This window comes from Mobula birostris, chromosome 4 (genome assembly GCF_030028105.1).
Source record: "Mobula birostris isolate sMobBir1 chromosome 4, sMobBir1.hap1, whole genome shotgun sequence".
In the NCBI taxonomy this organism is placed as follows: domain Eukaryota; kingdom Metazoa; phylum Chordata; class Chondrichthyes; order Myliobatiformes; family Myliobatidae; genus Mobula; species Mobula birostris.
Window position 1 is genome coordinate 445,612 of NC_092373.1, and position 288,358 is coordinate 733,969.

General features: G+C 44.3%; 1 protein-coding gene across 3 annotated transcripts; it reads right to left on the bottom strand.

Moving 5' to 3' along the window:
- Positions 1 to 37,903: 37,903 nt before the first annotated feature.
- On the bottom strand, positions 37,904 to 175,888 carry LOC140196123 (myoneurin-like). Of its 3 annotated transcripts, none has more exons than XM_072254842.1 (9): positions 175,832 to 175,888; positions 156,725 to 157,027; positions 122,424 to 122,478; positions 99,383 to 99,623; positions 98,415 to 98,574; positions 84,381 to 84,559; positions 64,049 to 64,132; positions 43,917 to 44,000; positions 37,904 to 39,134 (listed from the first exon to the last, which is right to left on the bottom strand). In XM_072254842.1, the coding sequence occupies exons 2-9, from the start codon at positions 156,991 to 156,993 to the stop codon at positions 38,917 to 38,919; spliced, it is 1,290 nt and encodes a 429-aa protein (XP_072110943.1). In that variant the 5' UTR covers positions 156,994 to 157,027; positions 175,832 to 175,888; the 3' UTR covers positions 37,904 to 38,916. The 3 variants fall into 3 exon arrangements, with proteins under 3 accessions (XP_072110943.1, XP_072110941.1, XP_072110942.1); XM_072254840.1 differs by having other exon boundaries at positions 121,707 to 122,478; XM_072254841.1 differs by lacking the exon at positions 43,917 to 44,000 and having other exon boundaries at positions 121,707 to 122,478.
- Between the last annotated feature and the right edge of the window lie 112,470 nt (positions 175,889 to 288,358).

Sequence of the window (288,358 nt, forward strand, 5' to 3'; positions counted from 1 at the left end):
CTACTATTATTTATCTTGGCTATGTATTAGGCCAAGGCCAACTGGCTCCTGTAGAGGCCAAGGTTCAAGCTATTGCTGAGGTTCCTGTTCCAATGGGCAAGAAAGCGGTAAAGAAGGTTTTTGGGAATGGTTGGGTATTATCGTAAGTTTTGTAAGAACTTTGTTGACATCGCTCTCCCCCTAACAAAACTTTTAGGGAAGAGTGAAAGATTTATATGGAGTGGTTTTTGCCAGGAGGCATTTGAAAGTCTGAAAACCATCCTGTGTTCAAGGCACCTGATTTTTCCAAGCCATTTTCTATAGCAACAGACGCTAGTGACGAAGCTACTGGGGCAGTACTGTTACAGAAGGGAATGGATGATATTGAACACCCAGTAGCTTATTTCTCAAAGAAATTTAATGGGCACCAGAAAAATTATTCCACTGTTGAAAAGGAATTGCTAGCACTTAACCATAGAAACTATAGAAACTACAGCACAGAAACAGGCCTTTTGGCCCTTCTTGGCTGTGCCGAACCATTTTCTGCCTAGTCCCACTGACCTGCACACGGACCATATCCCTCCATACACCTCCCATCCATGTATCTGTCCAATTTATTCTTAAATGTTACAAAAGAACCCGCATTTACCACCTCGTCTGGCAGCTCATTCCATACTCCCACCACTCTCTGTGTGAAGAAGCCCCCTCTAATGTTCCCTTTAAACTTTTCCCCCCTCACCCTTCACCCATGTCCTCTGGTTTTTTTCTCCCCTTGACTCAGTGGAAAAAGCCTGCTTGCATTCACTCTATCTATACCCATCATAATTTTATATACCTCTATCAAATCTCCCCTCATTCTTCTACGCTCCAGGGAATAAAGTCCTAACCTATTCAATCTTTCTCTGTAACTGAGTTTCTCAAGTCCCGGCAACATCCTTGTAAACCTTCTCTGCACTCTTTCAACCTTATTTATATCCTTCCTGTAATTTGGTGACCAAAACTGAACACAATACTCCAGATTCGGCCTCACCAATGCCTTATACAACCTCATCATAACATTCCAGCTCTTATACTCAATACTTCGATTACTAAAGGCCAATGTACCAAAAGCTCTCTTTACGACCCTCTCTACCTGTGACGACACTTTTAGGGAATTTTGTATCTGTATTCCCAGATCCCTCTGTTCCACTGCACTCCTCAATGCCTTACCATTAACCCTGTATGTTCTACGTTGATTTGTCCTTCCAACGTGCAATACCTCACACTTGTCAGTATTAAACTCCATCTGCCATTTTTCAGCCCATTTTTCCAGCTGGTCCAAGTCCCTCTGCAGGCTCTGAAAACCTTCCTCACTGTCTACTACACCTCCAATCTTTGTATCATCAGCAAACTTGCTGATCCAATTTACCACATTATCATCCAGATCATTAATATAGATGACAAATAACAATGGACCCAGCACTGATCCCTGTGGCATACCACTAGTCACAGGCCTCCACTCAGAGAAGCAATTCTCTACCACCACTCTCTGGCTTCTTCCATCGAGCCAATGTCTAATCCAATTTACCACCTCTCCGTGTATACCTAGCGACCGAATTTTCCTAACTAACCTCCCATGCGGGACCTTGTCAAAGGCCTTACTGAAGTCCATGTAGACAATATCCACTGCCTTCCCTTCATCCACTTTCCTGGTAACCTCCTTGAAAAACTCCAACAGATTGGTCAAACATGACCTACCACACACAAAGCCATGTTGACTCTCCCTAATAAGCCCCTGTCTATCCAAATGCTTGTAGATTCTGTCTCTTAGTACTCCCTCCAATAACTTACCTACTACTGACGTTAAACTCACCGGCCTATAATTTCCCGGATTACTTTTCGATCCTTTTTTAAACAACGGAACAACATGAGCCACTCTCCAATCCTCCGGCACTTCACCCGTAGACAGCGACATTTTAAATATTTCTGCCAGGGCCCCCGCAATTTCAACACTAGTCTCCTTCAAGGTCCGAGGGAACACTCTGTCAGGTCCCGGGGATTTATCCACTTTAATTTTCCTCAAGGCAGCAAGCACCTCCTCCTTTTCAATCTGTACAGATTCCATGGTCTCACTACTTGATTCCCTCAATTCCATAGATTTCATGCCAGCTTCCTTAGTAAATACAGATGCAAAAAACCTATTTAAGATCTCCCCCATTTCCTTTGGTTCCGCAGAAAGCCGACCACTCTGATCTTCAAGAGGACCAATTTTATCCCTTACAATCCTTTTGCTCTTAATATACTTGCAAAAGCTCTTTGGATTATCCTTCACGTTGACTGCCAAGGCAACCTCATGTTTTCTTTTTGCCCTCCTGATTTCTTTCTTAAGTATTTTCTTGCACTTCTTATACTCCTCAAGCACCTGATTTACCCCCTGTTTCCTACAACTCCCTCTTCTTCTTTATCAGAGTTGCAATATCCCTTGAGAACCAAGGTTTCTTATTCCTATTCAATTTGCCTTTAATCCTGACAGGAACATACAAACTCTGCACTCTCAAAATTTCCCCTTTGAAGGCTTCCCACCTACCAATCACATCTTTGCCAGAGAACAACCTGTCCCAATCCACACTTTTTAGATCCTTTCTCAGTTCTTCAAATTTGGCCTTCTTCCAGTTCAGAACCTCAACCCCAGGACCAGATCTATCCTTGTCCATGATCAAATTGAAACTAATGGTGTTATGATCACTGGAACCAAAGTGCTCCCCTACACAGACTTCCGTCACTTGCCCTAATTTGTTACCTAACAGGAGATCCAATATTGCATCCCCTCTAGTTGGTCCCTCTATATATTGATTTAGAAAACTTTCCTGAACACATTTTACAAACTCTAAACCATCTAGACCCCTAACAGTATGGGAGTCCCAGTCAATGTATGGAAAATTAAAATCCCCTACCACCACAACTTTATGTTTCCTGCAGTTGCCTGCTATCTCTCTGCAGATTTGCTCTTCCAAGTCTCGTTAACTATTGGGTGGTCTGTAATACAACCCCACTAATGTGGCCATACCTTTCCTGTTTCTCAGCTGCACCCATAAGGACTCAGTAGACAAGCCCTCTAATCTGTCCTGCCTGAGCACTGCTGTAATATTTTCCCTAACAAGCAATGCTACTCCCCCACCTTTCATTCCTCTGACTCGATTACATCTGAAACATCGGAACCCTGGAATATTAAGCTGCCAGTCCTGCCCCTCCTGTAGCCAAGTTTCACTAATTGCTACAACATCATAATTCCACGTGTCAATCCACACCCTCAACTCATCCGCCTTCCCTGCAATACTCCTAGCATTGAAATATATACACCTCAGAAGAAGAGAGCAGGCTATTCTGGACTGGGTTTTGAGCAATGAGGAAGGGTTAATTAGCAATCTTGTCGTGAGAGGCCCCTTGGGTAAGAGTGACCATAATATGGTGGACTTCTTCATTAAGATGGAGAGTGACATAGTTAATTCAGAAACAAAGGTTCTGAACTTAAAGAGGGGAACTTTGAAGGTATGAGACGTGAATTAGCTAAGATAGACTGGCAAATGACACTTAAAGGATTGACGGTGGATATGCAATGGCCAGCATTTAAAGGTTGCATGGATGAACTGCAACAAATGTTCATCCCAGTTTGGCAAAAGAATAAATCAAGGAAGGTAGTGCACCCGTGGCTGACAAGAGAAATTAGGGATAGTATCAATTCCAAAGAAGCAGCATACAAATTAGCCAGAGAAAGTGGCTCACCTGAGGACTGGGAGAAATTCAGAGTTCAGCAGAGGAGGACAAAGGGCTTAATTAGGAAGGGGAAAAAAGATTATGAGAGAAAACTGGCAGGGAACATAAAAACGGACTGTAAAAGCTTTTATAGATATGTAAAAAGGAAAAGACTGGTAAAGACAAATGTAGGTCCCCTGCAGGCAGAAACAGGTGAATTGATTATGGGGAGCAAGGACATGGCAGACCAATTGAATAATTACTTTGGTTCTGTCTTCACTAAGGAGGACATAAATAATCTTCCAGAAATAGTAGGGGACAGAGGGTCCAGTGAGATGGAGGAACTGAGCGAAATACATGTTAGTAGGGAAGTAGTGTTAGGTAAATTGAAGGGATTGAAGGCAGATAAATCCCCAGGGCTGGATGGTCTGCATCCCAGGGTGCTTAAGGAAGTAGCCCAAGAAATAGTGGATACATTAGTGATAATTTTTCAAAACTCGTTAGATTCTGGACTAGTTCCTGAGGATTGGAGGGTGGCTAATGTAACTCCACTTTTTAAAAAAGGAAGGAGAGAGAAACCGGGGAATTATAGACCGGTTAGCCTAACGTCGATGGTGGGGAAACTGCTGGAGTCAGTTATCAAGGATGTGATAACAGCACATTTGGAAAGCGGTGAAATGATCGGACAAAGTCAGCATGGATTTGTGAAAGGAAAATCATGTCTGACAAATCTCATAGAATTTTTTGAGGATGTAACTAGTAGAGTGGAAAGGGGAGAACCAGTGGATGTGGTATATTTGGATTTTCAGAAGGCTTTTGACAAGGTCCCACACAGGAGATTAGTGTGCAAACTTAAAGCACACGGTATTGTGGGTAAGGTATTGGTGTGGGTGGAGAGTTGGTTAGCAGACAGGAAGCAAAGAGTGGGAATAAACGGGATCTTTTCAGAATGGCAGGCGGTGACTAGTGGGGTACCGCAAGGCTCAGTGCTGGGACCCCAGTTGTTTACAATATATATTAATGACTTGGATGAGGGAATTAAATGCAGCATCTCCAAGTTTGCGGATGACACGAAGCTGGGTGGCAGTGTTAGCTGTGAGGAGGATGCTAAGAGGATGCAGGGTGACTTGGATAGGTTGGGTGAGTGGGCAAATTCATGGCAGATGCAATTTAATGTGGATAAATGTGAAGTTATCCACTTTGGTGGCAAAAATAGGAAATCAGATTATTATCTGAATGGTGGCCGATTAGGAAAAGGGGAGGTGCAACGTGACCTGGGTGTCATTATACACCAGTCATTGAAGGTGGGCATGCAGGTACAGCAGGCGGTGAGAAAGGCGAATGGTATGCTGGCATTTATAGCGAGAGGATTTGAGTACAGGAGCAGGGAGGTACTACTGCAGTTGTACAAGGCCATGGTGAGACCACACCTGGAGTATTGTGTGCAGTCTTGGTCTCCTAATCTGAGGAAAGACATCCTTGCCATAGAGGGAGTACAGAGAAGGTTCACCAGATTGATTCCTGGGATGGCAGGACTTTCATATGAAGAAAGACTGGATGAACTGGGCTTGTACTCGTTGGAATTTAGAAGATTGAGGGGGGATCTGATTGAAACGTATAAGATCCTAAGGGGATTGGACAGGCTAGATGCAGGAAGATTGTTCCTGATGTTGGGGAAGTCCAGAATGAGGGGTCACAGTTTGAGGATAGAGGGGAAGCCTTTTAGGACCGAGATTAGGAAAAACTTCTTCACACAGAGAGTGGTGAATCTGTGGAATTCTCTGCCACAGGAAACAGTTGAGGCCAGTTCATTGGCTATATTTAAGAGGAAGTTAGATATGGCCCTTGTGGCTACGGGGGTTAGGGGGTATGGAGGGAAGGCTGGGGCGGTGTTCTGAGTTGGATGATCAGCCATTATCATAATAAATGGCGGTGCAGGCTCGAAGGGCTGAATGGCCTACTCCTACACCTATTTTCTATGTTTCTATGTTTCTATGTTTTACCACTCACAACCTTTCTATCAGCGGATTTGCTTAAACCTTCAACATCATTTATTTTCACCCCAGCCACACTGTCAGCTCTGGCACTCTGGTTCCCACCCCCCTGCAAATCTAGTTTAAAGCCTCCCCAATAGCTCTAACAAACCTCCCTGAAAGGATATTGGTTATTCTGGTTACACTTATTCTGGCTTTACAACATTTTGAAGTCTATGTTTGTCCTGCTTAGCGACCACTTGGTAGTTTACACGGATCACAATCCGTTGGTCTTTCTAACTGAGTTGAAGGATAAGAAAAGAAGGTTATTAGATTGGAGTCTGCTATTGCAAGAATATGACCTGACAATCAAACATGTGAAAGGTACTGACGATATTATAACTGATTGTTTATCCAGATGTGTTAAGTTGGAAATTGTACACGTTTTTGCTCTGTCATCTGATGATTATATATGTATTGTTTCAAATTCTGAAATTTCCAGTTAAACTAAAATTTTGCCTTCGTCAAAATTTTTTCTCTGAAGGGAGGGGGTGTGATGGGGTCCTGAATTACCTCTATGAACTGTGCTTTTGAAAAGAGAGAGAGAGAGAGCTATTTAACACCGACATCTTGTTTTCGAGAGAGAGAGAGAGGCGAAGACTGCTCACAGTATGTTTACATTTCTACAAGGCCGCTGCCTTCTTGGAAATTCTTACAGGGAGGAGCTGTTTGAGTGGCAGTTGGTATTCAGCACAGGGAGATAAATAGAAGGTCAGTTGATAGACCTCAGACACATGGTTTTGGACACTGGATGAGCTTTGTTGTGCCCACAGAAAAAGTGGGTTTTGGAGGATCGATCAGTGGCTCTCGCAGTGTGGAGAAGGTGTGACCAGTGGGGAGTTATTTGTGTGTCCAACCCTCACCTGGGTTAATAGCTCCACCACAGAAGAACGGCCCCTTTTGTTGTGGTCACAGTCGATGACTTCTAAAGGATTTCGGAGGACAACGGGAAGATCAACAGCGTCAGCTCACCTGAAGACTCAAATCTCTCCCTCTCTCTCGCTCCATCAAAGGACAAGGGATTCCAATTACCAGATACGACTGTGGTTTTATCAGGATTTGAGGGACAGGAAAATGTATATCGTCAAATTATGCCACTGCCTGTTTAATGCTGCAGACAAAACTGTGTCATTCCATTTACAGTGACCACCAGTCTAGGATGCAACTTGGCAGGGAGAGATTTGCTCTGTCCACTAGGGGTTAAAATACTCCGCACAGATGAGGGTTTCACTTTGGGACTGACTGGGGGAAGGCAGTATCCCCAGTTTCCTGTTCCCCAATGGTGGGAATCAGCCTAGACCCCAGCCGCTTTTGTGCCTCCCTTCTCACCAGCTGATCCTCATGTAACAGTCTGTTATGACGCCACCGGGGCTTCAGTTGAAGAAAACCAGTATTATACCTCTCTTGAAGGAAAGGAATACCGGATTTCCAGAATCGGAGGAATAGCAGGTAAGAAAGACACTGTTTACCTTGCTGTGGTGGTTCCGCATATTACTCAAACAGTTAATCCAGGTTATAAGGCAAAAAGTCTGGGCACTCTCGCCTATACCTTAACGCAACTTGCCCGGGATGTTAAAGGATCATGGCAGCAGTTCCCTCAGGGACACCTACAATTTTGGGAATGCCCACAAAACCTGACTGGACGGTTGACCCGGCATACATCCAGCATTAACCCAATGACAGATCGCCCATAGCGACCTCCCCCACGAAGTCGGCCAGACCTCTTGCACCCCTGTCCACATTGAACTCAAAAAGGATCAGGTGTTGCCTTCAGTTCCTCAGTACCCCTTGAAACCAGAGGCAGAAGGAGTACGAGCCCTTATAACCTCCTTTCTGGCTCAGGTAATTTTGGTCCCTTGCCAATCACCTTGCAATACGCCAATCTTCCCCGTTCCAAAGCCAGAATGAAAAGAATAGCAACGCACATCAATGCTGCTGGTGAACGCAGCAGGCCAGGCAGCATCTCTAGGAAGAGGTACAGTCGACGTTTCGGGCCGAGACCCTTCCTCAGGACTAACTGAAGGAAGAGCTAGTCCTGACGAAGGGTCTCGGCCCGAAACGTCGACTGTACCTCTTCCTAGAGATGCTGCCTGGTCTGCTGCGTTCACCAGCAACTTTGATGTGTGTTGCTTGAATTTCCAGCATCTGCAGAATTCCTCGTGTTTGCGATGAAAAGAATAGCACCTAGTACAAAACCTAAGGAAGATAAATGAAATCGTGGCACCCCTACATGCCCTTGTCCCAAACCCTGCAACTATTTCGAATTGCATACCTGCAGCCGCCCGTATATTTACAATAGTAGATTTGCAACATGCATTTTTCGCCGTTCCAATACATCCAGATTCCCAATATTTGTTTGTATTTACATACCAAGGACAACAATACACCTGAACTCGCTTGCCCCAAGGGTTTATTCATTCTCCAACGCTATTTTCACAGACTCTCCAGTGCCAATTATGAGTTGCAATTGCCTTACAGCTCAGCTTTGATACAGTATATAGATGATTTACTGATTGCCAGCGATAGCGTTTCAGCTTGTGAAACTGACTCGACGGTACTACTTTCCCACACAGGAGATTAGTCTGCAAACTTAAAGCACACGGTATTGCGGGTAAGGTATTGGTGTGGGTGGAGAGTTGGTTAGCAGACAGGAAGCAAAGAGTGGGAATAAACGGGACCTTTTCAGAATGGCAGGCGGTGACTAGTGGGGTACCGCAAGGCTCAGTGCTGGGACCCCAGTTGTTTACAATATATATTAATGACTTGGATGAGGGAATTAAATGCAGCATCTCCAAGTTTGCGGATGACACGAAGCTGGGTGGCAGTGTTAGCTGTGAGGAGGATGCTAAGAGGATGCAGGGTGACTTGGATAGGTTGGGTGAGTGGGCAAATTCATGGCAGATGCAATTTAATGTGGATAAATGTGAAGTTATCCACTTTGGTGGCAAAAATAGGAAAACAGATTATTATCTGAATGGTGGCCGATTAGGAAAAGGGGAGGTGCAACGTGACCTGGGTGTCATTATACACCAGTCATTGAAAGTGGGCATGCAGGTACAGCAGGCGGTGAAAAAGGCGAATGGTATGCTGGCATTTATAGCGAGAGGATTTGAGTACAGGAGCAGGGAGGTACTACTGCAGTTGTACAAGGCCTTGGTGAGACCACACCTGGAGTATTGTGTGCAGTCTTGGTCCCCTAATCTGAGGAAAGACATCCTTGCCATAGAGGGAGTACAGAGAAGGTTCACCAGATTGATTCCTGGGATGGCAGGACTTTCATATGAAGAAAGACTGGATGAACTGGGCTTGTACTCGTTGGAATTTAGAAGATTGAGGGGGGATCTGATTGAAACGTATAAGATCCTAAGGGGATTGGACAGGCTAGATGCAGGAAGATTGTTCCCGATGTTGGGGAAGTCCAGAACGAGGGGTCACAGTTTGAGGATAGAGGGGAAGCCTTTTAGGACTGAGATTAGGAAAAACTTCTTCACACAGAGAGTGGTGAATCTGTGGAATTCTCTGCCACAGGAAACAGTTGAGGCCAGTTCATTGGCTATATTTAAGAGGGAGTTAGATATGGCCCTTGTGGCTACGGGGGTCAGGGGGTATGGAGGGAAGGCTGGGGCGGTGTTCTGAGTTGGATGATCAGCCATGATCATAATAAATGGCGGTGCAGGCTCGAAGGGCCGAATGGCCTACTCCTGCACCTATTTTCTATGTTTCTATGTTTCTACTGAACTTTCTCCCCTCGTTGGGGTACGTGATCCCGCCCCATAAGGTAAAGCGTTCCCAGAAAGAAGTGAAGTTACTAGGGGTCCTGCTCTCAGCATTCGAACGGAAGCTGACAGATGATCGAATATGACTGACTGCAGATGCTCCCATACCAACTACGCGGAAACAGGTGAGGGCCTTTTTGGGACTCCTGAATTTCTGCAGAGAATGGATACCGAATATTGCCATTTACACCCGTCAGCTATCTCCATTGGCATCCCCAAATGCTCTGCCTACCTTCACTCTGACTGCTGAACAAAGAGAGGCTGTCACTGAATTAAAGGACAGTCTATTACGAGCCCCTGCTTTGGGGCAACCCCTCTACGATCGTCCTTTTCAGCTATACGTCACCATTAAAGATGGTTGTGCTACTGCAGTACTCACTCAAAAACATGGTGACTGACAGTGTCCATTAGCCGATTACTCTACCAAATTAGATCCCGCAGCAGCAAGATTGCCACCCTGCACACAGATTCTCCCGGCTGTATACACACTTGTGTCAGCTGCTTCAAATATTACCTTACACCAACCAGCTGTTGTGCTCACACCACATTCCACAGTGGAACTCCTTACTACTTGCCAGATTCAACATCTAACACGAGCTCGGCAAAGCCGACACGAGATGGCTCTCCTGAATAATCCCCTACTGACTTTTTCTCACTGCACAACTCTGAACCCTGTGACCTTCCTAAATGACCCACCACAACTCTTGAACGTTCCGGTACATGATTGTCTATTACGAAATTGTATTTTCACCACCAAACGAGAAGATTTGAGTGATCAACCATTGTCTAGTGCCGACCACCACCTCTATGTTGATGGCAGTTCTTTTGTCAGCCCTACCAGCCAACGATGCTCAGGATATGCCATCGCCACTGACTCCACAGTTGTTGAACAAGGATCTTTTGAGACCCCTATATCGGCACAGAAGGCAGAGCTCTATGCCCTCACCCGTGCATGTATTTTAGCTAGAGACAAATCAGCCAATACTTACGCTGATTCGCTACGCTATTAGTGTTGCCCACAATTATGATGTCCTGTGGGAGCATCGTGGTTTTTTAACCTCTGCTGGACAGCCCATTAGTAATGCCCTATATGTTTGTCACTTATTGCAAGCTCTTCAGCTCCCATCCCACGTAGCTATTATTAAATGTGCCGCACATACACGAGCTTCCGATGAGGTATCCCGGGGAAACGCCAGGGCGGATGAGGTGGCAAAACAAGCAGCTCTCCACCAGCCACTTATCATACCCATGGGGAACAACAGGCCATAGTTCAAACGCCACAGCAATCGGGTATGCCAGACATGGGGGAAATTCGCACATTTCTGGAGGACAACCCTGCTGAGGGGCACCAATTATGGTCTCAGATGGGATGTCACTATGATAAAAACACCCAACTATGGCTGATCCCTGCGGGACAGGTTTGCGTTCCAAATGTCTTTTTACCTGTCTTGATTGATTATGTGCACAATTGTACCCACCTGGGCAAGGAGGGAATGGTAACCACATTATTACAATCCTGCTGGCACCCTGATTTCCAACCTGCAGTGGAAAAACGAATAAAAGCATGCCTATTATGTAAAAAGGCAAATGCTGGGAAGGGGATATCTTGTGCTCCTGGGAGCATCCCCTTGCCAGGTGGACTTTTTTCTTGTCTGCAGCTTGATTTTATTGAACTACCTAGGGTACATTGTTAAAATATTGCTTGGTAATAGTAGATGTATTTAGGCTATTCCCACTACTGATAATACTGCTATGACGGTTGTAAAAATATTATTAAGAGAAGTGATTCCCCATTATGGATTACCCAAATCAATAAGCTCAGACAATGGACCTCATTTTATTGCTAAGATAAATGAGAAAATCTGTAAAGAACTGGCAATAAAACAGCAATTTCACTGTGCTTACCATCCAAGAGCAGCTGGTATAGTGGAACGAGCAAATGGAACCTTAAAGAATAAACTAACTAAACTTATGCAAGAAACTGGACTAACCTGACTTAAGGTTTTACCTCTGGCATTGTTCCATATGAGAGTTACACCCTTGACTAAGCCTGGATTATCACCAGCAGAAATCATCTATGGAAAGCCTATGCGTACCCCATGAACACCGGGGTTAACTCGTCCCCTCCCTGATAAAATAGATATGCATACTCTAGGGGAGGAAATGGGAAAATATCTGTGTAAGCTAACCAAAACTTTCCAAAGTTTGCATTTGCAGGTTGGCCAGGCCCACCAAGAGGATGAAGGGGACTATCCCACTGTTAATCCTGGAGACTTTGTCTTGATAAAGAATTGGGACAGAAAGAAATTGGACACTCGGTGGAAAGGACCCTATCGAATGCTACTGACTACACCTAAGGCCGTGAAGGTGGAAGGGCAACCAAGGCGGATTCATCGAACCGACTGTAAACCTGTTGTTAAGGAAGTAGAAGAAACGAAGGGGGAATAACATCATGATTACTGTACTAATATTACTTTTTGTACTATGTACTCCAAGTCTCCAAATGAATACTTCCCTTTCTCTATGCCACACATATGCAGAACAAATAAGGCAATCACCTTGTTGGGTATGTGTCAGGTTACCCCAGCATGCGGAGTCAGGAATGCACTTGGAAGTAGTATCTTTGAATAGTAGTGAGATGTTATCTGTGAGATTTGTGAATTCTTTGAGTAAATCCTCAGACCCATTTTTGGATCAATGCTGGATATCAGGATGTAAAACAACCCAGAATTGTGGGTGTCTCTGTTTTAAAGGATGGATTTGCGTATACCTACAGAAGTGGTTGAGAGACTGTCTGCAGAATTTGCCCATACCCTGAGTAAGGTAAATGGGACCTGATATTGTCATACTGGAAATGTTTTTGGGAAATAGCTCTTGTACAGAAATTAGGACTGATCCCCCTCTGAATGCTTTTCATGGAACTTATTGGGTAAGTGGGAAGAAGGCATATCCATGGCTCTCAGGGCCTTATGATGACAAGGGAACTATCACAGTGAGAAATTGGACAGGATGTTGCTACTTAGCTTATGTATTCATTATGTTATCTGTGAGATTTGTGAATTCTTTGACTAAATCCTCAGACCCATTTTTGGATCAATGGTGGATATCAGGATGTAAAACAACCAAGAATTGTGGGTGTCTATATATTCATTAGCCAACATTTCTCATCATAATCAGCTAGAATGGAATAGGAGAGGAATTACAGAAAGCGAGAGATTTTGGATGATAGCTTTTCCTTCCTATGGGACAGCCCGAAATTCGTGAGAAGTAATCAAGTTGGCAGCTGCACTAGAGGAGATGACAAATAGTACTGCTGAGGTTTTAACTGGTGTCCAGACTCAGATTAAGGATTTAACTACTGAAATAGTAGTGCTGAGGATGGTAGTTTTACAGAATTTGATGGCATTGGGTTTATTGCTAGCAGAGAAAGGAGGGACATGTGCTGTCATAGGAAAGGAATGCTGTACTTGTATTCCAGATGACGCCTCTAATATTACAGATCTATCTCAGCATATCACTCAAGAAATCCAGAAAATTAAGGGAATTGGAGAAAAGATGCATGGGTTTACCGATGATAAGGGAACCTGCCCATGGCCTTTTAATATTTTTGGAGACTTCTGGGGAATGGTTCTGCATGTAGCTATGATAATAGTTTTAATTATAACCATAGTAATTCTTATAAAATATGTTAGTCCCCTTATAGCTTGTTTTAAACGTGATGGATTACTTTACATTTTATCATCAAATGATAAAAAGGAGGGAATGATAAAGTTGTTAAGTTCTCCACAAAAGACATCTCATGACTTTTCACTCAAAGTTGTTAAGTTCTCCACAAAAGACGTCTCCTGACTTTTTCACACCTTTTGGTTTTGACAAAAGGCGGTTGCTGATGGAGCTTAAGACAGGGCATTCCTTTCTCATTTCAAATTTAAATTTCAGTGGAGTCTTTTATCTAAGTTTTGCTCCATTTGTGTAGCTGGGATGCCTATCGAACTGAGTGTTTTTGTATCAGTGGCCTTACATTTATGGGCTGAGTGCAAGTCGGTGGGACTAGGTGAGAGTAAGAGTTCGGCACGGACCAGAAGGGCCAAGATGGCCTGTTTCTGTGCTGTAATTGTAATATGGCTATATGGTTATTACTTGTAACAATTCTGACGTCAGGCAGTGAACCTGTTGAACCACTGGAGGGATGAGAACGCTTCTCCCCTGATGTCAGGACCAAGTTCACTCGCCGGCTGAGACAGAAGAAATAAACTGGTGAAAATGTAAGTAATGATCTTTTTGTGCTATTGTTATTTGATCCGGCAAATATACGTTTACACTAGCTACTCTGTAATCTCATCCTGAACAATTGATTCCAACAATTTCCCAACCACTGATGTCAGTTTAACAGGTCTATAGTTTCCTTTCTGCTGCCTCCCAACCTTCTTAAATAGTGGAGTAACTTTTGCAATTTTCCAGTCATCTGGTACAATGCCAGAATCTATCAATTCTTGAAAGATCATTGTTAATACCTTCACAATCTCTCCAGCTACTTCCTTCAGAACCCGAGGGTGCATTTCATCAGGTCCAGGAGATTCATCCACCCTCAGACCATTAAGCTTCCTGAGCACCTTTTCAGTTGTAATTTTCACTGCACATACTTCACTTCCCTTACACTCTTGAATGTCCAGTATACCGTAGACATCTTTCGCTGTGAAGACTGATGCAAAATACGCATTCAGTTCCTTTGCCATCTCTGCGTCTCCCATTACAATATCTCCAGTGTCATTTTTTATTCGTCCTATATCTACCCTCGACTCTCTTTTACCCTTTATATACTTAAAAAAGCTTTTAGTATCTTCCTTGATCTTAGTCACTAACTTCCTTTTATAATTCATGTTTTCCTTCCTAATGACTTTTGTAGCTTCCTTCTGCAAGTTTTGAAAAGCTTCCCAATCCTTTATCTTGCCACTAGCTTTGGCTTCCTTGTATGCCTTCTCTTTTGCTTTTACTTTGGCTCTGACTTCAGTTGTCAGCCATCTTGCACTTCCCTCATTTTTCGCAGAAACTCCAGCCATTGCTGCTCTACTGTCTTTCCTGCTAGTGTCCCTTTCTAGTCAACTTTAGCCTGTACCCCTCTCATGCCATTGTAATTTCATTTATTCTGCTGAAATACTGACACATTGGAATTTAGTTTCTCCTCGAATTTCAAAGTGAACTCAATCAAAGTAGGGTGGATTGGATCCTCCGTAATATTATTGGCCCTCCTCTACCACCTTTCTCTATATAGATACATAATGGTGGGTAAGCTGGTGCCAGAAATGCATTGGGTAGTTTGGCTACTCGTTGTAGAGCCTTCCTAGGAACAACAACTAGGAGCCCATGCATTGGGGTCAAGCAACATCGGTAAGGGAAAGAATGGTCCTTCTTTCCATCCCTTCATGTCTTTATTGTGGGGTTTCTTCCTCCTTCCTTTCCAGTTCTGATGAAGAGTCTCAATCTGAAACGTCGACTATTATTTCCATGGATGCTGCCTCAGCTCCTGAGTTCCTCCTGAATTTTGTGTGTGGTGCTCTGGATTTCCAGCATCTGCAGAATTTCTTGTGTTTAGGAATGGTTGGCATCAACCTGCATTAAGCAGCAAACAGGGCACAGGACTGGGTATTCAATAAACTACCCAAAAGTGACAGCCAGTCTGTAGAGAAATGCTGATTGCAGGAGGCAATGAGTGGGAATAAAGGGGGTCTTTTCTGTTTGGCTACCGTTGACCAGTGGTTTTCCGCAGGGACCAATTTCTTTCACGTTATACAATATGTCAATGATTTAAGTGACAGAATTGATGGCTTTGTGGCCACGTATGTGGAGAGGCAGGTGGTGTTGAGGAAGCAGAGGAGTTACAGAATGACTTGGAAAGATTGGGAAATGGACAAAGAAGTGGAGATGGAATATGAAGGGAAATGCATGGTCATGCACTTTTGTAGAAGGAGTAAAGGTGTAGATTACTTTCTAAACAGGGAAAAATATTCAAAAATCATAGGTCCAAAGGGACTTGGGAGTCCTTGTGCAGGGTTCCCTAAAGGATAATTTGCAGGTTGAGTCAGTGGTGAGAAAGGCAAATGTGATGTTGAAATTTATCTTGAAAATACTAGAATATTTTTTGGCAGCTTAGTCAAGAGTAGTGTGTATCAAGTCAGAGCCCAAGAGAACTCGAGAGAAAATATAAAAGGAGCTGATTCAGCCAAGGCCAGTCTTATTGGACGGTGCAGGCATGGAGAGTGTTGGTGATAGAGGCCGAACCTCAGCTGCAAGTAAAAAGAGTGTAAGTTCAAGCAGAGCAGCCGTTGGTTGAGTGTGCCAGCGATAGAGTGTGGTGGCTTTGGCATGAACTAACGAAGGCAGAGTTGAGATGAGACAAGCCTTCTTTATTTTTGATATAGAGTAGTGGAGATGGTATGCTCCTCCTGTCACGTGTGGAATTTGCGACACCTGGCAGTTTCCCTGATCTGTGGGAAGTGCACACAATTTCAGCACCTGACTGACCAGGTCAAGGTATTGTAGCTGGAGTTGGATGTGCTCAGGATCATTCAGCAAGCTAAAGATTTTATAGATGAAACTTTTGAAGAGGTGGTCACACCCAGTAAGGGTGGTCAGTAATGGAAGGATCGGACCAGAAGGTTGATGTCAGGAAAAGTATTGAAAAGCAAAATCAGAATAGCTGGTATGATGGGTCAAATAGTTTGAAGTGTGTACATTTTAATGTTAGGAGTCTTATGGGTAAGGGTGAAGAACTTAGAGCATAGATCTGTACATGGAACTAAGATGTAGCTATTACGGAACCTTGGTTGAGACAGGGGTAGGAATGGGTCATTAACGTACCAGGTCTTCAAAGTTTTAGAAAAGATAGAGGAGGAGGTAAAAGGTGGGGGGTGGGGGCTGGGGGGAGCGGTTTGATGCACTGCTAATCAGGGACAATATCCCAGCTGTACTCAGGAGAGACATAATGGAGGGTTCAGACACCGAGTCTATTTGGGTGGAGCTCAGGAATAGGAAGCGTGCACTCACACTGATTGTACTATAGATTCCCTAATAGCCACTGGGACATTGAGGAACAGATATATAATCAGATTAAGGAAATGTATAAAAATAATAGAATTGTTGTCATGGGGGAGCTTCAACTTCCCTAATATAAATGGGGACCTTCTTCGTGAAAAAGATTTAGATGGGGCTGAATTTGTTTACTGTATCCAGGAGGGTTTCTTAAATCAATATGTAGACAGTACGATGAGTGGAGGGGCTGTACTGGACCTGGTGTTGGGCAATAAGCCTAGGCAAATGACTGACCTTTCAGTGGGTAAACAGTCAGAGAACAGGACCTCAACTATCCATAGCTTTCAGGATGGCCATAGATAAGGATAGGTATGGTCCTTGTGAGAGAACATTTGGAAACCCATGGCCTAATTAGGGAGAGGCAGCGGCAGCATGGGCTTGTGTGTGGCCAGTCATGCCTTACCAACTTGATTGAGTTTTTAGATAAAGTGATGAGAGCGAGAGATTGATGAGGGTAGGGCAGTGGATGGATTTTAGTAAGGCATTTGACAGAGTGTCTCATGGGAGGCTAATCCAGAAGATTAAGATGTAGAGGATCAGTGGCAAATTGGCTGTTTGGTTTCAGAAGTGGCTTGCACATAGAAGATAGAGGGTAGTGGCTGAAGGGACTTGTTCAAACTGGAGATCTGTAATTGCAGTTCCACAGGGCTCTGTGCTGGCTGTAATGTAGATGACAAACAAGAAAATCTGCAGATGCTGGAAATCCAAGCAACACACATACAACACTTCAGGAACTCAGCAGGCCAGGCAGTATCTATGGAATAAAGTACAGTCAATGTTTCAGGCCAAGACCCTGCCAAAGGGTCTCGGTCCAAAACATCGACTGTACTTTTTTCCATTGGTGCTGCCTGGCCTGAAAATGTAGATGGGTGGGTTGGTAAACTTGTGGATGATACCAAAATTGATGGAGTTGTGGCTAGTGTAGAAGACTGGCAAAGAATGCAGCACAATATGGACCAGTTACAGATATGGGCAGAGAAATGGCAGATGGAGTTTAACCCAGACAAATGTGAGGTGTTACACTTTGGTAGGACAAGATCCATAATAGTGTTGCTAAGCAAAGGTATCTTGGGATCCAAGTTCATAGCTCCTTGAAAGTGGCTACACAGGTCGATAAAGTGGTTAAGAAGGCTTATGGAATGCTTACTTTATTAGTTGAGGCACTGAGTTTGAAAGTCAAGAGGTTATGTTGCAAATTTATTAAACTCTGATTAGGCCACATCTGGAGTATTGCATACAGTTCTGGTCACCTCACTATAGGAAGGATGTTGAGGGTTTGGAGAGGGTGTAGAAGAGGTTCATCACTATCCTGCCCAGTTTAGATGGCTATCACGAGAGGCTGTACAAAAAGGGTCGTTTTATAACCATATAACTGTACAACAATTACAGCACAGAAACAGGCCATCTCAGCCCTTCTATTCCATGCCGAACTCCTACTCTCACCTAGTCCCACAGACTTGCACTCAGTCCATAACCCTCCATTCCCTTCCTGTCCATATATCTATCCAATTTAACTTTAAATGACAACATCAAACCTGTCTCAACCACTTCTGCTGGAAGCTCATTCCACACAGCCATCACTCTCTGAGTAAAGAAGTTCCCCCTCATGTTACCCCTAAACTTTTGCCCTTTAACTCTCAACTCATGTTCTCTTGTTTGAGTCTCCCCCACTATCAATGGAAAAAGCCTATCCACGTCAACTTTATCCATCCCTCTCATAATTTTAAATACCTCTATCAAGTCCCTCTCTACCTTCTACGCTCCAAAGAATAAAGACCTAACTTGTTCAACCTTTCTCTGTAACTTAGGAGATGAAACCCAGGTGCATCGGAGGCTGAGGGGTATCTGATAGCTGTTTATAAGATTATAAGAGGCATTGTTAAGAGTGAACATGGAATATCTGTTTCTCAAGGTGAAATGTCTGATACCAGAGGGCATTCATGAAAGGTGAGAGAGTGTAGTTTCAACAGGGATGAGAGGGTTAAATTTTTTACTCGAGAGAGTGGTTGATACCTGGAATGTGCTGAATGAGGCAAATGCATTAGAGACTTTTAAGTGATGTTTGGATAGGCTCATGGATGTAAGGAAGATGGAGGGATATGGACATGGTGTAGGTAGGAGGGATTAGTGTTTGCATGTTTTTGATTTGCTTTTTATCTGATTCGGCACAACATTGCAGGCCGAATGGCCTGTTCCTGTGCTAAATATTCTCCTAAGTGTGACGTGGTTCATTTCAGTAGGTCAAATTTGAAGCCAGGATATAATATTAATGGTAAGACTCTTGGCAGTGTGGAGGATCAGTGAGATCTTGGGGTTCATGTCCATAGAACACTAAAAGCTGCTGCTCAGGTTGACAGTGTTGTTAAGAAGGCGTAAGGTGTGTTGGCCTTCATCAACTGTGGGATTGAGTTCAAGAGCCGTGAGATGATGTTTCAGCTATATAAGACCTTGGTTAGATTCCACTTGGAGTACTGTGTCCAGTGCAGGAAGGATGTAGATACTATAGAGAGAGTGCAGAGGAGATTTACAAGATGTTGCCTGGATTGGGGAGCATACCTTATGAGAATAGGTTGAGTGAACTTGGCCTTTTCTCCTTGGAGTGACAGAGGTGTATAAGATGATGAGAGGCATTGATCGTGTGGATAGCCAAAGGCTTTTCCCCAGAGCTTAAATGGCTAACACGAGGGGACACAGTTTTAAGGTGCTTGGAGGTAGGTACAAGGGGGATGTCAGAGGTAAATTTTTCACACAGGGAGTGCTGGATGCATGGAATGCACTGTCAGTGACAGTGGTAGAGGTGGATACAGTGGGGTCTTTTAGAGATTCTTAGATGGTACATGGAGCTTACAAAAATACAGGACTATGCGCTAGGGAAATTCTAGGCAGTTTCTAGAGCAGGTTACATGGTTAGCACAACATTGTGGGCCAAAGGGCCTGTAATATGCTGTAGATTTCTATGTTCTATGTTCTAAACGCTTCTATGTTCTATAAGAGCAATGACATAATGCTGAGGATTTATAAGGCACTGGTCAGATTATACTTGGATAATTTGTGCCATTTTGGGTTCATGAGATTGATTGTGGGAATGAAAGGGTTAATGTATGAGGAGTGTTTGATGGCCAAGGGCATGTACTTTCGGAGGACAGGTGGGAATCTCGTTGAAACCTATCAAATGTTGATGGGCCCAGATAGAGCAAATATTGGGAGGATGTTTCTGAAAGTGGGGAAGTCTGGAACCAGAGGGCACAGTCTCAGAATGGAAGGACCTGCCCTCTAGAACAAAGACAGCGAGGAATTCCTTTAGCCAGTCATAGAACCATACAGCACTATAGTTCTGAAACAGGCCCTTTGGCCCATCTAGTCCATGCCAAACTATTATTCGTCTAGTCCCATTGAACTACACCCAGACCAGAGCCCTCCAAGCCTTTCCCATCCATGTACCTGTCTAAATTCCTCTTAAATGTTGAAATTGACCCTGCACATGCTGGCAGCTCATTCCATACTCTCAACACCCTCTGAGTAAAGAAGTTCCCCCTCATGTTCCCCTTAAATATTTCACCTTTCATCTTAACCTATGACCTCTCATTGTCGTTCATCCAACCTCAGAGGAAAAAACCTGCTTGCATTTAGCCTATATGCACCACTTCAATCAAATCTCCTCTCAATCTTTCCTGTAGGTTTGTGACCAGACCGGCACATAATACTTCAAATTAGGCCTCACCAAAATCTGATGCAATTTCAACATAACATCCTAACTCCTGTATTCAAACCATTGATTTATGAAGGCCAATGTGCCAAAAGCTTTCTTTATGACCCTATCTACCTGTGAAACCACTTTCAAGAAATTATGGATCTGTATTCCGACATTCAGTTGTTCCACCGCCTTCCTCTGTGCACTACCACTCACCCTGTAAGATCTACCTTGCTTTCTCCTCCCAAAGTGCAACACCGCGCACTTGTCTGCATTAAATTTCCATTTTTCAGCCCATTTCACCAGCTGATCCAGATCTTTCTCGCTGCCACTACACCCCCAATCTTGGTTTCATTCACAAATATACTGATCCAGTTTACCACACTATCATCCTAATTGTTGATGTCCATGGATAACAAACAACAACATACCCAGTACTGATAAGACCATAAGACATAAAAGCAGAATTAGGCCATTCAGCCCTACGAGTCTGCTTCGCCATTCCATCATGGTAGATCCCAGATCCCAACAACCCCGTACACCTGACTTCTCGCCATATCCTTTGATGCCCTGACTGATCAGGAAACTTAACTTCTGCCCTAAGTATACCCACAGAGTTGGCCTCCACTGCAGTCTGGCAGAGCATTCCACGGATTCATGGCTCAATTGCTAAAAAAAATTCCCTCTTAACCCCGTTCTAAAAGCTTACCCCTCAATTTTGAGGCTGTGCCCTCGAGTTCTGTATACCCCTACCACAGGAAATATCCCCTCCACATCCACCCTTAGTTCTTCCACAAACACTTCACAAACAAGTGAAAATCTGCAGATACCGGAAACCTGAGCAACACACACAAAATGCTGGAGGAAATCAGCGGGCCAGGCAGCATCTATGGAAAAAAACTACAATTGATGTTTTAGGCCAAAACCCTTTGGCAGGACCCTTTCAACATTCGGCAGGTTTCGATGAGACACCCCTGCATTCTTCAAAATTCCAGTGAGTACAGGCCCAAAGCTGCCAAACGCTCCTCATATGTTAACCCATATTATCATATAACAATTACAGCACGGAAACAGGCCATCTCGGCCCTTCTAGTCCGTGCTGAACGCTTACTCTCACCTAGTCCCATCTACCTGAACTCAGCCCATAGCCCTCCATTCCTTTCCTGTCCATATACCTATCCAAATTTTTTTTTAATGACAAAATCGAACCTGCCTCTATCACTTCTACTGGAAGCTCGTTCCACACAGCTACGATTCTATGAGAAAGAAGTTCCCCCTCGGGTTACCCCTGAACTTTTGCCCCTTAACTCTCAACTCATGTCCTTTTGTTTGAATCTTCCCTATTCTCAATGGAAAAAGCCTATCCAAGTCAACTCTATCTATTCCCCTCATAATTTTAAATACCTCTATCAAGACACCCCTCAACCTTCTATGCTCCAAACAATAAAGACCTAACTTGTTCAACCTTTCTCTGTAACTTAGGTGCTGAAACCCAGGTAACATTCTAGTAAATCTCCTCTGTACTCTCTCTATTTTGTTGACATCTTTCCTATAATTTGGTGACCAGAACTGTACACAATACTCCAAATTTGGCCTGACCAATGACTTGTACAACTTTAACATTACATCCCAACTCCTATACTCAATGCTCTGATTTATAAAGGCCAACATACCAAAAGCTTTCTTCACCACCCTATCCACATGAGATTCCACCTTCAGGGAACTTTGCACCATTATTCCTAGATCCCTCTGTTCTACAGCATTCTTCAATGCCCTACCATTTACCATGTATGTCCTATTTTGATTAGTCCTACAAAAATGTAGCACCTCACACTTATTAGCATTAAACTCCATCTGCCATCTTTCAGCCCACTCTTCTAACTGGCCCAAATCTCTCTGCAAGCTTTGAAAACCTACTTCATTATCCATGCCACCTATCTTAGTATCATCTGCATACTTACTAATCCAATTTACCACCCCATCATCCAGATCATTAATGTATATGACAAACAACATTGGATCCAGTACAGATCCCTGAGGCACACCACTGTTCACCGGCCTCCTACCCGACAAACAGTTATCCACCACTACTCTCTGGCATCTCCCATCCAGCCACTGTTGAATCCATTTTACTACTTCAATATTAATACCTAACAATTGAACCTTCCATGTGGAACCTTGTCAAAGGCCTTACTGAAGTCCATATAGACAACATCCACTGCTTTACCCTCCATCAATTTTCCTAGTAACCCCTTCAAAAAATTCAATAAGATTTGTCAAACATGACCTTCCACATACAAATCCATGTTGTCTGTTCCCATCAGACCCTGTCTATCCAGATAATTATATATACCATCTCTAAGAATACTTTCCATTAATTTACCCACCACTGACGTCAAACTTACAGGCCGATAATTGCTAGGTTTACTCTTAGAACACTTTTTAAATAATGGAACCACACGAGCAATACGCCAATCCTCCAGCACCATCCCCATTTCTAATGACATTTGAAATATTTCTGTCAAAACCCCTGCTACTTCCACACTAATTTCCCTCAAGGTCCTAGGGAATATCCTGTCAGGACCCGGAGACTTAACCACTTTTATATTCCTTAAAAGCACCTGTACTTCCTCTTCTTTAATCGTCATAGTTTCCATAACTACCCTACTTGTTTCCCTTACCTTACACAATTCAATATCATTCCCCTTGAAATAAATGCCAACATTGCATTTGCCTTCTTTACCTGTAAATTAACCTTCTGGGAGTTTTACATAAACTCCTCAGTCCTTCTATACCTTAGATATTTGTATATGCTCCCCATTTAGATAATAGTCCACATTATTGTTCCTTTTTCCAAAATGCATTATCATACATTTCCCAACACTGTATTCCATCTGCAACTTTTTGCCTAGCGCTTCTTCCTTTGTAATAGCAATGGCACTCACTCTTGTTCCAACACTCATGGACCTCCGGCACACTGCTAGTGACAGATGCAATGTACCCATTAAGTTCATCTACCATTTCTTTGCCCCCATTGCTACCTCACCAGCACCATTTTCCATTGATCCTATATGAACTCTTACCTCCCTTTTACTTTTTATATAACTGAAAAATCTTGGTCTCCCTGGCACACCACCAGTCACAGGCCTCCAGTCAGAGAGGCAACATCTACTACCTCTCTGCCTTGTTCCTCGAAGACAATGTCTAATCCAAATTTCTACCTCATCTTGAATGCCAATTGACTGAACCTTCTTGACCAAACTCCCGTGTGGGACCTTGTCAACGGCCTTGCTGAAGTCCATGGAGACAACATCCACTGACTTGCCTTCATCCACTTTCCTGATAACTTTCTTGAAAAACTCTCTAAGATTGGTAACCCCCAGGGCTGAAGAGATTGTGGAGGCATTAGTAATGATCTTTCAACTATCACAAATTGCACCATTGGTTCTGGAAGCCTGGGAAATTGCAGATGTCACTCCACTCTTCAAGAAGGGAGAGAGGCAGAAGAAAGGAATTTATAGGCCAGTAAGTCTGACTTCAGTGGTTGGGAAGATTTTCGAGTCGATTGTTAGAGATATGGTTTTCGGTGCTTCAGAAAATGGACTGCAGTCAGCACGGTTTACCTCATGGGAAAATCTTGCTTGACAAGTCTGTTGGAATTCTTTGAAGCCGGATAGACAAAGGAGAATCAATGGATGTTGTGTACTTGGATTTAGAAATCTACAGCACATTATTCGCCTTTCTGCCCACAATGATCTGCCAACCATGTAACCTACTATAGAAACTGATTTTCAGAAAGCCTTTGATAATGTGCCACAAATTAAAAGCCCATGGTATTACAGGAAAACATACATGCATGGATAGAGCATTGTCTGATTGGCAGAAAGCAAAGTGTGGGAATAAAGGGAGCTTTTTCTGGTTGGCTGTTCATGACTAGAGGTGTTCGACAGGGCTCTGTGTTGTGATTACTTCTTTACATTTTGATCATGGAATTAATAGCTTTATGGCCAAATTTGTAGATGATATGAAGATAGGTGGAGTTGCAGGTAGTGTTGAAGAAGCAGAGAGGCTAAAGAGGGACAGATTAGGAACACATTGAATGATTAGGAACACATGGAATAGCTGGCCCCAGGGCAGGAATATTCCTGGATTTCAGTGCTTTAGAAGGGATGGGGGGGGGGAGGGGATGAGGGGTAGCATTACTGGTCAGGGATACTATTACAGCTACAGAAAGGGTGGGTAATGTAGCAGGATCCTCTTTTGAGTCAGTACGGGTAGAAGTCAGGAACAGGAAGGGAGCAGTTACTCTACTGGGGGTATTCTATAGGCCCCCTGGTAGCAGCAGAGATACAGAGGAGCAGATTGGGAGGCAGATTTTGGAAAGGTGCAAAAATAACAGGGTTGTTATCATGGGTGACTTTAACTTCCCTAATATTGATTGGCACCTGATCAGTTCCAAGGATTTAGATGGGGCAGAGTTTGTTAAGTGTGTCCAGGACAGATTCCTGTCACAGTATGTTGACAGGCCAATGAGGCGGAATTCCATACTTGATCTAGTATTAGGTAATGAACTAGGTCAGGTCACAGAATTCTCAGTGGGTGAGCATCTGGGGGACAGTGACCACTGCTCCCTGGCCTTTAACATTATCATGGAGAAGGATAGAATCAGAGAGGATTGGAAAATTTTTAATTGGGGAAGGGCAAATTATGAGGCTATAAGTCTAGAACTTGTGGGTGGAAGTTTTTGCAGGGAAATGTACAATGGACATGTGGTCGATGTTTAGGGATCTCTTGCAGGATGTTAGGGATAAATTTGTCCCGGTGAGGAAGATAAAGAATGGTAGGATGAAGGAACCATGGGTGACAAGTGAGGTGGAGAATCTAATCAAGTGGAAGAAGACAGCATACATGAGGTTTAGGAAGCAAGGATCAGATGGGTCTATTGAGGAATATAGGGCCTGTACTGTGCTGTAGGTTTTTCTATGTCTATGTTTCTATCCCATTGTTGTCTCCATTATTTAGGCATAATACACTCGTTTTAGATCGAACTATTGCACCCTCCATTTGTATGAGAAACTGAATCATGCCGTGATCACTCTTTCCAAGAGCATCCCTAGCTACAAGATTACTAATTTTACCTGCCGCATTAGACAGGACCAGATCTGAGATGGTACTTTCCGTTGTAGGTTCAGTAACATGCTGTTCAAGATAGCTATCATGGATGCATTCTTTGAAGTCCTCCTCAAGGTTGCCTTGACAAACTTGATTCACCCAATCTATGTGCAGTTTAAAATCCCCCATAACTGCTGTTCTATTCTTAAATGCCTCAGATATTTCTCTGTTTGTTGCCTGCGCCACTGTATTGTTATTCTTCAGTGACCGATAGACAACTCCCACCAGTGATCTTTTCCCTTTACTATTCCAAATCTCCACCCAGATGGATTCAGCATTCTGCTCCTTGGATCTTATATTGGCTGTCATTATCACCATGATCTCATCCTTAATTAAGAGTGCTACCCACCTCCCTTACCTTCCTGCCTTTTCTTCTGTATTACCCTGGATATTTCATTCTCAATCCTCTCCACCCTGCAACCACGTCTCTGTAGTGGCCACTAAATTATACCTCCTGGTGCTGATTTGAGCCACAAGTTCAATAACCTTGTTTTGAATACTACGTGCATTCAGATAAAGTGCACTTACACTCATTATGCTTTTAAAATCACGTAATCTTTTTCTCTTTTGTACTTGACTTTTCTTCACTCCACTCTTACTTTCTTTATCTTTTGTTTTTCTTTATCTTTATCCACACTTTTTTTTACTTTATTCATACTTCTCCAATCTGTTGAACCCCCCCCCCCCAACTACTTAGTTTAAAGCCCCTTCCAGAGCTCAAGTTAATGCAATTCACTAGGATACAGGTCCCATCACGGTTCAAGTGGAGCCCGTCCCATTGGTACATCTTCCTCCTTCCAACTTCCCATGAATTGAAACTCACTTCTCCCACACCAATCCTTGAGCCACACATTTAACTCTCTAATCTTCCTGACCCTAAGCCAATTTGCACATGGCTCAGGTAGTAATCCAGAGATTACCAACCTTTTGGTTCTGCTTTTTAATTTACTCCCCAGCTGCTTAGATTCCCTAAGCAGAACCTCTTTCGTCATTCTATGTTGTTGGTACCCACATGGACTATGCCAACTGGCTTTTTCTCCTCCCGCTGCAAATTCCTCTGCAGGTCAGATAAGATGTCCCGAACTTGGGTACCAAGCAGGCAACACTGCCTTCGGAACGCTCTCTCCTTATGACAGAGAACTCTGTCTATTCCCCTAACTGTACTATCCCCAATTACTACTACGTTTCTCTTCTTTAACCCCTCTTGAATTGCTTCCTGAACTACGGTGCCACAGTTAGGTTGCTCATCCTTCCTATAGCCCCACTGTTGTCTACACAAGGAACAAAAATCTCAGATCTGTTGGATAAGATCAAGGGCTGAAGTTCCTCTAGCACTGTCTTTTAGATCCCACTATCCGCCTCACTCGCAGCCACAACCCCTTGTCCCTGACCAGAGACCGAATTTGAGGCAGCTAATCTAATGGGTGTGACTACCTCCTGAAACAGAGAATCCCAGTAACTCTCTCCCTCCCTGATATGCCACATTGTTTGAAGCTCAGATTCCATGTCATAAACTTTGAGCCTGAGTTCCTCAGGTAGCCAACATCTGCTGCAGATGTGGTCACCAGGAACCACAATGGGGTCCACCAGCTCCCACATCATGCAGCTCCAGCACATCACCTGATCCTGCATCAACCTTACTTTACTTAATTAGCTGTAATTTAGTGACTTCTTATTCAACCACTACAAAAGCTTTACCTGCTCCTTACCTGTGCCTCAAGTTCCTACTCTACATTGGTCCACTCACACAATGGCCGCTCTGCTTTGACCTTGCTTTACTTTTATTTGCTCCTGCTAATGAATCGCAAATTGATTGGTCTGCCATGAATGTGGCAATCCGATTGCTCCTTTATAAAACTTTGCCAGCCTGTTCAAAGCTCTCTCTTCGAATCAATTGATCCACCGCTAATGTGCTGGGCCCCGCGAAACAGTCCTTTTTTAAACTCTACTCCTGACCTGTGCAAAGCTCCCTCTCTCTTTGAATCTACAAACATTTGTATAATATAATCCTAGTAACATGGTCATACCTGTCTTATTCCTCCGATCTACCCATAAAACCTCATTAGACGAGCTCTTTAGTGTATCCTGAGCACTGCCATAATTTCTATGACTAAAAATGTCACCCCTCCTCCTTTAATCTCTCTCGTTCTGTCATATTTCCAGAACCTTGAGCTGCCAGTCCTGTCCCTCTTGCAATCAAGTCTCACTAATGGCTACAATATCATAATTCCATTTTTGAAGTGTTGATTAGACGTTATTGTCATTGTGCCGAGTACAGATACAAAGCCAATGAAATGCAATGAGCATATAACCAGAAATGCAAAGAATAGTGTTATTTACAAAATAACTGTGAATAAAAAGTAAGTGCTACAGCACACAAATATAAAAGTACTGAGACAGTACAATATAGGTGCAATACTGCTTAGCGCTGTGACGTGAGGTTCAGCAGTGTTACAGCCTCAGGGAAGAAGCTCTTCCTGTGCCTGCTGGTGTGGAAGCAGAGGTTCCCATAGTGCCTAACAGATGGGAGGAGAGTAAAAAGTCCATGGTTAGGGTGAGATGCATCCTTGATAATGCTTTTCGACCTGCCCAGGCAGCATTTATGGTAGATGTTCTCAATGGTGGGCAATTGGGTGCTGATAATCCGCTGGGCATTTTTCACCATACGCTGGAGTGCTTTGCGGTCTGATACAGGACAATTGCCATACCACACTGAGATGCAGTTGGTGAGTATGTTCTCAATGGTACAGCGATAAAAGTTCATCAGTATCCTGGGACAGAGGTGAGCTTTCTTGATGCTCCGCAGGAAATAAAGGTGCTGTTGCATCTTTTTGATTAGGATGGAGGAGTTCAGCGACTAGGTGAATTCCTCAGAAATGTGGACACCAAGGAATTTGTAGCTTGATACACGCTCCACTACAGCTTCATTGATGCAGATGGGGACGTGAGTGTGGCTCCTAGCATGCCTGTAGTCCACAATGATCTCCTTGGTCTTCTGGGTGTTAAAGGCCAGGTTGTTGTCGGCACACCATGCGGCCAGGTTCTGGACCTCGTCCCTGTAGGCCATCTCGTCATCCCCTCTGATCAGGCCAACCACCATGGTGTCGTCTGTGAACTTGATTATGGAGTTAGAACCATGTACAGGAACACAGTCATAGGTGAAAAAGGAGTACAGAAGAGGGCTCAGCACACAGCCTTGAGGCACGTGGTGTTCAGGGTGAGAGTGGAGGAGGTGAGGTTGTCTAACTTAACAGATTGGGGTCTGTTAATCAGAAAGTCCAAGGTCCAATTGCAGAAGGATGAGCTGGTGAAGATTTGCGATCACCTTGGAAGGGATTACAGTATTGAATGCCGAACTAAAGTCAATGAACAGCATTCTGACCTAAGAGTTGGGGCTGTCCAGGCGGGTCAGGACAGAGTGAAGTGCCGTGGAGATGGCATCCTCTGTTGACCTGTTGGTGCGATAGGCAAATTGATGGGAGTCCAGGGTAGTGGGCAGACAGGATTTCAGATGTGATAGAACCAGTCTCTCAAAGCACTTTGGGGGTGAGTGCAACCAGGCGGCACAATGGTGGTGATCTTGAAGCTTGTGGGGACAACTGCCTGGGCCAGGGACAGATTAAAAATGTTCGTGAAGACCCCGGCCAACTGCCCTGCACAGACTCTGAGCACATGGCCAGGTATTCCATCCAGACCAGCTGCCTTCCGTACATTCACCCTGCTCAGGGTGGCGCAAACATGGGAGGCGGAAAGTGAGAGACGCAGTTCACTAGGTGGGAGATCTGCTTTGAGGGTGACCTCCTTGTTCTCTCGGTCAAAGCGAGTGTAGAAGTAATTGAGCTCATCAGGGAGGGAAGCAGAGCTGGAAGGGGGCACAGTACTAGGTGGTTTGAAGTCTGTAATGACCTGTATGCCATGCCACATGCGCCAGGGGTCCGAGGAGTTCAAATGCTCCTTGATTCTCTGTTTGTATATGTGCTTAGCCTGAGAGAGTCCCCTCCTCAGTTTGGCCCTGGCTGGGCTGTAAACCTCCCAGTCTCCAGACCTGAAGGCTGAGTCTCTGGCTTTGAGCAGTAGGCGAACCTCTCTGTTCATCCATCGTTTGTGATTGGGGAAATCTTTTAGCTGTTTTTGTAATGTCACTCTATCTACACACTCGTTGATGTGCTCAAGGACCGAGTTGATATATAAATCAACGTTAATCTGAGAGTCTGTGGTGGCATGGGCAGCAAACATGCTCCAGTCTGTGTGCTGGAATTGGTGCTGAAGAGCAGAGTTGGCACCCTCCAGCCAGATCTTAATTGTGGGTTTCACACGATCCATGCCTTAACCTCATCCACTTTTCCTACAATACTCCATAAGACAGATTTAGGCCATTCAGCCCATCAAGTCTGCTTCACCATCCCATCATGGGTGATCTCAGATCCCACTCAACCCCATACACCTGCCTTCTCACCATATCCTTTGATGCCCTGACCGATCAGGAAACGATCAACTTCTGCCTTAAATATACGCATGGACTTGGCCTCCACTGCACTACTCCTTGCTTTGAAACATATGCTGCTCAAAAGCTTAGCCCACGTTATGATTCCTGATCCTGTGTAGGCTTAACATCTTTCTCCACAACCAATCCACTAACTGTTTTGACATACAGGTTCCCATCCCCCTGAAATTCTGTTTTAAAGCCACTCCACCCCCCGCCCCCCATGCAACTCTGGCAAACCTACCCACTATAATATTAGACCCCTTCCAGATGAACCCGTTGTGACGCCTGTGGTCTATAATGTCCTAGGTTATCCTTGCAACATTCACCCAATATCAGACCTGTCTCAAGTTTCTTCAGCCTGCAGTGCATGTGAAGGTGGGCCTTGAAGATATCCATAGAACCACCACCAAGAGAAATCATTAGTCACTTCCACCTTAACTATTGTCACTTCAATTACACAGGTACAACCAGTCTGATACCGTGACTGGGAAATTTCCTTATGGATCTTTCAGGGCTGGGTCAGTGGCCATGCATTACAGTTGCCATTTGTGGGGCTGGGATAATATCTTCATGGAAGCAGGAAGATGCCTGCATGTTTGGTGTGGAAGGACATGAGGACAGAAGAAGCTACTGACCTCTCCTCTGACGGTTAGACACAACTCTTGTCTGTTTGTTATGTGCCATGTCATGATGATGTAGGCAGTCATAGTCTTTCCATAACCATGATTGTTCTTGGCAAATTTTTCTACAGAAATTGTTTGCCATTGACTCCCAAATGGTAGCTAAGATGTGGTCAATAAATACACAGCTCTCTTCCCTACTTTGTAATAAACTTCAACTCAATATAGAATGCAGCTCAAATATGTGCACAGAAGACTATATAATACAACTATTATATACAGACATTCACAGCATAGTAAATTTCAAACTGCACCATTCAGGCCTAACGATTTAACGGCTGTGGAGGATTTCTTAATCTTCTGGGATAATATCTTTCCTGACAAGGGGCAATCACTCTGCTTAGTAGGTGAGACTTGTGGCTGAGAAGCAATCTCATGTTCTGGGGCCTCTTCCATACTGGTTGTAAAGTTGACTCGGGAACTACAGGAAATGATTCTGACAGCGGTAACCACCGTTCTTCTGTAACAATTGGCTCTGCTCTCCTCAACTGATTCATGTGTTGCCTCCAGACGTTATCAGATGCAATCTGCACTGTATAAGAGAGTGGTCCGGTTCTATAAGACCATAAGATATAGGAGCAGAAGTAGACCATTTGGACCATTGAGTCCGCTCCACCATTCAGTCATGGGCTGGTCCAATTCTTCCAGTCATCCCCATACCTTTTGATGTCCTGGTTAATCAAGAACCTATCTATCTCTGCCTTAAATGCACCCAATAACTTGGCCTCCACAGCCGCTCGTGGCAACAAATTCCACAGGTTTACCACCCTCTGACTAAAGTAATTTCTCCACATCTCTATTCTAAATGGACATCTTTCAATCCTGAAGTTGTGCCCTCTTGTCCTAGAATCCCCTACCATGGGAAATAACTCTGCCATATCTAATCTGTTCAGGCCTCTTAATATTCGAAATGTTTCTCTGAGATCCCCACTGATTTTCCTGAACTCCAGGGAATACAGCCCAAGAGCTGCCAGACATTCCTCATACCTCATTTCATTCCTAGATTGATTCTCATCAATTTTCTCTGAACTCTCTCCAATGTCAGTATATCCTTTCTAAAATAAGGAGCCCAAAACTGCACACAATATCCCAAGTGTGGTCTCATGAGTGCCTTATAGATCCTCAACATCACATACCTGCTCTAGAAATGAATGCCAATGGTGCATTTGCCTTCTTCACCACCGACTCAACCAGGAGGTTAACCTTTAGGGTATCCTGCACAAGGACTCCCAAGTCCCGTTGCATCTCTGCATTTTGAATTCTCTCCCCATATAAATAATAGTCTGCCCATTTATTTCTTCCACCAAAGTGCATGACCATACACTTTCCAGCATTGTACTTCATTTGCCACTTCTTTGCCCATTCCCCTAAACTATCTAAGTCTCTCTGCAGGTTTTCTGTTTCCTCAACACTACCTGCTCCTCCACCTATCTTTGTATCATCGGCAAATTTAGCCACAAATCCATTAATCCCATAGTCCAAATCACTGACATACATCATAAAAAGCAGTGGTCCCAACACCGACCCCTGTGGAACTCCACTGGTAACCAGCAGGCCTTAAATTTTCTGAGTACCCACTTTTGATCACGACTGCAGATCCTCGTCAGGACTGCTTGTCTAGCAGTGTAATACTGAGTCTCCCTGTCTGACGAGATACATAGAAACATAGAAAACCTACAGCACAATACAAGCCCTTCGGCCCACAAAGTTGTGCCGAACATGGCCCTACCTTAGAAATTACTGGGGTTACCCATAGCGTCTATTTTCTAAGCACCATGTACCTATCCAAAACTCTCTTAAAAGGCCCTATCGTCTCCGCCTCCACCACCATTGCCAGCAGACCATTCCACACACCCATCATTCTCTGCGTAAAAAAACTTACCCCTGACATCTCCTCTCTACCTACTCCCAAGCACCTTAAACCTGTGCCCTCTTGTGGCAGCCATTTCAGCCCTGGGAAAAAGCCTCTGAATATCCACACGATCAATGCCTCTCATCATCTTATACACCTCTATCAGGTCATCTCTCATCCTCCGTCGCTCCAAGGAGAAAAGGCCGAGTTCAGTGAACCTGTTTTCACAAGGCATGCTCCCCAATCCAGGGAACATCCTGGTAAGTCTCCTCTGCACCCTTTCTATGGTTTCCACATCCTTCCTGTAGTGAGGTGACCAGAACTGAGCACAGTACTCCAAGTGAGGTCTCACCAGGGTCCTATATAGCTGCAACATTACCTCTCAGCTCTCAGCTCCTAAATTCAATATCATGATTGATAAAGGCCAATACTCCGTATGCCTTCTTAACCACAGAGTCAACCTATGCAGCTGCTTTGAGCGTCCTATGAACTCGGACCCCAAGATCCCTCTGATCCTCCACACTGCCAAGAGTCTTACCATTAATACTACATTCTGCCATCATATTTGACCTACCAAAATGAACTACTTCACACTCATCTGGGCTGAACTCCATTGGCCACTTCTTAGCCCAGTTTTGCATCCTATCAATGTCCCACTGTAACCTCTGACAACACTCCACACTATGCACAACACCTCCAACCAGTCCCATCAGCAAACTTACTAACCCATCCCTCCACTTCCTCATCCAGGTCATTTATAAAAATCACGAAGAGTAAGGGTCCCAGAACAGATCCCTGAGGCACACCACTGGTCACTGACCTCCATGCAGAAAATGATCCGTCTACAAACACTCTTTTTGTGGCGCGTGGTGAAGTAGTTAGTGTGTTGGACCAGTCATCTGAAGGTCGTGGGTTCGAGCCTCGGCCGAGACAGTGTGTGTGTCCTTGAGCAAGGCACTTAACCACACAATGCTCCAGTCTACCCAGCTGAGAATGGGTACTGGCAAAAATGCTGGGGGTTAATCTCGTGATAGACTGGTGTCCTGGTGTCCTATCGGAGGGGGGGGGGGGAGGTGGAGTTTCATACTCTCAGCCACTTCACACCATGGAAACTGGCATAGGCACTGGCCTGATGAGCCACAAGGCTTGTGACAGACTTTAACAAAACAACCACTCTTTGCCTTCTGTGGGCAAACCAGTTCTGGATCTACAAAGCAATGTCGCCTTATCAAATGCCTTGCTGAAATCCATATACACTACATCTACTGCTCTTCCTTCATCAATGTGTTTAGTCACATCCTCAAAAAGTTCAATCTGGCTCGTAAGGCACAACCTGCCCTTGACAAAGCTATGCTGACTATTCCTAATCATATTATACCTCTCCAAATGTTCATAAATCCTACCTCTCAGGATCTTCTCCATCAACTTACCAACCACTGAAGTAAGACTCACTGGTCTATAATTTCCTGGGTTATCTCTACTCCCTCTCTTGAATAAAGGAACAACATCTGCAACCCCGCAATCCTCCGGAACCTCTCCCGTCCTAATTGATGATGCAAAGATCATCGCCAGAGGCTCAGCAATCTCCCTTGCCCCCCGCAGTAGCCTGGGGTCCATCTCATCCGGTCCCGGAGACTTATCCAATTTGATGCTTTCCAAAAGCTACAGCACATCCTCTTTCTTAATATCTACATGCTCAAGCTTTTCAGTCTGCTGTAAGTCATCCCTACAATCAACAAAATCCCTTTCCATAGTGAATACTGAAGTAAAGTAATCATTAAGTACCTCTGCTATTTCCTCCGGTTCCATACACACTTTCCCACTGTCACATTGATAGGTCCTATTCTTTCATGTCTTATCCTCTTGCTCTTCACATACTTGTAGAATGCCTTGGGGTTTTCCTTAATCCTGCCCACCAAGGCCTTCTCATGGCCCCTTCTGGCTCTCCTAATTTCCTTAGGCTCCTTCCTGTTAGCCTTATATTCTTCTAGATCTCTAACATTACCTAGCTCTCAGAACCTTTTGTAAGCTTTTCTTTTCTTTTCTTCTTGACTAGATTTATTACAGCCTTTGTATACCACGGTTCCTGTACTCTACCATAACATGAAGGAGGATTTGGCTAGGACAAGGACAGTAAGGGTGGGAAGAGCCGGCCTTGGATAACTAAGGAAATAAAAGAAGGCATCAAACTAAAAGCTCGTGCATACAAGAACTAACGTTTGGCCATTATTGGAGGAGCGCTGGAGGTAACTCAATGCGGCAGAACCTAGGTGGTGGGGTCCGGGCCGCAGCCCAAGAGCAAGAAATGACCCGAGGTTTGACTGATTTAAGTACAGGGCTGAATTGAGGCAGTGGGGCCTGGGCCTGACAGCACATTGAAGCTGCAGGACCCAGTCCTGAGAGCAACAAATGACCCAAGGTTTGGATGATTTAAGCGCCAGGTCAGATTGAAAAGATCAGGGTGCCAGGCCAAAGATGAGGAACGGGGGGCGGGTGGTGGTTCAGCTTGCTGCTCTGCAGGGCTTACTTATCTCTGCGCTGGACTGAGGCTATGGCTTGCAACTAGCCGGCTCCTGAATCAACTGTAGTCATTCGTGGCTATGGACCCACTTTCGTGAACTTCAGTTCTTCAAAGAACTCCATCAGATTTGTCAGGCAAGGAAACCATGCTGACTACAGCTGATTTTGTCATGTGCCTCCAGGTACCACATCCTAACAATCAATTCCAACATCTTCCTAACCTCTGAAGTCAGACTAACTGGCCCATAATTTTCTTTCTTCTTCTCTCCCTTCTTGAAGAGTGGAGCAATATTTGCAATTCTCTAGTCCTCCAAACGTGTGGCCACTGGGAGATTCTGCTTTCTCTGGCGGACAGAGTGGACACAGGCTGGGAGACCATTTCGCTGAACACCTACGCTCAGTCCACCACAGAAAGCAGGATCTCCCAGTGGCCACACATTTTAATTTCACGCCCCATTCCCATTCTGATATATCTATCCATGGCCTCCTCTAGTGTAAAGATGAAGCCACACTCAGGTTGGAGGAACAACACCTTGTAACCCTCTGGGTAGCCTCCAACCTGATGGCATGAACATTGACTTCTCTAACTTCCATTAATACCCCTCCTCCACTTCGTACTCCATCCCTTATTTACTTATTTATTCCCCCCCCCTTTTCTATCTGTCTCTTTTCTCCCTCTATCCCTCTAAGTCCTTGCCTGCTCTCCATCCTCTGGGCTCCCCCCCCCCACCTTTTCTCTCTAGGCTTCCTGTCCCATGATCCTCTCCCTTTTCTAGCCTTGTATCCCTTTTGCTAATCAACTTTCCAGCTCTTAGCTCCATCTCTCCCCCTCCCACTTTCAAATCTCTTACTATCTCTTCCTTCAGTTAGTCCTGACGAAGGGTCTCGACCCGAAACGTCGACTGTACCTCTTCCTATAGATGCTGCCTGGCCTGCTGCATTCCACTAGCATTTTGTGTGTGTTGCTTGAATTTCCAGCACCTGCAGATTTTCTCGTGTTTGCCGTGCATTTCACTGTACGTATTGATGTACATGTGACAAATAAAGCTCATCTTTCAAATAATTGGCCAAAGAAGACATAAGGTAGTGATGGGTATTTCGGAGTATTGTGTCAATATTGTTTCACAGGGACCAGAGTTATTTGTTTTGTTTGACTTGCACAAAAATGTAGATGGTCTGATTCCTAAATCTGTGGATAACACAAAACTGGAGTAGCTGCTGATAGCGAGGATTGCCAAAGAATAAAGCGGGATATATATCAGTTACAGTTTTGGGTGGGGGAATGGCAGATGGATTTTAATCCAGGCAAGTGCTAAGCATTGAACTTTGGGAGGTCAAATGTAAGAGAAACATAAACAGTAGATGGTGGGACCTCGGGAGCATTGATGTACAGAGGGATCTTCGAACTGAAGTCTGTCTCCATGAAAGTGGGAAAAGAAGCAGCTGGTGGCATGTTTGCCTTCAGTGGACAAGTTTGGAGTATGAGTCAGCAAGTCTTGTTGCCGCTGTATAAACTTTGGTTAGGCTGCGCTTGGGGGTTTCGTGTGCAGTGCTAGTCACCCTATAACAGTGAGAATGTGGAGGCTTTAGAGAGGGCCTAGGTCCACCAGGATGCTGCCTGGATTCGAGAGCATGAGCTATAAAGAGACAAACAGGATTATTTTCTCCGGGATGTTTCACGTCAGTGTGGAGTAGAAAAGAGGTTTATAAAATTATGAGAGCTATAGATAGGGTAGGCAGTGTTTGTCCCAAGGTAGACATGTCAAATATTAAAGAAGGTTTGAAAGAGATATACAATGAGTGGTGATTGTGTGGAAAGGTGAGGGAGGCAGATTTAAGAAGCATTTAGACAGGCACACGAATGTGCAGTGACTGGAGGGATTTAGATCATATGAAGGCACAGACGTTGTGGGCCAGAGGACCTGTTTCGGCTCCATGTTCCATAAGGCACAAATTAAACAGCCACTTTAAACAGTTTTATAATCATCTGATTCAGATCAGTCCTGATGCTGACTCTAAACCGGAACGGTAACCATTCCTCTGCGTCCACAGACTCTGGCTGACCCACCAGATTCCTTCGACAGTATGAACTTCACCAGTACACCACCAATTCTGTAACAGAGAGCAGAGCTGGCGGCACACAGAGAAGCTTACTATAAGCTGGGGTACAGAGCAAGATGCCAAAACAGGGAGGAGCACTCTCTGCATTTCGTTAAAGAACATGTCCCAAGAACAATGGAATGCCTTTGGCTACAAGGGTTATATTGCTTTGCTTCACCTTGATCTGTGGACTAACTACATGTATATCCACACTAATAACACCACAGTGTTAACAAGTGTACAGTGTGAGACGGCCTGGAGTATGAATACAGTGCTTTGTATAGTATCGCATCAACTCCTGTAGAGGTGAACTCACTACTCCTTTTGGTTCACACAACACCTCTCCCTCTGCCCATTTCCAAACATTTAGCCCTCAATGCCTCTAACATTCCCTCTTGTTCCCTCACCTCTAATGCTCTTCCCATCACTCCAACCCCCACATTCCCCTTCACTCTGACCTCTTTCCCCCTTTGCCCGACCCCCTCTCTTGTTCCCTCACCCAGGACTGACTCGTTCATTCCCTCACCCCGAATCCCCTCTCTCTTTCTCTTGTCCCCTCACCTTGGACCCTCCCCCTAGTCCCCAAGCCCCAGCCTCTCTATCGCCCCCTTGCCTGGACCCGCTCTCTCGTCCCATCACCCTGTACTCTCTCTCCCTTGTTTCATCACCCTGGATCCTCTCTCTCTTGCCCCCATTGCCCTGGACTCTCTCTCTCTCTCTCATCCCATTGCCCCGGACCCCCCCTCTCTCTCTTGTCCCATCACCCCAGGCCCCTTCTCTATCTCTCGTCCCATTGCCCGGACCCTCTCTCTCGTCCCATCAGCCCAGACCCCCTCTCTCTCTCGTCCCATTGCCCCGGACCCTCTCTTTCTCATTCCCATTGCCTCAGATCCTCTCTCTCTCTTGTTCCATCATCCCAGACCCTCTCTCTCTCTCTCGTCCCATTGCCCTGGATCCTCTCTCTCTCTCTCTCGTCCCATCACCTCGGACCCTTTCTCTCTCCTCCCATCTTACTGGACCCCCCTCTCTCTCGTCCCCTCGTTCCGGACCCTCTCTCTCTCTCTCTCTCGTCCCTTCATTCTGGACCCCCTCTCTCTCTCTTGTCCCCTCGTTCCGGACCCTCTCTCTCTCACGTCCCCTCGTTCCGGACCCTCTCTCTCTCGTCCCATCGCCCCGGACTCTCTCTCTCTCGTCCCATTGCCCTGGATCCTCTCTCTCTCTCGTCCCATCACCTCGGACCCTCTCTCTCTCCTCCCACCGTACTGGACCCCCTCTCTCTCGTCTCCTCATTCCGGACCCCCTCTCTCTCTCATCCCCTTGTTCTGGACCCTCTCTCTCTCACGTCCCCTCGTTCCGGACCCTCTCTCTCTTGTCCCATCGCCCCAGATCCTCTGTCTCTCTTCCCATCACCCTGGAACCCTCTCTCTCTCGTCCCATTGTCCTGGACTCTCTCTCTCCCATCCCATCGCCTTGGACTCTCCCTCTCTCGTCCCATTGCCCCGGATCCTCTCTCTCTCATCCCATTGCCCCAGACCTTCTTTCTTTCGTCATCGCCGGACCCCACCTCTCTTGTCCCCTTGCCTGGACCTCTCTCTCTCTCCCCCTTGCCCTGAATCCCTTTTTGTCTTTGTTGTTCTGAGCTCCATTGCTCTGACATGCCTTTCTCCCTGTTGCCCCGAAAAGTCCCTTCCTTCCTTTCACACCAACCACCTCCTGCCCTACAGTTTCTGCCTTGCTTCACCACCAATCTTCTGTGAGCCTTACTCCTTACTCATTTGCCCTGTCAGCGGGGAGCTGTGACCCTTGTCAGTACAGCTGCTGCAAGAAGATGAGTTGTGTCTCTGGGTAGGTAGTGGGTCGTAACAAGTGCTCCGTGGATAAGGATGGCCCATCACTGATGGGCAGCAGCATTGTCTGCTGTTCTGCTCTCTCTGACACACTGAGTGGTACGTTCAAATCAGGATCTTCCTGACATTCCTGCTCCACATCCATTCCTTCGTCACTCCTGTCTGTCCTCTTCACAGCTGGCAAGGAAAACAGATTGAAACAAGGTCAGGAATTCCAGAAATATATCCTCCAAATCTCCTCACCACCAGCACATTTAATTGTTCAGCTTCACAAGGAAAACAGAGTGGGATATATCAGCTGGCCGAGTGGTGTCGCAACAACAGCCTTGCACTCAACGTCAGTAAGACCAAGGAACTGACTGAGGACTTCAGAAAGGGAAAGTCCAGGGAGACATGTCAGTCCTCATTGAGGGATCAGCAGTGGAAAGGTGAGCACTTTCAAGTTCCTGGGTGTCAGCATCTCTGAGGATCTATCCTGGGCAATTACAAAGAAACCATGACAGTGGCTATATTTCATTAGGAGTTTGAGAGACTCGGTTTTTCACCAAAGACTCTCGCAAATATCTACAGATGTAGTGTAGAGAGCATTTTAACGTTGCATCAGTGCCTGGTATGGAGGGGCCACTGCACAGGATTGGAAAAAGCTGCAGAAAGTTGTGAACTCATCCAGCTCTAGTCTCCCCAGCATCAAAGACATCTTTAAAAGGGCAGCATCCATCATTAAGGACTCCCATCACCGAGGACATGCACTCTTCTCATTGCTATCAGGAAGGAGCTACAGAAGCCTGAAGACACACACTCAATGTTTCATCGTCACCACCAGATTTCTGAATGACAATGAACTCATGAACACTACCTCAGTATTTTTTTCTGCTCTCTTTTTGCACAACTTATTTTATTTAATTTGTTATACATCCATCTTATCATATTTTATAGCAGGGTGATGGGAATCAGTGTGCCAGAACAGATGGTGGCGAGGTTGTGGAGACAAATGTTGTTAAGACCTCAGACAAAGTCAGGAATCACAGTCAGGCAACAAATTTTCTGAGCTGCATGTATTTCAAAGCAAGAAGTATCATAGGAAAGGCAGATGAACTCATCTGAAATGGCTCAACATTTGGAATTTTGATACTGTAGCTAGTAGTGACACTTGGCTGCAGAGGAGTAGGACTGGCAGCTCAGTATTCCAGGTTCTGTTGTTTTAGACGTGACAAGGTGGGATGGATTAGAGAAGGGGTGGCGTTACTAGTCAGGGAAAATGTCATGGCAGTATTCTGTCAGGACAGATGGAAGAACTTGTTCAGTGAGGCACTATGCATGTAACTGAATAAGAAAGATATGACAACATTAGTGGGGCTATATTACAGACTACCCAACAATCCGAGGGATTTAGAGGAATAAATTTGTAGAGTTTGCAGACTGTTGCAAGAAACATAAGGATGTTATAGTAGGTGAATTTAACTTTCCACATATTGACTGGGACTCCCATACTGCAAAAGGACTGGATGGGATAGTCTGTCAAACCTGTTCAGGAAAATTTCCTTAATCAGTACGTGCAAGTCCCAACGAGGTAGTGTGCAATACTTGATCTGCTATTAGGGAATGAGACAGGATAGGTGACAGAAGGTGATAGTAGTTTCTGCCGGTGAACACTTTGCATCTAGTGATCACAATGCCATTAGTTTCAAAGTAAATATGCAGAAAGATAGGTTTGATCCATGGGTTGAGATTCTAGATTGGAGAATAGCCAGTTTTGATTGTATCAGAAAGGATCTGGCAAGTGTTGATTGGGCCAAGCTGTTTTCTGGCAAAGGTGTACTTAGTAAGTGGGAGGCCTTCAAAAGTGAAATTTTGTGTGCAAAGCTTGTACGTGCCTGTCAGAATAAAAGGTAAAGGTAACAGGTGTAGGGAACCTCATTTTTCAAGCGATATTGAGCCCCTGGTTAAGGGAAAAAAAAGGAGGTGCATTGCAAGTAGGAACAAGTGAGGTACTTCTGGAGTATAAGAAATACAAGAGGATACTTAAGAAAGAAATCAGGAGAGCTAAAAGAAGGTATGAGGTTGCCCTAGAAGACAAGGTGAAGGTAGAGACAAAATTGCTTCTCTGGAAGATCAGAATGGTAATTTATGTATGGAGCCCGAAGAGATTCGGGAGATCTTAAATGGTGTTTATACATCTGTGTTTACTCAGAAGATGGACACATAGTCTATAGAAGTGAAGCTAAATGGCATCAACTTCGTGGACCCTGTACAAATTACAGAGGAGAAAATGTTTGCTGTCTTGAGGCAAATTAGGAGGGATCAATCCCCAGAGACTAACAAAGTCTTCCCTGATATCCTGCAGGAGGCAAGTGCAGAAATTGCTGGGGTCCTACCAGAGATATTTAAATCATCTTTAATGACAGATAAGGTACCAGAGAATTGGAGGATAGTTAATGTTGTTCTGCTGTTTAAGAAAAGCTCTAAACATAAACCAGGAAATTACAGACCGGTGAGCTTGACATCAGTAGTGGGAAAGTTATTGGAAGATATTCTAAAGGACTGGATATATGAGTATTTGGATAGATACAGTCTCATTCAGGAAAGTCAGCATGGCTTTGTGGATGGTCTAACCAATCATAGAGTTTTTCGAGAAAGTTAGCAGGAAAGTTGATAAAAGCAAGGCAGTGGATGTTGTCTACATAGACTTTAGCAAGACATTTGACAAGGTCTCGCATGGGAGGTTAATCAAGAAGGTTCAGTCGCTCAGCATTCAAGATGAGGTGGTAAACTGGATCAGACATTGGCTTTGTGGGAGAAGCAAGCGAGTGGTAGTAGATCTTTGCCTCTGTGACTGGAGGCCTGTGACTAGTGGAGTGTTGCAGGGATCAGTGCTGGGTCTGTTGTTTGTCATCTATATCAACGATCTAAATGATAATGTAGTTAACTGGATCAGCAAATTTGTGGATGACAACACAACTGGGGGTGTAATGGACACTAAAGAAGACCATCATGTTTTGCAGCAGGATCTGGACCAGCTGGTAAAAAGGGCTGAAAAATGGCAGATGGAATTTAATGCACATCAGTGCTGTAAGACCTACCTACAGGGTAGATTTTACACAGTGCAAGGTATGGCACTGAATAAAGTGACAAAACAAAAGGATCTGGAAATACAGATCCATCATTCATTGAAAGTGGTGTCACAGGTAGATAGGGTCATAAAGAAAAGTTTTGGCACATTGGCATTCATAAATCAAAGTACTGAGTACAGGAGATTGGATGTTATGTTGAAGTTGTATAGACATTTGTGGTCTAAGACCATAACATATAGGAGCAGAATTAGGCCAGTCAGCCCACAGAGTTTGCTCCCTCATTCCATCACAGCTGATCCCTGATCCCATTCAACACCATACACCTGCCTCCTCACCATATCCTTTGATGTACTGACCGATCAGGGAACAATCAATTTCCACCTTAAGCATACGCACAGACTTGGCTTCTACTGCATTCCACAGATTTACAACTCTCTGGCTAAAAAAAAACTCCTCCTTACCTCTGCTCTAAAGGGTCACCCATCAACTTTGAGGCTGTGCCCTCTAGTTCGGGATACCCCCACCATAGGAAACATCCTCTCCACATCCACCGTATCTAATCCTTTCAACGTTCGGTAGGTTTCAATGAGATCCCCATGCATTCTTCTAAATTCCAGTGAGTACAGACTCAAAGTTGCCAAATGCTCCTAATTTGGAGTATTGTGTGCAATTTTGGTCACCTACCTTCAGGAAAGATGTAAATAAGGTTGAAAGAGTACATAGAAAATTTACAAGGATGTTGCCGGGTCTGGAGGACCTGAATTATAAGGAAAGATTGAATAGGTTAGGACCTTATTCCTTAGACTGTAGAAAATTGAGAAGAGATTTGAAGGAGGTGATGGGTATAGATAAGGTAAATGTTAGCATGCTTTTTCCACTGAGGTTGGGTGGGACTACATCTAGAGGTCATGGCTTAAGGATGAAAGGTGAAAAGCTTAAGAGGACATGAGGGGAAACTTCTTCACTCAAAGCGTTGTAAGAGTGTGTAATGAACTGCCAACTCAAGTGGTGTATGCAAGCTCAATTTCAACATTGAAGAGAAGTTTGGATAGGTATATGGATGGTAGGGGTATGGAGGACCATGTTTCCGGTGCAGGTCAATAGGAGTAGGCAGTTTAAATACTTCAGTAGGGACTAGATTGGCCAAAGGGCCTTTTTCTGTGCTGTACTTTTCTATTTCTCTATTATGTATTGGATGTACTGCTACTGCAAAACAACACATTTCATGACACCTGCCAGTGATATTAAAGCTAATTCTGAAATTTATAAAATTATGAGGTATTGATTGAGTTGGTGTATTTTTCAAATACTACAGGGCACTGCTTTAAAGTGGAGAGTATTATGATATCGAAAGGAGATTTGTGAGGCATGTTTTTTTTGTACTGCCAGGGGTTGGAGGCAGCAGTAGATGTGCTAGCACTCAGACAGAGCCATGAACATGTAGGGAGTGGGCCAAATGCAGGCAGATAGGAGAGGTTAGATTGCTATCATGTTCAGTGTAAATACTATGGACTGAAGGACCTGTTCCTGTGCACTATGATTCTATTCTCATGAATGTGTGATCAAAAAATACAGCTGGACTTTATTAGAGAAATTCCCAGAGAGCTGAAATTACATGAACAACTCGGATGATGCCTTCTGGAGGTAATTCGACAGGTTGGGACATGATTTTCAGGATTAACAAGAGAAATGAGGTTTGAGGGAGAAATTGGGCATCCTTGGGCCAATCTACAAACATTAGTCCTGATTAGATGGACTGAGTGGTCCCCTTCCTTCCTTCAGTGGTCTGTGTGTTGGGATGGACAGAGCAGTTCCCCATAAAACCTTTAGGAGCAGAATTAGGCCACTCAGCCTTTCAGTGAGACCTGGTAATCTGGGAAATACTTACCATGAGCTTTACTGTTGTGTTTCTTTAAATTCTTCACATCGGAGTACGAGTTTCCACATAATTCACAGACAAAAGGTTTCTCACCTGAAAGGAACTCAGAGTAAACTGGATATTCCTACAAACGATTAGAATACCTCTCCCTTTTCAGAAAGCTGCGATGTCTATGTTTCCATCTCTCAGATCTTTGATAAAGTTTCAACCTAGCCCACCTGGGGTGTTCTGACCCTACGCTACTCCATCATTGCCCCTCCTGTCACTCTATAATATTTAGTAAAGTTACACCTGTACGATCCCGCCATGGTTTCATTATTCTTTATGTTTTTTTCCAGTCTCTGACCTTAAATGATTAGGCCCTCTGTCCATCCAAGCTGCACAGATCAGCAACCACCGATTTTTTAAATCACAGGACAATTTACAGTACAGTGACCAATTAATTTACTAGCTGGTACGTCTTTGGGATGTGGGAGTAAACTGGAGACCCAGAGGAAACCCAAACACTCAAGGGAAGGAACATACAAACTTGCTTACAGAGGAGGCCAGAATTGAAATCCAAACTCCAACAACCTGAGGTGTAATAGCGTCATGTTGACCACTATGCCACTCTAATTTCATCGCTCAGGATTCATCACAACAGACTCCCTTCCCCTTTCCACAATCCACCTCATTTCTCCTTCTGTTCACCATGCTCCCTACATACATTCATCGCTAACAGCAGACAGGAACTAGATTTTTTACTTCCCCATTCTAAAATTACAGCACTTCGCTCGCTCAGAAGTAATCCCAACACTAGCAGAGAAGTATAGCACAGATTAACTGACACATGGTCACGGAAACAGCTCCCAAGGAATCCAGAGAGGGTAAATTAGCTGGATTCCAAATTGGCTCACTCCTCATCTTTTTTTCTTTAATCCTGATAAAGGGTCTCAGCCTGAAATGTCGACTATACCTTTTTCCACGGATGCTGCCTGGCCTGCTAAGTTCCCCCAGCATTTTGTGTGTGTTGCTTAGCAGAGGGAGGTGGCTAAAATTGTTTCCTGCATTCTTCCACTTGGAGGCCAGTCACAAGTGGTGTGCCGCAGGGTTTGGTGTTGGGACCCTTGTGATTCATCACTTATATCAATTGATGTGTTTTGATCATTAAGTTAGCTGATGACATGAAATTAGTAAGTGCTGTTGACAGTGAAGGAAATTATTGTAGATCCACCCTCTTCATAGCTTCCACATCCTTCCAATAATAAGGTGACCAGAACTGAACACAATACTCTAAGTGTGGTCTCACCAGAGATTTGTAGGGTTGCAACATGACCCCTCTACTCTTGAACTCAATCCCACTATTAATGAAGCCTAGTATCCCATAGGCCTTCTTAACTATCCTATCAACCTGTGCAGTGACCTTGAGGGATGTATGGATTTGAACCTCAAAGTCCCTCTGTTCAACCACACTCATAAGTAACTGACCATTAACACTGTACTCAGCCTCCTGGTTTGTCCTTCCAAAATGCATCACCTCACACTTATCCAGATTGAACTTCATCTGCCACTTTTCTGCCCAACTCTGCATCCTGTCTATATCCTCTTGTAACCTTCGACAACCTACAGCTCCATCCACAACTCCTCCAATCTTCGTGTCATCCACAAACTTACTCATCCATCCTTCTGCCTCTTCATCCAGGTCACTTATAAAAATCACAAAGAGCAGGGGTCTCAGGACAGATCCTGTGACACTCCACTCGTCACCAACCTCCAGGCAGAATACTTCCCTTCCACTACTACTCTCTGCTTTCTTCCTGTAAGCCAATTTTTTATCCAAACAGCCAAGGTTCCACTGATCCCATGCCTCATGACTTTCTGGATGAGTCTCTCGTGGGGGACCTTGTCAAATGCCTCGCTAAAATCCATGTAGACCACATCTACCACCCTATCCTCATCAATTTCTTTTGTTACCTCTTCAAAAAAACTCAATTAGGTTTGTGAGGCACAACTTTCTCTTCACAAAGCCATGTTGACTATCCTTGAGTAGACTGTACTTCTCCAAATGCTCGTAGATCCTATCCTTAAGAATCCTTTCCAATAGTTTGCATACTACCGATGTAAGTCTCACCGGTCTATAATTCCCAGGATTCTCCCTATTACCTTTTTTAAACAAGGGAACTACATTTGCCATTCTCCAATCCTCCGGCACCTCCCCTGCAGCCAAAGAGGATTCAAAGATCATAGCTACTGCTCCAGCGATCTCTTCTCTCACTTCCCACAGCAACCTGGGATATATCACGTCTGGCCCTGGGGACTTATCAATCTTGATGTTTTTAAGAAGATCCAACACTTCTTCTTCCTTAATCTCCACATGTCCAACACACAGGCCTATTCTATTTCGACCTCACCATGATCAAAATCCTTTTCACTTGTGAATACTGAAGCAAAGTATTCATTTAGGACCTCCCCAACCTCCTCCGCCTCCAGGTACGTGTTGCTTTCTTTATCCTTTACTGGCCCCACCATCATTCTTGTCATCCTTCTGTTCTTCACATACGCATAGAACGCCTTGGGGTTCTCCTTAATCCCACATGCCAAGGCCTTCTCATGCCCCCTTCGAGCTCTCCTAAGTCCTTTCTTAAGCTCCTTCCTGGCTACCCTATAATTCTCATGAGTCCCTCCTGCTTCCTGCTTCTTATATCTAACATGTGCTTCCTTCTTCCTCTTGATAAGTTGCCTCACGTGTTTCGTCAGCCACGGTTCCCTTTTCCTACCATTTTTTCCTTGTCTCAGTGGGACAAACCTATCCTGAACCCAGTACAAGTGGTCCCTAAACTTCTTCCACATTACTTCTGTGCTTTCACCCTTGACCATCTGTTTCCAATTTACTCTCGCTAGCTCCTGTCTCATTCCTTCAGTTGGCACTTCCCCAGTTAAGCACTTTCCCATTTTGTCTGTTTTTATCATTTTCCATAGCTATGCTGAAGCTAAGGGAGTTGTGGTCACTCTCACCAAAATGTCTGCCACCTGACCAGGTTCATTACCCAGAACTAGATCCAGTGTGGCCTCTCCTCTAGTCAGCCGGTCCACATATTGTGTCAGGAATCCTTCTTGAACACACCTGACAAATTTAGCCCCGTCTATCCCCCTTGCAGTCAGGCGGTGCCAGTCAATATGAGGGAAGTTGAAATCACCCATAACTACAACCCTGTATTTCCTGCACCATTCTAAAATCTGCCAGCTTATCTGCTCCTCGGTGTCCCAAGGGCTATTCAGGGGCCTACAGACTACTTCCAGCACAGTGATTGATCCCTTCCTATTTCTGACTTCCACCCACACCGACTCAGTGGTCACTCCCTCTGCAGTGTCCTCCCTTCCTATAGCCGTGATACTACCCTTGACCAGTAATGCTACTCCCGCCACCCTTTTCTACCTCCCATCTTATTCCTTTTAAAACACCCAAACCCCGGTACCTGCATCAGCCAATCCTGCCCTTCCTCCAGCCAAGTTTCAGTAATGGCCACTAGCAACTCACTCCACACTCTTACAATCCCAGAGTGAAGAAGTTTCTCCTTGTGTTTCCCTTAAACTTCTCACCTTTTACCCTTAAGACATAACCTCTGGTTGTAGTTCCACCCAACCTCAGTGGAAAAAGCTTGCTTGCTTGCATTTACCCTATCTATACCCCTCATAATTTTGTATTCCTCTGTCAAATCTCCACTCAAACTTCGACATTCCAAAGAATACAGTCCTAATCTATTCAATTCTTCCTTATAACTTAGGTCCTCCAAGTGTGGCAGCATCCTTGTAAATTTTCTGGGCACTCTTTTAATCTTGTTTACATTTTTCCTGTAGGTAGGTGACCACAACTGCACACAATACTTCAAATTAGGTCTCACCCACATCTTGTGCACAGCCTCAGGATAGAGGGGCACCCTCTCAAAACAGAGATGCGGAGAAATTTCTGTAGTCAAAGGGTGGTGAATTTGTGAAATTTGTTGCCACATGCAGCTGTGGAGGTCAGGTCGTTAAGGTAGAGATTGACAGGTTTTTGAGTGAACATGGCATCAAAGGTTACGCGGAGAAGGCCGGGAAATGGGGTTGAGGAGGAGATAGAAAAAAAAGTATCGGCCATGCTTGAATGGTGGAGCAAACTCGATGGGCCAGATGGCCTAATTCTGCTCCTATGTCTAATGGCCTTATCTTATACAACTTCAGCATAACATCCCATCTTCCATTCAGTCCCTTCCTATCTACAGCCGTGACACTTCACACACTTTGGATCCTTTCAATGATTTACGACCATAAGATACAAGAGCAGAAGTAGGCCATTTGGCCCATTGAGTCTGCTTCACCGTTCAATCAAGGGCTGATCCAATTCTTCCAGTCATCCCCACTCCCCTGCCTTCTCCCCATACCCTTTGATGCCCTGGCTAACCAAGAACCTATCTATCTCTCCCTCAAATACACCCAATGACTTGACCTCCACAGCCGCTCCTGGCAACAAATTCCACAGATTTACCATGCTCTGACTAAACTAATTTCTTTGCATCTCTGTTCTAAATGGACGTCCTTCAATCCTGAAGTCATGTCCTCTTGTCCTAGAATCCTCTACCATGGGAAATAAGTTCCCTGGCCACCATGATCTTATTTTCACTATGAATGCCCAATCTCTATACACCTCCATCCCCCACCAGGAAAACCTCAAAGCTCTCCACTTCTTTCTGGACACCAGAACTAACCATCTTTCTGGACACCAGAACTAACCAGTTCCTCCCCACCACCACTCTCCTCCATCTAGTGGAATGTCCTCACTCTTAATAAGTTCTTGTTTGGCTCCTCCCACTTACTTCAAACAAGAGGTGTAGCCATGGGCACTCACATAGGTCCCAGCTATGCCTGCTTTTTTTTTTTTGGCTACGTAGAATAGTCTATGTTCCAAGCCTACATTGGTGTCTGTCCCTCACTTTTCCTACACTACATCGACGTCTGCATTGATGCTGCTTCCCGCAGTTCGTTGACTTTATCAACTTTACCTCCAACTTCCATCCTACCCTCAAAATTACCTGGTCCATTTCTGGCACCTCCCTCTCCTTTCTCGATCTCTCTGTCTCCATCTCTGGAGATAGTTTATCTATTGATGTCTATTATTAGCCCACAGACTCTCAGAGCTTCCTGGACTAAAACTCTTCCCACCGTTACTTGTAAAAATGCCATACCCTTCTCTCAATTTCTCCGCCTCCGCCACATCTGCTCTCAGGATGAGGCTTTTTGCCCCAGAATGAAGGAGATGTCCTCCTTTTTCAAAGAAGGGGACTTCTCTTCCTCCACCATCAAAGCTGCCCTCAAATGGATCTCTTGCGTTTCATGCAGAAAGGCAGCATCCATTATTAAGGACCTCCAGCACCCAGGGCATGCACTTTTCTCACTGTTACCACCAGGTAGGAGATACAGAAGCCTGAAGGCACACTCACAGCGATTCAAGAACAGCCTCTTCTCCTCTGCCATCCCATTCCAAAATGGACATTGAAGTTTTGGACACTACCGCACTTTTTTTTAACATATAGTATTTCTGTTTTCGCACATTTTTAAAATCTATTCAATATACGTAATTGATTTACTTGTTTATTTACTATTATGTTTTATTTTATTATTTTTTCTCTCTCTGCTAGATTATGTATTGCATCGAACTGCTGCTGCTAAGTTAAGAAATTTACGTCACTTGCTGGTGATAATAAACCTGATTCTGAGTTTCTTCACTCTTGAAATAGTCCTCTGCAAATCATACCCCGTTGCCCTGTGCAGACCTAGGTCACCAGACTTAAATGCCACAGATCTAGCCCTCCACAGACAACTTAGCTCCTGGTTCATCCATGGCTTTTAATTGGGAACTTATAGCAAGTTTTCGTAGGCACACACTCATCTACATTTAATGATGTCAGTGACAACTATGGGATGCTCATCCAGGCTTGAAGATGAATCCCTGAATACAGCTCAGTCCAAGCAGTCCTGTAGGTGCTCCTGTGCTTCCCTTGTCCATACCTTCTTGGTCCTCACTACTGGTGCTGCAGTCTTTAGTCTCTGCCTATACTCAGGGAATATTAGTACAACCAGCTGATCAGACTTTCCAAACTGAGGGCGTGGAATAGCACGGTAGGTATTCTTGATGGTAGTGTAACAGTGGTCTGGTGTGTTGTTTCCTCTGTACTACAAGCGATTTGTTGATGGCAATTATTTAGTGGCTTCTTCAGGCTGGACTGGTTAAAATCCCCCAAAATGATGGTGAAGGCATATGGGTGTGCTGTTTCATGTACGTTGATCATCTAGAGCCTGTTTGACATTGGCCCAAGATGAAATGTACACCGCTGCCAAAATCTCTCATGGCAGGTAATATTGGACGGCACTTAATTGCGAGATATTCCAAGTCTGTTGAGTAGAAGTGGGGCACCACTGATGCCTTTGTGTGCCAAGAGGAGTTGATCATGAGGCATACACCCCACCTCTTCTTTTGAGAGCCTTGACAGTCCTAACTTGAATTGATGCGTCCAGTATGGAAGGAGTTAACCAGGATTCCCTGAAACAAAGGACTCACGTGGTTCTAATGTCCCTCTGATACAGCACCCTAGCTCTGAGATCTTCAATTTTATTTACTAGAAGTTTAAGAGAAATTTGGATAGGTCGACAGATAGTAGTGATATGAATGGCTATGGTCCTGGTGCAAGTCTTGGGAGCAGGCAGTTTAAATGATTTTTGGCATTGACTAGATGGGCCAAAGGGTCTATTTCTGTTAAGTATTTCTCTATGACTCTGTTTGCCATTCTTATTTCTGCTCCAAGGTCTTATGATTTCTCTATTCTACCATGAATGCCCATAAGAAAATGAATCTCAAGGTAGTATATGATGACATATATGTAATTTGTGTAATGGCCTGATAAACATCTTGTTCCGCTTTCAACCTGTTTGGGTAATTGTTGAAGATAAGGGATGATGTTGAATGTGTGCCATCCAATTAGTGGGAGGCTTTTCTTGGTGAGGGACAATAAGGTTGGTTTTTCTATGGTTTCCACATCCTTCCTGTAGTGAGGCGACCAGAACTGAGCACAGTACTCCAACTGGGGTCTGACCAGGGTCCTATATACCTGCAACATTACCTCTTGGCTCCTAAATTCAATTCCACGATTGATGAAGGCCAATACACTGTATGCCTTCTTAACCACAAAGTCAACCTGCGCAGCTGCTTTGAGCGTCCTGTGGACTCAGACCCCAAGATCCCTCTGATCCTCCACACTGCCAAGAGTCTTACCATTTATACTATATTCTGCCATTATATTTGACCTACCAAAATAAACCACTTCACACTTATCTGGGTTGAGCTCCACCTGCCACTTCTCAGTCCAGTTTTGCATCCTATCAATGTCCTGCATCACCCCCAACCTTTGTGTCATCAGCAAACTTACTAACCCATTCCTCACCCAGATAATTTATAAAAATCACAAAGAGTAAGGGTCCCAGAACAGATCCCTGAGGCACACCACTGGTCACTGACCTCCATGTACAATATGACCCGTCTACAATCACTCTTTGCCTTCTGTGGGCAAGCCAATTCTGGATCCACAAAGCAAGGTTCCTTGGATCCCATGCCTCCTTACTTTCTCAATAAGCCTTGCATAGGATACCTTGTCAAATGCTTTGCTGAAATCCATATACACTACATCTACTGCTCTTCCTTCATCAATGTGTTTAGTCACATCCTCAAAAAATTCAATCAGGCTTGTAAGGCATGACCTGCCTTTGACAAAGCCATGCTGACTATTCCTAATCATAATATATCTCTCCAAATGTTCATAAATCCTGCCTCTCAGGATCTTTTCTATCAACTTACCAACCACTGAAGTAAGACTCACTGGTCTATAATTTCCTGGGCTATCTCTACTCCCTTTCTTGAATAAGGGAACAACATCTGCAACCCTCCAATCCTCCGTAACCTCTCCTGTCCCCAATGATGACGCAAAGATCATCGCCAGAGTCTCAGCATTCTCCTCCCTCACCTCCCACAGTAGCCTGGGGTACATCTCATCCAGTGCCGGCGACTGTGTTAAATTATTGTCCGGTAACGTGATTATGATACGTGGTTATAGTTGCTGCAGGGGTTGAGTGGTGGTGCGAATCCATGGGCTTACTGGTAAAGAATGTGTGTATAGTGAGTGGGGTAGACATTTGTATCCCTGATGAATTGTTAATTCAAACTTAAAGTACTGTTAAAGCCATAGGGACAGTTACGGTTGTGGAGCAGAGGTTTAATAAAGCGCTGGGTAAAGACTTTGTTTTAGTTCAGACTAGTGCTGATACAATGGTGGTGAAACTGCTTGGTACACTGGGGCCCTGGGACAGCTGGGGCTGTGGGTTGTCCATACTTTCCAGGAGGAGGAGTGTGTAGGACAGCGGGCCGAATGACAAGCTGAGCCTCCCGTAGTTGGGGACAGAGACTTCAAAGAAAGGTTGCTCTCATTTGTGCAGAGCGAGGGGAAGGACTGGTCTGATTTGGAATGTCTAATGAATTCCCCAGTGAAGAGCGAGACTTCTGAGCTGGTATCAGCCCTTACCTGCCTGGCAAATGAATGGCCCTGTGCCCAGGCAAAGGGTCTTAGCTATCAAATGTTCTCTGGAGTGAAGCCCACCCCCAAGGGGAAAGAGGAGCATGAGACTTGGGTGGAGCAGACCTCTCAGATGTTAGATGAATGACAATGCACTGATGACATAAAAAGACAGCGACTGGTTGAGAGTTTGAGAGGCCAGACTGCTGACATAGTGAGAGCAATAAAGGCACAGAACTCCCTTGTCACTTCTGCGGCCTACACGTCAGCATTAGGAAAAGGTGTTTGGTGCGACGGGAAAGGAAACAAGAAGGGTAGTTATGGAAAGTATGAAAGGAAACAAGAAGGGTAGTTATGGAAAGTATGATGATTAAAGAAGAGGAAGTACTGGCACTTTTAAGGAATATAAAAATGGATAAGTCTCCGGGTCCTGACAGGATATTCCCTAGGACCTCGAGGGAAGTTAGTGTAGAAATAGCAGGGGCTCTGACAGAAATATTTCAAATGTCATTAGAAACGGTAATGGTGCCGGAGGATTGGCGTATTGCTCATGTGGTTCCATTGCTAAAAAAGGGTTCTAAGAGTAAACCTAGCAATTATCGGCCTGTGAGTTTGACGTCAGTGGTGGGTAAATTGATGGAAAGTATTCTTGGAGGTGCTATATATAATTATCTGGATAGACAGGGTCTGATTAGGAACAGTCAACATGGATTTGTGAATGGAAGGTCATGCTTGACAAATCTTATGGAATTTTTTGATGAGGTTACAAAGAATGTTGACGAGGGTAAAGCGGTGAATGTTGTCTATATGGACTTCAGTAAGGCCTCTGACAAGATTCCACACGGAAGGTTAGTTAGGAAGGTTCAATCGTTAGGCATTAATATCGAAGTAGTAAAATGGATTCAGCAGTGGCTGGATGAGAGACGCCAGACAGTAGTGGTGGATAATTTGTGTCAGATTGGAGGACGGTGTCTAGTGGTGTGCCTCAGGGATCTGTACTGTGTCCAATGTTGTTTGTCATATATATTAATGATCTGGATGATGGGGTGGTAAATTGGATTAGTAAGTATGCAGATGATACTAAGATAGGTGGAGTTGTGGATAATGAAGTAGGTTGACAAAGCTTGCAGAGAGATTTAGACCACTTAGAAGAGTGGGCTGAAAGATGGCAGATGGAGTTTAATGCTGATAAGTGTGAGGTGCTACATTTTGGTAGGACTATTCAAAATAGGACATACATGGTAAATAGTAGGGCATTGAAGAATACAGTAGAACAGAGGGATCTAGGAATAATGGTGCATAGTCCCTGAAGGTGGAATCTCATGTGGATAGGGTGGTGAAGAAAGCTTTTGGTATGCTGGCCTTTATAAATCAGAGCATTGGGTATAGGAGTTGGGATGTAATGTTGAAATTGTATAAGGCATTGGTGAGGCCAAATTTGGAGTATTGTGTACAGTTCTGGTCATTGAATTACAGGAAAGATGTCAATAAAATTGAGAGAGTACAGAGGAGATTTACTAGACCGTTGCCTGGGTTTCATCTCCTAAGTTACACAGAAAGGTTGAACAAGTTAGGTCTTTATTCTTTGGAGCGTAGAAGGTTGAGGGGGGACTTGATACAGATATTTAAAACTATGATGGGTATAGATAGAGTGAATGCAAGCAGGCTTTTTCCACTGAGGCAATGGGAGAAAAAAACCAGAGGACATGGGTTAAGGGTGAGGGGGGAAAAGTTTAAAGGGAACATTAGAGGGGGCTTCTTCACGCAGGGAGTGGTTGGAGTATGGAATGAGCTGCCAGACGAGGTGGTAAATGCGGGTTCTTTTTTAACATTTAAGAATAAATTGGACAGATACATGGATGGGAGGTGTATGGAGGGATATGGTCCGTGTGCAGGTCAGTGGGACTAGGCAGAAGATGATTCGGCACAGCCAAGAAGGGCCAAAGGGCCTGTTTCTGTGCTGTAGTTTCTATGGTTTCTATGGCTTGGCCCTTCGAGTCAGCACCGCCATTCACTGTGATCATGACTGATCATCCACAATCAGTACCCTGTTCCTGCCTTCTCCCCATATCCCTGGACTCCACTACCTTTAAGAGCTCTATCTAACTCTTTCTTGAAAGAATCCAGAAAATTGGCCTCCACTGCAGGCAGAGAATTCCACAGATCCATAACCCCCTGTATGAAAAAGTTTTTCCTCAACTCCGTTCTAAATGGTCTACCCCTTATTCTTAAACTGTGGCCTCTGGTTCTGGACTCCTCCAACATCGGGAACATGTTTTCTGCCTCTTGCGTGTCCAATCCCTTAATAATCTTATATGTTTCAATCAGATCCCCTCTCATCCTTCTAAATTCCAGTGTATACAAGCCCAATTGCTCCAATCTTTCAACATATGACATTCCCGCCATCCCTGGAATTAACCCAGTGAACCTACGCTGCACTCCCTCTGTAGCAAGAATGTCCTTCCTCAAATTTGGAGAGCAAAACTGCACACAGTACTCCAGGTGGGGTCTCACCAGGGCCCTGTACAACTGCAGAAGGACCTCTTTGCTCTTATATTCAACTCCCCTTGTTATGAAGGCAAATATGCCATTAGCTTTCTTCACTGCCTGCTGTTCCTGTATGCTTACTTTCAGTGACTGATGAATAAGGACACCCAGATCTCGTTGTACTTCCCCTTTTCCTAACTTGACACCATTCAGATAGTAATCTGCCTTCCTGTTCTTGCCACCAAAGTGGATAACCTCACATTTATCCACATTAAATTGCAAATGCCCACTCACCCAACCTGTCCAAGTCACCCTGTATTCTCATAACATCCTTCTCACATTTCACACTGTCACCCAGCTTTGTGTCATCTGCAAATTTGCTAATGTTACTTTTAATCCCTTCATCTAAATCATTAATGTATATTGTATATATACATTTCTGCCTACATTTTTCTGCTAGAGAGGTAGCTAAATTGCTAAGGCGTAGAGGGGCCATTCAGATGGCTGAGCTGGATCAGATAAAATGGACCAAATCGCGAAAGGCAGCCAGTCCCAGGACCTGATCGCTCGGGGTCTTCGACTGTCTCATAAGAAGGACTTGAGAAGAGGGTATTACCAGATTCCCATGAGTGAGGCTGACAAAGAGAAGACAGCATTTATATGTCCACTGGGATTCTTCCAGTTTGAAAGGATGCCCAGGGCATATCAGGAGCCACTGCAACTTTCCAGCCTGTGATGGAGAAAATGGAGGATATTAACTTGCTTGAGGTATTGGTGTACCTGGATGGCCTCATAGCGTTCGGCTGTACCTTGGAGGAACATGAAGCGAGGCTACTAAAGGTGCTGGGCCTCCTGAAAGCTGAAGGGTTAAAACTTTCCCATGACAAGTCCCAGTTCTGCAAGATGCCTGTCAACTATGTTGGGCACACAATCTCACAAATGGAGTAGCAACGGATCCATCTAAGATGGAGGTGGTGACCACACGGCCAAGGCCCCAGACTCTGAGTGCTTTGTGCTCATTCTTTGGGTTCTGTGAGTACTATCATAGGTTCGTGAAGGACTACGTGAAAGTGAGTCACTGTTAAATCAGCTTCTGTGCAGTTACCCTCCCTTGGGGAAGGAAGGGAAGGGGACAAAAGGAGAGGAGGGTAAAGATTATTTTAGCCCTTTGGAGCCTTTGTAGCAAGATGGGATCTGAAATGTGAAGAGGCCTTTCAGTCGCTGAAGGAGCTGCTGACACAAGTGCCTGTGCTGGCTTTTGCAAACCCCCAATCGCCAAATGTACTGCATATAGATGCCAGCAGAGAGGGTTCAAGGGGTGTTCTGTATCAGGATCAGGGCACAAGGTTGAGACCTATTGCAATTGTCAGCCGGAGTCTGTCACCCTCTGAGAAAAACTATCCCACGCACAAGTTGGAGTTCCTGGCACTGAAGTGGGCTGTTTTGGATAAGTTAAGTGACTATCTCTATGGTGCCAAGTTTGAGATGAGGACGGACAGCAATCCCCTCACTTATATCCTGACCTCAGCGAAATTGGATACCACAGGCCACTGGTGGTTGGCGGCGTTGTCTGCCTATGATTTCAGCCTGAAGTAGGAACATTGATGCTGAGTGCGAGAGTGTTTCTGCCCCGGGAATGAAAGTCATGTGCAAGTTTTCCATCACAGTGAAGGCAGAGGAAAGGCAAGGGTAAGATCGAGCGGCAGATCAATTGGGAGTTTCTGACGACGCCATTCCACGAGCTTACTGCAACCTGACTGCTCTGAAGACAAACCAGTTGCCGGAATTGAGTCCTGGGGATGTGGTAGCTGCTCAGCGAAATGACCTGGGCACTGGTACCATTTGGTCAGTGGTCAAAAAGGAGACATGGCCCAAGTGGAGAGGACGAAACACACTGCGGTGCCTCCATACTGAGAGAATGGCCCAGATTGGAGTTGAGGAACCAGATCCTATACCGGATCATGTCACCTCCGGACCAGCCTCGGCGTTCCCAGCTGGTTTTGCCTGAGAAGTATTGGAGGATTGTGTTGAAGTCACTTCATGATGATTCTGGACATTTGGGGGTTGACGAGACCTATGCATTACTCAGAGATTGCCCCGAATGAAGCTGGAGGTCAAAGTGTACTGCAAGTAGTGCATTCGATGCATACGGAGGAAGATGCTGCCTACGAGGGCCGCTCAGTTGTCCCACTTGCAGAGTGCAGGGTCACTTGACTCTGTGTGTATGGATTTCCTGTCAATAGAGCCAGATGCCAGCAACATGGTGAATGTCTTGGTCATTATGGATCACACCATCAGATATGTGGAAGCTTTCCCTACCAAGGACCAGAGGGAGTCCACGGTGGCCAAAGTGTTCTGGGAGAAGTATTTCATTTATTACAGCCTCCCCAGGCAGATACAGAGTGATCAGGAATGGGATTTCGAGAGTAGGCTCATCCATCAGTTACTGAGCATGCTTGGAGTCGAGAAGTTGAGGACGATGCCTTATCACCCACAGGGTGATCCCCAGCCTGAGAAGTTCAATCGGACCTTGCTAGACATGCTCCGGACCTTGGAGATCAGCAAAAAGAACAAGTGGAGTCAACATATTGGACATTTGATCCACTGCTACAATTGTACACAGAATGAAGCTACGGGGTACTTGCCATATTATCTGATGTTTGGACACAAGGCGAGGTTGCCCATTGACCTCTGTTTTGGGACTGATGAGGAAGATCTACCATCGAAGATTTATCTGAAATATGTGTTTGATATCAGAAGGGAGCTGAAAAAGGCTGAGGTCGCAGCCGCCAAGCAGAATCAAGGAAACAAGAGGAGGCATGATCAAAAGGTTAGCTTCTCCCAACTCGTGTCTGGAGACCATCATCATAAAGAATCTGGGAAGCATAAGTTGGCTGACTGCTGGACGGCTACACCTTATGTAGTGGAGAGTCAAATGTCAAATAGACCAGTTTTCCAGGTGAAACCAGAGGATGGGAATGGATCTGTCAAGATTCTCCATTGGAACCACCTTCTGCCTCTGGGACAAGAAGTACACGTTGACCCAGAGTCTGACTTGGGCCCTACACCTAGTAAGAGGAGTCTGCAGCAATGTGGAGAGACTGAAGGACCAGCAGCAGGAAAGATCAGACTGGCCCCACCCCTGAATGGGGCACGGACTCAGAGAGTGAGGAAATGGGGGTGTGGTATATGCTGCTTTTTGCTAACACCTCATTAAGTGAGGAGGAGATTCCTAACCCTACTTACGCTGGCAGCTGAAATCGGGAGGACTATCTGTGGACAGGCAGGGTTTCAGCTGGACCATGAAAGGGATGAAATGGAGCTCAGTCAAGTAGCAGAGGGATCCGAGTTGCAAGAGGGCACGAGTGAGAGACCGGGGGAAGCCTTGCCATATAGACCAGAAGTATCCCATGGAGTGTCTGAAACTGAAGAAGTAGATCATGGGTTAAGGGGTCTCAAAGAATTAGGTGACCTCCAGATAGGCTGGCCTATGTAGCACTGGGGGAACAGAGTGCTACGGCTCTCTCCCAGTGAGATATGTCACTACCATTTACAAATGGATTGGAGGTGCTGACGTCACAAAATTCCTTTGAAAATGGTGATGTTAAGATGCACATTAGACTATTTCATCAAAATGGGCCTTTTTCTTTGTTCTTTTCTTTACTAACCCTTTAGTCAAATTAAGAATTATAAAGACAAATCTTTTAACTGTACGCAGGATACTGTCTGTTATTTTGAGGCACTAATTTGCAACAAGGCAGCGAATTAGGCGCTGTTGTGCAGGAGGGAAGGAGGGAGAAGAGGAATGCGGTAGTCATAGGGGATTTCATAGTCAGGGGAACAGACAGGAGGTTCTGTGAGCCTGATAGATACACCCGCATGGTGTATTACCTCCCAGGTGCCAGGGTACGGGATGTCTCGGATCGGGTCCAGAATATTCTGAAGGGAGAGGGCGAGCAGCCAGCTGTCTTGGTATATGTTGGTACCAATGACATAGATAGGAAAAGGGAGGAGGTCCTGAAGAGAGATTTCCAGGAGTTAGGAAGGAAGCCGAGAAGCAGGACCTCCAGGGTAGTAATCTCAGGATTGCGACCTGTGTCACGTGCTAGTGAAGGCAAGAATAGTAGGATCAGGCAGATGAATGTGTGGCCGAGAGACAGGTGCAGGGGGAAGGGCTTCAGATTCTTGGATCATTGGGATCTCTTCTGGGGGAAGTATGACCTGTTCAAAAAGGATGGGTTACACCTGAAGGGGACCAATATCCTGGCGGGAAGGTTAATAGAGCTGCTAGGGAGGGTTTAAACTCATTTGGCAGGGGGATGGGAACCAGAATGAAATAGCGGAGGACGGGGGAAAACAGAAATAAATCGAAGATAGTGAGCAGTAAAGATGTCAGGAAAGACAGGCAGGTGATGGGGCAAATTTGCAGGCAGTGGGATGAGTTGCAGTGCAACAAAGCTGCAGTGAAATCAAAGCGAAAAGTACCAAATACTAGTCTTAAGGTGTTATACTTAAATGTACACAGCATAAGGAATAAGGTGGATGATCTTGTCATACAGCTACAGATTGGCAGGTATGATATTGTAGCCATCACTGAGACGTGGCTAAAGAATGCATGTCTCTGAGAGCTGAACGTCCAAGGATACAGGGTGTATCAGAAGGATAGGAAGGTATGCAGAAGGGGTGGTCTGGCTTCATTGGTAAGAAATGATATTAAATCATTAGAAGGAGGTGACATAGGATCGGAAGGTACAGAATCTTTATGGGTTGAGCTAAGAAATCGCAGGGGTAAAAGGACCCTGATGGCAGTTATTTACAGGCCTCCAAACAGCTGCGATGATGTGGACTACAAATTACAATAGGAAATAGAAAAGGCTTGTCAGAAGGGTAGTGTTATGATAATTGAGGGGGATTTTAACATGGAGTGGATTGGGAAAATCAGGCCAGCACTGAATCTCAAGAGAGAGAATTTGTAGAATGTCTACGAGATGGCTTTTTAAAACAGCTTGTTGTTGAGCCCACTAGGGGATCGGCTGTACTGGATTGGGTATTGTGTAACGAACCAAAGGTGATTAGAGAGAATGAGGTGAAGGAACCCTTAGGAGGCAGTGATCATAACATGATTGAGTTCACTGTGAAATTTGAGAAAGAGAAGCCGAAATCCAATGTGTTGGTATTTCAGTGGAGTAAAGGAAATTACAGTGGCCAAAGTTGACTGGAAAGGAACACTAGCGGAAAGGATGGCAGAGCAGCAGTGGCTGGAGTTTATGCAAGAAGTGAGGAAGTTGCAAGACAGATCTTTCCCAAAAAAGAAGAAATTTTCGGAAGGGAAAAGGATGCAACCATGGCTGACAAGAGAAGTCAAAGCCAAAGTTAAAGCAAAGGAGAGGGCATACAAGGAAGTAAAAATTAGTGGGAAGACAGATGACTGGGAAGTTTTTAAAAGCTTAGAAAAGGAAACTAAGTGAGAAAAGATGAACTCTGAAAGGAAGCTAGCAAATAATATCGAAGAGGATATTAAAAGCTTTTTCAAGTATAGAAAGAGTAAAAGACAGGTGAGAGTAGATATAGGACTGATAGAAAATGGTGCTGGAGAAATTGTAATGGGAGATAAGGAGATGGCAGAGGAACTGAACAAGTATTTTGCATCAGTCTTCACTGAGGAAGACATCAGCATTATACCAGACACTCAAGGGTGTCAGGGAAGAGAAGTGTGCACAGTCACAATTACGACAGAGAAAGTACTCAGGAAGCTGAATAGTCTAAGGGTAGATAAATCTCCCAGACCAGATGGAATGCACCCTTGTGTTCTGAAGGAAGTAGCTGTGGAGATTGTGGAGGCATTAGCAATGACCTTTCAAAAGTCAATAGATTCTGCCATGGTTCTGGAGGACAGGAAGATTGTAAATGTCACTCCGCTACTTAAGAAGGGGGCAAGGAAGCAAAAAGGAAGTTAATGACCTGTTAGCTTGACATCAGTGGTTGGGAAGTTGTTGGAGTCGATTGTCATGGATGAGGTTACGGAGTACCTGTAGGCATATGACAAGATAGGCAGAACTCAGCATGGTTTCCTTAAAGGAAAATCCTGCCTGACAAATCCATTGTAATTTTTTTGAGGAAATTACAAGTAGGCTAGACAATGGAGATGCAGTGGATCTTGTGTATTTGGATTTTCAGAAGGTCTTTGAACAGGTGCCGCACATGAAGCTGCTAAACAAGATAAGAGCCCATGGAATTACGGGAAAGTTACATACGTCAAGTCAAGTCACTTTTTATTGTCATTTCAACCATAACTGCTGGCACAGAACGCAGTAAAAATGAGACAACGTTTTCCAGGAACTGCTACATGAAACAATACAAAAACTACATTGAACTACCTAAGAAAAAACACAAAAACTACACTACAGACCTATCCAGGACTGCATAAAGTGCAGGCACTACAATAAATAATAAACAAGACAGTAGGCCCAGTAAAAGGTATAGTAGGTTGTTGTCAAGCCAGGCTCTGGGTATTGAGGAGTCTGATGGCTTGGAGGAAGAAACTGTTACATAGTCTGGTCGTGAAAGCCCAAATGCTTTGGTGCCTTTTTCCAGATGGCAGAAGGGAGAGGAGTTTATATGAGGGGTGCGTGGAGTCCTTCATAATGCTGTTTGCTTTGCGGATGCAGCGTGTAGTGTAAATGTCTGTGATGGCAGGAAGAGAGACCCCAATGATCTTCTCAGCTGACCTCACTAGCCGCTACAGGGTCTTGCGATCCGAGATGGTGCAATTTCTGAACCAGGCTGTGATGCAGCTGCTCAGGATGCTCTCAATACAACCTCTCTAGAATGTAGTGAGGATGGGGGGTGGGAGATGGACTTTTCTCAGCCTTCGCAGAAAGTAGAGACGCTGCTGGGCTTTCTTTGCTATGGAGCTGGTACCAGGTGAACACCAAGAAATTTGGTGCTCTTAACGATCTCTTCGGAGGAGTCGTCGATGTTCAGCGGAGAGTGGTCGCTCCGTGTCCTCCTGAAGTCAACAACCATCTCTTTTATTTTGTTTACATTCAGAGACAGGTTGTTGGCTCTGCACCAGTCTGTTAGCCACTGCACCTCCTCTCTGTATGCTGACTCATCCTTCTTGCTGATGAGACCCATCACGGTCGTGTCATCGGCGAACTTGATGATGTGGTTCGAGCTGTGTATTGCGGCACAGTCGTGGGTCAGCAGAGTGAACAGCAGTGGACTGAGCACACAGCCCTGGGGGGCCCCCGTGCTCAGTGTGATGGTGTTGGAGATGCTGCTTCCAATCCGGACTGACTGAGGTCTCCCAGTCAGGAAGTCTTGGATCCAGTTGCAGAGGGAGGTGTTCGGGCTCAGTAGGCTCAGCTTTCCAATCAGTTTCTGGGGAATGATTGTGGTGAATGCTGAACTGAAGTCTATGAACAGCATTCGAATGTACGTGTCTTTTTTCTCCAAGTGGGTTAAGGATAGAGTGTTGGCTGATTGGCAGGAAACAGAGAGTGGGAATAAAGGGATCCCATTCTGGTTGGCTGCCGGTTACCAGTGGTGTTCCACAGGGGTCCATGTTGGGGCCGCTACTTTTTACCTTGTACATCAACGATTTGAATTATAGAATAAGTGGCTTTGTGGCTAAGTTTGCCAATGATACAAAGATAGGTGGAGGGGCCTGTACTGCTGAGTAAACAGAAAGTCTGCAGAGAGACTTGGATAGATTGGAAGAATGGGCAAAGAAGTGGCAAATGAAATACAATGTTGGGAAGTGTATGGTTATGCACTTTGGTAGAAGAAATAAACGGGCAGACTATCATTTAAATGGGGAGGAAATTCAAAGTTCTGAGATGCAATGGGACTTGGGAGTCCTCATGCAGGATACTCTTAAGGTTAACCTCCAGGTTGAGTCAGTAGTGAAGAAGGCGAATGCAATGTTGGCATTCATTTCTAGAGGAATAGAGTATAGGAGCAGGGATGTGATGTTGAGGCTCTACAAGGCACTGGTAAGACCTCACTTGGAGTACTGTGTGCAATTCTGGGCTCCTTATTTAAGAAAGGATGTGCTGACGTTGGAGAGGGTTCAGAGATGATTCACTAGAATGATTCCGGGAATGAGAGGGTTAACATATGAGGAACGCTTGTCTGCTCTTGGACTGTATTCCTTGGAGTTTAGAAGAATGAGGGGGGGACCACATAGAAACATTTCGAATGTTGAAAGGCATGGACAGAGTGGATGTGGCAAAGTTGTTTCCCATGATTGGGGAGTCTAGTACGAGAGGGCATGACTTAAGGATTGAAGGGCGCCCATTCAGAACAGAAATGCGAAGAAATTTTTTTAGCCAGAGGGTGGTGAATCTATGGAATTTGTTGCCACGGGCAGCAGTGGAGGCCAAGTCATTGGGTGTATTTAAGGCAGAGATTGATAGGTATCTCAGTAGCCAGGGCATCAAGGGTTATGGTGAAAAGGCGGGAAGTGGGACTAAATGGGAGAATGGATCAGCTCATGATAAAATGGCGAAGCAGACTCGATGGGTTGAACGGCTGATTTCTGCTCCTTTGTCTGATGGTCTTACTATACAGGGAGTGTAATTACACTTATTACACAGCATCATACAAACGGGACGTTTGGGGTGGGACCTCGCCTCAATCTCAGAAGTTTGGTGTGGCCGGAGATTGTCTTCCCTAGACTTAAGAAGCTGAGGAAACCAGGGTGTTTCATTGGTGACAATAAAATTACTCTGAACTTTTAAACTCTGATGTAAATGTCTGTGCCGAGTCCATGCATGGGTGTCTGATGGTGCTAATCCACATCATAACAAACCAACAGAAAAACTACAAGATAACTACAAGATAAGCAGGAAATCCAAGCAACACAGGCAAAATGCTAGAGGAACCCAGCAGACCAGGCAGATTCTATGGAGGAGTACAGTCAATGTTTCGGGTCATTTGGTCCTCATTAAGGGCCTTGTCTGAATCGTCGTCTGTACCTTATTCCAAAGATAACTATGTTCTATAAGTTGACCAGTTCTGCTGAATGAGGATTCATAAACTGGCTCCTAGCAATCACAGGGAACAGATTCTTACCTGTATGTGATCGGGTGTGTTTATTCAGCTCTCCTGAAGAAATGAAGCTTTTGTTACACAAGTGACAGCTGTATGGCTTTTCACCTAAGAAAGAAAGAAAGACAGACAAACTAAGGTAAAGAAGACAAAATATCAGAAAGGGCAAAGGGGAGCTGGTAAGTGTCAGGGAGTGGAAATAGGGCAGAGAATGGACACTGTGGGAAACCGAGTGAGCGAGGAAAGGTTACAGAAAATGGACACTGTGGGGAGAAGAACGAGTGAGGAAGCACATGGCCTATCAGTGGAATCAAAGGAGCTTCACCAAGAGGGATTTCTCGCAGGTTGGCAGCGGTTATTTAAAAAGGGAGCTTCGAGAGAATTAGTCCATTGTATGTTGCTTATCAGTGGCTATAACTGGAGCACCAATCATGAGTTAAATAGCAGGGAAGGTTCAGGCATAAAAGGCAGCCAATGCCTGGCAGAGTGGTCAGCGATGTAGTGATCTGAGGCAGAGTGGTAGGGATTTGGCTCATTCGGGCTTCAGCGATAATGGGTCGAGGTGAGGTAAGTTAGCTGTGAGGAATAGGAATAGGAAGTATGTCTGTGAGGCTGGTGTTCTGTACTGGGTGTCAGATGTGGGAAGTCCGGGAGACTCCCAGCCTCCTGGACGGCCACATCTGCACCAAGTGTGTCGAGCTGCAGCTCCTTCGGGACCAGGTTAGGGAACTGGAGATGCAGCTTGATGACCTTCGTCTGGTCAGGGAAAGTGAGGAGGTGATAGAGAGGAGTTATAGGCAGGTGGTCACACGGGGGCCTCGGGAGACAGATAAGTGGGTAACAGTCGGGAGAGGAAGGGCAGGAGTCAGGAACGAGAGAGTACCCCTGTGGCTGTCCCTCTTAATGATAAGTACTCGTGTTAGAGTACTGTTGGGGGGCGGGATGGCCTACCTGGGGGAAGCAACAGTGGCCACGCCACTGGCACAGAGTCTGGCCCTGTGGCTCAGAAGGGAAGGAGGCAACAGTAACAGGGGACTTTATAGTTAGGGGGCCAGACAGACGGTTCTGTGGATACAGGAAAGAAATGTGGATGGTAATTTGCCTCCCAGGTGCCAGGGTCTGGGATGTTTCTGATCGCGTCCACGATATCTTGAAGTAGGAGGGTGAACAGCCAGAGGTTGTGGTACATATTGGTACCAACGATAGAGGTAGGAAAAGGGAGGAGGTCCTAAAAACAGACCACAGGGAGTTAGGAAGGAAGTTGATGACTTACAGTGGATGGAAAAGTTTGAGCATATAGACATTAAGAAAGAGGATGTGCTGGAGCTTTGGGAAAGCATCAAGTGATAGGTCTTCAGAACCGGACGAGATCTATCCCAGGCTACTGCGGGAGGTGAGAGAGGAGATTGCTGAGCCTCTGGCAATGATCTTTGCTTCATCAATGGGTATGGGGGAGGTTCCGGAGGTTTGGAGGGTTACAGATGTTGTTCCCTTATTCAAGAAAGGGAGTAGAGATAGCCCGGGAAATTATAGACCAGGGAGTCTTACTTCAGTGGTTGGTAAGTTGATGGAAAAGATCCTGAGAGGTAGGATTTATGAACATTTGGAAAGGCGTAATATGATTAGGAATAGTCACCATGCCTTTGTCAAAGGCAGGTTGTGCCTTACGAGCCAGATTGAATTTTTTGAGGATGTGACTAAACACGTTGATGAAGGTAGAGCAGTAGATGTAATGTATATGGATTTCAGCAAGGTATTTGATAAGGTACCCCATGCAAGGCTTATTGAGATAGTAAGGAGGCATAGGATCCAAGGGGACATTGCTTTGTGGATCCAGAACTGGCTTTCCCACAGAAGGCAAAGAGTGGTTATAGACGGGTCATATTTTGCATGGAGGTTGGTCACCAGTGCTGTGCCTCAGGGATCTGTTTTGGGGCCCCTTCTCTTTGTGATTTTTATAAATGACCTGGATGAGGAAGTGGAAGGATGGGTCAGTAAATCTCCTGATGACACAAAGGTTGGAGGTGTTGTGGATAGTGTGGAAGGTTGTCAGAGGTTACAGTGGGACATCGATAGGATGCAAAACTTGGCTGAGAAGTGGCAGGTGGAGTTCAACCCAGATAAGTAAGTGTGAGGTGGTTCATTTTGGTCGGTCAAATATGACGGCAGAATATAGTATTAATGGTAAGACTCTTGGCAGTGTGGAGTATCAGAGGGATCTTGGGGTTCGAGTCCATAGGACACTCAAAGCTGCTACGCATGTTGACTGTGTGGTTAAGAAGGCATACAGTGTACTGGCCTTAATCAACTGTGGGATTGAGTTCAAGAGCTGAGAGGTAATGTTGCAGCTATATAGGACCCTGGTCAGACTCCACTTGGAGTACTGTGCTCAGTTCTGGTCACCTCACGACAAAGAGGATGTGGGAACTATAGAAAGTGTGCAGAGGAGATTTACAAGGATGTTGCCTGGATTGGGGAGCATACCTTACGAGAACAGGTTGGGTGAACTTGGCCTTTTCTCCTTAGAGTAACAGAGGATGAGAGGTGACCTGATAGAGGTGTATACGATGATGAGAGGCATTGATCGTGTGGGTAGTCAGAGGCTTTTTAGCAGGGCTGAAATGGACTGGGCACATTTTTAAAGTGCTTGGCAGTAGGTAGAGAGGAGATGTCAGGGGTAAGTTTTTCACGCAGAGAGTGGTGAGTGCGTGGAATGGGCTGCCGGCAATGGTGGTGGAGGTGGATACGATAGGGTCTTTTAAGAGACTCCTGGATAGGCACATAGAACTTAGAAAAATAGAGGGCTATGGGTAACATAGGTAATTTCTAAAGTAAGTACACGTTCGGCATAGCATTGTCGGCTGAAGGGCCTGTATTGTGCTGTAGGTTTTCTATGTTTCTATGAAATGGGGCAGAGAATGGACACTGTGGGAACAAGACTGAGTGAGGAAATGAGAGAGACAATAGACACTGAGGGAAGAGGAGTGAGTGAGGAATGGGACAAGGAATAGAAACTGTAGGAAACAGTGAGTGAGGAATCGGGGCAGACAATGGACACTGGGTGTGGCAAGAGTGAAAGGAAATAGAGATGGACAGAAGAAGAGTGTGTGAGGAAATGGGGCAGGAAATGCAAACATACAGCATGAGGAAAACAGGGCAAATAATGAAAACTGGGAATAAAAAGAGTGAGTGAGGAAATGGAGCAGAGAATTGGCATGGAGAGAACAACAATGAGTGAGGAAACAAGGCAGAGAATGGAAACTGTGAGAACAAGAGTAAGTGAGGAAATGGGGTAGTGAGTGAACACTGTGGGAACAAAAGTGAATGTTGCAAGGAGTCTGGCTAGCACAGGACTGAGCTCGGCTTACAGGAGATGAATGTGGATGGTGGGGCGGGCAGCTGGCGGAGACAGATTTGAGAGATCATGGGACAGGAGTTAAAGGCTATAACAAGAGGTTAGACAAACCTGGGTTGTTTTCTCTGCAGCAGTGGAGGTTGAGGGGAGATCGGATTGTGGTTATTCAGATCATGAGAGACATAGATAGAGTAGACAGACAGCATCTCTCTCCACAACATCAAAGCATCAAAGTCCAGAGCGCTTGCATAGATGGTGAGTTCAAATGAGATGAGAGATGCAGATTTCTTAACACAGAGTGCTGGCTGCCTGGAATGCGCTGGGTGGAGCGGGAGAGCAGACAGATATGACAGATATGTTTGAACAACACGATTATTGGCACATAAATGTGTAGAGAATGGGGGTAAAATGTTGGCAGAAAGGATTCATTTTCTTAGGAGTTTAGATGATTAGTTTAATTAATTCAGTGCATCACGGTGAGCTGAAGGACCTTTTCTGAGGTTGGGTTCCAGTGTCAATAGATTTATCAGGAGAGCAGATACAGAAAAAAGTATTTCAACTTACAATAATTTACATCAATTGAACCCACCAGAGAACACGTGAACTAAGTTTAGAAATTCTTCTGAAACACAAGTTACAAAGCAACAGTAGTTTTGTATATATACATATATATTGTCTTACTAAGGCTCAACCAATTCGATTTTCATAGAAACACAGAAACATAGAAAACCTACAGCACAATACAGGCCCTTCGGCCCAGAAACTTGTGCCAAACAAGTCCGTACCTTAGAAATTACCAGGCTTACCCATAGCCCTCTATTTTCCAAGCTTCATGTACCTATCCAAAAGTCTCTTAAAAGACCCTATCGTATCCACCTCCACCATCGTTGCCGGCAGCCTATTCCACGCACTCACCATTCTCGGCATAAAAAACTTACCCCGACATCTCCTCTGTACCTACTCCCCAGCACCTTAAACCTGTGTCCCTCTTGTGGCAACAATTTCAGTCCTGGGAAAAAGCCTCTGACTATCCACATGATCAATGCCTCTCATCATCTTATACACCTCTATCAGGTCAGCTCTCATCCTCCGTCGCTCCAAGGAAAAAAGGCCAAGTTCACTCAACCTATTCTCATAAGGCATGCTCCCCAATCCAGGCAACATCCTTGTAAATCTCCTCTGCACCCTTTCTATCGTTTCCACATCCTTCCTGTAGTGAGCACATATCCATAGTACATTTCCCTGCAAAAACATCATCCCAATTCACTCCCTCAAGTTCTAGCCTTATAGCCTCATAATTTGCCCTTCCCCAATTAAAAATTTTCCTGTCTTCTGTGATCCTATCTTTTTCCAGGATAATGCTAATGGCCAGGGAGCGGTGGTCACTGTCCCCCAGATGCTCACCCACTGAGAGGTCTGTGACTTGACCCAGTTCATTACTTAGTACTAGATCAAGTATGGCATTCCCCCTAGTCGGCCTGTCCATACACTGAGACAGGAATCCATCCTGGACACATTTAACAAACTGCCCGTCTAAACCCTTGGAACTAATTGGGTGCCAATCAATATTAGGGAAGTTAAAGTCACCCATGATAACAACGCTGTTATTTTTGCACCTTTCCAAAATCTGCCTCCCTATTTGCTCCTCTGTATCTCTGCTGCTACCAGGGGGCCTATAGAATACCCCCAATAGAGTAACTGCTCCCTTCCTGTTCCTGACTTCCACCCATACCGACTCAAAAGAGGATCCTGCTATATTACCCACCCTTTCTGTAGCTGTAATAGTATCCCTGCTCAGTAATGCCATCCCTCCTCCCCTTCCCCCCCCTCTCTATCCCTTTTAAAGCACTGAAATCCAGGAATATTGAGAATCTATTCCTGCTCTGGTGCCAGCCAAGTCTCTGTAATGGAAGCTACAATCACCAAGATCCTTTTCCATTGTGAATACTGGAGTATTCATTAAGTACCTCTGCTGTTTCCTCCAGTTCCATACACACTTTCCCACTGTCACACTTGATAGGTCCTATTCTTTCACGTCTTATCCTCTTGCTCTTCACATACTTGTAGAATGCCTTGGGGTTTTCCTTAATCCCACCCACCAAGGGCTTCTCATGGCCCCTTCTGGCTCTCCTAATTTCCTTCTTAAACTCCTTCCTGTTAGCCTTAATCTTCGAGATCTCTAACATTACCAAGTTCTCTGAATCTTTTGTAAGCTTTTCTTTTCTTCTTGACTAGATTTACTACAGCCTTTGTACACAACGGTTCCTGTACCCTACCATAACTTCCTTGTCTTACTGGAACGTACCTATGCAGAACTCCACACAAATATCTCCTGAACATTTGCCACATTTCTTCCGTACTTTTCCCTGAGAACATCTGTTCCCAATTTAAGCTTCCAATTTCCTGCCTGATAGCCTCATAGTTCTCCGTACTCCAATTAAACACTTTTCTAAATTGTCTGTTCCTATCTCTCTCCAATGCTATTGTAAAGGAGGTAGAATTATGATCACTATCTCCAAAATGCTCTCCCACTGAGAGATCTGACACCTGACCAGGTTCATTTCCCAATACCACATCAAGTACAGCCTCTCTTCTTGTAGGCTTATCTACATATTGTGTCAAGAAACCTTCCTGAACACAGCTTACAAACTCCACCCCATCTAAACCCCTTGCTCTAGGAAGATGCCAATCGATATTTGGAAAATTAAAATCTCCCATCATGACAACTCTGTTATTATTACACCTTTCCAGGATCTGTTTCCATATCTGCTCCTCGATATCCCTGTTACTATTGGGCGGCCTATAAGAAACACCCAGTAAAGTTATTGACTCCTTCCTGTTCCTAACCTCCACCAACAGAGACTCCATAGACAATCCCTCCATGACATCCACCTTTTCTGCAGCCGTGACACTATCAGTGCAATGCCCCCACCTCTTCTGCCTCCCTCCCTGTCCTTTCTGAAACATCTAAAACCCAGCACTTGAAGTAACCATTCCTGTCCCTGAGCCATCCAAGTCTCTGTAATGACCACCAGATCATAGCTCCAAGTACTGATACATGCTCTAAGCTTTGTTCCACTTGTATCCACTTTGTTCACAATACTTGCGTTAAAATAGACACATCTCAAACCACTGGTCTGAGCACGTCCCTTCTCTATCACCTGCCTATCCTCCCTCTCGCACTGTCTCCAAGCTTTCTCTATTTGTGAACCAACCGTCTCTTCCCCAGTCACTTCAATTTGGTTCCAACACCACAGCAATTCTAGTTTAAACTCTCCCCAGTAGCCTTCGCAAACCTCCCCGCCAGGATGTTGGTCCCCCTGGGATTCAAGTGCAACTCATCCTTTATGTACAGGTCACACCTGCCCCAAAAGAGGTCCCAATGATCCAGAAATCTGAATCCCTGTCCCCTGCTCCAATCCCTCAGCCATGCATTTATCCTCCACCTCACTCTATTCCTAAACTCACTGTCGCGTGACACAAGCTGTAATCCCGAGATTACTACCTTTACGGTCCTGCTTCTCAACTTTCTTCCTAACTCCCTCTAGTCTTTTTTCAGGACCTCTTCCCTTTTCCTACCTATGTCATTGGTACCAATATGTACCATTTCCTCTGGCTGTTCTCCCTCCCACTGCAGGATATCTTGGACGTGCTCTGAAACATCCCAGACCCTAGCACCTGGGAGGCAAACTACCATCTGAGTTGCTTTCCTGTCTGACTCCCTAACTATAGAGACCCCTATCACTACTGCCTTCCTCTTCCTTTCCCTACCTTTCTGAGCCACAGGGCCGCACTCTGTGCCAGAGGCACGGCCACTGTCGCTTTCCCCAGGTCGGCTGTCCCCCCCAACAGTACTCAAACAGGAGTACTTATTCTCAAGGGGTACAGCCACAGGGGTACTCTCTAGTACCTGACTCTTCCCCTTCTTTCTCCTGACTGTTGTGGTGCTTGTCCTTATCCAGCCTCCAGCACCCCTATAGCATGGCCAAGAAAGCACACTAGCACCCCTACACAATGTGTGTATGGGCACTTTATTTCAATGCCCATAGTATTCGAAACAAGGTTAGTGAACTTGTGGTTCAAATCAGTACAAAGGGGCATGATTTAGTGGCCATTACAGAGACGGCAGGGTGGAGAGGATTGGGAATGAAATAGCCAAGGATATCAGGTAATATGTAAGGATAGGCAGGAAGGTAAGGGAGGTCGGGTAGCACTCTTAATTAAGGATGCGATCAGGGCAATAGTGAGAGACGATATAAGTTCTAAGGAGCAGAATGTTGAATCCATCTGGGTAGAGATTAGGAATAGTAAAGGGAAAAAATTCACTGGTAGGAGTTGTCTATCGGTCACTGAATAATAACATTACGGTGTTTGTAGGTATGAGACATGAATTAGCTAAGATAGGCTGGCAAATGATACTTAAAGGGTTGACGGTGGATATGCAATGGCAAGCATTTAAAGATCGCATGGATGAACTACAACAATTGTTCATCCCAGTTTGGCAAAAGAATAAACCAGGAAAGGTAGTGCACCAGTGGCTGACAAGGGAAATTAGGGATAGTATCAATTCCAAAGAAGAAACGTACAAATTAGCCAGAAAAAGCAGCACACCTGAGGACTGGGAGAAATTCAGAATCCAGCAGAGGAGGACAAAGGGCTTAATTAGGAAAGGGAAAAAAGATTATGAGAGAAAGCTGGCAGGGAACATAAAAACTGACTGTAAAAGCTTTTATAGATATGTGAAAAGAAAAAGATTGGTTAAGACAAATGTCGGTCCCTTACAGTCAGAAACAGGCGAATTGATCATGGGGAACAAGGACATGGCAAACCAACTGAATAACTACTTTGGTTCTGTCTTCACTAAGGAGGACATAAATAATCTTCCGGAAATAGTAGGGGACCGAGGGTCTAGTGAGATGGAGGAACTGAGGGAAATACATGTTAGTAGGGAAGTAGTGATAGGTAAATTGAAGGGATTAAAGGCAGATAAATCCCCAGGGCCAGATGGTCTGCATCCCAGAATGCTTAAGGAAGTGGCCAAAGAAATAGTGGATGCATTAGTGATAATTTTTCAAAACTCTTTAGATTCTGGATTAGTTCCTGAGGATTGGAGGGTGACTAATGTAACCCCGCTTTTTAAAAAAGGAGGGAGAGAGAAACCAGGGAATTATAGACCAGTAAGCCTGACATCGGTGGTGGGAAAAATGCTAGAGTCAGCTATCAAAGATGTGATAACAGCACATTTGGAAAGCAGTGAAATCATCGGACAAAGTCAGCATGGACTTGTGAAAGGAAAATCATGTCTGACGAATTTCATAGAATTTTTTGAGGATGTAACTAGAATAGTGGATAGGGGAGAACCAGTGGATGTGGTATATCTGGATTTTCAAAAGTCTTTTGACAAGGTCCCACACAGGAGATTAGTGGAATAAACGTGACCTTTTCAGAATGGCAGGCAGTGACTAGTGGGGTACCGCAAGGCTCAGTGCTGGGACCCCAGTTGTTTACAATATATATAAATGACTTAGGCGAGGGAATTAAATGCAGCATCTCCAAGTTTGCAGATGACACCAAGCTGGGCGGCAGTGTTAGCTGTGAGGAGGATGCTAAGAGGATGCAGGGTGACTTGGATAGGTTAGGTGACTAGGCAAGTTCATAGCAGATGCAATTTAATGTGGATAAATGTGAGGTTATCCACTTTGGTGGCAAGAACAGGAAAACAGATTATTATCTGAATGGTGGCCGATTAAGAAAAGGGGAGGTGCAACGAGACCTGGGTGTCATTGTACACCAGTCATTGAAAGTGGGCATGCAGGTACGGCAGGAGGTGAAAAAGGCGAATGGTATGCTGGCATTCATAGCAAGAGGATTCGAGTACAGGACCAGGGAACTGCAGTTGTACAAGGCTTGGTGAGACCACACCTGGAGTATTGTGTGCAGTTTTGCCCCCTTAATCTGTGTAAAGACATTCTTGCCATAGAGGGAGTACAAAGAAGGTTCACCAGATTGATTCCTGGGATAGAAGGACTTTCATATGATGAAAGACTGGATCGACTAGGCTTATACTCTCTGGAATTTAGAAGATTGAGGGGGGATCTGATTGAAACATATGAAATTCTAAAGAGATTGGACTAAGCTAGAATTGTTCCCGATGTTGGGAAAGTCCAGAATGAGGGGTCATAGTTTGAGGATAAAGGGGAAGCCTTTTAGGACCGAGATGAGGAAAAACTTCTTCACATAGACAGTGGTGAATCTGTGGAATTCTCTGCCACAGGAAACAGTTGAGGCCAGTTCATTGAAAATATTTAAGAGGGAGTTAGATATGGCCCTTGTGGCTAAAGGGATCGGGGGTATGGACAGAAGGCAGGTACAGGGTTCTGAGTTGGATGATCAGCCATGATCATACTGAATGGCGGTGCAGGCTCCAAGGGCCTAATGGCCTACTCCTGCACCTATTTTCTATGTTTCTAATATGGCAGGGGGATGGGAACCCACACAGAAAAGAAGAGGGAATTGATGCAGAGACCAAGGCTAGAGTTAGTAAAGAAAAAAGTAAGAGTAGAGTGCCTATAAGTAAAAAGCAAAAATTGCATAGGTCACTAGATTCTAAAAGGACAATGAGTACAAGGGCACTTTATCTAAATGCCCGTAGTATTAGAAACAAGGTTAGTGAACTTGTGGCACAGATCAGTACCAAGGCATATGATTTAGTGGTCATTACAGAAACCTGGCTGCAAGATGGAGATGACTGGAATTAAATATCCTGGGTATCAGGTAATACGGAAAGATAGGCAGGAAGGCAAAGGAGATGGGGTGGCGCTCTTAATTAAGGATGAGATCAGGGCGATTGTGAGAGACGATATAAGTTCTAAGCAGCAGAATGTTGAGACCATTTGGGTAGAGATTAAGAACAGTAAAAGGAAAAAAAAAATCACCGGTGGATGTGACCTAGAGGCCACCTAATAAAAATATTGCAGTGGCAGAGGCGATTAACTGAGAAATAACTGAGACTTGTAAGAACAGAACGGCAGTTGTCATGGGGGATTTTAACTTCCATATAGATTGGGTGAATCAGGTTGGTTAAGGAAGTCCTGAGGAGGACTTCATAGAATGCATCTGTGATGGCTTTCTTGTGCAGAATGTTAGTGAACCTACAAGGGAAAATGCTATCTTAGATCTAATCCTGTGCAATGAGACAGATAAGATTAATGATCTTGTAGTCAGGGATCCTCTTGGAAAGAGTGATCATAGTATGATTCAATTTTGCATACAGATGGAGGATGAAATAGTTAGATCTAAAACTAGTGTATTATGCTGGATCAAGGGAGGAGTTGGCTAATGTGGATTGGGAGCACAGACTATTTGGTAGGACAATTGAGGAACAGTGCAATACTTTGAAAGAGATTCTTCACAGTGCTCAACAAAAGTATATTCCAGTCAAAAGTAAGGACAGTAAGTGTGGGGAGAGCCAGCCTTGGATAACTAAGGAAATAAAAGATAGTATCAAATTAAAAGCTCGTGTACAAAGTCGCAAAGAGTAGTGGGAGACTGGAGGATTGGGAAAACTTTAAAAAGCAACAAAGAACAACTAAACAAGAAATAAGGAAAGGGAAGATAGAGAATGAAAGTAAATTAGCACAAAATATAAAAACAGATAGCAGAAGTTTTTATAAATATATAAAGCAGAAGAGGGTGGCTAAAGTCAACGTAGGTCCCTTGGAAAACGAGAAGGGGAAATTAATATTGGGTGATAAGGAAATGGCTGAGGCATTGAACGACTATTTTGTGTCGGTCTTCATGGTGGAGGACATGACTAATATGCCAAAGAATGATGTTATGGACGAAATGGGAGGTGAGGATCTTGATAAAATCACTGTCACTAAAGCGACAGTGATGAGCAAACTAGAGGGCCTGAAGGTAGATAAGTCCCCTGGTCCTGATGGGATCCATCCCAGGGTACTGAGGGAATTGCGGGAGGATATAGTAGACGCGTTGGTAATCACTTACCAAAACTCTCTAGACTCTGGGCAGGTCCTGGCGGATTGGAAGACAGCAAATGTTATGCCACTTTTTAAAAAAGGATGTAGGCAAAAGATGAGCAACTATAGGCCAGTTAGCTTAACATCTGTAGTCGAGAAAATGCTTGAAGCTGTCATTAAGGAAGAAATAGCAGAACATTTAGAAAGGAGTGGTTCCATTAGACAGACGAAGCACGGATTCAGAAAGGGCAGGTCCTGTTTGATAAACTTACTGGAGTTCTTTGAGGACATAATGAGTGCAGTGGATAGAGGGGAACAGGTGGATGTCGTATACTTGGATTTCCAGAAGGCGTTTGATAAGGTGCCGCACAAGAGACTTATAAATAAGATATGGATGCATGGAGTCGGTGGAAGTGTATTGGCATGGATAGTGGATTGGTTAACCAATAGAAGGCAGAGAGTTGGTATAAATGGGTATATCTCTGGTTGGCAGTCAGTGGTGAGTGGAGTGTCGCAGGGGTAAGTGCTGGGCCCGCAGCTGTTTGCCATTTACATTGATGATTTGGAAGAGTGGACTAAGTGTAGCGTGGCAAAATTTGCTGATGACACGAAACTGAGTGGAACAGCAAATTGTACAGAGGATGTGGAGAGTCTGCAAAGGGATATAGATAGGTTAAGTGAGTGGGCCAACATCTAGCAGATGGAATACAACATTGGTAAATGCGAGATCATCCACTTTGGAAGGAATAATAGAAGAGCAGATTACTATTTAAATGGTGAAAGGTTGCAGCATGTTGCTGTGCAGAGGGACTTGGGAGTGCTTCTGTATGAATCACAAAAGGTTGGTTTGCAGGTGCAGCAGGCTATCAAGAAAGCAAATGGGATGTTGGCCTTCATTGCTATAAGGATTGAATTCAAGAGTAGGGAGGTCATGCTGCAACTATACAGGGTACTGGTGAGACCGCACCTGGAGTACTGCATGTAGTTCTGGTCTCCTTACTTGAGGAAGGATATACTGGCTTTGGAGGCACTGCAGAAAAGATTCTCCAGTTTGATTCCAGAGATGAGGGGGTTAGACTATGAGGAAAGATTGAGCCGCCTGGGACTGTACTCACTGGAATTCGGAAGAATCAGAAGAGATCTCATACAAGCATATAAAATTATAAAAGGGTAGATAAGATAGAAGCAGGAAAGTTGTTTTCACTGGTAGGTGAGTCTAGAACTAGGGGACATAGCCTCAAGATTTGGTGGGATTAGATTTAGGATGGAGATGAAGAGGAACTGTTTTTCCCAGAGCGTGGTGTATCTGTGGAATTCTCTGTCCAATGAAGCAGTGGAGGCTACCTCAGTAAATATAGTTAAGACAAGGATGGATAGAATTTTGCATAGTAGGGAAATTAAGAGTTATGGGGAAAAGGCTGTGGTGTAGTGGTGCTGGTTTGCTTTCTTGGCCCTGGTATAGAGATGCTGGTTTGCTTTCTTGGCCCTGGTGTAGAGATGCTGCTGTGCTTTCTTGGCCCTGGTGTAGAGATGCTGGTGTGCTTTCTTGGCCCTGTTGTAGAGATGCTGTTGTGTTGTCCCTGCTGTAGAGATTCTGGTGTGCTCCCTTGGCCCTGGTGTAGAGATGCTGGTGTGCTTCCTTGGCCGTGGTGTAGAGATGCTGGTGTGCTTCCTTGCTCGTGTTGTTGCGATGGTATTGAATCAATAGCCAGAGTAGCCATGATCTTATTGAATGGCAAAGCAGGATTGACGGGCCAGATGCCCACCCTTGCTCCTATTTTTATGTTCTTATGTTCTTAGGCACACCGTGGCCAGGAAAGCACACTAGTACCCTTACAATACGACCAAGGAAGCACACCAGCATATCTACAATATGGCCAAGGAAGCACAAGCACCAGTATTCCATGGCCAAAGAAGCACAATACCATCGCAACAACACGAGCAAGGAAGCACACCAGCATCTCTACACCACGGCCAAGGAAGCACACCAGCATCTCTACACCAGGGCCAAGGGAGCACACCAGAATCTCTACAGCAGGGACAACACAACAGCATCTCTACAACAGGGCCAAGAAAGCACACCAGCATCTCTACACCAGGGCCAAGAAAGCACAGCAGCATCTCTACACCAGGGCCAAGAAAGCAAACCAGCATCTCTATACCAGGGCCAAGAAAGCAAACCAGCACCACTACACCACGGCTAAGGAAGAACACCAGCATCTCTACCACAGGGTCAAGGAAGCACACCAGCATCTCTACAGCAGGGCCAAGGAAGCACACCAGCATCTCTACAGCAGGGCCAAGAAAGCAAACCAGCATCTCTACAGCAGGGCCAAGAAAGCAAACCAGCATCTCTACACCAGGGCCAAGGAAGCACACCAGCATCTCTACAGCAGGGCCAAGAAAGCAAACCAGCATCTCTACACCAGGGAAAGGAAGCACACCAGCATCTCTACAGCAGGGCCAAGGAAGCACACCAGCATCCCTACACCAGGGCCAAGAAAGCACACCAGCATCTCTACACCAGGGCCAAGAAAGCAAACCAGCATCTCTACACCAGGGCAAAGGAAGCACACCAGCACCACTACACCACGGCTAAGGAAGAACACCAGCATCTCTACACCAGGGTCAAGGAAGCACACTGGAACCATTACACCTTGGCCAAGGAAGCAAACCAGCATCTCTACACCACAGCCAAGGAAGTACACTAGCACCACTACACCTTGGCCAAGGAAGCACACCAGCACCACTACACCACTACACCACGGCCAAGGAAGCACACCAGCATCTCTACACCAGAGCCAAGGAAGCACACCAGCACCACTACACCAGGGCAAAGAAAGCACCTGCACCCCCCCCCCCCCGACTGACTTAGGAAGCTAACAAAATCAGGAAATGCTGTGTCCAACTGCAAGAAACCTGTAGTGAGTTGCGGGCGCAGCTCAACACATCTCAGGAAAGAGCCTCCCCTTCATGTACTCTGTCTATACTTCTCACTGCATCAATAAAGCAGCCAACATAATCAAAGATACCATCCACCCCAGAGATTCATTCTTTTTTCTCCACTCCTATTGAGCAGAAGATACAATAAGCCTGAAAGCACACACCACAAGACTCAAGAAATGCTTCTACCTTACTTTTATAAGGCTACTGAAAGTTTCCCTGGTGTGATAAGATGGACTGTTGACCCCACAATCTACTCGATGTGAGTTTGCACCATACTGTCCACTTGTATGACATTTGTAAGTGTAACTCTTTATTCTGTATTTTTTATTGTTTTTCCTATGCACTACCTCAATATTCTGATAAAATGATCAGTGAGGATGCTGCCACATGTGACAATAATAAACCAATTTAGTAATTGCATGGTCACCTACAGAAAGAACAACATTCTATTAAATATCAGATTAAAATTCCTAACATCAGTAATGGGATTTGAATGCATGTCTCCAAATCATTAGCCCAGCTTCTTGTATACTGGACAAATAATATTTCAATTATATTACCATAGCACCACTGTTATGGGTGAACCCACGTCCCTGAAATAACTGCAATTTTGTCTGTGAGTGAATTGTTTCAAGCTGTCATGGGAGACAAGATAGAAAACAGAAATGGAATTATTTGAGCTTTGACCAGCAACCAACTGGATACCATAAGCTTGAGAGGAGGGTTCCTCCAACATTTTGTGTGTGTTGCTTGGATTTCCAGCATCTGCAGATTTTCTCGTTAGAGAATCTGGGGAGCTTGGTAGGAAGCTGAAAAACAGGACATCCAGAGTAGAATCCTCTAGTTTGCTGCCTGTGCCACATGCCAGTGAGGGTAAGAATAGGATGATTTGGCAGATGAATGTGTGACTGAAGAACTGTTGCAGGGGGTAAGAGTTCAGATTTCTGGATCACTGGGATCTCTTCTTGGGAAGGTATGACCTGTTCAAAAGGGACAGGTTACACCTGAACCTGAGGGGGACCAATACCCTTGTAGGCAGGTTTGCTAGAGCTGTTCTGGAGGGTTTTAACTAATTTGGCAAGGGGATGGGAACCAGAGTGATAGCACTGAGGATGAGGTAGTTGGTTTACAGACATTGGCAGTACGTACTGACACGGTTAACAAGGAGAGGCTGATTATAGGGCAAAATTTCAGTCAACGGGATGAGTTGTAATGTAGAAGGGGGACAAAATCAAGATAAATGCAGGACTAAAGATTTGAATGCACACAGTATGGAGAATAAGGTCGGTGAATTTGTAGCACAATTGTAGATTGGTATGATGGTGCAGGCATCACTGAATAGTGGCTGAAAGAAGATTACCTGGGAGCTTGACGTATAGTATACATATTGTACTGAAAGGGCAGGTAGGTAGACAGAAGAGGTTGAGTGGCTTTGTTGGTAAAAAAAAAAATGAAATCAAGTCATTAGAAAGAGATGACATAGGATCAGAAGGTGTAAAACTGTTGTGGGTAGAGCCAAGATAATGCAAGGGTAAAAAGACCTTGTTGGGAGACTTATACAGACCTCTGAACGGTAGCAAAGATGACAATTGGAGATGAAAATGCATGTCAGAGGGCAATGTTATGATAGTCTTGGGGGATTTCAATATGAAGGTAGATTGGGAAAATTAGGTTGGTGCTGAGTCTCAAAAGGGGGAATTTGTAGAATGCATACGAGATTGCTTTTTAGTGCAGCTCATAATTAAGCCCACCAGGGGATCAGCTATTCTGGATTGGGTAACACTCACAACACGCTGGAGGAACTCAGCAGGTTGGGCAGCATCTGTGGAAAAGATCGGTCAACATTTCAGGCCGGAACCCTTCGTCAGGACTGAAGAGGGAAGGGGCAGAGGCCCTAGGACTGAGCTGGAAAAACATTTCTTCACAAGAGGTAGTGAACCCACACATGAACATATGCACTTAAAGTGTTTACAGTGATAGGTGAAATTGCTGGGGGGGTGGTGAGGTGAAGAGCTGGGAAGTAGTGATGATAGGGGAACAGGGAAATGGCAGATGAACTTAAATGGGTACTTTACATATGTCTTCATTGTGGAAGACACTAGCAGTGTGCCAGAGGTCCATGAGTGTCAGAGACAGGAGTGAGTGCCATTGCTATTACAAAGGAAAAAGTGCTAGACAAACTTAACGGTCTTAAGGTGGGTAAGTCACCTGGACCAGATGGACTACATCCCAGAGTCCTCAGAGAGGTTGCTTAAGAGATAACACCTGCATAGGTCATGATCTTTCAAGAATCACTTGATCCCGGAAGAACTGCAAAATTGCAAATGTCACAGAAAGGCAAAAGAAAAGAAATTATAGACCAGTTTGTCTAACTTCAGTGGTTGGTAAAGTGTTGGAGTCTTTTACTAAGGATGAGAAATTGGGATACTTGAAGACTAATAATAAAATAAGTCAAAGTTATCATGGTTTCTCTGAAGAGAAATCTTGCCTGACAAATCCAAGTTCTTCGAGGAACTAACAAGCAGGGGAGAGGCAGTGGGTGTCATTTACTTGGATTTTTAGAAGGCACTTGATAAGGTAACACTGCTTCACTAGATAAAATCCTATGGCATTACAGAAAAGATACTGGAATGGATAGAGGAATGTCACTGACCTATGAAACTATTGCAGAGTAGGTCAATCCTACCATTATGCCTAAATCTAAAACTTGCTGGTGGCCTGAACTCAGGCCTTCCTTCATCATTTTCAGGAAGACTTGGTCGTCCCCCCCTGGATTATTCAACCTGGAATACTCCTCATATGCTCAATATTTACATTCTGCATTTAATCCATAGCTGTCTCAATGAGTCACTGCCACTATTGCTCCCCAGTTTACTCTCGCCTCCTCCCAGTCGCTGCCTCACTTTCCCTTTAAAAGGGGAAGCATTTTTCTTCATTGTTGGTGCTCCCAGTAGTTGCCCATGTACCATCCTGCACCCCCTGGCCATACTGTCCCACATATTCTTTGGGCACTTCGCTTTTACCAGTACATGTATATCTTTAGGGTGCATCTGGTGAATTTCAACCATTTCCTCAAGCTTACGCCAGAATTCCAAATTCCCACATGCGACTTGAAGTGAGGTCAACAAACAAAATGCTCTGTTTCTCCCCGGGGGTGAAGGGCTTATAAATGGTCATAATCAAGGTCAAGGGCTAGCTTGGATCATCAGGGTTCTTAACCTGACATTGCTTGATCTCAATAGGTGCCATCCCAACCTCACTCTGAAATATCTCCACACTAATTCCCACACTACACAAAATATAAAAGACAGAAAGGAGTGAGTCGCAAATACTCGAAATTGGGGGAGTGCAGCTTCCAGTGTACGGGTTGCAGTGAGCACAGGGCTTATAGGGATAGAATGACACTGTACGTGAAAGACCTTTGTAACCAGCTTGAAGTGTTGAAGGACCGAGCAAAACAACTGATCACTGATCAGAGAGAGCCAAAAGAGATAGCCTTTCAACAGCCTGGCAAACAAGTCATGGTGAAGGTGCTGGCGGAAAGGCCAGGGTTTGCCCCCAAGTGGAAAGGACCACAGGTGGTACTCTTAACCAATGATACTTGTGTCTATGTGCAGACTCGGACTCAGGTTAAAGCATACAATTCACCCTCTTGTTGCTCCCACAGACAGAGCAGGGGATCAAGTGTACCCAGTAACCATGTAATTACAGAGAACCTAAGAGAGGAACACCAGCCAGCCATACCAGACCTGACCACAGCTGATGAAAACATACCCAGAGGAAACACAAAGGCAGAAGAGCCTGAGAGCGTGACGGGAAACCATGAATGGCATGTTAAAGTGTGATGATGATGGTACTCTGTAATGAAGGTTGGTTGTTGAAGGTAGATGATTAGTTTAATAGCATAGAATAGAAAGGTATTGGAAAATAGACGGGGAGGGATCTTTAAGTTAAAGCAGAGACAGCAAGTTTTACAACTTCAATGGCATTTCAGACTGCACACGGCATCTGAAGGCAGTCACCCACAGTCTGAATGAGTTGCTGGATCCTTTCAGCAGTCATGCCAGTGGACAGTTTGGAAGGGGGTGCTACCTTGCAGACATTGATATACAGACCACCTCAACCCCTTCCTGTACATCGCTAAGGGGGCCTGTGGGTGCCCCTGGAAAGAAAGGGTTTCAGCAACCAGAGAATGAAGGGGTGAACACAAGGAACGTGGTTAAGCTGCAATTCGCCTGCAGGGAAAGAGCTGACACGCACACGAAAGAAGTCACATTTCTAAAGTCTTGTTCAAATTTCTGGAACAATCTCTTTGCTTAACATATGGTAGGTAGTGATTAGGGAATGCTAGGGTAGATATTGGCGCACAAAATTGGGGGGGAGTTTCGAGGGAGGGCGTATTTGCTGTCCTATTTGAGTAGATCCTCCTAGATTGGCCTTTCCTGGTACAAATTTATTTTTGTCCAAGAGGAGGGACCGTTCGAGTGATTTTTGGGTTGAGGTCATTTACATTTAGCAAATGGCTTTGGCTACCAGTCTTCTGTTCCTTGATATTGTATTGTGGATTCAGTTTGGGACAATGCATTCTTAAAAGCTGTGGATCCCAGTCCAGATGCTGCTGGCGTCTGTGGGACAGATGTGAATCAAAAGGTGTGAAGTTTGTATGTAGTTTTAAAAGAAAGCATTGTCTATACTTTGTAAATATGGAATAGTCCTTTGTGTTTAGCAAATAAATATCGAGCCCCACGTTGGGCCAGCAGATTTTTCCACCGAAAGCGTCTCCGTATGATGCCTGCTGTACCTTGTTTTGTTGAAGAAGCTGCTTTGTATCTACCAGTAATTCTCTCCAGTGATTTCATTCACGCAATAACAGTGTCACACATGAGGCTGCTTAACAAGCTATGTCTTATGGTCTAAGTTGATTGGGAAAAGAGATAAAGGACTGGAAGAGTTGGAGTCTGCTACAAGAGGACAGAAGGGCGTTGAAGAAAGGGAAGGGGGAGGAGCACCAGAGGAAGGAGACGGGCAGGTAAGGAGACAGGGTGAGACAGAGAAATGGGAATGGGGAACGGTGAAGATAGGGTCCATTAGCGGAAGTTCAAGAAGTCGACGCTCATGTCATCAGGCTGGAGGCTACTTCCTGTCGCAATGAGACCACACTCAGGTTGGAGGAGCAACACCTAGCCTCCAACCTGATGGCATGAACATTGGTTTCTCTAACTTGAAGAGATGACTCGGGAGCCTGTATCTCACTGTCTCATAAAGAGGGCACTAGGAGCCTGCACCTCATTGTCTCATACAAAGGGCACTGGGGGCCTATATCTCACTCTCACATACAGAGGGCACTGGGAGCCTATACCTCATTGTCTCATACAGAGAGCACTAGGAGCCTGTACCTCCCTCTCAAGTGGATAAGCAGGGAGTTTTTCGCAGGGTAGAAATGACTAACAGAAGGGAAAATAATTTTAAAGTAATTGGAGCAAAGTATAGAGAGATGTCAAAGGTAAGTTTTTTTCACACAGAGAATGGTGAGTGCATGGAACTCCCTTCTGTGGTGGTGGCAGGGACAGATACATAAGGGGATTTAAGTAAGCACATGGATGAAAGGAAAATGAAGAGCTGTGTAGGACAGAAGGGTTAGATTGACCCTAGAGCAGGTTAAAACATTAGCACAACATTGTGGGCCTGTACTGTGCTATTCTGCTTTTGTTCTAACAGCATATGGTAGCACACAGAGAGGGCTGGCGTGTAGGAGAACTGCAAATCAATGTCTCAACTAATCAGCATAAAAATGCCATATGCCCTCTTAACCACCCTAAAAATCTGAGCAGCCATTTTCAGAGAGCTATGAACTTGAACCTCAAGATCCCTTTGCTTATTAACACTAGACAATAAACGGGCAAGATATATTTACTGCTTGGGAGTTGGGGAACCCATAACATTTAATGAAATGTTTGCTTTTCCGGCGAAAATGAACGGCAAGTAAGTTGACGTAAATTAAAGTAAAATCTAACTTCATAAATGTTTGCTTCTGTATCTGGTGTTGATAAGGAAGCCTGAAGCGAATTTGCCTTACCTGTGTGTTTGCGTGCATGTGTAATGAGGGAACTGGAGACAGCAAACGCCTTCCCACATGTATCACAGACGTAGGGTTTCTCTCCTGTGTGCCGGCGGACGTGGTATGTGAGTGTACTGGCCTGAGCAAACCGCTGTCCACACCAGTCACAGATATATGGCTTCTCCCCACTGTGCTTCCTAAGAGAAACAAGCCATAGAGAAAAAAACTGAAAACAGAGGCATGGGACATGGTGGCAGGATAGGCAGAAAAAACCTGACACGTGTCCTGATCTGGGATGTTCTGCTGAAACACTGCTCTAAGTAGTTTCAACAATAACCAGAAAATAACTTCATAAAAATCACAGTAAGCACATTGGCAACATTTACAGAAACCACAGCAGTAGAAAGGGTAAGCAATTTCACAGTCCTGCGTGTCAACATACTGATGTGGATTTCAGGAAGGGTACATCAAAGGAACACACACCAGTCCTCATCAAGATATCAGCAATGGAAAGGGTGAGCAGTTTGCAATTACAAAGGTAGTATGACAGTGGCTATATCTCATTAGGAGTTTGGGGAGACTTGTTATGTCACTAAAAACTCTTGCAAATTTTTACAGATGAACCGTGATAAGTATTCTAACTGGCATCACCATCTGGTATGGAGGGGCCACAGCACAGGATCAGAACACGCTGCAGAAAGTTGTAAACTCAGCCAGCTTCATCATAGCCTCCCTCTTGAAAATATTTTACAACCAGTTGGAAGCATACTAGCCCCTAGGAGGCAACACTCCATCCTGCAGTCTCATTCATGGTCACACAATTTCCACCATGAGCACTAGCTTCCCAGCACTCAGGACACTTTCAAAGGCGATGCCTCAGAAAAGTGGGATCCATCATTAAGGACCCCCATCATCCAGTAAATGCCCTCTTCTCATTGCCACTGTCAAAGAGAAGGTACAGGAGCTTGAAGACACACATTCAACATTTCAGGAATAGCTTCTTCCCCTCTGCCATCAGATTTCTGAATGGACAATGAAACCATGAACACAACCTCTCCTCTCTTTTTGTACGACTTATTTAATTTTCTTTTTATATAATTCCCATCGTAATTTATAGCTTTTTATGATGTATTGCACTGTACTGCTGTTGCAAAACAACTAATTTCATAGCATATGCCAGTGAGACAATCATATATTTCAAGCTGATCAGCTAGTGACCTTAAGGAATATACAAAAAGAACTAATTAGGGTCCATGCTGACCAAATTGAGGCGAATACATTGCTGGACAGGAAACTGTTCTGAAATTCAGATATAATTTATCAAGAAAGATATAATTTGTCTGTTTAAAATTAAGAGACAGACTTCGACTACTTGGTAGGCATTAGACCAGAAGACCATGAACACATAGGAGCAAATTAGGCCATTCAGCCCATCGAGTCTGCTCCACCATTCCATGATGGCTGATCTCATCATGCAGAAACAAAAAGGATAGCACATACAGTATTCAAAGTGTTATATCTCAATGCATGGAGTATAAGAAATAAGGTGAATGATCTTGTTGCACTATTACATAGTCGGGTATAAGACCATAAGATATAGAAGCAGAAGTAGGCCACTAAGCCAATCAAGCCAGCTCCACCATTCAATCATCGCTGATCCAATTCTTCCAGTCATCCCAACTCCCCTGCCTTCTCCCCATACCCTTTGATGCCCTGGCTAATCAAGAACCTACCTACCTCTGCCTTAAATGCACCCAATGACTTGGCCTCCATAGCCACTTGTAGCAACAAATTCCACAGATTTACCACCCTCTGACTAAAGTAATTTCTCCGCATCTCTGTTCTAAATGGACATCCTTCAATCCCTGAAGTCGTGCCCTCTTGTCCTAGACTCCGCTACCATAGGAAATAACTTTGCATATCCAATCTGTTCAGGCCTTTTAACATTCAGAATGTTTCTATGCTCATTCTCCTGAACTCCAGGGAATACAGCCCTCAAAAGGTAACCCTTTCATTCCTGGACACATTCTCATGAATCTTCTCTGAACACTCTCCAATGTCAGTATACCCTTTCTAAAATGAGGAGCCCAAAACTGCACACAATACTCTGTGTGGTCTCACAAGTGCCTTACAGAGCCTCAACACCACATCCCTGTTCTTATATTCTATATCTCTAGAAATGAATGCCAACATTGCATTCGCCTTCTTCACCACCAACTCAACCTGGAGGTTAACCTTTAGGGTACCCTGCACAAGGACTCCCAAGCCCCTTTGCATCTCTGCATTTTGAATTATCTCCCCATCTAAATAATAGTGTATCCACTTATTTCTTCCACCAAAGTGCATCACCATACACTTTCCAACATTGTATTTCATTTGCCACTTCTTTGCCCATTCTCCTAAATTATCTAAGTCTCTCTGCAGGCTCTCTGTTTCCTCAATACTACCCACTCCTCCACCTACCTTTGTATCATCGGCAAATTTAGCCACAAATCCATTAATACCATAGTCCAAATCATTGACAAGCATCGTAAAAAGCAGCGGTCCCAACACCGACCCCTGTGGAACCCCACTGGTAACCGACAGCTAGCCAGAATAGGATCCCTTTATTCCTATTCTCTGTTTTCTGCTGATCAGCCAATACTACACCCATGCTAGTAATTCCCCTGTAATTCCATGGGCTCTTATTTTACTAACCAGCCTCCTGTGTGGCACCCTGTCAAAGGCCTTCTGAAAATCCACATACTCCACATCCACTGCATCTCCTTTGTCTACACTGCTTGTAATTTCCTCAAAAAATTGCAGTAGGTTAGTCAGGCAGGATTTTCCTTTCGGGAAACCATGCTGACTTTGGCCTATCTCGTCATGTGCCTCCAGGTATTCTGTAATCTCATCCCTAACTATCGATTCCAATAACTCTCCAACCACTGATGTCAGGCTAACAAGTCTATAGCTGCTTTCTGCTTCCTCCCACCCTTCTTAAATAGTGGAGCGACATTTGCAATTTTTCAGTCATCCGGTACAATTCCAGAATCTATTGATTAATGCCTCCACAATCTCTCCAGCTACTTCCTTCAGAACCCGAGGGTGCATTCCATCAGGTCCAGAAGATTTACCCACCCTCAGACCATTAAGCTTCCTGAGCACCTTCTCAGTGTAATTTTCACTGCACATACTTCACTTCCCTGACACTCTTGAATGTCCGGTATACTGCAGATATCTTCCACTGTGAAGACTGATGTTCAGTTCCTCTGCCATCTCTGCATCTCTCATTACAATATCTCCAGCATTATTTTCTATTGGTCCTACATCTACCCTCGACTCTCTTTTACCCTTTATATACTTAAAAAAGCTTTTAGTATCTTCTTTGATATTAGTCGCCAGCTTCCTTCACAATCCACCTTTTACGTCCTAATGACCTTTTTAGCTTCCTTCTGCAAGATTTTAAAAGCTTCCCAATCCTTTATCTTGCCACTAGCTTTGGCTTCCTTGTATGCCCTGTCTTTTGCTTTTACTTTGGCTCTGACTTCACTTGTCAGCTATGGTAGTGTCCTTCTTCCATTTGAAAATGTCTTATTTGGAATATATCTGTCTTGCACTTCCCTCATTTTTCGCAGAAACTCTAGCCATTTCTGCTCTGCTGTCCTTCCTGCTACGTCCCTTCCAGTCTCACCTTGGCCACTTCCCCTCTCATGCCATTGCAATTTCCTTTATTCCACTGAAATACTGACACATTGGAATTTAGTTTCTCCATCTCAAATTTCAAAGTGAACTTGATCATATTGTGATCACTGTTCCCTAAGGGTTCCTTAAGCTTAAGCTCTCTTGTCACCTCCGGATCATTGCAGAATACCCAATCCAGTACAGCCGACCCCTAGTAGGCTCAAAAACAAGCTGTTCTAAAAAGCCATCCCTTAGACATTCTACAAATTTTCTCTCGAGGTTCAGTACTGGCCTGGTTTTCACAATCCACTTTCATGTTAAAATCCCCAACAATTATCATGACATTGCCCTTCTGACATGCCTTTTCTACCTCCTGTTGTAATTTGTAATCCACATCCAGCTGGGTATGATTTGTGATTATCATTAAATCATGGCTGAAGGATGGTTGTAGTTGGGAGCTGAATGTCCAAGGTTACACGTTGTATTGGAAAGACAGGAAGGTAGGTGGAGGGGGTGGAATCGCTCTGCTGGTAAAGCAAAGCATCAAATCAGTAAAAAGGTGTGATTGGAAGGTGTTGAATCCTTGTGTGTCGTATAAAGGAACTGCGAGGGAAAATGACCCTGATGGCAATTATATACAGGCCTCCTAACAGTAGCTGAGATGTGGACCACAGATTATAACAGGAAATAGAAAGGCATGTCAAAAGTGGGATGTTATGATAGTCATGGGAGATTTCAACATGCAGGTGGATTGGGAAAATCAGATTGGAAATGGATCTCAAGACAGTGAGTTTGTTGAATGCTTAAGAGATAGCTTTTTAGAGCAGTTTGTCGTTGAGCCTGCTTGGGGATCAGCTATGCTGGTTGGGTGTTAAGTAATGAACCGAAAGTGATTAGGGAGCTTAAGATAAAAGAACCTTTCGGGGGGAGTGCTCACAATATGATTGAGTTCAACTTGAAATTTGATGGGGAGAAAGTAAAGTCTGACATAGCGGTACTTCAGTGAAGAAAGGGAAATTACAGTGGTATGAGAGAGGACCTGAGAGAAATACCTGTGTTGACACTGCTGATAGGCCACTTACAAGATATCTCTGATCCTGGCACCTGGGAGACAACATACCATTCAGGTATCCCATACATGTTCCCCTGACTATTGAGTCACTACCACTCAAGGGGAAGGGGTTCTAAGCAAACATGGTATTGGCAATATGAACAGCATCGGCCTCTTTCTCCTTAGCAAATGTGCAGAGTACGACCTCATCACAAACACAGTGTTCAGGCTGGCGAACAAGTATAAGACAACATGGATGCACCCAAGATCCAAACATTGGCACATGATCGACTACGTTATAGTACGTTGCCGAGACATCTGGGATGTCCTCATCACCAGAGCCATGCGAGGAGCGGAGTGCTGGACTGACCACAGGCTTGTCCGCACCACAGTGAAGCTACATATTGCTCCCCACCATCCCAAGCACCCTAAGTTCATCAGAATAGCTTTTAACACTGCCAGACTCCAAGAGTTGCTGTATCTTCGCCGTTGAAGAGAAGCTGTCTTCCAACGGACCACTAATTGGTGGGCCAACCCAGAAGTGGCATCAGTTTAGAGAGATGGTGACGGAGACAGCAAAATCAGTCCTCGGCCCCAAGGACCGGAACCACCAAGATTGGTTCGACGAGAACGACAGTGCCATCAAAGATCTCCTGGCCAGGAAGAACAAAGCATTCATGGAGTGGCAAAACGACCCAAGCTCTATTCCCAAAAAAGAGCAGTTCCAGTCCCTTCAGGCCCATGCCCAACGGAAAATTCACAAGATGCATGATCTGTGGTGGGATAGGAAAGCTGAAGAGGTGCAACGCTTCGCCGACATCAACTACTCGAAGCTGCTCTTCAACTCCATCAAGATGATCTTCAGCCCCTCAAGATCTGTCTCATCTCCACTGTTGTCCGCTGATGGAACCACACTGCTAAAGGACAAGGAGAGCATCCAACACAGATGGAAAGAGCATTCCAGCCAGCTCCTGAACCACCCTTCATCGGTCGACTAGTCTGCTCTGGACCAAATCCTATTCACGAGGAACTAGATGATCCACCCTCGATCGATGAAGTCAAGAAGGCTATCATGCAGATGAGCAGCGGCAAGGCGCCCGGCAAGGATGGAATACCCGCTGAACTGTACAAAGCACTCAGCAAGGAATCGCTTGAGGCTTTCCACAGCACCCTGACAAGCATTTGGGAAGAAGAAGAGATGCCCACTGACCTCAGAGACGCAGTGATAATCGCCCCCTACAAAAATAAAGGTTGAAGGACCGACTGCGGGAACTACAGAGGCATCTCACTACTTTCCACTGCCGGAAAAACCCTCGCCCACATCATCCTCAACAGACTGATTCCAAGAGTGTTAGAAGAGAACCTTCCCAAGTTGCAATGTGGCTTTCGTCCTGAACGCAGCACTGTCGACATGATCTTCTCAGTGAGAAAGATACAGCAGAAGTGCCTGGAACAGAACATGACATTATACTCTGTCTTCATTGATCTGATGAAGGCGTTTAACATGGTCAACAGAAACGCGCTGTGGATCATCCTTAGAAAGCTTGGCTACCCGCAGAAATTCACTACACTCATCCACCTGCTCCACGATGGCATGACAGGAGAAGTGTTCTCAGATGGTTCCCCATCTGAGACTTTCAACATTTTAAATGGCGTGAAGCAAGGGTGCGCTCTAGCACCAGTGCTCATCAACCTCTTCTTTACCCAAATGCTGAGGCATGCTGTTAAGGACCTAGACCTGGGTATTTACCTAAGATATTGCCTAGACGGATCGATGTTTGAACTGAGACGTCTTGCTGCAAAGACCAAAACGTTGAGGAGGCTCATCACTGAAGCCCTGCTTGCTGATGACTGTGCCCTCATGGCCCACCAGGAGAACCACCTGCAGACCATTGTCGAGAAGTTCTCCGCAGCCTCAAAGCTGTTCGGCCTGACAATCAGCCCCGGTAAGACAGAAGTTCTCCTACAACCTGCACCAAACAGTCACCCTCCTCAGCCATGCATCACCATTGATGGCACTGTCCTGAAGGACGTGGAGTGCTTCAAGTATCTAGGAAGTACCATCTCCAGTGATGGATCCCTTGACAAAGAGATCATAACAAGGATCCAGAAAGCCAGCCAGACACTTGGGAAACTCCGTGTCAAAGTTCTGGAGCACAAGGACATTCAGCTTTCAAACAGGCTCAAGGTGTACAAGGCTGTGGTCCTCACCTCTCTCCTGTACGTCTGCAAAACCTGGACCCTGTACTGCAGGCACATCAAACAGCTGGAGCAGTTTCACATGCGCTCTCTGCGGTCGATCATGAGGATTCGATGGCAGGACCGAATCACCAACCAGGAAGTCCTTGACAGAGCCAACAGCACAAGCATTGAGGCAAGGACCCTTCAGGCCCAGCTACGCTGGACTGGCCATGTAATCTACATGGGTGAAACAACAATCCCCAGGCAGTTGCTCTACGGTGAGCTTGAGTATGGCAGTTGCAATCAGGGCTGCCCCAAAAAAAGATTCAAAGACAATCTGAAATCGTACATCAAATGGGCAGACCTCCAGCCTCGACAACTTGAGAAGTCCGCAGCCGACAGGGCTTTGTGGCGTGCCCTGACCAGAAAAGCTGCATCTGACTTTGAAGATGACTGAAATCAGCGCCTTGCAGCAGCACGAGACCAACGCCACAAAGCTGTGTATGCACCTGTTCTAAAAACCGCCATTCCATGTCCAACCTGCAACCGCATGTGTGCTTTGGCCTTCGAAGCCACATGCGTATCCACAGGTGACTACACAATGTTTAGTCTTCCTCGGACCCCGAGAGACAACCACCACTCCCTTCTTCTTCCACTTTCCCTTCTGCACCACAGACCCATGCTCAGTGCCTGTAACCCTGTCTCGTAGCATTCCCCTGGGATGTCATCCCCCACAACAGTATCCAAAACAGTATAATTATTATTGAGGGGAATAGCCACTGGCGTGCTCTGCACTAACTGCTTATTCACATTTCCATTTCACTTGGCAGTCATCCAGCCATTTGCCTCATGCAACTTCGGGTGACTACTTCCCTGTAACTCTGATCGATTATCTCCTCACTCTCCTGTACAAGCTGAAGGTCAACCAGCTGCTGCTCCAGATCCCAGACATGATCTTCAAGGAGCTGCAGCTGGATACACTTCACGCAGAAGTAGGTCCCTGGGAGACTGGTTCTCCCAGGACTCCCAATATCCGGCACAAAGAACATACAACAGCTATTTACTACCACTTGATACAGTAAAAGAGAAAAAAGGGAATCTTACCAGAAACTTACGCAGAGCCAATGCCTCTTCCAAGCCAAAGCCTGAGACTCTACTCTCACCACTGGCCTACTTCCAACACTGGCTGACCTGCTTGTCCCTCCTGCACTTTTAAACAAGTGTTGCCGACCTGTGAGAAGCTTCATCGCTGTAGCCTGCTTGTGTCGCTAATTGGGCTGCTGGAATGAGCCCAAATGCCTGTGAAGGTCTCCTTTTAAACAAGAGTCGCCGACTTGTTAGAAACCTCATTGACGAGCCCGTTCCTGTCGCTGATTAGGCCACTGGAATGAATCCGAACACACACAAAGGTCTCCTTTTAAACAAACATTGCCGGCCTGCAAGAAACCTCATCTCTGTGGCCTGCTCCTGATGCTGATTGGGCCGCTGGAAACTCCGTGGCTTTTACGTTGGCTTTGACTTTTCTTGTCAGCCACAGTTATGTCATCTTTCCTTTGGAATAATTCTTCCCCGTTCTTATCCTGTGCCTTCTGAATTGCTTCTAGAAATTCCAGACATTGCTGCTATGCCATCATCTCTACCAGTGTTCTGTTCCAATCAATTCTGGTCAACTCCTCTCTCATGCCAAATTTCAGGGTGAATTCGAACATATCATGATCACTTTTCCCGAAGGGTTCTTTAACCTTAGGGTGTCCAATCAATTCTGGTTCACTGCACAACGCCAATCCAGAATAGCTGATCCATTGTTCTTAGGCCTTGGCTGTAGGAACAGAGTCAGGTGCCATTACTAGCTTTGGATTTAAGAACAGGGTCATGTGCCATTGTAGGCCTTGGATCTAGGAACAGGGCTTGGCGCCATTACTGGCCTTGGCAATAGTAACAGGCCACCAGGTGCCATTACTGGCATTGGCACTAGCAACAGGGTCAGGTGCTATCACTAGCTTTGGCTCTAGGAACAGGGTCAGGCACCATTACTGGCCTTGGCTATTGGGTCAGGTGCCATTACTTGCCTTGGCTCTAGGAACAGGGTCAAGCGCCATGACTGGCCCTGACTCTAGAAACGGAGTCAGGCACTATTACTGGCCTTAGCTCCGGGAAGAGGATTAGGATCTTAGAAAAATAGAGGGCTATTACCCTCGGTAATTTCTAAAGTAAGTACATGTTTGGCACAGCATTGTAGGCCGAAAGGCCTGTATTGCGCTGTGAGTTTCCTATGTTCTATGTTTTAGGTGATGTGGAGCAAGGACCAGAGGGAACACCAGCAAATGACAAATGCTTAAAATACCATAAGGCCAAGACTATAAGAATTCAGAGCAAAAGTAGACCATTTGGCCCATTTCATCATGGCTGATTAATTATCCCTCTCAACTGAATTTTCCTGCCTTCTCCCTGTAACCTTTGATGCCCTGAATAATCAAGAACCTATCAACCTCTGCTTTAAATATACTCAGTGATGGCAATGAATTCCACAGATTCACCACTCTCTGGCTAAAGAAATTCCTCCTTATCTCCATTCCAAATGGACACGCCTCTATTCTGAGGCTGTGCCCTCTGGTTTAAACTCCCCCATGCTACGAAATGCCCTCTCACATCCACTCCATTAGCTTCAATAAGTTTCAATGAGATCCTTCCTCATTCTTTTAAACTCCAGTGAGTACAGGCCCAGAACTATTAAACACTCCTCAAATGTTAACACTTTCATTCTCATGAACCTCCCCTGGACCCTCTCCAATGGTGCACATCTTTTCTCTGATAAGGGGCCTAGAACTGCTTACAATACTCAAAGTGCATTGTGACCGATGACTTATAAAGCCTCAGCATGTCAGGCTGAATCCACAGACAGAGAAAGAGTTACGATATGAAGTCTATTGGAAAAGGTGATGAGGAGAAAGTGACATTCTGTCCTTCCATAACAGCTGTCTGACTTGCTCTGTATTTCAGACACCTACAGTCTTGTTGCTTTTCATTCTAGGAAACAGCAATTATAATATTACCAGGTTTGGATTAGTTATAGAAAAGGACAGAAATCTCAGCAAGGTCTATTGCTGTAATGACAGGTCCCCTGTATGGTGACGTTATACAGCAATGGCAGATCCCCTGAGAATGAGGCTCCCCCTGGTGGTGTCCTACTGCAATGAAGCATCCCTGTAGACAGCACCAGCCTGGCAATGCCTGTTTGCTGGTGCAGTTCCCCTTTAAGATAGCAGAACAGAAGATGCTGTGCTGGTTTAAAAGTCTGTTTAAGGAGACAAGGTTTCCGACTCCTACTATGGAGTAACTTGCTGGCAAATATGCAGTCTCTGGTAAATAAAATTGATGTTTGCCGGACCTCATAAACACGAGAAAGTCTGCTGATGCAGGAACTCCAAGACAACATCCACAAAATGCTGGAGAAACTCAGCAGGTTAGGCAGCATCTATGGAAATGAATAAACAGTTGACATTTTGGGCCGAGGCACTTCATCAGGATCTGTTGTGTTTTTTCTTTCACTGAGGCTTGGATCCCCCACCACTCCTGACACAGTGATAAAGCTCGATGATTTTCAAAATTCACTGGCAAGGTAGGACTGCTGAGTCTTTCGAAGGCAGGGGAGATGGAGTATGTTTTATGATCAACTCCTTGTGGTGTACAAACGTTGCAGTGCTGTTTCAGTTCTGCTCACCTGACCTGGAACAGGAGTTTTTAGCCATTATCTTGGTCGCAGTGTATATCCCACCTCAGGCCCATGTCAAACAGGCACTACAGAAACTAAACAACAAGCATGAAACAGCAGGTCCTGATGTCTTCCCCATCATTTTGGGGGATTTTAAGCAGATGAACTTGAAAAAGTTTCTAAATAATTATTACCAACATATTACTTGTGGTACCAGAGGAGCCAACACACCGGACAGCTGCTATACTAACATCAAGAGTGCTTACGGTGTGATCCCATGCCCGCAGTTGGAAAGTCTAATCCTCAGGCAGAGACTGAGGACCGCAGCACCAGTAGTGAGGACCAAGAATGTGTGGACAAGGGAGGCACAGGAGTGCTTATAGGACTGCTTTGAATCGGTGGATTCGACTGTATTCATGGATTCATCTTCAAGTCTGAATGAGTATGCTTCAATTGTCACTAACTTCATTAAAACCTGTGTGGATGAGTGTATGTGCCTATAAGAACAGACTGGACAATACCTGAATCAAAAGCCATAAGACCATAGACCTTAAGACATAGGAGTAGAATTAGGCCATTCAGCCCATTGAGTCTGCTCTGCCATTTCATCATGGCTGATCCTGGATCCCACTCAATCACTTACACTGCCCTCTCACCGTATCACTTGATGCTCTGACAAATCAGGAATCTATCAATCTCTGCTTCAAATAAACCCACGGATCTGGCCTCCACTGCAGTCTGTGGCAGAGCATTCCACAGATTCACCACTCTTTGGCTAAAAAAATTCCTCCTTACTTCTGTTCCAAAAGATCGCCCTTCAATTTCGAGGCTGTGCCCTCTAGTTCTGGACACCCCGCCATAGGAAACATTCTCTCCACATCCACCTCTTCCAATTCTTTTAACATTCAGTAGGTTTCAATGAGATCCCCACGCATTCTTACTTCATTTTGGTAGGTCAAATGATGGCAGAATTTAGTATTAATGGTAAGACTCTTGGCAGTGCGGAGGATCAGAGGAATCTTGGGTTAAGAAGGCATATGGTGCATTGGCCTTCATCAATCATGGGATTGATAAGAGCCGAGAGGTAATGTTGCAGCTGTATACGACCCTGGTCAGACCCCACTTGGAGTACTGTGCTCAATTCTGGTCACCTCACTATAGGAAGGACATAGAAATCATAGAAAGGGTGCAGAGGAGATTTATAAGGATGTTGCCTGGATTGGGGAGCATGCCTTATGAGAATAGGTTGAGCGAACTCGGCCTTTTCTCCTTGGAGCAACGGAGGATGAGAATGACTTGATATAGGTGTATAAGATGATGAGAGGCATTGATTGTGTGGATAGTCAGAGGCTTTTCCCCAGGGCTAAATTGGGTAGCATGAGAGGGCATAGTTTTAAGGTGTTTGGAAGTAGGTACAGAGGAGATGTTTTTTTATGCAGAGAGTGGTGAGTGCGTGGAATGGGCTGCCGGCGGTGGCGGTAGAGGCAGAAACGATAGGGTCTTTTAAAAGACTCCTGGATCAGTACACGGAGCTTAGAAAAATAGAGGGCTATGGGTAACCCTGGGTAATTTCTAAGGTAAGGACGTGTTCGGCACAGCTTTGAGGGTCGAAGGGCCTGAATGTGCTGTAGGTTTTCTATGTTTCTATATCTATCCTGCGGCTTGTGAACTATTCCAAGAAACTTCACCATCTCTGCACTGCCATCATCCCTGCCAGTATCCCCCTACAATCCACTGGGCAAGCTCCTCTCTCATGCCTCTGTAATTCATTTTATTCTATTGCAATACTGATACATGTGACATGCTTTTTCCTCTCAAATTGCAGTGTGAATTCAATCATACTATGATCATTGCCTCCTAAGGATTCTTTTATGTTAAGCTCCCTAATAAGATCTGGGTTATTACAAAACACCTAATCTAAGATAGCCTTTCCCCAAGTAGGCTCAAGCACAAGCTACTCTAAAAACCCATATTGTAGGCATTCAACAAATTCTCACTCTTGAAATCCGACACCAAACTAATTTTCCCAATCCCCTTCAATTGAGAAATAAATAACCTGACTTGGTCCAACCAAGCAGCGTTCACTGCCAAGAAGGCCCACCAGCGACTTCACTTCCTGAAAAAAATAAAGAGATTTGGTCTGTCCCCTAAAACCCTCACTAATTTTTATAGATGCACCGTAGAAAGAATTCTTCTAGGGTGCATCACAACCTGGTATGGAAGTCCTGTCCAAGACCAAAAGAAGCTGCAGAAGATCGTGAACACGGCACAGCACATCACACAAACCAATCTTCCGTCCTTGGACTCACTTTACACCGCACGCTGTCGGAGCAGTGCTGCCAGGATAACCAAGGACACGACCCACCCAGCCAACACACTTTTCGTCCCTCTTCCCTCCGGGAGAAGGCTCAGGAGCTTGAAGACTCGTACGGCCAGATTTGGGAACAGCTTCTTTCCAACTGTGATAAGACTGCTGAACGGATCCTGATCTGTACCCTCCAAATATCCGGACCTGCCTCTTGGTTTTTTGCACTACCTTATTTTCCATTTTTTTATTTTCTATTTATGATTTATAATTTAAATTTTTAATATTTACTAATTTTTACTATTTTTAATATTTAATATTTGCAATCCAGGGAGTAAGAAGCGCAGAATCAAATATCGCTGTGATGATTGTACGTTCTAGTAACAATTGTTTGGCGACAATAAAGTATAAAGTATAATTTCTCTTTGTTCCATTGACACTTAATAAAACAACCATGAAGCAACAAGCTTTGTGCCTCTTTCCTGATGTCCGAAAGAACATTGGATTAAAAACATCAGAATCCAACACTTGGACGGTGTCTCTTAGTTAGTGTGGAACAATGGGGACAAAATGCCTGCTTCTGGACTCAATGACCCAAAGACTGTAAAGGACAGAAAGCAATTTCCCAGATACGTTACCGATCGTGTGGATAGTCAGTGGCTTTTTCCCGGGGCTGAAATAGCTAACACTAAAGGGCACAGCTTTAAGGTGCTTGTAAGTAGGTACAGAGGAGATGTCAGGGGTAAGTTTTTTATGCAGAGTGGTGAGTGCGTGGAATAGGCTGCCGGCGACGGTGGTGGAGGTGGATACAATAGGGTCTTTTAAGAGACTCCTGCATAGGTACATGGAGCTTAGAAACATAGAGGGCTATGGGTAACCCTTGGTAATTTGTAAAGTAAGTACATGTTTGGCATATAATTGTGGGCCAAAGGACCTGTGTTGTGCTGTAGTTTTTCTATTTTTCTGAATCTCTTTCAATCCAACCTATTGCTAAATATTTCTTAATGCATTAATATATTTTAATTCCCAAAACAACAGAGAGTATCCTAGGTAACAGTTAACAAAGAACAAGAGAAATTCAGCATCTCTGCTGATCGATGGCAGTAAGTTGCTTCACATGAGGTGTAAAACATCCATTACCTGGCATGGATTTTCAGATTACTAGAAGTTGCAAACTGTAAGTTGCAAACGTCACAGGAGTATGGCTTTTTCTCGCCATGATGCATGCGATTGTGGAAGACCAGCTGACATTTCTGAGCAAAGCTTTTATCACACATGTCACACTGATAGGGCTTCTCACCTGTAACAGGTTACAGCAGAGAGACAGTCAGCAGCCAGCACATATAGAAACACAAGAGATTCTGCAAAACACACAAAATGCTGGAGGAACTCAGCGGATCAGACAGCATCTATGGAAATGAATAAATACAATACTCCAAGTATGGTCTCACGAGTGTCTTATAAAGCCTCAAAATTACATCCCTGCTCTTATATTCTATACCTCTAGAAATGAATGCAGCAGGTTCCACTCCTGTATCGAATAAAGTTGCCACTGCGTGTATACATCTGTATTATACCCTGGTGTCAGCATGACAGATTTGTAGGGATTACTCCGGCAAGCTTAATGCAGTTATATCTGTCCCTACCAGTGCTGTCTCCAGAATAATAGTGACAGTTCTCCACCGATCCTGTACCAATGGGTATACTCTGCTTTTGAAGAGCTGGCACTAAAATACCACAACCCATGTTTATTTATTTAGAGATATAGGGTGGAACAGGCCCTTCTGGTCCTTCGAACCGCTCCGCCCAACAATGATTTAACCCGAGACTAGTTGCAGGACAATTTACAAATGCCTAATCAACCTACTAACCAGTACGTCTTTGGACTGTGAGAGAAAACCAGGAACATCCGGACGAAACCCATGTAGTCAAAGGGAGGACATACAAACTCCTTACTGCAATTGACGGGATTGAATTCCCAACTCTGACATCCCAAGCTTTAAGAGCGTCACATTAACCGATGTGCTACCATGCAGTCACCTACTGCAAACCTAGTGACAATAACAAATCAATTTGTATTGTACAAATCCCGTTTCAATGCTGCCCACCTGTATGTGTGCGGACGTGAGTTTTCAGCTGGTTACACTGAGTGAATGCTTTCGTACAGAGCTGACACACGTATGGCTTCAGTCCTTTGTGAATCCTCATATGTCGCCGCAGGCTGCTGGCTTCAGAAAACATTTTCCCGCACATGTTACACATTGGCTTCATTTTCAACTGCTTCCCATTGCCTTCTCTATCATCTGGAGATTCAGCACAGCCATCGCCAGCCAAGAGCTTTGATTTCCTCTTCACACATAGAACACAAGACAAAGCACACAGTACAGCATGGGAAAAGACCCTTCAGCCCACAATGTTCTGCTGAACCAATTAAATTAGTCATCAATAGGCCAACCCATCTCATTTGCTGACACAATGTCCATGTCCTTTCATTTTCCTTACATTCATGTGTCTATCTAAATGCCTCTTAAATGTCTCTAATGGAACTGCCTCTACCACCATCCCAGGCAGTGCATTAAAGACACCCACTACTCTCTGAGTAAAAAGAAACTAGCCCCTCACATCTCCTTTGAAATTATCCCATCTCACCTCAAATAAATGCCGTCTGGGTATTAGATATTTGAACCCTGGGAGAAAGATACTGTCTGTCTACCCTCTAACACCATAAGACCAGAAGATATAGGAGCAAAACTAGGCCTTTTGGTCCATTGAGTCTGCTTCGTTATTTCATCATGGCTGATCCATTCTTTCTCTCAGCCCCAGTCTCCTGCTTTCCTTCCATATCCCTTCATGCCCTGACCTAGCAAGAATCTATCAACCTCTGCCTTAAATTTACATAAAAACTTGGCCTCCACACCTAACTGTGGCAACAAATTCCACAGATTCACCACACTATGGCAAAAGAAATTCCTCCTCATCTCTGTTCTAAAAGGATGCCCTTCTATTATGAGGTTGTGTCCTCTGGTCTGAGACTCTGACACCATTGGAAACATCCTATCCACATCCACTCTATAATACCTTACACTATTCAATAGGTTTCAATTAGATCACCCTTCATTCTTCTGAATTCCAGTGACTGGCCCAGACCCAGCAAACGCTCTTCATATTACAAGTCCTTCAATCCTACAATAATTTTTGAGAACCTCCTTTGAACCCTCTCCAGTGTCAGCACATCCTTGCTATAAGGGGCCCAAAACTATTCACAATATTCCAAGTTGAGGACTCACCAGTGCTTTATGAAGCATTCTTGCTTTTGTATACTAGTCCTCTTGAAATGAGTGCTAACATCGCATTTGCCTTGGTCCCCACAGATGCAAATTAACCTTCAGGGAATCCTGCACAAGGACTCCCGAGTCCCTTTGCACCTCAGATTTTTGTATTTTCTCTCCATTTAGAAAATAGTCAACCCTTTCATTTCTATAAGACCATAAGACATAGGAACAAAATCAGGCCATTCAGCCTACTGAGTCTACTCCACTATAGGAGACAACCTCTCCACATCCACCCTATCTAGTCCTTTCAACATTTGACAGGTTTCAGTGAGATCCCCTGCATTCTTCTAAATTCCAGTGAGTACCGGCCCAAAACTGCCAAACATTCCTCATAGGTTAACCCCTTCATTCCTGGACTCACCCTTGTGAACCTCCTCTGGTCTTTCTCCAATGACAACACATCCTTTCTGGGGTAACGGGGGCGAAAATGTTGACAATATTCTGATTAATGTCTTATAAAAGCTCAGCATTATTTCCTAGCTTTTATATTCTATTCCCCTTAAAATAAATGCCAACATCGCATTTGCTTTGCTTTTTATAGACCTGACCCGTAAATTAACCTTCTGGGAGTCTTGCACAAGGACTCCAAAGTCCCTCTGCACCTTTGCTGTTTGAACCTCTCCCCATTTAGATATTAATTTGCACTTTTGTTCCTTTTACCAAAATGCATTATAAGAACATAAGAAATAGGAGCAGGAGTAGGCCATCTGGCCCATTGAGTCTGCTCTGCCATTCAATAATATCATGGCTGATCTGGTCACGGGCTTGACTCCACCCACTTGTCTTTTACCCATAACCCTCAATTCCCCTACAATGCAAAAATCTATCCAACCTTGTCTTAAAATATACTTCCAGGTAGCCTCCACTGCTTCTTTGGATACAGAATTCCAGAGATTCACCACCCTCTGAGAAAAGCAGTTCCTCTTCACCTCCATCCTAAATCTACTTCCCCAAATCTTGAGGCTATGTCCCCTAGTTCTAGTCCCACCTGCCATTATCATACATTTCTCAACACTGTATTCCATCTGCCATTTTTTGCTCATTCTTCCAATTTGTCTAAGTCCTGCTGCAATCGCATTGCTTCCTCAGCACTACCTACCCCTCCACCTATCTTCACATCATCCGCAAACTTTGCCACAAAGCCATCAATTCCATTATCCAAATCATTGACAAACAATGTGAAAGGCAGCCGCCTCAGTACTGACCTCTGAGTAACACCACTAGTCACTGGCAGCCAACCAGAAAAGGCCCCTTTTATTCCCACTCACTGCCTCCTTCCCGTCAGCCATTCCCCTATCCATGCCAGTATCTTTCCTGTAACGCCATAGGATTTTATCTTGTGTGTGGCACCTTATCATTTGCTTTCTCAAAATCCAAGTAAATAACACCAACTCTCTTTCCTTTGTCCACCCTGCTTGTTACTTCCTTGAAAAACTCTTAACACATTTGTCAGGCATGATCTCCCTTTAAAGAAACCATGCTGACTTGACTTATTTTATCATTAGTTTCCAAGACCCCCGAAACCTCATCCTTAATAATAGACTCCAACACTTTCCCAACCACTGAGGTTAGGCTAATTTTCCAATCCTCCGGGACCAAGTCAGAATCAAGTGATTCTTGCAAGATCATGAACAATCCATCCGTTATCTATTCAGCAACTTCTCTCAGGACTCAGCAATGTCGTCCATCTGACCTAGGTGACTTATCCACCTTAAGACTTTTCAGTTTGCCTTACACTTTTTCCTTTGTAATAGCAATGGCATTCACTCCTTCTCCCTGACACTCACGGACCTCTGGCACACTGCTAGTGTCCTCCACAGTGAAGACAGACGCCAAGTACCCATTAAGTTCATCTGCCAGTTCTTTGTCCCCCATTACTACCTCACCAGTGTTATTTTCCACTGGTCCAATATCAACTCTCACCTCTTATATAACTGAAAAACCTTTGGTATCCTGCTTTATATTACTGGCTAGTTCGCACTCATATTTCATCTCTTCCCTTCTAATAACTTTTTAAACACAAAATAATCTGCAGGTGCTGGGGTCAAAGCAACACTCACAACACGCTGGAGGAACTCAGCAGGTCGGGCAGCATTCGTGGAAAAGATTGGTCGACGTTTCGGGCCGGAGCATTGACCGATCTTTTCCACAGATGCTGGTCGACCTGCTGAGTTCCTCCAGCATGTTGTGAGCGTTGCTAATAACTTTTTAAACCGCCTTTTGTTCTATTTTAAAAGCTCCCCAATCATCAGACTTCCCACTCGTTTTTGCTACCTTATTTGCCCTTCCTTTGGTTTTTATGCAGTCGTTAATTTCTCTTGTCAGTAACAGTTGCCTACTTCTGCCATTTGAGAACAACTTCTTCTAAGGGACATATCTACCCTTGTGAACTATTCCCAGAAACTTCAGCCATCTCTGAACTGCCGTCATCCCAGCCTGTATTCTTCTCCAGTCCACCTGGGCAAGCTCTTCTCTCATGCCTCTGTAATTCCCTTTATTCCATTGCAATACTGATACATATGATTTATGCTTCTCCCTCTCAAACTGCAGTATGAATTCAATTATATTATGACCAATGTCTCCTAAGGGTTCTTTTACATTAAGCTTCCTAATAAGATCATCCCACTGACTTTTGCTACCTTATATGCCCTTATATAACAACACCCAATCTAAGATGGCTTCTCTCCGAGTAGGCTTAAGCAAAAGCTGCTCTAAAAAGCCATCTCATAGGCATTCAACTAATTCCTTCTCCTGTAATCTAACACCAACCTGATTTTCCCTATTTCCTTGCACATTGAAGTAACCTATTACAGTTGTGTCATAACCCTTATTACATGCCTTTTCCAGTCTCCTTTAGCATCTCAACCCCACACCTTGGCTACTATTTGGAGGACTATATATGATGGCCATAATGTATTTTTTTTTACCGGTTTTAACTGCCAGTCTTCCATACAACCTTGCCCAGGCCTGCGCCCTGGAAACCTTCCAAGGCACAAATCCATGGTCTCATGAGACTAACGGATGCCTATGTTCTATTTTTTTCACCCTTGCAGTTTCTTAATTGCAGCCACAAAGATTCAACATTCTCTGACCCTTTGTCACCTCTTTCTAAAGATGTAATTTCATCTCTCGCCAACAAAACCAAACCACCACCTATTCTTCCTGCCTGTCAGGCAAGATTTTCCCCTGAGGATACAATGCTGACTATGGCCTATTTTATCATGTGCCTCCAAGTACCCCGAAACCACATCCTTAACAATTGACTCCAAAGTTGATGAGGGTAAAGCAGTGGATGTTGTCTATATGGACTCCAGTAAGGCCTTTGACAAGGTTCCACACGCAAGGTTAGTTAGGAAGGTTCAATCGTTAGGGATTAATATTGAAGTAGTAAAATAGATTCAACAGTGGCTGAATGGGAGATTCCAGAGAGTAGTGGTGAATAACTGTTCGTCAGGTTGGAGGCCGGTGACTAGTGGTGTGCCTCAGGGATCTGTAGCGGGTCCAATGTTGTTTGCCATATACATTAATGATCTAGATGATGGGGTGGTAAATTGGATTAGTAAGGATGCAGATGATACTAGGATAGGTGTCGTTGTGGATAATGAAGTAGGCTTTCAAAGCTTGCAGAGAGATTTAGGAAAGTTAGAAGAGTGGGCTGAAAGATGGGAGATGGAATTTAATGCTGAAAAATGTGAGGTGCTACATTTTGGTAGGACTAATCAAAACAGGACATATATGGTAAATGGTAAGGCATTGAAGAATGCCGTAGAACAGAGGGATCTAGGAATAATGGTGTATAGTTCCCTGAAGGTGGAATCTCATGTGGATAGGGTGGTGAAGAAAGCTTTTGGTATGCTGGCCTTTATAAACCAGAACATTCAGTGTAGGAGCTGGGATGTAATGTTAAAATTATACAAGGCATTGGTAAGGTCAAATTTGGAGAATTGTGTACAGTTCTGGTCACCGAATTATAGGAAAGATGTCAATAAAATTGAGAGAGTACAGAGAAGATTTACTGGAACATTACCTAGTTTTCAGCACCTAAGTTACAGAGAAAGGTTGAACAAGTTGGGTCTTTATTCTTTGGAGTGTAGAAGGTTGAGGGGGGACTTGATAGAGGTATTTAAAATTATGAGGAGTACAGATAGAGTTGACGTGGATAGGCTTTTCCATTGAGAGTAGGGGAGATTCAAACAAGAGGACATGTTGAGAGTTAGGGGGCAAAAGTTTAGGGCTAACATGAGGGTGAACTTCTTCGAGAGTGGTCTCTGTGGGGAATGAGCTTCCAGTAGAAGTGGTAGAGGCAGGCTCGATACTGTCATTTAAAGTAAAACTGGATAGCTATATGGACAGGAAAGGAATGGAGGGTTATTGGCTGAGTGCGGGTCGGAGGGACTAGGTGAGAGTAAGCATTCGGCACGGACTAGAAGGGCCAAGATGGCCTGTTTCTGTGCTGTAATTTTTACATGGTTATCATATTCCCAACATTGAGGTCAGACTAAGTGGCCTGTAATTTTCTTTCATCTGCCTCTCGCCCTTTTGAAAAATGGAGTGACATTTGCAATTTTCCATTCCTCTAGAACCATGCCAGAGTTAATTGATTCTTGAAAAATCATTACCAATGCCTCCACAATCTCTTCAGTCACCTCTTTCACAATCTGGTGGAAATAACTTATCTATCTTCAGACCTTTCAGTTTCACAAGAACCTTCTCCTGAGTAGTAGCAACTTCACACAATTCTGTTCCTTTACACTGTTGAACTTACAGCATATTAACATAGAATAGTACAGCACAGTACAGGCCCTTTGGCCCACAATTTTGTGCCGACCCTCAAACCCTGCCTCCCATATAAGCCCCCACCTTAAATTCCTCCATATACCTGTCTAGTAGTCTCTTAAACTTCACTACTGTATCTGCCTCCACCACTGACTCAGGCAGTGTATTCCACGCACCAACCACTCTCTGAGTAAAAAACCTTCCTCTAATATCCCCCTTGAACTTCCCACCCCTTACCTTAAAGCCATGTCCTCTTGTATTGAGCAGTGGTGCCCTGGGGAAGAGGCGCTGGCTATCCACTCTATCTATTCCTCTTATTATCTTGTACACCTCTATCATGTCTCCTCTCATCCTCCTTCTCTCCAAAGAGTAAAGCCCTAACTCTGATCATAATGCATACTCTCTAAACCAGCCAGCATCCTGGTAGATCTCCTCTGTACCCTTTCCAATGCTTCCACATCCCTCCTATAGTGAGGTGACCAGAACTGGACACAGTACTCCAAGTGTGGCCTAACCAGAGTTTTATAGAGCTGCATCATTACATCGCGACTCTTATACTCTATCCCTCGACTTATGAAAGCTAACACCCCATAAGCTTTCTTAACTACCCTATCCACCTGTGAGGCAACTTTCAGGGATCTGTGGACATGTACCCTGAGATCCCTCTGCTCCTCCACACTACCAAGTATCCTGCCATTTACTTTGTATTCTGCCTTGGAGTTTGTCCTTCCAAAGTGTACCACTTCACTCTTCTCCGGGTTGAACTCCATCTGCCACTTCTTAGCCCACTTCTGCATCCTGTCAATGTCTCTCTGCAATCTTTGATGATCCTCTACACTATCTACACCACCACCAATCTTTGTGTTGTCTGCAAACTTGCCAACCCACCCTTCTACCCCCACATCCAGGTCGTTAATAAAAATCACGAAAATTGCTGGTGCCTTCCAGTGAGGAATGATGCAAGACACTTTTTCAGTTCATCCCCCATTCCTATCTCTGCACAATCATTTCCCTGCAGTCCGATACTCTCACCTCTTTTACACTTCATGTATCTGAAGAAACTTGTGGTATCCTCTTTAATATTATTGGCTAGTTTACATTCACATTCTGTCTTTTTCTTCTTCATTACTTTTTTAGATGTCTTCTTTTGGTTTTTAAAAGCTTCCCAATAATTTTTGTTCTATTATATGTCCTATTATGTTGGCTTTGACTTCTTTGTTACCCACGGTTATGTCCTCATGCCTTGAGAATATTTCTTCGTCTTTGGGATGTATATATCCTGTGCCTTCCAAATTGTTTCCAGAAATTCCAGCCGTTGCTTCTCTACCATCTTCCCTGCCGGTATTCTTTTACAATCAATTTTGGCCAGCTCCTCTCTCACATCACTGTAATTCCCTTTACTCCATTATAATACGGATAAATCTGACTTTAGCTTCTCGTTCTCTAATTGCAGGATGAACTCATATAATGATGTGATTCCCATCAGAGTCTTCTTAACCTTGCACTTTCTCAGCTCTACCCACAATGATTCGACACCTTCCAACCGTATGTCTCCTCTTTCTAATGTTTCTAATGTTTTGATTTTTTTTTACCAACTAAACCACACCAACCCCTCTGTGTACCTGTCTGTCCTTTTACATAATGTGTATCCTTAACAACGGATTGTGCAATCCTGGTCATATTACGATCGAGGAACATGTTTGTAGTCCGGATATTGAACTTTTTGCTGTTGGACTCCGGCCATATTCCACCGAGATACAACACTGGGCGTCATCGGAGGTTGTTCCTGCCGGCGGCCATCAAACTTTGCAGCTCCTCCCGTGGAGGGTCAGACACCCTGAGCCAATAGGCTGGTCCTGGACTTATTTCCATCTGGCACAGTTTGCATGTTGTTGTCTGATTGTTTGTGGTTTTTGAATTTCTATATTTATGCTTTATTCTTGGTTGGAGCAGCTGTAACGAAACTCAATTTCCCTCGGGATCAATAAAGTATATCTATGTCTATCCTTGGACATTGAGTTCCCACACATTTCAGCCACAATTCAATGATACCCACAATGTCATACTGCCAATCTGTAACTATGCTACAAGTTCACCTATCTTATTCTGTAACCTTGTGTATTCCAAGGAATAAATCCTAACCTGTTCAATATTTCTTTATTACTCAGTTCCTCCAGTAGCTCTATCTATCTGTGCTATCACTTTCAATGAATTATGGACCTGTATTTCCAAATCCCTTTGTTCTGCCACACTACTCAGTGCCCTTCCATTCAATGTGTTAAGACCTAGCATGGTTAGTCCAACTGAAGTACAACATCTCTCACTTGTCTGCATTAATTCTATCTGCTATTTTTCAGCCCCTTTTTCCAGCTGGTCTAGATCCCACTGCAAGCACTGAAAGATTTCCTCGCTGTTGAGTACAACCACAAACTTGGTGTCATCTAAAAAGTTGCTCATCGAGTTTACCATATTATCATCCAGATTGTTGATATAGATGACAAACTAGGGACCCAACACCAATCCCTGCAGCACTCATCACAGGCTTCCAGTCAGAGAGGCAACGATCTGCTACGACTGACTTCTCCCACAAAGCCGATGTCTAATCCAATTTACTACCTCATCTTAAATGCTGAGCGACTGAACTTTGTTAACCAACCTTTCTTAAACAGTGAAACAACATTAGCTATCTTCCAATCTTTCAGTACCTCATCTGTCGCTAAGGATAATTTAAATATCTCTGCTAGGGCCCTGGCAATTTCTGCATTTGCCTCCCACAGGGTCCAAGGGAACACCTGAGGATTTATCAGAGTCATAGTGCTGAACAGCACAGAAACAGGCCCTCTGCCAACATATACTCCACGCCTAAACCATTTAGACTGCATATTTCCATCGACCTGCATCATGACCGTAGACCTCCATACCCCTACTATCCATGTTCCTATCCAAACTTGTCTCAAACAAGGGACGGTGAGGAGATAATTGGTGAAAATTACAGGGAAGTAGACACCCCGAAGTTGCAGGAAGCAAGTAGCTGGGTGACTGTCAGGAGAGATGGAAATAGGTAGTTAGAGCAGAGCACACCTGTGGTCATTCCCCTCAAAAATAAGTATACCGCTTTGGATACTTTTGTGGGGGATGACCTCGCGGGAGAATGCCACGGCAAACGGGTTACAGGCACTGAGCATGGGTCTGTGGTGCAGAAGGGAAAGAGAAAAAGGGAGTGGCAGTAACAGGGGACTCAATAGTGAGGGGAACAGACAGGAGATTCTGTGGACATGAACAGGACACACGGATGATATGTTGCCTCCCAGGTGCCAGGGTCAGGGACATCTCAGATCATGTACTCAGCATTTTGGAGAGGCAGGGAGAGCAGCCAGATGTCTTGGTACATATTGGTACCAATGACATAGGTAGGAAAAGCAATGAGGTCCTGAAAAGAGAATTCAGAGAGCTAGATAGAAAGTAGAGAAGCAGGACCTACCAGGTAGTAATTCCTGGATTGCTGCCTGTGCCACGTGTCAGTGAGGGTAGAAACAGGATGATTTGGCAGATAAATGCGTGGCTGAGAAGCTGGTGCAGGGGGCAGGGCTTCAGGTTCTTGGATCATTGGGATCTCTTCTGGGGGAGGTATGACCTGTTCAAAAGTGACAAATTGCACCTGAACCCAAGAGGGAACCAATATTCTCGCAGGCTGGTTTGTTAGAGCTGTTGGAAAGGGTTTAAACTAATTTGGCAGGGGGGTGGAAACCAGAGTGAAGGGACACAGGATAGGACGGATGGTAAAAAAGTAAAGATAGCATGCAGTCAGACTGTCAGGAAGGGGAGGCAGGTGATAGAACTTAGTTGCAGCCAACAGGCTGAGTATCAAATCATCAGTGATGCAGAATCAGAAAGGATAGCAAATACGGTACTCAAGGTGTTGTATCTATATGCGTGTAGTATAAGAAATAAGGTGGATGATCTTGTTGCACTATTACAGATTGCCAGGTAGGATGTTGTAGCCATCACTGGAGGATGATTGTAGTTGGGAGCTGGATGTCCAAGATTACACAATATATCAGAGGGATAGGAAGGTAGGAAGAGAGGGTGGTGTGCCTCTACTGGTAAAGAATGGCATCAAATCAGTAGAAGGATGTGAGATAGGATCGGAAGATGTTGGATCCTTGTGGGTTGAGTAAAGAAACTGCAAGTGTAAAAGGACGTTGATGGCAGTTATATACAGGCCTCCCAACAGTGGCTGGGAGGTGGACCACAGGTTACAACAGGAAATAAAAAAGACGTGGCAAAAGGGCAATTTTATGGTAGTCATGGTAGATTTTAACATGCGTCGATTAGGAATATCAGGTTGGTCATGGATCTCAAGAAAGTGAGCTTGTTGAATGCCTAAGAGATAGCTTTTAGAGCAGTTTACCGCTAGCCTACTAGGGGATCAGTTATACTGGATTGGGTGTTATGTAATGAACCAGATGCAATTAGGGAGCTTAAGGTAAAAGAACCCTTCGGATCCAGTGATCACAAGATAATTCAGTTCAACTTAAAATTTGATAGGGAGAAAGTAAAGTCTGATGTAGCAGTATTTCAGTGGAGTAAGAAAAATTACAGTGGTATGAGAGGAGTTGGTCAAGTAAATTGGAAGGAGCTGCTGGCAGAGATGTCAGAAAAGTAGCAAGGCGTGCACTTCAGGAAAAAAATGAGGAAGGTGCAGGACATGTGTATTCCAAAAATGAAGAAATACTCTATTGGTAAAATAGTACAACCTTGGCTGACAAGTGAAGTCAAAGCTACTGTAAAAGCAAAAGAAAGGGTATACAACAAAGCAACAATTAGTGGGAAGATAGAGGATTGGGAAGTAAAAGTTTTTTTCAAATATGTTAAAAATAAAAGCAAAATGAGAGTGGATATAGAACCGCTAGAAAATGAGGCAGGAGAAATAATAACGGGTGACAAGTTGCTGGCTGATGAACTAAATGAGTATTTTGCATCAGTCTTCACTATGGAAGACACTAGCAGTATGCTTGATGTTGTAGTGTGTGAAGGAAGAGAAGTGGGTTCAGTTACAATTACAAGAGAGAAGGTGCTCAAAAAGCTTAAAGATCTAAAGGTGCTTAAGTCATCTGGACCAGATGAATTACACCCTAGGGTTCTGAAAGAGGTAGTGTTAGAGATTGTGGTGGCATTAGAAATGATCTTTCAAAAATCTTTGGACTCTGGCATGGTGCCAGAGGACTGGAAAATTGCAAATGTCACTCCACTCTTTTAAGAAAGGAGGAAGGCAACAGAGAGGAAATTATACCCAGTTAGCCTGATCGCAGTGGTTGGGAAGATGATAGAGGCAATTATTAAGGATGAAATGATGGAGTACTTGGTGACAAAAAGTCAGGATGGTTTCCTTCAGGGAAAATCCTGCTTGACAAACCTGTTGGAATTCTTTGAGGAGATTACAAGTAGGATAGATAAAAGGGATGTAGTGGATGTTGTATATTTGGACTTTCAGAAGGTGTCACACATGAGCTGTTTACCAAGTTAAGAGCCCATGATATTACAGGGAAGTTATTAATATGGTTGCAGCATTGGCTGATTGGTAGAAGGCAGCGAGTGGGAATGGGGGGGATCCTTTTCTGGTTGGCTGCCAATGACTAGTGGTGTTCTGCAGAGGTCGGTGTTGGGACCACTCCTTCTTATGCTGCATGTAAATGATTTAGATGATGAAATAGCTGGCTTTGTTGCCAAATTTGCAGATGATACGGAGATTGGTGGAGGGGTAGGTAGTGTTGAGGAAACAGGTATGATGCAGAAGCACTTAGACAGATTGGGAGAATGAGCAAGAAAGTGGCAAATGAAATACAATGTTGAAAAACGCATGGTCATGCACTTTGGTAGTAGAAATAAATGTGCGGACTGTTTTCTAAACAAAGAGAAAATCCAGAAATCTGAGATGCAGAGGGACTTGGGAGTCCTTATGCAGACACCCTGAAGGTTAACTTGCAGGTTGAGTCGGTGGTGAGGAAGGCAAATGCCATGTTAGCATTCATTTCAAGAGGTCTAGAATACAAGAGCAAGGATGTGATGCTGAGGTTTTAAAAGGTGGAGAAGTGTGTGTCATAGCCCTAGATATCAAAGGAGCATTTGACAAGGTCTGGCATAATAGACTCCGTGTTAAGCTGAGATCCAAAGGAATATCTGGAAAGCTGCTTAGATGGCTGCAGAGCTACCTTCATGGACGGACCATCAAAGTTGTTATCTCTGGTAAGGCTTCTGATTCTTCAACCGTCAATGCATCTGTACCACGGGGTTCAATATTTGGGCCACTTCTGTTTTCCATCTTTATTGATGACTTAGTTGATGCATGCGGTAATGAGCTATACCTGTACGCCGATGACTCCACACTATTCGCACCAATTAGAGCAGGAGAGAGTCATACAGTGGCAGCAGGCCTGAATAGGGATTTTGACAGGATGAAAGTCTGAGCAGATGACTGGAATGTCACCTTTGAGCCTACTAAGTGCAAGGCGATGGTGATGTCTAGGAAGAGGAATCCATCTAATCCCAACCTGTATTTTGGGAACTGCAAGCTGGATTTAAAGAAGGAGCTAGTAATCCTTGGTGTTAATATCGACAGCAAGTTGGTGTAGGATAAACACCTTTCCACTATTTCAAACAAAGCTGGACAAAGGCTTGGAACTCTGCAGAAAGTAGCATCCAAACTAGACAAAGGGGGCAGAGCCACAGTTTACAAAGCCCAGGTACGAAGTTCCATGGAGTATGCCTGCTTATCATGGATGAATGCCTCACAGAGTGCCCTCAGCCAGCTTAATTCAATTCAAAGAAAGGCTCTCAGGATTATAGGTGTAGATGAAGCCACAGCTCGTGAGAAGCTAGCCATCAGTAGCTTACACCACAGACAACAGGTTGCTGCAGCTACTGTGCTATACAAAATGCACACTAGCCACAGCTCTGCAGACCTTCGCGCCACGCTGCCTTCACCTTATGAGAGACGGCGCACCACATGATCAAGTTTATCTATGCCTGTTCAAGCTGTTTCTATGCCTGATGTGAGAATCTACACACTGGATAGAAGCTTCCTTCACTGTGCTATCAGAATTTGGAACAGCCTTCCAGATGCTGTGATTGGAAACATCTGTGACGATGGGGTCCAAGCCTTCAAGAGTCGAGTGCACAAACACCTATCATCTCTGGGAGGGAAGTCACATGCTTCTTCATAAGCTATCATGAAGGGGACCAGGATGGCAATGCTTGGTTGTTGGTAGGTAGGGTTAATATCTGACTTTCAAGAGAACTTGTGAGTTATGTTCCGGCTTGACTTAGACCTTAAAAACTGCTGGAGAAAAGTGCAGAAAGAACAGGTGCTGTTTTCTCCCAGTAGGGATTAGTTTTTAGTTCCAAGTGTTCCTGCCACGTTTTGTCACCGTGCGACCTTATCCTTCAATATCTCTGAATTATGGAGGACAGCATGTGTATAAATGTCTCTCTCCAGCAGACTTCATCATGATCATCATAACTCCAGTATTTCTACTATTTTTTAATGTTTCTTAATTGTACATACGATTTTTTTTGTGTTCTATCGCTGAGCAGCAGTGAACCATCTGACTGGCCTATCAGAGCTCTCTTTGGGAACTAGTTGACTTGATCAGCATTTCTGATCTGGCTATTGTTCACGACTGCACTTAATTAAAAAAAAGGCACTGGTGAGGCCTCACCTTGAGTATTGTGAACAGTTTTGGGACCCTCATCTTAGAAAAGATGTGCTGGCATTGGAAAAGGGTCCAGAAGAGCTTCACAAAGATGATTCCAGGAATGAAAGCATTATCATATGAGGAATGTTTCATGGCTCTGGGTCTGTACTCGCTGGAATTCAGAAGGATGAGGGGGATCTCATTGAAACCTTTTGAATGTTGAAAAGCCTGGACAGAGTAGAGTGGAAAGGATGTTTCCCATGGTGGGAGAGTCTAGGACAAGAGGGCATGGCCTCAGGATAGAGGGGTGCCCTTTCAAAATAGAGATGCGGAGAAAGGTCTTCCAAACTTAGATCCTCCAAACATGGCAGCATCCTGTAAATTTTCTCAGGCACTCTTTTAATCTTGTTTACATTTTTCTTGTAGGTAGGTGACCACAACTGCACACAATACTCCAAATTAGCACATTTTGAGGGCGCCCTCTCAAAACAGATTTGCGGAGAAATTCCTTTAGCCAAAGGGTGGTGAATTTATGGAATTTGTTGCCACGTGCAGCCGTGGAGGTCAGGTCGTTGGGTGTATTTAAGGCAGAGTTTGAAAGATTCTTGATTGGACATTGCATTGGTTATAGGGAGAAGGCCAGGAACTGGGGTTGAGGAGGAGAGAAAAAAGGATCAGCCATGATTGAATGGCGGAGCAGACTCGATGGGCCAGACGGCCCAATTCTCCTGCTATGTCTTATGGTCTTAAACATTGGAATCGTGCTTGCATGTGGCACTTGGGCTGGCAGCTCATTCCACACTCTCACAACCCTCTGAGTGAAGTAGTTTCCTGATTCAATCTATCCTTAAAACTCAGGTTCTCCAGACCCGGCAACATCCATGTAAATTTTCTCTGTACTCTTTCAACCTCTTTTACATCTCTCTTGTCAGTGATCAAAACCTCACACAACACTCCAAATTAGGCCTCACCAATGTCTTCTACAACTTCAACATAACATCTGCTGTACTCACTACACTGATTTATGAAGGCCAGTGTGCCAAAAACTTTCTTTACATCTACCTGTGATGCCACTTTCAACGATTTATGGACCTATATTCCCAAATCTCTTTGTTCTACCACACTCCTCAGTGCTCTACCATTCACTGAGTACAACCTACCCACGTCCTACCGAAGTGTCTATATTAAATTCTGTCTGCCATTTTTCAGCCCATTTTTCCAGCCGATGCAGATCTCTCTGCAAGCCATGATAGCTTTTCCACTGTCCCTACACCCCCAATCTTGGTGTCGTCTGAAAATTTACTGATCCAGTTAGCTACTTTATCATCCAGATCACTGATATAGATGACAGATCACAAAGGGCCCAGCATCAATCCCTGTGGCACATCACTAGTCTCAGGCCTCCAGTCAGAAAATAGCACTCTCTGGCTTCTCCCACAAAGCCAAAGTCTAATCCAATTTACTCCCTTACCCTGAATCCTGAGCGACTGAACCTTCTTGTCCAGCCTCCCATGCGGGATCTTGTCAAATGCATCACTAAATTCCATATAGACAGCACCCACTACCTTGCCTTCATCCACTTTCCTGGTAACTTCCTCAAAAAACTCTATAAGATTGGTTGGACATGACTTGCCACACACAAAGCCATGCTGACTACCCTCAATCAGACCATGTCTATCCAAATACTTATATATCTGGTTCCTCAGAATACCTTCCAATAACTTTCCCTCAGCTGATGTCAGACTCGTTGGCCTATAATTTCCTTGTTTACGTTTGAGTCTTTTTTAAACAGAAGAATAACCTTGGCTATCGTCCAATCTTCTGGTACCTCTTCTTTCGCTTAGGATGATTTAAATATCTCTGCTAGGACCCAGCAATTTCTGCAGCTGTGTCCCATATGGTCCGAGGGAACATCTTGTCGGGCTCTGGGGATTTATCCAACCTGTTTTGCCTCAGGGTAGCAAACACTGCCTGTAAAGGGTCCATGAAGTTGATGCAGCTTTGTCTCACTTCCTTAGACTCTGTGTCCATCTCCCAAGTAAATATAGATGCAGAAGAATTATTTAAGATCTCCCCTATCTATTTTGGCTCCACACATGGATTACCATTCTGATCTTCCAGAGGATCAATTTTGTCCCATGTAATTGTTTTGCTCGTGACATATCTGTAGAATCCTTTAGGCTTCTCCATTACCTTGACTGCTAGGGCAACTTCATGCCCTGTTTTAGCCCTCCTGATTCATTTCTTAAGTGTTCTCTTGCATTTCTTATACTCCATAAGCAAATCTGTTCCTACCTGCCTATAAATGTTGTGCACATCCTTTGTCTTCTTAACCAGGGCCTCAATATCTCTTGAAAACTAAGGTTCCCTAAACTTGTTATATTTTACCTTTAATTCTGACAGGCACATACAAGCTTTGCACTTTCAAAATTTCACTTTTAAAGGCTTCCCACTTAACAAGTACACCTTTGCTAGAAAGTAGCTTTTTCCAATCCACACCTGCCAGATCCTTTCTGATACCATCAAAATTGGATTTTCTCCAATTTAGAATCTTAACCTGCGGACTACACCAATCTTTTCCCCTACTTACTTTGAAATTAATAGCGTTAAGATCACTAGATGCCAAGCATTCCCCTTCACAAATTCTGTCACCTACCCTGCCTCATCCCCTAATAACAGATCAAGTATAGCACACGTTTGAAACAACAGAACAATGGAATATTGAGCTGCCAGTCCTGCCCCTCCTGCAACCAAGTCTCATTAATGGCTACAATATCATAATCAATATCATGTGTTGATCAATGCCCTGCGCTCATCTCCCTTTCCCACAATACTTCTTGCATTGAAACATATGCAACTGTGGTCATTAGTCGCACCATGTTCAACCTTTTGATTCATGACTTTGTCTGAGGTCTTAACAACATATGTCTCCACAACTTCTTCCCTATTTGTTCTAGCACTTGTTCCCATCCCCCTGCAACTCCATCTCTCTCCACATGCCCCCATCCCACAGCAGCAGCAAACCTTCCCAACAGGATACAGATCCCCTCCAATTCAGGTGCAAACCACTTCTTCTATACAGGTCCCACTTTCGCCAGAAGAGAGCCCAATGATCCAAAAATCTGACACCCTCCCTCCTACACCAACTGCTTTTCATGTATTAAAACTGTATGCTCTTTCTACTTCTGGCCTCACTAGCACATGTCACGGGCGGCAGTTCAGGGATCACAAAACTAGCTGTCCTGCCCTTTAATTTAGCACCTAACTCCCTGAACTTCCTTTGTAGAACCTCACCACTCTTCCTACCTATGTCATTGGTATCTACATGGACCCAGAAGGTGACAGATTCCCATATGATTGTGGCAATCAGATACAGTGCTCCAAATAGTAGCCAAGATGTGGGCTTGAGATTGCAAAGGCAGCTAGAAATAAGGGTAATGACACAATTGAAATGGGGGCTCAATATGCAAGAGCATTGGGAAAATTAGGTTAGTGTCGGATCACAAGAGAGGGAATTTGTTGAATGCCTACAAGATGGCCTTTTAGAGCAACTTGTACTTGAGCCTACTCGGAGAAAGGCCATCTTAGATTGGGTGTTGCGTAATAATTCAGATCTTATTAGACAGCTTAATATAAAGGAACACTTAGGAGGCAGTGATTGTAATATGAATGAATTTATACAGTAATTCGAGAGGGAGAAGCATAAATCAGATGTATCAGTATTGCAATGGAACAAACGGGATTACACAGGTATGAGAGAAGAGCTTGCCCAGGTGGATTGGAGGATACAGGCAGAAGTGACTGCAGAGCAGAGATGGCTGAAGGGAAAAGATGAAATATGAGGGCAGACTAGCCAATTATATAAAGTAGGATACCAAAAATATTTTTAAAGTATATAACGAGTAAAAGGATGTGAGAGTTGATATTGGACCTGTGGAAAATGATGCTGGTGAGGTAGTAAAGGGGAACAAAGAAATGCCAGATGAACTTAATGAGTACTTTGCATATGTCTTCACTGTGGGTGACATAAGCAGTGTGCCAGAGGTCTGTGAGTGTCAGGGAGCAGGAGTGAGTGACATTACTATTACAAAGGAAAAAGTGCTAAGCAAGCTCAAAGGTCTTAAGGTGAAAAAGTCACCTGGACCAGGTGGACTACATCTCAGAGTCCTGAGAGAGGTTGCTGAAGAGATAACAGATACAATGGTCATGATCTTTCAAGAATAACTTGATTCTGGCATGGTCGAGGAGGACTGGAAGAGTCAAATGTCATTCCATTCTTTAAGAAGAGAGGAAGGCAAAAGAAAGGAAACTATAGACCAGTTACCCTAACCTCAATGGTTAGGAAGGTGTTGGAGTCTATTATTAAGGATGAGCTTTCGGGGTACTTGGAGACTAATGATAAAATGTCAAAGTCAGCATGGTTTCTGTGAAGGGGAATCTTGCCTGACAAATCTGATAGAATTCTTCGAGGAAGAAACAAGCAGGGTGGACAAAGGAGAGGCAGTGGATTTTCAGAAAACATTTGATGAAGCGCCACACGTAAGGCAGCTTAACAATAAAATCCTATGGCGTTTTAGGAAAGATACTGGCATGGATAGTAGAATGGCTGACAGGTAGGAGGCAGTTAGTGGGAACAAAAGGGGCCTTTTCTGGTTGGCTGCCAGTGACTAGTGGTGTTCCTCAAGGGTCAGTATTGGGACCACTACGTTTCACATTGTTTGTCAATGATTTAGATAATGGAATTGATGGCTTTTTGGCAAAGTTTGTGGATGATACAAAGATAGGTGGATGGGTAGGTAGTGCTGAGAAAGCAATGTGATTGCAGAAGGTCTTGGATAAATTGGAAGAACGGGCAAAAAAGTGGCAGATGGAACACAGCTTTGGGAAATGTATGATAATGCATTTTAGTGAAAGGAACATCAGTCCGGACAATTATCTAAATGGGGAGAAGATTCAAACATCAGAGATACAGAGGGACTTAGGAATCCTCGTGCAAGACACCCAGAGCATTAATTTACAGGTAGAGTGTGTGGTAAAGAAGACAAATGCAATGTTCGCATTTATTTCAAAGAGAATAGAATATAAAAGCAAGGAGATAATGCTGAGCCTTTATAAGACACTAGTCAGGCTGCACTCGTACTGTCAACAGCTTTGGGCCTCAAATATCAGAAAGGATGTGTTGTCATTGGAGAGAGTCCAGAGGAGGTTCACAAGGATGATTCTGGGAATGATGGAGTTAACATATGAGGAGCATTTCACAGCTTTGGGCCTGTACTCACTGGTATTTAGAAGAATGTATGGGGATCTCATTGAAACCTGCCGACTGTTGAAAGGACTAGGTAGGGTGGATGTGGAGAGGATGGTGGGGGTATTCGGAACTAAAGGTCAGGGCCTCAAGGTTCAGGGGTGACCTTTTAGAACAGAGGTAAAGATGAATTTTTAAACAACTTAAAACAATCACGTCCTCAAACCTGACCTCCATTAAAAACAGTTAAAAAAGCAAGAAGGAAATGTAAATATGGGCAAAGAGAAAAAAAAATTACATTAAATGAAAATGTTGAATAAAAGGTCTCCAAGTCTGTTCAAATTTAACTGAAGTATCATAAAGATTTCTTCTAATTTTCTCCAAATTTAAACATAGTATCGTCTGAGAAAACCAAAAGAACGTAGTTGGGGCATTAATCTCCTTCCAATGTTGTAAAACACATCTTTTCGCCATTAAAGTAAGAAATGCAATTATTCCACGGGTTGAAGGGGAAAGATTACTGGAAATTTTAGGTAATCCAAAAATAGCGGTAATAGGATGGGGAGAAATATCTATATTCAATATCTTTGAAATAATATTAAAAATGTCCTTCCAAAAAGTATCCAAAGTAGGACAGGACCAAAACATATGAGTTAAGGAGGCTATCTCCCGATGACATCTGTCACAATGAGGGTTAATATGAGAATAAAAATGAGCTAATTTATCTTTAGACATATGTGCTCTATGAACAACTTTAAATTGAATTAGGGAATGTTTGGAACAGATAGAAGAAGTATTGACTAGTTGTAAAATATGCGCCCAGTCATCCGCCGAAATAATACAGCCCAATTCCTTTTCCCAATCTGACCTAATCTTATCAAATGGAGCTTTCCTAAGTTTCATGATAGTATTATAAATAATAGCCGTTACACCTTTCTGACATGGGTTAAGGTTAATTATAGTATCTAAAATATATGTAGGAGGTAACATCGGAAAGGAAGAGAGCATAGTACTTAGGAAATTTCTAACTTGGAGATACCTAAAAAAATGTATTCTTGGTAAGTTATATTTGTTAGATAATTGTTCAAGAGACATAAGGGAGCCATCTAAAAATAAATCCAAAAACCATGATATACCATTAGTCTTCCAAATTTGAAAGGCACGGTCCGTGGGAGAGGGGGGAAAGAATATGTTACCTAAAATAGGAATCGCAAGCCCGATTAAGATCGAAAAATTTTCGGAATTGAAACCAAATACGTAAGGTATATTTAACTATCGGGTTACAAACCTGTTTGTAGCGTTTCAAATCAAAAGGAGAACCTAAAATGGAACCAAGTGCATAACCTTGAGCAGATTGTAATTCCAATACTACCCAATTAGGAATGGATAGTGTATCATGGTCAACTAACCAAAATTTCATGTGTCGAATATTAATTGCCCAATAATAAAATCTAAAGTTAGGTAATGCCAAGCCTCCATCTCTCTTAGCTTTCTGTAGATGTACTCTACCCAATCTCGGGTTTTTATTTTGCCAAATAGAAGAAGAAATTTTAGAGTCAACTTTGTCAAAAAAGGATTTTGGAACAAAAATCGGTAGTGTCTGAAATACATATAAAAATTTTGGCAGAATAAACATCTTAACAGCATTTAATATGACCAATCAAAGTTAAATAAAGTGGAGACCATTTAAATGAAAGTTGAGTAATGTGATCAATTAAGGGTAGGAAATTAGCCTTAAATAAATCCTTATGTTTACAGGTAATTTTAATCCCAAGATATGAAAAATGGTTATTAACTAATTTAAACAGGAGGTTCTGATATAAGGGAACTTGCTTATTAATTGGGAAAAGTTCACTCTTACTGAGATTTAACTTATAACCTGAAAAAAGACTAAATTGTGCTAATAAATCTAAAGCAGCAGGAATAGATTTTTGAGGATTAGAAATATATAAAAGTAAGTCATCAGCATAAGGTGATACCTTATGAGACTTTGAACCACGAGTTATGCCAATAACATTTGGAGATTCTCGAATAGCAATTGCAAGAGGTTCTAATGCAATGTCAAATAATAAGGGACTAAGAGAACAACCTTGTCTAGTACCTCGAAAAAGAGGAAAAAAAGGTGAATTTAAAGAGTTAGTACGAACTGAGGCCAGAGGAGAATGATATAACAATTTGATCCAGGATATAAATTTCAGGCTGAAATTAAACATTTCAAGCACCTTAAATAAGTAAGGCCATTCGACTCTGTCAAAAGCTTTAAGGTTGTTAGGGTTGCTTTAGGGTAGGATTGTTTTAAGTTGTTTAAGTCTACTTGTTACCTAGTTAGCCCATTGCTTTGCTTTGCTTTTTAGATTAGTTGCACGGTGGGTTTTTTGGGGGTTTTTTTTTTGGGTTTTTTCTTCTCTTTACTGTTATGTATGGAAGATTAGTATACTATTATATTACCTTGTTATTTTATATCTAAACTGCACTGTTTGTACTAGTTTTTTTTTGTGTATTAATATCTCTTGCAAATTTATATTGCAACAGTGTATTAGTGTCTACATGGTTTACTTTTTGTATACTAATTTAATAAAAAGAAAGAAAGATGAATTTTTTTTTAGCCAGAAAATAGTGAATATGTGGAATGCTTTGCCACAGACTTGCGTGGAAGCCAAGTCTGTGACTATATTGATCATTTCCTGACTGGTCAGGCATCAAAGGATATGGCGAGAAGGCAGGTTTATGGGGTTGAGTGGCAGAGCAGACTCGATGGGCTGAACAACCTAATACTGTTCTAATGGTCTACTGGACCCTGACCTCTGGCTGTTCACCCTCCCACATAAGAATGCTGAGTACTCAATCGAAGATATCCCCGGTTCTAGCACCCACGAGGCAACATATCATCTGAGAATCCCATCCACAGAACCTCCATTCTGCTCCCCCAACTAAGGAATACCTTATCACCACCTGCTCGCCTCTCTTCTCCTCTTCCCTTCTGCGTCACAGAGCCTAATACTGATCCATGCATAACAAGTCACAGAATTCCAGCTAGAATTCGTCACTTTGACCACAACCCTCTGTCTTCTATGGACAAGCCATTTCTGAATCCAAACGGCCAATTCACCAACGATCCCATACATCTTAATCTTCTGGATAAACCTCCAATGAGGACTTTGTCAAACGCCTGACTAAAATCCATGTCGATAACATCCACAGCTCTACCTACGTTGATCACCTTTGTCACCTCATCAAAATATTCAATCACGTTAGTGAGACACAACTTGCCCCGTAGAAAGCCATGCTAGCTCTTCCTAATTATGTCATGGCTTTTCAAATTCTCATATATCCTATCTCTAAGAATTCTTTCCTGCAACTTTCATACTAGTGATATGAAACTCACCGGTCTATAATTTCCAGGATTATCCCTAGTTCCCTTCTTGAACAACGGAACAACATTAGCTACTCGCCAGTCTTCCGGGACCTCGCCTGTGGCTAGAGAGGACACGAAGATATTGGTCAAGGCCCCAGCAATCACTTCTCTTGCCTCTCTCAATAATGTGTCATTTCGCTGCAAGCACCTTCGATTTTGCTTCCCATTTGTTTTCTGAACAGTTTCGCTTTCAGGTGAAATATTTTGATTGTCATTACATAAGACCGACTGAGACACAGAGTCTGAAGTGTGGAGAGGGGTGGTTGTATCTAACTGTGGTGCACTCTCATTTACGCTCCTCTCTATTTTCCTTTGAGTGCAGCTACTTGTTTGTTTAATTCTTCTACACTTTCTCTCACTGCTGGCACTGACATCATTAACCTGCAGAACAAAGCTTGTGTTAGTCTTCGGTTTCTTTGTATCGGCGTTCCCTGACAATCCGTCCATACTTTTAGACTGTAACTGTAATTCTTCTATTGTGTGATCAGAATCAGGATGTGAAGCAGGAAGTGTCACTTCTCCACAGCTGAGCACTGTCCCTGGTCTCTGCTGTTCAATATCCGTCTTTGTCCCGGCAGAGTTTAAACAGCTACTTGGTTCCGTATTCCCCTGCATGTCAGATAATACCTTGATGTCACTGTTCGAGTTAATCACAATCGATTCCAGCTTTGCTTTGCATATGCTCACCACATCCTCCATCTGCAGGTAGGCGGCAGCCGCGTGGATGGCAGCAACGTTAGACCTGTCAACACAACATCATCAATAATAGCTCACAAAGCAGAAATGACCGCTCAGGGACAAGCCACAGAGAACACATAGCACTCAAGTCATAAAATCTGTGTCACTCAGGGACAAGCCACAAATAACGCACAGCACTCAAAGTAGTGATGTCAGCCACTCAGGGATGAGCTAAACAGAACACTACCTTAAATTTGGCGTTGCATAATACCATACTAGGAGCTTAATGTAAAGGAACCCTTAGGAGACAGTGATAATTGAATTCATACTGCAATTTGAGAGGGAGTATCTCCTCTTTGCTGATGATCAACACTGGTGCACCTCAGGGGAGTGTTCTTAGCCCACTGCTCTACTCTCTGTATACACATGACTGTGTGGCTAGGCATAGCTCAAATACCATCTATAAACTTGCTGATGATACAATGATGAGAATCTCAGATGGAGATGAGAGGGCGTATGGGAGTGAGATACACCAACTAGTGAAATGGTGTTGCAGCAACAACCTTTTGCACTCAACATCAGTAAGATGAAGGAGCTGATTGTGGACTTCAGGAAGGGTACGACGAAGGAACACATACCAATCCTCATAGAGGGATCTGATGTGGAGAGAGTTTCAAGTTCTTGGGTGCCAAGATCTCTGAGGACCTACCCTGGTCCCAACATATCGATGCAGCTATAGAGAACTCAGGAGCAAAACCGTGGATGAACTGTGTGAAAATAGGACCAATCAGGTGCAATAGTGGAAACGTGTACATGGAGTCGGAGGAGGTAGCGGAGGTACACAACGAATACTTTGCTTCAGTACTCACCAGGGAAAAAAACCTTGGCAATTGTGGGGATGACTTACAGCAAACTGAAATGCTTGAGCATACAGACATAAAGAAAGAGGATGTGCTGGAGCTTTTGAAAAGCATTAAGTTAGATAAGTCACCGTGACCGAATGAGATACACCCTAGGCCAGGGGTCCCCAACCTTTTTTGCACCGCGGACCGGTTTAATATTGACGATATTCTTGCGGACCGGCCAATGGGTGGGGAGGGGGTTAAAGTTCAACAGTGCGTGACAGGGAATGAGGAAAGGTGCAGCTGACTCATATCGTTTCATAGCGCCAAATCATATCATTTCCTCGCCGCCCGGTGGTTGGGGACCACTGCCCTAGGCTACTGTGGGAAGCGAGGGAGGAGATTGCTGAACCTCTTGCGATGATCTTTGCATCATCAACAGGAACGGGAGAAGTACTGGAGGATTTGAGGGTTGTAAGTGTTGTTTCCTTGTTCAAGAAAGGGAGTAAAGGTAACCCAGGAAAATATACACCAGTGGGTCTGACTTCAGAGGTGGGCAAGTTGTTGGAGAAGATCCTGAAAGGCAGGATTTATGAGCATTTGGAGAGACATAATCTGATTAGGGATAGTCAGCATGGCTTTGTCAAGGGCAGGTCATGCCTTGCAAACCTGACTGAATTCTTTGAGGACGTAACAAAACACATAGATTAAGGTAGAGCAGTGGATGTAGTGTATGTGGATTTCAGTAAGGCATTTGATAAGATTCCCCACGCGAGGCTTCTTCAGAAAGTAAGGAGGCATGGGATCCAAGAAGATATTGCTTTGTGGATCCAGAATTGGCTTGCCCACAGAAAGCAAAGGGTGATTGTAGATGGTTCCTATTCTGCATGGAGTTCGGTGACCAGTGGTGTTCTCTAGGGATCTGCTCTGGGACCCGTCCTCTTTGTGATTTTTATAAATGACCTGTATGACAAAGTAGAAGGGTGGGTTAGTAAGTTTGCTGATGACACAAAGGTTGGGGTATTGTGGATAGTCTGGAGGGTTACATAGAACATAGAGCATAGAATAGTACAGCACAGTACAGGCCCTTCGGCCCACATTGTTGTGCCAACCCTCAAACCCTGCCTCCCATATAACCCCCCACCTTAAATTCCTCCATATACCTATCTAGTAGTCTCTTAAATTTCACTAGTGTATCTGCCTCCACCACTGACTCAGGCAGTGTATTTCACGCACCAACCACTCTCTGAGTAAAAAACCTTCCTCTAATATCCCCCTTGAACTTCCCACTCCTTACCTTAAAACCATGTCCTCTTGTATTGAGCAGTGGTGCCCTGGGGAAGAGGCGCTGGCTATCCACTCTATCTATTCCTCTTAGTATCTTGTACACCTCTATCATATCTCCTCTCATCCTCCCTCTCTCCAAAGAGTAAAGCCCTAGCTCCCTTAATCTCTGATCATAATCCATACTCTCTAAACCAGACAGCATCCTGGTAAATCTCCTCTGTACCTTTTCCAATGCTTCGACATCCTTGCTATAGTGAGGCGACCAGAACTGGACACAGTACTCCAAGTGTGGCCTAACCAGAGTTTTATAGAGCTGCATCATTACCTTGTGACTCTTAAACTCTATCCCTCGACTTATGAAAGCTAACACCCCATAAGCTTGCTTAACTACCCTATCTACCTGTGAGGCAACTTTCAGGGATCTGTGGACGTGTAACCCCAGACCCCTCTGCTCCTCCACACTACCAAGTATCCTGCCGTTTACTTTGTACTCTGCCTTGGAGTTTGTCCTTCTAAAGTGTACCACCTCACACTTCTCCAGGTAGAACTCCATCTGCCACTTCTCAGCCCACTTCTGCTTCCTATCAATGCCTCTCTGCAACCTTCAACAATCCTCTACACTATCTACAACACCACCAACCTTTGTGTCATCTGCAAACTTGCAAAAATCAGGAAAAGTAGAGGTCCCAGAACCGATCCTTGTGGGACACCACCAGTCACAACCCTCCAATCTGAATGTACTCACTCCACCACGACCCTCTCTCTGCCTTCTGCAGGCAAGCCAATTCTGAATCCACCTGGTCAAACTTCCCTGGATCCCATGCCTTCTGACTTTCTGAATAAGTCTACCGTGTGGAACCTTGTCAAATTATTTACTAAAATCCATGTAGATCACATCCACTGCACTACCTTCATCTATATGCCTGGTCACCTCTTCAAAGAACTCTATCAGGCTTGTTAGACACGATCCGCCCTTCACAAAGCCATGCTGACTGTCCCTGATCAGACCATGATTCTCTAAATACCCACAGATCCTATCTCTAAGAATCTTTTCCAACAGTTTTGCCACCACAGACGTAAGGCTCACTGGTCTATAATTACCTGAACTATCCCTACTATCTTTTTTGAACAAGGGGACAACATTCGCCTCCCTCCAATCCTCCGGTACTTTTCCTGCAGACAACAAGGTCATAAAGATCCTAGCCAGAGGCTCAGCAATCTCTTCCCTCACCTCGTGGAACAGCCTGGGGAATATTCCGTCAGGCCCTGGAGACTTATCCGTCCTAATGTATTTCAATAACTCCAACACCTCCTCTCCTTTAATATCAACATGCTCCAGAACATCAACCTCACTCATATTGTCCTCACCGTCATCAAGTTCCCTCTCATTGGTGAATACCGAAGAGAGGTATTCGTTGACGACCTTGCTCACTTCCACAGCCTCCAGACACATCTTCCCAACTTTATCTCTAATCGGTCCTACCTTCACTCCTGTCATCCTTTTGTTCTTCACATAACTGAAGAATGCCTTGGGGTTTTCCTTTATCCTACTCGCCAAGGCCCTCTCATGCCCCCTTCTTGCTCTTCTCAGCCCCTTCTTAAGTTCCTTTCTTGCTACCCTATATTCCTCAATAGACCCATCTGATCCTTGCTTCCTAAACCTCATGTATGTTGTCAGAGGTTACAACGGGACATTGATAGGATGGAGAACTGGGCTGAGAAATGGCAAATAAATTTCAACCCACGTAAGTGTGAAGTGGTTCATTTTGGTAGGTTAAATATGAAGACAGAATATAATATTAATAGTAAGTCTCTTGACAGTGTGGAGGATCAGAGAGATCTTGAGGTCTGTGTCCATTGGATACTCAAAGCTGTTGCGCAGGTTGGCAGTGTTTTTAAGAAGGCGTATAGCATTCATCAACTGTGGGATTGAGTTCAAGAGCCGTGAGGTAATGTTACAATGCTATATAAGACCTTGGTCAGACACCACTTGGAGTACTGTGTTCAGTTCTGGTCACCTCTCTACAGGAACAATGTGGATACTACAGAGAGTGCAGAGGAGATTTACAAAGATGTTGCCTGGATTGGAGGGCATACCTTATGAAAATAAGTTGAGTGAACTTGGCTTTTTCTCCTTGGAGGGACGGAGGATGAGAGATGACCTGATAGAGGTGTTTAAGATGATGAGGGGCATTGATCGTGTCGATAGTCAGAGGCTTCTTCCCAGGGGTGAAATGGCTAACACGAAAGAGCATAGTTTTAAGGTGCTTGGAAAAAGATACCGAGGGGATGTCAAGGTTAAGTTTTTCACACAGAAAGTAGTGGATGCGTGGAATGCACTGTCGGTGGTGATGGTGGAAGCGGATACAATAGGATCTTTTAAGAGCCTCTTAGTTAGCAACATAGAGCTTAGAAAAATAGAGGGCTCTGTGCTAGGGAAAGTCTAGGAAGTTTCTAGAGTAAGTTACATGGTCGGCACAACATTGTGGGCTAAATGGCCTGTAATGTGCTGTAGATTTCTATGTTCTATATTCTATGTAAGAAGGCAAGACAGCAGAGACTACTGCTACTTTATTAGGTGTTTGAAGAGATTTGTTATGTCAACGAAAACATTCAAAAACTTCTATAGATGTATTGTGGAGTAAGCATTCTGACAGGCTGCATCACTGTCTGGTATGGTGGGGCAACTGCACAGGACCAAAAGAAACTGCAGAGGGTTGTAAATTTAGTCAGCTCCATCTTGGGCACTAGCCTACAAAGTACCCAGGACATCTTCAGGGAGCGGCGTCTCAGAAAGGCAGCGTCCATTATTAAAGACCCCCAGCACCCAGTGCCCTTTTCTCACTGTTACCATCAGGTAGGAGGTACAGAAGCCTGAAGGCACACACTCAGCGATTCAGGAACAGAATCAGAATCAGAATCAGGTTTATTATCGCCAGCATGTGACGTGAAATTTGTTAACTTTGCAGCAGCAGTTCAACGCCATACATAACTTCGCACAGAGAGAGAAAAAAAAATAAAGCATAATAATAAATAAAAAAGCAAACCAATTACATATACTGAATAGATTATTAAAAAATGTGCAAAAACAGAAATACTGTATATTAAAAAAAGTGAGGTAGTGTCCAAAGCTTCAAAGTCCATTCAGGAATCGGATGACAGAGGGGAAGAAGCTGTTCCTGAATTGCTGAGTGTGTGCCTTCAGGCTTCTGTACCTCCTACCTGATGGAAACAGTGAGAAAAGGGAATGCCCTGGGTGCTGGAGGTCCTTAATAATGGACACTGCCTTTCTGAAACACCGCTCCCTAAAAATGTCCTGGGTACTTTTGTAGGCTAGTGCCCAAGATGGAGCCGACTAGATTTACAACCTTACATAGAAACATAATACAGCACAGTAGAGGCCCTTCGGCCCACAAAGCTATGCCGAACATGTCACTACCCTAGAGCTACTGAGGCTTTACCCACAGCCAAATAGAGGGCTCCACGTAGCCATCCAGAAGTCTCTTGAAAGACCCTATCATTTCTGCCTCCACCACCGCCGCCGACAGCCCATTCCACGCACTCACCACTCTCTGCATAAAACACTTACCCCTGACATCTCCTCTATACCTACTTCCAAGCACCTTAAAACCATGCTCTCTCATGCTAACAGTTTCAGCCCTGGGGAAAAGCCTCTGACTATCCACACAATCAATGCCTCTCATCATCTCTATCAGGTCACCTCTCATCCTCTGTCGCTCCAAGGGGGAAAGGCTGAGTTCACTCAACCTGTTCTCCTAAGGCATGCCTGCCAATCCAGGCAACATCCTTGTAAATCTCCTCTGCACCCTTCCTATGGTTTTCATGTCCTTCCTGTAGTGAGGCGACCAGAATTGAGCACAGTATTCCAAGTGGGGTCTGACCAGGGTCCTATATAGCTGCAACATTACCTCTCTGCTCTTAAACTCAATCCCACGATTGATGAAGGTCAATGCACCATATGCCTTCTTAACCACAGGGTCAACCTGCGTAACAACCTTGAGTGTCCTATGGACTCGGACCCCAAGATCCCCCTGATCTTCCACACCGCCAAGAGTCTTACCATTAATACTATATTCTGCCATCATATTTGACCTACCAAAATGAATGACCTCACACTTATCTGGGTTGAACTCCATCTGCCACTTCTCAGTCCAGTTTTGCATCCTATCAACGTCCCGTTGTAACCTCTGACAGCCCTCCACACTATCCACAATACCCCCAACCTTTGTGTCATCAGCAAATTTACTCCACTTCCTCATCCAGGTCACTTATAAAAATCACAAAGAGTAGGGGTCCCAGAACAGATCCCTGGGGCACACCACTGGTCACCGGCCTCCATGCAGAATATGTCCCATGCACAACCACTCTTTGCCTTCTGTGGGCAAGCCAATTCTGGATCCACAAAGCAATGTCCCCTTGGATCCCATGCCTCCTTACTTTCTCAAGAAGCCTTGCATGGGGTACCTTATTAAATGTCTTGCTAAAATCCACATACACTACTCAAGTGCCTTGCTGAAATCTATATACAACCTTCTGCAGCTTCTTTCGGTCCCGTTCAGTAGCCCCCACCCCCCCCACCAGACAGTGATGCAGCCTGTCAGAATGCTCTCCATGGTACATCTATAGAAGTTTTTGAGTGTATTTGTTGACATGCCAAATCGCTTCAAACTCCTAATAAAGTATAGCCGCTGTCTTGCCTTCTTTATTACTACATCAATATGTTGGGACCAAAAGATCTTGACACCCAAGAACTTGAAGCTGCTCACTCTCTCCACTTCTGATCCCTCTATGAGGATTGGTATGAGCTTCTTAGTCTTACCCTTCCTGAAGCTTCTTCCCCTCTGCCATCCGATTCCTAAATGGGCACCGAACCCTTGGACACTACCTTACTTTTCTAATATGTACTATGCAACACACACAAAAAATGCTGGTGAATGCAGCAGGCCAAGCAGCATCTATAGGAAGAGATACAGTCAACGTTTCAGGCCAGGACCCTTCGTCAGGACTAACTGAAAGAAGAGATGGTAAGAGATTTGAAAGTGGGAGGGGGAGGGGAGATCTGAAATGATAGGCGAAGACAGGAGGGGAGGGGTGGATCTAAGAGCTGGAAAGTAGATTGGCAAAAGGGGTACCAGACTGGAGAAGGGAGAGGATCATGGGATGGGAAGCCTGGGGAGAGAGAGAGAAGGGGGGAGAGAGAGAGAAGGGGGGAGGGGAGCCCAGAGGGTGGAGAGCAGGCAAGGAGTTATAGTAAGAGGGACAGAGGGAGAAAAGAGAGAGAAAAAAAGGGGGGAAAATAAAAAAGATATTAAATAAATAAATAAGGGATGAGGTGTCTGCATTATAATATGTATTATTTCTGTTTTTGCATGATTTTTGATCTATTCAATACAAAGGAAAGGTACGTCGCATCCAGAATTTCTCCGGTTAGCGGATTATTTACCTCTACGCCTCTCTGATCGTGTACGAGGCAAGTTACAGCAGTGGTTTGCCATTGCCTTCTGCTGGGTGAGTTTCCAAAGAGATCACCAGCTCGTAACCCAGCACGGATGGAAAACGTGCGGGGGAGCCGGCTGGAACTGGATTCGAACTCGGGACCTATCGTCCCAAAGTCCGACGCTGATGCCACTATGCCACCAGCCGGGTTCTACTCAATATACATATGTGTAAATTATTTATTTATTCTATATTAACTATTGCATTGAACTGCTGCTGCTGAGTTAACAAATTTCACAAAACATGCTGTTGATCATAAACTTGATTCTGATTCTGATTCTGATTCAGATGTAACAATGTAAGAAAGGGAATTACAGAGGCATGAGTGAGAAGCTTGCCCAGGTGGCCTGGAGGATGATACCAGCGGGGATTACGTCAGAGCAGAATTGACTAAAGGTTTCTGGGAATAGTTCACAAGGTGTAGGATAGATAAGTCTCACAGATGCAGTTCTCAAATGGCAGTGGTAGGCAACTGTGGCTGACAAGGGAAGTTAAGAATTCCATAAAAGCCTAGGAAAGGCATATAAGGTAACAAAAATGAGTAGGAATTTGGATGATTGGGAAGCTTTTAAAATCCAAAAGGCAACTAAAAGCCTGTAACAAAAGGTGAAGATGAAATATGAGAGCAGACAAGCCAATAATTTAAAGCAAGATACCAAATGTTTTTTCAGTTATATAAAGAATAAAAGGGAGGTGAGGGTTGATATTGGACCAGTGGAAAAAGATGCCAGTGAGGTAGTAATGTGTGACAAAGAAATGCCACATGAATATAAGAAGTACTTAGCATCAGCTTTCACTGTGGAAGACACTAGCAGTGTGCCAGAGGTCTGTGAGTATCAGGGAGTAAGAGTGAGTCTCATTACTATAACAGTAGTAGTGAGGTCGGAGATGGTATTAAACAGGAAATTAGAAAAGTGTGCAATAAAGGAACAGCAGTTATAATGGGTGACTTCAATCTACATGTAGATCGGGTGAACCAAATTGGTAAAGGTGCTGAGGAAGAGGATTTCTTGGAATGTATGTGGGATGATTTTTTGAACCAACATGTCGAGGAACCAACTAGAGAGCAGGCTATTCTGGACTGGGTTTTGAGCAATGAGGAAGGGTTAATTAGCAATCTTGTCGTGAGAGGCCCCTTGGGTAAGAGTGACCATAATATGGTAGAATTCTTCATTAAGATGGAGAGTGACATAGTTAATTCAGAAACAAAGCTTCTGAACTTAAAGAGGGGTAACTTTGAAGGTATGAGACGTGAATTAGCTAAGATAGACTGGCAAATGACACTTAAAGGATTGACGGTGGATATGCAATGGCAAGCATTTAAAGATTGCATGGATGAACTACAACAATTGTTCATCCCAGTTTGGCAAAAGAATAAATCAAGGAAGGTAGTGCACCCGTGGCTGACAAGAGAAATTAGGGATAGTATCAATTCCAAAGAAGAAACATACAAATTAGCCAGAAAAAGTGGCTCACCTGAGGACGGGGAGAAATTCAGAGTTCAGCAGAGGAGGACAAAGGGCTTAATTAGGAAGGGGAAAAAAGATTATGAGAGAAAACTGGCAGGGAACATAAAAACTGACTGTAAAAGCGTTTGTAGATATGTAAAAAGGAAAAGACTAGTAAAGACAAATGTAGGTCCCCTACAGACAGAAACAGGTGAATTGATTATGGGGAGCAAGGACATGGCAGACCAATTGAATAATTACTTTGGTTCTGTCTTCACTAAGGAGGACATAAATAATCTTCCAGAAATAGTAGGGGACAGAGGGTCCAGTGAGATGGAGGAACTGAGCGAAATACATGTTAGTAGGGAAGTGGTGTTAGGTAAATTGAAGGGATTAAAGGTAGATAAATCCCCAGGGCCAGATGGTCTGCATCACAGAGTGCTTAAGGAAGTAGCCCAAGAAATAGTGGATGCATTAGTGATAATTTTTCAAAACTCGTTAGATTCTGGACTAGTTCCTGAGGATTGGAGGGTGGCTAATGTAACCCCACTTTTTAAAAAAGGAGGGAGAGAGAAACCGGGGAATTATAGACCGGTTAGCCTAACGTCGGTGGTGAGGAAACTGCTGGAGTCAGTTATCAAAGATGTGATAACAGCACATTTGGAAAGCGGTGAAATCATCGGACAAAGTCAGCATGGATTTGTGTAAGGAAAATCATGTCTGACGAATCTCATAGAATTTTTTGAGGATGTAACTAGTAGAGTAGAAAGGGGAGAACCAGTGGATGTGGTATATTTGGATTTTCAAAAGGCTTTTGACAAGGTCCCACACAGGAGATTAGTGTGCAAACTTAAAGCACACGGTATTGGGGGTCAGGTATTGATGTGGATAGAGAATTGGTTAGCAGACAGGAAGCAAAGAGTGGGAATAAACGGGACCTTTTCAGAATGGCAGGCAGTGACTAGTGGGGTACTGCAAGGCTCAGTGCTGGGACCCCAGTTGTTTACAATATATATTAATGACTTGGATGAGGGAATTAAATGCAGCATCTCCAAGTTTGCAGATGACATGAAGCTGGGCGGCAGTGTTAGCTGTGAGGAGGATGCTAAGAGGATGCAGGGTGACTTGGACAGGTTGGGTGAGTGGGCAAATTCATGGCAGATGCAATTTAATGTGGATAAATGTGAAGTTATCCACTTTGGTGGCAAAAATAGGAAAACAGATTATTATCTGAATGGTGGCCAATTAGGAAAAGGGGAGGTGCAACGAGACCTGGGTGTCATTATACACCAGTCATTGAAAGTGGGCATGCAGGTACAGCAGGCGGTGAAAAAGGCGAATGGTGTGCTGGCATTTATAGCAAGAGGATTCGAGTACAGGAGCAGGGAGGTACTACTGCAGTTGTACAAGGCCTTGGTGAGACCACACCTGGAGTATTGTGTGCAGTTTTGGTCCCCTAATCTGAGGAAAGACATCCTTGCCATAGAGGGAGTACAAAGAAGGTTCACCAGATTGATTCCTGGGATGGCAGGACTTTCATATGAAGAAAGACTGGATGAACTAGGCTTGTACTCGTTGGAATTTAGAAGATTGAGGGGGGATCTGATTGAAACGTACAAAATCCTAAAGGGATTGGACAGGCTAGATGCAGGAAGATTGTTCCCGATGTTGGGGAAGTCCAGAACGAGGGGTCACAGTTTGAGGATAAAGGGGAAGCCTTTTAGGACTGAGATTAGGAAAAACTCCTTCACACAGAGAGTGGTGAATCTGTGGAATTCTCTGCCACAGGAAACAGTTGAGGCCAGTTCATTGGCTATATTTAAGAGGGAGTTAGATATGGCCCTTGTGGCTACGGGGGTCAGGGGGTATGGAGGGAAGGCTGGGGCGGGGTTCTGAGTTGGATGATCAGCCATGATCATAATAAATGGCGGTGCAGGCTTGAAGGGCCGAATGACCTACTCCTGCACCTATTTTCTATGTTTCTATATTACAAAGGAAAAAGTATGAGGCAAACTCTAAAGTCTTAAGGTGGCTGAGTCACTTGGACCAGACGGACTACATCCCAGAGTTCTAAGAAAGGTTGCTGAAGAGATAACAAATGCATTGGTCATGTTCTTTCAAGAATCACTTGATTCTGGCATGGTCTCAGAGTACTGCAAGATTGTAAGTGTCACTCCACTCTTTAAGAAGGGTGGAAGGTAAAAGAACATAGAACACAGAATAATACAGCACAGTACAGGCCCTTCGGCCCACAATGTTGTGCCAACCCTTAAACCATACCTCCCATATAACTCCCCACCTTGAATTCCTCCATATACCTGTCTAGCAGTCTCTTAAATTTCTCGAGTGTATCTGCCTCCACCACTGACTTAGGCAGTGCATTCCACGCACCAACCACTCTCTGAGTAAAAAGCCTTCCTCTAATATATTCCTCGAACTTCCCACCCCTTACCTTAAAACCCTCTTGTATTGAGCAGTGGTGCCCTGGGGAAGAGGCGCTGGCTGTCCACTCTATCTATTCCTCTTAATATCTTGTATACCTCTTTCATGTCTCCTCTCATCCTTCTCTCCAAAGAGTAAAGCCCTAGCTCCCTTAATCTCTGATCATAATCTAAACCAGGCAGCATCCTGGTAAGTTTCCTCTGTACCCTTTCCAATGATTCCACATCCTTCCTATAGTGAGGTGACCAGAACTGGACACACTACTCTAAGTGTGGTCTAACCAGAGTTTTATAGAGCTGCATCATTACCCCGTGACTCTTAAACTCTATCCCTTGACTTATGAAAGCTAACACCCCATAAGCTTTCTTAACTACCCTATCTACCTGTGAAGCAACTTTCAGGGATCTATGGACATGTACCCCTAGATCCATCTGCTCCTCCACACTACCAAGTATCCTACCATTTACTTTGTACTCTGCCTTGGAGTACGACCTCACACTTCTCCGGGTTGAACTCCATCTGCCACTTCTCAACCCACTTCTGCATCCTGTCAATGTCTCTCTGCACTATCCTCTACACTATCCACAACTCCACCAACCTTTGTGTCATCTGCAAACTTGCCAACCCACCCTACTTTCCCCACATCCGGGTCGTTAATAAAAATCACTAAAAGTAGAGGTCCCAGGACCGACCCTTGTGGGACACCACTAGTCACAACTCTCCAATCCGAATGTACTCCCTCCACCATGACCCTCTGCTTTCTGCAGGCAAGCCAATTCTGAATCCACCTGGCCAAACTTCCCTGGATCCCATGCATTCTGACTTTCTGAATAAGCCTACCGTGTGGAACCTTTCCTACCGAAAGCAAATTAAAGGCCAGCTAGCCTAACCTCAGTGGTTGGGAAAGTGTTGGAGTCTATTATTAAGGATGAGAAATCAGGGTACTTGGAGATTAATGATAAAATTATTCAAAGTCAACATGGTTTCTGTGAAGAAAAATCTTGCCTGGCAAATCTGTTAGAGTTCTTCGAGGAAGTAACAAACAGGGTGGACAAAGAAGAGGCAGTGGGTGTCACTTACTTGGTTTCAGAAGGCATTTGATAAGGTGCCACAGATGAAGCTGCTTAACAAGATAAAGTCCTATGGCGTTACAGAAAAGATACTGGCATGGATAGAGGAATGGCTGACAGGCAGGAGGCAGCCAGTGGGAATAAAAGGGACCTGCCAGGTAGATAGGGTAGTTAAGAACGCTTATGGGGTGTTAGCTTTCATAAGTTGAGGGATAGAGTTTAAGAGTCGAGATGTAATGATGCAGCTCTATAAAACTCTGGTTAGGCCACACTTGGAGTACTGTGTCCATTTCTGGTTGCCTCACTATAGGAAGGATGTGGAAGTACTGGAAAGAGTACAGAGGAGATTTACCAGGATGCTGCCTGGATTAGAGTATGCATTATGATCAGGGATTAAGGGAGTTAGGGCTTTACTCTCTGGAGAGAAGGAGCATGAGAGGAGACATGATAGAAGTGTACAAGATATTAAGAGGAACAGATAGAGTGGACAGCCAGCGCCTCTTCCTCAGGGCACCACTGCTCAATACAAGAGGACATGGCTTTAAGGTAAGGGGTGGGAAGTTCAAGGGGGATATTAGAGGAAGGTTTTTTACTCAGAGAGTGGTTGATGCGTGGAATGCACTGCCTGAGTCAATGGTGGAGGCAGATACACTAGTGAAGTTTAAGAGACTACTAGACAGGTATATGGAGGAATTATAGTGGTGGGGTTATATGGGAGGCAGGGTTTGAGGGTCGGCACAACATTGTGGGCCGAAGGGCCTGCAATGTGCTGTACTATTCTACGTTCTATGTTTTCTGTCTGGCTGCCAGTGGCTAGTGGTGGTCCTCAGGGGTCAGTTTTGGGACTGCTATTTTTCACATTGTTTGTCAATGATCTGAAGAATCAAATTGATGGCTTTGTGGCAAAGTTTGCAGATGATATGAAGAAAGGTAGAGGGTGGTATTGCTGAGGGGGCAAAGCGATTTCAGCAGGATTAGATAAATTGAAAGAATGGGCAAAAAAGTGGCAGATATAGTGTTGGGAGATGAAAATAATGCTTTTTGGTAAAAGAAACAATAGTGCAGACTATTATCTACATGGGGAGAAGGTTCCAAGATCAGAGGTGCAGGGGGACTTAGCAGTCCTTGTGCAAGACTCTCAGAACGTTAATTTACAGGTTGAGTCTGTGGTAGACAAGGCAAATGCAATGTTGGGTTTTATTTCAAGGGGAAAAGAATATAAAAGCAAGGAAATAATGCTGACCCTTTATAAAACACTAGACAGGCCACATTTAGAGCACTGTCAACAGTTTTGGATCCCTTATATCAGAAAGGGTGTGTTGTCATTGGAGAGGAGGTTCACGAGGATGATTCCAGGAATTAAAGGGTTAACATATGAGCAGATGGCCGCTTTGGGCCTGTACTGACTGGAATTTAGAACAATGCGTGGGGATCTCATTGAAACCTACTGAAGGTTGAAAGGACTAGATAGGGTGGAGAGAAGGAGGGAGAAGAGAAATGCGGTAGTCGTGGGGGATTCCATAGTCAGGGGAACAGACAGGAGATTCTGTGAGCCTGACAGAGATATCCGCATGGTGTGTTGCCTCCCAGGTGCCAGGGTACGGGATGTCTCAGATCGGGTCCTGAATATTCTAAAGAGGGAGGGTGAGCAGCCAGTTGTCTTGGTACATGTTGGTACCAATGACATAGATAGGACAAAGGAGGAAGTCCTGAAGAGACATTTCCAGGAGTTAGGAAGGAAGCTGAGAAGCAGGACCACCAGGGTAGTAATCTCGGGATTGCTACCTGTGCCATGTGCTAGCGAGGGCAAGAGTCGTCGGATCAGGCAGATGAATGCCTGGCTGAGAGACTGGTGTAGGGGGCAGGGCTTCAGATTCTTGGATAATTGGGATCTCTTCTGGGGAAAGTATGATCTGTTCAAAAAGGACAGGTTACACCTGAACCCGAAGGGCACCAATATCCTGGCGGGAAAGTTTAAAAGAGCTGTTAGGGAGGGTTTAAACTAATTTGGCAGGGGGATGGGAACCGGAATGATAGAGCGGAGGAAGGGGAAAACAGAAATAAATCTAAGATAGTGAGCAGTAAAGATGTCAGGAAAGACAGGCAGGTGATGGGGCAAATGTGTAGCCATTGGGATGAGTTGAAGTGCAATAAAGTTGCAGTGAAATCAAAGCAAAAAGTATCAAATACTGGTCTTAAGGTGTTGTACTTAAATGCATGCAGCATAAGGAATAAGGTGGATGATCTTGTTGTACAGCTACAGATTGGCAGGTATGATATTGTGGCCATCACTGAGACCTGGCTAAAGGATGCATGTCTCTGGGAGCTGAACGTCCAAGGATACACGGTGTATCGGAAGGATAGGAAGGTAGGCAGAGGGGGAGGTGTGGCTTTATTGGTAAGAAATGATATTAAATCATTAGAAAGAGGTGATATAGGATCGGAAGGTGCAGAATCTTTATGGGTTGAGCTAAGGAATAGCAGGGGTAAAAAGACCCTGATGGCAGTTATTTATAGGCCTCCAAACAGCTGCAGGGATGTGGACTACAAATTACAACTGGAAATAGAAAAGGCTTGTCAGAAGGGCAGTGTTATGATAATTGTGGGGGATTTTAACATGCGAGTAGATTGGAAAAATCAGGTCGGCACTGGATCTCAAGAGAGAGAATTTGTAGAATGTCTGCTAGATGGCTTTTTAGAACAGCTTGTTGTTGAGCCCACTAGGGGATCGGCTGTACTGGAATGAGTATTGTGTAATGAACCGGAGGTGATTGGAGAGATTGAGGTGAAGGAACCCTTAGGAGACAGTGATCATAACATGATTGAGTTCACTGTGAAATTAGAAAAAGAGAAGCCGAAATCTGATGTGTCGGTGTTTCAGTGGAGTAAAGGAAATTACAGTGGCATGAGAGAGGAACTGGCCAAAGTTGACTGGAAAGAGACACTGGCGGGAAAGACGGCAGAGCAGCAGTGGCTGGAGTTTATGCGAAAAATGAGGAATGTGCAAGACAGGTATATTCCAAAAAAGAAGAAATTTTCGAGTGGAAATAGGATGCAACCATGGTTGACAAGAGAAGTCAAAGCCAAAGTTAAAGCTAAGGAGAGGGCATACAAGGAAGCAAAAATTAGTGGGAAGACAGAGGATTGGGAAGTTTTTAAAACCTTACAAAAGGAAACCAAGAAGGTCATTAAGAGAGAAAAGAATAACTATGAAAGGAAACTAGCAAATAATATCAAAGAGGATACGAAAAGCTTTTTCAAGTATATAAAGAGTAAAAGACAGGTGAGAGTAGATATAGGACCGATAGAAAATGATACTGGAGAAATTGTAATGGGAGATGAGGAGATGGCAGAGGAACTGAACAAGTATTTTGCATCAGTCTTCACTGAGGAAGACAGCAGAATACCGGACACTCAAGGGTGGCAGGGAAGAGAAGTGTGCGCAGTCACAATTACGACAGAGAAAGTACTCAGGAAGCTGAATAGGCTAAAGCTCGATAAATCTCCTGGACCAGATGGAATGCATCCTCGTGTTCTGAAGGAAGTAGCTGTGGAGATTGCGGAGGCATTAGCGATGATCTTTCAAAAGTCGATAGATTCTGGCATAGTTCCGGAAGACTGGAAGATTGCAAATGTCACTCCGCTATTTAAGAAGGGGGCAAGGAAGCAAAAAGGAAATTATAGACCTGTTAGCTTGACGCCGGTGGTTGGGAAGTTGTTGGAGTCGATTGTCAAGAATGAGGTTACAGAGTACCTGGAGGCATATGACAAGATAGGCAGAACTCAGCATGGATTCCTTAAAGGAAAATCCTGCCTGACAAACCTATTACAATTTTTTGAGGAAATTACCAGTAGACTAGACAAGGGAGATGTAGTGGATGTTGTATATTTGGATTTTCAGAAGGCCTTTGACAAGGTGCCACACATGAGGTACTTAACAAGATAAGAGCCCATGGAATTACGGGAAAGTTACATACGTGGATAGAGCGTTGGCTGATTGGCAGGAAACAGAGAGTGGGAATAAAGGGATCCTATTCTGGTTGGCTGCCGGTTACCAGTGGTGTTCCACAGGGATCAGTGTTGGGGCCGCTTCTTTTTACATTGTACATCAACGATCTGAATTATGGAATAGATGGCTTTGTGGCTAAGTTTGCTGACGATACAAAGATAGGTGGAGGGGCCGGTAGTGCTGAGGAAACGGAGAGTCTGCAGAAAGACTTGGATAGATTGGAAGAATGGGCAGAGAAGTGGCAAATGAAGTACAATGTTGGAAAGTGTATGGTTATGCACTTTGGCAGAAAAAATAAACAGGCAGACTATTATTTAAATGGGGAAAGAATTCAAAGTTCGGAGATGCAACGGGACTTGGGAGCCCTCGTACAGGATTCCCTTAAAGTTAACCTCCAGGTTGAGTCAGTAGTGAAGAAGGCGAATGCAATGTTGGCATTCATTTCTAGAGGAATAGAGTATAGGAGCAGGGATGTGATGTTGAGGCTCTATGAGGCGCTGGTGAGACCTCACTTGGAGTACTGTGGGCAGTTTTGGTCTCCTTATTTAAGAAAGGATGTGCAGACGTTGGAGAGGGTACAGAGAAGATTCACGAGAATGATTCCGGGAATGAGAGGGTTAACGTATGAGTAACGTTTGTCTGCTCTTGGACTGTATTCCTTGGAGTTTAGAAGAATGAGGGGAGACCACATAGAAACATTTCAAATGTTAAAAGGCATGGACAGAGTGGATGTGGCAAAGTTGTTTCCCATGATGGGGGAGTCTAGTACGAGAGGGCATGACTTCAGGATTGAAGGGCGCCCTTTCAGAACAGAAATGTGAAGAAATTTTTTTAGTCAGAGGGTGGTGAATCTATGCAATTTATTGCCACGGGCAGCAGTGGAGGTCAAGTCATTGGGCGTATTTAAGGCAGAGATTGATAGGTATCTGAGTAGCCAGGGCATCAAAGGTTATGGTGAGAAGGCGGGGCAGTGGGACTAAATAGGATAAAATGGATCAGCTCATGATAAAATGGCGGAGCAGACTCAATGGGCCGAATGGCCTACTTCTGCTCCTTTGTCTTATGGTCTTATGATATGGAGAGGATGTTTCCTATTAGAATCCAGTATTAGAGGGCACAGCCTCAAAATTGAGAGATGACCCTTTTGAACAGAGGTAAGGAGTAATTTTTTTATATAGCCAGAAGGGTCTATGATGGAGGCGAAGTTTGTGGGTTACATTTAAGACGGAAGTTGATTGTCAAGGCATCAGAGGACATGGTGCGAAGGCAGGTGTATGGGGTTGAGTGGGATCTGGGATCAGCCATGATGCAATGGGGGAGCAGATTCGACGGGCTGAATGTCCTAATTATGCTCCTATGTCTTATGGTTTAATGCCCTTATAATACACAATGCTCAAATTCATGATGATGGCCAACCCAGGATGGGCCACACAGAACATCTAGCATTCAAAATTACAATGACGTGCACTCAGGGACGAGTCACACAAAACACACAGCATTCAAAATTTAAATGGCGATCACTCAGGGATCGGCCTTACAGAACACACAGCACTCAAGATTACAATGATGGTCACTTAGGGGTGAGTCACACAAAACATGTGATTCAGACAATATTTACATTAAACAGCTTTTATTTTCACGGAGCTTTGACCGCAACCAATAGATGGGAGGCAGAATATCAGAAAATATCCATCACACCTCCACACACTGGGCCATGGTCACCATATACTGAAGCCAGGTCACGACACACTGGGCCCAGTTTACCATACACCCTCCACACACTGGGTCCTTCCTGGTCACCACATACCCTCCACATACTGGACAATAAGACCATAATACACAGGAGCAGAATCAGGCCATTTGACCCACTGAGTCTGCTCCACCATTTCACTCAACCCCATCCTCCACCTTCTCCCATAACATTTTATGCCCTGACTAATCAAGAACCGATCAACCCCTGCCTTAAATATACCCAATGACTTGGTGTTCACAGTGTCTGTGGCACTGAATTCCACAGAGTCACCGCTCTCTGGCGAAAACATTTCCTCCTCAATTCAATTTAATATGGATGGCACTCTATCTGAGGCTGTGCCCTCTGGTCCTAGACTCCCCCAATGTAAGAAATATGCTCTCCACTTCCAATCTATCCAGGCCTTTCAAAATTCAAAAGGTTTCAAAGAGATGCCCTCCCATTCTTCTAAAGTCCAGCAAGTAAAGGCCCAGAGCCATCAGTCACTCCTCATACCATAAGCCTGCAGGAGGATGCCCAAGGCTGTTTGGCCACAGAATTTTGAATTTTCTCTCCATTTAGAAAATAGTCCATGCTTTTATTCCTTCTACCAAGGCCACGACCATGCATATCACGACACTATATTAAATCTGCCGCTTCTTTGCCCGTTCTCCTAATCTGTACAAGTCCTTCTGCAGCCTCCCTGTTTCCTCAGTACTACCTGCCCTTCCACCTATTCTCATATCATCAGCAAACTCGGTCAAAAAGCCATCAATTCATCAAAATCATTGACATACAACGTAAAAACAAACCTCCACTCATTACTGGCAGCCAATAAGAAAAGTCTCCTTATTCCCACTCTTTGCCTCCTGTCAATCAGCCAATACTTTATCCATGCTCGTATCATTCCATGAGCTCTTTTCTTGTTAAGCAGCACCTTGGTCAAAGGCTTTCTAAAAATCTGAGTAAACAACAACAACCGATTCTCCTTTGTCTAAAAAGCTATCTCGTAGACATTCTGCAATAATCTCTCAAGGAATCCAGAATCAGTACCAACCTGATATTCCCAATCCAACTGCATATTGAAATCCCCCATGACTATCGTAACATTGCCCTTTAAATATGCCACTTCTATCTCCACACATCATGGCAACTGTTTGGAAGCCTGTATGTAATTTCCATCAGGGTCTTCTTACCCCTGCATTTTTAAAAAATTCTACCCACAACGATTCCACATCTTCCAACCTTATGTCACCTCTTTTGATTTCATTTTTTTAAGAACACAGCTACGCCACTCCCTCTGCCTTCCTGCCTGTCCTTTCAATGCAACGTGTATTCTTGGACGTTAAGCTCCCAACTATAATCGTCTTTCAGCCACGACTCAGTGATGCCTACAATGCCATATCTCCCAACTTCTGTGCTACAGGATCACCCACTTTATTCTGTATACTGCATGCATTCAGATGACATCTTCAGTCCTGTATTCACCCTTTTCGATTTTGTCCCCCTTTCCACAGCAACTCATCCCACTGATGGCAATTTTGCCCTATTATTGCCTTTCCTTCCATATAAACATACAACAATTACAGCACAGAAACAGGCCATCTCAGCCCTTCTAGACCGTGCCGAACGCTTACTCTCACCTAGTTCCATCTACCTGCACTCAACCCATAACCTTCCATTCCTTTCCTGTTCATAAACCTATCCAATTTTTTTTTAAATGTCAAAATCGAACCTGCCTCTACCACTTCCACTGGAAGCTCGTTCCACACAGCTACCACTCTCTGAGTAAAGAAGTTCCCCCTCGTGTTACTCCTAAACTTTTGCCCCTTAACTCTCAACTCATGTCCTCTTGTTTGAATCTCCCCTCTCAATGGTAAAAGCCTATCCATGTCAACTCTATCTATCCCCCTCATAATTTTAAATACCTCTGTCAAGTCCCCCCTCAACCTTCTACGTTCCAAAGAATAAAGACCCAACTTGTTCAACCTTTCTCTGTAACTTAGGTGGTGGAACTGAGGCAACATTCTAGTAAATCTCCTCTGTACTCTCTTTATTTTGTTGACATCTTTCCTATAATTCGGTGACCAGAACTGTACACAATACTCCAAATTTGGCCTCACCAATGCCTTGTACAATTTTAACATTACATCCCAACTCCTATACTCAATACTCTGATTCATAAAGGCCAGCATACCAAAAGCTTTCTTCAACACCCTATCCACATGAGATTCCACCATCAGGGAACTAGGCACCATTATTCCTAGATCACTCTGTTCTACTGCATTCCTCAATGCCCTACCATTTACCATGTATGTCCTATTTTGATTAGTCCTACCAAAATGTAACACCTCACACTAATCAGCATTAAACTTCATCTGCCATCTTTCAGCCCACTCTTCTAACTTTCCTAAATCTCTCTGCAAGCTTTGAAAACCTACTTCATTATCCACAACTCCACCTATCTTAGGAGGAGGAGGAGAAGATGCCGGCGCGACACAGCGCGCGGCAGCCACTCCCGTGAATGATATCTGTAGTCTGTCAAGTAGGGTGCCGTGCACAATCCTGATTTGATGGAGACAGACATGAGAGTATGGAGAAACACCTGGAGAAACTTCTGAAATGCCTTCTTCGCTGCCGCTGCTACTGTGTGATCCAGAATCTCCAGAGCAGAAGGCCCCGAGTCCTCAGCTTTGCTTGTTGCTCAGCGGCCAGGGTGGGGTCGAAGCACTCAGCAGAGATGGTGCTTGGTGTCGGAGGCTCGAAGTTTTCGGACGGACTCAAGAGTCGGCTGTGGTCAGGTGCTTCCAATGCATCGGCAGTTGTCTGCACCTGGAGGTTTACAGCAGGGAGAGTTTTTCCCTTTTGACGCCAGCTATCGGGACTATCTGGAGTTGATCAGAACTTCGAGACTTTTTTTCACCGTGCCCATGGTCTGCTCTTTATCAAATTATGGTATTGCTTTGCACTGCTGTAACTATACGTTATAATTATGTGGTCTTGTCGGTATCAGTCTTTGGTTTGTCCTTTTTTTTGTGATATCACTCTGGAGGAACACTGTATCATTTCTTAATGCATGCATTTCTGAAGACAATAAACGAGGACTGAGTGTCCTCATAATCTAATCATCTGCATACTAATCCAATTTACCACCCCATCATCCAGATCATTAATGTATATGACAAACAACAGTGGACCCAGCACAGATCCCTGAGGCACACCACTAGTCACCAGCCTCCAACCTGACAAACAGTTATCCACCACTACTCTCTGGCGTTTCCCATCCAGCCACTGCTGAATCCATTTTACTACTTCAATATTAATCCCTAACGATTGAACCTTCCTAACTAACCTTCCGTGTGGAACCTTGTCAAAAGCCTTACTGAAGACATATAGACAACATCCACCGCTTTACCCTCGTCAACTTTCCTAGTAACCTCTTCAAAAAATTCAATTAGATTTGTCAGACATGACCTTCCACGCACAAATCCATGCTGACTGTTCCTAATCAGACCCTGTCTATCCAGGTAATTATATATTATATATACCATCTCTAAGAATACTTTCCATCAATTTACCCACCACTGATGTCAAACTTACAGGCCGATAATTGCTAGGTTTACTCTTAAAACCCTTTTTAAACAATGGAATCACATGAGCAGTACACCAATCCTCAGGCACCATCCCTGTTTCTAATGAATTTGAAATATTTCTGTCAGAGCCCCTGTTACACTAACTTCCCTCAAGGTCCTTGGGAATATCCTGTCAGGACCCGGAGACTTATCCACTTTTACATTCCTTAAAAGCGCCAGTACTTCCTCTTCTTTAATCATCATAGTTTCCATAACTACCCTACTTGTTTCCCTTATCTTACACAATTCAATATCCTTCTCCTTAGTGAATACCGAAGAAAATAAATTGTTTAAGATCTCTCCCATCTCTTTTGGCTTCGCACATAGCTGTCCCTTACCTTACACAATTCCTGACAGCCTCACTGCACACTGCCTCTGTTCATAAACCAACAGCCCTATCATTCTAGTTCCCATCTCCCTGCCAAGTTATTTTAAACCCTCCAGAACAACTATAGCAAATATGCCCACAAGGAATTGGTCCCCTCGGGTTCACGTGTAACCCATGCCTTTTGTACAGGTCATATCTTCCCTAAAAGAGATCCCAATGATCCATAAATCAGAAACCCTGCTCCCTACACCAGTTTCTCAGTCACACATTCATCCACCAAGTCATCCTATTCTTACCCTCACTGGCAAGATTGGTACCCTGGAGGTCCTGCTTTTCGACTTTCTACCAAGCTCCCTAAATTCTCCCTTCAGGACCTTGACTTGACTTTCCTACCTATGTCATTGATGCCAATATATACCAAGACTTCTGGCTGATCACCCTCCCCCTTTAGAATGTCTGGGCCTGATGCAAGACAACCCTGACCCTGGCACCTGGAAGGCAACATATCAACCAAGTTTCTCTATCGGGTCCAGAGAATCTCATGTCTATTCCTGTAACAACGGAATCCTGCATCACTCCTGAAGTCCTCTTCTCCCCCTTCCCATCTGAGCCACACAGCCAGACTCAGTGCCAGAGGCCTGGTCGCTGCAGCCCCACACACCCCCCACACCCAAACGGTTGGTCGTCCCCCTCAACGATATCCAAAACGGTATATTTATTATTGAGGAGATCGGCCACAGAGGTTGTTTTGTCTGTGCACAACTACATATCAATTAAAATACAAAACACGCATGCCACATGAGGTGGCCAGAACAAGTGTATCCACATTGCAGTGACGGAACGAGAGAGAGACAGAAAAAGAGAATGTGCATGCATAGACAACAGGGATTCATTGCTCTAAAAGAAATAGATCCACATATTACACTTCCTCCTCCTTTAGGATGCAACATAAAACTGTATATGTACAAAACATTTAATTTCCCTTTCAGAACCCATATTCCAAATAAACATGCTTTCACAATAACAGTGTGTAACTAACTTCACAGTTCTAAAGATTTAGTCTTTTGGATAGCTCTGTTTCTTTCAGCTCTGGGCCTCTGGACCTGTGGAGTGACATCAGGTTTGGCAGGTGTCTTGTATCCTCAGTTGCTGGTGATACGTTGCTGTCAGCAACATGATCATCACTGAGGGGTAAGTCCTGCAGCTGTAATGTGTCCAAATTGTTGGATGCAATCGACTCAGGTGAGTTCTTCGGCTCAGCATCCAGTATCTGGTCCACATGACATCTCCATGTCTGATCTCCAACATCCACTGTGTACATCAGTGGTCCAGTTCTTGTAGCTTTCTGACCAGGAGTCCACTTGTCTTCTCGGTAATCACGCGCCAGGACTTCCTGTCCAGTCTCGAAGCTCCTTGCTGCTTCACTTAGCAACTGGCTGTACTGTTTACTCTGCGCTTCCCTCCATAGATCTGGTTTCAGGTCTATGTGAGATCTCAGATTCCTGCTCATGAACAGCATTGCAGGTGTGTGATTTGCCATCGTATGAACAGAGTTCTGATATACAAGAAGGAAGTTGTCAACTTTGCGCTGCAGAGTAATGCTCTCCTTGTCCATAGCTTTAATGGACTTCTCGAAGGTTTGGATAAACCTTTCATTAACCCATTCATTGCTGGGTGGTGAGGAGCTGCCATTTTTCTTCATGAATAGTCGGAATTCTTCTGACCTGTACTGTGGTCTGTTGTTACTCACAATTTGTCCTGGTAAGATATTTCTGGCAAAAGATAGTTCATAGGGCGGAAACAGTCTATGCTGAGGCCACTTTGAATGAGCATCCACAGCAATTGAAACAATGGATTCCATGAATGGCTCAACAAAGTCGATACTGTAAGTACTCTTTGCCATGGTGAAGACGGCCCCTCCCACGGGGCAATAGTGCCTTTGGGGGTGGATTTTGAACTTTCTGGCATCCCAAACAGCTTTTGGACAAGTCTTCAATCTATTTATCTATTCCTGGCCATCACACACAGCTCTGGGTGAGAAACTTCATTTTGACTAAACTCCGGCGTCCTTCATGCAGATTCTCTAACACGCGCGTACACAGTTTAGAGGGAACCACGAAACGGGACCAACACATCAGCATTCTTTGACATACTGACTGTTGGTCTCGTCTCATTGAGATCCCTTGAAATATACGGTTACCATGAGCTGACAATCATTGCATGGTAATTTCATAGACTTTTTCACAAGTAGAGACATAGAAAACCTACAGCACAATACAGGCTCTTCGGCCCACAATGCTGTGCCGAACATGTACTTACTTTAGAAATTACCTAGGGTAACCCATAGCCTTCTATTTTTCGAAGCTCCATGTACCTATCCAAAAGTCTCTTAAAAGACCCTATCGTATCCGCCTCCACCACTGTTGCTGGCAGACCATACCACGCACTCACCACTCTCTACGTAGAAAACTTACCTCTGACATCTCCTCTGTACCTCCTTGCAAACACCTTAAAACTGTGTCCTCTCGTCTTAGCAATTTCAGCCCTGGGAAAAAGCCTCTGACTATCCACACGATCAATGCCTCTCATCATCTTGTACACCTCTATCAGATCATCTCTCATCCTCCGTCGCTCCAAGGAGAAAAGGCCAAGTTCACTCAACCTATTCTCATAAGTCATGCTCCCCAATCCAGGCAACATCCGTGTAAATCTCCTCTGCTCCCTTTCTATAGTTTCCACATCCTTCCTGTAGTGAGGTGACCAGAACTGAGCACAGTACTCCAAGTGGGGTCTGACCAGGATTCTTTATAGCTGTAACATTACCTCTTGGCTCCTAAATTCAATCCCACAGTTGATAAAGGCCAATGCACCGTAGCCTTCTTAACCACAGAATCAACCTGCGTAGCAGCTTTGAGTGTCCTATGGACTCGGACCTCAAGATCCTTCTGATCCTCCACACTGCCAAGAGTCTTATCTTTAATACTATGTTCTGCCATCATATTTGTTCTACCAAAATGAACCACCTCACACTTACCTGGGCTGAACTCCATCTGCCACTTCTCAGCCCAGTTTTGCATCCTATCGATGTCCCGCTGTAACCTCTGGCAGCCCTCCACACTATCCACAACACCCGCAATCTTTGTGTCATCAGCAAAACTTACTAACCCATCCCTCCACTTCCTCACCCAGGTCATTTATAAAAATCACAAAGAGGAGGGGTCTCAGAACAGATCCCTGAGGCACACCACTGATCCCCGACCTCCATATACAACATGACCCATCTACAACCACTCTCTACCTTTTATGGGCAAGCCAATTCTGGATCCACAAAGAAAGGTCTCCTTGGATACCATGCCTCCTTACTTTCTGAAGGAGCCTCGCATGGGGAACCTTACCAAATGCCTTACTGAAATCCATATACACTACATCCACTGCTCTACTTTCATCAATGTGCTTTGTTACATCCTCAAAGAATTCAATCAGGCTTGTAAGGCACGACCTGCCTTTGACAAAGCCATGCTGACTATCCCTAATCAGATTATGTGTCTTCACATGCTCCCAAGTCCTACCTTTCAGGATCTTCTCCAACAAAAAGGATGGGCTGCACTTAAATCCCAGGGGGACCAATATCCTGGTGGGGAGATTTGCTAAGGCTACTGGGGAGAGTTTAAACTAGAATGATTGTGGGGTAGGAACCAAACTGAAGAGACTGGGGAAGAGGTGGTTGGCTCACAAATAGAGGAAGCTTGGAGACAGTGTGTGAGGGAGGATAGGCAGGTGATAGAGAAGGGGCACGCTCAGATGGACAGTTTGAGATGTGTCAAAGAGAATAGACAATAGGTGCAGGAGTAGGCCATTCGGCCCTTCGAGCCAGCACTGCCATTCACTGTGATCATGGCTGATCATCCACTATCAGTATCCAGTTCCTGCCTTATCCCCATAACCTTTGATTTCGCTATCTTTAAGAGCTCTATCCATCTCTTTCTTGAAAGCATCCAGAGACTTGGCCTCCACAGCCTTCTGGGGCAGAGCATTCCATATATCCACCACTCTCTGGGTGAAAAAGTTTTTCCTCAACTCCGTTCCAAATGGCCTACCCCTTATTCTTAAACTGTGGCCTCTGGTTCTGGACTCACCCATCAGCGGGAACATGCTTCTTGCCTGCAGCGTGTCCAATCCCTTAATAATCTTATATGTTTCAATAAGATCCCCTCTCAGCCTTCTAAATTCCAGAGCATACAAGCCCAGTCGCTCCAATCTTTCAACATATGACAGTCCCGCCATCCCGGGAATTAACCTTGTGAACCTACGCTGCACTTCCTCAATAGCAAGAATGTCCTTCCTCAAATTTGGAGACCAAAACTGCACACAATACTCCAGGTGTGGTCTCACCAGGGCCCTGTACAGCTGCAGAAGGACCTCTTTGCTCTTATACTCAATTCCCCTTGTTATGAAGGCCAGCATGCCATTAGCTTTCTTCACTGCCTGCTGTACTTGCATACTTGCTTTCAGTGACTGATGTACAAGAACACCTAGATCTCGTTGTGCTTCCCCTTTTCCTAACTTGACTCCATTTAGATAATAACCTGCCTTCCCGTTACCACTGAAGTGGATAACCTCACATTTATCCACATTAAACTGCATCTGCCATGCATCTGCCCACTCACCCAGCCTGTCCAAGTCACCCTGCATTCTCATAACATCCTCCTCACATTTCACACTGCCACCCAGTTTTGTGTCATCGGCAAATTTGCTAATGTTACTTTTAATTCCCTCATCTAAATCATTAATATATATTGTAAACAGCTGCTGTCCCAGCACTGAACCCTGCGGTACCCCACTGGTCACCGCCTGCCATTCCGAAAGGGACCTGTTAATCACTACTCTTTGTTTTCTGTCAGCCAGCCAATTTTCAATCCATGTCAGTACTCTACCCCAAATACCATGTGCCCTAATTTTGCCCACTAATCTCCTATGTGGGACTTTACCAAAGGCTTTCTGAAAGTCCAGGTACACTACATCCACTGGCTCTCCCTTGTCCATTTTCATAGTTACATCCTCAAAAAATTCCAGAAGATTAGTCAAGCACAATTTCCCCTTTGTAAATCCATGCTGACTTGGACCAATCCTGTTATTACTATCCAGTCTATTTTAATGTAAGTAGTATTGTGAACAAAGCGGATGAGCTTCGAGCGTGGATCAGTACTTGAAGCTATGATGTGGTGGCCATTACAGAAACTTGGATGGTTTAGGGACAGGAATGGTTACTTCAAGTGCTGGTTTTAGATGTTTCAGAAAGGACAGGGAGGGAGGCAAAAGAGGTGGAGGTGTGGCACTGTTGATCAGAGGTAGCGCCACGGCTGCAGAAAAGGCGGACGTCATGGAGGGATTGTCTACAGAGTCTCTGTGGGTGGAAGTTACAAACAGGAAGGGGTCAATAACTTTACTGGGTGTTTTTTATAGGCCACCCAATCGTAACAGGGATATCAAGGAGCAGATAAGGAAACAGATCCTGGAAAGCTGTAATCATAACAGAGTTGTCGTGATGGGAGATTTTAAGTTCCCAAATATCGAAAGGCATCTCCCTAGAACAAGGGGTTTAGGTGGGGTGGAGTCTGGTAGGTGTGTTCAGGAAGGTTTCTTGACACAATATGTAGATAAACATACAAGAGGAGAGACTGTACCTGATTTGGTATTGGGAAATGAACCTTGTGTCAGATCTCTCAGTGGGAGAGCATTGTGGAGATAGTGATCATAATACTATCTTCTTTACAATAGCACTGGAGAGAAATAGGAACAGACAAGTTAGAAAAGCATTTATTTGGTGTAAGGGGAATTATGAGGCTATCAGGCAGGAAATTGGAAGCTTAAATTGGGAACAGATGTTCTCAGGGAAAAGTAAGGAAGAAATGTGGCAAATATTCAGAGGATACTTGTGTGGAGTTCTACATAGGTACGTTCCAATGAGACAGGGAATTAATGATAGGGTACAGGAACCATGGTGTACAAAGGCTGTAATAAATCTAGTCAACAAGAAAAGCTTACAAAAGGTTCAGAGAGCTAGGTAATGTTAGAGATCCAGAAGATTATAAGGCTAACAGGAAGGAGCTTAAGAAGGAAATTAGGAGCCAAAAGAGGCCATGAGAAGGCCTTGGCGGGCAGGATTACAGAAAACCCCAAGGCATTCTACAAGTATGTGAAGAGCAAGAGGGTAAGACGTGAAAGAATAGGACCTATCAAGTGTGACAGTGGGAAAGTGTGTGTGGAACCGGAAGAAATAGCAGAGGTACTTAATGAATACTTTTCTTCAGTATTCACTATGGAAAAGGATCTTGGTGATTGTAGTGATGACTTACAGCGGACTGAAAAGCTTGAGCATGTAGATATTAAGAAAGAGGATGTGCTGTAGGTTTTGGAAAGCATCAAGTTAGATAAGTCGCTGGGACCGGATGAGATGTACCCCAGGCTACTGTGGGAGGTGAGGAAGGAAATTGCTGAGCCTCTGGCGATGATCTTTGAGGTTTCAGAGGATTGGAGGGTTGAGGATATTGTTCCTGTATTCAAGAAAGGGAGCAGAGATAGCCCAAGAAATTGTAGACCAGTGAGTCTTACTTCAGTGGTTGGTAAGTTGATGAAGAAGATCCTGAGAGGCAGGATTTGTGAACATTTGGAGAGGTACAATATGATTAGGAATAGTCAGCATGGCTTTGTCAAGGGCAGGTCATGCCTTATGAGCCTGATTGAATTTTTTGAGGATGTGACTAAACACATTGATGAAGGAAGAGCAGTAGATGTAGTGTATGTAGTGTGTCCGACAGAGTGATCAGCAGCACTGGGGCTCCACAGGGGACTGGCTTGTCTCCCTTTCTCTTCACCATTTAAACCTCGGACTTCAACTACTGCACAGAGTCTTGTCATCTTCAGAAGTTTTCGGATGACTCTGCCATAGTTAGATGCATCAGCAAGGGAGATGATGCTGAGTACAGGGCTACGGTAGGAAACTTTGTCACATGGTATTAGCAGAATTAACTGCAGCTTAATGTGAAAAAGACTAAGGAGCTGGTGGTAGACCTGAGGAGAGCTAAGGTACCAATGACCCCTGTTTCCATCCAGGGGGTCAGTGTGGACATGGTGGAAGATTACAAATACCTGGGGATACGAATTGACAATAAACTCCACTGGTCAAAGAACACTGAAGCTGTCTACAAGAAGGGTCAGAGCCGTCTTTATTTCCTGAGGAGACTGAGGTCCTTTAACATCTGCCGGACAATGCTGAGGATGTTCTACGAGTCTGTGGCGGCCAGCGCTATCACGTTTGCTGTTGTGTGCTGGGGCAGCAGGCTGAGGGTGGCAGACACCAACAGAATCAACAAACTCATTTGTAAGGCCAGTGATGTTGTGGGGATGGAACTGCACTCTCTGACCGTGGTGTCTGAAAAGAGGATGCTGTCCAAGTTGCATGCCATCTTGGACAATGTCTCCCATCCACTACATAATGTACTGGGTGGGCACAGGAGTACATTCAGCCAGAGAATCATTCCACCGAGATGCAACACAGAGCATCATAGGAAGTCATTCCTGCCTGTGGCCATCAAACTTTACAACTCCTCCCTTGGAGGGTCAGACACCCTGAGCCAATAGGCTGGTCCTGGACTTATTTCCTGGCATAATTTACATATTACTATTTAACTGTTTATGGTTGTATTACTATGTATTATTTATGGTGCAACTGTAACGAAAACCAATTTCCCCCGGGATCAATAAAGTATGACTTTGACTATGTATATGGATTTCAGTAAGGCATTTGATAAGGTACCCCATCGAAGGCTTATTGAGAAAGTAAAGAGGCATGGGATCCAAGGGGACATTACTTTGTAGATCCACAACTGTCTTGCCCACAGAAGGCAAAGAGTGGTTGTAGATGGGTCATATTCTGCATGGATGTCGGTGACCAGTAGTGTCCCTCAGGGATCTGTTCTGGGACCCCTTCTCTTTGTGATTTTTATAAATGACCTGGATGAGGAAGTGGAGGGATGGGTTAGTAAGTTTGCTGATGACACAAAGGTTGGGGGTGTTGTGGATAGTGTGGAGGGCTGTCAGAGGTTACACCGGGACATTGATAGGATTCAAAACTGTGCTGAGAGGTGGCAGATGGAGTTCAACCCAGATAAGTGTGAGGTGGTTCATTTTGGTAGACCAAATATGATGGCAGAATATAGTATTAATGGTAAGACTCTTGGCAGTGTAGAGGATCAGAAGGATCTTGGGGTCCGAGTCCAGAGGATGCTCAAAGCAGCTGCGCAGGTTGACTCTGTGGTTAAGAAGGTGTACGGTGTATTGGCCTTCATTAATCGTGGAATTGAACTTAGGAGCCGAGGGGTAATGTTGCAGCTATATATGACCCTGGTCAGACCCCACTTAAGAGTACTGTGCTCAGTTCTGGCCGCCTCAATACAGGAAGAATGTCGAAGCCATAGAAAGGATGCAGAGGAGATTTACAAGGATGTTGCCTGGATTGGGGAGCATGCCTTATGAAAACAGGTTGAGTGAACTCGGCCTTTTCTCCTTGGAGCGACGGAGGATGAGAGGTGACCTGATAGAGGTGCATAAGATGATGAGAGGCATTTATCATGTGGATAGTCAGAGGCTTTTACTCAGGGCTGAAATGGTTGCCACAAGAGGACACAGGTTTAAGGTGCTGGGGAGCAGGTACAGAGGAGATGTCAGAGGTAAGTTTTTTATGCAGAGAGTGGTGAGTGCATGGAATGGGCTGCCATCAACGGTGGTGGAGGTGGATACGATAGGGTCTTTTAAGAGACTTTTGGATAGGTACATGGAGCTTAGAAAAATAGAGGATTATGGGTAAGCGTAGTAATTTCTAAGGTAGGGACATGTTCGACACAACTCTGTGGGCCGAAGGGCCTGTATTGTGCTGTAGGTTTTCTATGTTTCTATGTAACTTGCCTACCCCCAAAGTCACACTCACTGGTCTATAAATTCCTGGGTTGTCTCTACTCCCTTTCTTGAAAAAGGAAACAACATTTGCAACCCTCCAATCCTCCAGTACTTCTCCCGTCCTTATTGATGATGCAAAGATTATCGCAAGAGGTTCAACAATCTCCTCCCTCACTTCCCACAGTAGCTTGGGGTACATATCGTCTGGTCCCAGAGGCTTATCCAACTTGATACTTTCCAAAAGCTCCAGCACGTCTTCCTTCTTAATGTCTATATGCTGAAGCTGTTCAATCTGCTGTAAGTCATCCCTACAATCGCCAAGATCCTTTTCCATAGTGAATACTGAAGCAAAGTATTAAGTACCTAGAACCACAGAACCACATGACATTACAGCACAGAAACAGGCCTTTTGGCCCTTCTTGGCTGTGCCGAACCATTTTTCTGCCTAGTCCCACTGACCTGCATCTGGATCACATCCCTCCATACACCTCTCATCCATGTACCTGTCCAAGTTTTTCTTAAGTGTTAAAAGTGAGCCCGTATTTACCATTTCATCTGGCAGCTAATTCCACACTCCCACCACTCTCTGTGTGAAGAAGCCCCCTCGTCCCAATGTCCCCTTTAAACTTTTCCCCCTTCACCCTTAACCCATGTCCTCTGGTTTTTTTTCTCCCCTAGCCTCAGTGGAAAAAGCCTGCTTGCATTCACTCTATCTAAACCTATCATAATTTTATATACCTCTATCAAATCTCCCCTCATTCTTCTACGCTCCAGGGAATAAAGTCCTAACCTATTCAACCTTTCTCTGTAACTGAGTTTCTCAAGTCCCAGCAACATCCTTGTAAACCTTCTCTGCACTCTTTCAACCTTATTAATATCCTTCCTGTAATTTGGTGACCAAAACTGAACACAATACTCCAGATTCAGCCTCACCAATGCCTTATACAACCTCATCATAATATTTCAGCTCTTATACTCAATAAGTTTGAACCAACATGGAAGGATTGATAAAATTTTTTACTTTTTGCACAGTGCAGGGACATCTTGTGCATTTCACATTCTAACCTCTTTTTCCGTAGTGCTGCAGCATCCTTTGCTGCAATCTCTAAAGATATTGTAATAGTAATGGCCATCCTAAGGTTGGGTCTCTTTCTGACAGTAGCCTCTCCTGAATGCTTTGACTATGCATGCCACATGTAAGCCTATCCCTTCATACATAAAAAAGTCCATTCCTAAGTCACAATACTGGAAAAGTTTCCATAGTTCTACAATGTGTTCAGAAATGCTTTCATTCTTTGACTGGAGCATTTTGTAAAACCTAAATCTCTCAGTTATTACCAGCAGTTTTGGGCTTAAGTGATTGTAACAATTTTGTCAAACATCTTGCTTGCTGGCTTTTCAGGCTCAACTAGGTTGTGCAAGAAACTGTACGTCCTAGGGCCCATTAAGCTAAAAAGCATGGCAGCTTTCTTTTGCTCCTCCGTATTGTCTGCATTACAATACAGTTCAACCCTCTTGATATATGACTCCCAGGTTTCATTCGTACTATAAAATTTGCCAACTTTCCTGACTGAAGCCAATGCCACATAACTTTCACTTTAACTTTGCCAGTTGCGTCTTTCACTGTGTACTGTGCATTATTACTCACGCATCCCTTTGTTAGTGTCTGTAATGGCTTTCCTCTCGCTGTTTCGTTCCATAACTGTCGATGCAGTCCCTGATATCTTCTGGCATGCAGGTTTGAACTCGGTGCTAATTTGTTGTGTCTGTGCACAACTGCGTATCAATTAAAAGACACACAGATGGGAGGTGACCTAAACTGGTGTATTCACGTGAGAGTGAGTGAGTAGTGTGAGAGAGAGAGAGAGGGAGGGAGGAGAGGGAGGGAAGAGATAAGTGAGAGTGAAGAGAGAGAGAAGGAGAGACAGAGGAGAGGGGAGAGCAGAGCGAGGAGAGGAGTGAGGAGATAGGAAAATGAGGAGAGAGGAGAGGAGAGAACAAACAATGCATATACGTATACAACAGATCAATATGTATGTCTAGATGACAGATCATGCATAGTGCTATGGGGAGTCATTGCTCTAAAAGAAATAGATCCATACATATCAGTGCTACTCTGTACTAGCCATTTCCCTGCCTTCTCCTGACAGTCACGCATTTACCTGCCTCGTGCAAACTAGGGGTGACTACCTCCCTGAGCTCGTATCTATCATCTCTTCAGTCTCCCATATGAGCAGAACGTTATCAAGCTGCAGTTCCAGTTCCTTAACAAGTTCTCTGAGGAGCTGCAGCCCAGTGCATCTGGTGCAGAAGTAGTTATCTGGGAGGCTAGAGATCTCTCAGAATTCCCACATCTCACGCAAAGAACACAACGCAGCCTCTCGAGCCATTCTCTCTGTTCCAAATATGCACTAACAGACGAAGAATGAAGAATGAAGAAGAAACTTACCAGAAACATACCTCACCCAAGCCTGTTCTCACTGATATCTGTTGAGTCAAAGCCTCCCTACTCTAACACTGGTTCTCTCACACAACTAACCCTCCGCTTATTACTGCCTTATTTTTACTTGTACTTGATAACAAATCGTGACTGTCCCCCTCAGAAAGTTGAAATCGCACAAAAGTTCCTTTTTTAAATCACTTGCTCCCAGATCTCTATGAGGCCTCCTGCACCGATTCAACTGTGACTGTGCTACCGAGAAGGTCCTGGTTACCACACACTGGGCTCTGGCTACACCCTTACACATACACACACACACACACACACATCCAAATAACAATCGTATGACATTGGTGGACACAGTTTGTAGTGTATAATACAGAGAATATTTATGGTAATTCATAGGTACCGACCACCATGTGGCAATCTGATGTGGTGGTAATAATGGAAATATGGCTCAATGCTTTGTGTAATTAATTTGTAGAATTTAGAATCAATCTAATTAACAGAAGCATCTCCTCCACATCTGTATCTTACCGAGCTCTGAATATGACGCTTGAACATACTTCATTCTGTTCTCTGATATAAAACATCAACAGAGGAATTCTCACCCATCAACATGAATATTGCCAGTGTACACAAAATCCAGCAGCTTCTGAAACCCCTCCGAGCTGATATAGTTATGATCCAGAAACACCACATCATTTACCAACGAGAGCTCGTAAACCGCTTGGAAATAGCTGCTGAACGCAGCGAGAACATTGCGGTGAGCCTTGAACTGTAACTGACCAATCACGACCGTGCAGTCACACAGAAAGCCGTCCAGACGCTGCCGCTGCAACTGGTCAAGGAGCTGCTTGCAGTGATGCATCTGCTTCATGGCTGTGGCTGCACTAGTGGGGTCTGCCTATCACCTGAAAATCATTAAAGACATCAGAAAGATGGTTACAATTAAACAGATATATGTAATAGTTAAGCATTTGAAATACTGCAGAACATTGGTAACTCGGATTGGCTAGTTGGAAGTCTGCTTGATCACCGAGCTTGGCAAAATGCTTGCAGACGTTTTGGCTCCAATCCAGAAGCCATCATGAGTACGCTGTTGAGGGTGTTGTCTACTCAGGATGCCTCCAGGGATTGAATGGATATTGATAGACATCGTGACCAGGTTGGCTGGCTCAAAATATTGTGAGCAGTTTAACAGTAGAAGATTCTGATCGGCTAGCTTCAAGGGAGGTCCATTGGAAATACTTGCTTTACTGTCCAGATCCCAAGATTACTGGCAATTCACTGATTGTTGATATCATTGTTTCTCTTTTCACTGTAAGGGTTCAAATCCAGATCTATATCGATGAGTTTGTTGATGGATCCTTCTGTAGAGAACCACGCTTTGAGAAATTCTCGTTCTTTTCTTGTTCTTGCTTGAGTCAAGACTCTGGCTGTCATCCAGTTGAAATGGCTCTTCTTCATCTTCATGAACTGATACTATTGAGAGCGGGTCGTGCCTACTGCAGTCTAGCTGATGCTCATGAAGCCTGGCTGATAAGTTTTCTTTCTGTTTGACCAATGTAGTTTTTGTCTTAGTTACTACACTGGATTTTGTAGATAACATTTGTTCTATCAGTCACATTTTCAACAGAATGGAGATTCAAGAAGCTTCATCCAAAGGTGCCTCAAGATCAGAAACCTGAATATACAAACTACACGAAAGACGAATAAATGAATTGCATTGCCAGACATAAAGAACATCTCAAAAATGACAGCAAGACTGCTTCAGCAACACAATATCACAGTTGCTCACAAATGGACTGCAACTTTGAGGAGGAACCTATCAAAACTCAAAGAACAATAAAATGTGACTGAGAGAACAAATCCAGTGTAGTGACTGCGACAAGTACTACGTTGGTCATACTGGAAGAAAACTATCGTCCAGGCTACACAAGAATCATCCAAAACAGCTCATGAATCATCAGCTCATGAAGACGAAGAGGACTCTATTTCAAGTGGAGGACAGCAAGGACAAGAACAAGAACTTCTCCAAGCGTGATTCTCTACAGGAGAATCACCCATCAAAACGCACATCGATATAGATCCGGTACATGAACCCTTACAGAGAAAAGAGAAACAACAATATCAACAAACACCGAATCGCCAATAATCTAGGGACCTGGACAGTGAAGCAAACACTTCCAATAGTCCTCCCTCAAAACCAGCCAATCAGAATCTTCTACTGTTACACTCTTCAGCGATTTGAACCAGCCAACCAAATCATGACGTATAATCAATATCCATTCGGACCACAGAGGACTATAGGCATCCGTTAGTCTCATGAGACCATGGATTTGTGTCTTGGAAGGTTTCCAGTGTGCAGGCCCGGGCAAGGTTGTATGGAAGATCGGCAGTTGCTGATGCTGCAAGTCTCCCCCCTCCACACCACCGATGTTGTCCAAGGGAAGGGCACTGGGGCCGATACAGCTTGGCACCGGTGTCATCGCAAAGCAATGTGTGGTTAAGTGCCTTGCTCAAGGACACATCATGCTACCTCAGCTGAGGCTCGAACTAGCGACCTTCAGATCACTAGACCGACGCTTTAACCGCTTGGCCACGCGCCAATACAGAGAGGAGTATATAAGCCAGCATTCTGAGTAGACAACATCCTCAATTGCGCACTGATGATGGCTTCTCGATTGGAGTCAAAACGAGTGCAAACATTTTGTCAAGCTGAGTGATCAGCCAAGCTTCCAAATAGTTAAGCATATTTCAAAGCCTTCAACACAATTAACAGTTAATATAAAAACAAACTTTATCATTATTTTCTGTGATATATTTGTATACACACAGTATACAGGATAAGGTGATTGATCTAGTGGCGCATTTAGAGATTGGCAAGTATGGCATTGTGGGCATCACTGAGTAATGACTGAAAGAAGATCATAATTGGGAGTTTAATATCCAAGGCTACAAACTATATTGAAAGGACAGGCAGGTAGGCAGAGGATGTGGTGTCGCTCTATTGGTAAAAAATGAAAGCAAATCTTTAGAAAGAGGTGACATTAAATTGGAAGATGTAGAATCCTTGTGGATGGAGTTAAAAACTGCAAGGGTAAATATACCCTGATGGGAGTTACAGGTCTCTGAACAGTGGACAGGATGTGGGCTACAAATTACAACAGAAGATAGAAAATGCATGTCAAAAGGGCAACATCATGATAATCATGGGCAATTTTAATATGCAGATAGAATGGGAACATCAGGTTGGTGCTGGATCCCAAGAGAAGGAATCTGTAAAAAGCCTAGGAGATGGCTTTCTAGAGCAGCTTGTGGTTGAGCCTACTAGGGGAAAGGCAATTCTGGATAGGGTGTAGGGTAATCAACTGGATTTGATATGGGAGCAAAGGAGAGGGTATATAATATAGCAAAAAATAGTAGGAAGTTAGAGGATTGTGAAACCTTTAAGAACCAACAGAAGGCAACTAAAAAAGCCATGAGGAGGCAAAACATGAAATATGAAGGTAAGTTAGCGAATAATACCAAAAAGGACTATCAAAGGTTTTTTTTAGATATATCATGAGTAAAAGAGAGGTGAGAGTGGATATCAGACCATTGACAAACAATGCAGGAGAGGAGGTAATAGGGTGACAAAAAAATAGTGGACAAACTTTGTAAGTATTTTGTGTCAGTCATACGAAGTACAGCACAGAAACAGGTCCTTTGGCCCATCCAATTCATGCCTAAAACAATTTAAACTGTCTACTCCCAACAACCCACACTGGGACCATAGCTCTTCACATCCCTACCATCCATCTACCTATCCAAACGCCTCTGAAATCGAGCTCGCATGCACCACTTGTCCTGGCAGCTTATTCCACACTCTCACAACCCTCAGAGTGAAGAAGTTTCCCCTCGTTTCCCCTTAAAATTTGAGGGCAGGGTGAAAGTTGGAGGCAAAGTGGGTGAAGTCAATGAGTTCAGCACGGGTGCAGGAAGCAGCACCAATGCAGTCATCGATGTAGCGTAGGAAAAGAGTGAAATGGTCACCTGTGTAGGCTTGGAACATAAACTATTTCACGTAGCCGACAAACAAGCAGGCATAGCTGGGACTCATGTGATAGCCCATGGCTACTCCTTTTGTTTTAAGGAAGTGGAAGGAGCCAAAGGAGAAATTATTTTGAGTGAGGACAAGTTCCGCTAGGCAGAGGACAATGGTGGTGGAGAGGAACTCGTTACGTTTGGTGTCCAGAAAAATATGGAGAGCCTTGAGGCCTTCCTGGTGGAGGATGGAGGTGTATAGGGACTGGACATCCATAGTAAAAACTTCTGCCACCTCCAACAATATCCCACTACTAAGTACATCTTTCCCTCCCCCTTCCCCCCACTTTTTGCTTTCCGCAGGTATCGCTCCCTCCATGACTCCCTTGTCCATTTGCCCTCCCCACTGATCACCCTCCTAGCACTTATCCTTGCAAGTAGAACAAGTGCTATACCTGCCCCTACTCCTCCTCCCTCACTACCATTCAGGGCCCCAAACAGTCCTTCCAGGTGGGCGATACTTCACCTGTGAGTCTGTTGGGGTCACTTGCTGTGTTCAGTGCTCCCGGTGCGGCCTCCTGCATATCAGTGAGAGCCGGCGTAGATTGGGAAACCACTTCGCCGAGCATCTACGCTCCATCCACCAGAACAAGCTGGATTTCCCAGTGCCCACCCATTTTAATTCCACTTCCCGTTCCCATTCCACACTCAGGTTGGAGGAACAACACCTTATATTCTGTTTGGGTAGCATCCAACCTGATGGCATAAATATTGATTTCTCAAACTTCTGGCAATGCCCCCCACCCCCTTTTCCCTCTAAAGCCTTATCTCCTTGCCCGCCGATCGCCTCCCCACTTATTTCTTTCTTCCATGGTCTTCTGTCTCTTTCACCAATCAACTCTCCAGCTCTTTACTTCATCCCTCTCCCTCCAGGTTTCACCCATCACCTGGTGTTTCCCTGACAGGAAGTCCAGGATGCAGCTGCACAGAGGCAGGGTCAAGGCCAAGGTCTCTGAGCTTCTTGTCTAGCCGGGTTGGAACTATGGTGTTGAGTGCTGAACTGTAGTCCAAGAACAGCATTCTCACATGAGCATCCTTCTTCTCCAGATGTGTAAGGACGGTGTGCAGAGCAGAGGCTATTGCGTGGTCTGTCAATCAATTGTGTCGGTAGGCGAATTGTAGGGGGTTCAGTTTGGGTGGTAGCAAGATGCAGATGTACTCCTTGACCAGCCTCTCAAAGCATTTGCTTATTATTGAGGTGAGTGTGACAGGGTGCCAGTTATTCAGGCATATTACCTTGGTCTTTTTTGGTACAGGGACAATGGTGGATAATTTGAAGCAGCAGGGCACTCTACACTGGGAGAGGGAGAGATTAAAAATGTTTGTAAACACACCTGGCAGTTGTAGAAACATAGGAAATAGGTGCAAGAGTAGGCCATTCAGCCCTTTGAGCCTGCACCACCATTCAGTATGATCATGGCTGATCATCCAACTCAGAACCCTGTACCAGCCTTCCCTCCATACCCCCGATCCCTGTAGCCACAAGGGCCATATCTAACTCCCTCGTAAATATAGCCAATGAACCGGCCTCAACTGTTTCCTGTGGCAGAGAATTCCACAGATTCACCAGTCTCTGTGTGAAGAAGTTTTTCCTCATCTCGGTCCTAAAAGGCTTCCCCTTTATCCTTAAACTGTGACCCCTCGTTCTGGACTTCCCCAACATCAGGAACAATCTTCCTGCATCTAGCCTGTCCAATCCCTTTAGAATTTTATACGTTTCAATAAGATCCCCTCTCAATCTTATAAATTCCAGCGAGTATAAGCCTAGTCAATCCAGTCTTTCATCATATGAAAGTCCTGCCATCCCAAGAATCAATCTGGTGAACCTTCATTGTACTCCCTCTATGGCAAGAATGTCTTTCCTTAGATTAGGGGACCAAAACTGCACACAATATTCCAGGTGTGGTCTCACCAAGGCCTTGTACAACTGCAGTAGTACCTTGCTGTTTCTGTACTTGAATCCTCTTGCTATGAATGCCAGCATACCACTCGCCTCTTTCTCCGCCTGCTGTACCTGCATGCCCACTTTCAATGACTGGTGTATAATGACACCCAGGTCTCGTTCCACCTCCCCTTTTCGTATTCGGCCACCATTCAGTTAATAATCTGCTTTCCTGTTTTTGCCACCAAAGTGGGTAACCTCACATTTATCCACATTAAATTGTGTCTGCCATGAATTTGCCCACTCACCTAACCTATCCAAGTCACCCTGCATCCTCTCAGCATCCTCCTCACAGCTAAAACTGCCACCCAGCTTCATGTCATCCACAAACTTGGAGATGCTGCATTTAATTCCCTCGTCTAAGTCATTAATATATATTGTAAACAACTGGGCCTTGCGGTACCCCACTAGTCACTGCCTGCCACTCTGAAAAGGTCCCTTTTATTCCCACTCTTTGCTTCCTGTCTGCCAACCAATTCTCTATCCACATTAATACCATACCCCCAATACTGTGTGCTTTAAGTTTGCACACTAATCTCCTGTGTGGGACCTTGTCAAAAGCCTTTTGAAAATCCAAATATACCACATCCACTGGTTCTCCCCTATCCACCCTACTAGTTACATCCTCAAAAAATTGTGCTGCGCACGCCCTGAGTACTCGCCCTGGGATGTGGTCCGGTACCACAGTCTTGCGACTGTCCACTCATTGGAAACCTCAGCCTCAGAGATGACCTGGCTTTCCTCGGAATTCATAGTTAGCGACATCGAACCGAGCGTAAAAGCATTAAGCTCATCTGGGAGAGAGGCTGCGATGTTGGCGGCACCACAACGTTCGGGCTTTGATGTCTGTGATGGTATGCAGTCCTCGCCACTAGTCACGTGTGCTATTCGTTGTGAATCTTGACTCAATCTTGTCCCTGTATTGTTGTTTCACAGCCATGATAGGTTTGCACAGATCACAGCTGCTTTTCTTGAGCTCTAGATGATCTCCAGCGATGTAAGCTCAATGTTGCACTGTGAGTGCTGCTCGCACGGAACTATTGATCCAGGGTTTCTGGTTCGGGAAGACCCTGACCGACTTCTGGGGGACAACATCGTTGGTGTACTTCCAGATGAAGCACGTGACTCCGTCCGTGAACTTGGAGACATCCTCATCATGGAAGACGTTCCAGTTGACATCATCGAAGCAGTCCTGCAGCAAGCAGGCCGATTGGTCAGACCAACAAAGGATGATTTCAACCATGGCTGCCTCGTGTTTCAGCTTCTGCCTGTACATTAGCAAAAGCAGGATCGAAGAGTGATCTGATTTTCCAAAAGCTGGGCAAAGGGAGCGTAACAGTGGTCAAGTGTGTTATCTCCACGAGTACTCACCTGGATGTGCTAACAAAACTTCAGAGACACTCGATTAAAGTCTCCGGCGACGATGAAGGCAGCCTCTGGGTGTGCAGTCTCCAGCGTGTTGATGCCTCGTACAGTTCCTTGAGAGCCACGTCAGTATCAGCCCGCAGCAGAATGTACACTGCTGTGATGATAACACCCGTGAACTCCCTAGGCAGCCAGTAGGGCCTGCACTCCTTTGTTTCCCGCTGATAGGCAATTCTGGCTCCCATTTCAATAGACAATATTCACAAAGTTTTTTATCCAGGAACTGAACATTAGCCAGGAGTATGCTAGGGAGTGGTGGTCAATTTGCATGCCATCTTAGCCTCACTTGGACGTTGGCCCTTCTTCCGAGGTAGTGGCGGTGTAAGAGATGAGTCTCCCATGGATCACGCAAGCAGGGGATCCCAGTGTAGGAAAGGCAGCACACAAGAGGGTAAATGCCATTTTCCCAATGTTCAGAAGGGTCAGTCTATTGTATCTGATGTGACAATCAGCTACTTGAACAGAAAATGTTAAGGAAATCGTAGGAATTAGTAGTATACTGTAGATTTGGGACAGCTAATGCAGAACAAATTGGAACATTACCAATACTACTACAGTACCTTAAAACTGAGTATTAATTCCTAATATTCATCGACAGAAGAATTCATCCGTTCACATTCTCTTGACTGTGAATGAACAGAATTAGCAAACACCTAGTGCAGATAATGGACTGCCTTCATACAATGCTACTGATGATTGCATCCTCCAGATCTTCATTTTCATTGTAACATTCAGATGATTCCTGATATCTTCAAATTCTTCATAGTTTCTAACTTGTTGAAATAGTGAAATTGTTTCACTTTCACTCTTGCTGGTGAACGCAGCAGGCCAGGCAGCATCTCCAGGAAGAGGTACAGTCGACGTTTCGGGCCGAGATGCTGCCTGGCCTGCTGCGTTCACCAGCAACTTTGATGTGTTGCTTGAATTTCCAGCGTCTGCAGATTTTGTGTTTGCGTTTCCAAATTATCTCACTGCTTAATTCTCGCCAACTGTCAGCGACAAAAATCACTGCTTTGGAACACAAACAGACGCAACGGATACTACTTAAAAACTGAAGCATGGCGTTGTGTCTAACAAACTCACACAACTGACACTAGCTAGAGGTCTCCTGTCCTAATTAAGCAGCATACTGTCCCAAAGAAACAAAGGAAATCCTGGCTATTTTCTCAATTAATTTCAGCTGCCCTAATTAACCGATGGCCTAATTAACCTGAATCCACTGTACTCCAAATGTGGTCTAAGAAAAGTTTTACACAGCTGCCTCAAGACTCCCCAACTCTTATACTAGACACCCTCCCTGTAAACTGCCTTGACCAGGTTATCTACTTGTGTTGCCAATTTAAGACAAGCAATGCAGATGCACCCCAAATTCACTCTGTATGTGCTCCTTACATTTGACCTCCCAAAGTGCAACACCTTTCACCTGTTCAGATTGAAGTCCAACTACCGTTTCCCTGCTCTGAATTCCAACTGATCTACACCCTGCAGAATCCCCTGATAATGTTTCTCATCGCAACTCTGCCAGTTTCTGTATTGTCTGCAAGATCACTAATAACCTCACTCCTCTGGATTTCCAGATTCTGCAGAAACCTGTGTGGATGAGTTTGTGCCTATGAAAACTTGCTGAACATTCCCAAACCAAAAGCCATGGATGAACCAGGAGGTCTGTAGTTTGCTGAGGGCTATATCTGTGGCATTTAAGTCTGGTGACCCAGGTCTGTATAAGAAAACCAGTTACCACTTACGGAGGGATATTTCAAGAGCCAAGAGACAATTCTGGGAGAAGTTGGAGGTGACATTAGAAACATGTCAACTCTGGCAGGGTTTGCAGGACATTACTTCTTACAAAGCAAAACCCAACATCATGAATGGCAGTAATGCTTCAGCACTAGACGAGCACGATGCCACTTATGCTATCTTTGAAAGGGAGAGTAAAACCAAAGCTGTGAAGGTCCCTGCAGTATCCGATGACCCTGAGATCTCTGTCTCAGAGGCCCACGTCAGGCTGTCTTTCAAGGTAAGGCTCTGAAAACTCACTTCTACAGTCGGAAGTTACCACCTGCTTCAAAAGGGCAACAATTATACCAGTGCCCAAGAAGTGCAGTGTGAGCTGCTTCAATGACTATTGTCCAGCATCGCTTACATCTACAGAAATGAAATGATTTCAGAAGTTGGTTATGGCTAGAATCGACACCTATCTCACAAAAGACCTGGATTCACCTGCAATTTGCCTATCAACACAATAGGTCTACAGCAGGTGCGATCTCAACCTTTCCACACAGCCTTGGATCACCAGGACAATGCAAATACCCACATAATTTCTGGAGGCAATTCAGAAGGCATGGGATCTATACGTCCCAAAGAGAAAATAATATTCTTAAAGCAAGATGACACAACCATGGTTAACAAGAGAAGTCAAACCCAACATAAAAGCCAAAGAGAGGGCATAAAATATAGCAAAAAGCAGTGGGAAGTTAGACAATTGGGAAGCTTTTAAAAATAAAAAAGGCAACTAAAAAAAGTTATGAAGAAGGTAAAGGTGGAATACTAAAGAGGATACCAAAAGTTTCTTCAGATACATAAGTGTAAGAGAGACGTGAGAGTGAATATCAAACCGCTGAAAAATGATGCTGGAGAGGTAGTAACGGGGGCAAGGAAAGTGCAGACAAACTGAACAATTATTTTGCATCAGTCTTCACTATGAAAGACACTAGCAGTATGGTGGAAGTTCCTGATGTCAGGGGTCATGAAGTGTGTGAAGTTGTCATTACTAGAGAGAAGGTTCTTTGGAAGCCGAAAGGTCTGAAGGCAGATAAGTCACCCAGACCAGATGGGGTACACCCCAGCATTCTGGATGAAGAGATTATGGAGGCATTAGTAACTGTCTTTCAAGAATCACTAGATTCTGGAATGGTTCTGAAGACTGGAAAATTGCAAATGTCACTCCACTGTTCAAGAAGGGAGAGAAGTAGAAGAAAGGAAACTATAAGCCAGTTAGTCTGACCTCAGTGGTTGGGAAGATGTTGGAGTTGATTATTAAAGATGAGGTCTCAGGATACTTGAAGGCATAATGATAAAATAGGCCATAGTCAGCATGGTTTCCTCAAGAGAAAATCTTAGAGAATCGGTTGACAGATAGAATAGGCAAAGAAGTGGCAGATAGAAGGCAGTGCTGGGAAGTGTATGGTCACGCATGTTGGTAGAAGAAATGAAAGGTCAGACTAAGAGAAAATACAAAAATTCTGAGGTACAAAGGATTCCCTAAAGGTTAATTTGCAGGTTGAGTCTGTGCTGAGGAAGGCAAATGTAATGTTAGCACTTAATTCAAGAGGACTTGTATATAAAAGAAAGAATGGACTTGAGATTTTATAAAGCACTGGTGAGGCCTCATTTGGAGTACTGGGAGCAGTTTTGGGCTCCTTATCCTAGAAAAGGCGTGCTGAAACTGGAGACAGTTCAGAGGAGGTTCAGGGATTGAATGGCTTGTAAAATGAAGAGTATATGATGGCTCTGGGCCTGTATTCACGATTTCAGAAGAATGAGAGGTGACTTCATTGAAACCTGTCGAATGGTGAAAGGCCTTGATGGAGTGGATGTGTTGAGGATGTTTCCCATGGTGGGAGAGTCTGAGACCAGCAAACACAGCTTCAGAACAAAGGGGTGTCCATTTAGAACGAAGATGAGGAGGAATTTCTTTAGCCAAAGAGTGGTGAATCTGTGGAATCCTTTACCACAGGCAGCTGCGGAGGCCAAGTCTTTATGTATATTTAAGGCAAGGGTTGATAAATTCTTGATTGGTCAGGACATGAAGGGATACAGGGGGAAGGCAGGGTATTGGGGCTGAGAGGAAAATTGGATCAGCCATGATGAAATGAAATGGTGGAGCAGTCTCAATAGGCCAAATGGCCTAATTCTGCTCCCATATCTTATGGTCTTATTATATAGAGGTGCCCTGCCCTGCAAAAAAGACATACTAAGTCAGGTCTCTGACAAAGCCTGTTCTTCTCAGAAAGATCTCTTTATGTGCACCATGACTCAATCAAAACAACTTTCAGAGGACCTTAGAAGAAGAACTGTAGAGATACATGAAGCTGGAAAAGGCTACAAAAGCATTTCCAAAGATTTTTGTATCAGTCCATCAATATGAGAAATTTTCTACAAAATGAGGCATTTCAGTATTGTTGCTACTCTTCCTAGGAGTGGGTGTCCTACTAAGATCACACCGAGCACAACGTGCAATGCCGAAGGCAGTAAAAAAGAACCTAAGGATAACAGCAACAAAATCTGCAAAAATCACTAGAATTTGCAAAAGTCTCTGTCCATGTGCCCACGATTAGAAAAACACAAAAACACAAGAATGGTGTTCATGGAAAGGCACCACAAAGGAAGCTACTGCTCTCCAGAGAAACATTGTGGCATGACCAGAAGAGGGCTATTCATGTGGGGTATTCCAGAAATATTGATGAACTACAACAGCTTTGTATGGAGCCTGGTTAGGCTCTGAAAACTTGTGCCAACCAAGTGGCTTCAAGTACATTTTCAACCTCTCACTGCTATGGTCAGAAGTTCTCACTTGCTTCAAGAGGGCAACAATTATACCAGTACCCAAGAACAGTATGTGAGCTGCCTTTATGATAATCCTCCAGCAGCACTCACATCTACAGTGATGAAATGCTTTGAGAGGTTGTTCATGGTGACAATCAGCTCCTGCCTCAGCAAAGACACTGCAATTTGCCTACCACCACAATCCAGGGATTCCCAACCTTTATTGCACCACGGATCGGTTTAATATTGACAATATTCTTGCGGACCAGCCAACAGGGGGGGTGTTCAAGTTCAACAGTGCGTGACAGGAAATGAGCAAAGGTGCAGCTGACTCATATCGTTAAGTCATATTGTTTCCTCACGGCCCGGTAGCACAAGCTTTGTGGCCTGGTACCGGTCTGCGGTCCCGTGCTTGGGGACCGCTGGCACAATTGGTCTACAGCAGGTGCAATCTTAATAGCTTTCACATGGCCTTGGAACGCCCGAGCAATACAAACACCTATGTTGGATGCTCTTCATTGACTATAGCTCACCATCATTCTTACAGTCCTGATCGAAAAGCTATGGAACCTGGCCTCTGTACTCCCCTGTGCAATTGGATCCTCGACTTCCTAACCAGAAAGCCACAATCTGTGTGGATTGGTAATAAAGTATCTCCTCCTCGCTGACAATTAATACTAGTGCACCTCAGGTTTGTATGCTTAGCCCACTTCTCTACTCTCTCTATTTCTCCCTTTCTCTTCACCATTTACACCTCAGACTTCAACTACTGCACAGAGTCTTGTCAACTTCAGAAGTTTTCGGATGACTCTGCCATAGTTGGATGCATCAGCAAGGGAGATGAGGTTGAGCACAGGGCTACGGTAGGAAACTTTGTCACACGGTGTGAGCAGAATGATCTGCAGCTTAACATGAAAAAGACTAAGGAGCTGGTCGTAGACCTGAGGACCCCTGTTTCCATCCAGGGGGTCAGTGCGGACATAGTGGAGGATTACAAATACCTGGGGATACGAATTGACAATAAACTGGACTGGTCAAAGAACACTGAGGCTGTCTACAAGAAGGGTCAGAGCCGTCTTTATTTCCTGAGGAGACTGAGGTCCTTTAACATCTGCCGGACGATGCTGAGGATGTTCTACGAGTCTGTGGTGGCCAGCGCGATCATGTTTGCTGTTGTCTGCTGGGTTAGCAGGCTGAGGGTGGCAGACACCAACAGAATCAACAAACTCATTTGTAAGGCCAGTGATGTTGTGGGGATGGAACTGCACTCTCTGACAGTGGCGTCTGAAAAGAGGATGCTGTCCAAGTTGCATGCCATCTTGGACAATGTCTCCCATCCACTACATAATAGACAATAGGTGCAGGAGTAGGCCATTCGGCCCTTCGAGCCAGCACCACCATTCACTGTGATCATGGCTGATCATCCACAATCAGTATCCAGTTCCTGCCTTATCCCCATAACCTTTGATTCCTGCCTTATCTCCATAACCTTTGATCCCCATAATCTTTAAGAGCTCGATCCATCTCTTTTTTGAAAGCATACAGAGACTTGGCCTCCACAGCCTTCTGGGTCACAGCATTCCATATATCCACCACTCTCTGGGTGAAAAAGTTTTTCCTCAACTCTATTCTAAATGGCCTACCCCTTATTCTTAAACTGTGGTCTCTGGTTCTGGACTCACCCATCAGCGGGAACATGCTTCCTGCCTCCAGCGTGTCCAATCCCTTAATAATCTTATATGTTTCAATAAGATCCCCTCTCAGTCTTCTAAATTCCAAAGTATACAAGCCCAGTCACTCCACTCTTTCGACATATGACAGTCCCGCCATCCCGGGAATTAACCTTGTGAACCTATGCTGCCCTCCCTCAATAGCAAGAATGTCCTTCCTCAAATTTGGAGACCAAAACTGCACACAGTACTCCAGGTGTGGTCTCACCAGGGCCCTGTACAGCTGCAGAAAGACCTCTTTGCTCTTATACTTAATTCCCCTTGTTATGAAGGCCAGCATGTCATTAGCTTTCTTCACTGCCTGCTGTACTTGCATGCTTGCTTTCAGTGACTGATGCACAAGAACACCTAGATCTCGTTGTGCTTCCTCTTTTCCTAACTTGACTCCATTTAGATAATAACCTGCCTTCCCGTTCTTACCACCAAAGTGGATAACCTCACATTTATCCACATTAAACTGCATCTGCCATGCATCTGCCCACTCACCCAGCCTGTCCAAGTCACCCTGCATTCTCATAACATCCTCCTCACATTTCACACGGCCACCCAGCTTTGTGTCATCAGCAAATTTGCTAATGTTACTTTTAATTCCCTCATCTAAATCATTAATATATATTGTAAACAGCTGCAGTCCCAGCACTGAACTCTGCGGTACCCCACTGGTCACCACCTGCGTAACACTAAGGGGCAGAAGACGCTGGTGGGAGTTGTGTACAGGCCACCTAACAGCAGTAGTGAGGTCGGAGATGGTATTAAACAGGAAATTAGAAATGTGTGCAATAAAGGAACAGCAATTATAATGGGTGACTTCAATCTACATGTAGATTGGGTGAACCAAATTGGTAAAGGTGCTGAGGAAGAGGATTTCTTGGAATGTATGCGGGATGGTTTTTTGAACCAACTTGTCGAGGAACCAACTAGAGAGCAGGCTATTCTGGACTGGGTTTTGAGCAATGACGAAGGGTTAATTAGCAATCTTGTCGTGAGAGGCCCCTTGGGTAAGAGTGACCATAATATGGTAGAATTCTTCATTAAGATGGAGAGTGACAGAGTTAATTCAGAAACAAAGCTTCTGAACTTAAAGAGGGGTAACTTTGAAGGTATGAGACGTGAATTAGCTAAGATAGACTGGCAAATGACACTTAAGGGATTGACGGTGGATATGCAATGGCAAGCATTTAAAGGTTGCATGGATGAACTACAACAATTGTTCATCCCAGTTTGGCAAAAGAATAAATCAAGGAAGGTAGTGCACCCGTGGCTGACAAGAGAAATTAGGGATAGTATCAATTCCAAAGAAGAAACATACAAATTAGCCAGAGAAAGTGGCTCACCTGAGGACTGGGAGAAATTCAGAGTTCAGCAGAGGAGGACAAAGGGCTTAATTAGGAAGGGGAAAAAAGATTATGAGAGAAAACTGGCAGGGAACATAAAAACGGACTGTAAAAGCTTTTATAGATATGTAAAAAGGAGAAGACTGGTAAAGACAAATGTAGGTCCCCCGCAGACAGAAACAGGTGAATTGATTATGGGGAGCAAGGACATGGCAGACCAATTGAATAATTACTTTGGTTCTGTCTTCACTAAGGAGGACATAAATAATCTTCCAGAAATAGTAGGGGACAGAGGGTCCAGTGAGATGGAGGAACTGAGCGAAATACATGTTAGTAGGGAAGTGGTGTTAGGTAAATTGAAGGGATTGAAGGCAGATAAATCCCCAGGGCCAAATGGTCTGCATCCTAGAGTGCTTAAGGAAGTAGCCCAAGAAATAGTGGATGCATTAGTGATAATTTTTCAAAACTCGTTAGATTCTGGACTAGTTCCTGAGGATTGGAGGGTGGCTAATGTAACTCCACTTTTTAAAAAAGCAGGGAGAGAGAAACCGGGGAATTATAGACCGGTTAGCCTAACGTTGGTGGTGGGGAAACTGCTGGAGTCAGTTATCAAGGATGTGATAACAGCACATTTGGAAAGCGGTGAAATCATCAGACAAAGTCAGCATGGATTTGTGAAAGGAAAATCATGTCTGACGAATCTCATAGAATTTTTTGAGGATGTAACTAGTAGAGTGGATAGGGGAGAACCAGTGGATGTGGTATATTTGGATTTTCAAAAGGCTTTTGACAAGGTCCCACACAGGAGATTAGTGTGCAAACTTAAAGCACACGGTATTAGTGGTAAGGTATTGGTGTGGGTGGAGAATTGGTTAGCAGACAGGAAGCAAAGAATGAGAATAAACGGGACCTTTTCAGAATGGCAGGTGGTGACTAGTGGGGTACCGCAAGGCTCAGTGCTGGGGCCCCAGTTGTTTACAATATATATTAATGACTTGGATGAGGGAATTAAATGCGGCATCTCCAAGTTTGCGGATGACACGAAGCTGGGTGGCAGTGTTAGCTGTGAGGAGGATGCTAAGAGGATGCAGGGTGACTTGGATAGGTTGGGTGAGTGGGCAAATTCATGGCAGATGCAATTTAATGTGGATAAATGTGAAGTTATCCACTTTGGTGGCAAAAATAGGAAAACAGATTATTATCTGAATGGTGGCCAATTAGGAAAAGGGGAGGTGCAACGAGACCTGGGTGTCATTATACACCAGTCATTGAAAGTGGGCATGCAGGTACAGCAGGCGGTGAAAAGGGCGAATGGTATGCTGGCATTTATAGCGAGAGGATTCGAGTACAGGAGCAGGGAGGTACTACTGCAGTTGTACAAGGCCTTGGTGAGACCACACCTGGAGTATTGTGTGCAGTTTTGGTCCCCTAATCTGAGGAAAGACATCCTTGCCATAGAGGGAGTACAAAGAAGGTTCACCAGATTGATTCCTGGGATGGCAGGACTTTCATATGAAGAAAGACTGGATGAACTGGGCTTGTACTCGTTGGAATTTAGAAGATTGAGGGGGGATCTGATTGAAACGTATAAGATCCTAAAGGGATTGGACAGGCTCGATGCAGGAAGATTGTTCCCGATGTTGGGGAAGTCCAGAACGAGGGGCCACAGTTTGAGGATAGAGGGGAAGCCTTTTAGGACCGAGATTAGGAAAAACTTCTTCACACAGAGAGTGGTGAATCTGTGGAATTCTCTGCCACAGGAAACAGTTGAGGCCAGTTCATTGGCTATATTTAAGAGGGAGTTAGATATGGCCCTTGTGGCTACGGGGGTCAGTGTGTATGGAGGGAAGGCTGGGGTGGGGTTCTGAGTTGGATGATCAGCCATGATCATAATAAATGGCAGTGCAGGCTCGAAGGGCTGAATGGCCTACTCCTGCACCTATTTTCTATGTTTCTATGTTTCTATTCTGAAAGGGACCCGTTAATCCCTACTCTTTGTTTTCTGTCATGCAGCCGATTTTCAATCCATGTCAGTATTCTTTCCCCAATACCATGTGCCCTAATTTTCCCCACTAATCTCCTATGTGGGACTTTATCAAAGGCTTTCTGAAAGTCCAGGTACACTACATCCACTGGCTCTCCCTTGTCCATTTTCATAGTTACATCCTCAAAAAATTCCAGAAGATAAGTCAATCACGATTTTCCCTTCATAAATCCATGCTGACTCAGACCAATCCTGTTACTACTATCCAGATGTGTCATAATTTCATCTTTTATAATTGACTCCAGCATCTTTCCCACCACTGACGTCAGGCTAACCGGTCTATAATTCCCTGTTTTCTCTCTTCCTCCCTTCTTGAAGAGGGGGACAACATTAGCCACCGTCCAATCTACAGGAACTGACCCTGAATCTATAGAACATTGGAAAATGATTACCAATGCGTCCACGATTTCCAAAGCCACAATTTTTAATGTACTGGTTGGGCACAGGAGTACATTCAGTCAGAGACTCATTCCACCCAGATGCAACACAGAGCGTCATAGGAGGTCATTCCTGCCTGTGGCCATCAAACTTTACAACTCCTCCCTTGGAGGGTCAGACACCCTGAGCCAATAGGCTGGTCCTGGACTTACCTCCCAGCTTAATTTACACATTATTATTTAACTATTTATGGTTTTATTACTATTTAATTATTTATGGTGCAACTGTAACGAAAACCAATTTCCCCCGGGAACAATAAAGTATGACTACGACTATACCCATGACTGAGTGGCCCAGCATAGCTCAAATGCCATCTATAAATTTGCTGATGATACAACAATTCTTGGCAGAATCTCAGACGGAGAGCTGGTTGAGTGGTGTAGCAGCATGAACTGTGCACTCAGTGTCAGTCAGACCTAAGAGCAGATTGTGCACTTCAGAAAGGGCAGGACAAACAATCACCAACCAATCCTCACAGAGGGATCAGTTCCTGGGTATCAAGATCTCTGAGGATCTAATCTGGTCACAATATATTGATGTAGCTATAAAAGGTAAGTCAGCGGCTATATTTCATTTGGAGTTTGAGAAGGTCTGGTTTGTCACTAAAACACTTGAAAACTTCTACAGATGTACCATTCTGACTGGCTACATCATTGTCTGGTATGGTGGTGAGGGGAAGGTGGTGGCTTACTGCACAGGATCTAAAGAAGCTACAGAAAGTTGTTAAATTCAGCTTCAGTACTAGTCTCCATAGTATCCAAGACACCTTCAAGGAGTGCTGCCTTAGAAAGGTGGCATGCATCATTAAGGACCCCATTAACCCAGGACATATCCTCTTCTCACTGTTATCATCAGGAAGGGGTATAGAGGCCTGAAGGCACACACTCGGCGATTCAGGAACAGTTTCTTTCCCTCTGCCATCTGATTCCTAAATGGACATTGAACACATGAACACTATCTCACTTTTATTATTTCCGTTTTGCAGTAATTTTAATTTAATGTACATATATACTTCCAGTAACTGATATACTTTTTTACTATATCATATATTACATTGAACTGCTGCTAGTAATTTAACAAATTTCATGACATATGCCAGAAATATTAAACCTGATTCTGAGGAATGGTCTAAAATTGCTCCTCGCTGCTGTGCAAGTCTGATCAGCAGCTACAGGAAATGTTTGGTGGAGGTTATTGCTGATAAAGGTGATTCTACCAGTTATTAAATAGAAGGGTTCTCACACTTTTCCCAGCCTGGACTGTGAATGATTAAACAATATGTTCAGGGAATGAAGGGATACGGGGAGAAGGCAGGAGACTGGGGCTGAGAGGAAAATTGGATCAGCCATGATGAAATGGCAGAGCAGACTGGGTGGGCCAAATGGCCTAATTCTGCTCCTATATCTTACAGTATTATAAAGATGTGAAAAGAACAATTGTGTTATTAGTTTAGGCAGATTGTGTTTGCCTATAATTGTAACTTAGATGAAGATCAAACCACATCTTATGAGTAATTAATGCAGAGAACCAGGTAATTGCAAAGGGTTCACAAACCTTTTCTTGCAACTGTACTTCACCCATTTCTAACAGTGATTTAACAGCATCACGAGAGGAACTGAATGCTTCAGCTTGAACTTTATCAAGGGGTTTAAAAGCGCTAGTGAAGCTGACCCACAAGCAATACATCCATAATCAAAGACAGATCTGATTCAAGCAATGTATACTTGTTTAAGTGACCACCTGCTCCCACCCCGATCACAACCAGCTAAGCACCTGAGTATATTAAGGACGTTTTTAACATTTCCCGAGAATTTTATTCACATTCATCTGCTATGGTAGCCTTGCGTCTATTCACAAACTTATCAACTTTACCACTCACTCTTCTTTAAGAAATTTAACATATAACTTGAGATCAATTGTGGGTGTAATGTTCCTTTGATAAAAACAAATAACTTGACTCTTTAAACCAGAAAATTTAAGCCCCCACCAGAGTCCCACTCTCCTACTTCATCAATAGCTTCCTGCATTTTCCGGACTATGTAATTTATATTCCTGCCGCCATTCCGCACTGCACCGTCAGCAGATAAAACGATCTGAAAATGTCTGACCAACATTTAAAAAGAAAATCACTTAATCCCTTTCCCTTTCCCTTCCCCTGCTCCCTCTCTCACCTCTCCGAGTCTCAGGCCGCTATTCCCGGTGACGTCACGCAGGATGACCCCCGCTCCGGGCCGCGCCTGCGCAGAGCACCGCTCCCAGCGGGAGGAGACGGAGGGGAGGGAGAGGGGGCATACAGGAGGGTAAGGAGGGAGAGGGATACGGAGGAATGGAGACAGAGGGAAGGGCAGTGAGGGATAATTCAAACAATTTCCCCCGGGATCAATAAAGTATGACTGTGACTATGGGAGTGAGGGATACGTTGAGGGTAGGGAGTGAGGGATACATTGAGGGAAAGGGAGTGACAGTTTGAGAGGGAGGGAGAGAGATGGGTGGGAATGAGTTCAGGAGAGAGCCGAGAGACAGTACGGGAAGGAGGGAGGGAGAGAGGAGGTGCGGGAGTGAGGAGGGAATGCGGTGCTGAAGGAGGGAGGGAGAGAGGGGAGTGCGAGAGGGAGGGATGGAAAGAGTGAGGGAGGAAGGGAGAGAGTGCGTGACAGAGCTATGGAGGGAGAGAATGTGAAAGGGGGAGTGCAGGGGAGAGGGAGGGAGAGATTGTGAGAGGATGGGAGTGAATGCAGGAGAGAGTGGGTTTGGAAGGGAGTGCAGGTGAGAGGTGGGTTGGGACAGTGAGGGAGAGATTGCGAGAGGGAGGGTGAGAGTGCAGGAGGAACAAATAGAGTGCAGGAGAGATTGCAAAAAGGGAGAGTGCGTGGGAGAAGGGGGGAAGGAGAGGCAGCAAGAAAGAGTGCAGGAGGGAGAGTGGGAGTACAGGGGAGAGGGAGGGAGCGGAAGAGAGATCGATGGGAGGGAGTGCGGGAAAGGGGAGAGAGATAGTGTGGGAGGGAGGGAGCTAGATAGTGCTGGAGAGATGGGTGGGAGGGAGTATGGGAGGGAGTGCAGGAAGGAGGGGAGAGAGGGAGGAAGAGAGAGATTGTGAGGGGGAAGAGAGTACAGGAGAGAGGGTGGGTGGGAGGAAGTGTGGGAGAGAAGGGGAATGAGGGAGAGATGGAGGGTTGCTGGAGTGCGGGGCTGAAGGAGGGAGGGGGAGTGCAGGAAAGAGGAAGGGAGGGAGAGAGTATGGGAGAATGGGAAGGTGGCAGAGAGTGTGAAGGAGGGAGGGAGAGAGTGCAGAAGAGGGGGAGACGGAAGGAAAGAGTGCAGGAGAGAGGGAGGGAGTGAATGTGAGAGAGATTGGGGTTGGGAGGGAGTGCAGGTGACAGAGGCGGCTTGGGATAGTGAAGGAGGGGGGGTTTGCGAGAGGGAGGGAGGAAGGGAGAGATTGCTAGAGGGAGGGAGAAAGCGTGGAAGGGAGTGCAGAAGAGAGGGGGAGATGGAGGGGGTGTGGGAGTGAGGGGGAGAGGAAGGAATTGGAGTGTGCAGGAGAGAGGGAGAGGAGTGAGAGAGTGCAGGGTAAGGGGATGGAGGGGGTGCGGGAGTGAGGGTGGTGTGTGACTGAAGGTAGGAGGGAGAGGGAGGGAGAGAGCACGGAACAGCGTGAGGGAGAGAGTACCGAACAGAGGGAGGGAGAGAGCGAGGGGGAGAGTGCAGAACAGAGTGAGGGAGAGAGCACGGAACAGAGGGAGGGAGAGTGCACGGAACAGAGTGAGGGAGAGAGCGCGGAACGGCGTGAGGGAGAGAGCGCCGAACAGAGGGAGGGAGAGAGTGCAGAACAGAGTGAGGGAGAGAGCGCGGAACAGAGGGAGGGAGAGAGCGCGGAACAGAGGGAGGGAGAGACCGCGGAACAGAGGGACGGAGAGAGTACAGGAACTGTCCCCACCTCCCCTGAACTGTCCACAAACCCCTGAAACGTCCACCTTGCACAGAACTTTCCCAACCTCTCCAGAACTGTACCCTAACCCCAGAACCATCCACCCTTCCCAAAAATGTCCCCATCTCCCTGGAACTGTCTCCGAACCTCCCCGGAACTTTCCCCAAACCTCCCCGGAACTGTTCTCACCTCCTCGGAACTGTCCCCACCCCCCCCAACTGTCCCCGAACCTTCCCAGGACTGTCCCCGAACCTCCCCGGAACTGTCCCCGAACCTCCCCGGAACTGTCCCAAACCTCCCCAGAATTTTGTGAACCTCCCCAAATCCGACCCCAACTCTTAGGACCATTTTCAGCTCATATTACTATAGTACCTCCCCAGAACTGTTCCCATCCCCACTTCCGCAGAACTTTCCCGAAAACTGTCCCCAACCCTCAGAACTATCTCCAACTCACAGAACCTTCCCCACGTATCCAAAACTGTCCCTACTTCTCCAGAAATGGGCCCAACATCCAGAACTGTCCCCACCTCCCCAGAAATGTCCCCAACCTCCCTAGAACTGTCTGCACCTCCCCAGGACTGTTTCCATCCTCCCAGAAATGTTGCCAACCTCCCCAGGACTGTCCCCAATCCTCAGAACAATCTCCACCTCCCCAGAACCATCCCCACTTCCCCAAAACTGTCCCCACCTCCCCAGAACTTTCCCAAACTTCCCCAAAACTGTCCCCAACCCTCAGAACTATCTCCAACTCACAGTACTGTTTCCATCTGCTCAGATATGTCCCCACCTACCCGGAACTGTCACCACTCTTCCAGAAATGGGCCCAACACCCAGAACCATCCCCATCTCCCCAGAACTGTCCCCAACCTCCCTAGAACTGTCCCTATTCCCCCAGAAATGTCCCCACCTCCCCAGGATTCCTTCTACATCCCCAGAACTTACTCGAACTTCCCCAAAACTGACTCCAACCTTCAAACTCTCTCAAACTCACAAAACCACACCACCTCCCCTGAATTGTCCTCACCCCCAACTATCCCCAAACCCCAGAACCATCCCAACCTCCCCAGAACTGTCCCCATTTCTCCAGATGCCACCACCTCCCCAGAATTGTTCCCACCCCACAAGAAATGTACCCAAACCCCAGAACCATCCCCACCTCCCCAGAAATGTCCACACATCTCCAGAACTGGGCCCAACCACCAGAATTGTCCCAACCTCTCCAGAACCATTCCCACCTCACCAGAACTGTCCCCACCTCCCCACAACTGTCCCCAACCCTTAGAACTACCTCAAACTCACAGAACCATCCCCACCTCCCCAGAATTGAACATGTCTGAATGACTGGTGTCCTGTCGCATTCACCTCAATAATAAGCAAATGCTTTGAGAGGCTGGTCAAGGACTACGTCTACAGCATGTTAGCAACCCAACTGGACCCCCTACAATTCACCTACCAACACAACCAATCGACAGATGACACAATAGCCACAGCTCTACACACCATCCTTACACATCTGCAGGAGAGGGATACTTATGTGAGAATGCTGTTCTTGGACTACAGTTCGGCATTCAACACCATAATTCCATCCAGGCTCGACAGGAAGCTCAGAGACCTCGCCCCTGACCCTGCCTTGTGCAGCTGGATCTTGGACTTCAGATCATCAGCAGGTTGTAAGAGTGGGCTCCCTCACCTCCACCCCTCTGACTCTCAATACAGGAGCCCCTCAGGACTGTGTACTGAGTCCCCTCCTTTACTCCCTGTATACCCGTGACTGTGTCACCACCCATAGCTCCAATCTGCTAATTAAATTTGTCGACGATACTACATTGTTTTGCCTTATCTCAAACAATAACAAGGTGGTCTACAGGGAAGAAGTCATCTCTCTGACACAGTGGTATCAAGAAAACAATCTCTCCCTCAGTGTCGCAAAAACAAAGGAGCTGGTTGTGAATTACAGGAGGAATGAAGTTAGGCTAACCCCTATTGACATCAATGGATCTGGGGTTGACGGGGTAAACAGTTTTAAGTTCCTCAGCATCCACATCACCGAGGACCTCATGTGGTCTGTACACACCAGCTGTGTGGTAAAAAGGCACAACAGCGCCTCTTTCACCTCAGACGGTTCAGGAAGTTTGCTATGGGCCCCCAAATCCTAAAAACTTTCTACAGGGACACAGTTGAGAGCATCCTGACTGGCTGCATCACTGCCTGGTATGGGAACTGTACCTCCCTTAATTACAGGACTCTGCAGAGAGTGGTGTGGACAGTCCAGTGCATATGTAGTTGTGAACTTCCCATGATTCAGGACATTTACAAGGACAGGTGTGTAAAAAGGGCCTGAAGGATCATTGGAGATCTGAGTCATCCCAACCACAAATTGCTGCAGCTGCTACCATCCGGGAAACGGTACCGCAGCATAAAAGCCAGGACCAACAGGCTCCGGGACAGCTTCTTCCACCAGGCCATCAGACTGATTAACTCACGCTGATTTGAGTGTATTCTATGTTACATTTACTGTTCTATTTATTATAAATTACTATGATTGCACATTGCACATTTAGACGGAGATGTAACGTAAAGATTTTTACTCTTCATGTATCTGAAGGATGTAAGAAGTCAATTCAAGAACCCACAGAATCATCCCCACCTCCTCAGAACTCTCCCCAGAATCATCCCCATCTCCCCAGAACTGTCCCCACCTCTCATGAACTATTCACAATCCCCCAGAACCGTCTCCATCCTCCCCAGAACTGGACCCAACTGCCAGAACTGTCCTCAACCCAGAGAAACATCCATAACCCCCAGAACCATCCTCAGCCTCCCCAGTACAGAACTGTCTCCAATCCTCAAATATCCCGAACCTCTAGAATCATCCTGGATAAATACATGGAGCTTAGAAAAATAGAGGACTATGGGTAACCCAAGGTAATTTCTAAAGTAAGTATATGTTCAGCATAGCATTGTGGGCCGAAGGGCCTGTATTGTGCTGTAGATTTTCTATGTTCTAAACAAGTTCTCCATTCTGTCCTGATGTAGCACTGCCATGACATTTTACCTTACTAGAATTGCCACCCCTCCTCCTCTAATCCCTCTCACTCTGTCACATTTTAACCTAACCCTAGAATACTGAGCTGCCTGTCCTGGCCCTCCCGCAACTAAGCCTCAGTCGTGGTGAGAACATCCTAATTCCAGGTATTGATCCACGTCCTGAGCTCATTCACCTTTCCTACAAAACTTCTTGCATTGAAATGTACACAGCTCAGGACACTAGTCAAGGCATGCTCACCCTTTTGATTCCCGGTTTTGTCTGAGGTCTTACCAACATCTGTCTCCACAACATCTCTGGCACTCTGATTTTCACCCCCCTGCAACTCTAGTTTCAACCCCAACATGTAGCATTAACAAACTTTCCTGCTAGAATATTCCCCCTTCTTCAGCCCAATCAACTTCTCAACTCTTTATTTCACCCCTCCCCCTCCCAGTCTCCCACCCTTCCCCCTACCTTTTAAACCAATTCCTCATCTTTTTTTTCCCAGTCCTGCTGAAGGGTCTGGGCCTAAGACGTTGACTGTACTCTTTTCCATAGATGCTGCCTGGCCTGCTGCGTTCCTCCAGCATTTTGTGTGTGTTGCTTGGATTTCCAGCATCTACAGATCTTTCTCTTGTTTGTGCTAGAATATTAGTCCCCTTCAAGTCCAGGTGCCAACTGTCCCTTCTGTACAGGTCCCACCTTCCCTAGAAGGGAGCCCAATGATCTAAAACTCTTATGCCCTCCCTCCTACACCAACTCCTTAACCATATGTTAAACTGTATGTAAAATTCACTGCAAATTTGGCTCGTTCGCCCGCTCTGCTAACAGCCACGTGATTCGGCAGTGAGAAGACCACCTTTCATAAACAATACACGTCTCGGGTTGGTAAACAATACACATCTAGGGTTGGTATGATTTGGGGTTCAACCAAACAGGAAAGTTGGGATGTTCCAATTAACAGAACCTCGAATGAACAAATGCTGTGTAAATACTGCCCATACACAATTATCAGTCAGCAAGAAATAACAGATCGTACTCTGCATAAAGTTAAAAAGAAATATATTTATTAATTTCAGTTTTATCATACAGTTATTAAGAGAAGAAGATAAAAGTAGAAGTGCCCATTGCAGTTAAACCAGACTAAATGTGCCCATGACATTGGAGGTCATATCTTCCAAAAGTTGCGTAGAACCATTACTCACAGCACTGAATTCTCATCACCAGTCACCAGTACAACTTCCCAACTTGGACTCCTTTGTCTTGCGAATCACTCCTTGTAATCTCATCTTCCCATCAGATCGGATCCTATGGTCATCTCTCTTGACCTTCTCTTCTCTGCATCTCCCACCAAAAGACCACAAACCCCACCAGTGTCCATCACAAATCTTCTCCCAATTCCACCATCCTGATTAGCTGACACAACATTACTAAGTTGAACATCATAACCCCTTATCTTTAGCTGAAACCAAAACATTCTACCAGCAGAACACACTACTTTTACAGAAGGCTACTAAATGAAAGATCCCACAGCATTAGCAGTAAAAATCCTAAGTGTGTCCAGGATGGATTCCTGTCACAGTATGTGGACAGGCCGACTAGGGGGAATGCCATACTAGATCTAGTACTAGGTAATGAACCAGATCAGGTCACCGATCTCTCAGTGGGTGAGCATCTGGGGGACAGTGACCACTGCTCCCTGACCTTTAGCGTTATCATGGAAAAGGATAGAATCAGAGAGGACAGGAAAATTTTTAATTGGGGAAGGGCAAATTATGAGGCTATAAGGCTAGAACATGTGGGTGTGAATTGGGATGATGTTTTTGCAGGGAAGTGTACTATGGACATGTGGTCGATGTTTAGAGATCTCTTGCAAGATGTTAGGGATAAATTTGTCCCAGTGAGAAAGATAAAGAATGGTAGGGTGAAGGAACCATGGGTGACAAGTGAGGTGGAAAATCTAGTCAGGTGGAAGAAGGCAGCATACATGAGGTTTAGGAAGCAAGGATCAGATGGGTCTATTGAGGAATATAGGGAAGCAAGAAAGGAGCTTAAGAAGGGGCTGAGAAGAGCAAGAAGGGGGCATGAGAGGCCTTGGCGAGTAGGGTAAAGGAAAACCTCAAGGCATTCTTCAATTATGTGAAGAAAAAAAGGATGACAGGAGTGAAGGTAGGACCGATTAGAGAAAAAGGTGGGAAGATGTGCCTGGAGGCTGTGGAAGTGAGCGAGATCCTCAATGAATACTTCTCTTCGGTATTCACCAATGAGAGGGAACTTGATGATGGTGAGGACAACATGAGTGAGGTTGATGTTCTGGAGCATATTGATATTAAGGGAGAGGAGGTGTTGGAGTTGTTAAAAATACATTAGGACAGATAAGTCCCCAGGGCCTGACAGAATATTCCCCAGGCTGCTCCACAAGGCGAGGAAAGAGATTGCTGAGCCTCTGGCTAGGATCTTTATGTCCTCATTGTCCACAGGAATGGTACCGGAGGATTGGAGGGAGGCGAATGTTGCCCCTTGTTCAAAAAAGGTAGTAAGGATAGTCCGGGTAATTATAGACCAGTGAGCCTTACGTCTGTGATGGGAAAGCTGTTGGAAAAGATTCTTAGAGATAGGATCTATGGGCATTTAGAGAATCATGGTCTGATCAGGGACAGTCAGCATGGCTTTGTGAAGGGCAGATTGTGTCTAACAAGCCTGATAGAGTTCTTTGAGGAGGTGACCAGGCATATAGATGAGGGTAGTGCAGTGGATGTGATCTATATGGATTTTAGTAAGGCATTTGACAAGGTTTCAGATGGTAGGCTTATTCAGAAAGTTAGAAGGCATGGGATCCAGGGAAGTTTGGCCAGGTGGATTCAGAATTGGCTTGCCTGCAGAAGGCAGAAGGTGGTGGTGGAGGGAGTACATTCAGATTGGAGGATTGTGACTAGTGGTGTCCCACAAGGATCTGTTCTGGGACCTCTACTTTTCGTGATTTTTATTAATGACCTGGATGTGGGGGTAGAAGGGTGGGTTGGCAAGTTTGCAGATGACACAAAGGTTGGTGGTGTTGCAGATAGTGTAGAGGATTGTCAAAGATTGCAGAGAGACATTGATAGGATGCAGAAGTGGGCTGAGAAGTGGCAGATGGAGTTCAACCTGGAGAAGTGTGAGGTGGTACACTTTGGAAGGACAAACTCCAAGGCAGAGTACAAAGTAAATGACAGGATACTTGGTAGTGTGGAGGAGCAGAGGGATCTGGGGGTACATGTCCACAGATCCCTGAAAGTTGCCTCACAGGTGGATAGGGTAGTTAAGAAAGCTTATGGGGTGTTAGCTTCCATAAGTCGAGGGATAGAGTTTAAGAGTCAGGAGGTAATGATGCAGCTCTATAAAACTCTGGTTAGGCCACACTTGGAGTACTGTGTCCAGTTCTGGTTGCCTCACTATAGGAAGGATGTGGAAGCATTGGAAAGGGTACAGAGGAGATTTACCAGGATGCTGCCTGGTTTAGAGAGTATGGATTATGATCAGAGATAAAGGGAGCTAGGGCTTTACTCTTTGGAGAGAAGGAGGATGAGAGGAGACATGATAGAGTTGTACAAGATAATAAGAGGAATAGATAGAGTGGATAGCCAGCGCCTCTTCCCCAGGGCACCACTGCTCAATACAAGAGGACATGGCTTTAAGGTGAGGGGTGGGAAGTTCAAAGGGGATATTAGTGGAAGGTTTTTTACTCAGAGAGTGGTTGGTGCGTGGAATGCACTGCCTGAGTCAGTGGTGGAGGCAGATACACTAGTGAAGTTTAAGAGATTACTAGACAGATATATGGATGAATTTAAGTTGGGGGCTTATATGGGAGGCAGGGTTTGAGGGTCGGCACAACATTGTGGGCCGAAGGGCCTGTACTGTGCTGTTCTATTCTATGTTCTAAAAAATCTTAACCAGGGCACTACATGTATAATCTTCCTAGTTCTGGCCTCACTAGCACATAGCACAGGATCCTGAGATCACAACCCTGGAGGTCCTGCCCTTTAACTTAGTACCTGAACTCCCTGTGCAGAACCTCGTCACTTGTCCTACCTACAGTATGTCATTGGTACCTACATGGACTCCAGTCTCTGGCTGTTCACCCTCCCATGTGAGAATGCTGAGGACTTGATCCATGATGTCCCAGACCCTGCACCAGGAGGCAACATACCATTGGGGAATCTCGTTTTTGCCCACAGAACCTCCTGTCAGTTCCTAGATAGTTAATCACCTTTCAGCACAGCATGCCTCTCCTTCCCCTTCCCTTCTGATTCACAGCGCCAGACTCAGTTCCGGAGTCCTGGACACAGTGACTTTCCACACCCCCATCCCCACCAACAGTCTCCAAAGTGATAGACCTGTTGTTGAGGGGAATGGCCACAAGGTTCTCTGCACTGGCCGATTAACCCCTCTCCCCTTGCTGACTGTCACCCAGTTTCCTGTGCCCTGCACCTTGGGATCCAGAGTTCATTCATTTCAAATTCCATCTCCTTAGTGAGGATTGTTCGAAGCTACAGCTGGATACACTTCTCGCAGTTGTAGTGGTCAGGGATACTGGAGGTCTCCCTGCCTTTCCACATCCCACATGAGGAGCATTGCACTATCCTGCTTGGCATCTCTACTGTCCTAGCTGAGCAGATATAAAGAAGGGACGGGAGAAAAAACTTTAACTAGAGCTTTTCTTTTTTTTGGATTTCTATCTGAAACCTAGAATAGCTGAGGCCTCAAGATCACCACTCTAGCTCTGTCCGCTCGGACGAGGGTTGCTGTGCTCGTCCCGATCTTCCTTTAATTTGCTCTTGCTCGTCAATCCTAAACGTGGATTGGCTGCAGGTCAGAGTTCAACGTCGGTTGCCGTAATCTAACACTGTGTTTTTCTACTCGGTCAGTCGACCTAATTGAAATCCGCTCCTCTCAAACTTCTGATGTTGTGGTTGGTCGTTGGTCAGAACTCAGCCTAGATCACTTTCTCTAGCCACTTCTTCACCCTCTGTGTGAATAAATTGCCCCCTTTAAATCTGTCATGATCCCCAGCCCTGTTTCTCAACTCACAAATCCTGAGAAAGAGGGCTAGCCATATGAACAACCAGCTGACGAGAAATCAGAGAGGAGGTAAAGAGGGAAGGTGGTATAAGATTTATTTTATAATGAAAGTAATCAATAACTCCTCAGTTCTCTCTTTCCATTCTGCCAAACTCTCCATGTTTTCTCTCCATCCAATCTCCTTTATTCACCTGCTCTTCCCTTGCACTCTAAACCCCACCTTCCATTCTCTCATCGCACTCCCTCTGCCCCTCTTTTCCCTAACTCCTGCTGCTCAATCACGTTCTTTCTTGTGTGCATGTGGATTTCCTCTGGGTGCTCTGTTTCCTACTGCAGTCCAAAGACGTACTGCTTAGCAGGTTAGTCGGTCATTGTAAATTGTCCTGTGATTAGGCTGGGGTGAAATCAGTAGATTGTTGGGCAGTGGAGCTTTACGGGTCTGAAATGGCTGTTCTGCAGGTATCTCAATAAAAGTAAATGAATTAATATCCCTTTATCATGTTACTACTCAGCCTCAAGGGGGAAAACAGGTTCAGACTTTCTAATCTCACTTTATCACAACATTTCCTATCCATAAACAAAAGAGATTCTACAAATCCTGATGAAGGGTCTTGGCCTGAACTTATCAGGGGTGCTGAATACACTGTGTCCTCAGAATTGTCAATGATCTCGACCATCCATCCAACAATCTCTTTGACCCCCTACAATCATGCAGAATGTACCATAGCATTAGGACAAGACCTGTTAGGATGAGAAACAGCTTCTTCTCCCAGGCCATGAGACGACCCAGTTGCTACCATCCCGCTCTCTGCATATATGGAGGACAAGTAGTGTTATACTGTTTACTTTTTAAATTGTGCTGTAACTACTCATTATTATCTGTTAATTTACTAGTAGTAATATTGTTTTAGGTGTGGTGTGTGTGAGTTGTATGCATTGCGTGTACATCTTGGTCTGGAGGGAAATGAAAATAAACTTGAACTCTCAACTTCTCATTCCCCTCTACAGATGCTACCTTACTTGCTGGGTCCCTTTAGCATTTTGTGTGTGCTTATCAGGATTTCCTATTCGGTTTGTTCCGAGTCCCAAACCTTGACCTTCAGCTTTTTTCCTCAAAGTAAAACCTGTGACATAGAACGTAGATCTGTACAACACAGGACAGGCACTTTGGCCCACAATGCTGTGCTGAATCTATTAAATTTGTAATCAAATGGCCAACTAAACTAATCTCTTCTGCCTGCACCATGTCCATATTGTTCCATTTTCCTCTACTGTGTCTGTCCTCTGCCACCACACCAGGCAGCACATTCCAAGCACCCATCACTCTCTCTGTAAAAAAACTTGCCCCTCATATCTCCTTTGAAATTATAAACATGAGAAAGTCTTCAGATGCTGTAAATTCAAAGCAACACACACAAAATGCTGGAGGAACTCAGGTCAGGCAGCGTCGCTGAAAGAGTTAACAGTCGGCATTTCGGGCCAAGACCCTTCTTCAGTACCTTGAAATAACCTCCCCTTACCTCATGTCTGCTTCCATTCAAACGTCACAGCTGAGGTAGGGCAGTGGTCTGCGCTTGCTGTGGGCCTGTATTATTGGGGGTCAGCAGGAGATGACAGGAGGCTGGGAGAGCTGGCTGGTAGACAATTTCTGCTTTGCAAATGTGAAACACTGCATGTTTATGAGGGTTCACACTGTAATGCTTCAAATCCAGGTATCTGTCAGAAGGATGTACTGAGGCCTCCGAGAGCCATGGAGGAGATGAGAGATGGCTGATGGGATTAGCATATGGAAAGTTGTATAGTAGAAAATACAGAATGGTGGAGTAACACATGAAATGCAGGAGGAACTCAGCAGGTCAGACAGTTTCTTTGGAAAAGTCTCAGACCAAGATCCTTCATTAGAACTGGAAAGGAAATAAGTAGATGCCAGAATAATAATTTCGGGGGAGGAGAAGGAAGACAAGCTGGAAGGTAAGACACACAAAATGCTGGAGGAACTCAGCAGGCTGGGCAGAATCTATGGACGCGAGTATAGCCGACGATTCGGGCTGAGACCCTTCAGCTTCTCTTGTTTGTGATTGGCAAGCTAGAAGGTGATAGGTGTGAAAGGTAAAGGGCTGGAGAGGAAGAAATCTGATAGGAGAGAAGAGTAAACCATGACAGAAAGGGAAGGAGCGGTACCAAGAGGAGGTGATAGGCAGGTGAGGAGAAGAGGTAAGAGGCCAGAGTGGGGAGCTGAAGAAGAGGGAAGGGGCATGGGAAGAATTCCCAGAATTTGGAGAAATCAATGTTCTTGCCATCAGGTTGGAGGCAACCCAGACAGAACATGAGGTGTTGCATCTCCAATCTGAGAGTGGTCTCGTCGTGGTAGAGTGTCAGAGATTGGAAGATAATAGTGTTTAGAGAAGTCCCAGTGTCCTTGTGAATGAACCACTGGAAGTTAATATGAAGGTGCAGCAAGCAACTAGGAAAGTGGCTGTCTCTTTGGTCTTTCTATGAGACGATATGAGTTAAAGAGGTTACTCAAGAACTCACACTTTCAATACTGTGTAGAGTTCTGGGCTCTCTATCTAGGTAAGGATAATGAGGATTAACAACACACAAAAAATGCTGGAGGAACTCAGCAGGCCAGGCAGCATCTATGAAAAAAAATACAGTCAACGTTTTGTGCGAAAACCCTTCGGCAGGACTGAAGGAAAAAAGCAGAGGAGTAGGAAGCTGACGGAATATATTTTAATCCGCTTCCCATTCCCATTCCGATATGTCCATCCATGGCCTCCTCCACTGTTGTGAAGAGGCCACACTTAGGTTGGAGAAACAACCCCTTATATTCTATTTGGGTAGCCTCCAACCTGATGGCATGAACACTGATTTCTCAAACTTCCAGTAATGCCTCCTCCCTCCGCCCTTCACCATTTCCCATTCCCTTGCCTGCCCATTGCCTCCCTCTGGTGCTCCTACCGTGCCCCCCCCCCTCTTTCTTCCATGGACTTCTGACTCTTTCACCAATCAATTTCTTAACTCTCTGCTTCATCCCTTCCCCTCCAAGTTTCACCTGGTGCTTCTCTCTCCCCTCCCCCCACCTTTCAAATCTACTCCTCAGCTTTTTTTCTCCAGTCCTGCTGAAGGGTTTCAGCCCAAAATGTCCACCATATGTTTTTCCATAGATGCTGCCTGGCCTGCTGAGTTTCTCCAGCATTTTGTGTGTGTTCCTCTGGATTTCTAGCATCTGCAGATTTTCTCTTGTTTGAGAAAGAGTTAGCACACTTTTGCTTGGATTGGCTGGTATGGTGGAGGGTGGGTTGGTTGTATTTGTCCTGCAGGTTTAAGGGAATTAATGATCTAATTAAAATACCCAAAATCCTTATAAGCTCTGCAAAAGAAATGTAGAAGTGATGCCTTTTTCCCCCAGTAAATGGCAGCACGCTCAGCCGCAGCTAATCTACAGGGCCAATCAGAGGTGTTATTGTCTTTTATAAATGCATTTTTTATGATGGCAAGACCCTGCTGGACATTAAGAACTGAAAGTACTGCGGGCCTATCCCATCAGAAAGCTGTTTGTTGTTCATTGGCAGAGAAACGGAAGGAGCTGAACTTGGTACGGGTTGTGCTGCTGCTTGTGTCAGAGAGGAGTCAGAGGAATCAGTACACAAAGGCAGTGTTCAGTCTACACCGACTTTTCTTCTGATTGCAAGACCCTGTCGGACATGGTTAATGTGGAATTGCTACAAGTCCGATTCACTGATTTATTGGTGGACAGTGGGGGAGCAGTGCATAACCCTAATGCTAATACCCCTGAACATTTGCCACATTTCTGCTGTACATTTGCGTGAGAACATCTGCTCCCAATTTATACTTCCAAGTTCCTGCCTGATAGCTTCATATTTCCCCTTACTTCAATTAAACATTTTCCTAATTGTCTGTTCCTATCCCTCTCCAATGCTATGTAAAGGAGATAGAATTGTGATCACTATCTCCAAAATGCTCTCCCACTGAGCGACTTGACATCAGACCAGGTTCATTTCCCAATTTCAGATCAAGTGAAGACTCTCCTCTTGTAGGTTTATCTACATATTGTGTCAGGAAATCTTATTGAACACACCTAACAAATGCCACCCGATCTAAACCCCTTGCTCTAGGGAGATGCCAATTAATATTGAGAAAATTAGAACCTCCTATCACAACAACCCTGCTATTGTTGTACCATTCCAGAATCTGTCTCCCTATCCTCCTTGATGTCCCAATTACTATTGGGTGGTGTATAAAAGAAAACACCCAGTAGATTCATTGACCTCTTCCTGTTTCTAACTTCCACCCACCGGGACTCAGTAGACAATCCCTCCATGACTTCCTCCTTTTCTGCAGTCGTGACACTATCTCTGATCAGCAGTGCCACACCCCCACCTCTTTGGCCTCCCTGTCCTTTCTGAAACATCTCAAGCCTGGCACTCTGAGTAACCATTCCTGTCTGTAATGACCACAACATCATAGCTCCAAGTACTGATCCACACTCAAATTCATCCGTTTTGTTCACAATACTCCTTGCATTAAAATAGACACACCTCAAACCATCAGCCTGAGTGCATCCATTCTCTATCACCTGCTTATCTTCCTTCTCACGCTGCCTACAAGCTTTCTCGATTTGTGAGCCAACCACCCCTTCCTCGGTGGCTTCAGTTCAGTTCCCAACCCCCAGCAATTCTAGTTTAAATTCTTCCCAATAGCCTTAGCAAACCTCCCTGACAGGATTTTGGTTCCCCTCGGATTTGTGCAACTCATCTTATTGCCCGGTTCGGATACGGCCCAGGTGTGGAGCGAGAGACACTGAAGCAGGTCGATATTTCATAGACTTTAATGCGAACAGTGTTAAAGGGAAAATGAAAACAATAAACGCTAGGCCAAAAAGGGCCACTAACTAAAACTCTCAAATAGAAAACAAAGCCTACACTGCGGATGGAAAAAATAACTAACAATAAAACAAGTCTTCAGAGTTAGTTGACTCGACAGTCCAATTTCTCAGGCAAGGCCGAATGCTGATTATGTAGCTATGTCCTGGTTTCAAGTCTTGACAAACACTACGATGAAATGAATGGAGTTAAATACTATCAGAATGAAATAATAATTAACTGGCACGTGCATATTCACGAGCGCAATTGCTGAATCTGCTGCGCTGCTGAATCCGTGATTGTGACAGGGCTCCCCTCTCTAGGTGCAGCCCCTGAGGCGTCACAGACCCGTGTCTGCTGGAAGTCCCAGATGAGGGACTTGTCCAAGATGTCCTTCAGTGATACTGGTTAATAAATGCCACGGCGTGCACTGCCAATATCGGAGCCGAAGACTTCAACGTAGAGACAGAGACAAGAGGTTTTACAGAGGTGGCTCGACCAAGTGGCACCGAGAGACAGATCATTTTCAAAATGAGGACTCTCCGATTGGAGCTAATCAGGCATCTGCTTCAACAATAAGACTAACAAAGAATCCCTGAGTTTATCAAAATAAACTTAAATGGAAAGAACCAGGAAACCGCATTACAAAGAGCCAATCGCTCGAGAAAAACAAGGAACTCTTAAACCATTAATAACTGCTGTTAAGCAACAATTAGCCAATTCAGGTGCTCTAAAAACTTCAAAGCCCAATGCTCTGATGCCCTACACAGGCCTGAAGTAGTCACTACAAGACCCCCACCCCCCAAGAGCTGGGACCTGATGGCACATGAAAACCTGAGATCCAGGGATGACTCGAGAGACCTGGGAACTTTGGCGGGGGTGGGGGGGGAGACACGGGGAACTTCATAGGCAGCGAGACTTGGGGATCCAGAGAGACTGAGGCCTGGGAACCCCAACAGACTGAGAGACAAGGGAACCTCCAGTGAGATTAAGAATCCTCAGGCAGGGCCGAGGGGGAGATTTGGCAGTGCTTGAGATGGGAAGGACATTGAAAAAACCCTAAATACATTGAATAAGCCTTGGAACCAATCGGAAAAATAAGAAAGCATGAAACTTGAAACCTAGAGGAGGAACCTTTTCAAATCTTGTTCAGTGTTTTATCTTTCACAATCTTTCCAGAGACGATTAGGATATACTCTCAATTTTACAAATCAAGACAGCATAGACAAGTTTCTCTCATTGCTAAGCTAGGTGGTTCTCCGTAGATCTGTTTAATTTACTGCGTGAAAGTTCAATTTTCCCAGTCTGTACCTTGACCTTCATCAAGTGGTTAAAAATATTCTAGATGGGGTTACTTTACTTGTGTATTTGCACACTCCAGCCAGGGAATCAGTTTTTGGAGTAGGGCTCTTCCAGAATTTACACTTGATTTGAATGTTGAATCAATTGATAAGCTTGCTTGAAGCGCTCATTTCTTATGCAGACCCGAGTCGCAGGACCTCAATGCTGGGAACCTGGGTACTTGTGACTTGAAAAACTTGGAACGGATACCAGAGAAACTCAATGTGGACTAGAGAAGCTCGGAATGCAGACTCAGGACTCTCAGAATGTAGAGTCAGGATATTCACTCAGAATAAAGGCACTGTCTCCTCAAGCCACCAATGTCAAAACATCACTGTTCAAACTTTGCTGGGTCCATTACTTGGCAAAATCCTTCTGTCACAATGGAGACAGAAACGAGAGTTTGTACACGTTGTTGCCGTGACGAATCACTCAGACCAATTAATCTCATGACCAAGGTCAGCCACTCTCTTCCCGCTGGGTCCATCTTTGTGTGGTTGGGACTTGCTGTCACCCAGTAAGGATATGACCCAACTGCAGAGTGAGAGACACTGTCCTGCCCTGTCCATACTGCATCAACAACCGCCGCCGCTGGGCTAGAAATGTGCAGGAGTGATATGTGGTTAAGTGCCTTGCTCAAAGACACAACACGCTGCCTCAGCTGAGGCTCGAAATCGCGACCTTCAGATCACTAGTCGAACATCTTAACCACTTGGCCATGTGCCAACGCGCGACACTGAAGTGGGTCAATATTTCACAAACTTTAATGCGAACAATTTTAAACGGAAAATGAAAACAATAAGCGCTAGGCCGAACAGGGCGGTTGACTAAAACACTCAAATGGAAAACGAAGCCTACACTGTGGCTGAAAAGAACAAATAAGAATAAAACAAATACTGCTAGTCTTCAGAGTCAGTTGACTCGACAGTCCAATTTCTCTTTCAAGGTCCCTTACAGTCAGAAACAGGTGAATTGATTACGGGGAACAAGGACATGGCAGACCAATTGAATAACTACTTTGGTTCTGCCTTCACGAAGGAGGACATAAATAATCTTCCGGAAATAGTAGGTGACCGAGGGTCTAGTGAGATGGAGGAACTGAGGGAAATACATGTTAGTAGGGAAGTGGTATTAGGTAAATTGAAGGGATTAAAGGCAGATAAATCCCCAGGGCCAGATGGTCTGCATCCCAGAGTGCTTAAGGAAGTAGCCCAAGAAATAGTGGATACATTAGTGATACTTTTCAAAACTCTTTAGATTCTGGACTAGTTCCTGAGGATTGGATGGTGGCTAATGTACCCCGCTTTTTAAAAAAGGAGGGAGAGAGAAACTGGGGAATTATAAACCGGTAAGCCTAACATCGGTGGTGGGGAAAATGCTAGAGTCAGTTATCAAAGATGTGATAACATCACATTTGGAAAGCGGTGAAATCATTGGACATAGTCAGCATGGATTTGTGGAAGGAAAATCATGTCTGATGAATCTCATAGAATTTTTTGAGGATCTAACTAGTAGAGTGGATAGGGGAGAACCAGTGGATGTGGTATATTTGGACTTTCAAAAGGCTTTTGACAAGGTCCTACACGGGAGATTAGTGTGCAAACTTAAAGCACACAGTATTGGGGGTATGGCATTGATGTGGATAGAGAATTGGTTGGCAGACAGGAAGCAAAGAGTGGGAATAAATGGGACCTTTTCAGAATGGCAGGCAGTGACTAGTGGGGTACCGCAAGGCTCAGTGCTGGGACCCCAGTTGTTTACAATATATGTTAATGACTTAGATGAGGGAATTAAATGGAGCATCTCCAAGTTGGCAGATGACATGAAGCTGGGCGGCAGTGTTAGCTGTGAGGAGGATGCTAAGAGGATGCAGGGTGACTTGGATAGGTTAGGTGAGTGGGAAAATTCATGGCAGATGCAATTTAATGTGGATAAATGTGAGGTTATCCACTTTGGTGGCAAAAACAGGAAAGCAGATTATTATCTGAATGGTGGCCGATTAGGAAAAGGGGAGGTGCAACGAGACCTGGGTGTCATTGTACACCAGTCATTGAAAGTGGGCATGCAGGTACAGCAGGTGGTGAAAAAGGCGAATAATATGCTGGCATTCATAGCAAGAGGATTCGAGTACAGGAGCAGGGAGGTACTACTGCAGTTGTACAAGGCTTTGGTGAGACCACACCTGGAGTATTGTGTGCAGTTTTGGTCCCCTAATCTGAGGAGAGATATTCTTGCCATAGAGGGAGTACAAAGAAGGTTCACCAGATTGATTCCTGGGATGGCAGGACTTTCATGTGATGAAAGACTGGATCGACTAGGCTTATACTCTCTGGGATTTAGAAGATTGAGGGGGGATCTGATTGAAACATATAAAATTCTAAAGGGATTGGACAGGCTAGATGCAGGAAGATTGTTTCCGATGTTGGGAAAGTCCAGAACGAGGGGTCACAGTTTGAGGATAAAGGGGAAGGCTTTTAGGACCGAGATGAGGAAAAACTTCTTCACACAGAGACTGGTGAATCTATGGAATTCTCTGCCACAGAAAACAGTTGAGGCCAGATGATTGGCTATATTTAAGAGGGAGTTAGATATAGCCCTTGTGGCTAAAGGGATCAGGGGTAATGGAGAGAAGGCAGGTACAGGGTTCCGAGTTGGATGATCAGCCGTGATCGTACTGATTGGCGGTGCAGGCTCGAAGGGCCGAATGGCCTACTCTTGCACCTATTTTCTGTGTTTCTATGTTTCTCAGGCAAGGCCAAATGCAGATTGCGGAGCGTAGCTATGTCCTGGTTTCAAGTCTCGATATACACTATGACAGAATGAATGAAGTTAAATACTATCAGAATGAAATAATAATCAGCTGGCACATGTATATTCATGAGTGCAATTGCCGAATCTGCTGCGCTGCTGAATCCATGATTGTGACAACACCTGCCCCAGAAGAGGTCCCAATGATCCAGAAATCTAAATCCCTGCCCCCTGCTCCAATCCCTCAGCCACGCATTTACCCTCCATCTCACTCTATTCATATACTCACTGTCATGTGGCACAGGCAGTAATCCCAAGATTACTACCTTTGAGATCCTGCTTCTCAGCTTCTTTCCTAACTCCCTGTAGTCTGTTTTCAGGTCCTCCTCCCTTTTCCTACTTGTGTCGTTGGTACTAATGTATACCACGACCTCTGGCTGTTCACCTTCCAATTTCAGGATATTGTGGATGAGATCAGAAACATCCTGGACACTGGCACCTGGGAGGCAAACTACCATCCGTGTTTCTTTCCTGTGTCCACAGAATCGCCTGTCTGACCCCTAACTGTCGGGTCCCCTACCATCCTCTTCCTTTCCCTGCCATTCTGAGTCACAGGGTCAGACTCTATGCCAGAGGCACAGCCACTGTTGCTATCCCCAGGTAATTCATCTCTCCCAACACAACTCAAACAGGACTCAGATAATTACTTATTGTAATGTGCTGTAGATTTTCTCCATTCTGGCTTACCCTCCTGAAGGATGGTCTCATGTTGGCCTCAGAGACTGAAGTCATGGGGTCATAGTGGGTTGTGGCAGTTTGAGAAGGTGCTTCCATTTTTTGTTGGTCAGATCAAGCACAGAAGGCATTAAGCTCATCTGGGAGTGAAGCCTTGTTGCTTGATTTTCGTTTTGCAAGAGGTGATATCATTCAAGCCCTGCCACTGCTGTCAAGATTCTTTCAGTGATTTGGTTGGTCCAGAATTAACACATTGCACATGAGATGGCTTTCCGGAGATTGCTATTGAACCTCTCGTATATTACTTGGTGTCCAGACCTGAATGCCATTGATATGCCATTGTGGATCTTATACTTCACCTGGGGCTTCTGTTTGGGAATATTTTGGGGACATACTCATCTACATCTGGTTTTATAAAGTCCTTGATCTCCAAACTGTATTCATTCAGATGCATAGATGTTGTTACACTGTTTAAAAAAGGCTCTAAATATTAACTGGAAAATTATAGGCTGGTGAACAAGACATCAATTGTGGCTTCTGTATTCACTAATAATCAGCGATCCCCTTTTCTTTAGGCTTTTCCGAAGTACTAGGCAGGGCTGACCTTTGAACCCCTTACTAACTGATATTGCCCTGGAGCCCTTGGCAATCGCTATTCATGATTCACCTAATATATTTGGCATTATTCGTGGGAATGGGATGCATAAAGTATCACTATACGCAGATGACCTGTTACTATATATCTCTAACCCAGAGAAATCCATTCCTGCAGTAATAACACTACTTGCTCAGCTTAGTAGTTTTTCTGTTTATAAATTGAATCTTAATAAGAGTGTGCTTTTCCTATTAAATATGCAAGTCTCGATTTATAGACAATCGCCATTTAGATTGGTTACTGATTATTTTATTTATTTGGGTGTTAAAATTACTAAGAAGCATAAGGATTTATTTAAAGTTAATTTTTTACCCTTAATTGATCATGTTAAACAACTGTTTACTAAATGGTTCCCATTGTCCTTATCCTTGATTGGTCGAATTAATGCTATTAAAATGATTATTTTACCGAAATTTCTGTATCTACTTCAGGCGGTATCAATTTTTATCCCTAAGTCTTTTTTTGATATTATTGATTCTAAAATTTCTTCATATATATGGCAGAATAGAAATCCTAGGTTAAATAAAAAATATTTACAGAAATCAAAAAAGGAAGGTGGTTTGGCTTTGCCAAATCTTGGATTTTATTATTGGGCAATTAATATTCGATATTTAAGGTTTTAGACACAAGAGTTGAATGAAACTCAATGTCCACAATGGATGAACCTTGAGCGTGAGTCTGTACAGGGGTTTTCATTGGCTTCTATTTTAGGGCCTGCGCTTCCCTTTGCTCTTACTAAATTGAATAAACAAATGATAAATCCAATAATTAAACATACAACACTAATATGGTTTCAATTTCGTAAATTTTTTGAATAAATTTATCCTGTCAAGTTCTATTATAACTAATTTTTTCTATCAACCATCTAGAATTGATCAAGCTTTTCTTTTATTGAAAACAAAGGGAATAACATGTATTCGTGATTTATTCATGGATGATTGTTTTATGTCTTTTTAACAGTTGTCTAATAAATATAATTTGCCTAGATCACACTTTTTCAGATATTTACAGATTAGAAACTTTCTGAATGTTATTTTACCTACCTTTCCGATATTACATCAAATTGAAGTTACAGAAAAAAATTTGTTTAAATCCCTATCAGAAGAGTTTAATATCATTTATTTATAATTTAATTATGAAAATGCGCTTAAGTACTTCGGATTAATACATATTTGGATAGACATAAACTGATTAAGGATAGACGTAGGTCACGCCTAACCAATCTTATAGTTTTTTGAGGAAGTTACCAGGAAAGTGGATGAAGACAAGGCAGTGGATGTTGTCTACATGGACTTAAGTAAGGTATTTGACAAGGTCCTGCATGGTCAAGAAGGTTCAGTCGCTCGGCACTCAAGATGAGGTAGTAAATTGGATTAGACATTGGCTTTGTGGAAGAAGTCAGAGAGTGGTAGTGATGGTAGCTTCTCTGACTGGTGACCTGTGACGAGTGGTGTGCCGCAGGAATCAGTGCTGGGTCCTTTGTCGTTTGTCATCTATATCAATGATCTGAATGATAATATGGTTAAGTGAATTAGCAAATTTTGCCTGACACCAAGACTGGCGGTGTAGTGGACAGTGAGGAATGCAATCATGGTTTGTAGAGGGATCTGCACCAGCTGGAAAAATGACTGATGGAATTTAATGCAAACAAGTGCAAGGTATTGCACTTCAGTAGGACCAACCGGGGTAGGTCTTACACAGTGAACAGAAGGACACTGAGGAGCGTGGTAGAACAAGGGGATCTGGGAATACACGTCCATAATTCATTGAAAGTGGCATCACAGATATATGGAGTCGTAAAGAAAGCTTTTTACACATAGGCCTTCATAAATCAATGTATTGAGTACAGAAGATGGGATGTTATGTTGAAATTATATAAGACATTGGTGAGGCCTAATTTAGAGTGTTGTGTGTGGTTTTGGTCCCTACCTACAGCAAAGATGTATATGAGGTTGAGAGAGTACAGAGAAAATTTGCATGGATGTTGCCGGGTCTGGAGGACCTATTGTAAGAAAAGATTAAACAGGTTAAGACTGTATTCCTTGGAATGAAAAGAGTGAGAGGAGATTTGATAGAGGTATACAGAATTATGAGGGGTACAGATAGGGTAAATGTAAACAGGCTTTTTCCACTGAGGTTGGGTGGGACCAGAGGTCATGGATTAAGAGTGAAAGGTGCGAAGTTTAAGGTGGACATGAAAAGAAACTTCTTCACTCAGAGGGTCATGAGAGTGTGGAATGAGCTGCCAGTACAAGAGGTGCATACGAGCTTGATTTCAACGTTTAAGAGAAGCTTGGATAAGTACGTGGATGGGAGGGGTACGGAGGCCTGTGGGTCAATGGGAATAGGCAGTTTAAATGGTTTCGGCATAGACTAGATGGGCCAAAGGGCCTTTTTCTGTGGTGTACTTCTCTATGACTATGAGTCCTTAAACACAGCCCAGTCCACTGACTCAAAGCAATCTTGTAGCCACTTCATTTGCCTTCCACTACCATCTCTTTAATGTCCCAGTCTCTGGAGGCTTGCTCTTTCACCTCTGCCTGTATTCACGTTTGAGGAGAGTAGCTAAGTGATAAGATTTCCTGAAATTTGTGGGTTTGTGCGTCAAAAGCCACTGGCATTTTGGCTTGTCAGGACCTCCAGGCCTAAGGCTGGTAGTGGTGGAGATATGTGGAATGAGAAGAATCAGATCGCCCTTGATCCTTTCTGGTGACCCTGGGTAACCTTGTGTGTCCCATCCCAGCTTAACAGAGAAATGCTGATGTAGACATATAGGAACATGCACGAATTGCTGTGAACTCTGCAAGTCAAGCAGCATCTATGGAAATTAATAAACAGTCAATGTTTCAAGCTGAGACCCTTCATCAGGACTGGAAAAGAAGGGGGAAGATGCCAGAATAAAAAGGTGGGGGGGGTGGCTGGGAGGGGAAGGAGAACAAGCAAGAAGGTGATAGGTGAAGCCAGGAAAAGCTAAAAGGCTGGAGAAGAAGGAATCTGACAGGAGAGAAGAGTGAGGAGAAGAGGTAAGAGGCCTCATAGGAACAATAATGGATCTGTGTGATCATGGGGAAGACAAACAACAGTAACAAAGATGAAGATTTTGCATTTCTATATTAAAAGTCCAGATACATAGTGAAAGTTCTTGATCATCATCAATTTCACTGAAATACTCCACTTTTCTCGATGTCATAAATTATATTATAAATTACCCAAAAGAGCAAAGATTTTATAAAACAAAGATATCTCCAAAATATTTTTGATGCTCTGGGTCCCTGAGTCAAATATTCTTGGCTTTGCTTATATATTTGATCCACTCGATGCTTTTTCTGACATCTGAATAAACCCCATATCTGTTGTCCTCTCCACAGCCATCTCCCCACGATACCGTCCCTACCAGGAACCAGCGGTGTTTCTCTCGGTCCAGAGCCACCATAGGACCCCCAGAATCTCCCTGACAAGCATCACTGCCACCTGCAATATGAGCAAACCCCGTTAAAACAAAAACGTGTCTTCATTTTCACAGAGCACGCTTAAATTTCATTACCCATTGTTTATGTTTCTTCTGGAGCTAAAGGGACAAACCTGATGGGGAAAGAACTACACCACAAAAAGTGCAGAGAGCAAGTGTATCAGAACAGAACTGGGGTAGGAGCCTCAGGAAAAGGGAGAACTCGATCAGAATAGAACTGGGGCAGGAGACTCAGGGAAAAGGGAGAATTTGATCAGAATAGAACTGGGGCAGGAGTCTGAAGAAAAAGGGGGAATTCAATCAGAATAGAACTCGGGCAGGAGACTTGAGCAATAGGGGGAATTTGATCGGAATAGAACTGGGGCAGGAGACACAAGGAAAGGGAGAAACAGGAGTAACACATAAAAGTATTGGAGGAACTCAGTAGGTAAAGCAGCATCTATGGAGAGGAACAATGTTTCAGGATGGGACCCTTCATCAGGACTGGGCTTGAAATGATGACTGTTGATTCTTTTCTACAGATGCTGCCTGACCTGCTGATTTCCTCCAGCATTTTGTGTGTGTTGCTCTGGATTTGCAGCACCTCTTGTGTTGAGGAGAATTTGTAAATGTTAGGATTGTTCTTTGAAGTGAGAACATTAATAAGTGACATGTTTAAGGTTTTCAAGTTCCTTAAAGTTGTCATAGCCAGGTGGTGAAGTGGGGGTGAGCTCCCACTCCCTTGTAAATGTTGCCAAAGGCACGTCTCAAATAGCCTCTGACAATCAAGTCCAACTTATGTGTGGCTTAGCTACTAAGTCCGGTGGAACTGTTTCTTCTGACAGGAGAAGGGGCAAAGGCAGGTTAGTGGTGCCTTAAAACCTGTTACTTCCGACAGATGTGGCTCGTTAGCTGTGATTGGCAGTTTGTCTAGGAAAAGGAAAAAACTGATTTCAAAGCTCCGCTGCCTTGTGGCTATACTCACTCCTGGGGAAGGCTTCGGGAGTAAATTCTGAGGAAATATCTGGAGCTGGAGTCCCTAAGGCAGTCCTACATTGAGTTCATTGCTGACTGGCAACTCCTGTGATGCTGCTGGTGACAAACTGTATCGGTCTCTGCCGTTCCTTTTGATTTATCAGCTGCATTGAGAAGGGGAGCCTGCATGCACAACAGCTTGCTCTCTATATTGTATTGCCTTAGCACATCAAAGTTGCTGGTGGACTTAAGGAACCAGTTATTATCTCAGATATTAGAGAAGGTTGTTCTGAGAAGTTTATCTGAATAATGGAGGAGGTACTGGGAGAGACCATGATGAATGGACTGGTGAAGAGTGAAATGGTTTACTGCTATGTCCACAAGACTGGAGGATGAATGATGTTAACTGTATTGTGAACACATTAAGCTGCTCTAACTACTGTGCTTAGGCATGTGATCTAAAGTGATCAGACTGGAATGTAGCCATTACCTTGCTTCAGTCCGGCACAGATCATATCGTTTGTGACTTTTCTCCCAAGCTGAGAATATACATTCTTGCAATGGTTATGGTCCACGATTGGAATCTCAATCTAAACAACAAAGCTAAGGTCAGTTTTCTGTTAAACACTGAACGTAAGTGAAATGTCTATCATGAATATTCACTGCTAAGTCTATTCTGCCTTCTGCTCGACTAGGATAATTTTGAAGGTGCATTAAACACCTGCATAGTGGGCTAGTCAGAATCAGAATCAGGTTTAATATCACCAGCATATATCGTGAAATATGTTGTTTTTGTGGCAGCAGTACATTGCAATACGTAATGTATGTATTATGGATATCCAGAGACTGGATATATGAGTATTTGGGTAGACATGGACTGATTAGGGATAGTCACTATGGCTTTGTACATTGTAGGTCATGTCTAAGCAATCTTAGAAAGTTTTGTGAGGAAGTTACTTCAGCAAAGCATTTGATAAGACCCCACATGGGAGGTTGGTCAGTTGTTTGACATTTAAGATGAGATAATCGGTAGGGAGGCTTGCGAGCACGCCGCGAGAACTGCCGTAGACCCACAACACTCAGGGCTTGTCTACCTAGCGTGTGAAGCCTGGAATCGGCGGACCGCGCGGAAGAAACCATCACTGGTTCAACGGGCAGAAAGGCGATTCTCAGCAATGCGTCGTGGAGCGCTAAGAGGGCACAGTGAGACAAACAGAACACTGCTGGCCATCCACTGCATCCTGACCTATCTCCAGCCCTCTCGACTATGTCTTGCCACTGGGTCCAGATAGGCCGGGACGAGAGAGTGAGGCTGACGACCTGCGCAACTCTCCCTCACTTTAATCCAAGTCAAGCGCAAGTCATGACTTCAAACCCAACGCGGAAGAAAGTGATGGTGCTCAACCTTGGCACATGGAACGTGAGAACTCTGCGAGATAACATCAAGGCAGACAGACCAGAGAGAAGAACTGCACTGGTTGCAAAAGAGCTAGCTCGCTACAATGTGGACATAGCAGCTCTCAGCGAAACGCGCCTAGCAGACAAGGGCCAGCTGACAGAACGTAGTGGTGGATACACGTTCTTCTGGAGCGGTCGCAGCAGCGCTAAACGACGAGAAGCAGGCGTGGGATTTGCCATCAATTCTAACCTTGCCCGTAAACTCACCAAGCACCCAGAGAGCATCAACGACCGCCTGATGACACTTCAGCTCCCACTTGCAAACAAGAAGAGTGCTACGCTGATTAGTGCCTACGCTCCCACCATGACCAACCCAGATGACATTAAAGACAAGTTCTATGAAGAACTCGACGCCCTCATCTCAGCAACCCCACAGTCAGAGAAGCTCATCGTTCTCGGGGACTTCAATGCCAGAGTAGGGACAGACTACCAAACCTGGGAAGGGATCATTGGAAGACACGGCATTGGCAAGTGTAACAGCAACGGCCTTCTGCTCCTCAAGACATGTGCCACACACGACCTTGTCATCACCAACACCCTGTTCCGCCTACCCACCCGTAAGAAGACGTCATGGATGCACCCACGCTCGAAGCACTGGCATCTGATTGACTACATCATCACCAGGAAGAGGGACAGGATGGATGTCAGAGTGACGAGAGCCATGTGTGGTGCCGACTGCTGGACCGACCACCGCCTCATTGTGTCCAAATTCAGGCTTCGCATTCTGCCCATGAGAAGACCCCAAGGGCAGAAGACTGCAAAGAGACTGAATATCTCCAAGCTGAAAGGCAGCAGGGTTGCAGAAGAATTCGTCGATGACCTTGAAGGCAGACTGCCAGACACACCACAGGAAGACGGGACCAGCGTTGAGGAACAGTGGACGGCCTTCAGAGACGCTGTCTACACTACCGCCCTCGAACATCTCGGACCAGCAACCCGAAGAAACCAAGACTGGTTCGATGAGAATGATGAAGAAATACAGGCACTACTAACAGAGAAACATCAACATTACAGAGCGCATCAGAACGATCCCACGTCGCTAGCTAAGAAAGATGCCTTTACCAACGCAAGAAGAAAGGTGCAGAAAAAACTTTGCGAGATGCAGGACAGCTGGTTCAGCAAGAAGGCCGATGAAATCCAGGGCTATGCAGACAGCCACGACATAAGCGCTTCTACGATGCGCTTAAGGCTGTATACGGACCCCAGTCCTCCGGCTCCTCACCTCTCCTCAACGCAGATGAGACGCAGCTGCTGACAGAGAAGAAGCAGATTCTGGATCGGTGGGCTGAGCACTATAACAACGTATTTAACCGCCCTGCCGACATCAACGACGAGGCCATCGCCCGCCTGCCCCAGGTAGAGATCAACAAGAACCTCGACACCCTCCCCACAGTAGATGAAGTCAGGAAGGGAGTGAAGCAAATCTCCTGTGGCAAAGCATCAGGACCCGATGCAATCCCTGCTGAGGTATACAAAGCAGGAGGCCCTGTCATGATGCAAATGCTGACTGTTCTCTTCCAGTCCATGTGGAAAAAGGGACAGGTCCCGCAACAGCTGAAAGATGCCAGCATTGTCCACATCTACAAGAGGAAAGGCAACCGCCAGTCTTGCGACAACCACCGAGGCATCTCTCTCTTGTCCACTGCGGGGAAGATTCTGGCCCGCGTCCTGCTCAACCGCCTTCTCCAACATAGAAACATACATAGAAAATAGGTGCAGGAGTAGGCCATTCGGCCCTTCGAGCCTGCACCGCCATTTATTATGATCATGGCTGATCATCCAACTCAGAACCCCGCCCCAGCCTTCCCTCCATACTCCCTGACCCCCGTAGCCACAAGGGCCATATCTAACTCCCTCTTAAATATAGCCAATGAACTGGCCTCAACTGTTTCCTGTGGCAGAGAATTCCACAGATTCATCACTCTCTGTGTGAAGAAGTTTTTCCTAATCTCGGTCCTAAAAGGCTTCCCCTCTATCCTCAAACTGTGGCCCCTCGTTCTGGACTTCCCCAACATCGGGAACAATCTTCCTGCATCTAGTCTGTCCAATCCCTTTAGGATCTTATATGTTTCAATCAGATCCCCCCTCAATCTTCTAAATTCCAACGAGTACAAGCCCAGTTCATCCAGTCTTTCTTCATATGAAAATCCTGCCATCCCAGGAATCAATCTGGTGAACCTTCTTTGTACTCCCTCTATGGCAAGGATGTCTTTCCTCAGATTAGGGGACCAAAACTGCACACAATACTCCAGGTGTGGTCTCACCAAGGCCTTGTACAACTGCAGTAGTACCTCCCTGCTCCTGTACTCGAATCCTCTCGCTATAAATGCCAGCATACCATTCACCTTTTTCACCGCCTGCTGTACCTGCATGCCCACTTTCAATGACTGGTGTATAATGACACCCAGGTCTCGTTGCACCTCCCCTTTTCCTAATCGGCCACCATTCAGATAATAATCTGTTTTCCTATTTTTGCCACCAAAGTGGATAACTTCACATTTATCCACATTAAATTGCATCTGCCACGGATTTGCCCACTCACCCAACCTATCCAAGTCACCCTGCATCCTCTTAGCATCCTCCTCACAGCTAACACTGCCACCCAGCTTCGTGTCATCCGCAAACTTGGAGATGCTGCATTTAATTCCCTCATCCAAGTCATTAATATATATTGTAAACAACTGAGGTCCCAGCACTGAGCCTTGCGGTACCCCACTAGTCACCGCCTGCCATTCTGAAAAGGTCCCGTTTATTCCCACTCTTAGCTTCCTGTCTGCTAACCAACTCTCCACCCACACCAATACCTTACCCGCAATACCGTGTGCTTTAAGTTTGCACACTAATCTCCTGTGTGGGACCTTGTCAAAAGCCTTCTGAAAATCCAAATATACCACATCCACTGGTTCTCCCCTATCCACTCTACTAGTTACATCCTCAAAAAATTCTATGAGATTCGTCAGACATGATTTTCCTTTCACAACATCTTGAGCAAGGTCTGCTCCCAGAAAGCCAGTGCGGCTTCCGTGCTGAACGTGGGACCGCGGACATGATTTTTGCTGCGCGCCAACTCCTGGAAAAATGCCAGGAGCAACACAGCGTCTAACCAAGGCTTTCGATACAGTCAGCGGAGAAGGCTTGTGGAAGATCATGGAGAAGTTTGGCTGCCCCAGCAAGTTCATCACAATCGTCCGGCAGTTCCACGACGGTATGATGGTGAAAGTTCTGGATGACGGCAACGAGTCGGAGGCCTTCCCAGTGACAAATGGCGTCAAACAAGGCTGCGTTCTTGCCCCGACTCTGTTCAGTATGGTACTCTCTGCCATGCTGACAGATGCCTTCCGTAACTACGAAGAAGGAATCCACGTCAGGTACAGGACTGACGGCAGGTTGTTCAACCTTAGGCGCCTGCAGGCAGTTACAAAGGTGCGAGAGACTGTCATCGGAGACTTCTTGTTTGCTAATTACTGCGCACTCAACGCCAGCACAGAGCAGGAGATGCAGCGTGAAATGGACTGCTTCTCACAAGCCTGCGACAACTTCGGTCTCACTATTAGCACCAAAAAGACCGAAGTTATGTACCAGCCTGCCCCAGGAAAGCCATACCAGGAGCCGCGCATCACGGTGAAGGGCCAGAACCTCCAGGCAGTCGACAACTTCACCTACCTGGGCAGCATACTCTCTCGCGCAGTGAACACAGACGCTGAGGTCAACAACAGGATTGCCAAAGCCAGCGCCGCCTTTGGGAGACTCCGTGAGAACGTCTGGGAGCGGAGAGGACTCAGTCTTACCACCAAGCTGAAGGTCTACTGTGCAGTGGTCCTTACCACCCTCCTTTACGCCAGCGAGACCTGGGCTGTCTACAGCAAACACGCCAAACAGCTCAACCACTTTCACCTGAGCTGTCTCCGCAGACTCCTCCACATCAGGTGGCAGGACAAAGTCCCCAACACGGAAATCCTGGAACGAGCTGGGCTCTGCAGCGTCTACACCCTCCTGCTGAAAGCCCAAGCCAGGTGGGCTGGACATGTGGTCAGAATGCCAGACAGCTGATTGCCTAAGCAGCTGCTGTACGGAGAACTGTGTCAGGGCAAGCGCTCAGTCGGGGGGCAGAAGAAACGTTATAAAGACTGCCTCAAAGCGTCCCTCAAAGGCCTGGGTGTCGACATCAACACGTGGGAGATGCTTGCCCTCGACCGTCCAGCTTGGCGCAGCAAGATCACCACTGGAGCCCGTGCAGCTGAAGTCAGGCGCATCATCGAGGTCCAACGAAAGCGCGCCGTGCGCAAGGCCCGAGCAGCATCCACTGCCATGACAGCACCCACCCACTTGTGTCCCACATGTGGGCGAGCCTTCAGGGCCCGGATTGGCCTCATCAGTCACCTCCGGACCCACAGCCACCAATCTCCCATTTGACTTTGAAGCCATGGTCATCTTCGACTATGAAGGACGAACAACAACAACAACAACAAGATGAGCTAGTAAATTTGATTAGTCATTGGCTTTATGTGAGAAGCAAGAGAGAGGTAGGAGATGCTTGCCTCTCCGACTGGAGGCCTGTGACTGGTGGTGTGCCACATGGATCAGTGATGTTTTTCATCTCTATCAATGATAGCTAACATGAGAGGGCACAGTTTTAAGGTACTTGGAAGTAGGTACAGAGGACATGTTGGGGTAAGGTTTTTACGCACAGAGTGGTGAGTGCGTGGAATGGGCTGCCAGTGACGGTGGTGGAGGTGGATACAAAAGGGTATTTTAAGAGACTCTTGAATACGTACATGGAGCTTAGAAAAATAGAGGGGTATGGGTAACCCTACATAATTTCTAAAGTACACATTCAGCACAGCATTGTGGGCCAAAGGGCTTGTATTGTGATGTAGGTTTTCTATGTTCTATGATCTGGATGATAATATGGTTAACTGGATCACCAAATTTGTGGATGACAAAGATTGCGGGTGTAGTGGACAGTGAGGAAGGCTATCAGAGCTTACAACAGGATCTGGACCAGTTTGAAAATGGGCTGAAAAATGGCAGATGGAATTTAATGCAGACACGTGTGAGGTGTTGCACTTTGGTAGAACCATCCAGGGTAGGTCTTACACAGTGAATGATCATCATCATCATCAGGTGCCGTGTACAGTTTGAGCTTTGACTGCCATGGCCCACACACTCCTGTTTTGGGTCAAGTGGATCAATTCATTGGTATTCATTTCCAGTTCTCTGGCTGCTGTCTCCATCATCATTTGTCTTTGTCTTCCTCTTGCTTTCTTCCCTTCAATCTTTCCTATAATTACCATGCATTCTAACTCCTCTTCCCTAATCACATGTCCAATGAAGTTACATTGTCTTTTCATGATCTCATACATTATTTCTCTTTTTGTGTTTGCTCTGTTCATGACATCCTCGTTAGATATTCGTTTTGTCCCTGATATTCTTTGCATCCTCCTCAAAAACCACATCTCTGCTGCTTCAATTCATTTCCTCATGTTACTAGATATTGTCCAACATTCTGAGCCATATAACATAACTGGATAAATGTAACATTTCACTACTCTGAGGTGGGTTGTCATGCCTAGTTTAGTATTGGTCAGTATACTCTTCATTCTCGTAAAGGTGTCTTTTGCCATCCCTATTCTTCTTTTGATGTCCATGTCGCACCTGCCATCTGATGTCACTCAGCTTCCTAAGTAGTAAAAGCTCTGTACTTGTTTTATGTCTTCCCCATTTATTCTCAGCCTGCAGATAGGATTCTCCTTCTTTTTGGATATCACCATACATTCTGACTTTTTGCAATTGATAGATAGACCCATTTTTGCACTTTCTTCAACAACTATATCAATTAAGTTTTGTAGTTCTTCCTCCGTACTTGCCATTAACACAGTGTCATCTGCATATCTGAAATTATTGATGTTTTCACTGCCAACTTTGATTCCCAAGTTGTCTCTTATTTTTTGTAATATTGTTTCACTGTACACATTAAATAAATCAGGGGAGAAAACACACCCTTGTCTAACGCCTCTCCTGATTTTCGTAAACTGACTCACTTCTCCATCTATTCTTACAGCGGCAGTTTGTTCCCAGTACATATTTCTGATTACACGGAGGTCTTTGGAATCTAGATCGAGAGTTTCCTGTAATATTTAAAATAACTTATTGTGCCTCACTTTATCAAATGCTTTTGTGTAGTCGAGAAAACAAGCAGTGAATGATAGGGCACTGAAAAGTGCGGTAGAACAGAGGGATCTGGAAATACAGGTCCATAATTCATTGAAAGTGGCATCACCAGTAGATAGGGTTGTAAAGAAAGCTTTTGACATATTGGCCTTCATAAATCAAAGTATTGAGTAGAGGAGATGGGCTGTTATGTTGACATTATATAAGATGTTGGTGAGGCCTAATTTGGAGTATTGGTCACCTATCTACAGGAAGGACTTGAGATACATCCCAGGATGCCTTGGATACATCATTCTTGATGTAACTTGGGGTTATTGGGTGTTTCAGGTCTTTCAACATCAGACACTCTTGCCCAGGTGACCCAGTCAGGGTTGCTCAGGCCCTGGCTTGTGTCCCAGCAGTATTGGTCCATGGGTCACACTCTTGATGCATAGCCACCTGGAGGATCATTCAGCAGTCTCTGTGACTGTCCTGATGGCTCACTTTTCTTTGCAGTCCCTATAATGCCAAGGAGTAGGTTCTGCACAAATAGCAGCCAGCAAAATCTCTACACCCCACCTCTATAGGCTCACATTGTGTCCTCCATCCACCTGTGGTGCTGCTCTACCAGCTCCTGGTATTTGGTCTTCTTACGCTCAAACACTTCCTCAACTGGGTCTTCTCAAGGAATTGAGAGTTCTACTATGATATCTGCTTTGAGGTTTCTGACAGAAGGACCATGCCAGACCTCAGGAATGATGATGTGATGAAGTCAGGGAACTTTAATTGCTTGCCAATATCGACTTTCAGTTGCCAGTCAGACGCTATGGTGAGAAAACCTGCTGATAATCTGGGCTGAGGCTGTGGTTGTTCCCAGACTTTGATAGAGTCTATGGGATTTCTGGGTTGCAGAAGTGCCTTCTATTGTTAATAGATAAGGAGGTACTTTTTACCACTGCCTTCAGCACCTGGCCATAGTGCCAATGGTAACGGCCTTCTCCCAGGACTTCTGGGCAGCTGCTGTGGATATGTTCCAGAGTCCCTCTGCTAGATCAGAGAGGACATGATGGTGCCTCAATCTTGCCCCAGGCAAACAGGTTTGCTGGACTAGGAAGGACATTGTACACAGTCTAGATCATGAACTTGATGAGCTGGGGTCCTGTCTGCCAGATGTTGACTGGGAGGTTTTCCATTTCAGCGCACCCTTCCATCTTGTCCAAGCTATCTGCTGCCCCATTGCTAGCATCCTGGTGGTGCGCACTTCCTCAACAGCTGCTCGCATCTCTTCTGGCACAACTTGACATTCGTTCTTGCCCTGGGCGCTGTTGAAGCAGTTTGAGGTGAAGCTGCCCAGCCCTGACTGATCAGATGCCACTGTCCCTACCAGATCTCTGTGCCTCAGACATGAACTCAGTCATCTCCACTGTGTCTTGGCCTTCCATTTCCTATCTGTCCAGACCTCAAAGCCTGCTGACAAGACTTTGGGGTTGCTGGACTCTCTGTACAGTAGCGATTTTCTTGTATGGGAAACCATGAACTCCTGGTTCAGGCTGTTGAAGGGAAGCTGCAGTTTATTCATCATCCTATACATGTAAATAAGGTTGAAAGAGTAAGAGAAAATATACAAGGATGTTGCTGGGACTGGAGGACCTGAGTTATAAGAAATGATTGAATAGGTTAGGAATTTACTCCTTGCAATGTAGAGGATTGAAGGGAGATTTGATGGAGGTATTCAAAATTATGAGTGGTATAGATGGGGTAAATGCAAGCAGGCTTTTTCCACTGAAGTTGTGCAGGGCTACAACTAGAGGTCTTGGGTAAGGGTGAAAGGCAAAACTTTTAAGGGGAACATGAGGAAAACTTCTTCATTCAGAGGTTTGAGAGTGTGGAATGAGCTGCCTGTGCAACTGGTTCATGTGAGCTCAATTTCAACATTTAGGTACATGGATGGTAGTGGTATGGAGGGCTATGGTCTAGTGCAGATCAAGGGAAATCAGCAGTTTAAATGGTTCAGCGTGGACAAGATTGGCCAAAGGTCCTCCTTCTGTGCTGTATTTTTCTATGACTCTATAAAATAAATAAGTTGTGTAAAAAGAGTAAAAAAAATGGTGATGTAGTGTTCAATGTCCATTCAGGTATCTGATGGCAGAGGGGAAGAAGCTGTTCCTGAAGCATTGACAATTGTCTTCAGGCCTCTGTCCCTTCTTCTTGATGGTAGCAATGAGAAGAGGGTATGTCCTAGATAATGAGGGTCCATTGTGATGGATGTCACTTTTCGGAGACATCACCTTTTAAAGGTATTCTCAATACTAGAGAGGCTCGTGCTCATGATGGAGCTGGCTGAGTTTACAACTTTCTGCAGCTTTTTCAAATCCTGTGCTGTGACCCCTCCATACCAAATGGTTTATGAAATCAGTTAGAATGCTCTCCACAGTACATTTATAGAAATTTGCAAGTCTTTGGTGTTATACAAAGCCTTCTCAAACTCCTAATGAAATACAGCCGCTCTTGTAACTTCTTTGCAATTGGATCAATATGTTGTTCCGAGGATAGATCTTCAGAGATGTTACACCCAGGAACTTGCAACTGCTCTCCATTGCTGATCCCCCTTCCTGAAGTCCACAATCAATTCCTTGGTCTTGAGAGTAAAGGCACATGGGATCTAAGACATGTTGATTAACTGGATTAATGAAAGTGTACTGAGGGTGTGGTGGACAGTTGTGAAGTCTGTGACTGTTGACGTACCACAGGGATTGGTGCTTGGACCTCTGCTGTTTGTGGTATATATTAATGACTTAGATTTAAATGCAGGAGGTATGATTCTTAAATATGCACAACTTGAAACTTGGTGGCATTGTGGATAGCAAATAAGTTTCTCTAAAGCTGCAGGAAAATATAGATCAGATGGAAAGTTGGGCAGAGCGATAGAGATGGAATTCCCAACAAGTGCAAAATGTTGCATTGGGAAGTCAAATAGGGGTAGGATGCAGTCAAATGCAGTAAGTGGTGTGAGCCGAGGAATGTGAATAGTAGGGTGCTAAGAGACCTCGGGGTGCAAGTCCATAGTTCCCTAAAGGTGGCAAGACATGCATAGGGTGGTGAAAGAGGCATGCAGCATGTTTGTCATCACTGGCTGAGTAACAGAATTTGAGTTGGGAACGTTATGTTGAAGTTATACTAAACACTTATTGGGTGCAATTCTGATTGCCACACTAAAGGAAAGTTCAAACAGTCAAAGTAATTTTATTATTAATGTACATATATGTCACCATATACAGCCTGATTCATTTTCTTGTGGGTGTTCATAGTAAATAAAAAACAAAAAAATTTAAAAAAGGAGTCCTTGAAGGTAAGTCCATAGATTGTGGAATCAGTTCAATGATGGGGCGGATGAAATTGGGTGAAATTATCTCCTCTGGTTCAGGAGCTAGATGATTGAAGTGCAATAACTGTTCCTGAACCTGGTGGTGTGGGTCCTGAGACTCCTGTACCTTCGTTCTGATGACAGTAGTGAGGAGAGAGTCTGACCTGGGTGGTGGGGGTCCTCAATGATGGATGACAGTGCTGGTGTAGATGTGCTCAGTGGTGGAGAGTGTGAGGAAAGATGTGGTTGCATGAGACAGCACAAGAGGAGGTTCACCAGGATGGAGGTTAATAATGAAAAGAGATTGGGTAAGCCAGAGCAAAGGAGACTGGGGGGGGGGGGGGAGGGTGACCTCAAAGTCAAAATTCAGTTTATTGTCAGATGTGTGCATTGAAAACAGAGACAAAACATTCACAAACAAAGCATAAATTATAATATAAATTATACAAAAGCAAATGGGACATCAAAAGTTAGGCAATCAGGTCAGCATGAATGACTTGGGCCAAAGGACCAGTTTCCATGCTGTAGGACTTGATGATATTTCAGAGGCAAAAACCATCCAGTGAAATGAGGCAAAGAATAGTGAGAAACCAGTCACAGTATGAGGAGGAGATTGCAATAGAACAGTGGAATGAAGATACTTTGGTGAAATTATGAGTAAAAGATAAATGGCATTAAATTATATAGATTTCAAATTATTACTGATATAAAACTCAAACAGATATGTGAAATGGCTGGCTGTTCAGATATGAGATTATGATAAGTGGTCACTGAGTTAGAGATAGATCTATAATGGCGATTGCTATACAAGTTCTGAATAAAAATAAATTACGATTGGAAGAAATGGCTGACTCACGACTGTAAGCCTGTAGAGTAATTTCATTGGGAGAAATGTACATAATTCACAACCATCCATACTGCGTTGGGGCTTGGCTTTGCGAGGCTGGTTTGACATGATGACTTTGTTACATAAAGACTTTTAGCAAGCTTCTGTGTTTTGGAGTTCAATAAAATGCGTTATGGATTTCATTAAACATGAAGCACTTCATTTTGTTTCATTTGCAAAAACCTGTATTGGTGATTCAGATGCTCCAGGACAATTCTGGAGTTATTGAACATATAGGCTTTGAAACTGCTGGAGTTTTGGGAGCAAGATGCCATTGCTGCATTTGTACAAGCTGAGGCCCAGTTTGCTCTGTGAAACAACACCAAATTCTACTCTGTGGTAGTGTTGCTTGGAAACTCCATGGCTGAGAGAGTGGAGATTCTGCTTGAACACCCGCCTGAACACGGTAAATACCAATCATTGAACACTCACCTTTTACAGACTCTTGGACTGTCAGAGTCTGAGCGCACCAAACAGTTGCTCCCCTTACCCGGTCTCAGTGATACTAGGCCTTTGGCGCTAATGGACCATATGCGGTCTCGCCTGGGAAATCACTATCCTTCTTTTACTTTCAAAGAACACTTCATGCAGAAAATGCATTATCAAATTCGTATGGCCCTTGCTAATGAATCGAATTGACTTTATTCCTTACATCCCTCACACGAGTAGTAAAAATCTTTATGTTACATCTCCGTCTAAATGTACAAAGTGCGATTAATAGTAATGCAGCCACGAAGGACAATATGGAGCTTGCTAAAATGGCTGATGGGAGGCAGGGTTTGAGGGTTGGCGCAACATTGTGGGCCGAAGGGCCTGTACTGTGCTGTACTATTCTATGAATCATTGTAGATAGAACTAAGGAACTGCAAGGGTAAAAAGACCCTAATGGGAGTTGTATACAGACCCCAAACAATAGTAAGGATGTGGTCTACAAATTACAATAGGAGATAAAAAATGTACATCAAAAAGGCATAAGGAGATTGGGAAAATCAGATTGGTGCTGGATTATGCGAGGGGGGGTGGGGGAAATTCTAGAGTGCCTGCAAGATGGTTTTTTAGAGCAGTTGGTGGTGAAGCCCACTAGGGGATCAACTATTCTGGATTGGTTATAGTACAATGAACCAGATTTGTTTAGAGAGCTTAAAGTAAAAGAACCCCAAGGGGAAAATGATCATAATGTGATCAAATTCACCCTGAAGTTTGAGAAGCCAGATGTATCCGTATTACAGTGGAGTAAAGGGAATTACAGAGGCATTGAGAGGAGTTGGTCAGAATTGATTGGAAAAGAACACTGGCAGGGATGATAGCACAGCAGCAATGGCTGGACTTTCTGGAAGCAATTCAGAGGGGAAAAGATGCATACATCCCAAAGAGGAAGAAGTATTCTAAAGGAAAGACGACACAACTATGGCTAACAAGAGAAATCAAAGACAACAAAAAAGCCAAAGAGAGGGCATATAATAGAGCAAACAGTAGAGGAAAGATAGAAGATTGGAAAGCTTTTAAAAACCAACAGAAGGCAACTAAAAGAGCCATTAAGAAGGTAAAGATGGAATACAAATGTAAATTAGCAAATAATATTGAAGAGGATACCAAAAGTTTCTAGTATAAAAGAGAGGCAAGAGTGGATATCGGACCACTGTAAAATGATGCTAGAGAGGTAGTAATGGGGGACAATGAAATAGCAGACGAACTGAATAAGTATTTTGCATTAGTCTTCATTGTAGAAGACACTAGCAGTATGGTAAAAGTTCAGGTGTCAGGAGGTATGAAGAGTGTGAAGTTACTGGAGATAATCCTATGAGGGAGGTTGTATAAGATGATGAGAGGCATTGATCGTGTGGATAGCCAGTGGCCTTTTCCCAGGGCTGAAATGGCTAACACGAGGGGCATAGTTTTAAGGTGATTGGAAGTAGGCACAAGGGGGATGTCAGAGGTCAGTTTTTCACACGGAGTGTAATGTGCCTGTAATGTGCTGTAGGTTTCTATATTCTATGTTCTATATTCTTGGGAAACTGAAAGGTCTGAAGGAAGGCAATCACTTGGACCAGATGACGTACACTCCAGAGTTCTGAAGGAGATGGCTGAAGAGATCGTGGAGGCATTAGTAATGATCTTTCAAGAATCACTAGATTCTGGAATGGTTCCAGAAGACTGGAAAATTGCAAATGTCACACCACTCTTCAAGAAGGGAGAGGCAGAAGAAAGGAAACTATAGGCCAGTTTGTCTGACCTCAGTGCTTGAGAAGATGTTGGAGTCAATTATTAAAGATGAAGTTGCAGGGTACTTGGAGGCACATGATAAAATAAGCTGTAGTCAGCTCGGTTTCCTCAAGGAAAATCTTGTCTGACATATCTGTTGGAATTCTTTGAAGAAGTATCAAGCAGGACAAAGGAAAATCGGTTGATGTTATGTACTTGGATTTTCAGAAGGCCTTTGACAAGGTGCCACAGATAAAGCTACTTAACAAGCTACGGTCCCATGGTATTACAGGAGAGATTCCAACATGGATAAAGCAGTGACTGATTGGCAACAGGCAAAGAGGGAGAACATTGGGAACCTTTTCTGTTGACTGCTGGTGACTAGTGGTGTTCTATTGGGGTCTGTGTTGGGACCAAACTTTTTAAGTTATACTGTATGTCAGTGATTTGGTTGACAGAATTGATGGCTTTGTTGCAAAGTTTTCAGACTATACGAAGATAGGTGGAGGGTTGGTAGTTTTGAGGAAGTAGAAAGGCTACAGAAGGACTTAGACAGATTAGGAGAATGGGTAAAGAAATGGCAGATGAAATACAGTGTCGGGAAGTGTAGGGTCAGGCACTTTGGTTGAAGAACTGAAAGGGTTGACTATTTTCTAAATGGAGAGAAAATACAAAAAACTGAGGAGCAAAGGGAATTTGGAGTCCTTGTGCAGGTTTCCCTAAAGGCTAATTTTCAGGTTGAGACTATGGCAAGGAAGGGAAATGCAACATTAGTATTCATTCCAAGAGGACAAGAATAACATAGAAATCTACAGCACATTACAAGCCCTTCGGCTCACAATGTTGTGCCAACCATGTAATCTACTCAAGCAAGAATGCTATGTTAAAACTTTATAGAGCATTGATTAGACCTGACTTGGTGTATTGTGAGCAGGTTTAGAAAGGATGTGCTGAAACTGCAGAGGGTTCAAAGAAGGCTCACAAAAATGACTCCAGGATTGAATGGATTGTTATATGATGAGCATCTGATGGTTCTGGCCCTCTTTTCACTAGAATTCAGAAGAATGAGGGATGACCTATTGAAGCCTATTAAATGGTGAATTGTGAAGTGGAGAGGATGTTTCCAATGGTGAGGGAGTCTAAGACTAGAAGACACAGCCTCAGAATGGAAACATAGAAAACCCACAGCATAATACAGGCCCTTCGGTCCACAAAGTTGTGCCAAACATGTCCCTATCTTAGAAATTACTAGGGTTACCCATAGCCCTCTATTTTTCTAAGCTCCATGTACCTATCCAAAAGTCTCTTAAAAGACCCTATCGTATCCGCCTCTACCACCGTTGCAGGCAGCCCATTCCACGCACTCACCACTCTCTGCGTAAAAAAACTTACCCGACATCTCCTCTGTACCTACTCCCAAGCACCTTAACCTGTGCCCTCTTGTGGCAGCCATTCCAGCCTTGGGAAAAAGCCTCTGACTATCCACACGATCAATGCCTCTCATCATCTTATACACCTCTATCAGGTCTCCTCTCATCGTCCGTTGCTCCCAGGAGAAAAGGCCGAGATCACTGAACCTGTTTTCATAAGGCATGTTCCCCAATCCAGGCAACATCCTTGTAAATCTCCTCTGCACCCTTTCTATGGTTTCCACATCCTTCGTGTAGTGAGGCGACCAGAACTGAGCACAGTACTCCAAGTGGGGTCTGACCAGGGTCCTATATAGCTGCAACATTACCTCTCGGCTCCTAAATTCAATTTCACAATTGATGAGGGCCAATACACCGTATGCCTTCTTAACCACAGAGTAAACCTGCGCAGCTGCTTTGAGTGTCCTATGGACTCAGACCCCAAGATCCTCCACACTGCCAAGAGTCTTACCATTAATACTATATTCTGCCATCATATTTGACCTACCAAAATGAACCACTTCACACTTATCTGGCTTGAACTCTATCTGCCACTCCTCAGCCCAGTTTTGCACCCTATCAATGTCCTGCTGTAAGCTCTGAAAAATGCAGCATAGACTTTCTAATGGGTGATGGATTCTGTATTAAAAGACTTAGATTTCCTTTTTTTTAAATCTGGATGACATACTTGTCACTGGTACGTCCAAATCTCAACACGTGTCTTTTCTCCAAATTGAATTGAAATGAATTAACTTTATTTGTTACATCTTTCACATACATCAGGAGTAAAAATCTTTGCGTTACGTCTCCATCTGTCATGGTCCGGTCTGTGAAATCTGCATTCCGGTTCACAGTCCAGTTTATCGATCCTTATTCTGGGTCTTCCTGTTTTCCCTTATTCCATTGGGTGCCATAATTGAGGCACCTGATTCTCGTTTTGGGCTGGCACATAAATACCTCTGCAAACCAAGGATTCCTGGCTGGACTGTTCCCTTCCCCTCCCTATCTGAATCCCTGACAGTTTCCTCAGCGGTTTCCTCTGTAGTCACCTTGGAAAGTATCCTCGGCAGTCATCCCGGCCCTGCATCCCAAGGAAAGTCCTGGCTCCGTACCCAAGAGCCTAATCAAGCCGAGTCCAAGAACCGAGCCAAACCTAGTCCAAGAGCCATGTCCTGTGCTGGAGTTCCCTCATCCAGCCCAGGAGTCCCTTGTCCAGTCCAAGCCACATCCAAGAACCTCATTTAGTCCAAGCCACATCCAAGAACCTCGTCTAGTCCAAGCCACGTCCAGGTACCTTGTCTAGTCCCAAGAACCTCGTCCTGTCCAATCAAGGTTTTGTGTTCTCATCCTGTCCATGTGCCTCATCCTGTGCAGGAGTTCCACATCCAGTCCTGTAGCCACATCCAGCCCGGTAACCACGTCTTGTCCTTGCCTAGATCTGGGGTCTGAGCCCGAGTCAAGACCCAGGTTCTAGGTTCCTGTCCAGTCTCTGGCTCAGAGTCCTAGCCCAGGCTCCTAGTTCCAAGTTCCTTGTCCTGGTCCTGCTTTCCTAGTCTTTGTCCTAGCCCAGGCCTGGTGTCCTTGTCTCGTCCAGGGCCTGTGTCCATATCCAGCGTCGTTTCTTCCTGACTCCACTTGCTTTCTTGATAAACCTTGTCCTGTTCCCAGTACTTCAGTGTCTGTGTCTCGCATTTGGGTCCGCTCCCAGTGCCCCCTTATGACACCATCTAAATGTGCAATGTACAATCATATTAATTTATAATAAATAGAACAGTCAATGTAACATTGAAATACACTCAAATCAGCGTGAGGTAATTAGTCTGATGGCCTGGTGGAAGAAGCTGTCCCGGAGCCTATTGGTCCTGGCTTTTATGCTGTGGTACCATTTCCCGGATGGTAGCAGCTGGAATAGATTGTGGTTGGGGTGACTTGGGTCCCCAATGATTCTTTTGGCCCTTTTCTCACACCTGTCTTAGTAAATGTCCTGAATCATGGGAAGCACACCTCGAGTGCTTAAGCCAGCATGGGTTGATTATTAGCCCTGTTAAATGCCAGTCTGGGTTGTCAACCATTGACTTACTTGGCTATCGTATCTCTGCAGAAGGTGCAAAATCCCTCCCATCAAAAGTAGCTGCTATTATGGATTTCTCACCACCCCCCATGACAGAAAACTACAGGAGTTTTTGAGTACGGTAAATTTAATCACCACTTCATTTCACAAGCTGCTGAACTTATGCTCCCCGTCTGAGTCTGAGGCCTCTGTTGGTCATATGCTGACCACAGATTTTGCATCTTAGCTGACTAGATATGCAAGTCTGGGCAGTACCATATGGAGAGCAAGCTGTTGCCCATGTAGGAAGCTGCCCCTCTCCACACAACTGATGAACCCAAAGGAACGGCAGAGACCGATACCGTTTGTCACCAGCAGCGTCGCAGGAACCATAGAACCATAGAAACTACAGCACAGAAACAGGCCCTTTGGCCCTTCTTGGCTGTGCCGAACCATTTTCTGCCTAGTCCCACTGACCTGCACACGGACCATATCCCTCCATACACCTCTCATCCATGTATCTGTCCAATTTATTCTTAAATGTTAAAAAAGAACCCGCATTTACCACCTCGTCTGGCAGCTCATTCCATACTCCCACCACTCTCTGTGTGAAGAAGCCCCCCCTAATGTTCCCTTTAAACTTTTCCCCCCTCACCCTTAACCCATGTCCTCTGGTTTTTTTCTCCCCTTGCCTCAGTGGAAAAAGCCTGCTTGCATTCACTCTATCTATACCCATCATAATTTTATATACCTCTATCAAATCTCCCTTCATTCTTCTATGCTCCAGGGAATAAAGTCCTAACCTATTCAACCTTTCTCTGTAACTGAGTTTCTCAAGTCCCGGCAACATCCTTGTAAACCTTCTCTGCACTCTTTCAACATTTATATCCTTCCTGTAATTTGGTGACCAAAACTGAACACAATACTCCAGATTCGGCCTCACCAATGCCTTATACAACCTCATCATAACATTCTAGCTCTTATACTCAATACTTTGATTAATAAAGGCCAATGTACCAAAAGCTCTCTTTATGACTCTATCTACCTGTGACGACACTTTTAGGGAATTTTGTATCTGTGTTCCCAGATCCCTCTGTTCCACTGCACTCCTCAGTGCCTTACCATTAACCCTGTATGTTCTACATTGGTTTGTCCTTCCAACGTGTAATACCTCACACTTGTCAGTATTAAACTCCATCTGCCATTTTTCAGCCCATTTTTCCAGCTGGTCCAAGTCCCTCTGCAGGCTCTGAAAACCTTCCTCACTGTCTACTACACCTCCAATCTTTGTATCATCAGCAAACTTGTTGATCCAATTTACCACATTATCATCCAGATCATTGATATAGATGACAAATAACAATGGACCCAGCACTGATCCCTGTGGCACACCACTAGTCACAGGCCTCCACTCAGAGAAGCAATTCTCTACCACCACTCTCTGGCTTCTTCCATCGAGCCAATGTCTAATCCAATTTACCACCTCTCCATGTATACCTAGCGACTGAATTTTCCTAACTAACCTCCCATGCGGGACCTTGTCAAAGGCCTTACTGAAGTCCATATAGACAATATCCACTGCCTTCCCTTCATCCACTTTCCTGGTAACCTCCTCGAAAAACTCCAACAGATTGGTCAAACATGACCTACCACGCACAAAGCCATGTTGACTCTCCCTAATAAGCCCCTGTCTATCCAAATGCTTGTAGATTCTGTCTCTTAGTACTCCCTCCAATAACTTACCTACTACTGACGTTAAACTCACCAGCCTATAATTTTCCGGATTACTTTTCGATCCTTTTTTAAACAACGGAACAACATGAGCCACTCTCCAATCCTCTGGCACTTCACCCGTAGACAGCGACATTTTAAATATTTCTGCCAGGGCCCCCGCAATTTCAACATTAGTCTCCTTCAAGGTCTGAGGGAACACTCTGTCAGGTCCCGGGGATTTATCCACTTTAATTTTCCTCAAGACAGCAAGCACCTCCTCCTTTTCAATCTGTCCAGTTTCCATGGTCTCACTACTTGATTCCCTCAATTCCATAGATTTCATGCCAGCTTCCTTAGTAAATACAGACACAAAAAAACTATTTAAGATCTCCCCCATTTCCTTTGGTTCCGCACAAAGCCGACCACTCTGATCTTCAAGAGGAGTTGCCAGTCAGCACTGAACTCAATGTAGGACTGCCTTAGGGACTCCACCTCCAGATTTTTCCTTTGGAGTTTACTCCCGAAGCCTTCCCCATGAGTGGGTATAGTTGCATGGCAGTGAAGATTTGAGATCAGAGTATTCCTTCACCTAGATAAGCAGCCAGCCACAGCTGCAGATCTCCATCTGCCTGAATCGATTGGTTTTAAGGTACCAGTAACCTACCTTTGCCCCTTTTAGACCATAAGACATAGGAGCAGAATTAGGCCACTTGGCCCATCAAGTCTGCTCCACCATTCAACATGGCTGATCCTTTTCTACCCCCTCTTCAAACACATTCCCCGGCCTTCTTCCAGTAACCTTTGATACCGTGTCCAATCAAGAATCTATCAATTTGTGCCTTTCTGCCCTCTATCCTGAGGCTGTGCCCTCTTGTCCTAGACTCTCCCACCATGGTAAACATCCCTTCCACATCTTCTCTGTCAAGGCCTTTTAACATTCGAAAGGTTTCTATGAGATCCCCCTCATAGTTCTGAATTCTAGTGAGTACAGACCCAGAGCCATCAAACGTTCCTCGTTTGATAAGCCTTTCATTCCCGGAATCACCCTTGTGAAACGCATCTGGACCCTCTCCAATGCCAGCACATCTTTTCTTCAATGAAGAGTCCATTTGAATCTGTGGTACAATTTAATTTTTCAATTTTGGAATACATCTATCCCGCACCTTCCACATTTTCCTCAGAAACTCACAGCATTGCTGCTCTGCTGTCATCCCTACCAGCATCTCCTTCCAATTTACTTTGGCCAACTCCTGTTTCATACCACTATAAATCCTTTACTCCACTGAAATACTGCTACATCAGACCTTACTTTCTCCCTATCAAATTTCCAGTTGAACTCAATCATATTGTGATCACTGCCTCCTATGGGTTCTTTTATCATAAGCTCCCAATCACCTCCGATTCATTACATAACACCTAATCCAGTATAGTTGATCCTGCTGGCTAGAAGAAACTACAATCTGATCAAGGACAGGCGAAGCAGATAAGCCAAGTTGTCTTTGTTTCCCCCATTTTGTGGACTCTGAACAGTTTTTTGCTCTTGGATAATCTAATCAGAGCAATTGAATGTGGACACAGGAAGCTTCAGGTAATGATCTGCTAAACCTGAGACCATTCTCAAATAAGTAGCCATTTGTTATGTAATGGGAGTGAACTCTGTACTGATCCCTGACTCTGGGACAATCTAATCAGAGCAATAAACCTGAGACCATTCTCAGAGGAGTAGCTACTTGTCACGTAAAATGCCAGACCTGCAGTCGGTGATCTCGTTAGACTCCGTCCTGACGAAGGGTCTCGGCCTGAAATGTCGACTGTACCTCTTCCTAGAGATGCTGCCTGGCCTGCTGCGTTCACCAGCAACTTTGATGTGTGTTGTTAGACTCCGTCAGGGTTGCCTCATTTAACTGGTTTGGACCAGTCAGAGTGCGAAGACACAAATACACAGGGCTGGGGTGGGCGGAGCCATGAAAGAATGTTGACTGTAGCCCTGTACAATGACCAGTAAGAAGGTGACCCAGGTAGGTCAGGTGACCTTGAGCCAATGGGGTGGAGATCTAATGGTTCAATTGTTGAGGAGCAGTACAAGACTCAGGAGCTCCAAATACGCAGGGCGATAACTCTCCAGCAGCCAGAGACCAACCACCGCGGATAAAGAGGACCTCACGGACACTTGGAGATTGGAACCGTGAGGAACACCTGGCCAACCCAGACTCCTTTCCCGGATAATACCCTTTCTCTTCATTGAACGTTCATGGAGTGTCAGGGGCTGTTGTAGGATGCACACAGGTAGATAGAGTGTGAACCCTTGTGCTTTATAGTTGAAATAATAAGTTACTTGTTGGTAAATACAGATTAGAAACATAAAAACATAGAAAACCTACAGCACAATACAGGCCCTTCGGCTCACAAAGCTGTGCCAAACATGTCCTTACCTGAGAAATTACCTAGGGTTACCCATAGCCCTTTATTTTTCTGAGCTCCATGTACTTATCCAGGCAATACTTAAAAGCAATACCCCTAATTAAGTGCTTGACTGGTCAGTCGACATGACCAGGGCATTTGATAGTACCAAGTGAGCTCTTTCTAATGCCACTCTACAGGCACACCTGCACCCCAGTGCACCCATAGGTAATACTACTGATGCTTCAGACTACATGGGTGCTGTGCACGAACAGCTGGTCTGAGGTGTGTGGCAGCTGCTCGCCTTTTTCAGCTCCCGAATGGAAGTAAAGCTTCTTGGTCACCATCTGGCTGTTCCCCGTTTTCAGTCTCTTAGGGTCACCATTCATAGTGTTTGTTGACCACAAGCCCCTTGTGCATGCAATGACCAAAATATCAGACCCTTGATCTGCATGACTGGAGTGCCTACATATCTGAGTTCACAACTGATATTCAATATATCAAAGGGAAAAATAATGCCCTGGCCAATTGTCTGTCATGACCAACCATTGAGATTGTACACATAGGAGTTGATTATACCAACATGGCAGCCAACCAAGTTACTGATCCAGGGGTCCTGGTTTACTGAAATGCAGTCATGGGCCTGTGATTGGCTGACATAAAATTCAGGGAAGCTGGAGTTTCTTTCCTGTGTGATGTCTCAACAGGCTGCCCTCACCCCATTGCGTTCACAAACTGGAGACATACTGTTTCCAACTCCATACATGGTCTCTCACATCCAGGCCAGAAGGCCTCACAGAAACTGGTTACACTGAAGTTTGTTTGGCATGGTGTACGTGATTGGACTACAGCCTGTGTGGAGAGCCAGCGGGCAAAAATTAACTGTCATGTTCGGGCACCATTGGTAACTTTTGAGATCCCTGAGCGACGGTTCGACCATGTCCATGTGGACATTGTTGGTCCCCTTCCCCCTCGTGCTGTTTCACGCACCTTCCTACCATGGTGGACTGTACCACAGGTTGTCCCTCTAGCATCGATGACGGCTGCAGACGTGGCTCGGGCGTTCATCTCCGCCTGGGTTGCTTGGTTTGGCACCCCAGCTGATATTTCCACTGACCACAGTCCTCAATTCATATCAGACCTCTGGGTCAGAACCTCAACATTAGGCTACATCACATCACGGCATATCACCCATGGCCCAATGGCCTATGTGAGCAGTTTCACTCCTTAAAGGCTTCCCTGGCCGATGAGTGTTGGCACGTCCTTCTCCCATGGGTCCTGTGTAGCTCTGTGTAGACTTCCAAAAGAGGACCTGCAGTCATCCGTTGAGAGTTGGTATATGAGCAGCCGTTTTAGTAGCAGGTGATTTCATTCCTGATGCCTTGTCCGCCCGGCGGCCTCTCAACAGCATTCCACCCTCAGTTCCTCTTCACCTATTCCTACCTGCTATCATGGTGAGCAGCACTGTCGATCTACATTCCGCCTTGTTTGTTTTCATCCACCATGACACACACCAGCATCCCCCTAGGTACCCTTACGATGGCCCCTTCCATGTTTTGGAAAGGGGAGAAAAAATTTTTATGATAGATAAGAGGGGTAAACCTGAACGCATTTCATTAGATTGCCTTAAACCAGCCCAAGATTTGAAGTATACCACTGGCATGCCCCTGGTGTCACCAGATGATCATGTGTATCTGGCTCTGGATGAGCCAGAGGCACCTGTGGTTCCTCCACCCATGGAACGTAAGACCCAAGCTCCAGATAAGCCACAATACTGGTTTTAGTGAATTATGTTGGGACCTGTGTCGGGAGTGATAGTATTGAGAAAGAGGAAAACCGAAATAAATCAAAGATAGCGTGCAACGGTGATTATAGAAAGGACAGACAGGAGATGAGGCTTAATCACAGCCAGTGGCATGAGTTACAGGACAAAAGAGGCGTGGTGCAGTTAAAACAGAAAGCAATAAATACTAGACTGAAGCTGTTACATTTGAATGCACGCAGCATAAAATGGACGATCTTGAAATTCAGCCACAGATTGGCAAATATGACGCTGTGGCCATCTCTGAAACTTGGCTGAAGAATGGCTGCTATTGGGAGCCGAATGTCTAATACAGTGTCTCGGAAAAATTGGTTATTATGCAGAGGGGGTGGTCTGGCTCTGTGTATAAGAAATAATATTAAATCATTTGAAAGAGATGAATAGGATTGTAAGGTGTAGAGTCTCTATTGGTTGAGTTCAGAAATGGCAAGGGTAAAAGGACAACTAATGGCAGTTCTATACAGGCCTCCAGACAGCAGCCGGGATATGGATTACAAATTACAGCTTCTTCTTCTTCATGTGCCTTGCGTGTTACACGTTTGGGCGATCATGGCTTTCCACATCGAACGATCCCATGCAGCGTCAATGATATCTCGCACACTTAGATCTATTAGTTCTTTCACAGTGTCCATATATTTTCTTCTTTGCCTTCCTCTTCCGTGTTTCCCAGGCATACGGCCTTGTAATGTAAGGCATTCTATTTCTCACTTTCTGATGACATGGGCCAGGAATTTAAGTTTCCTCTCATTTAATGTTTTCATTAAAAATCTTTTTGTTGGAGTACTGTCTCATTAGTTACCCTATCGCTATATGATATTTTCAGCATTCTTCTAAGAAACCACATTTCTGTTGCTTCTAAGTTTCTTTGGAGTTCTGGTGTTATAGTCCATGTTTCAGAAGCATACAGCAAGATTGACCAGATGTAACATTTTAGTAGCCTAAGCCTTGTTGTTATAGAAATGTGTCTGTTGGTAAAAATGGCTTTCATTTTTTGGAAGTTGGTTTTGGCAATGCCAATTCTTCTTTTTATTTCTACTTTACTTCTAGCACCTTGTGATATAAAACTACCAAGGTAATTAAAGCCGGTCTTTTGTTCAATCTCTTGGTTACTGATGTACAATTGGCAGTTGAGAGTATCCTGCTGTTTTGATATTACCACACATTTGTTTTTTTTTTACAGTTGATGGTAGACCAAAATCTGCACTTGTTTGTACTACTTTGTCTAGGAGGATTTGTAGGTCTTCTGCAGCACTTGCTATTAGGGTGGTATCGTCTGCATATCTTATATTGTTGATGTTAACAGCTCCAATTTTGATCCCATCTAGGTCTTCTATTTCTCTGAGAATTATTTCACTATAGATATTAAATAATTCCAGTGAGGCAATGCATCCCTGTCTAACTCCTCTTTGAATTTTAGTCCAACTGCTTATATTATCATCAATTTTTACTGCCACCATTTGGTTCCAATATAAATTTTGAAGCAGTTGTTGGTCCCTTCCGTCAATGTTTAGTTTAGTGAGAATTTGAAATAATTTTACATGTTGCACTTTGTTGAATGCTTTAGTGAAATCAATAAAACATAAAAAGACATCATTTTGATATTCAATTGCCCTTTCTGAAAGCATTCGTAGTATGAAAATTGCGTTCCTAGTTCCTCTATCCTCAATAACCCCATATTGCAGTTTAGAAGTTTCTGGTCTTAACTTGCTTTTATTTCGACTCAGAACAATTCTCAACAAAATCTTTATTATGTGATTCATAAGACTGATTGTTCTATAATTTTCGCAGTCAATCGTTCCAGGAATTTTTGGCAGAGTTATAAATGCTGATTTCAAGAGATCGTCAGGTAATACACCAGACCCATATACGCCACTAAACAGTTCAGAAAGAATATCTATGCCCAGATCTTCTAGGGCTTGTATCATTTCCACTGAAATTTCATCAGGTTCAGTGGCTTTACCATGTTTCATGCTTTTCATTGCTTTAGTTATTTCTTCTTTGGTAATAGGTGGGCCAGAATTAGGGTGTTTAATATCTGGGGTTTCCCCTCTATTATCCTCAAACAGCTGCTCTATATACTGAATCCACCTCTCACATACTTTATCTGGATCTGTCTGCTGATCTTATGCATTCTGTAGAGGTTTTCTTAATTCCAGTAATTTCCTTGATTTTCTTGTGCATTTCTTTGCTGTTGTTAATATGGCCTCTACTCCATTGCATTTTTGATTCAGCCATTCTTCCTTTGCAATATTGCACAATTGTCTGGTCTGTCTGTCTAGCTCTCTGTATTCCACTTCATTATTCTTCACTAACCTTTTTTGTTCCATCAGATCTAGAATTTCTTGGGTTATCCACCCCTTGTTGGTGTGTTGGATTTCTTGTACTGGGATTATCTCCTCTGCTAATTGCTGTATAGCATATTTAAATCTGTCCCAAATAGGTGTTGTTACGTTTTCGTTGAGGTGTTCTTCTACAGCTGTCTTGAATTGTTGCTTAAGTATTCTATCTTTTGAAGTTCTCTCAACATATACATCTTTCTCTTTTTTCCACATTTCAGTTTCTTTAATTTTGTTTTAATGGTAGCTATTACTGGATGGTGATCTGAACCACAGTCTGCTCCTCGGTAGGCTTTAGAATTTGTGATATTATTTCTAAAGCGTTTATTGATGGTAATGAAATTACAGCAGGAGATAGAAAAGGCGTGTCAGAAAGGCAATGTCATGATAGTCATTGGGGATTTTAACATGAGAGTGGATTGGGAAAATCAGGTCAGCACTAGACCTCAAGAGAGAGAATTTGTAGAATGTCTAAGGGATGGCTTTTTACAAGAGCTTGTTGTTGAGCCCACTAGGGGATCGGCTGTGCTGGATTGGGTGTTGTGCAATGATCTGGACTTGATGAGAGCTTAAGGTTGAGGAACCCTTAGTGAACAGGGATCACAATATGAACGAGTTCCCATTGGAATTTGAGAGGGAAAAAATAAAATCTAGTGTTTCTGTATTTCAGTGGAATAAAGGAAATCACAATGGCATGAGAGGGAAACTGGCTGAAGTTGACTGAAAAGGGACATTTGCAGGAAGTACAGCAGAGCAGCAATGGCTGGAGTTTCTGTGAAAAATGAGGGAAGTGTAAGATAGATATAGTCCAAATAAGAAATTTTCAAAGGGAAGAAGGACACTACCGTGGCTGACAAGTGAAGTCAGAGCCAAAGTAAAAGCAGAAGAGGTGGCATACAAGGGAGCCAGAGCTGGTGGGAAGACAGAGGATTGGGAAGCTTTTAAAAACTTGCAGAGGGAGACTAAGAAGGTCATTAGGAAGGAAAAGATGAATTATAAGAGGAAGTTGGCGACTAATATCAAAAAAGCTACTAAAAGCTTTTTTAAGTATATAAAGAGTATAAGAGAGTCGAGGGTAGATATAGGACCAAAACAAAATGACATTGAATATATTGTAATGAGAGGTGCAGAGATGGCAGAGGAACTGAAGTGTATTTTGCATCAGTCTTCACAGTGGAAGACGTCTGCAGTATACCGGACATTAAAGAGTGTCAGGGAACTGAAGTTTGTGCAGTGAAAATTATGACTGAGAAGGTGCTCAGGAAGCCTAATGGTCTGAGGGTAGATAAATCTCCTTGACCTGATGGAGTGCACGCTCGAGTTTTGAAGGAAGTAGCTGGAGAAATTGCAAGGGAATTAACAATGATCTGTCAAGAATAGATAGATTCTGGCATTGTACCGGATGACTGGAAAATTGCAAAAGTTACTCTGCTAATTAAGAAGGGTGGGAGGCAGCAGAAAGGAATCTATAGACTTGTTAGCCTGACATCAGTGGTTGGGAAGTTGATGGAATCAATTGTAAGAGATGAGATTATGGAGTACCTGGAGGCACATGACAAGATAGGCCAAATTCAGCATGGTTTGCTGAAAGGAAAAACCTGCCTGACAAACCTACTGCAATTTTTTAAGGAAATTACAAGCAGGGTAGACAAAGGAGATGTAGGAGATGTGTTGTACTTGGATATTCAGGAGGCCTTTGTTAAGGTGCTGCGCATGAATCTGCTTGGCAAGATAAGAGCCCATGGAATTACAGAGAAGTTACTGACATGGGTGGACCTTTGGCTGGTCAGCAGAAAACAAGAGTAGGAATAAAGGGATCCTATTCTGGCTAGCTGTTGGTTACCAGTGGAGTTCCACAGGGGTCGGTGTTGGGACCGCTGCTTTTTACGATGTATGTCAATGATTTGGACTACAGTATTAATGGATTTGTTGCTAATTTTGCCGATGATACAAAGATAGGTGGAGAAGTGGATAGTATTGAGGAAGCGGAGAGCCTGCAGAAAGTCTTAGATAGTTTAGGAGAATGGACAAAGAAGTGGCAAATAAATACCAATGTTGGAAAGTGCATGGTCATGCACTTTGGTGGAAGAAATAAATGGGCAGAATATTATTTAGAAGGGGAGAGAATTCAAAATGCAGAGATGCAAAGGGACTTGGGAGTACTTGTGCAGGATAACCTAAAGGTTAACCTTCAGGTTGAGCCAGTTGTGGAGACAATGAATGCAATGTTGGCATTGATTTCCAGAGGTATAGGATATAAGAACAGGGATGTGATGTTGAGGCTCTGTAAGGAATTCGTGCAGTTTTGCACTCCTTATTTTAGAAAGGATATACTGACATTGCAGAGGGTTCAGAGAAGATTCACAAGAATGATTCCAGGAATGAAAGGGTTACCATGAGAAGAACGCCTGGCAGCTCTTGGGCTGTATTCCCTTGGAGTTCAAGAGAATGAGGGGGGATCTTGTAGAAACATTCCGAATGTTAAAAGGCCTGAACAGGTTAGATATGGCAAGCAACACACATCAAAGTTGCTGGTGAATGCAGCAGGCCAGGCAGCATCTCTAGGAAGAGGTACAATCGACGTTTCAGGCCGAGACCCTTCGCCTCGGCCTGAAACGTCAACTGTACCTCTTCCTAGAGATGCTGCCTGGCCTGCTGCATTCACCAGCAACTTTGATGTGTGTTGCTTGAATTTTCAGCATCTGCAGTATTCCTGTTGTTTAGATATGGCAAAGATATTTCCCATGGTAGGGGATTAGAACCCTTAGAAACTACAGCACAGAAACAGGCCTTTTGGCCCTCCTTGGCTGTGCCGAACCATTTTCTGCCTAGTCCCACTGACCTGCACACGGACCATATCCCTCCATACACCTCCCATCCATTTATCTGTCCAATTTATTCTTAAATATTAAAAAAGAACCAGCATTTACCACCTCGTCTGGCAGCTCATTCCATACTCCCACCACTCTCTGTTTGAAGAAGCCCCCCCAATGTTCCCTTTAAACTTCTCCCCCCCCTCACCCTAAACCCATGTCCTCTGGTTTTTTTCTCCCCTTGCCTCAGTGGAAAAAGCCTGCTTGCACTCTATCTATACCCATCATAATTTTATATACCTCTATCAAATCTCCCTTCATTCTTCTACGCTCCAGGGAATAAAGTCCTAACCTATTCAACCTTTCTCTGTAACTGAGTTTCTCAAGTCCCAGCAACATCCTTGTAAACCTTCTCTGCACTCCTTCAACCTTAATTATATCCTTCCTGTAATTTGGTGACCAAAACTGAACACAATACTCCAGATTCCGCCTCACCAATGCCTTATACAACCTCATCATAACATTCCAGCTCTTATACTCAATACTTTGATTAATAAAGGCCAATGTACCAAAAGCTCTCTTTACGACCCTATCTACCTATGACGCCACTTTTAGGGAATTTTGTATCTGTATTCCCAGATCCCTCTGTTCCACTGCACTCCTCAGTGCCTTACCATTAACCCTGTATGTTCTACATTGGTTTGTCCTTCCAACATGCAATACCTCACACTTGTCGGTATTAAACTCCATCTGCCATTTTTTAGCCCATTTTTCCAGCTGGTCCAAGTCCCTCTGCAGGCTCTGAAAACCTTCCTCACTGTCTACTACACCTCCAATCTTTGTATCATCAGCAAACTTGCTGATCCAATTTACCACATTATCATCCAGATCATTGATATAGATGACAAATAACAATGGACCCAGCACTGATCCCTGTGGCACACCACTAGTCACAGGCCTCCACTCAGAGAAGCAATTCTCTACCACCACTCTCTGGCTTCTTCCATCGAGCCAATGTCTAATCCAATTTACCACCCCTCCATGTATACCTAGCGACTGAATTTTCCTAACTAACCTCCCATGCGGGACCTTGTCAAAGGCCTTACTGAAGTCCACGTAGACAATATCCACTGCCTTCCCTTCATCCACTTTCCTGGTAACCTCCTCGAAAAACTCCAACAGATTGGTCAAACATGACCTACCACGCACAAAGCCATGTTGACTCTCCCTAATAAGTCCCAGTCTATCCAAATGCTTGTAGATTCTGTCTCTTAGTACTCCCTCCAATAACTTACCTACTACCGACGTTAAACTTACTGGCCTATAATTTCCTGGGTTACTTTTCGGTCCTTTTTTAAACAACGGAACAACATGAGCCACTCTCCAATCCTCTGGCACCTCACCCGTAGACAGCGACATTTTAAATATTTCTGCCAGGGCCCCCGCAATTTCAACACTAGTCTCCTTCAAGGTCAGAGGGAACACTCTGTCAGGTCCCAGGGATTTATCCACTTTAATTTTCTTCAAGACAGCAAGGACCTCCTCCTTTTCGATCTGTACAGTTTCCATGATCTCACTACTTGTTTCCCTTAATTCCATAGACTTCATGCCGGCTTCCTTAGTAAATACAGACGCAAAATACCTATTTAAGATCTCCCCCATTTCCTTTGCTTCCGCACATAGCCAACCACTCTGATCTTCAAGAGGACCAATTTTATCCCTTACAATCCTTTTGCTCTTAATATACCTGTAAAAGCTCTTTGGATTATCCTTCACTTTGACTGCCAAGGCAACCTCATGTCTTCTTTTAGCCCTCCTGATTTCTTTCTTATGTATTTTCTTGCACTTCTTATACTCCTCAAGCACCTTATTTACTCCCTGCTTCCTATACACGTCATACAACTCCCTCTTCTTCTTTATCAGAGTTGCAATATCCCTTGAGAACCAAGGTTCCTTATTCCTATTCACTTTGCCTTTAATCCTGACAGGAACATACAAATTCTGCACTCTCAAAATTTTTGCTTTGAAGGCTTCCCACCTACCGATCACATCCATGCCAGAGAACAACCTGTCCCAATCCACGCTTTTTAGATCCTTTCTCATTTCTTCAAATTTGGCCTTCTTCCAGTTAAGAACCTCAATCCTAGGACCAGATCTATCCTTGTCCATGAGCAAGTTGAAACTGATGGTGTTATGATCACTGGAACCAAAGTGCTCCCCTGCACAGACTTCTGTCACTTGTCCTAACTTGTTTCCTAACAGGAGATCCAATATTGCATCCCCTCTAGTTGGTCCCTCTATATATTGATTTAGAAAACTTTCCTGAACACATTTTACAAACTCTAAACCATCTAGACCCCTAACAGTATGGGAGACCCAATCAATAAATGGAAAATTAAAATCCCCTACCACCACAACTTTATGTTTCCTGCAGTTGCCTGCTATCTCTCTGCAGATTTGCACTTCCACTTCTCTTTGACTATTGGGTGGTCTGTAATACAATCCCACTAATGTGGCCATACCTTTCCTGGACAAGATTCTAGGACAAGAGGGCACGACTTCAGGATTGAAGGATGTCCATTTAGAACAGAGATGTGGAGAAATTACTTTAGTCAAAGGGTGGTAAATCTGTGGAATTTGTTGCCACGAGCGGCTGTGGAGGCCAAGTCATAGGGTGTATTTAAGGAAGAGATAGATAGGTTCTTGATTAGCCAGGGCATCAAAGAGTATGGGGTGAAGGGGAGTGGGGATGACCAGAAGAATTAGATCAGTCATGATTGAATGGTGGAGCAGACTCGATGGGCCGAATCACCTACTTCTGCTCCTATATCTTATTGTCTTATGGTCTTATGTGTAATGTAATTGGGAGAAATATACATAATTCACAACCACCAACATTAAATTGAGAGGCTGGTCTGATGTGATGATGGTGTTACGTAAAAAATTTTAGTGCACTTTTGTGTTTAGATTTTGGAGTTCAATAAAATTTGTTACGGGTTTCATTGAACATAAAATGCATCACTTTGCGAAAACTTACAGCCATTTATAGACAGCAATAAATGTTTATTGATCAGACTGCACTTGGAGTATTGTGAGCAGTTTTTGGCCCCTTATCTAAGAAAAAAATGTGCTGAAAAAGGGTCCAGAGGAAGCTCATAAGAATTGTTCCAGGAATGAAAGTGTTAACATATGTGGGCTCGTGGCCAAGTGGTTAAAGCATTGGACTAGTGACCTGAAGGACGTGAGTTCGAGCCCCAGCTGAGGCAACATGTGTTGTGTCCTTGAGCAAGGCACTTAATCACACATTGCTCTGCAACGACACTGGTGCCAAGCTGTATGGGTCCTAATGCCCTTCCCTTGGACAACATTGGAGTTGTGGAGAGGGGAGACTTGCAGCATGGGCAACTGCTGGTCTTCCATACAATCTTGCCCAGGCCTGCACCCTGGAGAGTGAAGGCTTTCCAGGCGCAGATCCATGGTCTCGCAAGATTAACGGATGCCTTAAATGAGGAGTGTTTGATAGCTCTGAGCCTGAACTCACAGGAATTAAAAAAATTAAGGGGTAATCTTCTTGAAACCTATCGAATAGATAGAGGCCTTGAGAGAGTGGATGTGGAGAGGATGCTTCTGATAGTAGGGGAGTCTAGTACCAGAAGGGACATCCTCAGAATAGAGGGATGTCCATTTGGAACAGATATGAGGATGAATTTCTAAAGTGATGAATATGTGGAATTCATCATCACGGGCAGAAGTGGAGGCCAAGTCATTGTGTGTATTTAAGGTGGATGTATAACTGTTGCAGTTTTCTGCTTTTAGACTCTTATAACTTGGACTTGTTAGTTACTGGTTAGGTTACAAGTGTTAAGTTCAGTTATCATTCAGCCATACATGAATACCGATGAATGTAGCCAAATGGATCAACGTTACTCTGGGGCCAAGGGGCAAAATACAGTACCAACAGTCACACACAACACAAGGCATATATAGCACCTGTAAGATTTAAGTAAGTTTGGGAGAGAACAGAGAAAATTTACAAGGATTTTGGCGGGTATGGAGGACTTGAGTTATAAGGAAAGACTGAACACGTTATGATTTCATTCCTTGTAATGTAGAAGACTGAGAAGAGATTTGATAGAGATATACACAATTATGAGGGGTATAGACAAGGTAAATGCAAGCAGGCTTTTTACACTGAAGTTGGGTGGGACTACTACTAGAAGTCATGGGTTGAGAGTGAAAGGTGAAAAGTTTAAGGGGAGCATACTTTATACTTTATTGTCGCCAAACAATTGATACTAGAACGTGCAATCATCACAGCGATATCCCTGGCCTTTAGCATTATCATGGAAAAGGATAGAATCAGAGAGGACAGGAAAATTTTTAATTGGGGAAGGGCAAATTATGAGGCTATAAGGCTAGAACTTGCGGGTGTGAATTGAGATGATATTTTTGCAGGGAAATGTACTATGGACATGTGGTCGATGTTTAGAGATCTCCTGCGGGATGTTAGGGATAAATTTGTCCTGGTGAGGAAGATAAAGAATGGTAGGGTGAAGGAACCATGGGTGACGTGAGGTGGAAAATCTAGTCAGGTGGAAGAAGGCAGCATACATGAGGTTTAGGAAGCAAGGATCAGATGGGTCTATTGAGGAATATAGGGAAGCAAGAAAGGAGCTTAAGAAGGGGCTGAGAAGAGCAAGAAGGGGGCATGAGAAGGCCTTGGCGAGTAGGGTAAAGGAAAACCCCAAGGCATTCTTCAATTATCTGAAGAAAAAAAGGATGACAGGAGTGAAGGTAGGACCGATTAGAGATAAAGGTGGGAAGATGTGCCTGGAGGCTATGGAAGTGAGTGAGGTCCTCAATGAATACTTCTCTTCGGTATTCACCAATGAGAGGGAACTTGATGATGGTGAGGACAATATGAGTGAGGTTGATGTTCTGGAGCATGTTGATATTAAGGGAGAGGAGGTGTTGGAGTTGTTAAAATACATAAGGACAGATAAGTCCCCGAGGCCTGACGGAATATTGCCCAGGCTGCTCCACGAGGCGAGAGAAGAGATTGCTGAGCCTCTGGCTAGGATCTTTACATCCTCATTGTCCACAGGAATGGTACCGGAGGATTGGAGGGAGGCAAATGTTGTCCCTTGTTCAAAAATGGTAGTAGGGATAGTCCGGGTAATTATAGACCAGTGAGCCTTACGTCTGCGGTGGGAAAGCTGTTGGAAAAGATTCTTAGAGATAGGATCTATAGGCATTTAGAGAATCATGGTCTGATCAGGGACAGTCAGCATGGCTTTGTGAAGGGCAGATCATGTCTAACAAGCCTGATAGAGTTCTTTGAGGAGGTGACCAGGCATATAGATGAGGGTAGTGCAGTGGATGTGATCTATATGGATTTTAGTAAGGCATTTGACAAGGTTCCACACAGTAGGCTTATTCAGAAAGTTAGAAGGCGTGGGATCCAGGGAAGTTTGGCCAGGTGGATTCAGAATTGGCTTGCCTGCAGAAGGCAGAGGGTGGTGGTGGAGGGAGTACATTTAGATTGGAGGATTGTGACTAGTGGTGTCCCACAAGGATCTGTTCTGGGACCTCTACTTTTCGTGATTTTTATTAACGACCTGGATGTGGGGGTAGAAGGGTGGGTTGGCAAATTTGCAGACGACACAAAGGTTGGTGGTGTTGTAGATAGTGCAGAGGATTGTCAAAGATTGCAGAGAGACATTGATAGGATGCAGAAGTGGGCTGAGAAATGGCAGATGGAGTTCAACCCGGAGAAGTGTGAGGTAGTACACTTTGGAAGGACAAACTCCAAGGCAGAGTACAAAGTAAATGGCAGGATAACTTGGTAGTGTGGAGGAGCAGAGGGATCTCGGGGTACATGTCCACAGATCCCTGAAAGTTGCCTCACAGGTGGATAGGGTAGTTAAGAAAGCTTATGGGGTGTTAGCTTTCATAATTTGAGGGATAGAGTTTAAGAGTCAGGAGGTAATGATGCAGCTCTATAAAACTCTGGTTAGGCCACACTTGGAGTACTGTGTCCAGTTCTGGTCACCTCACTATAGGAATGATGTGGAAGCACTGGAAAGGGTACAGAGGAGATTTACCAGGATGCTGCCTGGTTTAGAAAGTATGCATTATGATCAGAGATTAAGGGAGCTAGGGCTTTACTCTTTGGAGAGAAGGAGGATGAGAGGAGACATGATAGAGGTGTACAAGATAATAAGAGGAATAGATAGAGTGGATAGCCAGCGCCTCTTCCTCAGGGCACCACTGCTGAATACAAGAGGACATGGCTTTAAGGTAAGGGGTGGGAAGTTCAAGGGGGATATTAGAGGAAGGCTTTTTACTCAGAGAGTGGTTGGTGCATGGGATGCACTGCCTGAGTCGGTGGTGGAGGCAGATACACTAGTGAAGTTTAGGAGACTACTAGATAGGTATATGGAGGAAATTAAGGTGGGGGCTTATATGGGAGGCAGGGTTTAAGGTTCAGCACAACATTGTGGGCCGAAGGAACTGTACTGTGCTGTACTATTCTATGTTCTATGTATGTATGTTATTTGATTCTGCGCTTCCCGCTCCCTGGAGTACAAATGAGGGGAAACTTTTTCATTTAGAGGGTTGTTAGAGTGTGGAACAAATCACCAGTGTAAGTGGTGCATGTGAGCTCGATTTCAATGCTTAAGAAAAGTTTTGATAGGTTCATGGATAATAGGGATATGGAGGGCTATGGTCCTGGTGTAGGTCGATGGGAGTCGGCTGTTTAAATGATTCGGCACTGACTAGATAGGCTGAAGGGCCTGTTTCTCTGCTGGACTTTTCTATGACTTTATAAGACAGTAGCAAAATACAGTCACACAAAAAATAATAATCTAGCCCAAGTCCCTGAAGGATATATCCCGTAGATTGATAGTGCATCAATGTGATTACAATAACAAACGTACCTCCATCAGTGTCTCAGGAATCGATTGCAGGAACTGTTTGCCCCATCCACTAACTATCACCATGTCACCTTCAAAACAAAACCAGATAATGCAGAATTTCAGTACCTCAAACAGATTAAGCAAGGGCAGTTGGTCAGAGAACCAACTGTCAAGTCCGCATCCGAGTAGGAATGTGACGCTGCTATACTTCACCAGGGTACGTCTGCTGAAGGAAAGAGCACAGAACATTCTTGGAGACAGAACCATTTTACATTGCTAGGGGAGAAAGCTTTTTGTACAGACATACAAAGTGCAGGAGAATCTCGACAGGTCAGGCAGCATCTGTGGAGAGAAATAAACAGATCCTTCATTAAGTGTTTGTGATTTGCTGACGGAAGAAAAGGTGCTCATGGAAGCAAAACATTAATCCACATTGTTGTGTCTGTGCATAACTACATATTGATTAAATGAAAGCATGCATGTGGGAGATGGGTTTAACTGGTTATTGCAATGAGAGAGAAAGAGAGCGAACAATATGCATGCACAGACAACAGATCAATTTGTAGTGCTAAGAGGGGGTCATTGCTCTAAAAGAAATAGATCCAAACATTACACTTCCTCCTCCTTCATATCAATGGACTATAAAACCGTATATGTACAAAACATTCAATTTCCCTTTCACAACCCATATTCCAAACAAACATGCTTTCACAATAACAGACCATAACAATTTCACAGTTCTAAAGGTTCAGTCTTTTGGATGGCACTCTATTTCTTTCAGGATAGCACTTCTGGGCCTGTGGAGCGGCATTAGTTTTATATAGAACATAGAATAGTACAGCACATTATAGGCCCTTCGGCCCACAATGTGCCGACCCTCAAACCCTGCCTCCCATATAAGCCCCCACCTTAAATTCCTCCATATACTTGTCTAGTAGTCTCTTAAACTTCACTAGTGTATCTGCCTCCACCACTGACTCAGGCAGTGCATTCCACACACCAACCACTCTCTGAGTAAAAAACCTTCCTCTAATATCCCCCTTGAACTTCCCACCCCTTACCTTAAAGCCATGTCCTCTTGTATTGAGCAGTGGTGCCCTGGGGAAGAGGCGCTGGTTATCCACTCTATCTATTCCTCTTATTATCTTGTACACCTCTACAATGTCTCCTCTCATCCTCCTTCTCTCCAAAGAGTAAAGCCCTAGCTCCCTTAATCTCTGATCATAATGCATACTCCCTAAACCAGGCAGCATCCTGGTAAATCTCCTCTGTACTCTTTCCAATGCTTCCACATCCTGTTTTGACAGGTATCTTGTCTAAGATAGCGTTCTCGGTTTCCGGTGTCATGTTGCTGTCAATGACATGATCATCACTGAGAGGTAAGCCTGTAATGTGTTCATCTTGTTGGATGCAATCGACTCGGGTGTGTTCTTCAGTTGAAAAGAATTAGGGCCATCAAACGTTCCTCGTATGATAACCTTTTCATTCCTAGAATCATCCTTGTGAACCTCCTCTTGACCCTCTCCAATGCAAGCACATCATTTCTAAGATGCACAGTCGACGTTTCGGGCCGAGACCCTTCGTCAGGACTAATTGAAAGAAGAGCTCATAGGAGATTTGAAAGTGGGAGGGGGAGGGAGAGATCCGAAATGATAGGAGAAGACAGAAAGGGGAGGGATGGAGCCAAGAGCTGGACAGGTGATTGGCAAAAGGGATATGAGAGGATCATGGGACAGGAGGCCCAGGGAGAAGGAAAAGGGGGAGGGGGGAAACTTGTGTGTTTGATTGCTCTGGACATGTACGATAAGACCGTAATAACATAAGACATAGGAGCAGAATTTGGCCATTCAGCCCATCGAGTCTGGTCGCTATTCCATCAAGACTGATCAGGGATCCCAGCCAACCCCATACACTTGCCTCCTGGCCATATCCTTTGGTACCCTGACCGAGCAGAAAAACCAGAGGATGGGCAAGGGGTATAGTCAGAGGGACAGAGGGAGCAAAAGGAGAGTGAGAGAAAGAATGTGTGTATATAAATAACGGATGGGGTACGAGGGGGAGGTGGGGCATTAGCGGAAGTTAGAGAAGTCAATGTTCATGCCACCAGGTTGGAGGCTACCCAGACGGAATATAAGGTGTTGTTCCTCCAACCTGAGTGTGGAGGATCTATCCGCTCAGGGGATCTCCCATCCACTGCTACCAACCTTATAGTTCCCACACCTCGCACTTCCCGTTTCTACCTCCTACCCAAGATCCACAAAACTGCCTGTCCTGGCAGACCTATTGTCTCAGCTTGCTCCTGCCCCACTGAACTCGTTTCTGCATACCTCGACACAGTTTTATCCCCCCTTGTTCAATCCCTTCCTACCTATGTTCGTGACACTTCTCATGCTCTTAAACATTTCGATGATTTTAAGTTCCCTGGCCTCCACCGCTTTATTTTCACCATGGATGTCCAGTCCCTGTATACTTCCATCCCCCATCAGGAAGGTCTCAAAGCTCTCCGCTTCTTTTTGGATTCCAGACCTAATCAGTTCCCCTCTACCACCACTCTGCTCCGTCTAGCGGAATTAGTCCTTACTCTCAGTAATTTCTCCTTTGGCTCCTCCCACTTCCTCCAAACTAAAGGTGTAGCTATGGGCACCCGCATGGGTCCGAGCTATGCCTGCCTTTTTGTTGGCTTTATGGAACAATCTATGTTCCGAACCTATTCTGGCATCTGTCCCCCACTTTTCCTTCGCTACATCGATGACTGCATTGGCGCTGCTTCCTGCACGCATGCTGAGCTCGTTGACTTTATTAACTTTGCCTCCAACTTTCACCCTGCCCTCAAGTTTACCTGGTCCATTTCTGACACCTCCCTCCCCTTTCTAGATCTTTCTGTCTCTGTCTCTGGAGACAGCTTATCTACTGATGTCTACTATAAGCCTACTGACTCACACAGCTATCTGGACTATTCCTCTTCTCATCCTGTCTCTTGCAAAAATGCCATCCCCTTCTCGCAATTCCTCCGTCTCCGCCGCATCTGCTCTCAGGATGAGGCTTTTCATTCCAGGACGAGGGAGATGTCCTCCTTTTTTTAAAGAAAGGAGCCTCCCTTCTTCCACCATCAACTCTGTTCTCAAATGCATCTCCCCCATTTCACTCACATCTGCTATCACTCCATCCTCCCGCTAGGAATAGGGTTCCCCTGGTCCTCACCTACCACCCCACTAGCCTCTGGGTCCAATATATTATTCTCCGTAACTTCTGCCACCTCCAACGGGATCCCATCACTAAACACATCTTTCCCTCCCCCCCCCTCTGCTTTCTGCAGGGATCGCTCCCTACGCAACTCCCTTGTCCAATCGTCCCCCCCCCCCTTCCCTCCCCACTGATCTCCCTCCTGGCACTTATCCTTGTAAGCGGAACAAGTGCTACACATGCCCTTACACTTCCTCCCTTACCACCATTCAGGGCCCCAGGCAGTCCTTCCAGCTGAGGCGACACTTCACCTGTGAGTCGGCTGGGGTGATATACTGCGTCCGGTGCTCCCGATGTGGCCTTCTATATATTGGCCAGACCCGACGCAGACTGGGAGATCGTTTTGCTGAACACCTACGCTCTGTCCGCCAGAGTAAGCAGGATCCCCCAGTGGCCACACATTTTAATTCCACATCCCATTCCCATTCTGACATGTCTATCCACGGCCTCCTCTACTGTAAAGATGAAGCCACAGTCAGGTTGGAGAAACAAAACCTTATATTCCGTCTCGGTAGCCTCCAACCTGATGGCATGAACATTAACTTCTCAAACTTCCGCTAATGCCCCACCTTCCCCTTGTACCCCATCCGTTATTTACATACACACATTCTTTCTCTCACTCTCCTTTTTCTCCCCCTGTCCCTCTGAGTATACCCCTTGCCCATCCTCTGGTTTCCCCTCCCCCCCTTTTCCTTCTCCCTGGGCCTCCTGTCCCATGATCCTCTCATATCCCTTTTGCCGATCACCTGTCCAGCTCTTGGCTCCATCCTTCCCCCTCCTGTCTTCTCCTATCGTTTTGGATCTCCCTCTTCCCCTCCCACTTTCAAATCTCTTACTAGCTCTTCCCTCAGTTAGTCCTGACGAAGGGTCTCGGCCTGAAACGTCGACTGTACCTCCTCCTAGAGATGCTGCCTGACCTGCTGCGTTCACCAGCAACTTTGATGTGTGTTGCAGCCACTGCTTTATCCATGTTAGAATCCATTCTGCAATGCCATGGGCTCATAGCTTGTTAAGCAGCCTCATGTCTGGCACCTTTTCAAAGGCTTTCTGAAAATCCATGTACACAACATCAACTGATTCTCTTTTGTCTTTCCTGCTTGTTATTTCTTCAAAAACATTCCAACAGATTTGTCAGGCAAGATTTGCCCTTGAGGAAACCATGCTGACTACAGCCTATTCTATCATGTGCCTCCAAGTACCCTGAGACCTCATCCTTAATAATCAACTCCAAGATCTTCTCCTCCATTGAGGTCCAACTAACTGGCCTATAGTTTCCTTTCTTCTGCCTCGCTCCCTTCTTGAAGTGACATTTGCAATTTTCCAGTCTTCCAAAACCATTCCAGAATCTAGTGATTCTTGAAAGATCATTCCTAATGCCTCCACAATCTCTTCATCCACCTTTTTCTGAACCCTGGGGTGTACACCATTTAGTCCAGGTGACTTAACTACATTCAAACCTTTCAGTTTCCCAGGTACCTTCTCTCGAATTATGGTAACTTCAAACGCTTTATGCCTCTGACACCTGGAACTTCTACCATACTGTTGCTGTCTTCCACAGTGAAGTAAGGCGTAAAATACTTATTCAGTTCATCTTCAGCATCTTTTTCCAGCTGTCCGTTATCTACTCTCGCCTCCCTTTTACACTTTATGGATCTGAAGGAACTTTTGGTATCATCTTTAATATTACTTGCTTACTTACATATTCCATCTTTCTGAACGACTATTTGAGATCATAAGATATAGGAGCAAAAGTAGGTGATTCAGCCATTGAGTCTGCTCCACCATTCTATCATGGGTTGATCCAATTCTTCCAGTCATCCCCACTCCCCTGTGTTCTTCCCATACCCTTTGATGCCCTGGCTAATCAAGAAACTATCCATCTCTGCCTTAAATGCACCCAATGACTTGGCCTCCACAGCCATTCTTGGCAACCAGTTCCATAGATTTTTCACCCTCTGACTAAAGTAATTTCTCCATATCTCTGTTCGAAATCGAAGTCCTTCAATCCTGAAGTCTTGCCCTCTTGTCCTAGACTCCCAAACCATGGGAAATAACTTTGCATATCCAATCTGTTCAGGCCTTTTAACATTCGGGATGCTTCTATAAGATCCCCCCTCATTCTCCTGAACTCCAGGGAATACAGCCCAAGAGCTGCCAGACATTCCTCATATGGTAACCCTTTCATTCCTGGAATCATTCTTGTGAACATTCTCTGAACCCTCTGCAATGTCAGTATATCCTTTCTAAAATAAGGAGCCCAAAACTGCACACAATACTCCAAGTGTGGTCTCATGAGTACCTTATAGAGCCTCAACATCACATCCCTGCTCTTATATTCTATACCTCTAGAAATGAATGCTAACATTGCATTCGCCTTCTTCACCACCAGCTCAACCTCAGAGGTTAACTTTAGGTTATCCTGTATACGGTCTCCCAAGTCCCTTTGCATCTCTGCATTTTGAATTCTCTCCCCATCTAAATAATAGTCTGCCCCTTTATTTCTTCCACCAAAGTGCATTACCATACACTTTCCAGCATTGTATTTCATTTGCCATTTCTTTGTCTTTTCCCCTAAACTATCTAAGTCTCACTGCAAGTTCTCTGTTTCCTCAGCACTACCCACTCCTCCATCTATCTTTGTATGATCAGCAAACTTAGCCACAGATCCATTAATCCCATAGTCCAAATCATTGACATACATCGTAAAAAGCAGTGGACCCAACACTGACCCCTGTGGAACTCCACTGGAACCAGCAGGCAGCCAGAATAAGATCCCTTTATTCCCACTCTCTGTTTTCTGCCGACCAGCCAATGCTCCACCCATGCCAGTAACTTCCCTGAAATTCCATAGGCTCTTATCTTGCTATGCAGCCTCTTGTCAAAGGCCTTCTGAAAATCCAAGTACACCACATCTACTGCATCTCCTTTGTCTACCCTGCTTATAATTTCCTCAAAAAATTGTAGTAGATTAGTCAGGCAAGATTTTCCTTTCAGGAAACCATGCTGGCTTTGGCCTCTCTTGTCATGTGCCTCCAGGTACTCCGTAATCTCATCCCTAACTCTTCGGTATTCACCAATGAGAGGGAACTTGATGATGGTGAGGACAATATGAGTGAGGTTGATGTTCTGGAGCATGTTGATATTAAGGAAGAGGAGGTGTTGGAGTTGTTAAAATACATTAGGATGGATAAGTCCCCTAGGCCTGACGGAATATTCCCCAGGCTGCTCCACGAGGCAAGGGAAGAGATTGCTGAGCCTCTGGCTAGGATCTTTAAGTCCTCGTTGTCCACGGGAATGGTACCGGAGGATTGGAGGGAGGTGAATGTTGTCCCATTGTTCAAAAAAGGTAGTAGGGATAGTCCGGGTAATTATAGACCAGTGAGCCTTACATCTGTGGTGGGAAAGCTTTTGGAAAAGATTCTTAGAGATAGGATCTATGGGCATTTAGAGAATCATGGTCTGATCAGGGACAGTCAGCATGGCTTTGTGAAGGGCAGATCATGCCTAACAAGCCTAATAGAGTCCTTTGAGGAGGTGACCAGGCACATAGATGAGGGTAGTGCAGTGGATGTGATCTACAGTGTTTTTAGTAAGGCATTTGACAAGGTTCCACATGGTAGGCTTATTCAGAAAATCAGAAGACATGGGATCCAGGGAAGTTTGGCCAGGTGGATTCAGAATTGGCTTGCCTGCAGAAGGCAGAGGGAGGTGGTGGAGGGAGTACATTCAGATTGGAGGATTGTGTCCAGTGGTGTCCCACAAGGATCTGTTCTGGGACCTCTACTTTTTGTGGTTTTTATTAACGACCTGGATGTGGGGGTAGAAGGGTGGGTTGGCAAGTTTGCAGATGACATAAAGGTTGGTGGTGTTGCAGATAGTGTAGAGGATTGTTGAAGATTGCAGAGAGACATTGATAGGATGCAGAAGTGGGCTAAGAAGTGGCAGATGGAGTTCAACCAGGAGAAGTGTGAGGTGGTACACTTTGGAAGGACAAACTCCCAAGGCAGAGTACAAAGTAAATGGCAGGATACTTGGTAGTGTGGAGGAACAGAGGGATCTGGGGGTACATGTCCACAGTACCCTGCAAGTTGCCCCACAGGTGGATAGTGTAGTTAAGAAAGCTTATGGGGTGTTAGCTTTCATAAGTCGAGGGATAGAGTTTAAGAGTCGCGATGTAATGATGCAGCTCTATAAAACTCTGGTTAGGCCACACTTGGAGTACTGTGTCCAGTTCTGGTCGCCTCACTATAGGAAGGATGTGGAAGCATTGGAAAGGGTACAGAGGAGATTTACCAGGATGCTGCCTGGTTTAGAGAGTATGGATTATGATCAGAGATAAAGAGAGCTAGGGCTTTACTCTTTGGAGAGAAGGAGGATGAGAGGAGACATGATAGAGTTGTACAAGATAATAAGAGGAATAGATAGAGTGGATAGCCAGCGCCTCTTCCTCAGGGCACCACTGCTGAATACAAGAGGACATGGCTTTAAGGTAAGGGGTGGAAGTTCAAGGGGGATATTAGAGGAAGGTTTTTTACTCAAAGAGTGGTTGGTGCGCGGAATGCACTGCCTGAGTCAGTGGTGGAGGCAGATACACTAGTGAAGTTTAAGAGACTACTGGACAGGTATATGGAGGAATTTAAGGTGGGGGCTTATATGGGAGGCCAGGTTTGAGGGTTGGCACAACATTGTGGGCTGAAGGGCCTGTACTGTGCTGGACTATTCTATGTTGTATGTTCTATGTTCTGACTGCCTCCCACCTTCTTAATTAGCGGAGTAACATTTGCAATTTGCCAGTCATCCAGTACAATGCCAGAATCTATCAATTCTTGAAAGGTCATTATTAATGCCCCTGCAATCTCTCCAGCTACTTCCTTCAGAACCCGAGGGTGCATTCCATCAGGTCCAGGAGATTCATCCACCCTCAGACCATTAAGCTTCCTGAGCACCTTCTCACTCATAATTTTCACTGCACCTACTTCACTCTCCTAACACTCCTGAATGTCCAGTATAAATGCAGATGTCTTCCACTGTGAAGACTGATGCAAAATACACATTCAGTTCCTCTGCCATCTCTGCATCTCTCATTACAGTATCTCCAGCGTCATTTTGTACTGTCCTATATCTACCCTCAACTCTCTTTTACCCTTTATATACTTAAAAAAGCTTTTCATATCTTCTTTGATATTAGTCACCAGCTTCCTTTCATAATTCATCTTTTGCTTCCTAATGACCTTCTTAGTTTCCTTCTGCAAGTTTTGAAAAGCTTCCCAATCCCCTATCTTCCTGCTGGTTTTGGTTTCCTTGTATGCCCTCTCTTTTGCTTTTACTTTGGCTCTGACTTAACTTGTCAGCCACGGTAGTGTCCTTCTTCCATTTGAAAATTTCTTACTTGCCAATCTGTAGCTAAATTTCAAGATCGTCCATTTTATTTCTTATGCTGTGTGCATTCAGTTCAGTATTTGTTGCTTTCTGTTGTAAATCTTCCCACTGGCTGTGATTATGCTTCATGCCTGTCCTTCCTATCATCTCAGTTGCATGCTATCTTTTTCAGTTGTCTTCTGTTGGATTTTAAAAACTCAGAATCAGAATCAGAATCAGGTTTATTATCACCAGTATGTGACACGAAATTTGTTAACTTAGCGGCAGTAGTTCAATGCAATACATAATCCACCAGAGCAAAAAAATAATAAATAAACAAGGAAATCAATTACATATATTAAATAGATATAAAAAATGTGCAAAAACAGAAATACGGTACTTTAAAAAAAAGCGAGGTGGTGTCCAAAGATTCAGTGTCCATTTAGGATCGGATGGCAGGTCAGATGGCTGTTCCTGAATCACTGAGTTTGTGCCTTTAGGCTTCTGTACCTCCTGCCTGATGGTAACAGCGAGAAAAGGGCATGCCCTGGGTGCTGGAGGTCCTTAATAATGGACACTGCCTTTCTGAGACACTGCTCCCTAAAGACGTCTTGGGTACTTTGTAGGCTAGTACCCAAGATGGAGCTGACTAGATTTACAAGCCTCTGCAGCTTCCTTCAGTCCTGTGCAGTAACACCTCCATACTAGACAGTGATGCAGTCTGTCAGGATGCTCTCCACAGTACAATTAAAGAAGTTTTTGAGTGTATTTGATGACATGCCAAATCTCTTCAAACTCCTAATAAGGTATAGCCGCTGTCTTGCCTTATTTATAACTACATCAATATCTTGGGACCGACCAGGTTAGATCCTCAGAGATCTTGACACCCAGGAATTTGAAGGTGCTCATTCTCTCCACTTCTGATCCCTCTATGAGGATTGGTATGTGTTCCTTTGTCTTACCCTTCCTGAAGTCCGCAATCAGCTCGTTCGTCTTACTGATGTTGAGTGCCATACTGATGTTGTAGCTGTGGTACCACTCCACTAATTGGCATATCTCACTCCTGTATGCCCTCCTGTCACCACCTGAGATTCTACCAACAATGGTTGTATCGTCAGCAAATTTATAGGTGGTATTTGAGCTGGGCCTAGCCACACAGTCATGTGTATATAGAGAGTAAAGCAATGGGCTAAGCACACACCCCTGAGCTGCACCAATGTTGATTGTCAGCGAGGAGGATATGTTATCATCAATCCGCACAGACTGTGGTCTTCCGGTTAAGAAGTTGAGGATCCAATTGCAGAGGGAAGTACAGAGGACCAGGTTCTACAACTTCCCAATCAGGATTGTGGGAATGATGGTATTAAATGCTGAGCTGCAGTCGATGTACAGCATCCTGACGTAGGTGCTTGTGTTGTCCAGGTGGTCTAAAGCTGCGTGGACAGCCACTGAGATTGCATCTGCCATTGACCTATTGTGGCGATAGGAAAATTGCAATGGGTCCAGGTCCTTGCTGAGGCAGGAGTTCAGTCTAGTCACGACCAACCTCTCAAAGCATTTCATCACTGTCAATGTGCTACCGGGCAATAGTCATTAAGTCAGCCTACATTATTCTTCTCAGGCACTCGTATAGTTGATAAAGGATAACTTCCTAATCCTCTAACTTCCCACTAACTTTGCTCTATTAATCCCCCTCTCTTTAGGTTTTATGTAGGCTTTGACTTCTCTTGTTTGCCACGGTTGTGTTATCTTTCCTTTAGAATACTTTTTCCCTTTTGGTATGTATACGAGGGGTGATTTATACATTCGTGACCTAAGGTGGAAAGAGATGAGTTATAGCTCTTGTAACATGCACATGCAGTTCCACTCTTTGAGTGATTATGCAGCAAGTTTGAGGTTAATAACTCAACAGGGGTGATTGATAAGTTTGTGGCCCAAGGTAGAAGGAGATGAGTTATTAACTTCAAACTTTCTGCATAATCACTCACAGAGTTGAAGTCTTTGCAGAGAACTCTAGTGCAGAGAAATCAGCATTATATAGCTCACTGATCTTACAGGCTGAGTTACCTGTATGTAGATTGGCATCACCTAGACCACTGACCCAAAAGGCTGATACCTGTATGTAAAATTGAAGTGGAGTTCTCCAGCAGACAGATCAGTGCCAATCAGTCCACTGAGCCCATAGGCTGTCTTACTTCTATGTTATGTTGATATGAATTTCTCTGGACGAAAGACTGGCATCGCTTAGGCCACTGATCCCATAGGCTGAGTTACCTGAACGTAACAGTGAAGTGAAATTCTCCATCAGAAAGACTGGCATCTTACACCATCTGCTGAGTTACTCGTATGTAACACTGAAATTGACTTTACTGGCAGACAGATCGGCATCGTAAAGTTCACTAGCCCCAAAGGCTGAGTTACCTGTAAGTAACGTTGATGGCAACCCATCATCATCACATAGTCCACAGATCTCATCAGCTGAGTTACCTGATTGAAACACTCAGGTGAAATTCTCCATGTGGCAAATGAGCAGCACATCATCCACTGACCTCCTAGGCTGATTTCCCCATATGTAGTGTGTTAAGTGGAATACTCCAGCAGAGAGATTGACTTCCATGGGCCATGACTCCTAGGCTGAGTTACCTCGTCATAAATTTGAAGTGCGGTCCTCTGGCTGACAGTTTGGCATTATAGAGTGCACTCACTCTATAGGCGAGTTAACTGTATGTAATGTTGATGGCAGACAGATTAACAATCATAAAGTCCACTGGTACCACAAGTTGACTTACCTGTATGTAACGTTGAGTCAAATTCAATGGCAGATACATAGGCAAAGGGATTGGCATCACACACTCCACTGACCCAATAGGCTTAGCTCCCTGTATGTAACGTTGAATTCTCTGCCAGACAGATCGGAATAATGTATGTAGAACACTTACCCCAAAGGCTGTATTACATGCACATAATGTGAAGTGTAGCTCTCCAGCACACAGATTAGCAGCACATAGCCCACGGATCTCATATGCTGAGTTACCTGTGCACAACAAAGTGGAGCAGTCTGGCAGACAGATAGGCATCACATAGTCCACACACTCACACACTGAGTTACCGGTATGTAATGCTAACAACACAAGGATGAGTATCACCTGGTACACTGACCCCACCAGCTGAGATATTTGGCTGTTGTAGGCATCACTGAATCGTGGCTGAAAGACTAAGGCCAAGAGCTTAATGTCCAAGGATACACATTGCTTCAAAAGGATAGGGAAGAAGGCAAAGTGGGCGGCGTTGCTATGTTGATAAAATAAATTAATTAAATAATTGGAAAGAGGTGACATAGGTGTTGAATCATTATGGATAGAGCTAAGGAAGTGCAAGGGTACAAAGACCCTGATGAGAGTTGTACACACACTCCAAAACAGTAGTAAGGATGTGGCCTACAAATTACAACAGCACATAGAAAATGCATGTCAAAAGGGGCAATGTTACAAGAGTCATGCAGGACTTCAATATGCGGGTAGACTGGGAAAATCAGGTTGGTGCTGGATTACACGAGGGTGAATTTCTGGAGTGCATACAATATGACTTTTTAGAGCAGCTCAGGGTTGAGCACACTAGAGGATCAGCTATTCTGGATTGGGTGTTGTGTAATGAACCAGAATTGATTAGAGAGCTTAAGATATAAAGAACCCTAGGGGAAGTGATCATAATATGACTGAATTCACCTTGAAATTTGAGAAGAAGAAGCTGAAGTCAGATGTATCAGTATTACAGTGGAGTAAAGGGAATCACAGAGACAGGAGAGGAGTTGGCCAGAAGTGATTGAAAAAGAACACTGGCAAGGATGATGGCAGCGCAGCTACAACTGGAATTTCTGGAAGCAAGTCGGAAGGCACAGGAGATATATATATCCCAAAGAGGAAGATGTATTCTAAAGGAAAATTGATACAACCATGGCTAACAAGAGACATCAAAGCCAACATAAAAGCCAAAGAGAGGACAAATAATAGAAGAAAAATTAATGGGAAGTTAAGAGGATTGGGAGCTTTTAAATACCAACAGAAGGCAACTAAAAAAGTCATTAAGGAGGTAAAGGTGGAATACAAAAGTAAGATTGCCAATAATATTAAAGGGGATATCAAAAGTTTCTTCAGATACAGTTGAAGTCAGAAGTTTACATACACTTTAGCCAAATACATTTAAACTCAGTTTTTCACAATTCCTGACATTTAATCCTCGAAAACATTTCCTGTCTTAGGTCAGTTAGGATCACTACTTTGTTTTAAGAATGTGAAATGTCAGAATAATAGTAGAGAGTATTATTTATTTCAGTTTTTATTTCTTTCATCACTTTTCCAGTGGGTCAGAAGTTTACATACACTTTGTTAGTATTTGGAAGCATTGCCTTTAAATTGTTTAACTTGGGTCAACCGTTTTAGGTAGCCTTCCACAAGCTTCTCACAGTAAGTTGCTGGAATTTTCTTCCATTCCTCCAGACAGAACTGGTGTAACTGAGTCAGGTTTGTAGGCTTCCTTGCTCGCACATGCTTTTTCAGTTCTGCCCACAAATTTTCTATCAGATTGAGGTCAGAAAATGATGTCAAGTCTGGTTCATCTTTATAGACAAAAAAGATATTGAGGACAGCTTTATAGAGTGGGCATCAGAGGAGTGGGCGATGGAGTAGAGGGAGAAGAGTAGGAGTTTGTTGGCTCAACGGGGCTTCGGCGATAACCGGTTGAGGCAAGGTAATTTATTTGTGGAGAATAGGAATAGGAAGTGTGTCAGTGAGGCCGGTGTTCTGTACTGGGTGTCAGATGTGGGATGTCTGAAAGACTCCCGGCCTCCCGAACGGCCACATCTGTGCCAGGCGCGTTGAGCTGCAGCTCCTAAGGGACCGGGTTAGAGAACTGGAGCTGCAGCTCGATAACCTTCGTCTGGTCAGGGAAAGTGAGGAGGTAATAGAGAGGAACTATAGGCAGGTAGTCACACCGGGGCCTTGGGAGACAGTGGGTAACAGCCAGGAGAGGGAAAGGCAAGAGTCAGATATGAGAGAATACCACTGTGGCTGTCCCCCTTCACCAATGAGTACTCCTGTTTGAGTACTGTTGGGGGGGACGACCTACATGGGGTAAGCAACAGTGGCCGTTCCTCTGGCACAGAGTCTGGTCCTGTGGCTCAGAAGGGTAGGGAAAGCAAGAGGATGGCAGTAGTGATAGGGAACTCTATAGTTAGGGAGTCAGACAGGCGATTCTATAGACACAGGAAAGAAACGTAGATAGTAGTTTGACTCCCAGGTGCCAGGGTCTGGGATGTTTCTGATTGCATCCACGATATCCTGAAGTGGGAAGCTGATTAGCCAGAGATCGTGGTACATATTGGTATCAATGACATAAGTATAAAAAGGTAGCAGGTCCTGAAAACAGATGACAGGGAGTTAGGAAGGAAGTTGAGAAGCAGGACCTCAAAGGTAGTAAACTCAGGATTATTGCCTGTGCCACACAACAGTGAGTATAGGAATAGAGTGAGGTGGAGGATAAATGTGTGGCTGAGGGATTGGAGCAAGGGGCAGGGGTTCAGATTTCTGGATCATTGGGACCTCTTTTGGGGCAGGAGTGACCTGTACAAAAAGGACGGGTTGCACTTGAATCCGAGAAGGACCAATATCCTGGCAGGGAGGTTTGCTAAGGTTATTGGGGAGAGTTTAAATTAGAATCTGAAGAGACGAAGGAAGGGGCAGTTGGCTCACAAATTGAGAAAGCTTGCAGACAGTGTGAAGGGAAGGATAGGCAGGTGATAGAGAAGGGATATGCTCAGACTGATGGTTTGAGATGTGTCTATTTTAATGCGAGGAGAATCATGAACAAAGCGGATGAGCTTAGAGTGTCGATCAGTACTTCGAGCTATGATGTTGTGGCCATTGCAGAGACTTGTATGGCTCAGGGACAGGAATGGCTACTTCAAGTGCCAGGCTTTATATGTTTCAGAAAGGACAGGGAGGGAAGCCAAAGTGGTGGAGCATAGCACTGCTGATTAGAGATAGTGTCATGGCTGCAGAAAAGGGGGAAGTCCTGGAGGGATTGTCTACTGAGTCTCTGTGGGTGGTAGTTAGGAACAGGAAGGGGTCAATAACTCTACTGGGTGTTTTTTAAAGACCACCCAATAGTAACAGGGACATCGAGGAGTAGATAGGGAGACAGAATCTGGAAATAACAGGGTTGTCGTAGATTTTAACTTCCCCAATATTAATTGGCATCTTTCAAGAACATGGGTTTAGTGGGGTGGAGTTTGTTAGGTGTGTTCAGGAAGGTTTCCTGACACAATATGTAGATAAGCCTGCAAGAGGAGACACTGCACTTGATCTGGAATTGGGAAATGAACCTGGGCAGGTGTCAGGTCTTTCAGTGGGAGAGCACTTTAGAGATAGTGATCACAATTCTATCTCCTTTACCATAGCATTGCATTACAGGGGGATAGGAACAGACAAGTTAGGAAAACGTATCATTGGAGTAAGGGGAAATATGAAGCTATCAGGCAGGAACTTGGAAGCATAAATTGGGAACAGATGTTCACATAGAAACATAGAAAAACATCGAAAACCGACAGCACAATACAGGCCCTTTTGCCCACGATGTTGTGCCGAACGTGTACTTACTTTAGAAATTCCTTAGGGTTACCCCTAGCCCTCTATTTTTTGAACTCCATGTACCTATCCAGGCGTCTCTTAAAAGACCCTATCGTATCCACCTCCATCATAGTCGCCGGCATCCCATTCCACAAACAAACTCCCCTCTGCATAAAAAACTTACCCCTGACATCTCCTCTGTACCTACTTCCAAGCACCTTAAAACTGTGCCTCTTGTGTTAGCCACTTCAGCCCTGGGGAAAAGCCTCTGACTATCCACACGATCAATGCCTCTCATCATCTTATACACCTCTATCAGGTCACATCTCATCTTGCATCGCACCAAGGAGAAAAGGCCAAGTTCACTCATCCTCAGGGAAATGTATGGCAGAAATGCGGCAAATGTTCAGGGGATATTTGTGTGGTGTTCTGCATAGGTACGTTCCAATGAGACAGGGTAAGGATGGTAGAATACAGGAACCATGGTGTAGAAAGGCTGTTGAAAATCCAATCAAGAAGAAAAGAAAAGTTTACAAAAGGTTCAAAAAATTAGGTAATGATACAGATCTGGAAAATTATAATTATAAGGAATTATAAGCAGGAAGGAATTTAAGAATTAAATTAGAGCCAGAAGGGGCCATGAGAAGGCCTTGGCGAGCAGGATTAAGGAAAACCCCAAGGCATTCTACATGTGTGCAAAGAGCAAGAAGATAAAACCTGAGAGAATGGGCCCAATCAAGTTTGACAGTGGAAAAGTGTGTATGGAACCGGAGGAGATAGCAGAGGTACTTAATGAATACTTTGCTTCAGTATTCACTACGGAAAAGGACATTGGTGATTGTAGGTATGACTTACAGAGGACCAAAAAGCTTGAGACATTAAGAAAGAGGATGTGCTGGAGCTTTTGGAAAATATCAAGTCACCGGGACCAAACGACCCAGGCTACTGTGGGAGGTAAGGGAAGAGATTGCTGAGCCTCTGGCAATGATCTTTGCATTATCAATGGGATTGGGAGAGATTCCAGAGGATAAAAGAGTTGCAGATGTTGTTCCCTTATTCAAGACAGGGAGTAGAGATAGCCCAGGAAATTACAGACATGTGCGGCTTACTTCAGTGGTTGGAAAGTTGGTGCAGAAGGTCCTGAGAGGCAGGGTTTATGAACATTTGGAGAGGCATAATATGATTAGGAGTAGTCAGCATGGCTTTGCCAAAGGCAGGTTGTGCCTTATGAGCCTGATGAGGATGTGACTAAACACATTAATGAAGGTAGAGCAGTAGATTTAGTGTATATGGATTTCAGCAAGGCATTTGTTAAGGTACTCGTGCAAGGCTTATTGAGAAAGTAAGGAGGCATGGGATCCAAGGGGACCTCGCTTTGTGGATCCAGAATTAGCTTGCCCACAGAAGGCAAAGAATGGTTGCAGACGGGTCATATTCTGCATGGAGGTTGGTGACCAGTGGTGTGTCTCAGGGATTTGTTCTGGAACCCCTTCTCTTCGTGATTTTTATAAATGATCTGGATGAGGAAGTGGAGGGATGGGTTAGTAAATTTGCTGATGACACAAAGGTTGGGGGTTTTGTGGATAGTGTGGAGGGCTGTCAGAGGTTACAGCAGGACATCGATAGGATGCAAAACTGGGCTGAGAAGTGGCAGATGGAGTTCAACCCAGATAAGTGTGAGGTGATTCATTTTGGTCGGTCAAATATGACGGCAGAATATAGTATTAATGGTAAGACTCTTACTACAGTCACACTCATAATCTAGTCCTAGTTCTTCATAAACACTTTTGCTTGTTCCTTCACCGTATCTCCAGATAGTTCAACACCTTCACTGACACGAAGGTTAAACCACATTACCAGCACTTATCTAGTTCCGAACTTCCGTCTTTCATTGTTTTTCTTACGCACATCTGTTTCTTTGAGCCACTATCAGCAAGAAAATGTAGCAGTTTTTTTTTTCTGTTTCTTTATATCGTACACTGTGGAAGAGTCAATGTTGTAATACTCACACAAGCTTTTCACTGATACACCACTGTCTAGTTTTTTCCAGAGTTCAACCTTATCTTTAATGGATAATGTGTGGTGTTCTCACTTCACAGCACAAGGTGCATTTTCTTTACTCACTGGGCCCATAATTGGGGCCAAAAAAGAGCAAATGATATTAATAAATGCAGGAAAACAAGCAGGAATCACCTGTCTGTGCTTACAAGAGCAGGCCAACACATGAACAGATCTAGCGCGACCAAAACAATGCCCAGAAGATTGGTACGGTGGGCCGTGAAATTTGAAATTACAGTTGCGCAGAAAATTTGAAATCAGTGCTGGATTATCAAAGGTGCCGGATTAGTGAGGATCGACCTGTACAATGTTGGAAAATGCATGGTCATGCACTTTGATAGTAGAAATAAATGTGCGGACTGTTTTCTAATCGGGGAGAAAATCCAGGAATCCTAGATGCAGAGAGACTTAGAAGTCCTTGTGCAGAACACCCTGAAGGTTACCTTGCAGGATGAGTTGGTGTTGAGGAAGGCAAATGCCATGTTAGCATTCATTTCAAGGGGTCTAGAATACAAGAACAAGGATGTGATGCTGAGTCTTTATGAAACACTGGTGAGGCCTCACCTGATTATTGTGAACAGTTTTGGGCCCCTCATCTTAGAAAAGATATGCTGGCATTGGAGAGGGTCCAAAAGAGCTTCACAAGGATGATTCCCGGAATGAAAGGATTATCATGCGAGGAACATTTGATGGCTCTGGGTCTGTACTCGCTGGAATTCAGAAGGATGAGAGGGGATCTCATTGAAATCTTTTGAATGTTGTTGAAAGGCCTAGAAAGGGTAGATGTAGGAAGGATACTTCCCATGGTGGGAGAGTCTAGGACAAGAGCGCACAGCCTCAGGATAGAGGGCTGCCCTTTCAAAACAGAGATGTGGAGAAATTTCTTTAGCCAAAGCCTGGTGAATTTGTGGAATTTGTTACCACATGCAGCTGTGGAGGCCTGGTCGTTGGGTGTATTTAAGGCAGAGTTCGATGGGTTCTTGTTTGGACATGGCATCAAAGGTTACAGGGAGAAGGCCAGAAACTGGGGTTAAGGAGGAGATAGAAAAAAAGGATCAATTATGATTGAATGGTGGAGTCAACTCAATGGGCCAGATGGCCTAATTCTGCTCCTATGTCTTACGCTCTTATTATTAAGGATGAGATCTCAGGTTACTTGGAGGCACATGATAATATAGGCCAGTGTCACCACGGTTTCCTCAGAGGAAATTCTTGCCTGACAAGTCTGGGGGAATTCTTTGAAGAAATAACAAGTAGGATAGACAAAAGAGAATCGGTTGATGTGGTTACTGAAATTTTCAGAAGGCCTTTGACAAGGTGACACGCATGAGGCTGCTTAACAAGCTACGTGTCCATAGTATTACAGGAAGGATTCTAACATGAATAAAGCAGTGGCTGATTGGCAGGAGGCAATGACTGGTAATAAAAGGAGTCTTTTCTGATTGGTTGCTGGTGACTACTGGTGTTTCACAGGAGTCTGTGTTGGCACCAGTTCTTTTTACATTATATGTCAATGATTTGGATGATGGAATTGAAGGCCTTGTTGCAAAGTCTGCAGACGATATGAAGATAGTTGGAGGGGCAGGTTGTAGAGCACCTGCAGTAAAATAGATTAGGAGAATGGGTAAAGAATTGGCATATGGAATACAGTGTCAGGAAGTGTATGGTCGTGCATTTTGGCAGAAGAATTCAACGGGTTGACTATTTTCTGCATGGAGTGCAAATACAAAAAAATTGTGGTGCAATGGTCTTGGGAGTCCTTGAGCAGGATTCCCTGAAAGTTAGTTTGGTTATTGAGTATGTGCTGAGGAAAGCAAGTGCAATGCTAGCATTTATTTTAAGAGGACTAGAATATAAAAGCAATGATGTAATGTTGAGACTTTATAAGGCACTGGTGAGGCTTTACTTGGAGTATTGTGAGCAGCTTTGGGCCCCGTATTTTAGAAAGGATGTGCTGAAACTGGAGAGGGTTCAAAGAAGGCTCATGAAAATGATTCCAAGATTGAATGTCATATGAAGAATATCTGATGACTCTGGGCCTGTATTCACTAGAATTCAGAAGAATGAGGGGCGACCTCATTGAAACCTATTGAATGGTGAAAGGCCAGCCAGTAGTGAACCTTGGGAATTCTTTGCCACAAGCATCCGTGGAGACCAAGTCTTCATGTATATTTAAGGCAGAGGTTGATAGATTCTTGACTGGTCAGAGCATGAAGGGATATGGGGAGAAGGCAGGAGATTAGGGCTGAGAGGAAAATTGGATCAGCCATGATGAAACAGCAGAGCAGACTCACTAAGTCAAATGGCCTATTTCTGCTCATATATCTTCTGGTAGGCCAGCTGGTGGCGCAATGGCATCAGCGCCAGTCTCTGGAGCAAAGGCTCCCGAGCCCGAATCCAAGTCAGACAACCCCCTGAGCACGCTTTCCATCCATGCCGGATTGAGCGTCAAGCTAGCCACTCGGCTCCATTAAAAAAAAGAGGGTCGAGTCAGGAACGTTCATATCGTGACCCAGTTAATCTGAAAGGAAACCAATCCTGACACCACGCGCCAGACAAGAATGGCTGACTGTCTGGTGTGAGACGCTAAAAAAAATCTTATGGTCTTATGTATGATATCTTTTCTATTGGATAAGATTCTGGCATGGGCTACAGTGTTGTGGGAGGGGGAGAGAGAGATGGGGAGGGGGGAGCGAGAGAGAGAGAGAAAGAAAGAAAATGTTTTACTTTTCATCTCAGAGTATAAGACTATAAGACTATAAGATTTAGGAGCAGAAGTAGGCCATTCGGCCCATCAAGTCTGCTCCGCCATTCAATCATAGGCTGATCCACATCATCCAGTCATCCCCACTCCCCTGCTTTCACCCCATATGACTTGGTCTCCACAGCCGCTTGTGGCAACAAATTCCACAGATTTACCACTGTCTAACTGAAGTAATTTTTCCACATCTCTGTTCTAAAAGGACGTCCTTCAATCCTGAAGTCGTGCCCTCTTGTCCTAGAATCCCCTACCATGGGAAATAATTTTGCCATATCTAATCTGTTCAGGCCTTTTAACATTTGGAATGTTTCTATGAGATCCCCCCTCATTCTCCTGAGCTCCAGGGAGTACAGCCCAAGAGCTGCCAGACATTCCTCATACAGTAACCCTCTTATTCCTGGAATCATTCTCGTGAATCTTCTCCGAACCCTCTCCAACGTTAGTATATCCTTTCTAAAATAAGGAGCCCAAAACTGCACACAATACTCCAAGTGTGGTCTCACGATTGCCTTATAGAGCCTCAACATCACATCCCGGCTCTTATCTATTCCTCTAGAAATGAATACCAACATTCCATTCGCCTTCTTCACCACTGATTCAACCTGGAGGTTAACCTTAAGTGTATCCTGCACGAGGACTCCCAAGTCCCGTTGCATCTCAGAACTTTCAATTCTCTCCCCATTTAAATAATAGTCTGCCTGTTTATTTCTTCTACCAAAGTGCATAACCATACACTTTCTTTCCAACATTGTATTTCATTTGCCACTTCTTTGCCCATTCTCCCAATCTATCCAAGTCTCTCTGCAGACTCTCTGTTTCCTCAGCACTACCGGCCCCTCCACCTATCTTTGTATCATCGGCAAACTTAGCCACAAACCCAACTATTCCATAACCCAAATCGTTGATGTACAACGTAAAAAGAAGTGGCCCCAACACGGACCCCTGTGGAACACCACTGGTAACTGGCAGCCAGCCAGAATGGGATCTCTTTATTCCCACTCTCTATTTCCCGCCAATCAGCCAACGCTCCATCCACGTATGTAACTTTCCCGTAATTCCATGGGCTCTTATCTTGTTTAGTTGAAGGTCATTGAACTGCATCTCCAATTCCTGAATACATTCTCTCAGGCGATGGAGCTCGATGTACCTCATGCAAATGTGGTTTTCCAATAGGCTGGAGGGCTCCCAGAATTTCCGCATTTCACACACAGTACAAAACACTGCCTCTAGAGCCATTCTCACTATGCCCTAATAGACGAGGAATGAAGAATTAAGAACAAAAAGAGAGAAGCTTACCAGATACGTTCCCTCGCTCAAGTCTGATCTTGCTTAAGCCTGATGAGCCAAAGCCACTCTAAACATTGGCACACTCACAACAATGCTTGCTTCAGAAATGGGCACTCTGCTTGCACTTACGTTATTTCCATTGGCCCTTTCTAATGAATCTCGTTCAGTAATTGGCCGCAGTGCAACTCTGAGAAACTGCTGCAAAGCTCTGCTTTTAAATCTTTATTGCGGGCCTTGTTGAAAAGGTAGCTCTCTTCACATAATCCCACTTGCGTGGAAGGGGAATTCACTGGCAGACAGATCGGTATCACGTAGTCCACTGACTCCTAGGCTGAGTTACCTACCAGTAACATCGATGGCAAACACATTGGTATCAGATAGTCCACTGATACCATAGACTAAGTCACACATATATAACGTTGAAGAAGAATTCACCAGCAGACAGATCGGTATCACATAGTCCACTAACCCCTAGGCTGAGTTACCTACCAGTAACATCGATGGCAAACACATTGGTATCAGATAGTCCACTGATACCATAGACTAAGTCACACATATATAACATTGAAGAGGAATTCACAGGCAGTCAAATTGGTATCACATAGTCCACTGACCCCATAGGCTGATTTACATGTAGGTAATGTTGAAGTCAAACACATTGGCATCAGATTGTCCACTGATACCATAGGGTGAGTTACCTGTGTGTAAGACTGATTAGCATCACGTAGCCCACTGACCACACAAGTTGAGTTACCTGCACGTAACGTTGAAGGGGAATTCTCTGGCAGAAAGATCGACATCTGATCATTCACTAATCCCAAAGGCTGAGTTACCTGTACATAACATTGCAGTGGAATTCTCCTAACAACAGATCGGCGACACATAGTCTACAGACACAATAGACTGACCTAACCTCAAAACTAATCAATAAACTCAAATACCTAGGCCTCACTACCTCCTTGTGCAACTGCCACCTGGATTTCTTCATTTGCAGACCCCAGTCATTTTGGATTGGCAAAAATATCTCCTCCACGATTTCCATCAGCACAGTTACACCACAGGGCTGAGTACTTATCCCCTCGCTCTACTCACTTTACACCTATGACTGTGTAGCTAAGCACAACCTCGTTGATGACACTGTTGTGGGCTGTATAAAAGGTGGTGATGTATCAGCATACAGGAGGGAGACTGAAAATTTGGCTGAATGGTGTCATAACAACCTCTCACTCAATGTCAGCAAGACCAAGGTACCATCCAGGACATGTCCTCTTCTCATTGTTACTATCAGGAAGGAGGTACAGAAGCCTGAAGGCACACACTCAGCAATTCAGGAACAGCTTCTTCCTCTCTGTCTTCAGATTTCTAAATGGACATTGAACCCATGAACACTACTTCACTGCCGCATAGTTAACAAATTTCATGACATATGCCAGTGATATTAAACCTGATTCTGATTCTTATTGCAGACTTCAGGAGAGGGAAACCAGAGGTCCATGAGCCAGTCCTCGTTGGAGGATCAGAGGTGGAGAGCATCAGTAACTTCAAATTCCTGGGTGTTACTATTTCAGAGTACCTGTTCTGGACCCAGCATATAAATGTAATTGCAAAGAAAGCACAACAGCATCTCTGCTTCCTTAGGAGTCTGAGGCGATTTAGCATGACATCAGAAACTTTGACAAACTTCCATAGGTGTGTAGTGGAGAGTGTATTCACTAGCTTCATAACAGCATAGTATGGAAACACCAATGTCTTTGAACATAATATCCTACAAAGGGTAGTTGATTCTGCCCAGTACATCACAAGTAAGGCCCTCCCAACCATTAAGCATATCTACATGACACGCTGTTATAGGACAGCAGCATCTATTAGGTAGAAGGTACAAGAGCCTTAGGACTCGCACCACCAGGTTCAAGAACAGTTTCTACCCCTCAACCATCAGGCTCTTGAACAGAAAGAGCTAACTATGGTCACCTGCCCATCTATTGAGATGTTCCCACAACCACTGATCTCACTTTAAGGGCTCTTTATATTGTTATTTCATGTTTTCATTATTAATTGCTATTTGTTTATATTTGCATATAAACAAATTTGTTTGTTGTCTTCTGCATTCTACTTGATCGTTCGTTGAATCTTGTTATAGTTACTATTCTATAGATTTGCTGAGTATGCCCACAGGAAAATGAATCTCAGGGTTGTATCTGGTGAAATATATGTACTTTGATAATAAAATTTACTTTGTACTTTGAACATTAAGGATCCCCATCACCCTGGACATGCCCTCTTCTCATTGCTGCCATCAGGGAGGAGGTTCAGGAGCCTGAAGACATACACTCAGTGTTTCAGGAACAGCTTCTTCCCCTCCACCATCAGATTTCTGAATGGACAATGAACCTATGAACGCTAGTTCACTACTTTTTTGGCTCTCTTTTGACTTTGACTATGTAATGTTGAAGTATAATTCTCTGGCAAGCAGATCAGCATCATATAGTCCATTAACCCCATAGATTGAGCGACCTTTATGTAATTTTGAAATCGTGTTTGCTGGCAGACAGATTGGCCTCTTTGAGGCCATTCACCTCATAGGCTGGATTACCTGTGTGTAATGTTGATGGCAGACAGATTAGCATCACTGACCGCAGACATTGACTTACCTATATGTAACGTTGAAGTGGAGTTCTCTGAATGACAGATTGGCAGCACACAGTCTACTGACACAATAGAATGAGTTACCTGTGTGTAACGTTGAAGAGGATTTCTCCGCCAGAGATCAGCATCACATAGTCCACTGACTCTAAAGTCAGAGTTGCCTGAACATAACATTGAAGTGCAATTCTACAGTTACAGATCAGCATCACATAGTCTACTGATCACATGTGCTGAGATACCTGTATGCAACGTTGAAGTAGAGTTTTCTGGCAGACAGATAGGCATCACATAGTCCATCATTTTCACTTCACTTGGCAGCTCCAGCAGTGCAATATCATATTCAAATGTTGACCCATTATAATTGGGATGAGTGATGATGTTTTTGGCATGATACTCCTGTTCCATTTGTTCTTTTCTCAGCGTTTTCTGCCTCCCTGAAACACAGAGGTTGGGCAGTGATGGGAATTAATATAATCCCCAGCTTCCAATCTTAACCGAATGAGGAGCTTGAATCCCATGTTTTTCTTGCAAAATTTACAATGTTATAGTAATTGTCCATAGGAGAATGATATTCTAAACCAGGTGTCCATGATCTAGTTTGAAACACTTCATGTGTGAGGCGATATCACCACAACTCTGGCATATCTGGGCCTGTCTCACTGGAGTTTAGAAGAATGAGGGGGTGATCTCACTAAAATCTATTGAATATTGAAAGGCTCAGACAGAGTGGATGTGGAGAGGATGTTTCCTATGTGGGGGAGTTTTGAACCAGAGGGCACAGCCTCAGAATTGTGGAATTTCAATTTAAAACAGAGATGAGGAGGAATTTCTTTAGACAGAGGTTAGTGACTCAGTGAAATTCATTGTCTCAGATGGCTGTGGAGGCCAAGTCGTTTGGTATATTTGAAGCAAAGGTTGATGGGTATCAAAGGTTACGGGGAGAAGGTACAAGAATGGAGTTCAGGAGGATAATAAATCAGCCATGATGGAATGGCAGAGTATTCTCAATGGATCGAATGGCCTACTGCTTCTACTTCTTTTGGACTTAAGTCATCTTGGTGCATTACGCATTTCTATGTTCAAAGAAAATGGAGTGGCGAGGGTCAGGGATGTGCTCTTTTCTATTAGATACTTTACAGACAGAGCTATGGCTGTGACCTCTCACCTCTTTCCCACCCCCTAACTCTGGTCAGTCATCAGAACCCTGACCCTAGGGATGACAAAACTGCCCAATGTAGTGCAGCCATTTGCAGCAGGCACATACTGACCTAGGATAACTTTAAATGACGTGATGTTGATGAGATGGAAGGTGCTGAGCTCTGGGTTGTTGGGGTCATTCGGATGATGGAGGCAGTGTGCCGCAGTTACGATCCATTCCTTTCCTGTAGCACGTGAAAAGCCTAGATTAGCTGTGAACACTCACTCAATTGTTTGCCTTCTTGTAAATGCAAAGACAAAAAGCTCAGCAGCAGAGAACAAAACTGGTCTATGTCCCATTGCATCAGCTGATCACATTGGTGAATCTCCAGTGATGCTGTGGATCAGAGGATGGTGTGGGTGGGTTGGGGTAGTGGTCGGGGGGAGAGAATCAGCCAGGAGAAACTGCGTGGAATGGAGACTCCAACACACAGGATTGTACTATCATTCAGCACCACCATCGGAACAACCTCCCATCATCCAGGGCAATTTCAAAAGGTGGTGCTTCAAAAAGGCAGCGTACATCACCAACTATCCGATATATGCCCTCTCAGAGCTTCTTCCCTTCTGTGATTCATAGCCAGGTTATTACCACTGACATACATCATGAAATTCACCTCCCTATTCCCTGTCTGTTCAAGTGCCGCTTAAACATCACTGTTGTATTTGCTTCTACCAACTCCCCTGGCAGCATGACCCACAACACCGTGTAAGAACATCCACTTGGCAAATCTCTTTTAAACTGAGTTGTCCTTATGTAGGATTATCCTGGTGGGAAGGTTTAATAGAGCTGTTAGGGAGGGTTTAAACTAATTTGGCAGAGGGATGGGAACCTGTATGATAGAGTGGAGGAAGGGGAAAACAGAAATAAATCTAGGATAGTGAGCAGTAAAGATGTCAAGAAAGACAGGCAGGTGATGGGGCAAATTTGTAGCCATTGGGATGAGTTGCAGTGCAATCAAAGCGAAAAGTATCAAATACTGATCTTAAGGTGTTATACGTAAATGCACGCAGCATAAGGAATAAGGTGGATGATCTTGTTGTACAGCTACAGATTGGCAGGTATGATATTGTGGCCATCACTGAGACCTGGCTAAAGGATGCATGTCTCTGGGAGCTGAACGTCCAAGGATACATGGTGTATCGGAAGGATAGGAAGATAGGCAGAGGGGGAGGCGTGGCTTTATTGGTAAGAAATGATACTAAATCATTAGAAAAAGGTGATATAGGATTGGAAGGTGCAGAATCTTTATGGGTTGAGCTAAGAAATCGCAGGGGTAAAAGGACCCTGATGGCAGTTATTTACAGGCCTCCAAACAGCTGCAGTGATGTGGACCAAAAAATTTCAACAGGAAATAGAAAAGGCTTGTCAGAAGGGCAGTATTATGATACTTGTGGGGGATTTTAACATGCGAGTGGATTGGGAAAATCAGGTCGGCACTGGATCTCAAGAGAGAGAATTTGTAGAATGTCTACAAGATGACTTTTTAGAACAGCTTGTTGTTGAGCCCACTAGGGGATCGGCTGTACTGGATTGGGTATTGTGTAATGAACCGGAGGTGATTAGACAGATTGAGGTGAAGGAACCCTTAGGAGACAGTGATCATAACATGATTGAGTTCACTGTGAAATTTGAAAAAGAGAAGCCGAAATCCGATGTGTCGGTATTTCAGTGGAGTAAAGGAAATCATAGTGCCGTGAGAGTGGAACTGGCCAAAGTTGACTGGAAAGGGACACTGGCAGGAAAGGCGGCAGACCAGCAGTGGCTGGAGTTTATGCGAGAAGTGAGGAAGGTGCAAGACAGGTATATTCCAAAAAAGAAGAAATTTTTGATTGGAAAAAGATGTAACCGTGGGTGACAAGAGAAGACAAAGCCAAAGTTAAAGCAAAGGAGAGGGCATACAAGGAAGCAAAAATTAGTGGGAAGACAGAGGATTGGGAAGTTTTTAAAAGCTTACAAAAATAAACTAAGGAGGTCATTAAGAGGGAAAAGATGAACTATGAAAGGAAGCTAGCAAGTAATATCAAAGAGGATACTAAAAGCTTTTTCATGGAAAATAAAGAGTAAAAGACAGGTGAGGGTAGATATAGGACCGATAGAAAAGGATGCTGGAGAAATTGTAATGGAAGATAAGGAGATGGCAGAGGAACTGAACGAGTATTTTGTATCAGTCTTCACTGAGGAAGACATCATCAGTATACCGGATACTCAAGGGTGGCAGGGAAGAGAAGTGTGCTCAGTGACAATTACGACAGAGAAAGTACTCAGGAAGCTGAATAGTCTAAAGGTAGGTAAATCTCCCAGACCAGATGGAATGCACCCTCGTGTTCTGAAGGAAGTAGCTGTAGAGGTTGCAGAGGCATTCGCGATGATCTTTCAAAAGTCAATAGATTCTGGCATGGATCTGGAGGACTAGAAGATTGCAAATGTCACTCTGCTATTTAAGAAGGGTGCAAGGAAGCAAAAAGGAATTTATAGACCTGTTAGCTTGACATTGGTGGTTGGGAAGTTGTTGGAGTCGATTGTCAAGGATGAGATTACAGAGTACCTGGAGGCATATGACAACATAGGCAGAACTCTTCATAGTTTCCTTAAAGGAAAATCCTGCCTGACAAACCTATTACAATTTTTTGAGGAAATTACAAGTAGGCTAGACAAGGGAGATGCAGTGGATGTGTATATTTGGATCTTCAGAAGGCTTTTGACAAGTTACCACACATGAGGCTACTTAACAAGATAAGAGCCCATGGAATTACGGGAAAATTACATATGTGGATAGGGCGTTGGCTGACTGGCAGGAAACAGAAAGTGGGAATAAAGGGATCCTATTCTGGTTGGCTGCCGGTTAGCAGTGGTGCTCCATAGGGGTCCGTGTTGGGGCCGCTTCTTTTTACGTTGTACATCAACGATTTGGATTATGGAATAGATGGCTTTGTGGCTAAGTTTGCTGACGATACAAAGATAGGTGGAGGGGCCGGTAGTGCTGAGGAAACAGAGAGTCTGCAGAGAGACTTGGATAGATTGGAAGAATGGGCAAAGAAGTGGCAAATGAAATACAATGTTGGAAAGTGTATGGTTATGCACTTTGGCAGAAGCAAAAACGGGCAGATTATCATTTAAATGCGGAGAGAATTCGAAGTTCTGAGATGCAACGGGACTTGGGAGTCCTCGTGCAGGATACCCTTATGGTTAACCTCCAGGTTGAGTCGGTGGTGAAGAAGGCAAATGCAATGTTGGCATTCATTTCTAGAGGAATAGAGTATAGGAGCAGGGATGTGATGTTGAGGCTTTATAAGGCACTGGTGAGACCTCACTTGGAGTACTGTGGGCAGTTTTGGTCTCCTTATCTAAGAAAGGATGTACTAACGTTGGAGAGGGTACAGAGAAGATCCACTAGAATGATTCCAGGAATGAGAGGGTTAACATATGAGGAACGTTTGTCTGCTCTTGGACTGTATTCCTTGGAGTTTAGAAGAATGAGGGGGGACCTCATAGAAACATTTCAAATGTTGAAAGGCATGGACAGAGTGGATGTGGCAAAGTTGTTTCCCATGATGTGGGAGTCCAGTACGAGAGGGCATGACTTAAGTATTGAAGGGTGCCCATTCAGAACAGAGATGGCGGAGCAGACTCGATGGGCCGAATAGCCGACTTCTGCTCCTTTGTCTTATGGTCTTATGGTCTTATTACCTTAAAGGTAAATTTGTGGGTTGAGTCTGTGGTGAGGAAGGCAAATGTAATGTTAGCCCTCATTTCAAAAGGACTAGAATATAAAAGCAAGGATGTAATACTGAGGCTTTATAAAGCATTGGTCAAATCGCACTTGGAGTATTGTGAGTAGTTTTGGGCCCCTTATCTAAGACAAGATAGAGACATAGTAAAACCTACAGCACAATGCAGGCCCTTTGGCCCACAATGCTGTGCTGAACATGTACTTACTTAGAAATTACTTAAGGTTACCCATAGCCCTCTATTTTTCTAAGCTCCATGTGCTGTCATTGGAGAGGTCCAGAGGAGATTCACAACAATGATTCTGAGAACGAAAGGGTTAATTTATTAGGAGTGTTTGATGACTCTACCTGATGGTGTTTAGAAGAATGAGGAATGATCTTATTGAAACCTATACTGACAGGCCTAGATAGGGTGAATGTGGAGAAGATGTTTCCTGTAGTGGGTGAGTCTAGCACCAGTGGACAAGAGATAAGAGATATCTATTTAGAACAAAGATGAGGAGGAATTTCTTTAGCTAGAGGATAGTGAATCTGTGGAATTCATTGCCACTGACGGATGCAGAAGCCAAGTCATTGGGTATTTTAAACAGCAGTTGATATGTTCTTGGTCAGTCAGGGTGTCAGTACAGGGAGAAGGCAGGAGAATAGAGTTGAGAGGGATAATAAGTCAGCCATGAGAGAATGGTGGAGCACACTCAATGGGCCGAATGACCTAATTCTGCTCCTATGTGTTAGGGTCTTTTCGTCTTCCTCTCACTTTGAATACTCGTATTTAACATTTTCACCCTAACTCCAACTACCAACAGACTCCAACTACCTTCCCTATCCGTGCCTCTTATGATTTTATAAACCTTTAGCAGGTCTCCTACAGCCTCTAATGTGCCAGAGAAAACAAACCAAGTTTCAACAACCTCTCCTTATACCTATCACACTCCATTCTAGGCATGGTCTGTTCTCACCAAGTTCCTGCTTCTATGCTTGAAATCTCCATCCGCGAAGACCAAAATACCATGCATATTCTTATCTGCAACATGGTTGTCAATGGTTGGTGCATGAGGAACACCTAGATATCAGTACACAACTGCCCCTCTCCTGATCTAGTCAGATAACCACCTACTTTCCTACTATTGCTTCTGAAGTGAATAACCTCATCTTATACTACCTCATCAAACTAACTCTCCACCCCTCAACCTGTCCAAACAAACCTGGAGAATTCTTTGCACAATCCTCAAGGCTCCACCTCCAAACCAGCTCTGGGTCATTCAGAAACCTGGAGACACAGGTAGACAAGGCAAAAAGAAGGGGTTTGGCACATTTGCTTTCCGTGCTTGAAATACCAAGCACTAGAGTTGGGATGTCTTGTTATAGTGGTACAAGACACTGATGAGATGAGGTGCACCTTAAGGATGTGTGTTTACCTCACTCCTCTAGTCTCTGTACACATGTGACTGTGTGGCTAGGCACAGTTCAAGCACAATCTCTAAATTTGCCAATGACGTTATTGTTGGTAGAATTTCAGATGGCGATGAGGAGATGTACAGAGGTGAGATAGATCAGCTAGTTCAGTGGTGTCGCAACAACAACCTTGGACTCAAAGTCAGTAAGACCAAGGAATTGATCGTGGACTTCAGGAAGGGGAAGTCCATAAGACATAGGAGCAGAATTAAGCCATTCAGCCCGTCAAGTCTGCTCCACCATTCCATCATGGCTGATCCCAGATCCCACTCAACCCCATACACCTGCCTTCTCGCCATATCCTTTGATGCCCTCACCAATCAGGAAACGATTAACTTCCGCCTTAAATACACGCAAGGACTTGGCCTCCACCACAGTCTGTGGCAGAACATTCCACAGATTCACTACTGTCTGGCTAAAAAAAATTCCACCTTACCTCTGTTCTAAAAGATCACCCTTCAATCTTGAGGCTGTGCCCTCTAGTTCTGGATACCCCCACCATAGAAAACAACCCACTTCACATCCACCCTATCTAGCCCTTTCAATATTTGGTAGGTTTCAATGAGATCCCTCCGCGCTCTTCTAAATTCTAAGTCGAAGGAGTACACACCAGTCCTCAGCAAGGAACCAGGAGTGGAAGGGGTGAACGGTTTCAAGTTCCTGTGTGTCAATAACTCTGAGGATCTATCCTGGGCCCAACATATTGATGCAATTACAAAGAAGGAACTGCACTGACTGTATTTCTTTACGAGTTTGAGGAGACTTAGTATGTCACCAAAGGCACATGCAAATTGTTACAGATGTATCACCATCTCTACGGAGGGGGACACTTCATAGGATCAGAAAAGGCTGCAGGAAGTTGTAAATTCAGACAGCTTCATTATGGGAACTAGCTTTTCCTGAATTCAGGACACCTTGAAAAGGCGATGTCTCAAAAAGGCTGCATCAATCATGAAGGACCTCCGTTGCCCAGGACATGCTCTTTTCTCATTGCTACCATCAATGAGGAGCTACAGGAGTCTGAAGACACACACTTAATGTTTTAGGAACAGCTTCTTCCCCTCGGCCATCAGATTTCTGAATGGACAACGAACCCATGGGCACTACCTCACTATTTGTTTTGCTCTCTTTGAGCTCTACTTATTTAATTTTGAAAATATATTTCTATTGTAATTTAGTTTTTTATTATGTATCGCCATGTACCGCTGCGGCAAAGCAGCATATTTCATGACATTTGCCAGTGATACTAAACCTGATTCTGAGACCACACCCGGAGTATTGTGTGTTGTTCTGTTGCCCTGCCAGAGGTTACCAGAATAAGGAGATGGTGCAGCAAAGATTCATAAGAATGCTGCCAGGATCAGAGGGCTTGAGCAAAGAGGAGAGACTGGACAGGGTGGGGCTGTTTTCCCTAGGTTCAGGGGTGACCCTGTAGAGGTTTATAAGGTGATGAGGAGCATTGATAGGATGGATGGCTGCAATCTTAGGCTAGTGAGATTTAAACCTAGAGCTTGGGTAGGGAAGATTTAGATGAATAGCAGAGTTTGGAGGGATATGGGTCAAAGGTGGGTAAATGGGATTAGTTTTGGATGGAGCACTTTGGTCGGCATGGAATGCTGGGACTGAATGGCCTGTTTCCCTTCTGTATAACTGTGACTCTAGAGGGTGTTAGTCTCAGATGAGAGGGGAAATATTTAAAGGGACCTGAGTGATACCTTTTTCAGACACAGGGAGGTGGATGTGTGAAACGGAGCGCCAGAGGAAATGTTAGACGCAGGTCTAATTACAATGAGTAAAAGTCATTTTGACAGATAGATGGATAGGAAAGATTTAGAGGGATATGGGCTAAATGCAAGCAAATAGAACCAGCTCAGAAAGGCTCTTGTTTCTGTGTATTATGACACTGTCACTCTGTTACTCAGCACTACTCTGTTAGCATAATTAATGAACAATCCCACCTCCTTTTCTCCTCAACTTGTTCTTTTGAATCAGTGTAAAATCTGAAGGATTGAACACTTTGCCTGTGCACCCGACAAGTGCATTTCTATATAACCAGAACAATCAAGGTATCCTGCATATTCTGGTTTTATTTGTTGACTATTCTGTACATCATTTTACGATGAGCAGTAGAGAGCATCCTAAAAAGCCGTATCACTGCATTGTATGGAAAATGCATTGCGGTGAATGTGAAGGTTCTATAACAAGTAGTCAAAACTGTTCAAAGCATCAATGCCACCAGCCTACCCACCATCAAAAACATACATGCAGAAAGGCGCCAGAAAAGGGCTAGTAACATCATGAAGGATGCAGCTCCTTGAAGATCATGTTAGGGATCTGGAGCAGCAGCTGGTTGACCTTCGGCTTGTACGGGAGAGTGAGGAGATAATCGATCAGAGTTACAGGGAAATAGTCACCCCAAAGTTGCCAAGGCGAGTAGCTAGGTGACTGTCAGGAGGAATGGAAATGTGAATAGGCAGTTAGTGCAGAGCACCCTGTGGCCATTTCCCTCAAAAATAACTATACCGCTTTGGATACTGTTGTGGGGAATAACCTCCCGAGGGAATGTTATAGAGAATGGGTTACAGGCACTGAGCATGGGGCCGTGGTGTAAAAGGGAAAGAGAGAGAAGAAGGGAGTGGTAGTGATAGGGGACTCAATAGTTACTGCAACAGACAAGAGATTCTGTGGACATGAACAGGACACACGGACAGTATGTTGTCTCCCAGGTGCCAGGGTTAGGAACGTCTCAGATCATGTCCACAACTTTCTGGAGAGAGAGGGGGAGCAGCCAGATGTCTTGATACATACTGGTACCAATGACATAAGGAGGAAAAGTAATGAGGTTCTGAAAAGAGAATTTAGAGAGCTAGGTAAAAAGCTGAGAAGCAGGACCTCCAGGGTAGTAATTTCTGGATTGCTGCCTGTGCCACGCACCAGTGAAGGCAGAAACAGGATGATTTGGCAGATAAATGTGTGGCTGAGAAGCTGGTTCAGGGGGCAGGGCTTCAGGTTCTTGTAGCACTGGGATCTCCTCTGGGGGTGACCTGCTCAAAAGTGACAGGTTGCACCTGAACCCGAGGGGAACCAATATTCTTGTGGGCTGGTTTGTTAGAGCTGTTGGGGCGGGTTTAAACTAATTTGGCTGGGGGAGTGGGAACCAGAGTGATAGTCCTCAGGATAGGATGGATGGTAAAAAAGTAAAGATAGCGTGCAGTCAGTCTGTCAGGAAGGGCAGGCAGGTGATGGGACATAGTCACAGACAACAGGGTGAATATCAGTACATCAGGGATGCAAAATCAAAAAGGGTAGCAAATACAGTACTCAAGGTGTTGTATCTAAATGCGTGTAGTATAAGAAATAAGGTGGAAGATCTTGTTGCAATATTACAGATTGTTGGGTATGATGTTGCGGCCATCACTGAATCTTGGCTGAAGGATGGTTGTAGTTGGGAGTTTAATGTCCAAGGCTACAAGGAGGGATAGGAAGGTAGGCAGAGGGGGAGGCGTGGCTCTGCTGGTAAAGAATGGCATCAAATCAGTAGAAAGATGTGACATAGAATCAGAAGATGTTGAATCCTTGTGGGTTGAGTAAAGAAACTGCAAGTGTAAAAGGACGTTGATGACAGTTATATAGAGGCCTCCCAACAGTGGCTGGGAGGTGGACCACAGGTTACAGCAGGAAATAGAAAAGGCAAGTCAAAAGGACAATGTTATAGTAGGCATGGAAGATTTTAACATGCAGGTCAATTGGGAAAATCAGGTTCATAATGGATCTCAAGAGAGTGAGTTTGTTGAATGCCTAAGAGGTGGCTTTTTAGAGCAGCTTGTCATTGAGCCTACTAGGGGATCAGCTATACTGGATTGGGTGTTATGTAATGAACAGTAGGCGATTAGGGACCTTAAGGTAAAACAACCCTTAGGAACCATTTAAAGGAAATAATTCACTTCTACTAAAATTTATTTTATATCCTGAAAAACCTCCAAATTCATTAAATAATTTTAGCAATTAATTTTATATATGATAATACTCCTCTTAAAGTCATAGATTCTTTTAGATATTTAGGTATTATAATTACTAAAAAAATATAAGAATCTTTATAAAGCCAATTTTGTTCCTTTAGTAGACTCTATGAAGAATTTATTTAATAGATGGAATCCACTTACATTTTCACTTGTTGGTCGTATTCATATAGTTAAAATGATGATTTTACCAAAATTTTTATATTTATTTCAGAATATTCCTGTTTTTTTGACTAAGAAGTTTTTTGATTGGATTGACTCTATTGTTTTATCTTTTATTTGGAATAATAAAAGACCAAGAATTAGTAAATGTCACTTACAAAAATTGAAAAAGGATGGAGGTCTTGCTTTGCCTAATCTAAGAATGTATTATTGGGCTGTTAATGTACGATACATGTCTTTTTGGTTATACTGGGTTGATAAGAGTGATCAGCCAATTTGGGTAGACCTGGAACTGAAAGTTGTAAAACAGTTTTATTTAACCTCACTATTGGGAGCTGCTTTACCTATGCAATTAGCTAAAGTTGTTAATTTAAACCTATATCCTGTGATTAAGCATTCTTTACAAATTTGGCTCCAGTTCTGCAATATTTTTAATCTTAAAAAATTTAAACTTTGTAGTTTAATTTATCGAAATTACTTTTTTAAACCTTCTTTGAGTGATCCAATTTTTTTACTTTGGAAAAATAAAGGTATTAATTCTTTTTTGGATTTATTTAAAGAAGATAGATTGATGTCTTTTGAACAATTAATTGATAAATATTCTCTTTCATACTCACACTTTCTGCAATACCTTCAAGTTAGACATTTTTTACAAAAATATTTAAGTAATTTTCCTTACATATTGGAGGATGACCTGTTAGATACTATTATGAGTATGAATCCTTCAATCAAGGGTTCTGTTGGAAGAATTTATAAGTTATTATTACAATGGGATAAGCGTCCTTTATCTAAGATTAAACAGGATTGGGAAAAGGAACTTAATTTGACTTTTATGACGGAGGATTGGATGCGGATTTTGAAGTTGGTTAGCTCTTCTTCAATTTGTGCTAACCATTCATTGATTCAATTTAAAATTGTACATCGTTATCATTTGATGAAGGAGAGACTTTCTAAAATCTTTTCTAATGTTGGTAGTCATTGTGATAGATGTAAAACTGAGATAGCTACACTGAGACATATGTTTTGGTTTGTTCTATATTGGAACAGTTCTGGAAGTCGGTTTTTTCAACAATTTCTAAAACACTTAAAATCAATCTACAACCTAATAAATTAACTGTGCTTTTTGGAATAATTCCTCAAAATATTCATGGTGTCTGACCAACATGTTATTGCATTTGTTCCATTGATAGCTAGGAAGGCCATTTTGTTGAAGTGGAAGGATACATCAGCTCCCACTTTGTCACAATGGTTCTCTCAAGTGATGCTATGTCTTAGTTTGGAGAAAATTAGAAGTCGAACCTTTGAATCTTTATTTGATTTTGAGAAAAGATGGGGCTCATTTGCTCGTTATTATCATTTGAGCTAATTGATAGAATTTTTCCACGATCTAATTGTAAATTTTTTAGTATATTTTCTTTTCTTGCTGGTGGTTTGATGTTTATTTTTAGAAGCTTTTTGTATGACGCATGACTCCGGGGTTGTACACCTAATGGGTTCTTTTTTTTTCTCACTTTTCTGCTTAGTAGGTTTTTTTTGTTATCACAAATTTGTTTTCAATCTTTAAGACAATGTCTTTTTTGAGATATTGTAAGTGTTGTTACTTCAATGTACTCATGTTATTTTTTTGTATAACAACAAAAAGATTTGAAAAGAAAGAAAGAACCCTTAGGAACCAGTGATCACAATATGATTGAGTTCAACTTGAAATTTGATAGGGAGAAAGTAAAGTCTGACGTATTTCAGAGGAGTAAGCTAAATTACAGAGGTATGAGAGAGAAGTTGGCCAAAGTAAATTGGAAGGAACTGCTGGCAAGGATGTCAGCAGAGCAGCAATGGTATGCGTTTCTGGGAAAAATGAGGAAGGTGCAGGATATGTGTATTCCAAACCTGGAAAAATACTATAACCGTGGCTGACAAGGGAAGTCAAAGCAAAAGTCAAAGGGAAGTAAATACAACAAAGAAAAAATTAGTGGGAAGACAGAGGATTGGGCGGTTTTTAAAATCCTAAAGAGAGCAACTAAAAGAATCATTAGAAGGGAAAAGATAAAATATGAAAGCAAGCTATCAAATAATATCAAAATGGATAGTAAAAGGTTTTTCAAGTATGAAAAAAATAAAAGAAAGATGAGAGTGGATATAGGACCACAAGAAAATGAAGCTGGAGAGATAATATCGGGGGACAAGGAGATGGCAGATGAACTAAATGAATATTTTGCATCAGTCTTTACTGTGTGCAACAACCAGGGAAAGATTTCACTGCTAATGTACGGGTTGTTCTGTAGCAGCAGTGTTTGGGTTATGACTAGAGATAACGGAGGTTTTGGAATGTTCTGCTGTAAAATGAAGGGAGTGTTTTTTTTCTTGTTGTATGTTGTTCGAAGTCTTTTGCTCAGCGGAAGATGGAGAGAGAAGATGCCAGAACGAAGAGGTCGTAGACTACAGGACGGAGTGGACCTGGAATGGGGCCGGGAGTCGACGACACTTGGAGCAAATCAATGGAGAATTAATGGACGGGAAAACCGTGAGCTCCAACGTGCTCGTTAGACTGTATCATTAAAATGGCCCCTTTTCCTTTTTGTTTCTTTTACTAACCTTATAGTCAAATTAAGAATTATAAAGCTCAATCATTTAATTGCATATGGTGTACTGTCCGATATTTTGTGGTACTGATTTGTAACAGGGTAACACATTACGCAGCATCCGCACAAACGAGATTTCACAAGTTTGGCGGGTTCGGGAACTGTCTCCCCCTAGACTAGTGCCGCCGGTCGAACTTGAGGGTTACATGTAGAAGACACTAGCAGTGTGCCAAATGTTATAGTGTGTGAAGGATGAGAAGTGGGTGCCGTTACTACTACAAGGGAGAAGGTGCTTAGAAAACTGAAAGACCTAATAGTACAATAGTCACCCAGACGAGATGAACTGCACCCTAGGGTTCTGAATGCGGTAGCATTAGAGATTGTGGCAGCATTAGAAATGACCTTTCAAAAAATCATTGGACTCTGGCATGGTGCCAGAGGACTGGTAAATTGCAAATGTTACTCCACTCTTTAAGAAAGGAGGAAGGCAGCAGAAAGGAAATGATAGACCAGTCAGCCTGACCTCAGTGGTTCGGAAGATAATTGTTAAGGATGAGGTGATGGAGTACTTGGTGACACAGGACAAGATAAGACAAAATCAGCATGGTTTCCTTAAGGGAAAATCCTACCTGATGAACCTGTTGGAATTCTTTGAGGAGATTACAAGTAGGATAGATAAAAGGGATGCAGTGGATGTTGTATATTTGGACTTTCAGAAGGCCTTTGACAAGGTGCTACATATGAGGCTGCTTACCAAGTTAAGAGCCCATGGTATTACAGGAAAGTTACTAACATGGTTAGAACATTGGCTGATTGGAAGAAGGCAGCGAATGGGAATAAAAGGATTCCTGTCTGGTTGACTAGTGGTGTTCCACAGGGGTCGGTGTTGGGACCACTTTTTTTAAGCTATATATAAATGATTTAGATGATGGAATAGATGGCTTTGTTGCCAAGTTTGCAGATGATACGAAGATTGGTGGAAGGGCAGGCAGTGTTGAGGAAACAGGTAGGATGCAGAAGGACTTAGACAGATTAGGAGAATGGGAAAGAAAGTGGCTAGTGAAATATAATGTTGGAAAATGCATGGTCATGCACTTTGGTAGTAAAAAAAATGTACGGACTATTTTTCTAAACGGGGAGAAAATCCAAAAATCTGAGATGCAGAGGGACTTGGGAGTCCTTGTGCAAAACACCCTGAAGGTTAACTTGCAGGTTGAGTTGGTGGTGAAGAAGGCAAATGCCATGTTAGCATTTATTTCAAGAGGTCTAGAATACAAGAGCAGGAATGTGATGCTGAGGCTTTATAAGGCACTGGTGAGGTTTCACCTTGAACGTTGTGTACAGTTTTGGGCTCCTCATCTTAGAAGAGATATGCTGGCATTGGAGTGGGTCCAGAGGAGGTTAACAAGGATGATTCCAGGAATGAAAGGGTTATCATATAAGGAACAGTTGATGGCTCTGGGTCTGCACTCGCTGGAATTCAGAAGGATGAGAGGGGATCTCATTGAAACCTTTTGAATGTTGAAAGGCCTAGACAGAGTAGATGTGGAAAGGGTGTTTCCCATGGTGGGAGGGTCTAGGACAAGAGGGTACAGCCTCAGGATAGAGTGGCATCCATGCAAAACAGAGATGCAGAGAAATTTCTTTCACCAGAGGGTGGTGAATTTTGTGGAATTTGCTGCCATGTGCAGCTGGGGAGGCCAGGTCTTTGGATGTATTTAAGGCAGGGATTGATACATTCTTGTTTGGACATGGCATCAAAGGTTACGGAGAGAAGGCTAGGAAATGGGGTTGAGGAGGAGAGAAAACAAGGAACAGCCATATTGAATGGTGGAGCAGACTCGATGGACCAAATGGCCTAATTCTGCTCCTATGTTTTATGGTCTTATGGACTCAAAAACAATTACTTTCCTCCAGCATTACAGCTGACCAACATTTCTACCCATAAACCAACTCATTCACATCCCCAACCACCACTACTTTATAATTTTCTGACTGAGTCACCTTATGTACAGATACTCCTGTGCTTAGTGTCACTTTATGGACATGCAATCAATCTATATATACAAACTATCTAATATATTCTATTATTAAGTTTTATTATTATTGTGTTTTTTATCTTATTGTGTTTTTTGTGCTGCATTGGTTCCGGAGGAACAATTATTTTGTTCTCCTTTACACTTGTGTACTGGGAATGACATTAAACAATCTTGAATTTTATTTTCACATTCTAGTATCTGTTAGTTTTATTGTATTCCTTTCACAGAACGAAAAAAACTGAGTCTCACTCACCAATTAAGGAGCCTCCACAGAAAGGGATCCCATTTTTGGATAACATGGCAATCCAGGGGGCAGTTCCCTTTGACACAACTCTGCCCTGTGCTATCTTGGGCTGAATCGATGATCTCCTTATTCGGGGTTTTCCACACACTGGAATATTGTACACAAAATATCATCAAACATGAATAATGAATTTCCAGAAAGAGTTTGATAAGCTGGTGCATAAAAGACTTATCGATAAGATAAGGTTGCATGGATTTGGGGATAATGTATTGACATGGATAGAGGATTAGATAATGAATATAACCAATAAACTGCTGTTTATTGACAGTTAGCTCAGTGACTAACACATTCATTCCTACAATTCTGATCAAAAAGCTCCAAAATCTGGGCCTCTGTAGCTTCCTCTGCAACTGCATCCTCGACTTCCTCACTAGAAGACCACATGTGTGGATCAGAAATAACATCTCCACCTCGCTGACTGAAGCACCTCAGGAATGTGTGCTTAGCCCACTGCTCTACTCTCTCTTCACCCCCGACTGTGTGGCTAGGCACAGCTCAAATGCCATCTATAAATTTGCTGACCATACAACTGTTGTTGACAGAATTTCAGATGGTGATGAGAAGGCATAGTGAGGTATCAGCTAGTTATAAACAAAATATACTTAGAATGGTGTCGCATCAACGTCAGTAAAACCAAAGAACTGACTGAGAACTTCAGAAAGGGTAAGATGATGTAACACACATCAGTCCTCATAGAGGGATCAGGAGTGGAGAGAGTGAGCAATTTCAAGTTCCTGGGTGTCAACCTCACTGAGGGTCTAACCTGAACCCAACACATCAATACAGCTACAATGAAGGCACCTCAGCATCACATCCCTGCTCTTGTATTTTAGACATTTTGAAATGACTGCTAACATTGCATTTGCTTTTCTCACCACTGACTCAGCTGCAAGTTAACCTCAGGGTGTTCTGCACAAGGACTCCTAAGTCTCTTTGCATCTCAGATTTTTGGATTTTCTCCCCATTTAGAAAATAGTCTGCACATCTATTTCTTCTACCATGTATTTTCCAACATTGTATTTCATTTACCATGCTCTTGTCCATTCTCCTAATCTTTCTAAGTCATTCTTCAGCCTACCCATTTCCTCAACACTACCTACCCCTCCACCAATCTGCATATCATTTGCAAACTTGGCAACAAAGCCATCCATTCCATCATCGAATTCATTGATATACAGTATAAAAAGAATCAGGCCCAAAACCAATCCCTGCAGATCACCACTAGTCACCGGCAGCCAACCAGACAAGGATCCTTTTATTCCCACTCGCTGCTTCCTACTAATCAGCCAATGCTCTAAGCATGCCAGTAACTTTCCTGTAATACCATGGGCTCTTAACTTTGTAAGCAGCCTCATGTGTGGCGCCTTGTCAAAGGCCTTCTGAAAGTCCAAATATACAACATCCACTACATCCCTTTTATCTATCCCACTTGTAATCGCCTCAAAGAATTCCAACAGGTTTGTCAGGCAAGCTTTTTCCTTAAGGAAACCATGCTGACTTTGTCCTGTCTTGTCCTATGTCACCAAATACTCTATACCCTCATCCTTAACAATTGACTCCAACATCTTCCCAACCACTGAGGTCAGGCTAACTGCTGTCTTCCTCCTTTCCCAGAATGGAATGCCATCTGCAACGTTCCAGTCCTCTGGCACCATGCCAGAGTCCAATGATTTTTGAAAGATCATTACTAAAGCTTCCACAATCTCTACCACTACCTCTTTCAAAACCCTAGGGTGCAGTTCATCTGGTCCGAATGATAACATCTCAAGCTCACTGATAATCAAAACTGGCAAAACTATGCTTAGCCCACTGCTCTACTCTCTCTCAACTCATGAGTGTATGAGTCTAGCTCAAATGCCATCTTTAAATTTGCTGATGGCAAAGTTATTGTTGGCAGAACTTCAGATGGTGATGAGAGGGTGTACAGGATCAGAAATAGCATCTGGTTGAGTGTTGTCGCAGTAACAAACTTGCACTCAACATCAGTATGACCAAAGTATTGATTGTGGATTTCAAGAGGGGTAAGATGAGGGAGCACACACCAGTCCTCATAGAGGGCTTGTCCTCCTTACTCTCCCCCTACCACCTTATTCTGTTATCTTCCCCCTTCCTTTCCAGTCCTGATGAAGCGTCTTGGCTTGCAACGATGACTGCTTATCCATTTCCATAGATGCTGCCTGACCTGCTGTGTTCCACCAGCATTTAGTGTGTGTTTCTTAGGAATTTCTTTAGCTAGAGGGCGGTGATTCTGTGGAATTCATTGCCATAGACAGCAGTGGAGCCCAAGTCATTAAGTATATTTAAAGGAGAGGTCAACAGAGAAACACATTTGTCAGGGCGATAAAAGTCCTGGGGAGAAGGCAGGAGAATGGGATTGTGAGGGATAGTAAATCAGTGTGGTAAGGCTTTGGCTCAACAGGGCTTTGGTGAGAACAGGCAGAGGCAAGGTAAGTAGGTAAGTTCATTGCTTATCTCTTTTTTTTTATTTAACTCTTGAGAGAATAGGGGGTATGGCTACAGGGCCAGTGTTCTGTTCTGGGTGTCAGATATGGGATTTTGAGGAGACAACCAGCCTCTCTGATGACCACATCAGCACCAGATGCATCGAAATGCAGCTCCTTAGAGACCGTATTAGGTAACTGGACCTGCAGCTTGATGACTTTCAGCTTGTTTGGGAAAGTGAAGAGGTGACAGACAGCAGCTACAAGGAGGTAGTCACCCCAAGGCTACAGGAGACAGATAAATGGGTGTGTTACAGTGATTTTTGGGTTTAGGACATATACATTTAGCACTTGAATTTGACTACCAGTCTTCACATCTGAAAATGTATTCAGGATTTACTCCGGTGTGCAGCTCTAAACAATGGGTTCCTAAAAACTGTGAATCCCAGTTCAGACAATGCTGATTAAAATTCATTTGGATGTCTGTGGTGTGGATGTAAATCAGGAGGTGTGAAAGTTGTATGTGGTTTCAAAGAAAGCATTGTCCATACATTGTAAATGTGGAGTTGTCCTTTGATGTTTGGCACATAAAATATTGAGCCCCACGTTGGGCCAGCAGACCTTTCGACCAAAACTGTCTCCATATGATGGCTGCTGCACCTTGTTTTGTCGAATAAAGAAGCTGCTTTGTATCTAGCAGTAATTTTCTCCAGAGACTTCATTCACGCAACAACAAGATGACTGTCAAGAGAGGGGAAGGAAAACATCAGATGGTGGAGAGCACGTCTGTGCCCTTCCCCCTCAACAATAAGTACTCCACTTTGAGTACTGTTGGGGGGGGGGGTCAAACCTACCTGGGGAAGCAACAGCAGCTGTGCCACTGGCACTGAGTCTGGCCCTGTGGCTCCAAAGTTCAGGGAACTGAAGAGGAAGGCAGTAGTAATAGGAGACTCGATAGTTAGGGGGACAGATAGGCGATTCTGTGGATGCAAAAAGGAAACACAGATGGTACTTTGCCTCCCAGGTGCCAGGGTTCATGATGTTTCTGAGCACGTCCATAATATCCTGAAATGGGAGGGTGAGCAGCCAGAAGTTGTGGTACATATTGGTACCAATGACATAGGTAGAAAAAGGGAGGAAATCCTGGAAGCAGAATACAGAAAGATAGGAAGGAAGCCGAGAAGCAGGACCTCAAGGGTAGTAATCTTGGGATTGCTGCCTGTGCCACGTGACAGAGAGGATAGGAACAGATTGAAGTGGCAGGTAAATGCGTGGCTGAAAAATTGGAGCAGGGGGCAGGGATTCAGATTTCTGGATAAATGCGACATCTTCTGGGGCAGGCGGGAACTGTGCAAAAGGAATGCTTTGCACTTGAATCCAAATAGGACCAATATTCTTGCAGGCAGATTTACTAGAGCTGTTGGAAGTGGTTTAAATTAATATGACAGTGGGGTGGGAACCAGTATGACAGAGCTGAGGATAAGCTAGCAGGTTTAAAAGCAGATGATGGATGTACCATGAATGTAAGAAAGGATAAGCCAATCATTGGGAACAAATGCAGAGACAGCAAAGAGTTAAACGGTACCACAGAGGCAAAAGTCAAAAGGGTAAAGAATGCAGGACTGAGGTGCTGTATTTAAATGCATTTAGCATTCGCAATATGGTGGACAAACTTGCGGAACAATTACAGATTGGTCGGTATGATGTTGTGGGCATCACTGAGTTGTGGTTGAAAGAATGCCACAGTTGGGAGCTTAACGTCAAAGGATATATTTTGTACCGAAAGGACAGGCAGGAAGGCGTAGGCAGTAGTGTGGCTCTGTTGGTAAGAGATGGAATGACATCTTTAGAAGCAGGTGGACTGCTTCAGAAGCAGATGGGAACTGAACTGGAGAGATGGAGGAAGGGGCGGTTGGCTCACAAATTGAGAAAGCTTGGAGGCAGTGCGAGAGGGAGAATAAGCAGGTGATAGAGAAGGGATACACTCAGATCGATAGTTTGAGGTGTGCCTACTTTAATGCAAGAAGCAACATGAACAAAGCGAATGAGCTTAGAACATGGATCAGTACTTGGAGCTATGATGTTGTGGCCATTACAGAGAAGCAAGGATCAGATGGGTCTATTGAGGAATATAGGGTAGCAAGAAAGGAGCTTAAGAAGGGGCTGAGAAGAGCAAGAAGGGGGCATGAGAAGGCATTGGCGAGTAGGGTAAAGGAACACCCCAAGGCATTTTCAATTATGTGAAGAACAAAAGAATGACAGGAGTGAAGGTAGGACCGATTAGAGATAAAGGTGGGAAGATGTGCCTGGAGGCTGTGGAAGTGAGCGAGGTCCTCAGTGAATACTTCTCTTCAGTATTCACCAATGAGAGGAAACTTGATGACGGTGAGAACAATATGAGTGAGGTTGATGTTCTGGAGCATGTTGATATTAAGGGAGAGGAGGTGTTGGAGTTGTTAAAATACATTAGGACGGATAAGTCCCCGGGGCCTGACGGAAAATTCCCCAGGCTGCTCCATGAGGCAAGGGAAGAGATTGCTGAGCCTCTGGCTAGGATCTTTATGTCCTCGTTGTCCACAGGAATGGTACTGGAGGATTGGAGGCAGGCAAATGTTGCCCCTTGTTCAAAAAAGGTAGTAGGGATAGTCCGGGTAATTACAGACCAGTGAGCCTTACGTCTGCGTTGGGAAAGCTGTTGGAAAAGACTCCTAGAGATAGGATCTCTGGGCATTTAGAGAATCATGGTCTGATCAGGGACAGTCAGCATGGCTTTGTGAAGGGCAGATCGTGTCTGACAAGCCTGATAGAGTTCTTTGAGGAGGTGACCAGGCATATAGATGAGGGTAGTGCAGTGGATGTGATCTACATGGATTTCAGTAAAGCATTTGACAAGGTTCCACACGGTAGGCTTATTCAGAAAGTCAGAAGGCATGGGATCCAGGGAAGTTTGGCCAGGTGGATTCAGAATGGCTTTCCTGCAGAAAGCAGAGGGTTGTGGTGCAGGGATTACATTCCGATTGGAGGGTTGTGACTAGTGGTGTCCCACAAGGATCTGTTCTGAGACCTCTACTTTTTGTGATTTTTATTAACGACCTGGATGTCGGGGTAGAAGGGTGGGTTGGCAAGTTTGCAGACAACACAAAGGTTGGTGGTGTTGTGGATAGTGTAAAGGATTGTTGAGGATTGCAGAGAGACATTGATAGGATGCAGAAGTGGCTGAGAAGTGGCAGATGGAGTTCAACCCGGAGAAGTGTGAGATGGTACACCTTGGAAGGACAAACTCCAAGGGAGAGTACAAAGTAAATGGCAGGATACTTGGTAGTATGGAGGAGCAGAGGGATCTGGGGATACACGTCCATAGATCCCTGAAAGTTGCCGCACAGGTAGATAGGGTAGTTACGAAAGCTTATGCGATGTTAGCTTTCATAATTCGAGGGATAGAGTTTAAGAGTCAGGAGGCAATGATGCAGCTCTATAAAACTCTGGTTAGGCCACACTTGGAGTACTGTGTCCATTTCTGGTCGCCTCACTATAGGAAGGATGTGGAAGCATTGGAAAGGGTACAGAGGAGATTTACCAGGATGCTGCCTGGATTAGAGTATGCATTATGATCAGAGTTTAAGGGAGCTCCAGGGCTTTACTAAGAGGAATAGATAGAGTGGACAGCCAGTGCCTCTTTCCCAGGGCACCACTGCTCCAAACAAGAGGACATGGCTTTAAGGTAAGGGGTGGGAAGTTCAAGGGGGATATTAGAGGAAGGTTTTTTTCACAGAGAGTGGTTGGTGCGTGGAATGCACTGCCTGAGTCAGTGGTGGAGGCAGATACACTAGTGAAATTTAAGAGACTACTAGACAGGTGTATGGAGGAATTTGAGGTGGGGGGGTTATATGGGAGTCAGGGTTTAAGGATTGGCACAACATTGTGGGTTGAAGGGCCTGTACTGTGCTGTATTATTCTATGTTCTATGTTCAGGGGCAGGAATGGCTACTTAGATTGCCAGGCTTTAGATGTTTCAGGAAGGACAGGAAGGGAGGCAAAAGAGGTGGGGGTGTGGCACTGATGATCAGAGATAGTGTCATGGGTACAGAAAAGGAGGAAATCATGGAGGGATTGTCTACAGGGTCTCTGTGGGTGGAAGTTAGAAACAGGAAGGAGTCAATTGCACTACTGGGTGTTTTCTATAGACCAGGGACATTGCGGAGCACTTCGGGAGACAGATTCTGGAAAGGTGTAATAATAACAGGGTTGTCGTGGTGGGAGATTTTAATTTCCCAAATATTGATTGGCATGACCCTAGAGTGTGGGGTTTAGATGGGGTAGAGTTTGTTCGAAGTTCTCAAGAAGGTTTCTTGACACAATACTGTATGTAGAGAAGCCTACAGGAGGAGAGGCTGTACTTGATCTGGTATTGGAAAACGAACCTGGTCAGGTGTCAGATCTCTCAGTGGGAAAGCATTTTGGAGATAGTAATCACAATTCTGTCTCCTTTACCATAGCATTGGAGAGGGATAGGGACAGACAAGTTAGGAAAGTGTTTAATTAGAGTAAGGGGAAATATGAAGCTATCTGGCAGGAACTTGGAAGCGTAAATTGGGAACCTATGTTCTCAGGGAAATGTATGGCAGAAATTTGGCAAATGTTCAGGGGATACTTGCATGGCAATCTGCCTAGGTACATTCCAATGAGATAGGGAAAGGGTGGTAGGGTACAGGAACCATGGTGTACAAAGGCTGTTGAAAATCTAGTCAAGAAGAAAAGAAGAGCTTATGAAAGGTTTAAAAAACTAGGTAATGACAGAGATCTAGAAAATTATAAGGTTAGCAGGAAGGAGCTTAAGAGCGAAATTAGGACAGCCAGAAAGGGCCATGAGAAGGCCTTGGAGAGCAGGATTAAAGAAAACTCCAAGGCATTCTACAAGTATGTGAACAGCAAGAGGATAAGACATGAGAAAATAGGACTAATCAAGTGTGACAGTGCAAATTGTGTATGGAATTGGAAGAGATAGCAGAGGTACTTAATGAATACTTTGCTTCAGCATTCATTACGGAAAATGATCTTAGCGATTGTAGGGATGACTTACAGCAGACTGAAAAGCTTGAGCATATAGACATTAAGAAAGAGGATGTGCTGGAGCTTTTTGAAAGCATCTAGTTGGATAAGTCTCCAGGACCAGATGAGATGTACCCCAGGCTATGTGGGAGGCGAGGGAGGAGATTGCTGAGCCTCTGGCAATGACCTTTGCATCATTAATGGGGATGGGAGAAGTTCCAGAGAATTGGAGTGTTGCACATGTTCCTCCTTTACTCAAGAAAGGGAGTAGAGATAGCCCAGGAAATTATAGACCAGTGAGTCTTACTTCAGTGGTTGGTAAGTTGATGGAAAGATCCTGAGAGGCAGAATTTATGAACATTTAGAGAGGTATAATATGATTAGGAATAGACAGCATGGCTTTGTCAAAGGCAGGTCGTGCCTTACAAGCCTGATTGAATTTTCTGAGGATGTGACTAAACACGTTGATGAAGGTAGAGCAGTAGATGCAGTGTATATGGATTTCAGCAAGACATTTGATAAGGTACCTCATTCAAGGCTTATTGAGAAAGTGAGGAGGCATGGGATCCAAGGGGACATTGTTTTCTAGATGCAGAACTGGCTTGCCCACAGAAAACAAAGAGTAGTTGTAGACGGGTCATATTCTGCATTGAGATAGGTCACCAGTGGTGTGCTTCAGGGATCTGTTCTGGGACCCTACTCTTCATGATATTTATAAACGAACTGGATGAAGAAGTGGAAGGATGGGTTAGTAAATTTGCTGATGACACAAAGATTGGGGCTGTTGTGGATAGTATGGAGGGCTGTCAGAGGTTACAGCAGAACATTGATAGGATGCACAAATGGGCTGAGAAGTGGCACATGGAGTTCAACCCAGAAAGGTGTGAGGTTGTTCATTTTTATTGGTCAAATATGATGGCAGAATATAGTATTAATGGTAAGACTCTTGGCAGTGTGGAAGATCAGAGGGATCTTGGGGTCAGAGTCCAAAAGACATTCAAAGCTGCTGTGCAGGTTGACTCGGTGTTAAGAAGGCATACAACGCTATGGCCTTCATCAACTGTGGGATTGAGTTTAAGAGCCGAGAGGTAATGTTGCAGCTATATAGGACCCTGATCAGACCCCACTTGGAGTATTGTGCTCAATTCTGGTCGCCTCATTACAGGAAGGACGTGGAAACCACAGAAAGGGTGCAGAGGAGATTTACAAGGATGTTGCCTGGATTGGGGAGCATGCCTTATGAGTATAGGTTGAGTGAACTTGGTGGTAGAGGCAGATACGGTAGGGTCTTTTAAGAGACTCCTGGATAGGTACATGGAGCTTTGAAAAATAGAATGCTGCACAAATAGTTCGGCACAGCACTGGGGGCCAAAGGGCCTGTATTGCACTGTGGTTTTCTATGTTTCTATGAGATTTACAAGGATGTTGCTTGGATTGGAGAGCATGCCTTATGATAATAGGCTCAGTCAACTTGGCCTTTTCTCCTTAGAGCGATGGAGGATGAGAGGTGACCTGATATAGATGTATAAGATGATGAGAGGCATTGACTGTGTGGATAGCCAGAGGCTTTTTTTCCCGGGGCTGAAATGGCTAACACAAGGGGGCATAGTTTTAAGGTGCTTGGAAGTAGGTACAAGGGGTAAGTTTTTCACACAGAGAGTGGTGGGTACGTGGAAAGCACTGCCATTTAAGATGGTAGAGGCAGATAAAATAGGGCCTTTTAAGGGACTCTTAGATAGGTACATGGAGCTTAGAAAAATAGAGGGCTGTGTGCTAGGGAATTTCTAGTCAGTTTGTAGAATTGGTTACATGGTCGGCACAACACTGTGGGCCGAAGGGTCTGTAATGTGTTGTAGATTTCAATGTTCTATGTTCTATTTAAATTAATTCTTTTTGCAGGATAGACTTATCCTTGGAGTTTACGCATGAGAAAGACTGACAATACATCCCTTCTCAATATCTCTCGTAATTTTGTATATTTCAGTTAGGTAGCTTTTCAGCCTTTGATACTGCAGACAAAACAATACAAATTAAGCTAATCTCTCTTTATAGCTAATACTCTAAGCCAAGCAACAACTTGGTGAACTTCTTCTGCACTCTCTCCAAAGCCTCCACATCCTTCCTATAATGGGACAAGCAGAACAGCACACAATACTTCAAATGTGACCTCGCCAAAGTCTTCACTGAATTCCACGGAAAAGTATGACTTATAGATTGGTTGGTCATGGGAAAGCTGAAACTGATATTTACAAGCAGTTGAATTTGCAAATATCTCAGCTGAACAGTGTGCTACATTTTCTATTTTTCATGATAATGAGCAAATCCATGTTTATGACACAATTTAGAAATAAGTTCATTCCTCATTTATAGTATGAATCATTTAACACTGATCTGTTCATCCTTTCCATCACTATAACACCTACTCACATTCATGTGTGTGCCTCTCTTCACAAAGCATGGTTTGCCCTCTGCACTAACACTCTACCCCGCCAATACTAACAGCAGGCATCTGTCTGACCATTGCCCTCAGTCAGGAATGGACTATGTTGGAATATCAGAAAAATAAAATGGTGTAGGTCATCTGACCTTCAAATTTGTATAGGTTTTCAGTTTAAGCCTACGTTACGGGCATCTCAAACCTTTGTCCTTCTAACTAATCCAGTACAGATGCATGGGAACCCAGACTGGAACAGGCCTTCAGACATCAGAGTATCTTTTTCTTGGATGCCAATAATCCTACCACTTGAATCTTGTGTGTTATAGTGTCATACCACAATATCTGACCCTTTGGCCCATATTATCTGTGCCTAAAATTATTCTGCCATCAACCTACACTTGGACCATATCCCTCCATCAGGATATGGAGGAGGGGCAGGTAGATTTCAGAAAACAGGGTGTCTGAAGAAGAATTTAGATTGAGAAAATGGGAAAAGAACTGAACTCCTGCCTCAGCAAGAAACTGAACCCATTGCAGTTTGCCTGTCACCACAATAGGTCAATGCCAGATGCAATCTCAATGGCTCTTCACACGGCTTTAGACCACCTGGACAACACACATGTCAGGATACTGTTCATCGACTATAGCTCAGCATTTAATAACATCATTCCCACAATCCTGATTGAGAAGTTAGAGAACCTGGGCCTCTGTACCTCCCTCTGCAATTGGATCCTCAACTTCCTACCAGAAGACCACAATCTGTGCGGATTGGTGATAACATCTCCTCCTCGCTGACGATCAACACCCTCAGGGGTGTGTGCTTAGCCCACTGCTCTACTCTCTCTATACCCATGACTGGGTGGCTAGGCATAGCTCAAATACCATCTTTAAATTTGATGATGATACAACCATTGTTGGTAGAATCTCAGATGGAGACAAGAGGGCACTCAGGAGTGAGATATGGCAACTAGTGGAATGGTGCCGCAGCAACAACCTGGCACTCAACATCAGTAAGACGAAAGAGCTGATTGTGGACTTCAGGAAGGGTAAGATGAAGGAACACATACCAATCCTCATAAAGGGATCAGAAGTGAAAAGAGTGAGCAGTTTCAAGTTCCTGGGGGTCAAGATTTCTGAGGATCTAACCTGGTCCCAACATACTGATGCAGTGTTAAAGAAGGCAAGACAGCGACTATACTTCATTAGGAGTTTGAAGAGATTTGGTATGTCAACAAATACACTTAAAAACTTCTATAGATGTACCATGGAGAGCCTTCTGACAGGCTGCATCACTGTCTGGTATGGGGTGGGGGGGGCAGGGGGTTACCGTACAGGACCGGAAAAAGCTGCAGAGGGTTGTAAATTAAGTCGGCTCTATCTTGGGTACTATACTTATACTTTATTGTTGCCAAACAATTGATACTAGAACATACAATCATCACAGTGATATTTGATTCTGCGCTTCCCGCTCCCTGGATTACAAATCGATAGTAAATATTAAAAGTTTTAATTATAAATCATAAATAGAAAATAGAAAAATGAAAAGTAAGGTAGTGCAAAAAAAATGAGAGGGAGGTCCGGATATTTGGAGGGTACGGCCCAGATCCGGGTCAGGATCCGTTCAGCAGTCTTATCACAGTTGGAAAGAAGCTGTTCCCAAATCTGGCCGTACGAGTCTTCAAGCTCCTGAGCCTTCTCCCGGAGGGAAAAGGGACAAAAAGTGTGTTGGCTGGGTGGGTCGTGTCCTTGATTATCCTGGCAGCACTGCTCCGACAGTGTGCGGTGTAAAGTGAGTCCAAGGATGGAAGATTGGTTTGTGTGATGTGCTGCACCGTGTTCACAATCTTCTGCAGCTTCTTCCGGTCTTGGACAGGACAACTTCCATATCAGGTTGTGATGCACCCTAGAAGAATTCTTTCTACGGTGCATCTATAAATATTAGTGAGGGTTTTAGGGGACAGGCCAAATTTCTTCAGTTTCCTCAGGAAGTAAAGGCGCTGGTGGGCCTTCTTGGCAGCGGACTCAGCTTGGTTGGACCAAGTCAGGTCATTTGTGATATTGACCCCGAGGAAACTTAAAGCTTTTGACCTGTTCCACTTGCGCACCACCGATGTAAATTGGGTCGTGTGGTCCGCTACTCCTTCTGAAGTCAACAACCAAATTATTTGTCTTGCTGACGTTGAGGGATAGGTTATTATCTTCACACTATGCCACCAGGTTCTTAATTTCCTCTCTGTACTCAAACTCATCATTACCCGAGATACAGCATACAATTGTTGTGTCATCAGCAAACTTATATATTGAGTTCGATGGAAACTTGGCTATACAATCATGGGTGTACAGTGAGTACAGCAGGGGGCTGAGTACACAGCCTTGTGGGGCACCGGTGCTCAGAGTGATTGTAGAGGAGAGCTTGTCCCCTATTTTTACAGCCTGGGTCCTGTCTGTGAGGAAGTTGAAGATCCAGCTCCAGATCTGTGTGCTAAGGCCCAGGTTCCGGAGCTTAGGAATCAGTTTATTTGGAATGATGGTATTAAAGGCAGAGCTGTAGTCAATGAAAAGGAGCCTTACGTATGTGTCTTTATTCTCCAGGTGTTCTAAGGAGGAATGTAGGGCCAGAGAGATGGCATCCGCCGTTGACCTGTTGCTCTGGTAGGCGAATTGCAAAGCGTCAAGGTTAACCGGTAGGCTGTGGTTGATGTGTGCCGTAACCAATCTCTCGAAGCACTTCATAGCAATTGATGTCAGAGCCACAGGTTGATAGTCATTCAGGCATGTCACCTTGCTCTTCTTCGGCACTGGGATTATCGTTGCCTTCTTAAAACAAGAGGAGATCTTGGACTGAAGCAAGGAGCAGTTGAAGATGTCAGCAAACACTCCAGCTAGCTCGCTTGCACAGGCCCGGAGAACCCGACCCGGGACGCCATCTGGGCCTGTCGCCTTCTTTCGATTTATCTTCAGGAAGGTCCTCCTCGGTGACGAT

What these genes read in the sequence shown, in the direction of transcription:
- LOC140196123 (XM_072254840.1), bottom strand. Translation starts at nt 156,993, where the DNA reads ATGAAGCAGATGCATCACTGCAAGCAGCTCCTTGACCAGTTGCAGCGG. An exon ending in GGCAATATTCATGTTGATGG is followed by an intron (nt 122,479 to 156,724) that starts GTGAGAATTCCT and finishes TTGTGTTGACAG; the next exon opens with GTCTAACGTTGCTGCCATCC. An exon ending in ACACACCCGATCACATACAG is followed by an intron (nt 44,001 to 64,048) that starts GTAAGAATCTGT and finishes AGTTCCTTTCAG; the next exon opens with GTGAGAAACCTTTTGTCTGT.